At 41.0% G+C, this 248,916-nt stretch overlaps 3 protein-coding genes across 3 annotated transcripts; all 3 read left to right on the top strand.

The window, feature by feature from the left end:
- The first annotated feature begins 16,324 nt into the window (after window positions 1–16,324).
- On the top strand, window positions 16,325–19,870 carry cox4i1 (cytochrome c oxidase subunit 4I1). The gene is made up of 5 exons (XM_081373249.1): window positions 16,325–16,732; window positions 17,545–17,621; window positions 19,003–19,167; window positions 19,256–19,387; window positions 19,561–19,870. Exons 2-5 carry the CDS (start codon window positions 17,546–17,548, stop codon window positions 19,695–19,697), a joined length of 510 nt encoding a protein of 169 aa, XP_081229375.1. The 5' UTR covers window positions 16,325–16,732; window position 17,545; the 3' UTR covers window positions 19,698–19,870.
- A 988-nt stretch (window positions 19,871–20,858) lies between these two features.
- Window positions 20,859–140,911, top strand: dusp22a (dual specificity phosphatase 22a). The gene is made up of 7 exons (XM_081373248.1): window positions 20,859–21,091; window positions 30,488–30,521; window positions 40,097–40,179; window positions 41,645–41,694; window positions 59,511–59,585; window positions 59,967–60,138; window positions 140,487–140,911. The coding sequence occupies exons 1-7, from the start codon at window positions 21,071–21,073 to the stop codon at window positions 140,667–140,669; spliced, it is 618 nt and encodes a 205-aa protein (XP_081229374.1). The 5' UTR covers window positions 20,859–21,070; the 3' UTR covers window positions 140,670–140,911.
- A 1,772-nt stretch (window positions 140,912–142,683) lies between these two features.
- irf8 (interferon regulatory factor 8) lies at window positions 142,684–149,201 on the top strand. Its single transcript, XM_081371913.1, has 8 exons — window positions 142,684–142,968; window positions 143,874–144,057; window positions 144,270–144,346; window positions 144,489–144,597; window positions 144,815–144,856; window positions 145,387–145,773; window positions 146,325–146,440; window positions 147,317–149,201. Exons 1-8 carry the CDS (start codon window positions 142,801–142,803, stop codon window positions 147,506–147,508), a joined length of 1,275 nt encoding a protein of 424 aa, XP_081228039.1. The 5' UTR covers window positions 142,684–142,800; the 3' UTR covers window positions 147,509–149,201.
- Window positions 149,202–248,916: the final 99,715 nt, after the last annotated feature.

Below are 248,916 nucleotides of genomic sequence, written 5' to 3'. Positions count from 1 at the left end.
AATTTTTTGGACAACATGTTGCACCTGTATGCACAGGCGCCGCAATAGGGCAGGCAAGCCAGGCATTTTAAGGGGGCCCCCGAGGGCTGATCATTTAAACAATCAGAAATGTTAATATAAAGACGCATCAACATTCTCTGCATCCCCCTTAGTGGGGCCCCTCTCTCGTTACGCTCGTTATGCTTTTACCTTTTTCAAACTGGTGCAGCGCTTACTCGCGGTAGGTAGAAAATGCATGATTTGATTTGTTAAACATAAAAAGTCATAAAATTATCCGTCTGGCATGGCAGCTCGCTCTAACTTTAGCATAGATAAATGCATATCCAAAGTGTTTGAGCGGAGTGTGCAGTGTGCAGCGCGCACTGCATGGCAGGCGTCGGCGCGAACACTTAGGCTACATTTTCTTATCAACAGTGGAAACAACTTGAAATACTCAATCTTTTCTGGTCATATACAGAAAAGAATAATGCATCAGTCGCAAGTAGCTACTTTTATTTTTTGTAAACTCACAATAACAAGAAAACGTTGTGCTTTTGTAAAATAAAAGAAAACAAACAGGGCGCGCTCTCATGGTCTCCGTGGCGTGAACTGGAGCGCGTCTCAAAAAATGAACTGAAACACAGTGTATAGCGTCACAGACATGATGAATATTTATATATAAAGCTTGAAATGTCCACTTTTAAACGAAAAAATTCGAATCGAAAGCAAATACCGGCTGATTAGGCTGATATGATATGAAAGGTGCATTTCTCTCTAAAGGCGCATCCACTTTACAGCGAAGATATAGATATGTTTGCAGCCGACAATGATTTAGAAATATATATATTTTTATTATTAAACAATAAAAATGCCTAGTGATTTTTAATTTATTTTTTCAGACATATTATCATTAGCCTGCTTTTGCCGGTGCTTTGCTGCAAGATTTATGCATGCGCTTGAGCGCGGAATAGGCTATATGCCTCCATGCACATTGCACGCAGAAATTAATATTAACGTGAGATTAGTCGACTAATTGCTTAAATGAATGACTACTAGTCGACTAGAAAAATTCTAGTCTTGAAACTTGGTTGTGGTTTTAAACTTTTTGTTTTGGAGTAACCGTCTTCTATACGCGTGACTATTACGCAATGCTTTTCACTTGCCTCTAGATGTCCCTCTCAACAGCGCAGCAATACATTAAAATTATTTATTTTATTTATTTACTAGTTAGCCTAATACTTTGCAACTGCAAAAAAAAATAATCACATTATTCCTCAATATTTAACACAATTTTACTGAAAATAAAATTACAATTAAAAATATAGCTGCGAGCAGCGATTGCGGGCCCAAGCCGGTGGCACCGCCACCCTAGTGCCTTTAGTTACACTAAAGGCACCGGGGTGGCGGTGTCACCGGCTTGGGCCCTCCATCGCTGCTCGCAGCTATATTTATATATATATATATATATATATATATATATATATAAATAAATATATATATATATATATATATAAATATATATATATACCCAGCAAACACAAAAACGTTGCAAAAACGTTTTTTTCACGTCGTGAAAAAGTTGTCACAACGTTTTTATCCTACGTATTTAATACGACAGATGTCGGGTTTTTTAAACGTTATAAACACGTATTTTCACAACGTGACTGAAACATTTTTTTTACGTTATAAACACGTATTTTCACAACGTGGCTGAAACATTTTTTAAACGTTATAAACACGTATTTTCACAACGTGGCCTAAACATTTTTTAAACGTTATAAACACGTATTTTCACACCATTAAATGTTTTGTAAAAAAACGTTGTTTTTTTAACGTTGCTTCGACGATATGCGTCATGTTCAACATTTTCAAAATGTCAATATCACGTCTTATGTGGTACTTTTTTCCTATTGGTTTTTACCACGTTCACCCGAAAAATTCACTGAAAGAACGTGTTAATCACTAAACCTGAGATGTTTCCATCCTTGGATGTAGCCTGTAAGTGTTTGCTGCCACGTCCGTCTTCAAAGAATCCAGTGTGAAGAGTAATCGATCGAACCAGTGGGCTATAAACACAATTCTTTCTGGGACCCGTTAAAAACATTGAAAAATCACTGGACACAAAACATAAAAGTTAATCAAACTCTTTAGAATTTATTGATTAATAACACAATATGATTGATATATGATTAATGATTTTAATTAATGAGTGCATTTCTATAATGTATTACTAATTCTAGAATAATGATACAATCTATTATATATATATATATATATATATATATATATATATATATATATATATATATATATATATATATAAAATTTATGATTATTATCAGTTGTACGGCTTCATATTTTTGTGGAAACTATGATACAGTTTTCAGTAAGAGCAACATTTATTCAAAATTTTTTTTAAAACAATTTAAAAGTTTTTACTGCAACTTTTGATCAAATTAATCTATCTTTTCTGTATAAACATTTTTTTCAAAACAATAAATCTTTAAAATATTGAAAATGTTTATAAAACAGAACAATGGCCAATTATAACCACATTAGAAAACATTAAAGGGATAGTTCACACAAAAATGTAAATTCTGTCATTAATTACCTCATGTCGCTCCAAACCCATAAGACTTTTGTGGAGAACACAAATGAAGATATTTTTAACAGATACCTTATGTGCGCATACAATTACATCTTTATTCACAAATTATGTATCTCCAACGCATGTTGCACCATGAGATCGCTGGCTCTCTCGCCAACACAACACTGATGAATCGTGGTGCTCCGTGAACACGTGTCAGAGCTGTATATTTTGTGAATAAAGATGCAATGGGTTTTTTTGCACACACAGCATTTACTTCACTTCATAAAGTTGAGGTTAAACCACTGGAGTCATATTGATTATTGTTATAATGTCTTTACTACCTTTCTGAAGCTTGAAAGTTGTAGTTGCATAAACTGTGAAATGGAGGGACAGAAAGCTCTCAGATTTCATTAAAAAGATCTACATTTGTGTTTCAAAGATGAACGAAAGTCTTACAGGTTTGCAACGACATGAAGGTGAGTGATGAAAATGTTTGGTTAAATTTGACGCATTAGGTGAATCAGTTCCTCAGGGGCACGAGTAGATCTTCCTGATCTCTGATCTTCTGCTCCTTATACCATCCCAATCCTGGATTATTGAGCCATGACAGAAGTTTCCACTTGGAATGCTTTAGCCTGGCTGTTTTTTCTCCAGCATCTAAAGTGAGAAAGAAAACAATAACCAAAATGTAAATGTAAAAAAACAATGGTTGTCCAAAATGTGAAGTATACACTTGAGTTTTCCCTCTACATACTTGTGGAAGATTTAAGTCATAAATAAATTGTAAATGTTTGCTTGATTAGACATTAACTGTCTAGAGATGTTATGTTTATGCTGAAATATAATATTAGTTTGTGTTTTAAAATCACCTATCACATGTCATTTTGTAGCGAACTGTCTCATGTGATAAAGTTTTGTGCTTCAGAATTTCCGATAACATAGTGAGTTTTTAGGGAGCGAATGTTTCAGTGCACTGTAAGGATTTTGTGATAAAGACGGCCACTGACTACTGAGATAGAGACCTGAGTGATATGCACCCAGAGTTATGCACCTTGATTAGCTTGTTCAGGTGTGCTGGACTAGGTTGGAGTAAAGCTCTGCATGTAAGTGGACCTTGAGAGACAATGTTGAGATCTCAATATGTTCTGAACTTACAACACTGGGACACCTGAACACTGGAACACTGAGACCAAAGTCCTGCAGAGTTTCTGGTGATCCTGGATCAGCTGCTCAGGCCTGCTTAATTTGGTTTGGAGATAAACTCTGTGATCAGAACTAGATGGCAAACAATACTGTAAAGGGGAGAAGACAAACAATATTATTTTGTTGTAAATAATTTGTTCTCTGTTCATCTGCTTACCTGTACAAAGTATGCATCATGAATAAGTGGTAGGCTATATATTTAATTTGATATTTTAATAACACTGTTTTACTACATTAATACTAACTACAAACCTGATAAAAATGACTGGGCAGTGGAGGAAAGCCTTATTTTGCCCTCCAGGTGGGCGTAATGGTGTGACGTCACATGATAACTATGAATTAACCATACAGTGCATACTTTTATATAAATAAATTAGCTTATTTCCATTCATCCATTGACCAATTGTCAGCAAAACCTTTACAAAAATATCTCATCTACACATAAGTGATTAAAAGCCCAAACTTACAGCTCAAGTCTAGTCAACCTAACGTTATCTCTAACGTTAGCTAGCTAAAGTTAGTTAGATGCTAACGGACTTTTTCGAAGACACTAAACCATTTCTATTAAGTAAATATTCAACGAAAGCGAGTGATTTACATGAAAGAAAGTCTCAGAAACATTTGTATGTACTATTTGTGTAATTTTATGGACTAAACTTACCTTAAAGTTGTTAAAACAACAGTGATAGACGGAGTTTCGCTGATTGTCAGTTGAGCTGCTGCCTCGTTTCCATGGTAACGCCCTCCGCTCCAGTTCAAATGCGGCTTGAACGTTCAGCGCGCGCGCCCATTAAAATACGTAAAAGTCACAGCATTTACATTTAGATTGATGTAATGAATTATTTGATAATCAGCTAAAATATCATGAAACTTGATATATTATTAAGTGGATAGTAGGCCTGTGGCCATCGCAAAATGTAAATTGAATGAAAATATGAAAGCATTAAGAAAGTAAAACAATGTTTCAAATCATATATAATAGGCTACATTATAACATGTCTACCTTAATGGTAAATGAGGTAAACAAAAATAGCAAAAACTACATGATGTAATTATGAACATATTTTCATAAAGTATGTCAATCATCATTACAGCCTCAGGCTGCATGAATGCAAGGACATTAACATTTTTCCAAAAGTGCATATGACATGTTCAGTGACGATTAGCATAAAAAATGTTATCAGAAAATTTATAGGCTATTAAATGAGAAGAGACGACTGAGAGTAAGCATTCACATATCACCTCTCCTCTAAGTCCTTTTGATACTTGATATTTAGGCTGCCTACAGCGGTCTCGTCTGTTAGGCTACTCGGTCAATGGGACCCCCCATAAGCATCAAGGGACCCCCCTTAAGGCCCAAAAAAATTACATCGGGGGTCCCCTGGTTTTTCATTAAAACTAAAATAATAGAAACATAATTTATTAGGTAATATATTTATTTTTAATCAAAGTATTGCGCTGCCGCTCCCATTAGAAAGTAATTCAAAGATTTGCGTCTGAAAAGACGCTCAAATTTATAAACAGATACATTTTATTGATCGTGCCATTTATACGTTATACATTAATATATATATTTTTTTTTTGTTTTGTTTTTTTGCGTGTAAATGATACGCACTGCAAACCCCTTGAGTAGGATTAGGGGTGTGTAGTACGTGTATTACACGCCATAAAGTGCGTATCATATGCACGCAAAAACTATTTTTTGCGAATAAATGGTAGCCTACGAGAAATAAATTTCGTGCTATAGATAAGCACTTTCACGAGAGTCTGGCAGAGTGAATCCTCATTTTCACCTCACCACACTGTAAAAAAATCTTTTGTTGACTTAACTCATTATTTTTTGTTATCTTTTTGCATGGATTTTTTTGAGTTTTACTAACTTATTTATAAAAGTGTACCTGACAAATTTGGATAAGTTTACCTGACAAGTTATAAAGTACAATGAACTGATTTAATTTAGTTAAGTAAACTTTGAATTTAAGTTCAGTCAACTAAAGCTAAGTTTTCTAAACTACATCCAATAAGTTCAGCAAATTAAAGATTAGTTTTCTAAACTACACCCAATAAGTTCAGTCAACTAAAGTTAAGTTTTCTAAACTACACCCAATAAGTTCAGCAAACTAAAGATTAGTTTTCTAAACTACACCCAATAAGTTCAGCCAACTAAAGTGGTGTTTTAAAAACTGCAGCAGTACCAAATAATGAATTACTACTAGAACATTAATTTGTAAAATACATTTGATTTAAAAAAAATATGTAAAATTGACGATCACTGATACAATTTACAATAAGTTAATTAGTTAAGTCACCTTTATTTGTATAGCACTTTTTACAATACAGATTGTATCAAAGCAGCACAGTGATAACATGAAAATAATACAACAAAGTTTGTTTCTAGGAGAAAATTGCGTCATCTTTCACCTTAAGTAAGGCAAATCAATAATATTGTTGAATATTAAATGTCCCTAACTAAGCAAGCCAAAAGCCAAGGCAACAGTGGCAAGGAACCAAAACTCCATCAGGTGACAGAATGGAGAAAAAAACCCTTGGGAGAACCCAGGCTCAGTCACTCAGTTCACCTCTGGGCAAAGAACGAACAGTGTATGATTATGATTCAGGCAGCATTACAGGTCAGAAGTCAGATTGGATCAGAACATTCAGAATATTATCCAGTTTCATCTGACTGGAAGTCGGAGTCACGCCGGTATGGAGACGAGTTTGTTGAGGATCAGTGCTGATGGCTGTAGTGTCGATGAGGCCTTCACAGGGCTGATGAGGCTGGCACTTCAGGGATGCGTTGTGGACGTGTCCAGGCGCAGGTCCACCACCTGATCTGGATACGGCCCGGATCCGGCTGACTTCAGTAAACCTTGGAATAAACAAAAAGACTAAAGGCCATTGCACACTGAGTCCGAAATTTTCGTATGCGTTTTTTCGTGTTCGTCAGCCTTAAAATTCGTCACGCACAGAAACCTTGCACACTGAGTCCGATGCGTATTTATTAAACCTTTGCGGAAAAAAACGCAAAAAATACAAAAAGATTCGTCAAGCAGTGAGGATGAATTTGTTGCACTCTTCTTAAAAAGAAAAAAAGAAAGAGGAAATATTGGGTGCATCCAATCCTGAGATTGCGCCGAGAGGAAGGAGAGTTTCACCTCCTTATCAAGGAGTTGCGAAATTATCCCGAGCGATTCAATTTACCTCAGAATGTCAGTGGAACAGTTTGATGCTTTGCTAGCGATACTGGAGCCACAGATTAAAAAGAAGACGACCAATTTCCGTGAACCAGTCGATCCTGAACAGAGACTGGCAATCTATGGACGGACACACACACGCGCGCGCGGCCGGCAGAAGCACTGGGCAGACAGAACAGCTGTATACAGGTTATATTTTATTCAGTGTCTTTGTAATCCGCATTTTGTTTTTCATACAGTACTTGTGTTGCGTGAAGTGTATCAACTTGTCAGACGTCATTCTGGATTTTGTCGTTCGCGTACGGTGGCTCTGAATTTTCAAAAAAACTCTCAAAACACTGTCTGTGGATGCGAAAAACGCAGAAAATCGAACCCAATCCGAATTTTTTTTTACGGACGAAAGTTTCGTAGGTCAGTGTGCAAGCATGATTGACATAACGTGAGGTCGAATTTTTTTTTTAACGTGCGAAAATTTCGGATGCGAATTTCGGACTCAGTGTGCAATGGCCTTTACATTAGCGTAGATGCCATTCTTCTTATGATGTAACAAGTACATCAGGTGTTATATACAATTCAATTTTTTTTTGCAATGAACTGCAATGAAATTGCAGAAAACAACCTTGTGAAAAGGTGTTTTACACCTGTCTCAATGCATGTCTTGTGGATTAATCTGTTACATTAAACAAGATCAACCCACAGCATTCAATATAGAAACATCCTTTGTTCCAAAAGATACCGTTTAAACATTGTTTAACACATTAAAGACCTATGAATTGGCTTAAATGCCATTTTAATATCAACTAAGTTACCAATTATTTATGCTCTCAAGCTTCAACAAATTCATCAATTAAACTAAACACTCTAAAATGCCACTCCCACAACATACCAACACATGAAACATCCTGTTCACAACATTCCTTTCAAAAAGAAACTATGAAAAGCATTAAAGGTGTTGTTCCAACCCTGTAAGACTTTCGTTCATCTTCGGAACACAAATTAAGATATTTTTGATGAAATCTGAGAACTGGCTCACTCCTTCATAGACTGCTGGGTAATCGATATCTGCCAGCCCAGAATAAATTGTAAAAACATTGTTACAATAGTCCAAGTGACTACAGTGGCTCAACCTTAAGTTTATCAAGCAACGAGAATACTTCGTAAAAAAAAGAAAAGAAAAAATACTTCTTTCAACTATTCTTTTTCTTCTGTGTGGGCCTCAAAATGAGTTCGCGAGAGCGCCACAACCATTTCCAATATCAATAAAAACAGTAACATTTATAAGTACAGATATAATAAGTTACTTATTTTACACACATCAATTCAAATTGATAGTTAATTTTAATGATTGCCAAAGATTGCAGTGAAAACTCACCTGTATCTGGTGCTCTGCAACTTATGTAGTGACTGAGGTAATAAATCCGGTTGGTGAACAAGCTTTTAGTCAACTTGACGGAACCTGTGAGTCAACACGAGGAAATACAATGAGCGAATCTTCTATGTGCAAAACACTCTGATTTGAAATACACTCAATAATCTTAAATTTGTGACAATATCATGACTAATTCACCCTATTATCAAGATTTCTTAAAACATGAACAAAGCGTGATGACATGGCGCAAGATCCAAACTACGAATAGAAATAATGAAAACATTCAAACCACAGACGTATTAATTGTACATCACCCATTTCGATTCAATATGACATTTACTTTTGTAATTCAAAGATTGTGGTCAAAACTTACGTATATCTGGCGCTCTGCAACTGAGTTGAATTGAAGTGACTGAGGTAAAAAAGAAAGAAAAAAAGACTCATATTAGCTTGTGCAAAAATGACATTATATGACCCCTTTAAATTTGTGACAACATTGTGAATAATTCACCCTATTATCAAGATTTCTTAAAACATGAACAAAAGCGCATTGAAATGGCGCGAGGCAAAATCCAAACACTGAATAGTAATAATGAAAACCGTGACATTTCAAACCACAGACGTATTACTTGCTATTTATATCACCCATAACGATTCAATTTGACAGTAACTTTTTTTTTAATTCAAAGATTGTGGTGAAGACTTACCTATATCTGGTAGAGCTCTGCAACTGAGATGAAACTGAGGTAAAAGAAAAAATCCTGTTTGGTCCGGTTGGTGAACAAGCAGCTTTTAATCAACTTGACTGAAGCTTGAACACAAGGAAGTAAAAAAATCAGTGAATCGTCTATGTGCTCAAATCCATCCATGATGGATTGAATCTGACCATGAATAAAAACTGCTAGACAATTTTTTAGTGTAATTTAATTAATCTGTGCTCATAATTGTAAATAACAGGTTAGAGTGATATAATAATAAAAATGTAACAATACAAAGCAATTTTGTTAGTTGGACAGCAACAAGAATGGAAATAAAGCAAGTCAAAGTGCTTTCTTGCCGTTTCATTAACTAAATAAAATACAAGATAACTTGGGAAACTAAATGGTATTCAAACAAAAACTATTTTTGTGTGTGTTACCTGATGAATGACTCTGTTCTTTGAAGAGCAGCAGTATTTGAGAAGAATGGCAGCATTTACCAACTGGCCTGAAAACAATCATATATATAACTTGCACAGTACATTACATCATAATAAAACTAAGTACATGGTAGATTTCTACACTTACTAGAACATTAAAACAAACAAATGGAGTGATACACTGCACTTTAACAAATATGATATATTTTTAAGTACATAGCTAAAACCTTTTCGGCCTTGTCTGCCTCACATCAATCAAAAGTCAGCTTCCTTCAGTGCTGTTTCTGAAGCCTCTGAGGACAGTTGAGAAGAAAGTCTCTACTAATTTGTCAAAGGAGAATACGTTAACAACTCAAGCACACTAGCCAATTAATTAACAGTTAATTAATTAATAAACGTGAATATTTAACTAATGACTAACTTAGAAATGTGTGTAGTTACAGTTGCAGATGCTAAGTTAAGTAACATCAGTTAGCAGTTAACGTACCTAACTAAGTTAGACTAACTAGCTAGACTTATTTTACAACATAAACACACTCAATTTAAATCAACACCAAATCTTATGTTTTGGTAAATACTCTATTTAAAAAGGTTTCATGAATTTGCACTTACCCTCGTCTGATATAGGCTAAACGTCTGAAAACACTGGACGATGTCAGCGTACGCAGTAACGAAGGCAGTGGGCTATAAAATACGGTTCAGATAAAATATGGCATTGAAAAACTTTGCCGTTGTTTTATGGTAAACATGTTATTTACAATGATTTTATGAATTCAAACTTACCTTCGTCTGATGTAAATCTCACAGAAAATACCGGACGTTATCAGCGCGCAAGATTTGAATGGAGCAGGAGCGGGAATTAACGGCTCGAAAACAATGTCGGTCTAGAAAATACAGTAAAAATAAAAACATTAGAACATTGAACAAATGTTGACGTTATGTTCTGGCAAACATGTTATTTAAAATAGTTTTATGAATTCACACTTACCATACGTTTTCTCAGAAAATACCGGACGCTCTCTGCGGCTGCGCGCGAAAGAACTGCAGCGAGTCAGCGGGGGAGGGGGAGGAGAGGCTCGAGAGTCGGTTCAAAAAAAGATTCCATTTACAGCCTGCGTCAGTCTTGTGTTTATATACTGTCTATGGTCTTGTGTGATTCAGTTCCAAATGCGAAGCCTGAAATGTCCGTAGGCTACGTGATGGACGGGCCGGCTCCGTTTTAACCCCGAAATTACTGTTTTTATGCAGTGTCAGTGCCTCTGGCCTGCTGCCTGCATCAGCAAATTCACGATTAACAAAAAAACTACTGCCTTGTGCATCGACCAATCAGCGTGTTGTCAAGGCAGAATTTCAGGCACAATCATATTAAACAGACACATAGGGAATCATTTAAATTACTTGACATTTTGAGTGCATAACACTTAAAATCTTAATCTGAAAGATTTTTGCTGCCAGATGAGTACATTAAAATCAAATGTTTAATTTTTGATGCAAAAACTTGTAAGTAATGTTAAGTTATGACAACTTGATTTCTTTATTAACGACAACATTGGGGTTTACAGTGTAATGTTTTTAATGTACACACTAATAAAATTGAAGTTTAGGTTTTTATGCAGTCTACCAGACAGCAAGATATATAGATAAATTAAGTTTAGTTTACTAAGTTTAGTTTACAAATTTACTTCTAATAAAGCACTAAAGTATAATTGAAGTAAAACCAGCAGAAAATTTAGTGCAGTTGTTTCAACTTACATTTATAAGTTAAAATAACAATTATACTTGTTAATTCAACAGAAAATCTAGTGCAGTTGTTTAAACATACATTTTTGAGTTAAAATAACAATTTAAGTCGTTCATTCAACTTTCAGTCTAGTTGAGGACAAGAAAACTTACAATTTTTTGTTGTCTGGACAATCTTATCTCTACTCACAAAAATAAGTTGAAATAACTAAATTGCAAAAATATTTTTTACAGTGCATGACGTAAGATAATATTCTTTCTTTTATGATTGTTTGGTAATTTACAGATCTGAATAGAATTTCAGCATTAACGCTTGTTCGGGACACGTGTGTACAGTGTACGTGTTTTTTTAAGAGACAAGTGAAAGAGAATTGTGCTTGCCCAACCGACAAAAGCTCTTACCCCAAAGAGCTTTGACACAATTCGAACACTGCAAACAGAACGTAGCCTACCATTGGAGATTTGGCATGTTTGTAGCCTATACTGTCGTGACGTTTCTTTTAAAACCTATTTCAACGTGCAAACTACGTTTTTTTAACACCTAAATAAAACGTCTCGCCAAAGTTGCATTTTGGTCTGGTTTTGTTTTCGTAGTAGACGAACGTGATATTTACGTTTTTTTGACTACCTAAAGAAAACATACCTGGTTGGTATTTTCACAACGTTTCTAAAACGTTTTATTTTGGTTACATTATTTATTTATTTTTTTTAGGTGTGGTTTCTTAAACGTTTTTAAAACTGCAACATTACCTAATTGCAACCAAAAAAACAACATTGTGAAACGTTGTAAAAACGTTTTGTGTTTGCTGGGAGAATGCACCATTGGAGATTTGGCATGGTTGTATTAATACTGTCGTGACGTTTCTTTTAAAACTTATTTCAACGTGCAGACTACGTTATTTTAACACCTAAATAAAACGTCTCGCCAAAGTTGCATTTTGGTCTGGTTTTTTTTTCGTAGTAGACAAACGTGATATTTACGTTTTTTTGACTACCTAAAGAAAACATACCTGGTTGGTATTTTCACAACGTTTCTAAAACGTTTTATTTTGGTTACATAATTTTTTTTTTTTTAGGTGTGGTTTCTTAAACGTTTTTAAAACGTTGCACTGCAACATTACCTAATTGCAACCTAAAAACAACGTTGTGAAACGTTGTAAAAACGTTTTGTGTTTGCTGGGTATATATATATATATATATATATATATATATATATATATATATATATATATATATATATATATATATATATATATCTGACAAGTAATATTCTTTGTCTTGTCACTTAAAATAAATAAATGAGCCGCCGACACACACACACACACACATACACATACACGGAACGGAGAGCGCGCCGCTGCTGGGCCGTTAACGACCAGTTAACGACAGAGCGCGCCGACACACACACACACACACACGCGCGCGCGCGCGCACGGAGCACAGAGCACGACGCACATACCGAGCGGAAAAGACCCGCTCATGAAAGCTGCCCGAGAATGAAACCTGATCGCCGAACACGGAGGGGCAGGACGGCATATTTCGGCCTTTTTAATAGCAGACGCAACAGCAAATCATTAAAACGAGGCAAAAAAAAAAAAGTGCTGCGTCAATTGCGTTATTTTTTTTAACGCGTTAAACATTTCAAATTAATCGCAAAGATTAACGCGTTAATTCCCCCAGCCCTAATATATATATATATATATATATATATATATATATATATATATATATATATATATATATATATATATATATATATATATTAGGGCTGGGGGAATTAACGCGTTAATCTTTGCGATTAATTTGAAATGTTTAACGCGTTAAATTCTTTTTTCCCCTATTATATATATATATATATATATATATATATATATATATATATATATATATATATATAATTACCTTTTTTTGGATGCTAAACTATTGTTTATTATATGCTTTGTACTTCACTCACGTTCCAATATCGAAGGGAAAAATTATCCTCTTCACATGCGCAAAAATGTGCTTGGAAAATTCACAGTGGAGCGGTGCTTACTGTGATTGTACGAATTGTACTACTGACTATTTAGAGCAGTGTAATCTTTATATGTTAGGTTGACCATTTTATTATTATATTTTATTAAGACTATAATGAACAGGCTGCAATGTCAAGATTGCAATGCTGGAGTGTGTGTGTGTGTGTGTGTGTGTGTGTGTGTGTGTGTGTGTGTGTGTGTGTGTGTGTTCATGTTTTTCTATCCCGGTGGGGACTTTAACCTGAATGCACACAGACTCATGGGGACTCGTATCATAGTGGGGACCTAAATAGAGGTCCCCATGGGTAAACAAGCTTCATACAGAATGAGTTTTTTTGGAAATGTAAAAATGCAGAAAGTTTTCAGTGATGGGTAGGTTTAGGGGTAGGGTTAGTGTAAGGAGATAAAATATACAGTTTGTACAGGATAAAAATCATTTAATCTATGGAGAGTCCCCACAAAGATAGTAAACCGTGTGTGTGGGTGGGTGTGTGTGTGTGGCGTGGGCGCGATTGAACAGTGGACACATAAAAACATACTCCGTCATTATACAGGACGACATTCAAACTGCAAAGTGTTAACTTATATTTGTGTACAGTCGCAATAAAACACAACATTGTGCTTTTGTAAAATAATTTCAAGCAATCAACCCCCGAAAGGCGCTAATTTTAAAATTAAACTAAAATGCTCATGGCTGCACGGGCATTCATAACGGTGCGCATCCACGGCGAGGAACGAGCAGAACAGAGTGAACGTTTTTCAGTTAATTCCTACTTCCATAGGAATTAATTTGAAACGCTCGCTCAACCACTATCAATGTCAGTGTGGACAAACATATTTTACTTTCGTTTTTAAGTTGGCGATTCAAAAGCCCCCAGCGGTGTCACACGTCGATTAACCGGTGGTAAAATATTCTCACCGTCACATACCTAGTATATTTTTATGTAGATACAATAGGCCTACCTGATTTTGAACACAAGAGGGCAGTATAGCCCTATGTATGTATGACTTGACTTTTATGGGACTAAATAGTACAATTGCTATTTTTAAACTTATAAATATTTATTAAATTGAAAAAAAAAAGAATAAAATGGGTTTAGTTGTGATATTTTTATACTTTTATATAGAAATAAATAGTGTTTAATTACATTTTTAGAAGATGAGGCTTTAAGTGTTACTTTACTTTAGTCCCTCACTATAGCAAAACCGTTTGAGATGTTTAATATCCGTTCACAATTTAGCATCTTTAATGTATCTTTATCATTTTGAAAAAGTTTGGTGTGAATAAAATAAACCAGTTAGGAAGAGTAGCTAAAAACTCAGAGTCTGAAATATCCAAAAAATCCACATTCAAACCGAAATATCTGACTTCCTTTTGCTCTGAGCTAATAACTGTAAATTAGAAAGTTGTCCGGCTTGGTGAGACCAATATATATACTGATTTTTGTAACTGTTGGTAAAACTAACCCACCCACTTTTGTCAAACGCATGTTGAAAGTGACACACTTCCTGCTGCCAGTTGGTGGCGCTATAACTTTGACTCACAATAGTTACATCCATCTGATCTCTTACCACGAACATACTGCTAAAGTTTCATCAAGATCAGTTAATGTATGCAGAAGTTATAACACTCCTCTCTTTTCTCGCCATAAATTTGTTTCCTCGCCACGGCCAAACCGTTCGAGATATCAAAAATCCGTCCGCAATTTAGCATTCTCAATGTCTTGACTTCATGCTGACTGAGTTTGGAGGTGATTGAATGAATTCTCTAGGAGGAGTACATCACATTCCACAGCAAGCGTTTTCCAAACAACCCATAATAGCCGACTTCCTGTTGGGCTGGCGTGAAACTTGATAGAGGGAAAGTTGTTCAGCCCGATTAAATCTATATGTGTACCGAGTTTCATATTAATTCATGCAAGCGTGTTTGATATATGGACCAAGTTTTCAGACCCTGTTCAAGGGGGCGCTGTTGAGCCCCCCTGCCACGCCCGTTTCTGAAACTTTTCACATGTCTACTTGCAAATAAGTGTTATGTGTTTGTCGAGTTTCATCCAATTTCAAGCATGCTAAGAGTCTCAAACGCATCCGAAAAGAATATTAAAATTTGATGCGTTGCCACGGCAACAGTATCTAAGATATCAATAATCCTTTCACAGGTCTACATCTGCCGTGTGTTTACATTATACACATAAAGTTTGAAGCAAATCGGGTAAAAGTAAGAGGGTGACTTCAAAGCATTTTGAAAGTGACACACTTCCTGCTGCCAGTTGGTGGCGCTATAACTTTGACTCACAATAGTCACATCCATGTGATCGGCCTCTTACAACGAACACACTGCTGAAGTTTCATCAAGATCAGTCAATGTATGCAGAAGTTATAACACACTTCCTGTGTCCCATTATTCGCCATAAATTCAAACCAAACGAATTTTTTCCGTAAAAGTCTAGTGGGGCTACATGCCCACCAAATTTCATGGTCCCCGGTGTTTCGGTGTCCCTGGTATCGTTGACGAAAAATTCAGTAGATGACGAGAAAAAAAAAAAAAAAAAAACTTTGACAATCCCTATATGACCGCTTTCGCTAGCTATGCTAGCGCCGGTCATAATTATTATAGGATAATGATCACTGCCCATAGCTCTTTCTTTCCTTACTTCCCACCTGCATTTCTACAGGTTGGGGGGTTTGGGGTTGTATGACCCTTAACATGGTGCTGTCCATCACTCACACTAACAAATCAATGAATTGTCATCAAAAATGTCACAGAATTGTGCAGTCTATGGCTGTAAAAACCACCAATGTATAAAATCCCAGACGAATTGGTATAACCTTTCAGAGGCGAGAAAGTGCTTTGTGTTTGTATAACTCAATATGCAGTATAGATGAATTAGCCTATCACATTAATGATAAACTAAATGCTGTTGTCTTCTAACGTCTATTGCAGATATAGATATATGTGAATAACTAGGTAGCAGACGCACAGTCAATTTGCTCTCGAGTAGTCACAGATCTGATTTGACCGTTCCTATATGACGGACGGCCTACGTACAGCAGCTTATAGAGACATAAATAGCCCAATGAGACGCAACCTTATTCACAGCAGCGCCATTTTTTACGGGAATGAAAGCGAGGCTGTGAGGGACAGACATACATCTCTTCAGCAGTTTAATTTTTGATGTGTTTTTGGATTGTTCTGCTGAAACACTGCAAAAATACCTGTCATGGCGCTGCTCTGAAATGAATAAGGTCGGTTTCAGAGAATGGAACTGTAATAATCTTAATGTAAGCAATTATTTTTATTTTTATTTATACGTGTTTTATATACATTTTTCGTATGCACAACAATATATAAAACACAATATGATGTTAAATATTTGATTTGAACATTTGAACAATCCGTCATCCATAATGATCTGCCCATCTATTTCCTGTTCGCGTCACTCACTCTCGGACTCTGACTCACTTCCTATCCTACCCTGAGCGAGAGACAAACGGAGGCGCTAGGTCTGTGAGACATAATTCTTTTTATGTTTGCGGATTTATCTTGATAGCCGTGGTTTCTTCAATGTCGGAATCAGTAAAGCTTTGTTTATTTTGCTTTGTGTGTTGAGCGAGCGATTGAGAATTTTTGAAATTGTGGTAGTGACATTGAGGTTGCTGCGGATGGTGACTGGTGCTATATTTTAGCATTAGCAGTAGACCGGTACATGTGTCCTAATCTATCCAGCACGGTATTAAAACAGATTAAAATAGACTTTAGGTTACACACTCACGGTGTTCATTGCTTTATTATGTGTATTATAGTGTTAAATGTAATGCTTATTTTGTTTAAAAACTTCTAATAAAGATATGACCTTGTAATGTTAGTTAGCCGGTGTCATGACAAATCGGGCCATGTAACTTAGCCTAGTATGTGCTCCCTTACCCTTTTTAAGGTATATCAATAAATTGTGTGGCGGTACCATGGTGAAGCGAGAAAAAAAAAAAAAATCAAACTACTTGTATAGCATATTCATATACCGTTGCATTTATATGTTAGTACTAGATGCTTAATACAAAATATTGACCTGTCAGTTTTTTTTAATTAGTGAACGACTTATCACATCATTATTAATGTTTCACAGGAGACCACAAACACATGCATCAACAGTGTACACATAATATGAGTTTAAATACAGATCATACTGGTAACTGGTAATTTTTGTTAAATTTGGTTCCTTTTAAAGAAGTTATTTAATGTTTATTTTTTAGTTGTGATTTTCTAGAAAGAAGAATAGTAGTTTATCATTAACTTTTGTGTCGTTGCTCTCACACAGAATGTTGGCAACCAGAGCACTTCGTCTTGTTGGTAAACGGGCCTTATCCACTTCCATCTGCCTTCGTGGTGGGCATGGTAAGTTGCATGCAAACCGTTCCACTTGCCTCAGTTGGTATATATATATATATATATATATATATATATATATATATATATATATATATATATATATATATATGTATATGTATATATGTATGTGTGTGTGTGTGTATATATATATATATGGTGTAATGGTACATAGAAGTCACATTTCGGTACGTACCTCGGTTTTGGGGTCACTGTTCGATACAAGTTCGGTACAACAGAAAAAAGCAACAAATCCCAAATGCTAGGGTTCTTTTCATTTGTTTTGAACATACAGTTGTGCAAATTACAGTTTGTTCCACCTAGTGGCATTTAGTCCCCTCTGAGGTAGTTGGTACAGTACAGCCTCCAACAGAATTGCACTCTTGCATAGGTTTTTATTTTTTTTGTAGGGCTGATAAAAACAAAAGGTATTTGGTCACAATTAGCTAGAAAACTGAAAAGCATATCTTGTGTTATAAAAGTACAAAATAAATTGAATAATAAAAAAAAAAAAAAACTCGTGCAGGAATTAGTTCAACTTTACGCTCGAGTTCATTAACATGCAGTTACAATGGCGGATATACAAGGTTCAATATAAAATTTTTCAAGAAATCACGGAGAGATGAGCTAAAACAAAATGTGCCATCTACATTCTGAGCCTAGGAGACAGTAACTAAGTGGCACCTGAAGCTTCCCATTTCCAGGACATGCGTATTTAATCACTGGACTTCCATGACACAAATCGTCTCAATGCCAAATGATTCTGTCTCATTATAACAGTGGAAACAACTTAAAATACTCTGTCATTTATGGTCATACAGAGAAGAGTAAGAAACTCTAAAGGGTCCATTTTTATTTGTGTACACACAATAATAATAATAATAATAATAATAATAATAAAAAAATTGTGCTTTTGTAAAATAGTTTGTCATTGTACTCTTTTGTGTTTTTCTTTTGTGTTTTTCATTAAGAATAATAATGAACCCACTATTCAAGCAAATGCCGCCCCCGAATTGTTGCTAAATCGAGTAAAATGCGTACGGCTGTATGGGCAATCGTGTTCACTGGCGCGAAGTGAGCGGAGGAGAGTGAGTGTTTTAAATTCTTTCCTATGGAAGTTGAGTTGAGAGCGAGTGTTTTCAGTTCATTCCTGTGAGCTTAAAGCTCAACTTCCATAGGAATGAACTTAAAGTTTGGTCTGCTCTGCTCGCTTCGCGCTAGTGGACATGCTTTGTAGGTGATTTTAAAAGCAAGGTGGAAAAAAGGGGGAAACTCTTTTATTGCCGGTAAGGAACAATTTCCTTACCGTCACATCCCTATATTTTACCAACAAAGGTATAACTAAAAGAATGCTTTGTATGAATTGTGATTGTTTTAATTGTCATCTCAGGAGTTGCTAAGGTTGAGGACTACACACTCCCAGCATACTTTGATCGGCGGGAGAACCCCCTTCCTGACATCAAGTTTGTGCAGCAGCTGAGTCCTGAACAGAAGTCTCTGAAGGAAAAAGAGAAGGGATCCTGGGCTGTGCTGTCCAAAGAGGAAAAGATTGCATGTGTGTGATATAATTATTCTTGAAGACTTCTTTGATGGTTTTGAATTTCTACTTTAAAATACTAATTACATATTTTTTTTTATTTCAGTGTATCGTATCAGCTTCAAAGAGAGCTTCGCTGAAATGGAAAAGGGAACAGGAGAGTGGAAATCAGTAGTTGCAGGAATTTTCTTTTTCATTGGCTTCACTGGCCTAGTTGTATTGTGGCAGAGGAAGTATGGTAAGTAAAAAAAAAAAAAAAAAAAAAAAAAAAAAAAAAAACTTAAAAAATTGTATTGACTTTATCATGCCTCATAAAAAGTATTGCTGATCATCTCATCCCGGATCATACTTGTGGACAGTTATTGAAGGTGGAAACATCAAATGATTGTATGTCCTTTGTCTTCCGTTTAGTTTATGGAGATGTCCCACATACCTTTGACCCCGAACACAAGCAGAAGGAGCTCCAGAGGATGTTGGATATGAGGATCAACCCTGTGGAGGGCTTTTCAGCCAAATGGGACTATGAAAACAATGCTTGGAAGAAATAAATAGTTCTGTACATGTTGATCTGTTGGACCAGGCCCACCCCGTCTAACCAATCATCCAATAAACAGATAAGTCTGTATTTATCAATTTGTCCACCTTTTACCTCAAAATGATTTTGGAAGATTGCTTCCTCTTATGGTTCTGTATCATAAATAAAATTCCAATATGTATCAAAGTGATTGTGTTCTCATTTTGTCTGTCCACATACTTGTGCAGTATTTTTATTTTTTAGATTGTTTTAACAAGTCACCATGAAATCAAAATTGACAATTCTTATTTTTAATTAAATATTGCTGTATTTATTATAAATTATCAGTGCACTTTTTTTTTATAATACATCAAAATAACTTAACCCTCCATCTTGCAACAACAACTCTGATGACGTTTACCTGAGCAAGGGGAGGACAACCTGTCACTCACGAGATTGCAGCAGTCACAAATAATCCAATCAATTCTGGATGGACAAATAAATTCCCGTCCTACACTTTTTTTTTTTTTTTTTTTTTAAGAAGCTGTTAATATCACTCGGATATACATCACAATAGGGACAAAAGACTATCACAACTTCTGTTTCATGTGGAATTTACCATGCTTTAACTCAGCAGCAATTGGTAGATTTGAATGTCCTGGATCCTATATTTATTTAGGAATAATTTAATTAAAATACAATGCTATGGGATTAAAATACAGTTGCGTGTACTATTGTATAGATTTCAAATCTATACCTGCAGATGGCTAGTACAGCGGTTTTCAGTCATTGTCCTGGGTACCCACAGTACTTTATTTATTTATTTATTATCTCATTTATCCGAAATGCTCTGTTCATGGAGTTCTCTCTTAATGAGCGGAATATCTATTCTAAATCAAGTGGAACAAATATAGAAGACAAAAAATGTGCCGTGCTGTGGGTCTCCAGGACCAGAATTAATCACTGCATTAACGGTCTAAGGTTTTTTTATTTATTTTTTATTTTTACTTTTACCACTTGTCTGCCACGCTTTTGGTGTAGTCTGAGTGAGACAAGTTCTGTCCTATTGAGATACCATGACATTTTATGCCCAATTGTGGACGAGTTAAGCTCGGTCACGTTGTCACAGTCATGAAAGGGTTATTTACTATGACGTCGAAAGATTTGATGTTTTGATTTCGACAGAATTCCGGAAGAACTATTAAAAAAAAAAGACAATTCCGGAAGCCGTGTCACAGCAACTGTTTTCATTTAAATTCTCATTGAATTTAATTTGGTTTTAATAACGTTACCACTGAAAGTAGCGAAATACTTGTTTTAGTGACGTGTCGTTTCTCTGTAATGCAATGTTAAGTCTGAGGTCTTAATGCATGAAAACCACTATAACAGTTGTATGACCAGTGAATCATGGGCAACGGAATGAATAAGGTAACCAGCGTTAACATGTTTAAAAATCATTGCATGTTACGCGTTACAGTCGTGTCTGTTGGTGTCGAATGTCAGCATCTTTATTTATAAATGTGACATTTAAAGAGACGCATGACACGGAAAGCTGTAACCGATTCTGATATAGAGATTACACCAATCTGTTTTACATTTACCTTGTGATCGCAGTTATCCTTCATCCGCGTACTTTTTATTGCTTAATTTTCAACCTTTCAATGTAAAAAGTGTGGTGGTACACGCACCGAGCAATCTCTAATATTGTTATTATTACATAATAATTTTATTTGGCCAGTGCCGCTTCGTGCTTCTGTGTCGGGTTATTGGTTTGCATGTAAAGCGGAACAACGGGCATATAACGTGTTTACGTGACTCATTTTTGTTGTTAGTCTTTTTATTAGTTAAATATGCAATTCATGCTTTAAGTGGCTATGACAAGCATCTGAAATAATTTTTTACCAACTTTTTTCTATTTTTTTATTATTGGTTTGTTTGTATTAAGTATAAATTAAAGTATAAAAACAGAACACTTAGGCTACATGTTCTGAAAAAAAAAAAAAAATACTTGAAAAGGGAAAAAGACATTATTGGTAGGATTAGGAAACCAGTTACAATTTGATAGTCAAGATAGAGTATGGACAAAGACCATTACACCAACAGGGACTGTAATGTCATTGCATTCTAAATACATAGACATTAACACTAGAAGTGCCAGAATTCCATAACTAGAACTGCTTACACTGTTTTCTCATGTTTACACTGTTCGATCGCGCCCGCGCCCGCCGACACACACACACTTCACTTTCGCTTGAAAGTAGCCGATTTCATTTTGGCTTGTTTATTGTTTATTTATTTGTTATTGTTCTGTTCTGAATATCATTACATTTAAATGATTTGTTGTGGAATATGTTTTGTGTATTTTTTACCACATTTTATTGTTGTGTATATTGGTAAATGTATAATAATACCGCGAAATTCAGTGCGGTCAATATGACCGTCTATGGCCGAAATAGGTAAATATGTTAATTTGTTTTTTTGCATTACGTGTAATGCATATGAAAAGCATGTTAAATGAAAATACAGACACTTTTAGGAAAAGTCAGGTACCAGCAGGATTTGATTTATTTTTTCAACAAAGTTATTGCAGATATAAAATTCAAAACGGTCAAAATGACCGCCATGGCAGTTCTAGTGTTAGGCACAGTATGTAGTTTTTTGCCACTAGAGGTTACCTATTCAAAACAAAGGCATAGCTTGATGACGCAGAGATTGACCGCGGAATCATGGGAGTTGTTGTTTTCACCTCACAGCCGGTGGAAAAGAATCCGACGAGACTCGGGCAGAAACAATATTCATGGATGAGATTGTTAACGTTACTATAGTATGAAGAAGTGCATCCCCGAGTGCTGTGGGAGTGGAACGAGGCCGCTGGAGCGATTGCTAATGAGAGACGAGCACGAGACACAGCTCGAGAGCTGCGGAACTTTTATTATATTACACCGTTTATGCTTCTTCAGGTCAAGCGTGTGTGGGGTAACGCAGCACTGTTTATCATTTACATTTGTACGCTGAAAATTATGTTATAACGTTACTCTGTGCGTTCGCTCGGCGGCTGCTATGAAACACTTGTTGCTCACTGCAGTAAGCTAGATCGATATTAGAATATCATTAATAAATGCTGGATGGTTTGTGTTGCTAAATGGCATGCAATTAATTTTAAAACAAATTGTATGATGGAGAAAATGCTTCATGTTACTAAAAATAAAGCAGCATCTGATTATGTTATGTTAGCCACTTGACAAAATAGTGTTGCCTTTTGATGAACGGTCACTTCGTATTGCGTAGCTAATACGCAGTGGGGAAACCTTTTTTTGAGAAATATTGAAACTAATAATTTAAAACGCAGTGCAGCTGCATAGCGAACACAGCAGAGCGTCTAGCTCGCCTATTGGCTGTGCTGCAGCAACTGCACAACCTATGGCCAAGCGACCCAATCAATGATTTGGCGCCCAACACGTCAGAGCGCACCTAAATGGGCGTGGCCTTAGACTATAAAGTAAGCCCATTCTGGCCAATATAGCAGATTTTCTTTCCTTCAGCGACTCTTCACGTCTCTGACCTCCTCTGAAGCTTCGCCGTCGAAACAAGCCAGAACAGCTAGAGCAAGTATTACATACAGCGGACAGCGCCTTCAACTCACCTCGAAGCCGCTCCTCTTCTGTCACTGCTCTCCTGAGGCCATCCGGCGAGAAAGAACGCTATATCCTTTTATTGCTACTGTTGTGTTCGCCGCTGCAACACTCAGTTCTAAAATAAACAAATTTAGCGAGCGTTGTTTTAAATGCCTTGCCCCTCGTGCACCTCGTGTGGAGCACGCCTACACGAGGAAGATGGACACTCGGAGTGCGCCACGTGCCTGGGACCCGCCCACTCTGAAGCTGCACTCTCTGCCGCGGGCTGCTCTCACTGCGAGAGCCTGCCCATCTCAACGCTGCGGACGCGGGTAGCTCTCTTTCGAGACGACGACACCTGCACTTCCCTTTCCGGCACTACTTCAGCCGCAGAAGAAGAGGCACGGCAGCCAACGGCAACCTAAGCACATGGAATTAAGGGAGCCCACGCCGGCCACGTCCCCACGTGCTTCACTTTTTCCATCTCAGTCTCCTTCGCCGGTCCTGTTCACTCAGGCAGACCAACGCCCCTCTCTTCAAGCGGCAGGTCTTGTCTCCTTCAGCAGATCGGACGAAGAACGCAACGACAGCCTCTCCATTGCTGCTTCTGAGGAAGAGTGGTCGGGCTCGGTTGACCTCGCCCTCTCTCGCTGCTGCTACCAGAAGTAATTCAGACACTGAGATGCTGCGTATCCTCGCTGCGGCCATTTCAGACCTCGGCCTGAGGAGCCACCTAGAAGTCGGCTGGATGGATGGTTTCTGCCAGGGCGACCAGCAGGCCTCCTGTCACAAGCCAGCGCCTTTTTTCCCTGAGGTTCACGTCGAACTCACGAAATCATGGCGCGCGCCGTACACAAGCGTTTCTACCTCCGCCACGCTCTCCTCTGTTGACTGCGCAGCGGAAAAAGGTTATGAGAAGCTGCCTCTGCTCGAAGAAGCAGTCGCCGCCCATCTATGCCCGCCCATGCTGTTGCTGTTGGCTGGAGATCCAGAGCGGTTCACCCTTCAAAGCCTTGCCGAAACAATTCAGCCCTCGCTGGATGTGCCTTCTCTGCTTCTGGTCAGGCTGCATCGGCTCTGCACACCATGGCGGTGTTGCAGGTGTTTCAGGCCAAGCTTCTCCAGGCAATGGATGAGTCTGACCTGAACCCTCAGACATTCCGTGACCTGCACAGCGCCACAGACCTAGCGCACAGCGCTACAAAGGCCACCGCCCAAGCGATCGGCAGATATATGGCTAACATCGTCGTGCTCGAGCACCATCTGTGGCTGAACCTTACGGACATCAATGAGGAGGATAAAACGGCTTTCCTCGATTTGCCTATTTCCAGCACCGGTCTCTTTGTCTCGGCTGTGGGGTTTTCTGAGAGATTCACAGAGGCACAGAAATCTTCACAAGCTATGAAGCACTTCCTGCCTAAGCGCTCCAGATCTGCCTCAAGCCGCCACAAGAGCACGCCGCCTCCTCAGCCAGCGAAACCAGCACCTCGGGTCTCTCAGCCCGCCCTGTGGCTGATACCCATCATCGCTCAAGATCAGCTAAGCCCTACCTGCTGCCTCGCCGCCAAGACCCGTTGTGTTGGACCCCGAGTCGCCGAAGCCCTCCTAGTAGCCACAGGAGGAAAGAGAGGGGGTCCGAGTCTCGCTCTAGCCGGACCGCCCTCGAAAATAGCTCATTTATATTGCGCAGCTCCCTGTTCAGTTCAGGCGGCTGGAGATTTTTACATTGTAGTCAATGGGCCCGTTGCACTGCACGCGCCTATACAAACAAACGCTGTTTTAACAGCGACCCAAATAAAGCATAAAAAGAGTATGTTTCACACACACAACACATGGGTAATCGGTCCCCCTTCACTAGGCGGCCCTCCCTCAGTTGTCACTCTATCTCTGTGTCGGGCCTGTCACAGCCCAGGCGAGAAAATGTGCACAAAACACAACTCAAGGGTATCAGGTCCCCCGGTTCTGGCTAATTTGCTCTGTCCTGTCAGGGCTCTAAAGGTCTACTTGGAGCGTTCTGCGCCGTTTAGGCAGTCAGATCAGCTCTTTGTTTGCTTCAGTGGCGGCACCGAAGGAGCTCCGGTCACGAAGCAGAGGCTTATAGGCACTAGATGGATAGTGGATGCCATCTCTCTAGCATATGAGGCCATGGGTCAGGTTTGCCCCATAGGCGCTAGAGCCCATTCTACGAGAGGTATGGCCTCTTCGTGGGCTTGGTCTAGTGGTGTACCAATTCAAGACATATGTGCAGTGGCCAGCTGGTCCTCGCCATCCACATTTGCGAGATTTTATAATATGGAGGTTCCTTGCCTGCAGGCTCGAGTCCTCTCAGTATGATAATTAGACCCGACGATGTCTGGTCTTATCAGTCTACCTATTACTGTCCATAAGCACAATTGTCCTGGGACTTATGTTTGAAGCGAGCCTGACTCTTATGCTCCAGCCCCTTATTCATGAAACCTGACGCACGTCTGGTTACTATCACTATGTTGGGGTTTGTTGTGGCTTGTTTCTGTGAGCCTCGGGGTCTCCCTAGGCTCCAGTTGTATGCAGCCAGTTGCTAATTGTGCGGCGTTTACATTGCGTCCCCACTGCGTATTAGCTACACAATACAAAGTGACCGTTCTCGAAAGGGAACATACTCGGTTACTAATGTAACCTCGGTTCCCGGTAAAGATCTCAGACGGCCCCAGATTATTGTTGTTCAACATTCATTACTCGTTAAAACATCACACTCTTACTTGATCTGGACAAACTGAGCATTATTAGAAAGATGTAAGACTCCAGCTTCGATATTTGACCACTGTTTATGATAAAACTGGTTTGCAGTGACATTAATTTCTTAACTTATGCCAGGAGTGCAAAATAATTAATCGTTCGTTATTTTGAATAGAAATCATCACTCATAAAGCAGTCATTCACATCTCTGGTTTATTTGTGTTCACATACATGCAATATACAGCATCCACCAGGGCTCTTAGTCCAATGGTGCTCATATTTGGAGAAATAGTGATTTATTATCACGTTTCTAAAATATTTCGTCACACAGAATAACATTTCTATTAATTTTCCACTGAATTATGTGATCTGAAGAGCTCAAACAGCGAACACAGCGAGATCTGTCTCTCCTCTTCCTGATTTGTGTCAGTTATAATCTCAGCGCTCTCTCATTCGCGGTACAGCTGTCAATCATCTCACGTAATTCAATTTGACCATAATCCTGCCCTTCTACATGACGCTGTCCTGTTTAATTCCTCATTCTGAGCCCCAAGTAAGAAAAAGCTAAAGACACATCTCTCCATCTGAAATAAGACGCTAATAAATGCACGATTTCGAGTATATGTGGTTTGTGTGTGATTTTTGTGTGATTTGGGGTATTTTCATATGAATAAAGAATGTTTACAGTATGCATGTTAGGCAAAGTGTAGCATTTAGCTTAATATAAAATGCTAAATATAACATATTTCAACATCTTTTTTTGACTTAAAACCATTTTAAAACGTGACCGGAATATGATACAAATACTCAATGGTGTTTTAAAGTGAGCTTTAAGTAAAATTGTAGTATTAATCTTTTAAATTGTGTGATGTAGCTTGACTCTACATGTTGCTATAATCCACATTCTATTCCATTATATAATTTTTTTTTAAGAATTCACATAAGGTCCCAAGAAAGGTTTTTTTTTTCTAACAAGACAAGATAATAGGTGGATTATTCATGTATAGTGGGATGAAAGAGGTTTAAATGGCCAAGCCATATATGGAGTTGGTCCTCTTTGCAGTTCTAACAGCTTCCACTATTCTGGGCAGGATTTCCACAAGATTTTGGAATGTTTCTGTGGGAATTTTGCCCATTCATCCAGTCAAGCATTTGTGAGGTCAGGCACTAATGTTGGACGAGAAGGCCTGGCTCGCAATCTTCATTCCATTTTAATCCCAAAGGTGTTCGATGGTGTTGAGGTCAGGGCTCTACAGTCAAGTAAACAGGGCAAATTAGCGTGAGGGAGCGCAATTCCAAAAAAGCGCTGAAGAGAGTGGAAAGTTCAGCTTGTGATCTACTGACGACACGCAAATGAAAGAACACAGCTGGATCATTTCCATAATAACCAACACAATCAACCAAGAGCAGCGCAAATTAGCGTCTGGTTTAAGACATGTTTTTTTTGGGCATTAAATAATGGCGCAAATACCAGTTAATCAACTAGCGCAAACCTTAGTAAATCACCTTAAAGGATTTGTTTAAATCCTGAACAGAAACGTTGATTCATCTCTCCACAGAACGTTTCGACTTCTCTAGAGTCCAGTGGAGCCGAGCTTTACATCACTCCATTCGACACTTGGCATTGTTCTTGGTGACAGTCTCATAACACATGCTTTCCTGTTCACGTACAATTGGTTGTGGAATATCTAATAGGGATGAAATTTCAAAAACTGACTTATTGCAAAGGTGGAATCTTATCACAGTACCATGCTTGAATTCACTGAGCTCTTCAGAATGACCCATTCTAGATGCAGATCGCATCTAGGTGCTGGATTTTATAAACCCGTGGCAATGAATCTGATAGAAACACCTCAATTCAATAATTAAGAAGAGTGTTCCAATACTTTTTTCCTTATAGTGGACCCAGCAGCCGTATCACCCTGTAGCTCAAGACTGTTTGCCAACTAAAGCTAAACAGGGTTGAGCTTGGAGGTGTTTAGTGAGGTCAGCAGTGGGTGTTTACCCTCTGGTCTGCAGCAATGGCTGCTAAACAAAACCATAAATCAAATAATCCTAATTTAAATAAAGTGCAAAAACTTTTACAGAAAGTTACATTAAATATTTTACAGGAAAACTCTTATTCTACAGGTACGCTCAAACACCTTCACTGTAAAAAAAAAAAAAAAAATCATAAAAAATGGTCAAATGTCTGCCAAACAAAAAACGTAAAATTAAAGTAAAATATCCTAATTTGAATAAAATGACAAAAAAATTACAGAAATTTGGATTAAACATTTTACAGAAAAATACTGTTATTTTACAGGTATTTCCTGAATTATTATGATCAAAAACCTTCATTGTAAAATGTAATTTTTTTGCAGTCAACCATTAGCTAGCAATAACACAAATGCATGAGTTAATGCAACTATAGAAGTGTCAACTATAGCTGCAGCATAACATCAATGTTTTTTAATCAATGGACCATTCTCGACTGAAGCACAGGCTCTACTCTTGAGCACAATGGTGATCCACAAAATCAAACAATACAGAAACCCTACAGAACTTTAAACACTAACAGATCTCTCAAGATCTCAGCATCTATACTTATTACAATCCATTTTATTTCTTTCAAACAAAAATCTTTTTGAGAATTAACAGAGAATTAACAGAGAGTTTAGATGTTTTCTTTGGCCCTTAAATAATTTAATCAGAGATTTGACTCTGGATGAGATCAGTGAATCAAGCCATCACATGATGACTATATCATCACCAATAAGTAACCAGCATCTAGCTTTTTTTTTGCCATAACAAATGAGAAACACATTAAGGCAGCTAGAGAAAAAATTGAATGTTAAAAAGTCATGGGTCAAGAGCCCAGATAAAGCAAACACTGATCAAACTTTACTATTTTCAATAAAACATTAACACCTAAACCTTGAGAGATCTGTTTGTGTTTAATGTTCTGTTGCTGCCAGTCATTTAAGGTCTTTATTTTATTTTAGGTGGAGGTGTTTGCCGTAATAATTCAGGAAATACCTGTAAAATAACAGGTTTTCTGTAAAATTTGTGTTGAAAATTTCAGTAAAAGGTTTTGCACTTTTTAAAATTAGGATATTTTACTTTAATCTTACAGGTTTGGTTTGGCACCTGTTGCTGCCATTAATTTTTTTTTTTTTTTTGAACAATGGTGCCAACTGACCCATTGCACCATCTGGTGGTGATTTCACGAATTATCTATTCTCTTAATTTTACCCACATTTGTATGTAATTCAAGAAAACAGAAAAAATACTATATAAATAAGATAATTACTGTAATTTTCCATTAATGACATAATACTTAAAATAACAGCAGTTTGTAATTTTACAGAGTTTTGCGTATAATTAAAAAAAATGACTGTAAAAAATAAGAGCTATTTTCTGTAAAACTTTGATTTTTTTTACAGTGTCTGGTGTGTGGTGAGCATACTGGTGCCATTGCATTGTGCATGTATATATGCTAGCATGACAAAACTTAGAGTGTTTACTAGTTGCCATATCAATATAGAGAGAAAAAATGCTCTAAAATTCAGAAATCTTAGAAAGATACCAGAACATTTTTTTTTAACCATAGCAAAAGTAAATTTCCTACTTAAGTAAATTTTTCATCTCTGTTTTTTGTGTTTATTTAAAATTAGACAAATCTAATATGATTTTAATCTTATATATTTAACAGTTCAGATAGTTTCTTAATGCTTTGCTAACTAGCAGAAGACACTTACCAGGTTTAAATCCCAGTTATACAGATGGGGAACGTTCTAAAACTGTGTTAAAACGTGCCCCGCTATTAGAACTATTTTGTTCCATTCAGTTACCGATGCAATTGGCATAATTAACTTTTATGAATTTCTATTGATTAACCATGAGAAACAGGTGAATAAAGACTGAGAGGAAGAACCTGAATGTTCAGAAATTATTACTTAAAGAAATTTACAGCATTGTGTTCAATGTTGTGTTGTGTTGTGTTGTGTTGTGTTCAGCTCTGTTTTTCTGAATGTCTGAATGTGTTTCTTCATTTATTTGCCTTATATTGTTATTGACCTATGCAACTGTATAACTTGCAGTGTTCATTGTCATACTCCAAAAATATTTTATTTAGAATTTCTAAAAATAAAGGTTCTATTATTTTATATGAAAAAATCTGAAAGAAGTATACTGTGTTAATGAAACAAGACAACATATTTGTAGGCTGTGCCCCGCTCTCCCCTTCACTCACATGTAATCAAAGGAAAATATGTCATAAAAATATATTACTTTTTTCCTGACATTTTAAAATGTTTTAAACTGAAACCATTTTAATTGAAAATTATATATTTTTCAAAACCATAAGAATATATAATAGATGTTTTTAAAGAGTTTTCCTTTTCTTTAGTGTGGCATCTATTTTATGTCATTGACCGTAAATCCAAAGGTTCAGTATTTCTTCTTATTATATGTGATGTAAATTCAAAATAAATATTGTTTATTTTGTGCATAGGTTGTTGATGGTCTCTATCTAGGAAATATAAGAGGTAAGCAGAATTTTTAACTATTTTTTAATTGTGTTGTCATGAAGCCAAAAAATATATTTTATCATAATCTATATAGTATGTCTATGTACACTTGTAAACATTCCATACCAACTCTAATACCCATTAATTAACTGAGTTAATTAACTTCTCTAAGTTAAATTTTAATGTTGCTGTCTGCCATGGCGTCAAGGATCAGCCAAATTTCCATGTGCATCATCAAAAGCGATTGTTAAGATAAGCTTGTTGTACCCTGTATTTATGATCAATATATTAAATTGTTTAAAGGTGCACTATGTAACCTTTTATTTAACAAAATTAAAATAATCAATATACCATCAATCCTTCTTCCAAAACACGTTTCACGCAAAATTGCGTACTACGCCACTCGCCCGTGTGTGTCTCGTCATATCTGTAAATAGAGAAAAATTGCTCTGACTACTTTGATGCATCCAAAGTGGCATAGCATAGGTTAGTTGACGCAACAAGCTAGAAAGATTGACATGGAGTAGCTAAATCTTGAACCTCTGGGGAATCACCTGTTTAAAAAAAAAAAAAAAAAAGAACAGAGGAATCAAGTCAAGTCACCTTCATTTATATAGCGCTTTTAACAATATGGATTGTTTCAAAGCAGCTTTACAGTGATAATAGGAAATTACTGTAACAGATTGTTTAGGCTTTACAACAGCTCTAGGATAAAGTTATTGTCCAGCTAAAGTTAGTTTTGATTGATTGATTCACTTCCGTTACGAAGATCATTAGTTGTTAATTTAGGGGCCGCTAACAAAGCCCCATTCTAACAGGAAAACCCTAACGCGCTCCGGCCACCCATCCGCACAACAACACTTCCTGGTGTCTCGAGAACGCACACTCCCTGAAATAGGTTCGAAGGTGCAAACGATTATCCATTATCTCTGCGCAAACCTCAAAAACGCGAAAACACAGATGTCGCACACATGTGTATTACGTGTTCAGTCCAAAGGTATGCTTGTTTGAATATATATGTGTGCAGGCGTGTAGTCCTTCTTTACAAATCAACCCTCAATAAACTACTTGTCTGGCCTTAAAAATTGATAATACAGAATTTTTTTGTCGTGTCTGTGTAGCCAAGCGAACCTTAATTATCCCGACAACATTTTATCTGTACTGAGGTAAAGGGAAGGGAAGGAGCCTTCACAGGGGAGGGACTGGTTGACACTTCAGCTCTGTGTTGTCATCATGTCCAGGCGTAGGTCCTTCATCAGATCTGGATACAGCCTGGATCCGGCGGACTGCGGTAAACCTCGGATAAACAGAGAGACTAATATTAGCGTAGACGCCATCCTTCTTATGATGTAACAAGAACATCAGGATTTATGGGGAATGTTCCCGGTTCCGGCTGACCTAATCTATGCAGCCTAACATTGAATTATAGAAGTCGTACTCGGTTACTAACGTAACCTCGGTTCTCTCTAGAAGAGGGAACGAGTACTGCGTTTTGTAAAAACGCTACGGGAAAAGTCTCTTTTCACGAAATACTGAAGCAAAAAATTATCCTTTAATTTTCATATATGTAAAGCGCGTTGCAGCAGTAGACAGCTATGGCGAGACGGCTTGCTCGCTCATTGGCTGCTCTGCGGCAACTGCATAAGCCTATCGAGCGAGGCCTAAAGTGACGTCAGGCCAATGAGGGCGCTTCGCGCCCTCCTAGCCATTTCCCGCCGAGACGGGCGTGGCTAACCTCTATAAAAGGAGCTCGAAAAGGCTGATTCACTTGATTTTGATCGCCGAAGCGAACCAGAGTGAACCGTACGCACGGCAGAGAACGCAGTACTCGTTCCCTCTTCTAGAGAGAACCGAGGTTACGTTAGTAACCGAGTACGTTCTCTTACGAGAGTCCTCTCGTACTGCGTTTTGTAAAAACGCTACGGGAACCCCATGTAAAACGCCGTGCGTGCTGGGATAAAAACACCGATCACCGGAAGCTAATCCAGGCGTAGAGTGCACAATCACCAGATAGACTCACACAGAGTCAGGGAATAAGGGAGAGGAAACCTTAATTCCCTATACGGTAGCGTCCGCAGGCTTAAAATGACCTCACAGAGAGAGTCTAGAGACGAGAGGGGATTCCCTCCGCCCTTATATAGCCATGTCCGCAGACGCGAATATGACATCACATAGACAGGGTAGGGAGCCTGAACTAATGTGGGAAATGTGGGTCTTACACAGTTCTGCCCAAGACAGTCGGTGGCGCGTTGCGCCTGCGATATCAGAGATCTAGTTAGACAGCTGAATCGACTACACCGATAAAAGCTTAGCCTGTAAGGCGGGAACCTCTAGGTTATAAAACCTGATAAATGTAGACGGTGAGGCCCAGCCTGCCGCCGTACATATATCCTGTAGGGAAATCCCGCTAGACCAAGCCCACGAGGAGGCAACGCCTCTCGTGGAGTGCGCTCTAACTCCCAACGGGCACTGGATGCCCTTGACAGTATAAGCCAGCGCTATGGCGTCAACTATCCATCTGGATAGACTCTGTTTCGAAACAGCCGTTCCCTTGGAACGTCCACTGAACGAGACAAAGAGCTGCTCTGTCTGTCTGAAGACAGCAGAGCGGGACATATAAGCTCTTAAAGCCCTAACAGGGCAAAGAAAACTCGAGTCCCCTTCCTCACTTGATTCCGGTAGGGCAGACAGGGAAATAACCTGAGCCCGAAACGGCGTGTTGAGGGATTTTGGCACATAGCCATGCTTAGGTTTGAGTATGACTTTAGAGTCATTAGGGCCAAACTCTAAGCACGCTGGGCTCACGGAGAGCGCGTGCAGATCGCCTATGCGCTTCACTGAAGCGAGAGCCATCAAAAACACTGTTTTGAAAGACAAATGTTTGAGGCTAATAGACTGGATAGGCTCGAAAGGGGCACCTTTCATGGCCGCAAAAACCGTAGAAAGGTCCCACATAGGGACTGAAGGAGGTCTGGGCGGATTCAGCCTCCTAGCCCCCCTGAGGAAGCGGATGACTAAATCGTTCCTTCCTAGTGACTGACCCAGCGTTGACTCAGAGAACGCTGAAATAGCCGCCACATAAACCTTGAGCGTGGAAGGGGATCTGCCCTTATCCAACAGCTCCCTGTAGGAAGGAGAGAACCTCCGTTACCTCACAATTGAGGGGTGATAGGTTTCGAGCTGTACACCAGCCGGAGAAAACCGACCACTTTGAGGCATAAAGCCGCCGAGTCGACGGTGCTCTAGCCTGTGTGATGGTATTCATCACTCCCTCTGCGAGACCAACGGGTATCCGTTGAGCACCCACACATGAAGGGACCATAGCTCCGGGTGTGGGTGCCAAATCGAGCCCCCGGCCTGCGAGAGGAGATCTCTCCTCAATGGCACTGGCCATGGAGCGATGTCTGCTAACTGCATCAGGACTGGGAACCATGCTTGGTTCTTCCAGAACGGTGCTACAAGCAGCACTGGGCATTTTGTTTCCCTGACCCGCTCTAACACCTGTGGCAGGAGGGAGACGGGGGGAAAAGCGTATAGCGGGCAGCGCGGCCACCTCTGAGACAGCGCGCTGTCGCTCTTGGAAAAGAACATGGGGCAATGAGCGTTTTCGTGGGACGCGAATAGGTCCACCTCCGCTCTGCCGAATCTCTCCCACAACAGCCGGACTGTTTGTGGGTGTAGAGACCATTCGCCCGGGGGAATGTTGTTCCTGGACAGTCTGTCTGGGCCCACATTTTGAAGCCCAGGCACGTGCACCGCTCTCAGCGAGCGTAAGTTGTGCTGAGCCCATATTAGGAGGCGTTTCGCCAAGCGGTACAGGGATGTGGATCTCAGACCGCCCTGGCAATTTATGTAGGACACCACGGCCATGTTGTCCGAACGGACTATGACGTGTTGGTCCTTGATATGGGGACGAAAACGTGTCAGCGCGTTGTGTACTGCCAGCATTTCTAGGCAGTTGATATGTTGGAGCTTTTCCCGTTCCGACCACAGGCCGAAGAACGGTCTGCCCTCGAGCAGCGCTCCCCATCCCGAGGTGGATGCGTCTGTCGACACCATCCTCACCCCCGAGGAAGTCCCCAGGCTTACACCTGATCGGTACCAGTCGTCCGCCAGCCACGGTATCAGGGCTGTTACACAGATCTGATTGACCTTGAGGCGTAACCGACCGGACACCCACGCTCTGCGCGGTACTCACGCTTTCAACCAGAACTGCAGCGGGCGCATGCGGAGCAAGCCCAGCTGGAGAACTGGTGATGCTGAGGCCATGAGACCCAGCATCCTTTGAAACTTCCTGAGCGGGGTGGACGCGCCGCAGCGGAAAGATCTCGCCGCGCGCTGAATGTGCAGCACGCGCTGTGGTGACAGCCGCGCTGTCATAGACTGTGAGTCCAGAACGATACCCAGAAACGAAATGGTTCGACTGGGGTTCAGTGAACTCTTTGTCCAATTGACCGTGATACCAAGATTCTCGAGGTGATCAAGTAAAATGGTTCTGTGCTCCACGAGCTGTGATCGTGATTGAGCTAGGATCAGCCAGTCGTCTAAATAGTTCAGCACTCGCATGCCTCTGAGTCTGAGAGGAGCGAGCGCTGCGTCCATGCATTTCGTAAATGTACGAGGTGCCAGGGACAAGCCGAAGGGCAGGACTGTATACTGGTATGTCTGACCCTCGAAGGCGAATCTCAAGTATCGCCTGTGATGTGACGCTATCTGTATTTGAAAATACGCGTCCTTCAGATCTATCGACATGAACCAGTCTTCTCTGCGAACATGCGCAAGAATTTTCCTGGTCGTGAGCATTTTGAAACTGCGTTTCACTAATACTCTGTTCAGCCGTCTTAGATCCAGTATGGGTCTGATACCGCCGTCCTTTTTGGGGACTAGAAAGTATCTGCTGTATAGCCCCCCTTCGCTTTGAGCTCGGGGAATGCGCTCTATCGCCCCTTTGCTTATCAGTTTTGATATTTCGGCGCAAAGTAGGTGTGCTACTTCCAACGACACCGTAGTTTCGACGCGCGCTGTGAAGCGGGGAGGGCATCGACAAAACTGTAACGAGAAGCCTCTCTTTATAATGCCTAGCACCCAGTCCGAAACCCCTGGAAGCGCTGCCCATGCTTCTGCATGGTTGGCTAGGGGCTGGATACGGAGCGCGCTCTGTTCGCCGTGCGACAGAGGCGCTTCGGGGGTTAAAAACATAGGCGTTATGCCTGTGGCATTTGAGGCGGGGCGCGTGCTTAATACAGCGGGCGGAACGCTCGTCCTAGGACTTCTTCGGGGCTTCCGGTTTCACCACAATCCTCGACCGCGGCCCGCGCGTAGTGGGGCGCCAGGCGCTAGACCGAGAGCGGGGCCTCGAGCTGCGCTGTTGTGGCTGCTGCGAAGAGGCGGCCGAAGGTGGGGGCTGAGAGCTCCGCGGAGTCCGTTTATCATGACTCGCTGCAGAACCGGAGCGCTTCGGTAGGAAGTGCTTGAAGGCTTGAGACGCTTTCTGGGCTTCGGTAAATCTCTCCACGAACTCGGAGAGAGAAGAGAAGAACCAAAAAGGCCAGTGGAAGACAGCGGGGCATCGAGAAACGCGGTGCGCTCGGAATCAGCCATCTCCGTGAGCGTCAGCCATAAGTGCCTCTCAGCGACAGTGGCGGAAGCCATACACCGTCCCATGGCTTGTGCGGCAGCCTTAGTAGCTCGGAGCGTGAGATCAGAAGCACTCCTTAAGTCCGCGATGCAGATAGCGTCAGGTCCCATCTCGTCCAACTTACGGAGGAGATCACCCTGGAAAATCTGCAGCGTAGCCATGGTGTGTAGCGATGACGCGGCCTGCCCAGCGGCGGAGAAAATTCACACGAGCAGCGTCGACGTCATGCAGCAGGCTTTCGAGGGCAACACCGGTTTAGTCCGCCGTCCAGCAGAGGGCGGGCAAAGGTGGGTCGCTATCGCCTGTTCCACCGGCGGAAGAGAGAGGTAGCCTCGGTCTTTGGCATTATCCAGTGAGGAAAATGCAGGCGACACAGATGAGCGCGTTCGCGCAGAGTAGGGCGCGTTCCAGGCCTTCGCAACTTCTTCGTGTAACTCAGGAAGAAAAGGAGCGGGCTTTGATTCCGGAGAAGTGCGCTCACCAGGGAGGAAGCTACCATCCAGCCGGGTTCGAGAGGGGGGCTCCGGTGCAGACCACTCGAGGCCGAGGCTCGCCGCGACCAGCGCGAGTACTTGCATGAGCTCCGTCTCGATGTTGGCTCTCGTCGTTGGCTTGCGGGCAGGAGGCGCGAGATCCTCGGAGCTCGCCCAATCCTCGCTGCCTGAAGCCAGCAGAGAGCAGGAATCCTTTTCCCCCGACGCGGCCTCTGAAACAACTTCCTCTGATGAAGCGGCGGCAGACTGAGAGAGGCCGGTGAAGCTGGCGGGCGAACCGGCGAGCTTGGTCGGGCTGGAGCGGGTTCCGGGACCCGCTGCGAGCGGCGCTTCTTACGGCGCGGCATCGCGGCGGTGAATGCAGGCTTCGAGAAGGATGCCAGGCGAGTCCTCAGAGTCACCATCGGCAAAAGCTCGCAGTGAGGGCAGCCGCCGTCAGCGAGCGCGAGCGCTGCATGGTCCTCACCCAGGCAGGAGACACAGATGACGTGACTGTCTCCCTCGGTGAGTGGGGCTCGGCACGAGCCGCAGGAAGGCATCTTTACAAAGACGCAGCTCTTTTAGGGGTGAGTGTTGCAGCGAACACACACACACACACACAGAAAACAGAGCAATATGCGATAAAGGATATGGGCGTCGGAAAGCGCAGCAGGTACGGCTGTAGAAGGCGGCGTTGGCCAGCGGCTTCGAGGGCTCGTCCCGCTGAAGTGCTTGCTTCAAACGACGCTTGCTTCCGTGATCCAGCGATGCGTGAGCGTAAAATCAAGTGAATCAGCCTTTTCGAGCTCCTTTTATAGAGGTTAGCCACGCCCGTCTCGGCGGGAAATGGCTAGGAGGGCGCGAAGCGCCCTCATTGGCCTGACGTCACTTTAGGCCTCGCTCGATAGGCTTATGCAGTTGCCGCAGAGCAGCCAATGAGCGAGCAAGCCGTCTCGCCATAGCTGTCTACTGCTGCAACGCGCTTTACATATATGAAAATTAAAGGATAATTTTTTGCTTCAGTATTTCGTGAAAAGAGACTTTTCCCGTAGCGTTTTTACAAAACGCAGTACGAGAGGACTCTCGTAAGAGAACTATAATGTGTTATGTGTATGCTAGGCCAAAGAGATGTGTTTTTAGTCTATATTTGAGCTGACAGAGTGTGTCTGCTTCCCGGACAATGTTAGGAAGATTGTTCCAAAGTTTTGGTGCTAAATAGTAAAAGGATCTACCGCCAGCAGTCGATTTTGATATTCTGGGTATTATCAACTGGCTGGAATTTTGAGATCGCAATAGACAATATATATAGACTATAATGCCTTAAGAGCTTTTGTAAGTAATCAGCAATATTTAAAAATGTATACGTTGTTTAATAGGGAGCCAATGCAGTGTTGACAGAACCGGGCTAATATGGTCATACTTCCTGGTTCTGGTAAGAACTCTAGCTGCTGCATTTTGGACCAGCTGTAGTTTGTTTATTAAGTGTGCAGGGCAACCACCCATAATAGCATAACAATAATCTAGCTTTGATGTCATGAATGCATGAACTAATTGTTCTGCATTTTTCATTGAGAGCATATGACGTAATTTAGATATATTTTAAGATGAAAAAAATCGGTTTTACAGATACTAGACACGTGACTTTCAAATGAAAGATTGATATCAAAGAGCACACCCAGGTTCCTAACAGACGACGAGGAATTGACAGAGCAGCCATCAAGTGTTAGACAGTATTTTAGGTTATTACATGAGGAAGTTTTTTGACCAATAATTAGAATCTCTGTTTTTTTTTTTCAGAATTATGTTGTAGGAAATTGCTAGCCATCCAGTTTTTTATATCAGCTGTGCATTCTGTTAATTTTGTGAATTGGTAAGTTTCGTCAGGGTGCAGAAATATAGAGCTGAGTATCATCAGCATAACAGTGAAAACTAATGCCATGCTTCCTAATGATATCTCCTAAGGGTAGCATGTACAGAGTGAACAGCAGCGGCCCTAGTACTGAGCCTTGTGGTACACCATACTGAACTTTTGATCGATAAGACATCTCTTAATTTACTGCTACAAACTGATAACGGTCAGATAAGTATGATTTAAACCATGCTAGTGCAATTCCATTAATGCCAGGTCAATGGTCGATAGTGTCAAATGCAACACTAAGATCGAGTAACTCTAATAGAGAGATACAACCATGATTGGATGATAAGAGTAAATCATTTGTGGCTCTAATGCAGTGGTTTTCAATAGGGGAGGTGCCAAAGAGCCACAGGGGAGGTGCGACACGCAAAGAAAAAATAACTGTATGCAGCTCTACTGATATCGGTAATTGTGTGTGCGAGTTTTATCTTTAAAATGCGTCATTTCCTTGTCCCAAGTCAACAGAAGTCAGCATTAAGGGAGGATACGGAGCCTGGGAAGTCACCTGTGTGAGTAAAAAAAAAACAATCTGTGGCAACGGTTTTGCAATCTGTTCGCTCAGTTTATAAACCATAACACATCTTATTACATCATATTTGATCATATTCCAGTTATAGCAGTTTTGCAGGCAAAATAATAAATTAATATTATTAGTCAAGTCGCCTTCATTTATATAGCGCTTTTAACGATATAGATTGTTTCAAAGCAGCTTTACAGTGATAATAGGAAATTAAAGTAACAGAGATCGTTTTGGCTTTACAGCAGCCCTAGAATAAAGTTATTCTCCAACTAAAGTTAGTTTTGATTGATTCACTTCCATTGTAAAGATCATTAGTTATTAACTAAGGGGCCGCTTATATGGCACTCTTCTAACAGAAAACCCTTAATGCGCTACCTGCTACCTGCTCATCTGCACAACAACAGTGCCTGGTGGCTTGAGAACGCAAACCTTGAAATAGATTCCAAGGTGCAAGCGGTGAAAAAGCGGTATCATCGCCGCGTAAACTTCAAAAACGTGAATACGTGAAAACGCAGACAGCGTGCACATGCGTACTATGTGTCTAGTCTATAGGTAGCCTATACGCGTTTGAATATATATGTGCGCAGGCGTGTAGTCTTTCTATACAAATTGACCTCACTGAATTACTTGTCTGGCCTTAAAAATTCATAATACAGAATTTTTTTGTTGCTTCCGCGCATCCATGTGAACTGGAGTCATTTTGACAACGTTTTATCTGTACAGAGGTAACTTTTTGCGCTTGAACCAGTAAGCAAACACCAAGCAACCACTCAAAACACCATATAATTTAGTTAAGATCGTATACATTTTATCAGTTCATGCATTCCCTGAGAATTAAACCCCTGACCTTGATGTTGCTACCGCCATGCTCAACTGTTTGAGCTACAGGAGTATTATTGTTGATATTTGCTTGCTCCCACCCACTGACTGAATGTCTGACAATGTTCAGCGGCATTCAGACCTGGTAAGCACTACAATGTTTAGAAGCAATTAAGTTGAAAACCGCACAGTTGGGTGCATGCTAAACACAATTTTGTCATTTAACAGACTCGGAGAACAGAGACAGTCTGTCCCGCAATGGCATCACCCATATCCTCTCCGTGTGCAACAATGCCAAGCCTGCGTTAGAGGTAAGAACAGCGTTCCACAGAGACTACAGGGAGAGAACTTTTCCATTAATGTTTTGGCACTGTAATGTAAATTTTACTTCTGTGAATTTGTACTTAATGGTACATGGAGCTAAGCTCAGAGCAGTTTGAGGCATGTTTTGTATGCTTTAAACATGTTCACAAAAAATAATGTGAATGTATAATAACTTTAATCTGACAGGATTTAGTGGTTTATTTCTAGGAATGTTAAAGCTAAATGAGGCTGCTTGTTGCATTGTTCAGTATGTGTGTTATGAGCAGCAGGGGGCAGCAATGATAAACTGTACAGCTGTTGTTCATTTAACTTTCCATTATGAGTTCCCCCTGAACATTTTATCATACACACAACATATGGGTTCTTTCTGGAAACATTACATGATATTAACAGTCATTTAAATTTCATCAAATTTAAAGGGATAGTTCACCCAAAAATGAAAATTAGCCCATGCAGCCATCCTAGGTGTATATGACATTCTTCTTTCAGACGAATACAATCGGAGTTATATTAAAAAATGTCCTGGCTCTTCCTATAGCTTTATAATGGGAGTCAATGGGTATATTTTTTTGGAAGTCCATCAAAGCGCATCCATCCATGATAAAATTGCTCTACACAGCTATGGTGGGTTCATAAAGGCCTTTTGAAGTGAAGCGATGCATTTGTGTAAGAAAAATATACATAATTAAAACTTTATCGACTAAAATAACTAGCTACTGGCAGACGGTCATACGCAAGTATGCAAAACGCATAGCTTCACTTCAGAACGCCTTTATTAACCCACCAGAGCTGTGTCGAGCACTTTTATCATGGATGGATGCGCATCCAAAAAAATATACCCATTGACTCACATTATTAAGCTTGAAAGAGACAGGACAATTTTCAATATAAAAAAAATATTACTCTGAATGTATTAGTCTGAAAGAAAAAAAAATGTCATATACACCAATGACTTCAGGGTGAGTAACTCATGGGCTAAATTAAAATTTTCAAACTATCCCTTTAATAAGCTACATAAAATAAATAAATAAATAAATAAATATATATATATATATATATATATATATATATATATATATATATATATATATATATATATATATATATATATATATATATATATATGTCAATGTTTATTATGAGGTTATCTGGAAAAAACACTACTGTAGTGGTGTTGTATATCAAAATCATAATCAGTTTTGATGTCTAATTAAATGTTGTTTCACAGTTTGCTCTTAAAGAGAAGCCAATTCATTGTTGTAATTGTATGCAGGGCCGGTTTATTACATGAAGGTATCTCAGTCTTGTTGCTTTTCTACCTCCGTATGCAAGCAGCAAGTACGTCAGAATCATACCCAACACTGTGAACAGAATGACATAAGCACTGCGACACTTAAGCACAGCTGAGAAAGTGTATTTCATCTATCTAATTGTTTTTGCTCTCTCCATTAGGACATAACCTATCTGTACATTAATGCAGCTGATGCCTCCAGCCAAAATTTGTGAGTCACATTTACTGCAGAACAAACAAGCCTTTCCCACACACACACACACACACACACACACACACACACACACACACACACACACACACACACACACGCGCACACACGCACGCACACACACTGTCAGAAATATGTGTATAAACATTCTAAATTATATTTTGAATTGCTCTCTGTTGAATTTGTCAGAGTAATTTGAAAACTACAGCAGTTCCTCAGTCACATGACTCTCTTATGATGACAGAATATTGCAGAATTATGTCACTCATTTCTTTGTGTGTGTGTGTGTGTGTGTGTGTGTGTGTGTGTGTGTGTGTGTGTGTGTGTGTGTGAGAGAGAGAGAGAGAGTGAGTGAGAGAGAGAGAGAGAGAGAGTGTGTGTGTGTGTGTGCGTGCGTGTGAGAGAGAGAGAGAGAGAGAGTGGGTGTTTGTGTGTGAGTGTGTGAGAGAGATTTCCTGCACCAGAACATGCCTACTGCTCTACTATATAAAAGGCAAAAATCAGTGTGTATGTTCGAATTTACAGTATTCATAAAACTGAGGGCAAAATGTACCTGGATGACCTACTACTTTTGCCAAGATTCTGAAGTGTGCATCCGATGGACACTTTATTATCCCGTGATGCCAAAGGAGAGAAGTTGAAATTGGCTGTGAAGCAAAACAATTGACAAATTGTTGCAGATGCAATGCGTCTGAAATTCGCTCACACTACACACATTCATACTATATAAAACATATTTTTTTTAACGGTCAAGAAGTGAGTTCTTATTCAAATGAAGGCAGCTATTGAGTAAGATTGTTTTAGTCATATACATGACTTAGTCACAAACATTATTTGGTGTTCACATTTTTGGGCTGGACACTCACTCCAATCAGATTTCGGCTACTCTCAGCTTCTGAAATTGCAGTGCTATAAAAATAAAACAACTAAAATAATATAAATAAAATAACTTTTTGGTTATTTGGTTTGTAATTTGAATAAGAGCTTTATGACTCTTAAAATGTGGTCACATTAGCAAAATTTCAATAATATGAAAAAAGTTTTAAAGTGTAATGCATTTAAAATTAAATACATTGGAATTTCTGTAAACCAATCAGAAACAAGCATTCTGCAGAGCCATAGTTTGAACATAATGAATGAATAATAAAACAAACAGAAAGTATGGAGCATATCTACGACAGACCAGAGGTTCGTGCAGTAGCTTTGGAAAAAGTGAAGTTAGGTAATACTACAGTAAGAGTGGCTGTATGAGTCACGGTTTTCACAAAGTTCTCTTTTTTATTCAATGAAAGAGCCCCTTGATTCTCTTGAAAATGTCAGTAGTTTGTAGTTCAGCTGTTTAAATAAAGGGATTCAGGGATTCAATTTTTGGAAGTGGGGGAATCTTAAACACTCCCAACCCCCCCAAAAACATAATTAATTACTACCAGTGCATGTTCAGTGGTCTTATGATATAAATCTTGCTATTGCAGCCTGGGTTACCCATCTGCACATACAACTGCAAACAAGAGAGAAGCATAATGCTTAATTTAACAAACATAAAATGTTTTTTTGAGCGTGTACAGTTGCTTAAGTTAGACAGAATACACACACACACAAACACACACACACACACTCACACACACACACACAATGCGTTTCCTTGTTTTATCGGAACTCTCTACAGACCAGTGACGGCTGCTGGTCTTTCAAAGAGGGGAAGCTCATTTTCGGCCTACATCATAAAAATTGTCCATTTATTTATATGTAAATTCTACGCTCCTTTTCAAGAAAATGCTCTGTGACCCTGTCGTACTAACTAGGCGTCTTTTCCGGTGGCTTGACCAGTGTCCTCTCAATGGCCAGCAGAGTTAAATATAATTGTATAAATGTAATAATATAATAAAGGTATAAATAATAATATAGTAAAGTATAATAATACTACTACTACTAATATATTTTTTTATTATTTTAATAATATTTTTTTAATTATTAGCCTACTAATAATAATATAAAAAATATAATAAGTAATAATATAATAAAGGTATAAATGTATAATTGTGTGAAATGTATTATGAAAATTGGCTAGCAATTTCGACAAGCAAATACCAAGAAATAGGTTGCAGCAGTTTGTCTTTCGACTACACTTGCAAAATCCGCGATGGGACTGAGCTCGAATAGCTTCAGCATCAGCGACTTTTTATTATATGAAATCACTGTCAATCAAAAGGAGATGCAGCCTTTCGACAGACCCTCCAATCATCACGCGGAAGCCCGGAGTCCACGCCAGGCCGCTCCTCATTCCCCCCAGAGACGCTGAGCGTCCGTGGGCGGGACATAATTGCAGCATTTATCCAATGACCGTCTAGTTGCGAAGCACTGAAAAAAACTGTTCAAAGCAGCCCCATTGAAGTCAATGGACGCTGGGCTTCAACAAGGAAATGCACTGTGACGCTACGTGACTGTATGAGAAAGAAACGTTTTCTAACACATTTTTTGTCAATAAAATGTTAAAACAATAGTACGTATTTGACCATTAATTGTTTGACATTAGGCCTTTAGGAGAAGCCGAGCTTCCCTTGCAGTCTTAAAGAAATCCCCACTGCTACAGACATAATGCTTTTTATACAGTACAAACTGTATATTCTATCTCCTAAACCTACCCATCACAGGGGGACCAAATAATGTCCTTTTTTCCCCACAACAGAGGGGAATACCTGAACCACACAGACAGACTTGTTTTTATATCGACTCTCCATAATGCTTTTTTTAAACACAATCCTCACAGCAAACTTTCTGCATTTTTACATTTTCAAAAAAAGGTTTTACTATCTTTGTGGGGACATTTGGTCCTCACAATGTAGGTTAAACAAGTACACACACACACACACACAAACACACACTAATTTTTATACTGTAAAAACTGTATATTCCATTCCCTTAACCTACCCGTTACAGAAAACGTTCAGAATCCGTTCGAGATCCACCCATGGGAAGGGCATCCGTACCTGGGCATCACATTAAAAGGTGTCGTGCGGTTTTCACAGGCAGTGAACCCGTACCATAATAATGTGTCAGTAACAATATAGAGAGAAAACTGCAAAGTTCTCGAAGTAGTGTGTGACTGCATGGCCGGCCGAGGGAAGTGTTGTAGCCATACAGCAGGGCGACTGTACAAAATTAAAGATGAATAGATAAAAATAACATTTCGTACAGCTACATTTGCTACAGCCGCCTACAGGACCAACGCTACTTCCTTAGCAGCAAGGCACGCAGTAATGGCGGCGCTGCTTTACTTCCGTGTTTCGCCGGATTTGTCTATAATGCCTGCAAGCACTGCTATTCTCCAGTTGACATTCGCTTCTCGTGATCTCTGCACTTACACAGTTCTGTTGGATTTACACTGCACATTTGCGTGTCTTCAGGAGGAAGATCAGCCTCCACCAGACGTTACAGTCGTTTATTCAACCTGATTAACGTTAGCTGTGTTCTGCATCCGGAGCCGCCCGCGCTCTTGCTTTTCTCGCCTGCTCCCCTTCCACGGCTGCCCGCCACGGATTTTTCGGAGTTTTTCTCAGGTATGTCGCTGTCTAAATCTGCCGCTTCTCCGGGGAACAGCCTATCACGGGCCTGCCCGGCCATGTGTGGTGCGCTGATCGCCGCTAAGGACCTTCACTCTTTCTGCGTGGTCTGCTTGGGCCTCAAACATGCTCAAGAAGCCTTAGAGAACCCAGAGAATTGCAGTCAGTGCCTTATGCTGCTCAAGAAGCTTTTGCGATGCGGTCTTAAAGTCGCAGCGACCCAGTGCACCGAGCTCGGCCTTTCTGACTCAGATGGGGGACACGGTGAAGAAGACGCGCTACCGGGGGCCTCCCAGGGCGTTACTTCACTTAATTGGGCTCACCAGCCCAATCCTGCGTTCCCCGAAGAGGACATCTTCGTGGGCAACCTCCCGCTCGTCGACGAACCTGCCGGCTCCACAGAGCGCCACCGACCAAGAAAGGGACATTTACGACGGAAAAGTGCTGGGACCCCCTCCCAGTCCGAGGAAACAACTCTTCCCCGTCCTTCCAGCGTGCGCGAAGCACATGAGGCACAACTGGAGCGACCCGCTCGATCTCAAGCACGGTTTCACGGGCCTTGAGGTGAAGGATATAGCAGCTCTTGGCATGGGTGACCCCCTGCTATCGAGCCGTCCATCGCCAGGCACCTTAACCCCGCACAGGGTGGGCTGCTCGCTCCCCCTAAGCCAGTCTTGCCCAACAAGATGGACCGTTTTTTCTGCCTCAGTTCACCAGGCCGCTTACAAGTCCTCGGCCTTGGCTGTCAGGGCCCTGATCGTCTCTTCCCTCCTCTCCGCTTACCAGGCGGATATCTTGGACGAATTAGGGCAACAGCTGGAAAAGGGAACCCCTTCTCTACCATTGTGGTAGGAGATCCTTACGGTTAACGACCTCGTCCTCCGTAACGCTCATCAGGCCGTCCAAGTCTGTGGGCGCTCTATGGCGCTTTCTGTGGTGGGAGAGCACGCGCTCTGGCTTAACCTGTCGGGCCTTCCTGACAGTGAGAAGAGGTGCATCGTGGGTGCTCCAGTAGAGCCCGGCCCGGCTCTCTTTGGCCCCACCGTTGCATTGATTCAGCAACGATGTGATGACAAAAAGGAAGATGAGGCCTTCAAGTTATGCCTTCCTAGGAAGGCAGCCCCATGCCAGGTGCCCCCTGTGCGTTTGCCTAACCCCCCTGTCATGGGACGAAATTTCCATCAGGGCAAGGAAAGGCCCCGCAACAAATCCCCCTCATGGCAGAAAAACCCTCCTCCTGCTAAACACTGGGGGAAATCGGCTCCTGCTGTGGCAGGAAGACCATCGAACCCTACCCCACCGACTCGAAACGCAAGCGGCCTGCCTGATGTTCAGCTTATGTGGGCATTGAGTCCGCTTTTAAGGGCCACGAGCCCCTCGGACTCTCTTCCTGCCCCAGGACCCCTGTCCAAAAGACGGAGGGTCTCCCGTGGATGGGTCAGTTCCCCCCCTCCTGAGGCTGCCCAGCCCATGTGTTCAGTGGACGTTGTGTGTTCTCCCCCCATGTTCAGGGGGTCTGTTGTGAGGAAAAGTGCAAAAGCAGTGTCACCACTCCGCAGTGTCACCATTCCGCACCTACTCTGTTCCCCTCACCCAAATAATAAAGGCTTTGGCCCTACTGTTCCCCCAACACAAAACACACACAAAAGACAAAAACACATTAAAACAAATTAATCAAATGAATTCATTAGGGAGAGAAGATCTCTTTGAACCCCTGCATGTCGCCCCTAGTTTGTCCACAAGGCAGTGCCATTGCATCACAAATGAGCCAGCTGGGCCTAAACAGCGCCACTCCGACTCGGGTGGAAACACTCGCGAGTCACGAATTGGCTTGGCAAACTGTTTCGGCTCCCGAGTGGGTGATGTGTACAATAATGCAGGGCTACAGACTGCAGTTTGCAATAAAACCCCCGCATTTCAACGCGTTCTCTCTTCACACATGGAAGAGAGCACCGCGCAAATCCTGAAAGAGGAAATATCTTCCCTTCTAAACAAGGGAGAGATTCAGGTGGTGCCCCCCAATCTGATGAATCAGGGATTTTATTCTCGTTATTTCCTGGTCCCAAAGAAGGACGGTTCTCTCCGCCCAATCTTGGACCTCCGTGTGTTGAACAAACATTTCAGGAAATACAATTTCAGAATTCTAACTGATGGCTCGCTCTCCCGCACCATAAAACGGAATGACTGGTTCACATTGGTCGATCTGAAAGATGCTTTCTTCCACATAAGCATTTATCCACCTCACAGGAAGTTTCTTCGCTTCGCCTACCAAGGCACATTACAGATTCACAGTTCTGTCGTTCAGGCTCTCGTTAAGCCCTCGGACCTTCTGTCTGTGTGCGGAGGCGGGCTTAGCACCCATGCGAATGTCAGGTCTGATGATTTTGACATACATAGACAAATGGCTCATTATAGCCGAATCAAAGGAGAAAGTGTTGCAGGACACCTGCCGTGTGGAATACCTCCACTCGATGTTTCAGAGAACCGGGGTTACGATAGTAACCCACTGTTTTCCTAATGGGGACCAAAAAAAGAAAAAAGTCAGATATTGCATTATGGGGATATTTGGACTTTCAACTGAGAGACAGAATTTATTTGTGTTTTGAAGATGAGCAAAAGTCTTATGGGTTCGGATCAAAATGAAAGTGATTGATGCAGCATCTTTAATCAATAAAATAGTTTCACTTCTGAAAAGCAAATTTATTTAAAAACAACAACAACAACCCTATCACCCGCCACAAAATGTACAGTAGTTACTCCAATAAAAATTTGCTGTTTACAGTGAAACTAACCCTATTGAAAAAATAGTATACTTGAGCACAATTTGTTTGTATGTACTTTAGTATAACTACATGTATTTGTTGCACACTATAAATTGGTATGCTTAGTTAAAAAGTCTGTTAAATTGGAACAACTAATTTTGTACCTAATGCAAAGCAGTGCTGAAGTTCAACTAAAGTTGTATTTAATATACTTGTTTGTGCTAAAGTGGAACTATTCCAAGTATACTTAAGTACGCTTTAAATATACTATTGTATTTAAGTTTTGAAATGCAGAATTCACTCAGCATACACTGTATTTGCATACAGCATACACTGCATAATGTATTTTGGTGACATTACAGTTGCAATTCAAATACACTGTAGGAGTGTTGAACATACATTATACTGATAATAAACTTTTAGTGATTTTAAAATACATTGCAATGACATTTCAAGTAAACTTGAAGTGTGCTAATGAATCATTGCCGTGTGCTTCAAATAGGCTACAATAAAGTCATCTTTATATATGGCACAGCCTTTTACTGACACCCCCCAGTATACCAGTAACTAGCTTATGCGAAGAACATCAATGAGACTAGGGGAACAGATATGTGTACATTGAATGTAGGAACCATTACGGACTGGATTCGAACCCGGGTCGCTGCCACACAAGCACATTCGCTTTACTATAGTTACACCACCACACAGACATACACGACACAAAACTGGGTGTTCTTTCTATATTGTTACAAGTACTACTATAAGTAAACCGAATTTTCCATAAATGGCCGCACAAATTAAATGGATTTAAAGACTGTGAATAGCCGAGAAAAGTCTCAATATAGGCGAAGTAAGCGGTGCGTGAAAATAAACGTGAAACTGTATCACATGAAAGTGTGTTAAACTTGAAGCTGTTGAAGAAATAAAGCCAGCAGACACAACATTAAATATCATCTGCAGAATGTTTTGCTCCCCTTTTACCTGACATGATCTCTCATTAATGCTGCAGGAAGCAATTGCATAAACCGGCATAACATTATAGATGTATTCTTGTGCATGTGCACGCACTAAAACACAGACAGTTCCTTTCCGTTTGTTGGTGGAAGAACGTGAACGTGCCGAACTGCTTGTGTTTCAGTGCGTGCGGATGTAAGTAAAACCATCAGTAACATTTCTCTGCCGATTGTCTCTGCGCACTTCAACTCTCAATGTACTGCCCCAGATAGCAATTACATGTGGGCCACATGTGGGTATTATCTGGCACATATGGCCTAGATGTGGCATGGCTGAACAGATATGGGCCAAATCGTAGCCATATTTGTTTTGCCATAACTTTAAAATCTGCGGGAAATGCTCTCTTGGTTCACAACTGATTTTGAGGTATATGGCCCAGATAACAACGAACACATGAGGACCATATGTGGTTGAGCTATGGCACACAGTGAGAAACACCGACTTGTGGTAAACATTTGGCTTATACGTGGAAAAACACAGGAATCCTGAAATCAAGTGCGGCAAACATCCGCCGTTACACACCTCAGGTTGCTCTGCATCTTCCCTCCTATTGGTGGAGTGAGACTACGGCGCGAGTTTAACTGCGACGCTGGCCAGCTGACGCCTTTTACTCTGCTTTCCTCACGACTGTGTACATTCAGGTAAGTGATGTTTTGGCATTTTAAAGTCATATAAATGAAATATGCAGCATTATGTGTCAATATTGCATGTTATTATGCGTTTAGTTATTCGTTCCATCGAGGAAGGGGTTGAACTAGCTAATATTTTCCTCAGTTTACTGCTATATAACTTTAAAGTTTAATGTAACTTAACCGTTAACTTAGGCTATAGCAGTTCGCTGGTTTGCCGTTTTAAATTAAGATGTTTTTGTTTATAAATCAACAGCTCACTGTCGTACACAATAAAATAGTATAGTTTGTCATTGTGTAGTAGCCTATTTGTGAATTAAGGCGACGCGGTCCAATGTCGGTGTTACTGTTTGTCAGAAAACCTAACGTTAAATCCTAATTTGTGTTCACAATCATTCAACTAATCATAATAATATAAAAATGTCAAGAATAAACACATTAATACGTCTGCATTATTGTATCTTTATTTAACTCTGAAATGATATTCAACAAAGACTTTTTCTCATGACCTTTCCCTCTTTAAAATTAAAGTTGTAATGTTAACGTTAGGCTATTAGTGTCAAGTCACAATACCAAAATTATGACTTTCGATACAATACCTGAACATTAACATAAACTAATAATGAACTGCACTTCTACTGCATATATTAATATGTGTTAATGTTAATTTCAACATTTACTAACACATTCAATATAAAAAATTTTACTTGTTAACTTTAGTATGCACTGTGAACTAACATGAACAAACAATGAATTGCTGTATTTCTGTTAACTATCAATTAATTGAGCAGCCATTCACTGCCATTATAAAGCTTGGAAGAGGCAGGACATTTTTATAATTACTCTAATTTCTCACGTACGATATAGTTTATATACCATGCTATGGTATACTGTCATACCACCCAGCCCTAATGTGTGGTATGGGTGGAGCAATGACAATAATTTCCATATTAAAATCCTAGAAAATATGGTTTCAGATGGAGTATATAATAGTTTATAGTTCATTTTTGAATATAAAAGCACTTTCATTTTAGGGTGGTCTATTTAAATGCATATTTCAACCACTTACACAATGTTTTTTTTCCTATCAGATTACCTATCTGGGTCTGGTTGGTGGCTTTGACCTGAATAACACCATCTGGAGAGTGCTGAAAGGCACTTTTACAACTGCTGTGGCACGTTATGAATCGGAGAGAAGTCAATGGGAAGATTGGTGTCCAACGCCTGGTCGTAAAGGAAGTTGTCATTGGTGAGACCTTTTTTAGAAGTCACTTTTATTTGTATTGCACTTTGCACAATTCACAACTTTTCAAAACCGCTTTACAGAACATTGTATTTTTATTTCTGTTATCTCAGTATCGAACCAAACACCTTTTTTTGTCATTACCTGATCACATCCGTGGCTCACTTAAGTGACTGCATTTTTTTATTTAGAAGTTTTATGTTTTGTTTTTAAAGAAAGTTATTTTTTATATTTTGCGAATCATATTGTTTCAATCATACATTTTAAAGCTGTAATCACAATATAAGATTATCATTCTTTCAAAGTGTCATACCAGCGCATGCCTACAACTATCTGTATTTAGTTCATTATCACTGTGTATTTAAAAGGTTAGTTTACCCAAAAATGAAAATTCTGTCAGTAATTACTCACCCATGTTGTTCCAACCCCCGTAAGACCTTCGTTCATCTTCGGAACACAAATTAAGATATTTATGATGAAATCTGAGAGCTGTCTCACTCCTCCATAGGCTTCTCTGTTATTGAAACTTGCCAGCCCAGAAAGTTAGTAAAGACATTGTTAAAATAGTCCAAGAATACAGTGGCTGAACCTTAAGTTTATCAAGTGTCGAAAATACTTTTTGTGCGCAAAACAAGCTAAAATAAAGACTTTATTCAACGTAGTGTAACAGCACAGCGCTTCTGTGTTGTACGTCAGAACGTAGGCTCACGACTGGCCAGCATCCCACACATGACCAGCGTTGGCCAATAGTGAGTCTACGCTCTGACGTACAACCCAGAAGATGGAAAAACTTGAGGGTAATTACAGATAGAATTTTCATTTTTGGGCGAACTAACCCTTTATGTTCCTCCTTGCATTCAGTACTTGGCCCATTATTGTTTGTGTGTTTCTGCTTCCAAATTGTCTCGCATCATTGCAGATTATCTTGAGTTTATTTTTTGTTAGTAAAAACACTTATTCTTGTAGACTCTGTCTTTGGACTAAAACATGACATTAATGCTATCTGTGTTGGTGTGTTTTTACATTAGAGTGTGCATGTCTTTTTTTAAAAAAAAGAAGCAGAATACATGCAGTGTTGTAAATTTTAACCGGTTGTTGGTGCAAAAGTATTCTAAAAATCAAAATAATTTGTCATAAGGAATTACAGTATAATTCTGGCCCACATATTGAAAAATACAATTTGCAATTCCTTTTGAAAATTTACTGGAAAAAAACTTTCATACACTGGTAATTCAGAGGTGTTTAATTTGTTAATAATTGCAAATAAAATATTAAAGGATATTTACATTAATGATTTTTTTCACTCTCCTGCAGCTCTAGCTTCCAGGTTGTATTGCTGCTAACATTATTTAAATTCTTCTTTATTGCAGGTGCAGTCAGGCAGAATCCCCTTACTGGAAAAGATCAACACATTGCCGACCCTCATTGGAGACTTCTCTGCACATCAACACACTTCTCAACTCTTTACCTTTCAAGTTTGCTTTAACTTTCTCAATTTCTCTTTAAAGTTCTCTTTACCAACTGTGATTTATTTGTATTACTCTCATTGGACTAATTAAACATAACATTAATACAAGCTTTGATCGAGTGTTTTGAACTTTGGAGTAAAAAATTAGCGTTGAATGCTATTTATATTATTAATTTGTATTCTTGAATGTTTTCAACTGAATTTTACTTAAAATAAGTACAACTGAGTAGCTGTAATTGTTTTCTTAAATGTTTTCAACTGAATACTACTGTAATTATTAAATTGAACTCTGTTGCTGTAATTATATTTATTTTGATAAATGTTTTCAACTGAATACTACTGTTATTATTCAACTCTTGCTGTAATTATATTTATTTTTATGAATTGTTTTCAACTGAATACTGCTGTAATTAAGTACAACACTTTAGCTGTAATTATTTAAATGCTTGTCAAAATAAATAGTTTTGAGTCCATTTGTTGTTGAGTGTTTAATTTACCTGTGAGTTAAGGCTTTAAATACTGTCAGCTGCATGTGGGCCACATAAGGGCCGTTAGATTTTAACAGAACTCAACCATACTAAAGTTGCATACCAGGCCCACATATGGGCCACATGAATTTGTTGTATTTGGCTCATGCTTGGTGGAGTTATGGCAGTCCTTTGGTTCAGTTCTGGCAAAGGAGATGTGGGCCATATCTGGGCCGGCAAACACAAACTAATCTGGGCCACAGCTCAGCTGTTTATCTGGCCCACATCTGTGCCAAAGGTAATTTGCTGACTGGGGCACAACTGCTCCTTATGTAAAACTCAGTTAAATGATTTGGCGGTGTGAAAGCATTATGCTGCGGATTTAAATGTGACTCATTAATTGAAATAATTTGAATGCATTTTACGTTGTTTCTTTTCATGCAGTTAACGTTTCTGAATTTATTTGAAATTTGAACTTTTTGTGTAATTTTTGAGGACTGGTCAGGATAATTTTAATAATTAGTTTAATAATTCATAATATTTTGACAGCCCAAAGAGCTGCAGTCCACATTTAAAAGTGCAACAGGCCAAAAGTACCATTAATGGGATAAGTGTATTACAGTAGGTGCATTGGAGTGTATTAAGAATGCACTAAAGTAATAAAACTTCTGATCAGGTACGTGAATTTCTTTGACTATATGTTGTTTTCTTTATTTGTCATAATTACATATATTTACTTCTGTAACTACTTTTTAGATGTATGTAAAGCTACTTTGTAACCATGCAAAATTGTGATAAGTGCTATATTATTTCTATTTAAATTGAATTAAGCAATAGCCTACCTGATATTCAAAGTGTGGTTAAATTATTGGAAAGGTAAAGGTCATAATTATAAAACTTACTTCATGATTATTTTTTTGCAACTCAAAATACATTTCCTGTAAACTTTTATCTTGCATATACTATGTTTATATAACAGGTCAACAGAGGATTCAACAAAAAGAAGGACTGAAGTAGAACTTAAATATTTAACAAATTAAATAATTTTATTTGCAAATTGCTCGTTTCATTTGCGCTGTAGGTAAAAGTTGTGTTTGGAAATTCTGCCATTACAGCACCTGTTAGCACAAACAAACAAGATGTTTCTGTTTATAACTTTGGTTTGCACAAAAAGAAAGTCTCATCTAAAAAAAATTACATAGCATAATCTTAAATTAATTTCATCATTCTCAGATTTGAAATACATGGTGAAACTTATGTCTCACCATGTACAATATAGATTGTTTCAAAGCAGCCTACAGTGATAATAGGAAATTAAAGTAACAGATTGTTTTGGCTTTACATCAGCTCTAGAATAAAGTTATTGTCCAGCTAAATTTAGTTTTGATTAATTCACTTCCATTGTAAAGATCATTAGTTATTAACTAAGGGGCCACTTACATGACACCGTTCTAACAGAAAACCCTTAATGCGCTCTGGCCTGCAAAGGTTTGCGCTCTGAACGCAAACCTTGAAATAGGTTCCAAAGTGCAAGCGTTGAAAAATATTGAAAAACGTTATCATCTCCACGTAAACTTCAAAAACGCAAATCTGTGAAAACGCTGACGGCATGCACATGCGTATTACGTGTACTTCTGCGTATCAATGTGAACTGGAATAATTTTGAAAACGTTTTATCTGTACAGAGGTAAAGGGAAGGGAAGTGGGCCTCACAGAGGAGAGACTATGTGACACTTCCGGACTGGGTAACACTTTATAATAACGTTCAGTTTTAAGTCATTAATAAGTGGTTAGTTAATGATGAACTAATCATTTAAAAAACATTCAGAAATGATTAGCAAGTGATATACTAACATGTTATGTATGTTTTGTAAATTGTGTTACAAGTCATTTACAAGTGATTAGTAAATGATTAACTAATCATTTATGAAACATGACTATGCATTCATAAATGATTAGTGATATGTTCATTATTTTATGTATGTTTTGTAGATTCAGTTATAAGTCATTTACAATTGATTAGTTAATGATTAACTAATCATTTACAAAACATAACTATGCGTTTCATAAATGTTTAATAAATGATGTTAATTTTTTTTTGTATGTTTTGCTCACATCGGGTGCACAGTGGTTAAAGACTCCATGTGTTTCAGAGAAGACAGCTGTCTATACCCTCACCAGTCAACACTTACACTGCAGTACACACTACAGTGTTCAACACCCGTTATAGATGTGTAAACGCATGAATAAATCATTTACAACACTTTCTGCATCCCCTAATCTAAAGTGTAAACTATTCATCACTTGTAAATGTCTTACACTTAATTTCTAGATTACCACTTCAAGAATCAAAAAGGCATAAGATCTATGAATATTATCTACGAATGTATATGTAACACATTTACAAGTGATGAATAGTTTACACTTTAGATTAGGGGATGCAGAAAGTGTTATAAATCATTTACAACACTTTCTGCATCCCCTAATCTAAAGTGTAAACTATTCATCACTTGTAAATATGTTACACTTACCTGTTACAAATGATCTGTACGTGTATTCAAGGCATTTAGCATTTACAACACTTTATGCACCCTCTAATTGCTACATGCATACAAAAAAAACCCAAAACATTATTTATTAAACATTTATGAAACGCATATTCATGTTTTGTAAATGATTAGTTAATCATTTACTAATCAATTGTAAATGACTTAAAACTGAATCTACAAAACATACATACAATAATTAACATATCACTTATTAATCATTTATGAACGCATAGTCATGTTTCGTAAATAATTAGTTAATCATTTACTAATCACTTGTAAATGACTTGTAACAGAATTTACAAAACATACATAAAATGTTAGTATATCACTTGCTAATCATTTATGAATGTTCTGTAAATGATTATTTCATCATTAACTAACCACTTATAAATGAATAACAAATGAACCTTATTATAAAGTGTTACCGAGATGGGTTTTTAGTCTAGATTTAAACTGACAGAGTGTGTCTGCTTCCCGGACAATGTTAGAAAGACTGTTCCAACGTTTAGGTGCTAAATAGGAAAAGGATCTACTGCCAGCAGTCGATTTTGATATTCTAGGTATTATCAACTGGCTGGAATTTTGAGATCGCAATAGACGTGAAGGACTATAATGCATTAAGAGTTCACTTAAGTACTGGGGACCTAAATCATTTAGTGCTTTGTAAGTAATCAGCAATATTTTAAAATGTATACAATGTTTAATAGGGAGGGATACTTCCTGGTTCTGGTAAGAACTCTAGCTGCTGCTTTTTGGACCAGCTGTAGTTTGTTTATTATGTGTGCAAGGCAACCACCCATAAGAGCATTACAATAATCTAGCCTTGATGTCATGAACGCATTAACTAACATTTCCGCATTTGTCATTGAAAGCATATGTCGTAATTTAGATATATTTTTAAGATGGAAGAATGTGGTTTTACAGATACTAGAAACCATGCTAATGCAATTCCACTAATGCCAACATAATTTTCGAGTCTATTTAAAAGAATGTTGTGGTCAATGGTATCAAATGCAGCACTAAGATCTAGTAACACAAATAGAGAGATACAACCACGATTGGATGATAAGAGCAAACCATTTGTGACTCTAATGAGAGCTGTCTCAGTACTATGGTACGGTCTAAATCCTGAATGGAAATCCTTGCAGATACCATTTCTTTCTAAAAAGGAACATAGTTGTTGAAGATACTGCCTTTTCTAGTATCTTTGACAGAAAAGGTAGATTCAAGATCAGCCTGTAATTGACTAATTCTGTAGGATCAAGTTGTGTTTTTTTAACAAGCGGTTTAATAATAGCCAGCTTAAAAGTTTTTGGTACGTATCCTAATGACAGAGAAGAATTAATGATATTAAGAAGAGCATCTATGACCTATCTATGAAGCATATCTTTCAATAGCTTAGTCGGTATAGGGTCTAACATACATGTTGTCGATTTAGATGATTTAACGAGTTTAGAAAATTCTTTCTCTCCTATAGTAATGAATGAATCAAAATTTTCCTCAGGGAGACTACAATGCACTGATCTGATACTGTAGTTGACGGTTGTAAAATTATAACTTTCTCCCTAATATTATCAATCTTTTAAGTAAAGAAGTTCATCGAGAACTCTGGATTTCCAGGGTACCAATTTAGTATATCAAAAGTACAATTGCAGGGTATTTAGATTAAGTACATAAATATGTAATTATATTTGTAGTATACTTAGCATAAAAAAAAATATTTCAAATGCATTTTAGTATATTTATTTTTTACTAGGGTATTGTATGTAGCGTAGAATATGATTTGTTTTAAAAAGTCTATGGACAATTCTACCAATAACATCCAGAACCATCCATGTTCAGCATCCAGAACAAATAAATATACCATTTCCGTTTATTTTATACCGGATCAAAAACTGTTTTTGAGATTTCAGAAAGCATTCATGTGTTATTAAGACTCTTTCCCCGCCATTTGCGAAATTTTCCAGCATTTATGAGACAACGCTTACTCCTTTGCTGTAGAGAAAGATGATACATGTTACACTTGGAAAGTAAACGTGAAGACATTGAATTAAACATAAACACAGTTTTTGTGTCTTAATCAGCTTTTCCTCATATACTGGCATGTATAATATTTACAATTTAATTTATAAAATAAATTTGTAAAGCATGTGGAATTTTTCTACAATATTCACTCATGACAGTAAAATAGGGCATTCTAAGTCAATCTACTGCAGTATTTCCTCTCTCAATCATGAAAATGTGGTTAACACCCAGTCATGCTTGAACAAAAACAAATACCGTCATATACCGTGAAACCGGTATAATTTAGAAAAATACCGTGATATACATTTTTGGTCATACTGCCCAGCACTACAGCAGATGAAGATCATGCAATTCCTGCAGTTCGCGGATGTGCAAATGTTGAATTTTCAGCCGAATTTTAACCACTGAATTTGTGGGAGCGAATTTGTAAAGCGAAATAAAACTGACCGAAAATTGGCTGTCGAATATTATAGGTTGTATTTTTAAAAACAGACTGAATATTTTAGTGAAGTGAAGTCTGAAAGGCGAATGTGGGTAATTGATTTTTTTTTTATAATGAAAATGTATCTGAAATGTTTTGAATTTAAATATTCACAGCTTAAATACAACCATGTTGAATTTCAGACCCTAAAAATGCAAGCCCTTTAGAGCAATTCAACATGCTTTAGTTTCAAATACATTTGTCATTATTTTTTCTTCCATACATAAGCATCATAAAACACCTGAATGACATTCTGACATCTTAATGTTTTACAGTAGCAAATGCTCTAAACATGACATTTTCCAAATGAAAACACATTTGACAAATGTCTGGTGTATGTGTGCTCATGAGATACTGGCCCCTGATGCAATCCTTAGGGAAGGAAACTGCACTGGCCACTAGGACTATTAAAAGCCCCTCTGTCACAATCCCACAGCTTTAAAATAAGGATAACGGTCAATCTGCCTGTTTCATCACACACAAGTCCTTTTTCCAATGGGGTGGCCTCACACACTGGCAAAACTGAGCTTGGGTAGATTTTTAGTGAAAAGTTAAAGTTAGAATCACAAAAAGTTAGAATAAAGTTAGAATCACAAAAAAAGTTAGAATCAGATGTTAGAATCACATAGTATGAATAGCCTATATCTGGTAGTCACACTGTTTTAATGACTTCATGTGGTATAGAAATCTTCAAGAGTAATAGTGCTTCAAAGTCTCTTTCTCATTTTCTGCTATTGGTTAAAATCAATCTGCAGTTTGTCTGATATTAAGATCATGGCAATAACATGGAAAACATTAAAACCATCGAGGAACTTCTCTTTGCAATTGTTGTGTATGGGTCATCATGTTCTAAAACACAAGGTATATAAATCATAGTGGTTAATGCCATTTATTATGTGCATTATCAGTAGATCAGTTTGTTTAATAAATATGACATAAATACCACACATATGACAATTTATACAATGAAAAAGGTGCTTCATGTTTTTAAGTCAAAATTATTTAATGTTACTGAATCACCAACAAAACATGTTTACAGTGTAGGACAACATTCTAAACACAATATTGATTTGAATTGCATATGTTGCCCTACACACACACACACACACACACACACACACACACACACACACACACACACACACACACACACACACACACACACACACAAATATGGTTTTGCAGTCCTTCATTGCTTAGCTTTATTGGGAAATCAGCTTTTATTTGGAGAGCAGTTTGCCAGTTTTTGCAATCTCATGTTTCCCAATCATACCTGAATTTGCGGGTTTTCATGGTGCTGGAAAACCGTAGTCACTCACCCAAACAGTTATGTGCTAAATCTGTTAAACTGTGTATATTAGTTTTACCCACTCTACTGTAAATTCAGTTTTAAATTATAATTCATAATTTTCTTCCCTAGAACTATCTTGAGAAATGCCAAAACAATCAAAAAATCAACCTTTCAAATTTAGAAACAACTGGACATGTAGTTAGGTATCCTATGTCAGTCTACTTTTTAATATACAATATATATATATAAAAAAAAGAATAATAATATATATCTGTGATAACTTTAGTGTTGTGATGCAACTAATGTCACTTTCTTGTGTCTTGTCAGGTCTCAACATTTCAAAGAGTCCATACGCTTTATCCATGAGTGTCGACTTAATGGAGGGTCATGTCTAGTTCATTGGTAGGTTTTATATTTGTGTGGTATTATGGGTATTTTGATATGTGGTATGGTGTGAGCTGCATTTATAAAGGTTACAGGAGCTTTAGGGCAACCATGGTTTAACTGTAACATCTTGTTTGGCTTGCATCATTCAGCTTTGTTCCTTTACCAGTATTACAGTCTAGACAGGTCATTGCTGTCTTATGCTTATGTATATATATATATATATATATATATATATATATATATATATATATATATATATATATATATATATATATATATATGTTATACTACAGTCTGTGTGAATAAACATGATCCCAATGCCAAACAATGTGTCATTCATTATAATTAATGCTCTTCCATGTTCAAACAACCTCACAAACCCTTTTCCTGCTACAGTCTTGCTGGGGTGTCTCGCAGTACCACCGTGGTGGTGGCTTACCTCATGACTGTCACCAGCTACGGCTGGGAAGAGTGTCTTACTGCAGTGAAGGCTGTGCGCTCCTTTGTGGGCCCAAACTATGGCTTCCAGCAGCAGCTGCAGGAGTTCCAGATGAAACAGGTGTCAGAGGTACATTCAGCATTTCATAGACAGATTCTGTCTGGACATAGCTTCCAATCAGAGTTTGATATTTTGAACTGACAAACATATGAGTAAAGATATAAATATAATCTGTATTTTTTCCATGTCAGTCTACACCAGTGTTTCTTAAGCGGTCACAAGACCATTTTGAGTGGGTTGAGGTGTGTGTAGTCAAAGAAACAACAACACACAACTTAATTCTAATTGTTTTTTTCTGATGCAAGATTTTATTTTGAAACACGTGCATGAAAGCTGTTGTTTCTTCTGTCAGACGCAATTAATGTAAAAAGTGCCTGAGAATTTTTTTTAATTTTTGTTACTTAAAGGGGTGATTGAATATGATTTCACTTTTCTAACTTTAGTTAGTGTGTAATGTTGCTGTTTGAGCATAAACAACATCTGCAAAGCTACAACGCTCAAAGTTCAAAGCAAAGGGAGATATTTTCTTTTAAAGGGGTCATATAATGCCATTTTTGTACAAGCTAATATGATTCTTTAGGGTCTAAATTAAAAGTTTGTAATATACTTTAATTAGAAATTCTCATTAGTATTTTAAGAAAACACTCATTTTACCTGGTCAAAAACAGCTCTGTTTTCAGCACGCCGTTTAAGTGCATGTGTCTTTAAATGATAATGAGCTTTGCTCACCCCGCCCCTCTGTTCTGTGCGTACACCGTTTTTAATAATAACACAATAACCATAGCGCGTTGTTCATTATAAAGTGGGATTATGAATTATATTGAGAACGTCGTACATAGAAAACATGCCGTAATGTACCCTGAGTGTAAACAGCCGCATTCTTCGTGAAGCTTGCAGCAAGCGATTTGCAATGATTAATATAAATATAATATAATTAATAAAACGTTACACTCACTTCTTCTTCTGGAGGTGCAGCAGGAACACGAATAGTTGGTACCGATCCTTTTTTCTGGAGCAGCTTCTTTGCAAAACCAGCTTTATACTGACCTCGTTTGTAAAGCAGTCTGGTGTGTGAAATGATTCGCGCAAACATGAAAGCATTGACGTTGATCGTGGGGAATATTCCCTTCGAAAACAAAACTCAGCCAATGCGTCTTCAGCGGTTCGGATTTAGGAACATCAGTATGACTGCTGTGTTCCTTATTACACCCAAGAACAGAACACCACAATCACTTAGACGCCATTCTGCTCATAGACAGTGCTCCAGCGTATCAACAATGACCGCGCCGGTCCGCACGGACTGTGATTGACAGCTCGCTCACGAGCAAGGGTGGGTCTGTGTTGAAGCGCTGCTGTCAATCAACAATCGTGGGAGGGGTGTCTATTTTGTGACGTCACAAAATCGAACGGCTTGGTTTGAGATGGGGGGAAAACATAATAAGATTTAAAAAAAAAAACACTGGATGGATTTTTATCATTTTATGATGGTTATGTACAGGCACTGCCAACAAACATTTCAGTACAATCAACTTGTAAAAGTGCATGTACCATTATATGACCCCTTTAAAGAAATTGTTTTTTAAGGACTACAACAAATGGCTGGTAAGGACTACACGACATTCCTCCCAGGTTAGTGACATCAATAGAAGATAACTACACATAAGCTACATAAATTCACCAACTAACCATTCAGAAATGTGTTGTCACTTCTTCTTGAGTCTCTCCATCATTGTCTGACTCCGGTTTGAACATAAAAGGCTAAAGGTTTTTGAACTTTTCAGTGCATGTCTGTGTGAGGTAAAAGGACACAACCTCTTGAAGCTCCGTCCTCTGTGCTGGGAGCAGCAGCTCATTTGCATTTAAAGGAACAGACACAAAAAACAGTGCATTTTTGCTCACCCTCAAAAAGTGACAACTTTAACATGCTGTATAAAAATATCTGTGGGGTATTTTGAGCTAAAATTTCACATACACACTCAGGGGACATCAACGACTTATTTTACATCTTGTGAAAAGGGCATTATACCACCCCTTTAAAAGTAAGTTTATTATTTTATTTATTATTATACCTTTATTTAACCAGGAGGTCCCATTGAGATTCAGAATCTCTTTTCCAAGAGAGACCTGGCCAAGGTAGCAGCCAAATCACAACAAATGCATACATTACAAATTACATTTTCACGATAAAAGAAGTACAAAATGTTAAAAATAAAAATATAAAACACAATGAGACTCTTAAGAAAAACAAGAACATGTCTCCATCACAACACTCTTTACAGTAGTTTTAAATTCATTTACGGATTTCTATCTTTAGCTCTTTTTGTAGATTATTCCACTCCCAAGGTGCTAAATAAGAAAAAGCAGTTTTTCCCAATTCGGTTGTAACTCGTGGCACATTAAAAAGCAACCACTTTGAGGAGCGTAGCTAATAGGTACCAGAGCAAACAGAGAGGAGGTTACAGAGGTACAGTGGAAATTTGCCAAGTATAGCTTTATAAATAAAGATATACCAGTGCTGTTGTCTATGAATTTTAAGTGATGTCCAATCAACTAAATCATAAAGAATGCAGTGATGGGTAAGGGACTTTGTATTTGTTATGAATCGTAGTGATGCATGGTAAACTGAATCAACATGACGCAGGATGGAAAATGCAGCATGCATGTACAATATATCTCCATAATCAATTACAGGCAGAAAAGTAGCTTCCACAAGTTTCTTCTTAGCACTAAAAGTAAAGCAAGATTTGTTTCTGTAATAGAAGCCGAACTTGACTTTAAGTTTCTTAACTAAAGCAGTAATATGTTCATTGAAGGAAAGCTTATCATCTATCCATATCCCCAAGTACTTGTATGAAGACACTCTCTCAATTGATTTCCCATCTAATGACAAAAGGCCACAATTAAATTGTCGAGTAGCTGTGCTCGAGCTTTTGAGAAGACCATAAACTTTGTTTTCTGTGTATTTAAATAATGTGTATTGCAATGCCTGAAATGCAGTCTGAAGTTCCTGCACTGCTACTGAAATGGTGGAAGCCTGGGTGTAAACCACTGTATCATCAGCGTATAAATGTAATTTGGCTTGAACATCTCTATCCAAATCATTTATAAAAATTGAAAACAAGAATGGGTCCTAAAATTGATCCTTGAGGGACACCTTTAGTTATCTCAAGAAAATCAGATTTATAACCTTCAGCATAAACACATTGAGTACGATCTACAAAATAATTCTGGAACCATGCAACAGCCTTCTCACTTAAACCAACTGAACGTAGTTTGGTCAATAACAATCCATGATCCACCGAATCAAATGCCTTAGAAAGATCAACAAATAATGCAGCAGTTGTAAGTCAAATACTGTTTTAACTGTATATTCACAAATGATTCCAAGATCTTTGACAAAACAGAAAGTTTTGATATTGGACGGTAATTATTCAATTCTGATGGGTCTCCACCTTTATGTAAAGGGAGAACATAGGCTGCTTTCCAACTTTTAGGAATAGAGTTAGAAAGAAGACTCAAATTAAAAATATGCGCTATGGGCTCAGCAATAATATCAGCTGCCACTTTTAACAGAAAGGGATCCAGATTATCTGTACCTGCTGACTTTTTGTGATCAATGTCTCTGAGTTGATTTTTTTTATAAGTTACATATAAAAAAAAAAGTCTCTCAACTAAATGAACCAAAACGAACTCTCCTGTCCTGTCAGATGTTATACTGTGGTCGCAACGTGCACTTTTCAGTTGCATGCACAAATGTGGAGGCGTGCTCACTGTATATCGCTTCACTATAGAGCAAATGAATTTACAAGCATGCAACATTGTAATTAATAAGTCATGAAATTAAAAGTACCAATTAATTACATAACTGTTAAGATGTGTATTGGCTGGGAAGGATTTGCATGCAGATATGATTCTATTCTATTCATCAGGATCAGTGTACATATGTTTTATTAACAGGATGTTTTAGTATTGTGCATTTATTATGATAAGCGTAGTTTCCATAATCTTAACCCAAAATACCTCTTAAAGGGATGGTTTGGAGTAATTTCAACCTAGGGTCCTTTGCACCATGACCTCAAGCCAAACACCCTCCCAGAAGCTTTTTTTCCCTTGGTAGAACATTATTAAAGTTAGAGCTTATTTAGAGATATCAGTCGAATGGCTTCAAGTGGCTTCTAATGGATCCAAGGTTGTATCTCGTGCAGGTCCTCCATCTGGTCTGGATACGGCCCGGATACGGGTGACTACATCATGCGTTGTGGTCGTGTCCAGGCGCAGGTCCTCCATCTGGTCTGGATACGACATGGATCCAGCTGATTAAAGTAAACCTCGGAATAAGCAGAAAGACTAACATTAGTGTAGATGCCATTCTTCTTATGATGTAACAAGTACATCAGGTTTTATTGGAAGTGTTCCCAGTAGAGATGCGCGGATGGGCTATTATTTCATCCGCACCCGCATCACAAAACTCACCATCCGTCCGCCATCCATCCGCACCAACGTTTTTGACCAATTTTCAAAACCGCACCCGCCCGCCATCCGCTGATTGGTGTATACATATATTTTTTATTTGATTGGTTCAACCGCCCGCCACCCACCCGAATTTAATTTAAATATAATTTTTCGTCACGTCATCTGCCCAATCCGCGGTTTATCCGCGGAGTCCGCGGCTGTGACCGCCAACCGCGCATCTCTAGTTCCCAGTTCCGGCTGACCTAATTTATGCAGCCTAATAATCATTTAACTGATTTGAATAATAGGAATGTATAATTTTCTATGTGTATGCCATGCCAGGTTAAAGAGTGTGTCTGCTTCCCGGACAATGTTAGGAAGACTGTTCCAGAGTTTAGGTGCTAAATAGGAAAAGGATCTACTGGCAGCAGTCGATTTTGATATTCCAGGTATTATCAAATGGCCAGACTTTTGAGATTGCAATAGACATGAAGGATTATAATGCGTTAAGAGCTCACTCAAGTATTGGGGAGCTAAACTATTTAGTGCTTTGTAAGTAATCAGCAATACTTTAAAATGTATACAAAGTTTAATAGGGAGCCAATGCAGTGTTGACAGAACCAGGCTAATATGGTCATACTTCCTGGTTCTGGTAAGAACTCTAGCTGCTGCTTTGTGGACCAGCTGTAGTTTATTTATTATGCGTGCAGGGCAACCACCCATAAGAGCATTACAATAATCTAGCCTTGAGGTCATGAACGCATGAACTAACTGTTCCGCATTTTTCATTGAAAGCATATGTCGTAATTTAGATATATTTATAAGATGGAAGAATGAGGTTTTACAGATGCTAGAAAAGTTACTTTCAAATGAAAAATTGGTATCAAAGAGCACACCCATGTTCCTAACCGATGACGAAGACTTGAGCAGCCATCAATTGTTAGACAGTATTCTAGGTTATTACGTGCTGAGGTTTTTGGTCCAATCATTAGAAACTCTTTTTTTTTTTTTCAGAATTAAGTAATAGGAAATTACTAGTCATCGAAATTTTTATATCAGCTATGCATTCCATTAATTTCTTGAATTGGCAAGTTTTGTCAGGGCGCGAAGAGATATAGAGCTGAGTATCATCGGCATAACAATGAAAACTAATCCCATGCTTCCTAATGATATCTCCCAAGGGTAGCATGTACCGAGTGAACAGCAACGGTCCTAGTACTGAGCCTTGTGGTACTCTACAGTATACTGTTCACTATAACTTGTGATCGATAAGATATTTCTTCATTCACTGCTACAAACTGATAACGGTCAGATAAGTATGATTTAAACCATGCTAATGCAATTCCACTAATGCCAACATAATTTTTGAGTCTATTTACAAGAATGTTGTGGTCAATGGTATCAAATGCAGCACTAAGATCAAGTAACACTAATAGAGAGATACAACCACGATCGGATGATAAGAGCAAATCATTTGTAACTCTAACGAGAGCTGTATCAGGACTATGGTACGGTCTAAATCCTGACTGAAAATCCTCGCAGATACCATTTCTTTGTAAAAAGGAACATAGTTGTGAGGATACTGCTTTTTCTAGTATCTTTGGCAAAAAGGGTAGATTTGAGATTGGCCTGTAATTGACTAATTCTATAGGATCAAGTTGCGTTTTTTTAAATAAAAGGTTTAATAAAAGCCTGCTGAAAAGCTTTCGGTACATATCCTAGTGGCAAAGATGAATTAATGAAATTAAGAAGAGGATCTATGACCTCTGGAAGCATTACTTTCAGTAGCTTAGTCGGTATAGGGTCTAAAATACATGTTGTTGATTTAGATGATTTAACGAGTTTAGACAATTCTTCCTCTCCTATTGCAACAAATGAATGGAATTTTTCCTCAGGGACACCACAATGCACTGCCTGATGTGATACCGTTGTAGATGGTTGCATTATAGTTATAATTTTCTCTCTAATATTATCAATCTTGTAAGTAAAGAAGTTCATAAAGTCATTACTGCTATGCTCTTTGGAAAAAGTAGAAGCTTTATTTCTTGTTAATTTAGCCACTGTCAAATAAATACCTAGGGTTGTGTTTGTTTTCTTCTAAGAGCTGACAAATAAGCAGATCTAGCAGTTTTAAAGGCTTTTCTGTATGCAATCGTGCTCTCTCTCCACGAAATTCAAAAAACGTCTAGTTTTTTTTTTCTTCGAGTTGCGCTCCATTTTTCTGGCTGCTCTCTTAAGGGCTCGAGTGTGCTCGTTGTACCACGGTGTTGGACTATATTCTTTAATCTTCCTTAAGCACAAAGGAGCAACTGTGTCTAAAGTGCTGGCTATTCAAAAGTTTCTGCCGCAATACCGAGTACTTCTAAGCCATCTGGGGTGCTGAGGAGATGAAACTGATCAGGAATATTATTAATAAAGCAATCTTTAGTGGCAGAAGTGATTCTAACATATTTGTAACACAGAGTCGGCTTTGCAACCTTGGCTAAATGGAGTATACACAAGACTAGATAATGATCTGAGATGTCATAACTCTGTTGCAGAATTTGAACGGCATTAAGATTGATCCCATGGGACAATATTAGATCTAAAGTATGATTAGGACAATGAGTGGGTCCTGGCACGTGTTGTCTAACTCCAATAGAGTTCAGAATGTCTCTAATGCCAATCCCAATGCGTCTTTTTCGTTATCTATATGTATATTAAAATCACCAACAATTAGTACTTTATCTGCAGCTAGTACTAACTCCGATAAAAAATCTGCAAATTCTTTGATAAAGTCTATATGGTGCCCTGGTGGCCTGTATACAGTAGCTAGCACAAATGTCAAGCGCGATTTATAATTTTCACTAGATAGTGTTATATTAAGCACCAACACTTCAAAAGAATTATATTTGAAACTAGACTTCTCGGTAATTCTGAAGATATTACTATAGATTACAGCATCACCACCCCCTTTTCCTTTCAGACATGGCTCGTTTTTATAACAGTAATGTTGGGGGGTGGAATGTTACTCATTTAAAGTAATGTAATTGTCTGGTTTTAGCCAGGTTTCTGTCAGATACAACATGTCTAGTTTATAATCTGTAATCATATTATTAACAATAAGTGCTTTTGAAGTAAGGGATCGAATTTTCAGCAACCCGAGCTTTATCATTTGTTCATCTGTATTATATCTATTTTTTATTTGTTGAACATCGATTACATTTTTACCCTAATTCGGGGAACAGACACAGTCTCTATATGATGATATCTAGGTGAAAGAGTCTCTATGTGATGGGATTTATCTGACCTCAGTGACGTGAGACAGCTAGCAGACGGACAGTTTGGCCAGTCTGTCTGCTTCCTGACCTGAGCCCGAATTTGTCATGTTTGAGCTCTAAGACTATGTGCCATATTACTAGAGAGAAGAGCAGCACTATCCCAGGAGGGATAAATTCAGCTGGATTCAGGATTCACAGTGGGTGTTTCACTGAGTGGGGAGAATCTATTTGTTATTGTAATAGGAATGGCTACAGTGTCTCACGGTCACCCAGTTGCCCTGCTGCACGGGCTGTACAGCCAGAACTGAACAATGTACAGAGTTCACTAAGCTAGTCGCATCCAAAACAGTATCTAAAGCCCTTGCATTCTTACTATCCTCGATTAAAGTTTGGGTGTCTCTAGTTCTGAAATCTTCTCCGTCAGCCTGACTATCTCCCTGCACGTGTAATCACGTGTAGTCCTCACTGCTGACAGAGAAGGCTATACTATGTGACACGAAGTGCAAGTGACAATAACAGGAGAAGACATTACTCACCGTGTTTGCTGACTGATCCTACTCACCACAGTTGTTTGATGGACTCGTAAGAGGTGCGAGCGCGCACTAGACTGCAAGCACGGATAGCAGGTTAACAGGCTAGCGAGATACTAGCGTGTTGTGCTAACGATAACGATGTAGATAAAAACTAGCGATGTCAGATTAATGTGATTGGCAATATTAGACAATATCTAATATATGTTGATGAGTAAGTTGTATTTTGCAATATAAACAACAAGGAATGAAAGACAGGACAGGATTCAGAATCAGTGACAGGATTGTGTCAAGAGTTGAGAGACAGATCTGGGGAACTCTACAAAAAAATGTTTGTAGGTTCACAGAAGCATGTAGCCTCCATAATCCTAAATGGAAGAAGTCTGGAACAACCAGGAATCTTTCTAAAGCTGGACTCCTGGTGCAATTGATGGAGAAGGGACTTGGTAAGAGTGGTGACCAAGAAGTTGATGGTCACTGTTGTTGAGCTCCCTGATCATAAATGGAGATGGGAGAAACTTACAAAAGGAAAAAAAAAAAAAATTGTACAAATAAACTTACAAAACTTACAAAAAAAAAACAAAACAAAAAAAAACGCCTCCATCACCATCTGATACAATGCTGCCACCGCTAGGGACAAGGGCAGCAGGGGCGTCGGACTGGGGGGATAAAGGGTACCGAGTACCCAGGGCCCGAGGCAGGGGGGGGGGGGGCCCTTAGAAGTCAGTTTTCTATACATACATATACATGCACTAACATTTGCATAGCATTTATGTACAAATAAAAAAGTTCCTGTGCAAAACTAAACTTGTAGTTAGGCACTGGTTTGGTATAAAAAAGTCCATTTCATGCTGTGCAGGGCCCCACCACCCCTCTCGAATCAATGTAAATGGTACGACCCGCAGGTCAGGTGCTTCTGCTACGGACCCGCGGTGAATCAGTTGATGAGACAGGAGCTGGAGTGATCCGTGATAGGAACTAGGAAGACAGGGGAAGAGTCATGTCTTTCCTTAAGAAAGGAAAATAAGTGTCTCAAAAACGAAAAGAAAAGATTAAAGAGAGAAAGGCAAATGAGGGCAAGCAGTTGCTCACTCAGTTTTTTTTAAAGAAAGGTGAGCTCCAAATGCATCATCGAGCATTGACATTGTTTTAACATAAATATCTACTCCAGGTTGAATTGCATACATTTATGTTCGTACTCTGTTTGAATAATATACCAATACTTTATAGTATCACACCCTACATACAGGGATGCAAACAGCACGCTTTTCGGCGCCTCGCGCTTTTTTCACGTCAGTTTGGGTGACAAAGTCATCTGAAGCCATTCCATAGCTTAATGTGAGGGACAGACGTCTATTTACATAATTAAAGTTTACGGAAACTCGTTTTCCCTCCTCTGCGGCTGTCAATCATTCTCCATTCAGTCGCAGCTAACGTTATTCAAACAGCGCGCGCGCCTCTACCGGTTACAGCAGGATGCACGGAAAAACTCTCTCCAATATGATATTAACATTATAATGCTTGATCTGTAGAGAAAGGCTGTGGATTTGCATAAAATGGCTTTATTTTGTTGGAGTTTGTTGCTGTTTTTAAACGACTCGCTACCCGTGTGCCTGTTAGATCACAAACAGCACAAGGACTAACGTTATGAATCGGCATCAAACGCACAATAACTGGAATATAAAACTGTGAAGAAACAAATGATCAATAAACTGTTGGACAGATATACACAAGGATTTGTGCGCTCGACGTCTTCGCTTTGCGCCGTGAACTTTTAAATGCACACTTGCTGTGACTCCATGTCGCTTTGAGCACATCATTCTGCACCCGCGATGCGCGACACGCTCTGTTTTGAAGCGTTTCATATTATCATGGTTTTGCGCACTGAAAGATTATTCAAAGCCTATATTTTTTTATACCTAGCCTGCTCAATACATTTAAAATAAGCATAATTTAATTGTGTATTATTTCTGTTTAGTGTAGCGTAGGCTATATAAATACACTTCTAAATTCTTGACATTAATATATAAATATAAAATTGAGAAATGTATGATTGCCTGATTGAATTTTATAAGAGTACTAATAGCAATTTGTTTTTATTAACGTGTAGATTTGATAAAATTACTGTGCAGATTTTTTCAAGAATTACTTTTTGCTGCTGATTTATACACTCAATAAGTTTAATAAAAATACATAATAATACATTTATGTAATATTTAAAGGTGTTAACCGTAACCTTACACTGCAAAAATCAGAAGTTTACATAAAAACACTGTATATTTCCCTCCATTGTCAAAATCTAACACCCGCAAAAACACAGATCGTTAGCGCCTATTTTTACCGCATTAAATTAGCTCGCGCACGCTCTTACATTTAAGTACAGTATTGTTCTCAGTTTAATGCACATCTTAATGATTGAAAATGACTTATTTTAAAAACGTAATTCAAAGACTGAATGTCTAGTTTGGCGGTTAGTGTACCCTGTGATTCTATAGTCTGCATTTATTTTAAACAGACAAATAATCATCAATTAACTTGTACTTTTGACAATAAAACAAAATATATTAATCAGAGTGTGGCTTATTTTGTTTACATTTTAAATGTTTTTATTATAAAAATGCAATACCCCACCCATTGGTATCATTATGGTATTTGGTACGGGGGCCCAGCAAGATGGTTTGTACCCAGGGCCCAAAATTTGGTGCTACGCCCCTGAAGGGCAGGCTGCAGCGTATCATTCGCTCGGCAGAGAGGGTGATTGGCTGCAATCTTCTATCAGTTAAGGACCTATACGTCTCTAAGACTCTGAGGCGAGTAGGTAAGATTGCAGCTGACCCCTCCCACCCCGGACATAAACTGTTTCAGACTCTCCCTTCTGGCAGGAGGCTGCGGTCCATCAGGACCAAAACCTCTTGCCACAACAGTTTCAGAAACAGTTTCTTCCTGTCTGCAGTTAGCCTCAATAACAAGCCCCGGGTCCCCCATTGACACGTCCCCCCTTGCGAATTATACAAATGTCTTTGCACATATAATTATTATCTTATTTTATATCATGTACAACTTGGCACATTGCACATTGTGGCAGTGAAGAGAATTTTTTATTCTTGTTGTTGTATATTTTTTATATTATTGTCCAGTCCATATTGTATTTGTATTGTCCATTCCATATTTGTATATTTGTATATTTTATTTATGTCAACTGTATGTTTTGTCTTCATGTAGCACCTTTTGACCAAAGCAAATTCCTTGTATGTGTAAAACACTACTTGGCAATAAAGTTACTTCTGACTTCTGAAACATCATTGCAACACTCCACTGATCTGGGCTTTATGGCACAGTGGCCAGACTCTCCTCAGTGAAGACACATTAAAATCCTCTTGGAATTAAAAAAAAAAAAAAAAAAAAAAAAAAAAAACAACAACACCTAAATGAGACTCTCAGACTGTGAGAATCAAGATTTTATAGTCTGATGAACCTCAGTTCCAAGTGTCATGTTTAGAGGAAACCAGGCACCTCTCATCATCTGCACAATACCATCCCAATGGTAAAGCATGGTGGTGGCAGCATCATGCTGTGGTGATGTTTTTCAGCAACATGGACTCATCAGGGTAGAAGGAAAGCTCAACACAGCAAAATATGGAGATATCCTTAAAGAAAACCTGGTCCAGAGAATTCAAAACCTTGGATTGGGCAGATGATTCACCTTCCAACAGTACAGGACCCTAAGCACACAGCTAAGACAATGCAAGAGTGGGTTATTGACAACTCTGTGAATGTCCTTGAGTCCTTATTTATAAAGTGGCTAATAAATCTAACATTTTTCTACATTCACAGGAAATGGTTTAGATGTACTTCTGCATTGAAAAATAAAATGGATAATTTTATAGAGTAAAAAAGGTATTGTTCTGATCCTCTTTAGTCCATTCCATTGTAAATTCATTTGCAGTTTAAAGGTTTTATGTCTTAATATGATGTATTATTTCTAACACCAAATGGAACTGTGTGGCTCAAACAATGGCATGAGTTTGGGGCTGGACTATCTGTTTGTCTGAAACAAATATGTTAGCATTTTTATTTATACTTATAGCTAGAATCAACCATTTGATGATGTAATTGAGTACACAAATGTCCTGGTATCACAAGAGAGCCAGAGCACTTTGTGAAGGCGTGAGGCGACAAGGCTAGGCTGAACGGAAGAACATGATATCGGAAACGAACCTGAGGTACTTCTTTTCTTTGTTTTTGTTGATGAAGGATATGTGAAAGTAAGTGTCTTTCATGTCTATGGTAACACACCTCAGACTTGATTTGATTAGATGCAACACCCCCTCCTTCTTTGGAACTATGAAGTACCGGCTGTAGAAACCAAAGTCTCTGTCAGGAAAAGGAACATGTTCTATGATCTCTTTTGCTAAAAGAGACTGCACTTCCAACTCTGTTGGGCCTGCTTGGAACTGACCAATGTAGACAGTACTCTGTCCAGACTGAATTCTGTACCCTTTCTCTATAATTTGCAGGACCTATGGAGACACATTCGGCAGAAGTAGACACACTACCGATAGTCTGAAAAGGGGTATCAGTCTCTCAATACTGACCACTGGTGTAGGCTGAGTAATATGCCTGGTGCCTTGAAATTGCTTGCTGGCAGGGGATGACTTCTCCAATACCCTCCTCGGAGGTAGAAAGCATCCCAGTTCTGCAACATTCTCAGGTGAGGACTGGGCAAGAAGCTTGCTGGAAACCGCAAGGACTGACTGATCGCCCAAGGGCACTGCGAAGATAAACGATCTTATGTTGTAGATACAGTTCTGTGGGCTACTTCTCCTCAGAGGGGCCTGCCCTCAAAGTCCTGAGCCGTATAGCATCAGGACTTTTTGCCTGAAGCCTTCCTCAAGAGGATGACAGCCCTCAGATCCATCCTCCGCTAGAAAGGCTTAGGCTGTTAGTGCATCCTCAACCCTCAGTCTCTCTTCAGCACAATGGTAAACACAAACATTTCAACAACAGAAAATCTATTAAATGTAAAAAAATAACAGCATTAAAAACTAACGGGTCTTTCCCTTCACTAAAAAATAAATATAATAACATTTAACATCAACATTTGTTGTCCTTTTCCAGTCCTAAAGCATGCTTTGAACTAGAAATCCACTGCCCAATTTTCAAAGTTATCAAGACAATTTCATTAATATGTTACACATTAATTCATTAATTTATACACATATTAATGCCTTATTCTGCATGACCATATTCTAGATCATTTAACCATACCTCAGCCCCACAGTGACAAATTAAACCATACCATACCGGCTAGGCCGGATTAACAGAAAATGTAATGGTTCATCAACGGTTTGGAGAACAACATACTCCTGTAAGTCTCTTCAGCCACCTTTATTCAAAACCTCATATTCGTGTAAAAAAAACTGAAACAGCAGTGAAGGGGTTTGGTTGGTCCCTGAAGATTTTGCTGTTCACTGTAGGTACTGTCTCCATGTCTGTGAAGGGATACAGCACTTCTGTATGACTCCAGGCCAGTGACAAGAGATAATTTTATTAGCTACTGTATAGACACTGGCCATACTAACATTCTCATGTTTTGTACACAACATGATAGGTGTGTAAGATATTTGTATTTGTAGTGATTCGTCAATTTAGCTCAAAGGAATTATTAATTAATTTATAGGGAATTCGAAAGAGTCACTTATTACAACCGAGCAAATGACTCGTTCGCGGTTCATTTGAACTGGCTGTAACTATCAACTCTGCAACGGATATAAATATCCGAACTATAGTGAAACACTATAGTTAGCAAGGTAACTTAGATCGAAGTTCAAGACAATAAATTCGTAAGCACATAAGTAATAATTTTCTTTTCAAATACAAACAATACTTTATTGATTATATACTAACACATAAAGCTAATATCTAACACAAACACACGCACACACATTCATACGAGTTGCAGAAAGAAAGAGAGAGAGGAAAGAGTGAGTTTTTTAAGAGTGAGATGATGAAATCCCAAGTTTCTATATGCACTTATAAGACATGACCTGGAACGAACCATCAATCATTAATTTATCGTTTCTTAGACAGGTTATTAAATCTGTATCAAATACACCAGTTCAGCTTAAGAGTCTGGAGGCAGTACTTGCTTGTCTTTGCTTTTGGGGATTCCCTTTTGTTGCGTGAAAGGGGTTTTCCCGGTCTGTTCGTTGGCTGGTCTCCTCGTGCCTGATGTCTGGGGCGGCCAGTCACGTGGTGTGCTGGCGGAATGAAAGTCTTTGTTTGAAGCTGGCTTTGTAGAAGAAACGTGGCTCGAAATCTTGTCGCAAAACTTAACTTAGAACCGAGACTCACAATGAAAAGAGAGGAAAACTTAGAAAAGAAAAGAAATTGAGACGAGAGTAGATAATGGCTTGAATAAAGCTGTTGAACCCGTTCTTCTGATCTTAATTTGGGTTCTATGTCTCTGCGGTCTACATGGTTGCTAGTCTGATTTAGATCTTCATCTCCCGCTGCATTTTTGGTTCTGCACCACACTTCTTGAGAGTGATAGCAGAGAGTTTCTTGAGTGAGAACACAGAGATAGAGCAGCACAGAGAGAGAGAGCTTTGTTTCGTGTCTAAGATTTTAAACTCAAAAGTTTGTCCCACCTCCTGAAGAGATCGGACCAATTAGACACTGGCTTTATTTGTCTCATCGTAAATCATGCGTTATCTGGGATCTCCTTACTTTCCAAGCTCTAGCAGAGAGTACAGAGGCCACAGTTTAGACATCATTACTATTATAAGAATACTAAACATTTTACACAGATTTCAATCAAGCCATCTTTTGAATCACGAGCATACGATCATACTGATATGAAACACAACACACTTTCATTCAAACATCTAACAGTTATAACCATTAAATGACTTACATGGGATTTAAACTTATTAAAAATGCACATATGTGGTAGAAACAACACAGGATTATGTAGTTGCATGATGTTCATCGAAACTTGTTCTGAGATGATTTTATTTATTTTGATATGTAAAGAGTGTTGGTGTGTAAAGTTTATGGGGTTTAAGAAATTCCAATCTGAGGTCATGTATAGTTCCTGCTGATGTCTGTTTTGTTCATCTCCTTGGTCCTTAAGAAAGACGGGGTCTGTTAGTCGCAGGGGTCATGTGACCTCTTGTTAGGGCCCTGAGCAGTACCATTCTCTGAACGATCATTCTTTTAAAAACCATCAAACGTTGATAACGTTCTTCCTTAAAGTTAACCAATAAAAGTCTTTGGTTGCAGACTCTCCGGAGCCTGGGTGATTTGAGCCTGGAATGTGAGAACTCTGTGTGGGACCTTGGTCTCTGTCTTTCTCTTAACCAGTCAGTGTTTTGGCAACAAAGCTAGCATTGACCAGTTATTTCGTTAGTGCTGGGGGCTCTTTTAATTAGTCAGACCGGTGATGCCTGGACCCCATGACAAGATTGATGAGGATACGAAGTCCTGACCAAATCTTCCCCTTTGTTCGGCAGGAAGTGGAAAGTTAGAATTAATTTTCTGGAAGAAGATTAGTTTGTGTTTGGTTCATTCTCGTAGTTGTTACAGGTGTTTTGTATGATAGCTACTTGGTCTCTATTCCTTGCAGCTTTATATCAGGTCTACTGGCAAGTCAGCATGAAACAAGAACAACTTTACCACTGAATTGTGACATGTTTCAGAGTGAAATGAAAACAAAAATATTGGGTGCATCTTCAGTTGTTGATTGGTTTGTGAAAAGTGGGATCTGTATACTGAAATTGAGGCAGATCTGAATGAGATTGGCTGAACAGCATTACAGCCTTGCATATGTTATAAGAGTAAGTAGAAGTCAGAGGAAGGGCAAGTTATGCCATTTTGATTAAAGATTACAAGGTCAAAAATGTATAAAAGGATATGCATGGATAAATCATGCATATCAGAGCAGTAACAAGCATTAATAAACAAATATGGTAAATTTCATAACAAGTGTAAATATGCATTAAGGCTCTTGCACATTATCTAGAGCCAAGAACTAATGTCTAATTGACATAAAATAGTAATTTTTCCTCAACATCATAACTTAACTATTTGAGTTTACTGGACTTCATTGCTTTGACATTGCATTGCTTTCTGGATATCTGTCTGGAACCAGATGTTTTATGAAATCAACACAAATGAAACACAACAAAATTTAAACTCTTAGCATTTATTTTTTAAACAGATATATTGCATCCAAAAACACAGACACAAAGAATTCTCTTGCAAAGATATAAAAAGACTACTCAAGAAAAACCCTCACATTGTCATGTCTCCGGTCTGATCTGCCTGTTTTCTTTACTTGCGTTGTCTGCGTGGTTGTCTCGGAACACATGGCTTTGTTTTGACAGTTCGCCGTGTGTTCCGCTATCTTTGTGTTGATTTGTTTCTCCACCCTCTCGTTCACCACTGCTCCTTCCCCGCACGTGTTATTAATTACCACCCCCTCATTCTTCATCACTGCTCATCCCCACACCTGTTAGTGATTACCTTCCTTATTCTTTTCCCTGTTTATTCTCCTTGTGTTGTCTGTTTTGTGCCAGATCGTTGTGTTCGCTTTCCGCTACGCTTCGACCCAGCCAGTTGATATTCTGCAAACGTGTCTTGTCCAGTCCTGTTTTGAGGCTCCAGTGCCGTTTATTTTTCCCTGTTTGTTTTTCTTTTGTGCATTCTCTCTCGTTCTCTCCAGGCCTTCTCTTTTACATATGCACATTTACATATGTATACTTTTGTTGTAAATAAATCACCAGTGATGTGGTGCAACAACAGTTGTTTGTTACCTTTTTGTTCAGCACCAAAATAAGATTTAATAGTGGATGTAACACACTCATGGCACTTAAATCAGGGGTGTCTAATCCTGCTCCTGGAGGGCCAATAATATATTGCAGAGTTTAACTCCAACCTGGTTCAACACACCTGCCTGGAAGTTTGTAGTGATCCTGAACACCTTTATTAGCTGGTTTAGGTGTGTTTAATTGGAGTTGAAGCTAAACTCTGCAGGATTGGGCACCCCTGCCTTAAATTCATTGGGGTTTTAACAAAACTTTAAACGATTTAAAAGGATAGGTTACCAAAGATGATAATTGTCATTTACTCATCAACATGCCACATTTCAAACACATGCAAACATATTAATATCTTCATTCCATAAAATGAAAATGAACATTGGCTAGGCTGTTAAGCTCTATAAAGGACAATTCAACACTATAAAACATGTAGTAAAAGTAGTGGATGAGTCGTATTGCCTATATTTAAAAGTTTTTGGAAGATAACTTTGTGTAATGAACTGATCATATCAATTTTGACGTTACTACGTAATAATACAACAACATCAAACCTCATTAGTTCTTGTGTCATGACATTTGATCAGTAGATTTGCAAGAACCAATGAGGTTTGATATTTATGTAGTAGCTAATACTATCAAACATTATCGTAAACAAAGACTGACATTTTACTTAAAATTGCAGTGTCTAAACTGGAATCTGACAATGTATCTGGAAAGGGGGTCAAAAGGACCTTCAGTGTCACAGTAGCCGCGTTTCCATTAAAGATTCACGCAAAACTTGTGCGATTTTTTCTAAATATCGATAGAAAACTATTGCGAAATGACGGCGTTTCCATTAACCGAGGTTATGCAACTAAAACGTCATTTTTTCCTCTCGTGATAAGTCATTCCAAAAATCATGGCAACGGACGTTGGTAAGTTTATATATATATATCACAGCCACGTACCGCACTAGACATTATTATTAAGAGCATTTGTTGTGTATCTTTGGATTATGTTGTGTTGTAAATAAATCCAAACAATTTAAAAGCCATTCTTTTTTAAATCTCCTCATTTACAGTATTGTGCAAGGTTGCTCAGAATGAAAGGGCCTGATAGCTCCTAATAGGGCCGTTAGGGGAGGTTCTTTGTCTTTCTCAGGTGAGAAAAGCTTACATATTAATGAGCTCCTGCATAAAGCTTTCTAACACAAAACACGTCGTAAAATTTTTAAATCAATATATTGTCTTATCTGAATGAGCAGTCAGGGTGATTTTCACATAGTTTTGCAGCAAATATTCTAGGCTACCTCATACAATTTTCAAAAGTCTTGTGAAAAAATAATCAGTATGGGTTTCATTGCCTTATTTCAATGAGAATTTTTTTTTGTATTTTCACAAACTACGCATAAATGTCATTATCTCAAAACTACAAACTTTTACATACATGCTGCGGATATATTATTGTAGCAGAGTTTGTGCTGAATACAGTGTAATTAGACTTTAGCCATGAAAATGTCACAAGTAACAGAAATAACCAGAAATGTCAGAGCATGTCAGAACACCTCCAGGGCCCAGAAAACAGCTCAGACCTCAGAGGGTTAATGGAAGGAAACGTAGGCGTGTTATCCAAGCATTAATGGCAAGGAAAGACCCTTATACTGTGTCTGTGAGCGGCACATATGGGGCCATATCTTGCACTCAGCGCAATTGACTTTGTACACCGACGCATGTATCATTCCTATTTTGCACCCGCGCAAAGCGCGCTTTTCCCTCCACAGAAGCACGTCGCTAAACTAGGGAATGAACTTGCGCTCCCTGGGCGGTTCAGCGCAAAAAAGGAGGCGTGTTCCGGCGCAAACATTCCTTCATGCTATTTTGCAGGTTTAGAAAACAATTGCGCCACTAACCAGGAAAAAATAGTTTAAAGTCAGTGGCGCGTTGCGCATGTTATTCATATGCTATTTTAAGGGCGCATGCTTGGCCATAATCAGTGTAGCGTGTGTACAACGCGCATACACTTTGATTCTCTCATCTACACAGAAGCAGCAGTTTTCATTTTTGCAAATCATACATTATTACAATAGATAGATAGATAGATAGATTTATTTATTATAACATTTATTATAAAAGCATACATCTAGCTTACACATTTACCTAAAATATCATACGCCTTTTTAACCGAAGTTAATTTGGGTGGGTTTGGAGCCTAAATATTTATTTTTCGAATTGCCTGAAAAACCACCTCATGCGAGCGTAAAAACTTTTTTGCGATAAATGGGAGTTTTTGCGAAATTGACGTGTTTCCATTGAGCGTATTTTCAATTCGCAATTTCAATTTGCGCAATTTGAAGGGTAATGGAAACGCGGCTAGTGTCTGTGGGCAGATCAGCTACACATGTAAGGTTACAGAAATCATGGAAGTCTTCATCTTCATATTTAAGGTCAAAAGGGTCTTTCAGCTGCAGCTTGCTTTTAAGTTCAAGCTTGAGGCCATCAACAGAATCTGGAACAGGATCAAGTCTAACTTTTTGAATGTTCTGTGGGGAGATGACCGCGCGAAACAGCATTTTGTTATAGGAATAGAAAATTCCAGGGTTTCTCTTCAATTGGGGAAAGAGTAAAAAGATGTTTTTACATTGATCAATGATTACATCCTTTAACCCTCTGGGGTCTGAGGTGTTTTCTGGGCCCTGGAGGTGTTCTGAGATGCTCTGACATTTGTGCTTATTTCTGTTACTTGTGACATTTTCATGGCTAAAGTCTGATTACACTGTATTCAGCACAAACTCTGTTACAAAAAGATGTAAGCAGCATGTATATAAAAGTTTGTAGTTTTGAGATAATGACGTTTATGCGTGGTTTGTGAAAAAACATTGTCACTGAAATAAGGTCATGAAACCCATACTGATTATTTCTTCACAAGACTTTTGAAAATTGTATCACGTAGCCTAGAATATTTGTTTCAAAACTATGTGAAAATCATCCTGCATACTCATTCAGATAAAACAACTCTGTAAAACTTTTCTCTGTAAATGTACAGTAAAATACTGGCAGCTGGGTTGCCAGCCACATACTGTATTTTTACAGCACTAGTACAGTAAACAGCATAACAGTACTCCACTGTAATTACCAAATACAGTATATACCACATACTTTTACAATATTAAACTGTTGTCTACAGCAATAAATTGTATTTTTACAGGGAATACTGCTTTTATTATTACATAATTAAAATATTATACTTTAAAGTTTCATAAGAGTAGTCACACCAGGAAAAAGAAAACAACATTTTTTTTTAAACATAAAATGCAATTTTAACACTTAACAACAAACAGGTAACACTTACACTGTAAAACATTTCTAACCCTCCCAAATCAAATCAAATTTTAAGTGACCGATAACATTTACATTTTTCAATTGGCCCAAGTGAAATTCTTGTTGCAATAGTCTGTTAACATTGGCTCAATGAGAAATAATACGTCAGACTAATTGAATTTTTATTTATTTATTTATTTATTTATTTATTTATTTATTTATTTATTTATTTAATATGGACATAGCAATAACATTGGACGAACCAGATGCATTATTTAAAGTGTTATAGCACATGTGCTAATTTTCAACACCTGTCCATAGGGGCTTTTACAACAAATAAAAACACATAGTTAAACAAAACAAGGCACATTTTACACATGGGAACAACTTTGGCCCGTTTTAAGCCACTGTTTGAGCTCTCTGGTAAAGATGTTAATATTGTTCTGTAGTTTGAATTCAGTGGGGAGAGAGTTCCATAGTGTAGTCCCTCTGAAGGAGAAGCTAGACTGTCCAAAAGATTTTCTAAACTTAAGGAGCACACAATCCCCACTAACTGAGGCTCTGGTGGAAGGTCTAAGAGAGCCCTGACGCCTCTCCAAGAGACCAGAGAACAGTGGTGACACACAGTTGTTCAAATATTTAAAAGTCAATTTCAAAATACAAAAATTTAAAAAATCTCAAAAAGTAAAAAGCTTGTGCTTTTGTATGATATCACAATGATGCCATCTCATTGGTTTCTTGTCAAATATCTTAATTGCCTGTTTATATAGAGAAGTAACTGGTTTCAGAGTGGACGCTGATGTTTGTGACCATACCAATTTAGATGTTATCGGTCACTTGAAATTTTTGACTTGGGGATGTAATTTTTTTTTACAGTGTAGCACTTAATTAAAGGGATACTTCACCCAAAAATGTAAATTAGCCCATTATTTACTCACCCTCAAGTCATCCTAGGTCTATATGACATTCTTCTTTCAGACGAATACAATCAGAGTAATATTAAAAAATGTCCTGGCTCTTCCAAGCTTTATAATGGCAGTGAATTGCTGTTTCTGTTTTGAAGAAGTCCATAAAAGTGCAAACGAAATCCCATTCAAAGTCTGCAAGTTTTCGCAGAAGTGAGGAAACCTGTAGGCTTACAGTGGTGTTCTTTTTTTGCACAACTTGGCCCGTTTTCTTTGAAGTTACTTGTCCTTTCTTTGTTTTTGATCCACGTTCAGGATTGATGTTAAGAAAGCGTCTAAAAGGCAGAAAAGAAAGAAAGAAAAAAGAAATATTATGGACTGAGTTTATATATTTTGACAGAGAGAGACAGCACAAAAGATGTCCAAAGTAGTCGATTGCCGAGTTCACGCTCGTGATCATAGGTAACTAAACCTATGCGCGTGAACGGCAATCGACTACTTTGGGCTTCAACCGAAAACAGGATGTAAACACAGGTATTTGCACTGGCTTAAATAACATCATTTTTATACATATCTTTCACATCTACTGCAGTCAGATTCACTCGTGTTCACTCAGAAGGAATCACTCACATGACCTGTGCACTTGTAATGACACATGAAGGATGTTAAGAGACTAAAAGCAGGTTTAAAACTTGCCCCATTGAAGTCAACAGGGTGCAAATTTTAAAAATAGAATAACTCGGTGTAGGCAACACCGATTTTTGTCGTTGTTCTCCGTATTGACAGCACTCCAAATGTAGAAAAAAATGAGCTCAATGTTAAAATTGACCGGAGTTCTCCTTTAAGAAAAACATTTTTTTTTTTCATACATAAATGTTTATTAATTAATTAATTAATTCATTCATAACGTGCATGAACAAAAAAAAAGAAAAGAAAAAGAAACAGGAAGAAGAAAATTTTATGGTACCTGTCACTTATTTGTGCACATCAGAAAAAAATAAAAAACAGCAGCTTTATAAATGGATCAACCCCAATCCTCACCCCAAACACCAAACATTTTCAATAATACCTATCTTTACACTTAATTATCATAATTTTAAGCGTGTAAGTCGTCATTTTTCTTGTAACATTCCTGTATTTTTTTCCTTATACAAATTTTTAAATTTGCAAATACTTTTGCAACACTTCAGTTCATAGTCCAAGGTGTTCCACAGTTTAACTCCGTAAATAGACAAACACATCTGTTTTTGTGTAGTACGTGAGAAAATAGTTTTAAAATGATATTGCCTTCTATGGCCATCTTCCTCTGATACAAGAGTAAATACATTTTGTAAAACCATAGGCAAAACTCTCTGCTTAGCTTTCCACATAAAAATCTAAATCTTCAAATCAACAAATCAGAATTTTTAATTTACAAATAAACTATTAGTGTGTTCTCTGTAGCCTGTCTTGTTGATAATCCTTAATGCTTTTTTCTGTAACAAAAACAGAGATTTTGTGTTACTAGGGTATGTATTACCCCAGACTTCTGTGCAGTATACAAAATATGGGAGTATTAGGGAATTGTACAACATATGCAACGAAGAATAGTCTAAAACATCTTTGACTTTATACAAGACCCCAATACTTTTACAGACTTTACTCTTAATATAAACTGTGATCTTTCCAATTAAAATTTTTTCATCTAAAATAACACCTAAAAATTTGATCTCATTAACTCTATCAATTTCAGTTCCTTCAATTGCTATTCTTACATTTTCATTCTTTTTACGATTACCAAAAATCATATATTTTGTTTTCTCCCAATTTAAACATAATTTGTTTTCGTCAAACCATTTCTTAACTTTCCCCATTTCTGAACTTATATTTTCTGTAATTTCTGACAGATAATTTCCAGAATAAAAAATGTTAGTATCATCAGCAAACATCAAAAACTGTAATACTTTAGACACTTCGCAGAGGTCATTAATGAACAAAATAAAAAGTAATGGGCCTAAAACGGACCCTTGTGGAACTCCACATATTATATATTTTAACTCAGATCTTTGACCATTAATTTGAACAAACTGCTGTCGATTGTTGAGATTTTTGAGCCATTGATGAGCTAGACCCCTAATGCCATAGTTGTATGCTTTTGACAATAGCAGACTGTGATTTATGGCGTCAAATGCTTTGCTTAAGTTGATGAAGACACTGTGTGTTGCTTATTCTCAGTTGCAGATGTTATTTTTTCTATGAGTTCAATTAATGCCAAAGCTGTTGATCTTTTTGCTCTAAAGCCATATTGTTTTTCAGTAATTAATTTATGTTTTTCTAAAAAAATATTTAGTTTTTGAGCAAACCACTTTTCAAGGATTTTAGAAAACTGAGAGAGCAATGACACTGGTCTGTAGTTGTTAAAATGATGTACATCTCCATTTTTGAAAAGTGGAACGACTTTAGTGACCTTCATCTTTTCAGGAAAGACACCCGAATGTATAGACAAATTAAAAATAAAAGTCAGTGGATTAATAATACAGTCAGTGGTCCTTTTTACAATAGTCATGTCAAGTCCGTCACTATCAGTAGATGTTTTATTTTCACATTTGCTAACAATAGATGCAATTTCATATTCCTGAACCTCACCCAGGAACATGGACTGCATTATTCTACTTTCCATTCTACAGGTAGCATTTTAACTTTGGTTAGATATATCGATTGATTTGGCAATATTTTCCCCAATATTAATAAAAAATGAGTTAAATTCATTGGCCACATCTATGCTATTGTTCATAACAGTTTCATTGTACACAAAATATTCAGGTAACTTAATATGTTGTGAGTTTGGTTTTATTATATTATTTCATATTTTCCATGTTATTTTCATATTTCCTTTATTATCTTTCAATTGTTTATTGTAATAATCTCTTTTAGTTTCTCTTAAAATTGTCGTCAATTTATTTTTGTATGCTTTGTATTTGGCCTCACAATTAGGTGTCCTATTTTTTACAAAGTCTTTATACAATCTATTTTTCTTTTTACATGCTTTAATTAATCCTAATGTCAACCAAGGTACATGTTTAAAAAGGTTTCATATGCTGCATTCAGATCAGTCACAAAGACACCTGACCAGTTCTGTTGTGAAAGCTCACTCCTAAAGTCATTTATTGTTTTCTCCGTTCTCACTCTGAAATATGAAGGTTGATGTGAACTCTTGTATATCCCAGGTTGCATATCATATATGGTAAAAACAGGCAAATGATCGCTTAAGTCATTTATCAATAATCCACTTTGAACAATTTTTTGAACATCATTTGTGTCAATATTATCGATGTGGCACACGAGCTAGTGATTCTGCTATGTAATTAGAGAAAAAACAGATCTTGTATACAATGCATCTAAGAAATCTGAAGTAAACTTACATTTAGATTGACTGAGAAAATCAATATTGAAATCACCACTTATTAAAAAATTTTTTGTGATTATTCTGTGTATCAAGTAATTGTTCAAATTTGTCCTGGAAGACATCTATTTTGGATCCTTGAGCTCTGTAAATGCAAGCAGCAATCACATTCCTGTTTTTCCCCATATCGATTTCAATAGCTACACATTCAAAGATTCCCTCGATTGCAAAAGACATTTTTTCAACAAGTTTTCATTTCAAATGACTATCAACATACAACGCCACACCTCCTCCTCTTTTTTCTGATCTACTTACATGGTATAGCTTGTATCCTTCCATTTCAAAGTCTACACCCTTTTCATTGCTAATCCATGTTTCAGAAAGTGCTATTATTTTGAATCGACTTGTAAATGTAGTGATATAATCCTTCATTTTGTTGAAATTTGCATAAAGACTTCTGATGTTGAAATGAACAAGCGACAGACTGTCCCTTGAATTAACATTTAAATTAAATTCATAATCAGTATAATATTTAGAGGTGTCACATCTTTAATTTAACCCATGGCTATCAGGGTCCAGGTCCTTATCAAAATCATGCATGCTTTGCTCTCTAGTATCAAATCTTGTCAGTGTTGTACTTATCTAGTTTTGAATAATAACAACTAAAAATCTCCATATATTCAAAGATGTATTCAAAAGACAGGTAGAAAACAAAATATTGGTGATTGAACATTAAACATTCCCTTCCCACTCAAGGCCTCATTGTTTTCACCCAGCTGCTTGTTTACTTCAGTCATAATGTGTTGTTTGACTGCAAACGACTGTCTTGTTTCTCGCATTGACAAGATATAAGTTTAAGCTGAAATTGTCCTTCTTTACATAACAGTCTTGTCACACGTACCAAGGTTTATTTGAGCGTTTTGGGAGAGTGTTGCGCCGAGTCTCAGCAGGCAGCCGCCATCTTCCCGGGTCTCAATTAAAGTGCAGTGGGGTGAGTAAATATTTTGCAGTGAGGTGAGTAAATTATGGCTTTTAATTTAATGTTTACATACCAAGAAATATAAGGCGTGGACTCTCTGGCAAATGTAGATTGCTGGACATCAGAGTTGCAAATTCCTGAAACAATTTTTAAGAAGCACAATCATGATCAACAGAACCAAAACATTACAGATTGAGATTTGTTTAATAATCTCTACTTACTTATCTGCTTGAAGGATAACACCGTCTAACTTCTCTTTGAAGCATGGTTGTAGTTGTAGGACCATGGCATGGCAATCAGGAATACTACATTTGAAAACAACATAAGGAACATGGATTTTCACGTGCTAGCAAAATTCTGACAACGATTCAAAAGCACGATCACAGAACTGACAGCATTTGATAGCATTTTTTTACCACATAGACTATAACTGTAACACTACTTAAAATCACTCATTAGTACTGGACCGTCATCAGATTACAAAGCCTGAAACGGAAAAAATATATATATATCAAAAGCAGGTCATGCAAATAACATGGTAAATGTTGCCTATTATGTGAAATATCGAAGTTACTTGGTAAACAGGTGGAACAGAGTGAATCAATCAAACCAAATACGTGGAAACAATGTAGAAATGCGAACGAAACAAATATATATATATTGACTTACAGTATCACTCAGTTGAACAATTTTCCATCTTCTCAAACAAATCCCACTTATTGTCACAGGCGCAGGTTAGATTATTTAGATGACAAATTCTTCCATCCGTCTTCATGTAACGTTAACGTCGTGCATTTTCTGCTGCGTCACAGGAAACTAATGTTTGAAACACACGAACCGAAGCTCACAAAAGCTTAAAAATTGCTCATAGATTCGCAGAGACTGTTTATCTTGATAACAGGAATGATTAGCCTATTCTGTTCAGTTGAATCCCGCTGACAAATCAAGTTTGCCTACATCTACTGTCTGCTCGCGTCACATTTGAACTGAATTGAGTGCGAAAGAAATCAATCCCACAATGCAATGCCTTTACAGTATGATACTGTATTACGAATTTATCGGGATGAAAACAGAAATGTGCTGTATATTTACAGCTGTTCTGTAAAAGATACAGCCTAATACTGTATTATCGAAATACAGTACAATTCTGTTAGAAATTCGCTGTAAATTTACAGTAAAGGGTTACAGTGAATATATTGATTTAAAATTTGTAAGACATGTTTTGTGTAAGAAAGCTACATGCGAGGAGGTGTGAATCATCATGAATATTGATGTGTTTCACACCTGAGAATGACAAAGACCCTCCCATAATGGCCCTATCAGGTGGGGCTGTGAGAGAACTATAAACAAAGAATGAGTAGAGATTTAAAAAAGAATGGCTTTTTGATTGTTTGGATTTATTTACAACACAACATAATCCAAAGATACACAACAAAGGACAAAAAAGCACATTATTGAACACACTGATTCAAAGACTTGAACAGTCACATACATTCCTGAAACATAGTAAATACCTGTCATTTCCAAGGTGATTTGATTTTTAATTTTACCATGGTCATGTACAGAGACTTCAAATGTTGAAGTCAGCAGGACTCTTCAGTGGCATTTGTATAAAAAAAAAAAAATAAAAAAAAAAAAAACCTTGTGCACATGCTGATATCAAGAGAAACTATAAGGCTGCACGATTTTGGGAATACATTTTAGATTTTTCTGGTTAAAACTGCGATTTAAAAATTCATATAGCCTATAGTTTCCATTCATTATGACATTATGAAATGAAATTGGAGTAAAAAGATGAAGCCTAATGTTTGGCGTGTTTTGCTTTTAAAACGTACAGCGCGAGTGACTCAAACTTACAGCGTGTGAGAACATATTTCAACATGTTTCTGTTTGCGTGGTTTGAGTTTGAGTGGTTTCACTGTTTCAGCAAGCACCTGTGTTCTGAGATTTTGGACTCCAAGTAGCACAATGTCTCATCAGCTTGTCAAATTGTCCAGTAGCTAGGAGCTCAATAATATCTTTATGATCTAATAAGACTTGCCAAGTTTTGTCTCATTATGGTACTCTGGGACCCATCATCAATGGCAGTAGCCTTAACAGAGTCCAGTTTTCATGGCAGTGTCCACCAATTGAATGTTTTGACACAAATATCTTTGAAATTTGTTGTGGTTTGTCAGTTTTATCAGTAAACTTGAAAGGAAAAGATTTGATGACAGCATTAAGGTCATCTAATGTGAGGTACCTTTTTGAAATAAGGGACTTAACTCTGTTGGTACTATACCTTCAATCAGGTCATGCATAAAATCTGGAGGAAACCCTTGAACTGTCTGGAAATAATTAAGTTTCTCAAGAATACAGTCTCTCTTTACTCCATTCAGGGAAACCAGTGAATTCCTCTTCAATTCCTCAAGGGTCTGTTTGTGAGTTTAAGTCGTCCTGAGTGGAAACACCCCCTCTCTGACTTCATGCAAGTCAAAATCCTTGTGACTAGCTAGTCAAAATCTGCAGAATTTATTAACATTAAAACTTTCTTGGAAGCCAGCTAGCGAGTGGGCCCCCAAGTTGTCCGCTGACACATACAACACGGAACCCTTGACACGTGTTCCCAATTTTTTAACATATAATCCTTCCTCTTCAAGGACTTGAATGTCCCTAATCAGTAGTCGAAAAATGGCATCATAGCCATAATTCTTTACATCACTGCTATTACACAGACAAGCCAGATAAATTGATTGTACCGAAGACCTATACTATGCTGGCAAGTTTGATATTAACCAATACACTGCACAGACCTTATGCTTTTTTTTTAATGTTCCCAGTGGGTTACATACCTCATAGTCATCTATATATATATCCCAAGTGCAATGCTTAAACTCTCTGAGGAGAGCAAAGGATTCCCTTTGCAGTACAGTCCATCTCTGTACGTTTTAATCTGACCGGACCTGTCAGCAGTTTCCGGCAGGATCACGGTTCAACAACTCTGTCAAAACTTTCAAAATTGGAATATAAACAAACTTTCTTTGGGAGGACTATTCTAAAACAATATTCAACTGGCTCAATTACTTTGAAGTTGTCCTTGTAATAAGTGGTTCTTTTGTATTCGGTTGCAAAAGGGATACTCTTTGAAAGGGAAGTTAGGAGATTTGTTTTTTCGGCTATCTCAGCTAAGGCAGCAGTCACTTCATTAGTTAATACACAATTGTTCTTAACCAATACATTTTCAATTATTCTTGGAGTGAACTCTTGCAAAATTGAATAACTGCAAAGCTCATTTACAATTTCCTGTGTGGTGGCCTTTGATATATGTAGAGTTGTTTGCATGCTAAGTAACAGTGATGCTACTTTGTTTTTAATCAAATCATATAGGTCTTCAACATCTATGTCACTATCTACTGTTGAGCAATCTGGGCGGAATAAATGAGTTTCAGAGTCTGCACTTTCAGGGTTTGAATCACCAGGAATGCAAGTTTGATACAAGTCTGTTAGAAAATCTTTAAAAGTGCTGTGGCGATGATTCCTACTTTTATGAGCATGGAAAGTGCTGTACTCACTGGTCTGAAAACTACAGTCTTGAAAGGGGCACCTCACTGGCTCTTTCTTTTTAATGTGTGTGGTAAGATGTGCAAACTACTGTGAAACACTGCAAGCCTCTGAAAAATTACACAGTTCACATTTGATGTTGCTTTAAGCAATTTTGAGGAGGCTTAAACACAATGACTATGGTCGCAAGTTAAATTCTTCTTTAGAGACAGTTCACTTCTAAATGTGCATACACAATCTTTATAGATGCATGGTCGTGGACAATAGCCGTGTTTTCATTACCCTTCAAATTGCGCAAATTGAAATTGCGAATTGAAAATATGGCCAATGGAAACATGTCAATTTCGCAAAAACTCCCATTTATCACAAAAAAAGTTTTTACGCTTGCATGGGGTGGTTTTTCAGGCAATTCGAAAAAGAAATATTTTGCAAAACTGCAATAGAAACAGTTTTTGCACATTTACAGGTCACCTAACGTAGATGATGCGGTATGTTTGGACAGAATACAAGACAGAGTTCTTTATTAAATTCATAAAAGACAGAAGAATTACAGGAATACTGGATTCTAAACCTAAGAATATGTATAATATGCATTTCTAAGAAATGCCCTCAAGTATACGCTCTCAAGTATAAGGCTATGGTTTTTCCTTGCCATTAATGATTGGATAACATACATACATCTCCTTTGATTAATAATAATGGCCAGTGCGGTGGCTGAGATACATAAACCTACCAATGTCCATTGCTATGATTTTTGGAATGACTTAACGCGAGAGGAAAAAATTAAGTTTTAGCCGCATAACAACGGGTAATGGAAACGTAGTCATTTCGCAATAGTTTTTTGTTGACATTTAGAGAAAAAAAAACGCGAAATCGTTTTGCACAAATCTTTAATGGAAACGCGCCTAGTGACTTGCCTGATGGCAGTGTTTCAGCTTGTAGTGTGTGATTAGGGCACGCTGGTTGGGCGAGGAAAATCTACAAATCTTGCAAAACCACCTCATCAATATGGAGTTGTCCTTCCTCTCTGTTTGCACTGTACTGATCCTGCAAATAAAAAAAAAAAAAAAAAATCCAAATCCAGCTGAGTAAACATACACGTTACATACAGAAATATTCACTGAACATCTTACTTCCCAAATTCAATGAGGAAAAAAATACCAACACTTTTTACTTCTATGGCTGGGTGATGCATTGGATATTATACTGATGATGTTGCTGGCAATATAAAATTGTGCAATGCTGTAAATATAGCTTTTATTATGTGAAAATGTTTTCTACAAATAACGTACACTACCGTTCAAAAGTTTGGGGTCAGTAAGATTTTTTTTATGTTTTTAAAAGAAGTATCTTCTGCTCACCAAGGCTGCATTTATTTGCTAAAAAACAATAAAAAAATAACTCCAGTCTTCAGTGTCACATGATCCTTCAGAAATTATTCTAATATGATGATTTGATGCTCAAGAAACATTAATTATTATTATCAATGTTGAAAACAGTTGTGTACAATTTTTTTCAAAATTCTTTGATGAATAGAAAGTTCAAAAGAACAGCATTTATTTAAAATAGAATATTTTCTAACATTATAATTGTCTTTACTGTAACTTTTGATCAGTTTAACTCATTCTTGATGAATAAAAGTATTGATTTATTTTATTTCTTTCCCCCAAAAATAAAATAAAAATTCTTACTGACCCCAAACTTTGGAACGGTAGTGTTTAATGTTACAAAAGCTTTACATTTCAGATAAATGCTGTTCTTTTGAACTTTCTATTCATCATAGCATCATGAAATAAAAATGTAAATAACTGTATTCAACATTGATAATAATCATTAATGTTTCTTGAGCATCAAATCATCATATTAGAATGATTTCTGAAGGATCATGTGACACTGAAGACGGGAGTAATGATGCTGAAAATTCAGCTTTGATCACAGGAATAAATTACACTTTATTGTATATTCACATAGAAAACAGCTGTTTTAAATTGGAATAATATTTTACAATATTACTGTTTTTGTTTGTATTTTTAATCAAATAAATGCAGCTTTGGTGAGCAGAAAATACTTCTTTTAAAAACATTAAAAATCATACTGACCCCAAACTTTTGAACGGTAGTGTAATTCTGAATTTCATGATTCTTCAGGGCTTCACAGTCAACACAAATGACATGAAAGTTTAATCATGTGATTATTAAACTACAAAAAGTTGTGACATTACATTAGTACAAGATCAGCGCCCAAGTTCGCTATACAGAATTTGCTGTTTGCACGTGCTGAAAAACATTCAAAGAATAACAACTGAGCGTTTAAGAAACATAAGTCAATCAAGCATTTTTATAATATAACAACAAATTAGAACTAAATGTTGTTGCAACCATGTATAAATAAAAATGCTTTTTTGTCATATTAAACACAAATATGGACTGGTGGCATTGCTTCAGATATTAGTCTACTGTTCATTCAGTGTTTCTATGATAAAAACTAACGATAATGAAATCCGATTTAGAGCACGCTAAAAAAAGTCACTTATATGTTCACTGTTTTATCTATTTATCAATATTAACTTACAATAGTCAAAGACGACTTCTCTTTCTGCTGCTCACGTCTCGACAGCAGCTTGGTGTCTAACGTTACTGTCAAAGCTAGCAAAAATTTGCCTGGCATTGCGTGTGGCTCCTGATTACTAATCAAGTTGTCTTAGTTTGCAAAATGTGATTGCCTGAAATCAAAACGCGGATGATGAGCGCTAACGAAAAAGAAAGCAGAAATCAGGGTATACTTACTCTTTTCATTATTTGCAGTCCATAAAGTAAAGTCCATCTGTAATCGTTACACGGGCTCCTTCATCTTTTCTTGCATCAGCAACTTCTCATGCAGAAAATGGCGAATGGCACGTCTGCCTCAAATTCGTTAAAATAGTACGTCATCATGACATAGAAATTTAAAGTTGTCAATTTACCTTCAAGTTGAGATTGTTATAACACATCCTATTGTGTAGTGAGACACTGCAAGTTGACAGGACATCATTTTACTTGTCTACCTGACTAAAACTCAAAATAATTTTTTACAGTGTTGTAAGTTACTATGAATAACAAGGACAGTATAGATTAGGTAGGGTGTGCATGTCATATTTCTTGCTGGGGAACATTATGTTAAAAGCAAAACACTGCTACCGTCGTAGATATCAACGTTTTAAGTTTTATCTTCAGTTCTAGTTTTCCAGGACTAGACGCATCACTTCCAGTTAGCTGAAAAATACTGCATTGATCTAATACTAAAAGTTAGCTTTTTGCTAAAAGTTCTGCCAGCAGATAACTGCATTGTTAATCTTTTCTGATTTGTGTTCTTTTTGTCACACAAATGCCAAAACCATTCGTGGTTTTGGAGGTAGGTCTGTCTGCATTGGTTTTCTGAGTATTTTTACAGTTGTTCTGTGAAGGTGTGAATGGGGTTTTCCTGTTGCAGTTGGCTTCAGTGTGTGTTGATGAGCTGATGTGTGATCTTAAAGTGACTGTAAAATTGACTTGAACAATTAGTTCAACTTCACATTGGAGGATGAAGGGGTAAATGAGTGTGTAACAAATTAGCTCAAAGAGGAAATAATAATAATTAATCATAACTTGTTATGGAAAAGATTCATTTAACTATGAAAATAACCATGAGCTTATTATTTTCAAAGCCTTGTAGAAGGATTCACAGCTTATTATTAAACCTATGTCATCGTCAACTGTACGATACTTGTATTGCCGTTGCAGTTGAAGCAGTTTCGTAAAGTTCCTGATTTGATGGTTCCGATGGCATTGCAATCAATTTTTTTTTCTGCGTTGAATGAAGAAGATATGATGAACTTGCACGGTTAGTTTGACTGTTGCAAGTTGCACATGGCTTGATGTCTTGGGCCTGCCGGCCCGTGACCGTGTTGGCGGACCGGGTTTCCGGTCCTACACATGCACAGCAACCAGCAGAAGCAGGAAGGAAGAGAGGAGGAACTTGTGTGGAGACCTTTAACCTCTGAGGATGGCCTCCTCCTAGGGGTCAGTAAGGCAATCGTACTTAAGCTTACGGAGGGTAAATTTTACGGCTCTTTGTGTTCTAGCAGGGCATTTTGCAAATGTAACTGGATTGGGTGCTGGTAAAAAAATTATTAAAGATTCTTGTAATACTAATATGTTGCATAGGTATCAACATATAATATACACAATACAACGGTCATCAAAATACAAATTCGTAAATACCCAGAATGATTTATACGCGATCTTAATTAATCAAATAATAACACATTCATTACAGGTTTGATACATAGGCAAAAGCACTATAAAAGAATGTGTGACCACATAGGGAAATGGGATGCATGATTGTACGTCTCGAGTGATTATTCGACTAAGTAGTAATAGGGTACATTATCTAATAATTCTATCATGAGGCATGCATAGAAAACAAGTAATAAAAACTCAGTGAGTGTTTTAGCGCAATTTTCTGACGTCATGGGATCACAACACTAAGAGATAGTAAATCTTTTTATGTTTTTTTTTTTTTTTTTTTTTTTTGCGTGCGTTCCCGAGATTAGACCTTCCTTAACATAATGCCGAAAACCCGAAGTCTCTAGGTGGTCTGGTTGAGGAGGAGATAGAAGTGCAAGATTGGTGCGCACAGACAGAACAGAAATCATGAGTTAACAATTGCAATTTTGTCCGTTGGAAAATTGCGCTAAAAATACAATACAAGAGACAACATACCAGACAGTAATAATCATTAGTGATGTGATTGTTAGAGTGAAAAAAAAGCAGGAATTTTCTTTTAAGACCCAGCGTGAAGCACTTTTTGTTTTTTTAATCACCTGAATCAGCCATTTACTGCATGAACTACCAGGAACTGTGAAGAGTGACACATGGAAAAAATTTTAACAGCTAGAATTTTTTTTTAGTAATACAAATCAGGACATCTTAACATCTTGTGAGGGCAATAAGTGCTATTCTGTAGTTCTGTAAATAAAACAACTGTGATTGATCCAATACAGTAAAACCAATACAGATCAATCAGTAAATAAATTCAGTAAATAAAATTCCACTCAAACTACAAATCATTACAGAGAAAAGTTATGGTCCATAAACTCGAACCTGAAATCATAAAACGCCTGAAACAGTGTAAGTTCTCTTAGAACATCAACATCTCTCTATGTAAAGATTTAAACAGTCCAACAGAATACCTCATTTCTTTTTAGCCTTACTAACCAGGCTCTTCATCACCTGTAAGCGCTTGAATTCACGTCTGCTGTGAAGGGTTGCAGCAACAATGGCATCTTTTTCCTTTTTCTTACCCTCAGGTGGGTTGCCCGTGTGAAAATGGTGCAGCCTGTCCGTCTCCGCTTGTTGTTTAAGCCTGAGCTGCGTTCTGTATCTCTGGCTTGACAGTTTCACATTTCTGCTGAACGTAAAATTTACAGGATCATGTTTGCTCTTCCGAGAGTAGAGCTGAGTGGCAGACTGCTCCACTGCCTTCAGGTGGTACTTAATTGCCTGATAGGACTCATACGTCTCCACAATGATGTTGGCAGCTTTAGCATGCAAGATGTTGCCTATCTCACTAAATGCTGACTCTACCTGTGGACCATGAAATGGACAGAAAACAAAGAGTGCAAGCCTGGCCAGGGCTGACCCATGTTACTTGCATATCAAAGATGAGAAACAGGAGGTTGAGGTTATTGTTAATTGTTCACTGAAAACATGAAGACAACCCAGACACACTTGTGTATTTCAAGTTGAAAGCCAGCTGTTTCCTCAACATTAAGCTTCACAGCTGGAAGCATGCATGGCAACCTCTTGAGATAGGGCAGAATGAGATGACTTCCCCTTGCAGCTGGGTCTAGGCATGACAGGGTCTTCAGCGTCTGACTGTCAAGAGGCAGTTTTTCTTGTAGACTCATGGCGCAGTTGGTGTGGGCCTCAATGATCTTACTCTTGAGCTCTTTAACCACTAGGTGCTTCCTCCCTAGTTGATCCACAATATACATGATCTCTGAGCCAACAAAGGGTACTGCAAGATGGGATTCTGGAGACCTTACATTGACCACCTTCATCTTCAATCCAGAGAGATTCCGCCCCTTACTGTCAACCAGAAGGTCTGGCTTGATGAAGCAGGCAAGAAACTCCCTAAACAGTGTTTCCTGTTCATCATGGAGCTTGTGAACTTTGGGATCCTTGGACTAAAACAGGACGACATACTGTAATAACCTAGAATACTGTCTAACACTTGATGGTTGCTCTGTCAAGTCCTCGTTGTCGGTTAGGAACCTGGGTGTGCTCTTTGACACCAATCTTTCATTTGAAAGTCACGTGTCTAGTATCTGTAAAACCCATTTTTTTCATCTTAAAAATATATCTAAATTACGTCATATGCTCTCAATGAAAAATGCAGAACAAATAGTTCATGCGTTCATGACATCAAGGCTAGATTATTGTAATGCTATTATGGGTGGTTGCCCTGCACGCTTCATAAACAAACTACAGCTGGTCCAAAAATGCAGCAGCTAGAGTTCTTACCAGAACCAGGAAGTATGACCATATTAGCCCGGTTCTGTCAACACTGCATTGGCTCTCTATTAAACATCATATAAAATGTAAAATATCGCTGATTACTTACAAAGCACTAAATGGTTTAGCTCCCCAGTACTTGAGCGAGCTCTTAACGCATGATAGTCCTTCACATCTATTGCGATCTCAAAATTCCGGCCAGTTGATAATATCAAAATCGACTGCTGGCGGTAGATCCTTTTCCTTTTTGGCACCAAAACTCTGTAACAAACTTCCTAACATTGTCCAGGAAGCAGACACACTCTGTCAGTTCAAATATAGACTAAAAACACATCTCCTTGGCCTAGCATACACATAACACATTATAGACTTCTATAATACAATGTTAGGCTGCATAGATTAGGTCAGCCGGAACCGGGAACACTCCCCATAAATCCTGATGTACTTGTTACATCATAAGAAGGATAGCGTCTACGCTAATATTAGTCTCTCTGTTTATCCGAGGTTTACCGCAGTCCGCCGGCTCCAGGCTGTATCCAGATCTGATAAAGGACCTACGCCTGGACACGATGACAACACAGTCCTGAAGTGTCAACTAGTCCCTCCCGTGTGAAGGCTTCTTCCCTTCACCTCAGTACAGATAAAATGTTGTTGGAATAATTCCAGTTCACGTGGCTGCGCAGACACGACAAAAAAATTCTGTATTATACATTTTTAAGGCCAGACAAGTAGTTTATGAAGGGTTGATTTGTAAAGAAGGACTACACGCCTGCGCACATATATATTCAAACACGCTTACCCTTGGACTGAACACGTAATGCGCATGTGCGCAACGTATACATTTTCGCGGGTTTGCGTTTTTGAGGTTTGCGCAGAGATAACGGATAATTGTTTGCACCTTCGAACCTATTTCAGGGAGTGCATTCTCAAGACACCAGGCACTGTTTTGTGCAGATGGGTGGCCGGAGTGCGTTAAGGATTTTGCTGTTAGAACGGTGTTGTGTTAGCGGCCCCTACATTAATATCTAATGATCTTCACAACGGAAGTGAATCAATCAATCAAAACTAACTTTAGCTGGACAATAACTTTATCCTAGAGCTGTTGTAAAGCCTAAATAATCTGTTACGGTAATTTCCTTTTATCTCTTATTGAAACAATCCACATTGTTAGAAGCGCCATATAAATGAAGGTGACTCTACTAGACTACTGCTTTAGGATGGGATCCCCTCCCCTCCTATACTAGGATTCAATGGGGTTTTCTCTCAACTTGCAAATTCTTACTTTCTTCCTCCTCCCTTCATCTGTAAAGTTCTTGGACTCGGACCCCAGCTCCTGCCACAGCTCCATCACCCAGTTCCTGCCTGCATCCTGCACTCCCTGCTTTTGTAGAGCAGCATCAACAACGTCCTTGTATGTATCTTAGTCTTCTTTATTCAAGAAGGCATAGTGAAACACAACAAAAGCATGAAATTCGCTAAATTAACATCTACATCTACTAACTTCTACTTTTCAATGCTGTTAAAAACCAAGTAGGCTACTGTTTGCTTTTAAAACATTAAAACATGGGATTTCTGTCTATTTAAAAAGTATTTATGTTTAATAGGTTCTGATCTGATCTAAAAACACTTACTTGATCTTGTGCAACATGGTCACATAGAGGAGGTACTGATCTGCTTAGCTCTCTTGGTGGGGCTGTCATGATGGTATTAGTAGCTGGTGTTATCTCAATGCACATGTTCTGTTTTTGGATCTTCCATGCTTTCATGTGTTTTGGATGCTCCACATGTTTTTGTAGTGCTCTCTTTCCACTTGTGCCATAGTTAATTGTATTGTTGCAGATAACCTTTTCTGGTGTATACATTTTACAGAAGCAATCAAGAGATATGACGTTCACTTCTACATGGACAGTCTCTTGCAACCAGCTCCATTTGAATCTATTCTTCACTTCCTTTAGTCGATTACTTCTTTTCTGGGACTGTTAAATGTTCTCAAAACAGTTACAGAAGACAAGTAAACAGTCAGCTTTGATATAAGAACAAAGAAACTAATTACAAACAAAACCAACAAAAAATACAACAGAACAAAAATACAAATTAAATATACAGTGCTTTAGGTTTTTCAGGAAGATGTACTAACAGTGGTATTCAGATAAGTAATAGCCTACAACAGATATTGAATAAAGTAATCAAATGTAAAATAACACTGCAGTATACATTAAATATAGACTAATACTTATTTAAAACTACAAAAGTTATTCATTCAAGAGCAGTGGGTGATTTTTATCTTTGTCTTTTCTTGTTTGATTAACATTAATGGCTGCAGCAGTCATTTTGGCTGCTGTCACTTTAAGAGCTAACGCACGGACCCAATATATACAGTTGCACACACGTTTCAAACATGTTCTTAAATGTTTACATTTACTTAAGATACTGTATAACCAACTGTGTTTATGAGGATATTTATCAAAACGGCGTTTCGGTACATGTGTGTGTAGGATATTTGACTGTTTAGGCATGTATCTGAAGCCTACAGTATACTTTGCTTATGTGCATTCTGCCCAGTCTCGGAGCGTGCGCACAGGAGGCCGCCTAGGGAACAGCGTCTCTTTCGCAGCTTAATATGCTTTTAATAACACTGTTTAATATTAAGCACGTCCCGCAGTTTAGCAACAGTAGACTGAATTTTACATCACTCATTCGGCTGATTTGGATGTGAAGTTTGGCTTAGGGTGGAATGGAAGTGCACTGCTGTGAAGGAAAGGGAGGTGCGCGGGACAGAATGCGGCAGCGGCACAATAATCGTTTTACCTTGATTATCTTGTTTTCATAATCGATGGAAACCAAAATTTAAATAAAAATACGATTAATCGCACAGCCCTACCGTCTAGCTAGCTCAGACAGTTCAGGTGATTGACTGTACCAGCTATCTTAAATTCATTGTAAGTTACTAACGTCAGGTCTGAACTAGCTAGCTATTATTAACACAGAGTACACAAACACAGAAAAGAGAAACCATAATATTACTCACCAGACACTTGTCTTGTCACAGTCTTGATGAGCGTCTTGCCACCAGTGTCCGCTTGGCTTTTCACCGTGGCATGTAGGAAATGTAAAAGGCGCAATTTCACACTTTGCTGGGAGTTTGATTTACAGGCTATCTAGCCAATCATAATGCAGAATCCGCCGTTTTGTTTGACAAAGCAGTCAGAAGAGTTAGTAGATTAATGTCAGTGGACTTGAACTTGAAAAATGGTGTGTACTGATGTCTTTCTGCGGTTAAAACAATCCTTCTGATGTTCATTCAAGTCAATCTATAAATTAATGAGAGGATTGGTTCACGAGCCGCTTGAATTGAGGCGCTACAGCGATCTGTCACAACACATTAAAGAGCCACAAAATGGTATTTATTCTTAAAATTTCTTACATTACAAAATTTAAAACTTTGTTTCATATGGAAAGTAACCTGCTTTTTCCTGTCTTTCAGTGCGTTGTCAGAGTCCTCTTTGCTCGGCGATGTATTTTTCACTGCGTGAGAACATGATGTGTGGTGTAAGAGTGTTACACCTTTTCAGTGTTTGGCTTTTCGGACATATCATCAAGGGGGCTGGTCTTTACGAACGGTCATCATGACCCCCCACCACCACCACCAATTTTTTTTTATTACTGATCTGCATGATTCATATAGGTCATGATTTTGGGCCGAAAAAAAAAAAAAAAACCCGGCAAGGTTTATCCATGAAATAATGTGGAGATGAAGCCGGTTCTCATGGACATAAGGTGTGTGTTTATAAGGAATGCAGTGAGAGTACCCCTCCTTGTATTCTTATGGGGTCATAAAACCATTTGGTGGTTTGTCACAGACCACTCTTTGCTTGACACAGTTTGCTTATTGGTTGTGGAGTTTTAAAGATTATTTGTTAATACTTGTGTCTGATTTGTCTCAGTCGTTACAAGTGAATAAGGGGAACTCGGGTTTGAGGGGGACTTGCTGATATTGCATTAGTTCAGCACAGCTTATCACGTGAATGTCATTAGTGCAAGAAGCTTGCAACATGAGCATCTGAACTCAGAAAATATTATTAATGTCTCTGTAATGGTAGTTTATTTGTCAGGCTCTGATTTTAGAGAACAAGAGCTTATTAAAGGGGATTTTCTATTACTGGGCATTTTTCTTATGGTGTGACAAAATTTTAGCTGAAGGTTGACCAACAAAATTGCTTGAGTAGAATACAACATTCTACTAAAACATATCAGCAGTCTTTGTCTTACTGGCAGCTTACAAATGAGGACTTTACTTTAAATAAGTTTATTCAAGTGTTCTATTTAAACTAAAAATAAGAGAGGTGGAAGGAAAAATTATGTGTAAAAACTCTTGAGTTCTTTGCGAGAAAACACAAATTTCCTCGAGGGTACACAAAAGTTTTGCGAGGGAATGCAAAGGTTTTGCGAGCAAACTCAAAGTTTCTTAGGGGAACACAAAAGCATTATTTACATTATTTATATTTTTTCCTCCCATTGTTTTGGCCGTTCATTTACATGACAAAAACATCATTTTGGGGGCCTGAAAATGCAAATTTTTGAAAGCGGTGATGTTCTGCAGATGTTTATTACATGTTCAGTCTATAGGCGCTTAGTAGAGATGCGCTGATCAGTTCCAACGTCATCCGAATCCACAGCCAAAAACACATCCACCAGCCACCCACCCACACCAATAATTAAGTGTGCTTGCTGAAAGCAGCACACTTATTGTTCTTCTTAAGTTTTCTTATTCTTATTATTAAGTGTGCTTGCTGAAAGCAGCATACTTATTGTTCTTCTTAAGTTTTCTTCTTCTTCTTCTTCTTCTTCCTCTTTCGACTTATTCTTATTAAGTGTGCTTGCTGAAAGCAGCACACTTATTGTTCTTCTTAAGTTTTCTTATTATTATTAAGTGTGCTTGCTGAAAGCAGCACACTTATTGTTCTTCTTAAGTTTTCTTCTTCTTATTATTAAGTGTGCTTGCTGAAAGCAGCACACTTATTGTTCTTCTTAAGTTTTCTTATTATTATTATTAAGTGTGCTTGCTGAAAGCGCACACTTATTGTTCTTCTTAAGTTTTCTTATTATTATTATTATTATTATTATTCCTGGGAGAAAAATTTTGGCCAGCTCCTGCGCCTAGACCCTTTGAGACAGAGACACCGTTCCAACTTTAAAACGTTCGGTCAGTACCGGTGTAAGTTGCTCGCGAAGATGACATCACGAGTCCATGTCGTTCGTCCGCCATAGTGGATTGAACAGAAAACGAAACTAAAGTTTCACAGGTCACAAATTTGGTCCGAACTTCACGAAACTGGACGTACATGATCCTTGGAGCAAGCCTCACCAAAGTTACTAGAAGGATTTTTGATTTTCGGAAGCGTTTGCCCGTCACAGCCAAACGAAATCGGCGGCGTAGTCGCCAAAACAGGAAGTAGTTCATATCTCAGGAACGTTGTCACGTATCGAAACCAAACTTTGTACATTAACTCGAGACTCCAATGTGAGGATGTACAAGATAAAAAAAAAAAAAAAAAAAATTTTTTTTACATTATTTGGCAACCCCCCCCCCCCCAGCTATTTGGCCAGCTCCTGCGCCTAGGCCCTTTGAGACAGAGACACCATTCCAACTTTAAAACGTCCGGTCAGCACCGGCGTAAGTTGCTCGCGAAGATGACATCACAAGTCCATGTCGTTTGTCCGCCATATTGGATTGAACAGAAAGCGAAACTAAAGTTTCACAGGTCACAAATTTGGTCCGAACTTCACGAAACTAGACGTACATGATCATTGGAGCAAGCCTCACCAAAGTTACTAGAAGGATTTTTGATTTTTGGAAGCGTTTGCCCGTCACAGCCAAACGAAATCAGCGGCGTAGTCGCCAAACAGGAAGTCGTCCATATCTCAGGAACTCTGTCACGTATCGAAACCAAACTTTATAAATGAACTCGGGACTCCAATGTGAGGATGTACAAGATCTGATTTTTTTTATGTTTTTTTCATTTCAGGCTAATAGACAAACCCATTTACCTATGTCTATGCAAGAGTTTCACCTTTTGATGTTAGGTAATGCATTTAGACAGTAGGTGGCACTGTTGTATTACATTTCACAGAGCAGCCAAGTCAGTGTATAGACTGCATTCGTTTTTACCAGGTTTGTCTTAATAAATGCAGGCATGAATTTCGTTTTTTGCATTGGTCTATTTTAATCATCTTCATTTATTAATATATACAGATTTGTATGCATGAATTGTGCATTTCCAATCCTCAAAGCAGTTAATAATAATAAAAAAAAAACTTTATACAAAATACATCATGCTCTTCTTCGATAACCGAACAAACAATTAATTGTCTGTGGCTGTGTTTGTGCGCGCGGGAAATATGCTGTGCATAACAATAGAAAACAAGGAGAAACAATGCTCAAACAATCAACAACGTCGCTCTAGAGGTGCGTTGTGGACTGCGAAGTGGACTTCACAGGGTATTCCGCCATCTTAAGTTAGAGTCTAATCCGAAGGGAGCGAACATGTTCAGTTCGAAGGGCACTGCGCATGGCATAGGGAATAAGGGAACATCGATACATCACTTCACAGGAAGTGGAGAGCGATGATCACACACCCAACTGTCATTTCGCGCATCAGGTCATCACCAGTCAGAACGGTCATAATAACTAACGATGGAGGAGTTTACGTATGTGTGTAAGTAATACATTTCGCCATTGTTATACAAATGACAGTATTTTTAACGGTTATTGTTGTGAATATTACATATACTATTTTTGATGATTATAATTTACCTCAGTGAATGCAGCCAGCTTAGCTAGTTTGTGAAGTAAAGTGATTTTATTTTAGGTAGTTGTAAAATAGTGCAATATAATTGTAAATATATAATATAATAATAAAAATTAAAATATGAATGTAGTCCTATATATATTTGTTATATCATAATCTGCGCGACTCCGTCGTTGACTTTCTTTGATGACATTTGCTGGGCGTTTCTAATGAGCGGTTATTGTCAGTGAAGTCCACTTCAACTGATATACCGTGCTCAGGGAGTAGGGGAGCAGTGAACACTGCATATGGACCCTGTCGAATGGAACGCACATTAGATGTGTAAAAACAAGTGGAAAGCGCGAGCGCGCCGCTGTCTCCTTTCGCTTGTTCTCCTGTGGCGTCTGTCGTTGCTATGCAACCATGAACTGCGCTCTCCATGATGACAAGAGCTGTGTCTGAAATCGCTCCCTATCCACTATATAGTGCACTATTTAGGGTGTCGGCCATTTTGTAGTGGTGTCCGAATTTTGAGTGAACGACATCATTCCCTACATTCTTCACTACTTTTATCCACAATCCTCTCTGAATTCGAGTGTACATACGATGTACACTTGCTGAGACACTATTTCCCACAATCCATCACGATAAGGCGATTGAGCGCGAATGAAAAATAAACAAAAATGTCACCATGGCAACGGTGCACCCGAGTTAGAAAACAATCATTTATAAGACCAGATGCCTGGTTATTTATTTATACATACCGTTATGTCTATATTTGAAAAATCAAATGTGTTGTGTAGTGTTTTGTTCTCTTTTATTTTCACATATAAATTAAAAAAGTAAATAAATATGACAAGCAAGTGTTTTTATTATCTTTTTTTATCAAATAACGCAATAAACGTGAAAAATACATACATACAATGGTTACATACAATTCACACAGCCAAAAAAAGGAAATATTAAAGATGGGTAGGTAATGTTTATGACAAATTGTCCGAGCTCTCTGGCGCGTGATAATTATGTCAGCGTCCAAATTCTTTGCTGATGTAGTGCACTCAACTGCCATTCACTATGTAGGGATTAGTGAACGAGTGAGCGGTTTTTAGACACAGCTAAGGAAGTATCAGCAAAAGATTACTAGATTTCTAGCCCTTGCATTAGCTTTACTACTAGATATATTTATGGAGATGAAAAATAATAAGGCGCCCTGTACAGCTATGATCAGCTTTTCGGCCGAGCATTCAATGTTGTTACGCTGCAAGCTGATGGTTCGTTGCTGCCGCGCTCTATCACTCGCACACCATAAAGAGCAAATTGTTTTTTAATGTTTCAATTTCGTGATTAAAATGACATAATTAGGAAGCGGATAATTTCTTCATAAACAGCTCATTATGACTCAATGTTAGAATGCTGCACCTACACTCGATAGTGTGAATAAGATCAGCGCAACGCAGACCACTGCATTGACAGGGTAAAACACATGATCTGTCTACGGCCAGGGCTCAGAGGAAGATAGAAAATGCCGGTCCAGCGCTGATTGAGGAATTAAATTCGAAAATAAAAGACAGTTTGACATCTTTTTTCTCGCATTTTTTCTCGCATCTCGCATCTATCCACTACCTGCTAACGTTAGTGCACTGCACCCGAGCAAGCACACTTTGCAGTTCCTCCGGAAATGCATTTTTCTAGTTATTATTAAGTGTGCTTGCTGAAAGCGCACACTTATTGTTCTTCTTAAGTTTTCTTATTATTATTATTATTATTATTATTAAGTGTGCTTGCTGAAAGCGCACACTTATTGTTCTTCTTAAGTTTTCTTATTATTATTATTATTATTATTATTCCCGGGAGAAAAATTTTGGCCAGCTCCTGCGCCTAGGCCCTTTGAGACAGAGACACCGTTCCAACTTTAAAACGTTCGGTCAGTACCGGTGTAAGTTGCTCGCGAAGATGACATCACGAGTCCATGTTGTTCGTCCGCCATAGTGGATTGAACAGAAAGCGAAACTAAAGTTTCACAGGTCACAAATTTGGTCCGAACTTCACGAAACTAGACGTACATGATCCTTGGAGCAAGCCTTACAAAAGTTACTAGAAGGATTTTTTATTTTTGGAAGCGTTTGCCCGTCACAGCCAAACGAAATCGGCCGCGTAGTCGCCAAAACAGGAAGTAGTTCATATTTCAGGAACGCTGTCACGTATCGAAACCAAACTTTGTACATTAACTCGAGACTCCAAGGTGAGGATGTACAAGATCTGAATTGTTTAATTTATTTTTTTATTTCAGGCTAATTGACAAACCCATTTACCTATGTCTAGGTTTCAACTCAGACTTTTAATGTTAATGTATTTAGACAGTAGGTGGCACTGTTGTATTACATTTCACAGAGCTGCCAAGTCAGTGAATAGACTGCATTAGTTTTTACTAGGTTTGCCTTAATAAATGCAGGGCATGAATTTCGTTTTTTAAACTGGGAGGTAATTCCACCGCTTATATGGGTCACATGGGGGGGATCTAAAGATTATTAGCCTATGCATCATACATTCGGTCTTCTTCGCTAACCGAACAATTGTCTGTGGCTGTGTTTGTGCGCGCGGGAAATATGCTGCGCATAACAACAGAAAACAAGGTGAAACGTGCAGTCACATGCTCAAACAATCAACAACGTCTCTCTAGATATGTAAAAACAAGTGGAAAGCGCGAGCGCGCCGCTCTCTCCTTTCCACATTCGCTTGCTGTCCCGTGGCGTCTGTCGTTGCTATGCAACCGTGAACTCCGATCGCCATGATGACAAGGAAGTATCAGCAAAAGATTAATAGATTTCTAGCCCTTGCATTAGCTTTACTCATGGCCGTAGCCAGCTATGAGGTCACCGAGGTCTGGACCTCGGTAATTTTTTTGTATTCAAAAATAAAATTTCAAGCTCTCTGAATGATTAATTAGCCGTTTAAACCACGTCACATGTGTGTTTGCAATTCATGTTGCTGCGAGAAGGTAGAACAGTGAACGGGGCTTGAGAGCGTGCGTGAGGTGCTTAAAACAAAGTAGTTTTTGACGCGTTCGACTCAAGTTTGAATTCGCCTTTTGCCGAACTCGCTCTTCTCCCTTTTCCCAATACACATGAGATGTAAAATGTATAGCTAACATAAAGGTCTCTAGCGTTATATTTTGCCAACGAACAAAAATCGAAACCATGATATGGTTTTGTGCTTTATAAAACAGCACAAGACTTTAAGTATCCTATATAGTCATTATGTTTGTGCTGCGTGATTTAAAGAAAAGTGCGCACTTTGCTCACGCGATCAAAGAGTTTATTTCTTGCTAGTGGAGAAGACATTAGGACAAAAGTATTGTAATTTTCCTGTAGTGTAATGTAAAATATACTTTTGAAATATTCATTTTCATTTAATACAGTTCGTTTATAGGCTATTTTATGTCATAGGAATAATTATATAAATCATTATTATATTATTATACTAATTGTTTGGCGTCCTAAAACACCAGTGATAATTTAATGTAGACTGAGACTCTATATCATAACTAAAAAATATGTTTTAGCCCTCTTTAATGTCCAGGTACAAGTCAATGCTTTTTCTTTGTGCACAGTTCATGGGTTGAAGCCATTTTTTTTTACAGTCTATGGTTGAAGCCCGTTAAAGCTCTTAATTTTGAGCTCTCAAAGTGCACCAGACTGATGCATTTAACTTTAAAATGTACAAAATTTTCTTGCGGGGGAGCATGTCCTCGAACCCCCCTAGAGGTACAGAGGTTTACCCAACATAGTTTTAAAAATCCTATGGTAAAGAACGATAATTTATTAACTTTACTCCAGCATAGTACAACAAAGTTCCTTTTAATGTCCTAAAATGTACTTGGACAAACTATACATTTGGCCTGCCTTAGGGGGGGCCTACAAGACATTGTGCCCAGGGGCCTCTGAATTCTTAATCCGGCCCTGCACCTCACCCCGGACCTCACTAATTTTCAAACCCTGGTCACGTCCTTGGCTTTACTACTAGATATATTTATGGAGATGAAAAATAATAAGGCGCCCTGTACAGCTATGATCAGCCAGGGTTTCCGCGGGGCATTAAAAAGCATTAAAAGTCATTAAATGGATTTTGCTTGTTCATGTAAATGTAAATGCGCAATCCCCACATTCCCGCACCGAAATTCAAGCCCTGAAATGGCAGCGGGATGTGTAACTCTAGCATATGGCGCATATGTTATATAAAGTTAGGCAAGGCCAAACAGCGTTATCCATGTTTTGCGATTGCATCGCTAGAGTAAGCTAATAGTGAAACTGATAGCGTTCTTCATTTAATTACAATATGAGGACTGACGGTAGGCTATAAAAATCAGCGTTTCTGTGTAGGTGATGACAACCATCTTGACAGCAGCAATCAAAGCATCGCTAATTACGGTTGACCTTAATTTGAGATAGTAAATTTGTTCCTAATCAAAGGGAACACTCAACCACAGAACAGCTGGGTAAGTTTTGTATTGGCTTATTGGATAAAGTAAATGAAGACTGTCATCACCTACACAGAAACGCTGTTTTTTATAGCCTACCGTCAGTCCTCATATTGTAATTAAATGAAGAACGCTATCAGTTTCACTATTAGCTTAGCGATGCAATTGCAACAACATGGATAACGCTGTTTGGCCGTTATATGCACAATCTTGAAAAAAGTACTATTGTTGAAATTCTCACATCAAGCAAACTTCAACGCACCCTTATCCACTACCTGCTAACGTTAGTGAACCGCACCAGAGCAAGCACACTTTGCAGTTCCTCCGTAAAATGCACTTTTCTAGTTATTATTATTCCCGGGAGAAAAATTTTGGCCAGCTCCTGCGCCTAGGCCCTTTGAGACAGAGACACCGTTCCAACTTTAAAACGTTCGGTCAGTACCGGTGTAAGTTGCTCGCGAAGATGACATCACAAGTCCATGTCGTTCGTCCGCCATAGTGGATTGAACAGAAAGCGAAACTAAAGTTTCACAGGTCACAAATTTGGTCCGGACTTCACGAAACTGGACGTACATGATCCTTGGACCAAGCCTCACAAAAGTTACTAGAAGGATTTTTGATTTTCGGAAGCATTTGCCAGTCACAGACAAACGAAATCGGCGGCGTAGTCGCCAAAACAGGAAGTAGTTCATATTTCAGGAACGCTGTCACGTATCGAAACCAAACTTTGTACATTAACTCGAGACTCCAAGGTGAGGATGTACAAGATCTGAATTTTTTTTTTTTTTTTTCAGGCTAATTGACAAACCCATTTACCTATGTCTAGGTTTCAACTCAGACTTTTAATGTTAATGCATTTAGACAGTAGGTGGCACTGTTGTATTACATTTCACAGAGCTGCCAAGTCAGTGAATAGACTGCATTAGTTTTTACTAGGTTTGCCTTAATAAATGCAGGGCATGAATTTCGTTTTTTAAACTGGGAGGGAATTCCACCGCTTATATGGGTCACATGGGGGGGATCTAAAGATTATTAGCCTATGCATCATACATTCGGTCTTCTTCGCTAACCGAACAATTGTCTGTGGCTGTGTTTGTGCGCGCGGGAAATATGCTACGCATAACAACAGAAAACAAGGTGAAACGTGCAGTCACATGCTCAAACAATCAACAACGTCTCTCTAGATATGTAAAAACAAGTGGAAAGCGCGAGCGCGCCGCTCTCTCCTTTCCACATTCGCTTGCTGTCCCGTGGCGTCTGTCGTTGCTATGCAACCGTGAACTCCGATCGCCATGATGACAAGGAAGTATCAGCAAAAGATTAATAGATTTCTAGCCCTTGCATTAGCTTTACTCATGGCCGTAGCCAGCTATGAGGTCACCGAGGTCTGGACCTCGGTAATTTTTTTGTATTCAAAAATAAAATTTCAAGCTCTCTGAATGATTAATTAGCGGTTTAAACCACGTCACATGTGTGTTTGCAATTCATGTTGCTGCGAGAAGGTAGAACAGTGAACGGGGCTTGAGAGCGTGCGTGAGGTGCTTAAAACAAAGTAGTTTTTGACGCGTTCGACTCAAGTTCGAATTCGCCTTTTGCCGAACTCGCTCTTCTCCCTTTTCCCAATACACATGAGATGTAAAATGTATAGCTAACATAAAGGTCTCTAGCGTTATATTTTGCCAACGAACTAAAATCGAAACCGTGATATGGTTTTGTGCTTTATAAAACAGCACAAGACTTTAAGTATCCTATATAGTCATTATGTTTGTGCTGCGTGATTTAAAGAAAAGTGCGCACTTTGCTCACGCGATCAAAGAGTTTATTTCTTGCTAGTGGAGAAGACATTAGGACAAAAGTATTGTAATTTTCCTGTAGTGTAATGTAAAATATACTTTTGAAATATTCATTTTCATTTAATACAGTACGTTTATAGGCTATTTTATGTCATAGGAATAATTATATAAATCATTATTATATTATTATACTAATTGTTTGGCGTCCTAAAACACCAGTGATAATTTAATGTAGACTGAGACTCTATATCATAACTAAAAAATATGTTTTAGCCCTCTTTAATGTCCAGGTACAAGTCAATGCTTTTTCTTTGTGCACAGTTCATGGGTTGAAGCCATTTTTTTTTACAGTCTATGGTTGAAGCCCGTTAAAGCTCTTAATTTTGAGCTCTCAAAGTGCACCAGACTGATGCATTTAACTTTAAAATGTACAAAATTTTCTTGCGGGGGAGCATGTCCTCGAACCCCCCTAGAGGGACAGAGGTTTACCCAACATAGTTTTAAAAATCCTATGGTAAAGAACAATAATTTATTAACTTTACTCCAGCATAGTACAACAAAGTTCCTTTTAATGTCCTAAAATGTACTTGGACAAACTATACATTTGGCCTGCCTTAGGGGGGGCCTACAAGACATTGTGCCCAGGGGCCTCTGAATTCTTAATCCGGCCCTGCACCTCACCCCGGACCTCACTAATTTTCAAACCCTGGTCACGGCCTTGGCTTTACTACTAGATATATTTATGGAGATGAAAAATAATAAGGCGCCCTGTACAGCTATGATCAGCCAGGGTTTCCGCGGGGCATTAAAAAGCATTAAAAGTCATTAAATGGATTTTGCTTGTTCATGTAAATGTAAATGCGCAATCCCCACATTCCCGCACCGAAATTCAAGCCCTGAAATGGCAGCGGGATGTGTAACTCTAGCATATGGCGCATATGTTATATAAAGTTAGGCAAGGCCAAACAGCGTTATCCATGTTTTGCGATTGCATCGCTAGAGTAAGCTAATAGTGAAACTGATAGCGTTCTTCATTTAATTACAATATGAGGACTGACGGTAGGCTATAAAAATCAGCGTTTCTGTGTAGGTGATGACAACCATCTTGACAGCAGCAATCAAAGCATCGCTAATTACGGTTGACCTTAATTTGAGATAGTAAATTTGTTCCTAATCAAAGGGAACACTCAACCACAGAACAGCTGGGTAAGTTTTGTATTGGCTTATTGGATAAAGTAAATGAAGACTGTCATCACCTACACAGAAACGCTGTTTTTTATAGCCTACCGTCAGTCCTCATATTGTAATTAAATGAAGAACGCTATCAGTTTCACTATTAGCTTAGCGATGCAATTGCAACAACATGGATAACGCTGTTTGGCCTTTATATGCACAATCTTGAAAAAAGTACTATTGTTGAAATTCTCACATCAAGCAAACTTCAACGCACCCTTATCCACTACCTGCTAACGTTAGTGAACCGCACCAGAGCAAGCACACTTTGCAGTTCCTCCGGAAATGCACTTTTCTAGTTATTATTATTCCCGGGAGAAAAATTTTGGCCAGCTCCTGCGCCTAGACCATTTGAGACAGAGACACCGTTCCAACTTTAAAACGTTCGGTCAGTACCGGTGTAAGTTGCTCGCGAAGATGACATCACGAGTCAATGTCGTTCGTCCGCCATAGTGGATTGAACAGAAAACGAAACTAAAGTTTCACAGGTCACAAATTTGGTCCGAACTTCACGAAACTGGACGTACATGATCCTTGGAGCAAGCCTCACCAAAGTTACTAGAAGGATTTTTGATTTTCGGAAGCGTTTGCCCGTCACAGCCAAACGAAATCGGCGGCGTAGTCGCCAAAACAGGAAGTAGTTCATATCTCAGGAACGCTGTCACGTATCGAAACCAAACTTTGTAAATTAACTCGAGACTCCAATGTGAGGATGTACAAGATAAAAAATAAAAATAAATTACATTATTTGGCAACCCCCCCCCCCAGCTATTTGGCCAGCTCCTGCGCCTAGGCCCTTTGAGACAGAGACACCATTCCAACTTTAAAACGTCCGGTCAGCACCGGTGTAAGTTGCTCGCGAAGATGACATCACAAGTCCATGTCGTTTGTCCGCCATATTGGATTGAACAGAAAGCGAAACTAAAGTTTCACAGGTCACAAATTTGGTCCGAACTTCACGAAACTAGACGTACATGATCATTGGAGCAAGCCTCATCAAAGTTACTATAAGGATTTTTGATTTTTGGAAGCGTTTGCCCGTCACAGCCAAACGAAATCAGCGGCGTAGTCGCCAAACAGGAAGTCGTCCATATCTCAGGAACTCTGTCACATATCGAAACCAAACTTTATACATGAACTCGGGACTCCAATGTGAGGATGTACAAGATCTGAATTTTTTTTTTTTATTTCAGGCTAATAGACAAACCCATTTACCTATGTCTATGCAAGAGTTTCACCTTTTTAATGTTAGGTAATGCATTTAGACAGTAGGTGGCACTGTTGTATTACATTTCACAGAGCAGCCAAGTCAGTGTATAGACTGCATTCGTTTTTACCAGGTTTGTCTTAATAAATGCAGGCATGAATTTCGTTTTTTGCATTGGTCTATTTTAATCATCTTCATTTATTAATATATACAGATTTGTATGCATGAATTGTGCATTTCCAATCCTCAAAGCAGTTAATAATAATAAAAAAAACTTTATACAAAATACATCATGCTCTTCTTCGATAACCGAACAAACAATTAATTGTCTGTGGCTGTGTTTGTGCGCGCGGGAAATATGCTGTGCATAACAATAGAAAACAAGGAGAAACAATGCTCAAACAATCAACAACGTCGCTCTAGAGGTGCGTTGTGGACTGCGAAGTGGACTTCACAGGGTATTCCGCCATCTTAAATTAGAGTCTAACCCGAAGGGAGCGAACATGTTCAGTTCGAAGGGCACTGCGCACGGCATAGGGAATAAGGGAACATCGATACATCACTTCACAGGAAGTGGAGAGCGATGATCACACACCCAACTGTCATTTCGCGCATCAGGTCATCACCAGTCAGAACGGTGATATCTAACGATGGAGGAGTTTACGTATGTGTGTAAGTAATACATTTCGCCATTGTTATACAAATGACAGTATTTTTAACGGTTATTGTTGTGAATATTACATATACTATTTTTGATGATTATAATTTACCTCAGTGAATGCAGCCAGCTTAGCTAGTTTGTGAAGTAAAGTGATTTTATTTTAGGTAGTTGTAAAATAGTGCAATATAATTGTAAATATATAATATAATAATAAAAATTAAAATATGAATGTAGTCCTATATATATTTGTTATATCATAATCTGCGCGACTCCGTCGTTGACTTTCTTTGATGACATTTGCTGGGTGTTTCTAATGAGCGGTTATTGTCAGTGAAGTCCACTTCAACTGATATACCGTGCTCAGGGAGTAGGGGAGCAGTGAACATTGCATATGGACCCTGTCGAATGGAACGCACATTAGATGTGTAAAAACAAGTGGAAAGCGCGAGCGCGCCGCTGTCTCCTTTCGCTTGTTCTCCTGTGGCGTCTGTCGTTGCTATGCAACCGTGAACTGCGCTCTCCATGATGACAAGATCTGTGTCTGAAATCGCTCCCTATCCACTATATAGTGCACTATTTAGGGTGTCGGCCATTTTGTAGTGGTGTCCGAATTCTGAGTGAACGACGTCATTCCCTACATTCTTCACTACTTTTATCCACAATCCTCTCTGAATTCGAGTGTACATACGATGTACACTTGCTGAGACACTATTTCCCACAATCCATCACGATAAGGCGATTGAGCGCGAATAAAAAATAAACAAAAATGCCACCATGGCAACGGTGTACCCGAGTTAGAAAACAATCATTTATAAGACCAGACGCCTGGTTATTTATTTACATACCGTTATGTCTATATTTGAAAAATCAAATGTGTTGTGTAGTGTGTTGTTCTCTTTTATTTGCACATATAAATTAAAAAAGTAAATAAATATGACAAGCAAGTGTTTTTATTATCTTTTTTTTTCATCAAATAACGCAATAAACGTGAAAAATACATACATACAATGGTTACATACAATTCACACAGCCAAAAAAAGGAAATATTAAAGATGGGTAGGTAATGTTTATGACAAATTTGTCTGAGCTCTCTGGCGCGTGATAATTATGTCAGCGTCCAAATTCTTTGCTGATGTAGTGTTCTCAACTGCCATTCACTATGTAGGGATTAGTGAACGAGTGAGCGGTTTCAGACACAGCTAAGGAAGTATCAGCAAAAGATTACTAGATTTCTAGCCCTTGCATTAGCTTTACTACTAGATATATTTATGGAGATGAAAAATAATAAGGCGCCCTGTACAGCTATGATCAGCTTTTCGGCCGAGCATTCAATGTTGTTACGCTGCAAGCTGATGGTTCGTTGCTGCCGCGCTCTATCACTCGCACACCATAAAGAGCAAATTGTTTTTTAATGTTTCAATTTCGTGATTAAAATGACATAATTAGGAAGCGGATAATTTCTTCATAAACAGCTCATTATGACTCAATGTTAGAATGCTGCACCTACACTCGATAGTGTGAATAAGATCAGCGCAACGCAGACCACTGCATTGACAGGGTAAAACACATGATCTGTCTACGGCCAGGGCTCAGCGGAAGATAGAAAATGCCGGTCCAGCGCTGATTGAGGAATTAAATTCGAAAATAAAAGACAGTTTGACATCTTTTTTCTCACATTCTCGCATTTTTTCTCGCATCTATCCACTACCTGCTAACGTTAGTGCACTGCACCCGATCAAGCACACTTTGCAGTTCCTCCGGAAATGCATTTTTCTAGTTATTATTATTATTCCCGGGAGAAAAATTTTGTCCAGCTCCTGCGCCTAGGCCCTTTGAGACAGAGACACCGTTCCAACTTTAAAACGTTCGGTCAGTACCGGTGTAAGTTGCTCGCGAAGATGACATCACAAGTCCATGTCGTTCGTCCGCCATAGTGGATTGAACAGAAAGCGAAACTAAAGTTTCACAGGTCACAAATTTGGTCCGGACTTCACGAAACTGGACGTACATGATCCTTGGACCAAGCCTCACAAAAGTTACTAGAAGGATTTTTGATTTTCGGAAGCATTTGCCAGTCACAGACAAACGAAATCGGCGGCGTAGTCGCCAAAACAGGAAGTAGTTCATATTTCAGGAACGCTGTCACGTATCGAAACCAAACTTTGTACATTAACTCGAGACTCCAAGGTGAGGATGTACAAGATCTGAATTTTTTTTTTTTTTTTTTCAGGCTAATTGACAAACCCATTTACCTATGTCTAGGTTTCAACTCAGACTTTTAATGTTAATGCATTTAGACAGTAGGTGGCACTGTTGTATTACATTTCACAGAGCTGCCAAGTCAGTGAATAGACTGCATTAGTTTTTACTAGGTTTGCCTTAATAAATGCAGGGCATGAATTTCGTTTTTTAAACTGGGAGGGAATTCCACCGCTTATATGGGTCACATGGGGGGGATCTAAAGATTATTAGCCTATGCATCATACATTCGGTCTTCTTCGCTAACCGAACAATTGTCTGTGGCTGTGTTTGTGCGCGCGGGAAATATGCTACGCATAACAACAGAAAACAAGGTGAAACGTGCAGTCACATGCTCAAACAATCAACAACGTCTCTCTAGATATGTAAAAACAAGTGGAAAGCGCGAGCGCGCCGCTCTCTCCTTTCCACATTCGCTTGCTGTCCTGTGGCGTCTGTCGTTGCTATGCAACCGTGAACTCCGATCGCCATGATGACAAGGAAGTATCAGCAAAAGATTAATAGATTTCTAGCCCTTGCATTAGCTTTACTCATGGCCGTAGCCAGCTATGAGGTCACCGAGGTCTGGACCTCGGTAATTTTTTTGTATTCAAAAATAAAATTTCAAGCTCTCTGAATGATTAATTAGCGGTTTAAACCACGTCACATGTGTGTTTGCAATTCATGTTGCTGCGAGAAGGTAGAACAGTGAACGGGGCTTGAGAGCGTGCGTGAGGTGCTTAAAACAAAGTAGTTTTTGACGCGTTCGACTCAAGTTCGAATTCGCCTTTTGCCGAACTCGCTCTTCTCCCTTTTCCCAATACACATGAGATGTAAAATGTATAGCTAACATAAAGGTCTCTAGCGTTATATTTTGCCAACGAACTAAAATCGAAACCGTGATATGGTTTTGTGCTTTATAAAACAGCACAAGACTTTAAGTATCCTATATAGTCATTATGTTTGTGCTGCGTGATTTAAAGAAAAGTGCGCACTTTGCTCACGCGATCAAAGAGTTTATTTCTTGCTAGTGGAGAAGACATTAGGACAAAAGTATTGTAATTTTCCTGTAGTGTAATGTAAAATATACTTTTGAAATATTCATTTTCATTTAATACAGTACGTTTATAGGCTATTTTATGTCATAGGAATAATTATATAAATCATTATTATATTATTATACTAATTGTTTGGCGTCCTAAAACACCAGTGATAATTTAATGTAGACTGAGACTCTATATCATAACTAAAAAATATGTTTTAGCCCTCTTTAATGTCCAGGTACAAGTCAATGCTTTTTCTTTGTGCACAGTTCATGGGTTGAAGCCATTTTTTTTTACAGTCTATGGTTGAAGCCCGTTAAAGCTCTTAATTTTGAGCTCTCAAAGTGCACCAGACTGATGCATTTAACTTTAAAATGTACAAAATTTTCTTGCGGGGGAGCATGTCCTCGAACCCCCCTAGAGGGACAGAGGTTTACCCAACATAGTTTTAAAAATCCTATGGTAAAGAACGATAATTTATTAACTTTACTCCAGCATAGTACAACAAAGTTCATTTTAATGTCCTAAAATGTACTTGGACAAACTATACATTTGGCCTGCCTTAGGGGGGGCCTACAAGACATTGTGCCCAGGGGCCTCTGAATTCTTAATCCGGCCCTGCACCTCACCCCGGACCTCACTAATTTTCAAACCCTGGTCACGGCCTTGGCTTTACTACTAGATATATTTATGGAGATGAAAAATAATAAGGCGCCCTGTACAGCTATGATCAGCCAGGGTTTCCGCGGGGCATTAAAAAGCATTAAAAGTCATTAAATGGATTTTGCTTGTTCATGTAAATGTAAATGCGCAATCCCCACATTCCCGCACCGAAATTCAAGCCCTGAAATGGCAGCGGGATGTGTAACTCTAGCATATGGCGCATATGTTATATAAAGTTAGGCAAGGCCAAACAGCGTTATCCATGTTTTGCGATTGCATCGCTAGAGTAAGCTAATAGTGAAACTGATAGCGTTCTTCATTTAATTACAATATGAGGACTGACGGTAGGCTATAAAAATCAGCGTTTCTGTGTAGGTGATGACAACCATCTTGACAGCAGCAATCAAAGCATCGCTAATTACGGTTGACCTTAATTTGAGATAGTAAATTTGTTCCTAATCAAAGGGAACACTCAACCACAGAACAGCTGGGTAAGTTTTGTATTGGCTTATTGGATAAAGTAAATGAAGACTGTCATCACCTACACAGAAACGCTGTTTTTTATAGCCTACCGTCAGTCCTCATATTGTAATTAAATGAAGAACGCTATCAGTTTCACTATTAGCTTAGCGATGCAATCGCAACAACATGGATAACGCTGTTTGGCCTTTATATGCACAATCTTGAAAAAAGTACTATTGTTGAAATTCTCACATCAAGCAAACTTCAACGCACCCTTATCCACTACCTGCTAACGTTAGTGAACCGCACCAGAGCAAGCACACTTTGCAGTTCCTCCGGAAATGCACTTTTCTAGTTATTATTATTATTATTCCCGGGAGAAAAATTTTGGCCAGCTCCTGCGCCTAGGCCCTTTGAGACAGAGACACCGTTCCAACTTTAAAACGTTCGGTCAGTACCGGTGTAAGTTGCTCGCGAAGATGACATCACGAGTCCATGTCGTTTTTCCGCCATAGTGGATTGAACAGAAAGCGAAACTAAAGTTTCACAGGTCATAAATTTGGTCCGAACTTCACGAAACTAGACGTACATGATCCTTGGACCAAGCCTCACAAAAGTTACTAGAAGGATTTTTGATTTTCTGAAGCGTTTGCCCGTCACAGCCAAACGAAATCAGCGGCGTAGTCGCTAAAACAGGAAGTAGTTCATATTTCAGGAACGCTGTCACGTATCGAAACCAAACTTTGTACATTAACTCGAGACTCCAATGTGAGGATGTACAAGATAAAAAAATAAATAAAAAAAATTACAAAATTTTACATTATTTGGCAACCCCCCCCCCCCCAGCTATTTGGCCAGCTCCTGCGCCTAGGCCCTTTGAGACAGAGACACCGTTCCAACTTTAAAACGTACGGTCAGTACCGGTGTAAGTTGCTCGCGAAGATGACATCACGAGTCCATGTCGTTTGTCCACCATAGTGGATTGAACAGAAAGCGAAACTAAAGTTTCACAGGTCACAAATTTGGTCTGAACTTCACGAAACTAGACGTACATGATCATGACCAAGCCTCACAAAAGTTACTAGAAGGATTTTTGATTTTCGGAAGCGTTTGCCCGTCACAGCCAAACGAAATCAGCGGCGTAGTCGCCAAACAGGAAGTCGTCCATATCTCAGGAACTCTGTCACGTATCGAAACCAAACTTTAAACATGAACTCGGGACTCCAATGTGAGGAAGCACAAGATCTGATATTTGTATTTTTTTTTTTCAGGCTAATTGACAAACCCATTTACCTATGTCTATGCAAAAGTTTCACCTCACACTTTTAATGTTAATGCATTTACACAGTAGGTGGCACTGTTGTATTACATTTCACAGAGCTGCCAAGTCAGTGTATAGACTGCATTCGTTTTTACTAGGTTTGTCTTAATAAATGCAGGGCCTGAATTTCGTTTTTTGCAACGGTCTAATTTAATCATCTTCATTTATTAATATATACAGATTTGTAAGCATGAATTGTGCATTTCCAGTTCTCAAAACAGTTAATAACTAAAAAAAAAAAAAATCATTGTTGAAATTCTCAGATCAAGCAAACTTCAACGCACCCTTATCCACTACCTGCTAACGTTAGTGAACCGCACCCGAGCAAGCACACTTTGCAGTTCCCCCGGAAATGCATTTTTCTAGTTATTATTATTCCTGGGAGATAAATTTTGGCCAGCTCCTGCGCCTAGGCCCTTTGAGACAGAGACACCGTTCCAACTTTAAAACGTCCGGTCAGTACCGGTGTAAGTTGCTCGCAAAGATGACATCACAAGTCCATGTCGTTCGTCCACCATATTGGATTGAACAGAAAGCGAAACTAAATTTTCACAGGTCACAAATTTGGTCAGAACTTCACGAAACTGGACGTACATGATCCTTGGACCAAGCCTCACAAAAGTTACTAGAAGGATTTTTGATTTTCGGAAGCATTTGCCCGTCACAGCCAAACGAAATCGGCGGCGTAGTCGCCAAAACAGGAAGTAGTTCATATTTCAGGAACGCTGTCACGTATCGAAACCAAACTTTGTACATTAACTCGAGACTCCAATGTGAGGATGTACAAGATAAAAAAAAAAAAAAAGACATTCCAAAATTTTACCTCATTTGGCAAACCCCCCGGGAAATATGTTGTCTAAAATTCACAGACAACATATGTTCACATTCATGGCACAATTCAAACGGGACCAGAAAATAATTATTTTCTCACATTCACTTGCATTGACGATTTTTCAACCTAGAGGTCCACTTGGGGTTTTGCGGATGGGCTGGACTTACCAGCTCTATACCCCGTCGTTGACTTTCTTTGATGACGTTCGCAGGGCGTTTCAAATGAGCGGTTATTGTCAGTGAAGTCCACTTCAACTGATATACCGTGCTCAGCAAGTAGGGGTACTCTATCACTCGCACACCATAAAGAGCAAATAGTTTTTTAATGTTTTTCAATTTCGTGATTAAAATGACATAATTTGGAAGCGGATAATTTCTTCACAAACAGCTCATTATGACTCAATGTTAGAATGCTGCACCTACACTCGATAGTGTGAATAAGATCAGCGCAACGCAGACCACTGCATTGACAGCGTGAAACATATGATCTGTCTACGGCCAGGGCTCAGCGGAAGACAGAAAATGCCGGTCCAGCGCTGATTGAGGAATTAAATTCGAAAATAAAAGACAGTTTGACATCTTTTTTCTCGCATCTGTGAATTTATTTTTTAATCATTTGTTCTGAGATGAAGCGAATATATTTGTGCGGGAATTTCTCGCACTATAAAAGCTAACCTTGCGGGAATGGTTTAACCCTCTGGGGTCTGGGCTGTTTTTGGGGTCCTTGAGATGTTCTGACATGCCCTGACATTTGTGCTTTTTTCAGTTGCTTATAAACATATTAATGGCAAAAAAAAATTACACACTATTTAGCACAAACAGGGCTACCATAATATGTGAGCAACAAGTTGTACATGTCTGCATTTTTGAGAGAATAATGTTTATGCATGGTTATTGAAAAAACTAAAAACTAAAGTTTCTGAAATAAGGCCATAAAACACATTCTAAATATGTGCCAATAAGACTTTTGTCTAATGGATGTCATCACCTAGTGTTTTTTCTTCAAAATGATGTGAAAATCACCCTGCCTTATCATTCACATAACACAATACATTGATTTGAATTTTGCAAAGCACTTTCTGTTTGGAAAGGCAATATGCGGAGTGGGCGTCAACGATCATGCATATTTAGTGGTTCATACCTGAGGAGACAATGGGGCCTGCATACTTAATTAGCCATTCATTCAGGTGAGTCACTGAGCCACAAGAATACAAGAGCAACAGTTGGAAGCATCTCAATTCTTTTTTATTTTTCCACATATTGTGCTTGCAATTTGGCCTATAATATCCAAGGAAAACATGTCTAGTAATTGTGCAGTTAATTCTCATACTGTATTTTCAGTTTTGGAATATTTATCCTCTCCCCAAATTTGTCACTAATAAAACACAATAAAAATTATTTAAAGAAAAGGCTTATATTTACCTTTTAATAGTTTGTTTACATCTACCTTGTAAATATATTTTTTTATTAAAAAGGTTACAATTACAACAACAATTCAAGTGTAATCTTTCTTTGTAAAAACTAAAGTATACATTTTATCATACATATTTAAAAGTTAAGGATTTGATTGATTATTTGATAACTTTATTTTTGCCAAAACATACTAAATTTAACATGAGCAAATATTGGCAAACAAAAGCTTATTTGAGGTGGCAGATATTTTACAGTAAAAATGTGTAATCTATCCAAAATTAATCAACAAAATGTTGTCTTTCATATGTCTGTAACATAGGTCTTTCATTTTTATTATAAGAAATATAAATGTTAATTTGCAGTTTAATACGTTGCTTATACAAATACATTTTATTTCAACATATTTCAGTCGATTTTTACTCAGTATAGCAATACAGTTTGCTAAAACCGAAACATTCATTCACAAACAGAAACGCCTGACTGTAACGTTGTTTTTATGAAATATTAGGGCATATAAATGTTAATTTTCAGTTTAATACGTTGCTTATACAAATAACCTACATTTTATTTCAACATATTTCTGTCGATTTTTACTCAACTCAGTATAGCAATACAGTTTGCTACAACATCATCATTCATTCACACAGAGACGCAATTTAAATTTAAACTGTCTTTTTGCGAGCTGTGATAAACAGCGCGCATCTCTGCGGCTGCCGTTCATTCATTCACAGAAACGCGATTAACTTGAGAAGGAAAAAAAACTTACTACATATTCGGATCATCTCTCCTGTAATACCCGCACTCTGAGGTAGATTTTCCATTATTATTATTTCTCACAGCGCTGCCAGATGGTGTAAACACGTAGGAAAACTTGTGTTTTCTCGAGCTGATATGGGGGCGTTCACAGGTTTGCTTGGATTGCCTCAGTAATTTGCGTTTGAATAGCACGCGCTCTCCGTGGGCGTGTCACATTACATTTGAATGAGCTCTAATTAGCTCGACTGGAATCGCTCTCTTTTAATACAGATTTCACAAGATGAGAATATTTGTTTTTTATATATATTACCTCATTTAAAAGAAGATAATTCAAGCTTCATGCCTGTGTGTCTGTATGCCTGTTTGACTGAGTATTCGCTGAGTTACAGTTCATTTTCGGACGCGTTTCAGAATGGTCTTCACTGACAGAGAGAAGGCAGAACTCGCATCACGTTTATTTTTCTTTATTTGGCAAAAAGCACAACACTTTGTTTTTATTGTGAGTATACACAAAAATAATACACATTTAACAGAATCGATTGATGTATGAAACTTGCTTGTAATATCAAAGTCCACAGAGCAAAATTAATTTCTTTTGAACTGAACTGAAAAAAAGCGAGCTGGTATCGCCGGCGATACCGTCGACCCCAGGGGGTTAAATTATGCACAATCCCCACATTCCCGCATCGAAATTCAAGCCCTGAAATGGCAGTGGGATGTGTAACTTTAGCATATGGCGCATATGTCATATAAAGTTAGGCAAGGCCAAACAGCGTTATCCATGTTGTTGGGATTGCATCGCTAGAGTAAGCTAATAGTGAAACTGATAGCGTTTTTCATTTAATTACAATATGAGGCTATAAAAATCAGCGTTTCTGTGTAGGTGATGACAACCATCTTGACAGCAGCAATCAAAGCATCGCTAATTACGGTAGACCTTAATTTGAGATAGTAAATTTGTTCCTAATAAAAGGGAACACTCAACCACAGAGTTTTGTATTGGCTTATTGGATACAGTAAATGAAGACTGTCAACTTCTTTTCAATAGACTACTATTTCATCACCAAAACACTCCCACTCTCTGCTGTATATTCATAACCAATTATTTCAAAACCAACAACCAAGCCACATAAACAATGCCATTGGCACTAGTCTACATTGCAGACATGTCTCTTAATGCACATAACTTTTCACCTTTTTGCACAATCTTGAAAAAAGTACTATTGTTGAAATTCTCAGATCAAGCAAGTAATTTTCATAATGACCAACGCAATGTACCAGGTAGTGTCTGGTAAAAGACGTCCTTTTTTTGGGCAGTAAATAATGATGCAAACACCAGTACATTGACGAGCGCAAACCTTAGTAAATCACTTTGCGTGATTCATTTAAATCCTCTCCTCCCATAAATTTTGCACCTGAAAGGGAAACTCATACAAATACATGCAATAAGATAAGACGCCTTTTCAGCGCTAATTTTTCACTGTGTGTCTTTAGTAAATCCTGACAGTAGCTTTTTAACTCCAAAAGAGGGTTTGCGCTGGCGCAAGCTGTTCGTAAATCTGACCCTTAATGTAAATGCAAACACAGGAAAAGCGAGAGTAATACAAATGCTCAGAATTTGCAGGCTAGGTTAACAAAGAGTAAAGACTGATTGAACGCAAAGAGCTTGAATAGTCCAGGACTAATAGGAAACAGGAAATTAGTCTGGGCAGAGGAATATGGAAAATGCAGGTTGAGGGTACGTTTGTAGACAACGTTGTACTAAAAGTAGAAACGTTTGTCCTTTGTGTTTTTTGCGTACAGCAGACAATGTTGTCAAAATGATCCCTGTTCACACGGATCTGCGAAAATGATTAAAAACGCTGTTATGCATGCCAGGCCAATAGTTGGCAAGGTCACTTTGTAAAGAAAAACTATGTTCCTGTAGACTCAAAAATTAGACTTTCACAAATTTGCATTTTTTTAGTTTACACAGAGACAATAACAGTGTAATTTTCAAAAACTGGCACTCTGAAACCTGTTTTCAAAAGTTTGTGTTTTCAGGCCCCCAAAACACTGTTGTTATGGTAAATGAATGGCCAAAATGCTTTCATGGCCAAACTTTTCATGCAAAAGTTTTCAGTTTTTAGTTAGAGAGAAGGAACTAAAACTCAGGAGATGGTGCCCTTTGGTGGCTGTCCGTGTAGGGAGCAGATGCAGTGGGTGTAATATAGATATTCTGGCCATTATTATTTTTCTTTTTTCTGTTCCACTAACAGTAAACATGCAGCAGTGAAGGTACACTTTTAACAGACACTTCCATGTGGAGTGGGGTGATTCAGATTTAAATATCAGTTTTTATGCAGACTGACTATACAGTCATTCTCATAGTGAAACCGCTTTGTATAGGTAACTAGAAGAGAAGGGGAAAGTGTGTCTCTGTCCCTTTATATAGCAAATAAATAGTCTGATAAACTTACTTTACTTAATATGTGTTTAAGATATTGTACATACTATATACTTGCCAATACTATTTTTACAACTTAATTTCTAAATATAAACCAATAAGAACCTTACAACAGGTCTGCTTTTCTGGTCTGTGTAAATGGGTTGGGTAAGGAGGATATGGGACGAAACTAATACAAGGGGGAAAAGGAGAAGAGAGGAAATAATAATAATAATAATAATTATATATATATATATATATACATATATATATATATTAGGGCTGTCAAACGATTAATCGCGATTAATCGCATCCAAAAATAAAAGTTTGTTTTTACATAATATATGTGTGTGTACGGTGTATAATTATTTTCTATATATAAATACACACACATGCATGTATATATTTAAGAAATATTTGCATGTATATACTGTGTATATATATTTATATTATATATAATTTATATTATATATAAATATTTTATATATAAATAACACTTTCTTCTTAAATATATATGCATGTGTATGTATTTATATATAGAAAATAATTATACTCCATACACACACATATATTATGTAAACACAAACTTTTATTTTGGATGCGATTAATCGTTTGACAGCCCTAATATATATATAATCTTCTGATTTCTGATACTACAGTGGATATAAAAAGTCTACACACCTTTTAAAACAGCTTTTTTTTTTAAAAAGAGAGAAATTATATCAGTTCTTGCATGTTTAATGTCAAATTACAACCTATCCAATGCCACTGAAAACCAAAGTACATAAAACTTGGAATAACTAACTGCATAAGTGTGCACACTTTGTAGAGGAGCCTGTAGAATTCACTCTTCCTCTTCTTCTCGGGCGGCCCGTTTTCACTTTTGCATGGCGGTTTCCTGTTTGCCTGAGTGAATTATGTTGTAGCTCCATATAGCTTTGTTGTTAAACTCTATCTTCCCTGCCGTTTATATTGCTTAATATAATTTAATCATCGCAATATATCTGATATTATCTGATTTTGTCTGTCACATTGATCTGACATCGCTAGCTTTAATCTAAATCACTATTGCTCGCACAACGCGCTAGCATTTCGCTCATCGCGCCTTTTACAAGTCCATCAAACAACTGTGGTGAGTTGGATAAGTCAACTAAAATAAACATTAAAGAGGTGTGTGAACTCGCAAGTACGATGTCAGACACTGTAATATGCTCTGGCCACTCATTGTTGCAATCATACTTTAGATCTAATTTTATCACACTGAATCATTGCTGATGCAGTTAAAATTCTGTAGCAGAGTGATGACATCTCAGATCATTATCTAGTCTCATGTATACTTCATTTAGCCAAGGCTGTAAAGCCGACTCCCTGTTACAAATATGGTAGAACCATCACTTCTGCCACTAAAGATTGCTTTATAAATAATCCTCCAGTCAGTTTCATCTCCTCAGTATCCCAGATAGCTTAGAAGAATTTGATATTGCGACAGAAACCGCCGACTCTATCTTTTCCAGCACTTTAGACACAGTTGCTCCTTTGCGCTTAAAGAAAATAGTCCAATGCTGTGGGATGAGCACACACAGGCCCTCAAAAGAGCAGCCAGAAAAATGGAGCGTAGCTGGAAGAAAACAAAATTAGACGTATATCACATTTTGTGGAAAGAGAGCACGATTGCGTATAGAAATACCTTAAAACCGTTTAGATCTGCTAATTTTTTTGTCTCTCTTAGAAGAAAACAAACACAAACCTAGGTATTTATTTGATACAGTGGCTAAAATAACAAGAAATAAACTTCAACTTCTGAAGTTTCCAAACAGCCTAGTAGTAATGACTTTATGAACTTCTTTACTTGCTAGATTGATAATATTAAGGAGAAAATTATAACTATGCAACCGTCTACTACAGTATCGCATCAGACAGTGCATTGTAGTGTCCCTGAGGAAAAATTATATTAATTCATTGCTATAGGAGAGGAAGAATTGTCTAAACTCTTTGAATCATTTAAATCAATAACATGTATGTTAGATCCTATACCGACAAAGCTACTGAAAGAGATGCTTCCGGAGCTCATAGATCCTCTTCTTAGTATCATTAATTCATCTTTGTCATTAGGATATGTACCAAAAACTTTTAAGCTGGCTATTATTAAACCTCTTATTAAAAAAATGCAACTTGATCCTAGAGAATTTGTCAATTACAGGCTGATCTCAAACCTACCCTGTCAAAAATACTATAAAAGGCAGTATCCTCACAACTATGTTCCATTTTAGAAAGAAATAGTATCTGCAAGTAGCCTGACAAGCCAGACCCATATCAAGATGTTGGGTCTGGGAACACATCATTGGCAGGGCTCAATCTGAGGGGCGGGATAAATGGTTGTCTTTCAAATTCCCTCTGCACACAAAAGGATAGCGCTACAACCAACCACCAGCGGAGCTAGTTGATAGATTAAACTTTTGCCGTATCCCGGTCAGAACCCTAAACTCTAACACAAAGAACCATTTCAGCATATAAAGGGTTCTTCAGGACGATACTGTACTAAATAGAACTGTTACTACGTGTAAAGAACCATATTTTTTTAGAGTATAGAATATCAGAATTAACTGCAGGCGGTAGTTCCTTTTCCTATTTAGCACCTAAACTTTGGAACAGTCTTCCTAGCATTGTTCAAGAATCAGACACACTCTGTCAGTTTAAATCTAGACTATAAACACATCTCTACACATAGAACATTATACATTTCTATTATTCAAATCAGTTAAATGATTGTTAGGCTGCATAAACTAGGTCAGAAGACGGAACACTTCCTATAACACCTGATGTACTCTTTACATCATAAGAAGAATGGCATCTACACTACTGTTAGTCTTTCTATTTATTCCGTGGTTTACTGTAGTCAGCCAGATCCGGGACGTATTCAGATCCGATGGTGGACCTGCGCCTAGACACGACCACAACGCATGATGCAGTCATCCGGATCCAGGCCGAATCCAGATCAGATGGAAGACCTGCGCCTAGACACGACCATGCATCCCTGAAGTATCAGCATAGATTGGGTCAACTAGACTCTCCTCTGTGAAGGCCTCATCGACATGACAGCCATAGGCACTGATCCTCAACAAACTCATCTCCATAACTCGGAATTTTTTGCCCGAACCCGGAGTACTCCCCCTGTTGTTGTAAGAGTATTTAGGACTAGAAGTGAGGAGATGGGGTGGTGGAGGGATGCTGTTAAACTGTCAACGAACGGAGGTAAGTTTGCTGTATATATACACCTCTTTGACTCGTTGATTGGGTTGATTAACAGAGTGTGCTCCACTCATGTCTAATTAGGTTTGATTATCTGAATGTGCTCCACATGTGTTTAATTAAGTGTAATTATCTGAACGTGCTCCTCCTGAACTTTGTTAATAAAACATCATAAATGAACTAAATTAATAACTTTTTTACAACCAAAATAAACCATCACTGAATTTATTTAAACTGGACTATGACACTATTTTCTTCTAAATCTGCTATACAGCAGAAACAAAAGTTGCATTATTTTCCTGTTATCTCTGTAAAGCTGCTTTGAAACAATCTGTATTGTAAAAAGCGCTATATAAATAAAGGTGACTTGACACCCCTGAACTAATACTTAGTCGAAGCACCCTTTGATTTCATTACAGCACTCAGTTTGTTCGGATAGGAGTCTATCAGCTTGGCACATCATGACTTTTCATCAATATTTTCCAACTCTTCTTTTCAAAAACGTTCCATATCTGGCCAAAAAGTTAATTCTTGGTCTCATCACACCATAACACATTTTTCCACCAAGGTTTGGGAAGACTGGATATATATTTTTGCAAAGTTTAGCCAGGCTTGGATGTTGTTGTTTTTATTGTTGTTTTTTTTTAGTTAGAAAAGGTGTGCCAGCCTGCCCCATAATCCATACAGATATATCGGAGATAGTGGTCACATTTAGAGAGCAACCAGAAAGAGCTGCAACTATTTTAGTGTTGCTCTAGGCCTCTTAACAGCCAACCCTGACCAGTTTTCCCTTGTCTTCTCATCAATTTTGGATAATATCACTTATACAATTGTCTCCACTTGTTGATGACTGTCTTCAATGTGTTTCATGATATATTTAATGCCTTGCAATTTTTTTTGTAGCTCTCATCTGAACGCAATTTTTGTTTTCGCAAATGTTCGCAAAACATTGTTTTCAACAATGAGATCCTGTTGATGCCTCGTAAGCTCTTTGTGGTCCATGGCTCTTTTAGTAGCATGCCACCAAGATGCCAGAAAATATTACAAGAACAGTTGAGATCATTAGTCACATGTTTTCCTTTGTTCAGTTTTCCCACCACTCCTTTGTTACCATGGTCACCGTCATGATGAGTTAATTATGACCGCCGCTAGCATAGCTAGCGAAAGCGGTCATATAGGGATTATCAATTATTTTTTTTTATTTTATTTTTTTCGTCATCTACTGAATTTTTCGTCAACGATACCAGGGACACCGAAACACCGGGGAACATGACATTTGGTGGGCATGTAGCCCCACTAGACTTTTACGGAAAAATTTCGTTTGGTCCCCGGGGGCCACTCCCCCCCCCGCGCTGGGCCCCCCCAAACCCAAAAAATGCAGTTTTTCCTAAATAACTACCTGAACCGTGGCACCGAGGATGAAGACATTTTTATGGTATGTTGGTCTTAAGGGCCCACATCAACCTAGCCCATAATCGATTGTCAAAGTTTTTTTTTTTTTTTTTTTGTCATGTACTGAATTTTTCGTCAACGATACCAGGGACACCGAAACACCGGGGAACATGAAATTTGGTGGGCATGTAGCCCCACTAGACTTTTACGGAAAAATTTCGTTTGGTCCCCGGGGGCCACTCCCCCCCCCCGCGCTGGGCCCCCCCAAACCCAAAAAATGCAGTTTTTCCTAAATAACTACCTGAACCGTGGCACCGAGGATGAAGAAATTTTTATGGTATGTTGGTCTTAATGGCCCACATCAACCTAGCCCATAATCACTCATTTGTGATTTGCGCCCCTCCCATAAAAAATGAAAATGCAATATTATTCTGCTTTAATCGCCCCTATCTTCAGTTGAGATGTTCAGAACTGCACCATATTTCATGTGTATGATTAACTTGACATCCTCTGGGGGTATGCTAAGTTTCGTAGAATTTCATCCATGGGGGGGTATAAAATAAATTCATTTATGTGCACATTTAGTGACTGTACACTCATCGTCCTGTAGATGGTGGTGTTGAGCGAAGGGTTGCTGGTTTAGGATGATACTGTCACTAAGGTTGCCAACTGTCCCGAATTAGGCGGGACGTCCCGTATTTTGGGCCTAATTTATTTGTCCCGTGCGTGACCTCCCGTGTCCCGTTTTTTGACAAGCTGATAAACCACTGACTGATACAACAGCAACAGCAGCAGTGCTGACCACGACACTTGAGAATGATCACCGACACCTGTCATCATCCAATCACAGCTTTTTTTAATCTCTGTTTTGAGACAAATCATTGTTTGATTTGCGAACATCCTCTGCCGTCTGGTCGCTTCCGCTTCAAGCCGGACTCGTCTCGCGCTAACGGTAATTTCCTTTCACTGTCCACGTTTTGATTTCGGCTAATCAATTTTGGCGAATGCAAACAACGTGATTATTGTTCATGAGTCTAACATCCAGCCACGCAAGAAAACATGTAATCTACCTGAGGGAATAATATGCTCAAAAAACATTTCTGATTATTATTAATGTTTTAAAGCTTTTAGAAAGTACATAGAAAGCTTTTGTAACATTATCTTAACTGTCACTTTTGATTAATGTAATGCATCCTTGCTGAATAAAAGTAGGCAATTACTTTCTTTATTTTTTTTTCCCAAAAAATAATCTTACTAACCCCAAACTTTTGAACTGTAAGCCTAGTGTATAATGTTAAAAAAGCTTTCTATTTTAGATAAATGCTGTTATTTTGAACTATGGTTTGTTTGTAATGTGACTTTTTTCATGTATGACATTAAAATTATTTTTAGAATTAAATACATAAATAGGTTAAGCAATACAAATGTGTTTATGTCTGATAACCTTTTAAACACAAACTTAACTGCAGACACTGAAATGACGTACACTGTGTGATACAGTACAAATATTTTGAGTGTCCCTCATTTTCCTATAAATAACCACGATTGTCCCGCATTTTCCTTTTCTGAAGTTGGCAACCCTAACTGTCACACATACACATGCAGGAATACAAACAAACGCAAGCATGCACACACACTGACATCCACACGCACAGACACAAACCCATACACACACATACAAATCCACACGCACAGACACACACACACACACACACACACACACACACACACACACACACACAGACACACACATACACAAACACACACACATACACACACACACACAGACAGACATGCACATACTACTACTTTTTTTAGGTATATACATAAACACGCAATACAGCCAAATTGCTCCACGTCATTTATTTTTGTGGAAAGCCAGTGCAGGCCTGAGCGGCGGTCATATTTTGTACCGCCATGCGATACATCTAGTTTGGTTCCCTTTTATGGCGGTAAATCAATGCCTAAAAGAACCGAGCGCACAACTGATGCTGGCGTGCGCAGAAAATGACTTCCGCGAGAGGATAACAGATCTACACGCGAGGAAATGGGAACTGCAAGCTCAGTCAAACCCTGCACGTGCGCATGACATCTCCTCTGCACGCAATACAAGCCCTCACGCGCATGATCATTCCCCGCGCTCTCGCGCTTGATCTTCTCTCGCATAGACAGTAAAAGAAATCGACACAGAGACCCCATAGACTTCAACGGAGAAAAGTGAAGTCAATTAGAAGCTCTCACTTCCTGATGGCTGAGCATACTGCGCAGACTCAAGCTGAGCTTGACGACGTAGATGTGACGTGAGCAACCTGCCTGACAGTTGTAAGTCTTCTAGTAGCTGTGCCAAGATAAATCTGAATCATTCCCTTCCGAATCTTGCAGAGACGGAGAGCGTGAGTAGGAGCTGTAAATGAGCTAGGAGCAGGAGCAACTTTTGGTAAGTATTCTGATAAATTATTTTGTCATTTTACCTCCACGTCCCCCCAATTGCCTGTGAGCTTCTCCTCCTGTCTATACGGTAATGTCTCTACTGTGCGACAGGGAGTCGCGTGGTTATGATGCAATTGTTAGCCTATTTTTACAAAAACGGCTTCTACGGGGCAATAATGTAAGATACAAGGTAATGGAGCCTTTTATACATTGTCGTGTTTCTTTAGAAATAAATAATGGACAAATGGAGTCTTTAAACGCCTCAGATGTGAAGTTATTCGCTGTCAAAGTGACGCCAAAATGAATGGGAGTCAATGTAATGCTAACAGCAGGTGATGGCTGGCTAGCCAATGGCTGCCCCCATGCACTTACGCTTTCCAGGTGCTGGCTTACCCCCTTGTTCTCACGCCTACTGCTTTTGCTCGCTCAAACACTTTTATTTTTGGCAGTCGAGGGGTGGGACTTACTGTTTTAATAACCTCAAATGTCATTGGTTACTTCCCCTTTTCCGGAAGTCGGTTGTGATTGGACGCCTGTCCAATGGCCTGCAATTCACTTGACTTGAGACATGAGACATCACTTAATTTGTTTTATTTATTGTGGTTTATTAATGTGTAATGTGATTTAATGCATTGTTAATGTAGAATAGATTATTACCAGATACTTTATTAACAGGAAGTCTTACCAGTGATTGCATTGTGTTGTTAAGATATATTTACAGACTTTTATGTTACATTTCCATGGTTATTAGCATTGTAAGTCTAAAATCTAAATTTTTACGTAATATAAGTGTTTCATTATATTTTCTATTAAATGTAAAAGGGGTTCTGGCTTCTCAAGTTAAGATACAGAACACAGCATGAATTATAGCTTACAAATGCCTTTTCAGAATTTGCTACAGAATACAGAGGAACAAAATTAAACCCAGCAAATTATTAAACCCAGCTTAAACCCAGCAAATTAGATATTAAAATATTTTATAGTGATCTTAATCATCTAACTTTTTGTAAGCTAATAACCTAATAAGAGAAAGCATGAGGCAAGTACTGTACACAGCATAACCTCTTTTACATTTAATAGAAAATATAATGAACCACTCAAAATTTACATAATGGTAATTAGGCATGTGCCGGTATCACATTTTCATGCTGCGATTAATTGAGTGAGCTTTTATCACGGTATGCGGTATTATCACGATATTTTAATTGCACATGAGAAACAGATGGATTGGGGGGTGGTGTAAAAAATAAATAAAACTTGCATCACAAGGTGTAATTGTGATTGTCAAAACATTTGGTAACTAAACTGAATTTTATTAAGTTTAGTGACAACATGTTACAATGATTACATGGTACAATAACTGGTAGGCTACTGTTTCTATTGCTTTACACAAATTTAACGATTTCAATTCAATACTTGGGATTTGATTTAAATCTTGATTCACTATTGACTAATTTTGGATAAATATTAGGAAGGCTACAGTAGATAGGCCACATGTTTTTTTTTTTCTCATGAAAAAAAAATCTCACAAAATGCTATGTAACCATATAGAGCCCTATCAGCTGGTATTATTAAAGGTTACAAATAACTAATTAAATCAAATATAATGTGGTTTTCATTATAACAATTATGTAATGACACAAGTAAAAATATAATAAATATGTAAAAAAGTGCAGTGCACATATTCAGCAAAATACTCCTCTTTATCTATTTGTTTTAGTCATCTAACATGCTGCTGGTCATTAAATGGTTTAAATGTAACGTTCTGTGACACAATTGTTCTCCTGTTTCATATCAAAAGTAACCTGCTCTGTCTTGTTTGACGGTCTTCGTGTCCTCTTTGCTCCGCGATTTTTCTCTGCGTGAGAAAACGGATGTGTGGCGTGAGCGTGTGAAGAGTCTCGCGCTGAATGCGTCGAGTTGGCAGCTCTGCTTTTAGAAGCGGGATGGATCCGGATAGTTCGGCGGCGGCCATAGACTGTTTGCGGCGGCGTTCCTCCTTCCACCATGCTGCTTCTCCATGTGAGGACTGTTTACATTAGACTAGAAGTGCGCACCGGCCGTATGCTTATACAAGTGGCGATTGTTTACATCAGAGTGCGCACGTGTTTCGCGCAGCATATACGCAGTGTTTGTTTAAGCGGTTGATGGAAAATAAGCTATAATGCGCGTTCTAAAAATCTAAATTCGGATTATTATTTTTCGCGGTATTTTGAAGTGCCCGCGATAACAATATCGTGCATATTCATTACCGCGATTTATCGCATTACCGAATACCGGCACATGCCTAATGGTAATACACAGGATGATAACAAAAAGCTAACACAACTCTTGCTGTAAACAAGTAATTTATCTTTAATCCAAAGCCCTTGTTATATTTACAACTATTTAATGGACACTTTTTATATTTCTGAGGTTCTCAGAACCAAAATAATTTTGGTTGGGTAAACGTAAATAGTGGTGAATGGGAGTATAGTGGTAATGTAGTGGTGAACTACAGCAAATATGACTTTGCTTTCCCATTTCTCTCTAATTTCTTTTAGATATTTTAATGCCAATAACACAAATCATAGTGTTATAAATATAAATTGTAAAAATGTATAAGAATTTTGGTAAATTTGCAATGCTACTAACCATGGAAATGCGTCATTAGAGTCTGTAAATATCTCTTAACAACACAATGCAATCACTAGTAAGACTTCCTGTTAATAAAGTATCTGGTAAGAATGTATTCTATATTAACAAGTCTCGCCCCTCGACTGCCAAAAATAAAGGTGTTCGAGCAAGCAAAAGCAGCAGGCGAGAGAAGATCAAACGCGAGAGCGTAGAGAATGATCATGCGTGTGCGCAAGGGCTTGTATTGCGTGCAGAGGAGATGTTATGCGCATAAGCAGATTTTGAATGAGCTCGCGAGTTCCAGTTTCATCGCGTGTAGATCTGTTATCCTCTAGCGGAAATCATTTACCACTCGCGCCAGCATCAGTTGTGCGCTCGGTTCTCGGTTCTTTTAGGCATTGATTTGCCGCCATACCCTTTCAGTCAGTCACTACGAGTTATGTCAGAGACTGATGAATGGGGGTTTTGCTAGAGAGCCCTATCACCTTTGAGTTATTAGAAAACGAGCCAATGGTATGAAAATACCATGGGTCTGTGGAATTTGAATCATGAAAAACGGTGCGTTTCAGCGGATTCACGATCCTGCTGCTAGTCTGTGCAGTGGCTTGCACGCGGCTAGTGTTTCTCCCCAATCTATCTATCTACTTTGGCTGGTGGCCAGGGTGATCTGAGGGTTTCGGTGTGGAATAACCCGACGAGTCTTCCTCAGGCCACACCCCCCTCCTCATCGCAAGCCGTGGAGCTTCCGGATGAGTCTGGTTCTTCTCGGGGACCCAGTGTTTCATTCGGGGCTCCGGTTGATGACGCCATGTCGCTTACAGCATCACAGGGTGGGCTTGATTCCTCTGGAGATGATGATTCGTCTGCATTGCCTCCCTCGGGAGTGCCAGCGTTGTCCGAGTGGGATCCGGAGCTGACGGCCATGCTTGCCCGGGCAGCTGAGAGCATCGGGTTGGAATGGCGCCCGCTGCATCAGGAGGTCACCAGGTCGTGGAAGTCCTCGTTGACTTCCCGCGGCCCGGCGGCATCCTCTGCCTTCTCTGCCCTCGACGGCGCGGCGGCCAACGGGTACACTGGGGTCCCCCCAGTGGAGAATGCTGTGGCGATGCCACTGTGTCCCCAGAGTGCCTCCACCTGGCGTGGCAACCCTAAGAACCCCTTCAAGGCCTGTAGATTTTCTGCCACTCTCGAGGCAAAAGCCTACAGATCTGCGGGGCAGGCCGCCTTCGCCTTGCATGCCATGGACATCCTTCAAGTCCAAGTCGCAGGAAGGCACCACAATCTGTCTCCGCTAATGAGACGGGCAGCTTGGAGTTAGGCATTAGTTCTTTTCAGGAGATGGTTGCAGGACCACTCCTTCCCCCAGAGGGCCGGGGGAAAATCTTTTGTTCTCTTGAAAGAACTGACTCCCCTTCCTCCGAGCCCCAAGAGGTCGCGGATTGCAGTGTGAACTCTCACTCTCGTCCCCCTCTGTCGCCAGACCCCTGTCAGAGCAGGCCGCCGTGGAATGCTCGTCCTCCCCTGGCCTTCTCTGTCAGGGTGTTGAACATGACTGCGCCCCCACTTCGGACGCTCCACCTCCCACATCTGGGCTGGTCATTCCACTTCACTGCCCCAACGTGGGTACGCCTGTAGGTCACATGACCCCGCTGGTTCAGTTTTTGGGCCCCTACTTCATTGTACCCAAGAAGAGCAGTGGGTTACAACCAATCCTGGACATGCGCTTCTTGAACCAAACCCTTCATAGGCTTCCAATCAAGATGTTGACTCAGGCAACACGGGGTTCGCATCCTGAACTGGCTGATTCTAGCACACTCTCGATAGCAGGTTTGCAAAAACAGGGACTGCTCCAGCACCTTGCCCATCTGGGCCTTCATGTCAACCGGGAAAAGAGCAAACTCTCCCCCGTGCAAAGGACCTCTTTTCTCCGTATGGAAATCGACTCGGTCGTCATGTATGAGCAGCTTACGAGCGAGCGCGCGCAGTCACTGCTGAATTGCCTGAGTCAATTTGAGGGCAAAAGTGGTTCTTCTGAAGTTATTTCAGAGGCTCCTGGGACACATGGCATCCGCAGCGGCAGTCGCCGCTCGGACTGCTTCATATGAGACTGCTTCAGCACTGGCTTCGTGATCGAGTCCCGAGATGGGCATGGCAACAGCGCACGTTCTGGGTGCTAGTCAGTCGGGCCTGCCGTCAAACCTTCACCCCGTGGTCGAACCTTTCTTTTCTACGGGCCAGAGTTCCCTTGTGTCAACAGATGCCTCCACCACGGGTTGGGGTGCCATGTGTAATGGGCATGCTGCCGTGGGCTCTTGGACAGGACCCCAGCTCCTATGGGGGTCCATGTCAATTGCCTCGAGTTACTGGCCGTACGTCTAGCTCTGCACCGTTTGCGGACGTTGCTGGAGGGCAAGCACACACTGGTCTGTTCAGACAACATGGCGACAGTAGCGTACATCAACCATCAGGGTGGTCTGCGTTCCTGCTGAATGCTCCTGCTCCATCTCATGGAGACTCCATCCCCAGATGGTTCAGCTGATTTGGGAACAGTTCGGCGATGCACAGGTAGATCTGTTTGCCTCCCCAGAGACTTCCAACTGCTGTTGGTTTTACTCCCTAACCGAGGGGACCCTCGGCTCGGATGCACTAGCGCACAGCTGCAGGAGGAGCAGGTTCTTTTGGTTGCGCCTCATTGGCCCACCCGGACTTGGTTCTCCGAACTGGTGCTCCTCGCGACAGCCCTTCCCTGGCCAATTCCTCTGGGGAAGGACCTCCTTTCTCAGAGACCGGGCACCCTTTGGCACCCGCGTCCCGATCTCTGGAACCTGCACGTGTGGGTCCTGGACGGGACGTGGAAGGTTTTAGTAGCCTACCACCTCAAGTGGTGGCTACCATAACTTCAGCTAGAGCCTTGTCCACGAGACACATCTATGCTCTGAAGTGGAACCTCTTCGTCACCTGGTGTTCTTCTCGCCGAGAAGATCCCAGAAAATGCCTGATCAGGTCTGTGCTCTCCTTCCTCCAAGAAGGGTTGGAACAAAGGCGTTCTCCTTCCACCCTGAAGGTTTATGTGGCTGCGATCTCTGTGCACCACGACCTTGTGGAGTCCAAGACGGTAGGAGAGCATGACCAGGTCATCAGGTTCCTTAGGGGGGCCAGGAGGGGTCCTCCCCGCCCCCCTCATATGCCCTCTTGGGACCTCGCAGTGGGTCTATCTGCACTGCAGAGAGCTCCATTTGAGCCATTGCACTCAGTTGAGCTTAAGTACCTCTCTATGAAGATGGCGCTCCTGGTTGCTTTGGCCTCCATCAAGAGGGTAGTGGACCTGCAGGCATTTTCGGTTGACGAAGCGTGCCTGGAATTCGGACCAGCTAACTCTCACGTCATCTTGAGATCCCGGCCTGGATATGTGCCCAAGGTTCCCACCACTCCTTTCAGGGATCAGGTGGTGAACCTGCAAGCGCTGCCCTCGGAAGAGGCAGACCCAGCCTTGGCACTGCTCTGTCCAGTAGACAGTGCTCTGTCTGTCTTTGTGCTTACGTAGACAGAACGCTGTGTTTCAGGACCTCAGACCAGCTCTTTGTGTTTCGGTGGGAAGCTGAAGGGAAAGGCTCTCTCCAAGCAGAGGCTATCTCACTGGATGGTGGACGCCATTGTCTTGGCTTACCAGGCGCAGGGCCTCCCATGCCCCCTAGGGGTGAAGGCACACTCCACCAGTAGTATGGCTTCCTCCTGCACTCTAGCGCATGGCGCCTCGCTAAAATACATCTGCAGAGCTGCAGGCTAGTCGACACCTGACACTTTAGCGAGATTCTACAGTCTCTGTGTAGAGACAGTGTCCTCACGTGTTCTTGCTCCCAGTAGCCAGTAAGTAGGACCTGCTCTGTGTCATCTCTTGCTGCACCATTCCACTCCACTGATTGGATACGTGCGTTATTTTACTGAGATGATTTCTCCATAGACCCTGAGTTCCTCCTGCACTGTTGATGCCATCACCAGAGTGCATGCCCGGTTGGCCAGCCCTCTTGATCGGTTAGGTCCCTCCATGTGCATGGTTCTCTGGTCGGGCAACCCCCACATGTGTATATTCCACGGTAAGTCTCCTCCGAGCACGTGTTTTCCCTCGGTGTTATGTCCAAAGTTATTCTATGCCCTGTTTTGCAGGTATCCTGGAAGCTCCTCCCATCATTTCCCTAATTACGTGGGTCAGCTGGCCAGCCTTTAAAAGCCCCTGTCTAGCTCCACCCACTCTCTCTCTCACACTGCAGCCTGGAGCAGTAGCATGGATAGCAGCAGCCACCATTATTATTTGTCTGTTTAACTTTGTTTGCAATAAACCTTGTTTTGGTCGTAATAGACGTTTGAGACTCCTCTAGGTTGCCTCCCTTGAGCCAGGGTCGTAACACTCGGCAAGACCCCTCTTGCCATCTCGAGGTTGAAACTTTCCACCCTGCAGGCTGGATACCTCTGAGTTCTCAATATGCATCCCGTACTCGGGTCATGTGTGTATTCTAATTCCTTCTCTGCTGTGTCACATATTCCATCTGGGATATGCTACCCAGTGCACCTTGGTATTCTTGCGTTAGCCTGGCCCTTCACTCGTGCTAGCCTCACGATAAGGAGCTGTGGCTTGCGCAGGACACTGGAAGACAGCCGCATTAGCGAGATTAGATTGGGACCCACATTCGTCAGTCTCTGACGTAACTCGTATTGACTGACTGAAAGGGAATGTCTTGGTTACGTAAATAACCCTCGTTCCCTGAAGGAGGGAATGGAGACGTTACGTCCGCATGCTACTGCTGCTGTACCGCTGAAATGGCCAGGGCGCACAGTCTCGGCTCCTAAGCAGATAACATAATGCAAGATTGCACTCGCAGCTCCTTTTATACCCACACAGTGGGGCGGAGTTTGCGATGCAAATTCCGCAGACCCATTGTATTTTCATACCATTGGCTCGTTTTCTAATAACTCGAAGGTGATAGGGCTCTCTAGCGAAACCCCCATTCGTCAGTCTCTGACGTAACGTCTCCGTTCCCTCCTTCATGGAACGAGGGTTACATTCGTAACCGAGATGTTCAGATGTGTTCTATTAATCATCCTCATTTGTGTTTGCTATATAAGTTGGTTCCTCACATTCGTTCTCTGTCTGATCACTGTTGTGTTTGTTATAACCTGTCTGCCTGCTTAAGTAATTATTAAACTTTGAGTGTTTTGATCTTGTTCCGTCTGTCTTCGTCTTCCTGCCTGAACACAAGTGTGACAATGGGTTGTTGTAAAAATCGCACATAGACGAATGAGTCTCAACAAAACAGTGTTTTAATCCAAACAGAATTACTCAGGAGAAAACCACATTAGCACAAACGAGACAGACAGAGAATACAGGGGAACTCAGGGTTTAAGTGCATGAATCAAAAAAGGGAGCTTATTAGGAAATAAGTGAACAGAATACTGAACTAATGAGTTACCATGGAGACTAACAAAAACTAATACAGACATGACAGGAACTTACTAAACAGAACATACACATTAAGACAAGTGCATTATTTCACATGAGCTTAATGAATAGTTAATTCTGAAGACAGCCACACCCTAGTTATAAAAGGGTTTATTTTAAAGTTTTATTTAAAAAAAAAAAAAAAAAAAAAAGCCCTTTTTATCAGGGGTGTATAGAATTTCTATATCCACTGTACACACACAGGTTGCGTTTCCATGTTTTATGGGGACTTTCCATAGGTGGCAATCACTTTTATACTGTACAGACTGAATATTATATCCCCTAAACCTACCCATCACAGAAAACTTTGTGCATTTTTACATGTTCAAAAAACATCACTTAGTGTGATTTATAAGCTGTTTTCCTCATGGGGACCAAAAATATCCCCACAAGGACAAGGATTTCGGATATTGCTGTCTTTGTGTGGACATTTTGTAGGGACAAACCTGGGTTTACCTGAACACACACACACACACACACACACACACACACACACACACATACACTTTGGGTTTCCATGTTTTATGAGGACATTCCATAGACATAATGATTTATATACTGTACAAATTATATATTCTATCCCCTTAAAGGAAAAGCTCACTTAAAAATGAAAATTCTGTCATCATTTACTCACCCTCAAGTTGTTTCAAACCTGTATGAATTTCTTTCTTCTGCTGAACACAAAAGGAGATATTCTGAAGAATGTCAGTAACCAAACAGTTGACGTTGGTTGACTTCCATAGTATTTGCTTTTTTCCTTGGGGTCAACCTAATAACAGAAAACTTTCTGAATTTTTACATTTTCAAAAAACATCATTTAGTATGATTTATAAGCTGTTTTCCTCATGGGGACCAATGTCCCTACAACATATACCAGAACCACACACACACACACACCTACTAATTATCACTAATAATATATATATATATATATATATATATATATATATATATATATATATATATATATATATATATATATATATATATATATATATATATATATATATATTTATTTATTTATTTATTTTTTTGGTATCCTGGCATGCTTTTTAAGCAGTACTGAAGAAGTTGCTTTGCCCATCTACACTGGACACTAGTTGGCTGAATTTTACTTTAGTTTTTTAGCAAATTCATTCAATTTATATTTGTCTAAACCAATGTCAAGCAGTTTTTAGCATAAGCCTTTAGATCAGATGATTTTTAAGATGAGAAAAATAGTCAAGTGTGTGTTTTAACAGTGTACATTTGTAACAAATATATTTTTGCAGTCAGTTGTTTAAGTTATTTAGGATATTAGTGATTAAAAAATGGCTCTAAGTATGAGGATGTATTAGTGTACAACATGTGAAAACATGTTGTGCGGCATGCCTAAACTAGTTAGGACAGTCTGCCTGGAAACTAACCGGATGTCTGTCCTCCCACTCTATTCCAGCACAGACCCTGAGCAGGGCTATGTGCCAGGGAATTCCCAACTCCCTTCTCAAGACACGACATAGCTGCACTGCACTAGACTGTTAAATACATGAATGCATGCTGAGATGGTGTGTTTCTAATGGATGATACAGATTTCTGTGGAAAATAACCTACTGATGATAGGGGGTGATGTGAGGATAAGGTTATTTAAACAGAGCTTTTATTAAAACATTGTGATGCCATTCCCAGATGAAAACCTTGCATGGGATTCCTAGGAAAAAATCTGTCATACCATTCAGCCACTGCCATACCAACACTTATTGATGGAGTGATTCTGGTTTGATCAATTAATTTTTGTTCAACATTTAATCAGGGCATTGTGACCAAAAGTGAAACTGATTTCTAACCAATTAATTTCTTGTGTGTTTAAGATTTTCCAGAAAAGCCTGTTTCCAGTAGGCGTTTGCATGGGGCCGTCCTTTTAATGAGCAAATGAAAGATTGTCACTTAACTTTTGAGTTTTTGTTTATGTAAAGACATAAACATTGTACTGAGGTTGCCCCAGTACAACAGAGAACGGCTCCTGACAACACAAATCTACTTTCAGTTAGACATCAGGAAAACATTTGACATATTAAAATGGCATACAGAACAATGTTATAATTTCCCTTTTTTGTCTCTACCCCAAACCATGCACAGCAACTGAAAATAAGCTGTCGTCTCTGAGTAATACCACAACCTTCAGTCTGTTCTGGTTTTGATGACAGAGCAGGTTAACACAATTGCTTTCTCTCTCTCTCCCTCTTTCAGTACCGGGCATGGTTGCGGGCCAGCTATACACCCAGCCCCTTTGAAGACCAGGAACAAGTCAAAGCTTTACTGAGTCTATATGCAGAACAGGGGCAACAAAATGATCCAGAGTGGATGAGCCAGAGCTCTCGCATTTACCCTCTATCCTGCAACCAATACAGTGCATCAGGCAGCAACAGATGAAAGCAGACATGCCACCAGTCTCTGCTTTACCACATGCTTTAACCCTAGCTGGACAGTAATGGCATGTGAGGCAGTTCCACATGTGCAGTTCATTTCAAAAGAGAGATTGCAGAGCACTCGCCTTTATTTTCTAGCCATGCTAATGTGAGCACTCTGAAATGTTCAGATTCATCTTGAGATCATAAAGCACTATGATTCAAAGGGAATTTCTTTTTCTTTTTTCATTAAATCCCTTAATAAGTTGCTTGAGTCTGTTAGCTTGAGTCACCATAATTGTTGCATTATATATATATATATATATATATATATATATATATATAAAAAAAGAAACATGAAAAGAAGGATGCATTTAGATTTTTCAGCTTTGAAATTATGGTATAAATAATATTTAAGTGATAAACTACACTAAAACATTAAAGTAGCCTTAATAAATGTAGTATTTGGATATATATGAAGAGTTCAGATGCAAAAGCCTCTAAATGCCATCTGAAATTTTCTTCTAGAATGATCATTTTTCTCAAGCCTGTATATTTGAATTCAGTAATTTCACTTAAATTGAAATGAAAATTACCTATTCATTTCAATTTAAGTGAAATTACTGAATTTAAATATACAGGCTTGAGAAAAATGATCATTCTAGAAGAAAATTTCAGATGGCATTTAGAGGCTTTTGCATCTGAACTCTTCATATATAGTATATATATATATATATATATATATATATATATATATATATATATACTGTTTGCAAGATATATTATTGCAAACATTCAACAATGTTATTAAACAAGAGCTTATATTTAGCCCATTATTATTATGTTATATTATTATGTTAACGTGAGAACCTTATATAAAGTGATAAATTGGGTTTAGTTAAAAATAACAACAAAGTAACTTCTTTATGAAAAACACATAAATTATGTATTTTCCTTTGTGTATACTTTACTATACATTAAGCAACATGGTATAAATCACAATGATTTGAATGCACTTTATACTTGCCTGCTAAGACCCCCCCTCCCCCCCAAAAGGGAAAAAAGTTTATTTCTTTATATAGATTACATTACAAATTTAGCAATATTATTGCCTAGCCCTACTTCACACTGTGTTGAACCAGTAAGAATTACTTTTTTTTATTAATCCTGTCATGTTCAGCTTCCTCTCAAACTGTCTTAAAGAGAAAACTCCTTCACGTCGACCACTACCTGTGCTCATATCCTCAAACACACCACCAGCATACGACCTCACCTTTCCAAGATCCGCTTTTTATGGTTTCCACATGATCTTTAAACTTCCTGACTGCAGGTTAGACGTGGCTTTGACATGAGATGTCAACCATTTCAGAACATGCCACCACAATCAGGCTTTATTTAACTGTTCATTATTAAATATGTGGATGCTCTGATGATGAACCACAGCCATTTGAGTCATGTGAAACATTTGTTTGCTTTCCAATTAAGATATACTTTTTTAGATAACTACGATAGGACAAACAAATGTTAATTCACATAACATGTTTGTAGCATGAAATAGACAACTGTTGCTGTATGCTGTATGCTGTATAATGATTCATAATCTGAATAGTTTAAGGTTTATGTACAGTATGTGTACATAAACCTTAAACTCATCAAGAATGCCATAACCAATGGTGGTTTGAACAAACCAAATTCCTGATATCCCTTAAATCAAACCTGCATCAAAGATTTATAGGCTTTATACTGGCATATTAACAAGTGTTTTATTTTTAGGATATTTATCTTCAGATCCAACCTGTGGGATATTTAGGAAACTTCAGTTTCTGGGTTTAGGTATCAAGAGGTTGAGCCTGTAAAGACTCATTCCCCTCTTACCCCTCAGGTCACTTCACACCTCCAGAACTAGACTGAGATTTCTCGTAAATGCGTCCGCTTCACAGAATGTAATTTACATATTCATATATCGCTCACCATAACGCGTAGTGATTGGACGCCTGGGCGTTGCGCAGACCAATCCGCTGTCACGACATTCTTTTTTCACTTGAGCGGGTGTCCTTTTCATTATAAATAAAGCTGCGTGGATAGTTGTGAATGTGAAATGTATATTCCTCAGCAGCCCGCTGTAACGGCATAAGAGTTAAGTAAGAGTGTAAAGGATGAATCCGGGTGGTCGCAGACTGAAACAGTGGCTTATAGAACAGATAAACAGTAACATATATAATGGGCTGCTATGGGAGGATGAGAACCACACCATGTTTCGAATCCCTTGGAAACATGCAGGAAAACAAGACTACAATCAAGAGGTGGATGCGTCCATTTTCAAAGTAAGCGTTAATTTAATAATAATAATAATAATAATAATAATAATGGTGTATGTTTGTTTGATAAAAGTACACCATTATTTTGTAATATGTAGATCATAAGATTCTATGTATTTAGATGATGTCATAGGGTACACAAAAGGTTCCACAAGCGTTACATCTGAATGTGCATCTTATGTTTAAATGAGCTAATAATGTTAAAACCGACGGAAGAATAGGTCCTACTATTTTTTTTTTTTTTTTTTTTACAGTAGCCTAAATATTGGTTGGTGGGGGTCTAAATTATATTTTTTATAGTTATTATATTAATTAAATAATTTGCCTGTTTGTATATCATTCTAAAAAATATTCATTCTCTCATCAAGAATCATCAAATATCACCCTGGACCACAAAATCAGTCTTATGTGTAATTTTTTTTTTTTAAATTGAGATTTATACATCATCTGGATACATAATCTTTCCATTGATGTATGGTTTGTTAGGATAGGACAATATTTGGCCGAGATACAACTATTTGAAAATCTGGAATCTGAGGGTACAGAAAAATCGAAATATTGAGAAAATCGCCTTTAAAGTTGTTCATTTCTATTGGTGATAGTGCTGTATCCATTCACAAAAATAAATGTTTTATATATTTAAGGTGGGAAATTTACAAAATATCTTCATGGAACATGATCTTTACTTAATATCCTAATGATTTTTGGCATAAAAGAAAAGTCTATAATTTTGACCCATACAATGTTTTGTTGGCTATTGCCACAAATATACCCATGCAACATAAGACTGTTTTTGTGATCCAGGGTCACTAATGTGCACCATATTCAGCTTCTCAGTTACCTTACAAGTCTATTTCTTTAGAGTAATTCTGATGTTGTGGTGATGTCTGACTAAGCATGTGTTTTCACAGGCGTGGGCGATATTTAAAGGGAAGTTTAAGGAGGGGGATAAAGCTGAACCAGCGACATGGAAGACCAGATTGCGCTGTGCACTCAACAAGAGCCCAGATTTTGAGGAAGTTACTGACCGATCCCAGCTTGACATCTCTGAGCCTTACAAAGTGTACCGGATTGTGCCAGAGGAGGAACAGAAGTGTATGTGTGTGTGTGTGTGTGTGTGTGTGTGTGTGTGTGTGTGCTTTGTTTTTCTTTTCCAAGAAACATTAGAAATAGCACAGAGGCAAATTCTTACAGGCATACATTAAAAGAAGTTCAGTGACTCTACGGAGTGAGCCTTTACTATTTATCTAAATATCCCATTGTCTTTACAATTGAAGTGAATTAATGGCATATATTTTATTTTGTAGTGGGTAAAGGCACAATCACTGACATTGACCCCAATGTCATGGGCTGCTCACCAGACCTGGATGGACCTACTAAAGAGGTATTGTCATTTCTCCACCTGTTAACTGCTCTGTTTTCCTTTAGAATGATGATGGACGAAGGAATAGAGGGGATTAAAGATTTATTGTGGACTGTGGTGAAATTTTTCTGATGACAAAATTATACAAAATGTTTGTGTGCAGTCTTCAAATGAGGAATACATTGGCATCCTGAAGCGTAGTCATTCTCCCCTGGATGAAGGCAGTAACATGATTTCAGTGCAGGAATGGTGGCAGCAAGGATCTCACAATGGTAACACTAATTATGACTTGTTTCTTACATTTTAATATTTTTTAAGAAAGAAGATAAAAGTAAATTTAACATAAGTACTTTCTTGAGAACTGATTTCAAAAATAATAAATAGAAATTCTAAAAATAACACTGCTGCACATTTAAATGCTACACACGGTGTAAGATTGACTAATTTCTCGTTTGTGTTCATATTGATGTGTTTTATGTACATTCACAGCTGCTGTTGTTCATCAGGATCCTGCAGGGACATTCAGTGCTGGTATGTAATTTCTGTTGTGTATGTGTTGTGTTTTCTGTTGTATGTAAAGTGAAAAAGTGAAAGCGACGTGAAGACCAAGTATGGTAACTCATACTCAAAATTTTCCCCTGCATTTAACCTATCCAAGTTAGTGCACACACATTAGGAGTAGTGAGTAGTGAAAAAACACACACACCCGGAGCAATGGGCAGCCATTTTGCTGTGGCGCCCGGGGAACGATTGGGAGCTAGGTGCTTTGCAAACCCGCAACTAACTCTCTAACCATTAGGCCATGACTGTCCCCAAAAAAGACAATTTTTCCTTTTTTAATTGTCATCATCTTTTATAGCCTCCATACCCAGAGTGACCATGGTAGAATTAATTTAGCATTTGATTAATTAATTCATAATTTTAGGGTTCCTACTTCTATGGAAAACCTGGAAATATCATGGTGTATATACAGTATATATATATATATATATATATATATATACAAATATATATATATATTTGAGTGGGATGATTGACCGCAAATTTCTCCATGCCTCCAGCGTTCTCTCAGATGATGATTGGTTTCTACTATGGAGGTCGGCTGGTAGGCAGCATGGTTACCACTCATCCAGAGGGATGCCGTATCTCCCCCTGTCAGCCCCCTTTGGCTAATGGCTTCTTGTATGGACCGGACAGCCTCCAGAACATCCGCTTCCCATCTGTTGACCTCATTGAGAACGAACGCCAGCGTCATGTCACCCGTAAGCTCTTCAGTCACTTGGAGCGTGGCGTACTGCTGCGTGCAAACCGAGAGGGCATCTTTATCAAGCGTCTGTGTCAGAGCAGAGTATTCTGGAGTGGCCAGGATACTCAGTACAACCCCAACCCTGGCAAACTAGAGCGAGATGCTGTGGTGAAGATCTTTGACACTGCCAGGTTCCTGCAAGGTAAACAAAGATCCTTCTAGACATGTTATAACTCTATTTCAAGTCTATTTCAGTACTAGACTGTTGAAATACATTCACAATTGCATGACAGTATATGTAGTATATATAAGGTACTGAAAGATCATTAATAAAGTTATCGTCAAAGTAAAGAACTCTTAAATAAATAAATAATTTTTAATGAATGAGTTTAGTTTATCAATTCATGGTAACACTTTATTTTACAGTGTCCTTGTTACATATGTTACATGTACTTACCATAGTAATAACAGTAAATTATGCATAATTACATGCAACTAACCCTCAACCAAATCATAATCCTACCCTAACCCTATAGTAAGTACATGTAGTTGCTTAATATTACTCAGTACTTAAATATATAATTACACTGTAACAATGACAACTTAAAGTGTAACCCAATTTATTTATTGTCCTTATTATTGAAATACAATTGACCTGATTTATTAATTATGTACTAATCAACAACTGATAAGATTTAGATCACACATAAAAATAAGAAATATTTACATTTGTTTTGTTTTATTTTCTTGCAGCACTGCAGTTATATCAAGAGGGTCATTGTCACCCTCCAGAGCCCACCATCATGCTTTGCTTTGGGGAAGAGTTTAATGATTTCAGCACTGTCAAGAGCAAATTAATCATTGTGCAGGTAATTAATATAAAATATATTATATTTACAAACATGAATGATCTAATTTAGTGTATTCTCCAATTCATGATATTAAAACGAGCTTTCTTTCTATTATGTTAAAATAATTTGTATAAATAAAATAAATAAATAAAACTAACACTTTAGAGTGAAGTTCAATTTGTTAATGTAGGTATCCTGAACTAACAATGGATAATTATTTTACAGCATTTATTAATCTAAGTAAATGTACATTTTTAGTATGAAATAGCTATTTATATTAATGTATTATTAAAAAATAGTAGATTTATAAATTAACATGGTTACAATAAGGTTTCATTAGTTAACATTAGTTAACTAATTTGGCTAATATGGATTAAGAATGAACAGTACTTCTACAGCATTTATTAATCTTAGTTAATATTAATTTCAACATTTACTAATACATTATTAAAATCAAATGTTGTATTTAATGCACTGTGAACTAACATGAACAAGCAATAAATAGCTGTATTGTTATTAACTAACATTAACAAAGATTAATAAATACTGTAACTAATGTATTGCTCATTGTTAGTTCATGTTAGTTAATACATCAACTAATGTTAACAAACGAGACCTTATTGTAAAGTGTTATCATTATCATTAACCTAGATTAATTAAAGCTTTAAAAAGTTGTTGATCATTTTTAGTGTATGATACCTAGTGCATTAACTTATTGAACTTATTGTAAAGTGTTAAACTGAACCTTAAAGACTAATTTCTTAATATGAATTACATTTGTTAGGTTACTTGTATACAATTATCTTCTTTTCAAAATTTTCTGTTCATTTTCTTAATTACCTGAATTGAAAACATTATGAAACACAGGAATAACCTAATTCTTTATCCAAACAGATCACAGCATTGAACTGTCAGCAACTGGTGGATACAGTGACCGCCCGGCGATCCCAGTATAGCAGTGGGAATTTGGAGATCTCAGATGACATGGCCAGTGATCAGATGGCTCGCATATATCAGGATCTGTGCAGCTACCCGGTTCCCCAACAAGCTTCCTGTTTCAGGGACAACCTGCCGATTCCAGTCTGAGGCAGAACTCTGAGCCAGTCTTGTCTCAAATAATGAGTCAGTTCATGTACACAACCCAAAATTATGCTTTTACATTGTCATTACATAAAGAAAACGATTGACCTTTAGGTGTGCTATCTGTGCATAGCATCCTGTTCTCTCAAGGCTGAAAACAGCATCTGACAGAAGGTTTGCAATGTTCTCAGGGATTACATACTCATTTGTTAGAGGAAAGTGAATTTCTTTTTTTTTAACTCTGTATATATTACTTTTTTTTATATTGATTTTGCCCTAAACATTTAAATTTCTCTGTTAATTTCTTTTTACTATGCACTGTAAAGTTGATAGGTTTTACTATCTTTCATTTTTATATTGATTTTTTCTATTATTTTTTAGAAATGAGTTGAATGCACAATAAATGTTAAATGAGAAATCTATGTATAATTAAAGAAATTATTTTGATAAGCTAGTTGTCTAACTGATCTATAAAGTGTGTGTACTGTCACATGTTTAGGTGTCCTTAACTAATATGTACTTGCATCAAAAATAAGTACAATGTACTTGTGTTCATGTTCATGCTTTTGCTGCTATTAAGGTGGATACGGGTAAAGTTAAGGACAGGTTTGGGGGTATGGGTAGGTTTAAGGGTAAGTTAAGGTTTAGATAGATGTAATTACAGAAATGTATTACAGCTGTAATTACATGCAGGTATTTTTTTAAATATAAGTACAATGTAAATAAAGTGCATTGTATTAAATGAGTAATTTAAATGTTAGGAAATAGTAGATAAAGACACATCATTTAAATTGGGACAATTTTTTTAATGCCACAAGTACAATGGGTGTTGCATAGTCATATTATTAAGAACATCAGCTGCCAGGAAAAAAGTTGCATACATTTCATTGCATTTAAAATATTTTCAGTGCTTTTTTGTTTTTAGTTTGTTCCAAAAGGTCTATGTACAATTTAAAGTAAATTATGATATTTGGCTTGCATGTGTACATGAAGGTGTTGTTGTTGACATGTTGTTGACACTTTAAAGCATGAAATGGACAGTCAACAGTGGTAGTTGCTAGTGCACCACCAGGGCCTGTGCACCATCTTGTGGTGCCATCCAGAGAGGTCTATAATACCTAAAGAAAGCTACTGTTAGCATTCCCATTCATCTCAATGGCACTTGCTCAGCTTTAACAGGACCCCCGGAAGTATAAGATCCCTCCAAAAAATTACTGAAACATTTACAATTTTAATGTTGCTTGGCAAACATACAAACTCTGTATGTCTTCCGATGGAGAAGGATGCTTTTGCAGATAGTATAATTAGGACATCTAACTACCATCAGGGACTAATGAGGCCATGCTAACCAGGATGACCCTTTGATTCCATCTGCCAATCAGTGTTAATTAATTATTTCTGGAACTAAGGCCCAAATGCACACTTTATGTGCACTTGCAGTCTTACAAACTTGGCCACAAGGGCATAATGTCTCAAAAGTGTGGACTTGAAGACCAGGATTGTTTTTTTTTGTTGGTTGATTGCTCCTGTCTGCCTCGCTTGATTGCTCCTGTCTGCCTCGCTGCCTGCTGTGAGTGTGTTTGCTTCGGTGCTGTAAGCTCCGTCTTAGCCTCGTATTTCCTTGTTTTGAACCATCATTTACTACAATTTCTAGTTGTTTATACTACTACTAAATACAGCTTACCCAACATCTCAGATTAACCTGACATCGCTAGCTTTCGTTACTACTAGCACAACACGCTAGTAATTCGCTAGCCTGTTAACGCGCCACCCGTGCGCTCAGCTATTTTTATTTATTTATTTTTCTCTCGCACGCTCGCGTCTTTGAGTTCATAAAAGCTCAGGTGAGTAAGAATCAGTCAACAAACACAGTGAGTAATGTCTTGTCCTGTTATTGTCACCTGCAATTCATGTCACATGTTTAGCATAGCCTTCTCTGTTGGCAATATAGGGTTTATATGTGATAAATGCAAGGAGACAGTTAGGCTGACAGAGAAGATTTCAGAACTAGAAACACGCATCCAAACTTTCTGAGCTTCAGATACTATTTTGGATGCGCCTAGCATAGTGAACTCTTTACATGATGCGGTTCCAGCTGAATTAGTGCCTGCGCAGCCGGGCAAATGGGTGACAGTGAGGGATCGCTAGTCGCAGATCAAAAAAACACTCTTCCGTTCCGATTACCATAACAAATCGATTTGCCACGCTCAGTGAAACACCCACTGAGAATGATTGTGCCCTAGTTATTGGCGATTCTATTACACGGAACGTGAAGATAGAGACACCAACCACCATAGTCACATGTTTGCCGGGAGCCAGAGCGCCTGACATCAAAGCAAATTTAAAAGTGCTGGCTAATGCTAATCGTAAATGATGTTCGACTCCGCCAGTCGGAGATCACCAAAATTAATATTAAAGAGGTGTGTGAACTCGCAAGTACGATGTCAAGCACTGTAATTTGCTCTGGCCCCCTTCCTGTTCGCAGGAGTGATGAGATAGTTAGTAGATTGTGTTCGCTTAATGGTTGGCTGTCTAAGTGGTGTCCGCAACATAATATAGAATTTATAGACAATTGGAAAAGTTTTTGGGGCAAACCTGACCTGTTGAAAAGAGATGGTATTCATCCCTCCTGGGATGGTGCTGCTCTTCTCTCTAGTAATATGGCACATAGTCTTAGAGCTCAAACATGACAATCTGGGGCTCAGGTCAGGAAGCAGACAGACTGGCTAAACCGACTGTCTGCTAGCGGCCTCGCGTCACCAAGGTCAGTTAAATCCCATCACATAGAGCCTCTTTCACCTAGCTATCATCATATAGAGACTGTGTCTGTTCCCCGAATTTGGAAATCCAAAAAACGTTTAAACCCATCTAAGGTTAAAAATTTAATTGATGTTGAACAAATAAAAAACAGCTATAATACAGATGAGCAAATGCTAAAGCTTGGGTTGCTGAATATTCGATTGCTTACTTCAAAAGCACTCATTGTTAATGATATGATTTCAGATAATAACCTAGATGTGCTGTGTTTGACAGAAACCTGGCTAAAACCAAACGATTACATTACTTTAAATGAGTCCACCCCGCAAGATTACTGTTATAAACATGAGCCTCGTCTGAAACGCAAAGGGGGAGGAGTTGCTGTAATCTATAGTAATATTTTCAAAACCACTAAGAAATCAAGTTTTAAATATAATTCTTTTGAAGTGTTAGTACTTAATGTAAAAATATATAGTATAAATGATAAATCACGTTTGAGATTTGTGCTGGCTACTGTATACAGGCCACCAGGGCACCATAAAGATTTTATCAAAGAATTTGCGGACTTTCTATCAGAATTAATATTGACTGCAGATAAAGTACTAATTGTTGGTGATTTTAATATACACGTCGATAATGAAAAAGATGCATTGGGATTGGCATTTAAAGACATTGTAAACTCAATTGGAGTTAGACAACACGTGTCAGGACCTACTCATCGTCGTAATCATACTCTAGATCTAATATTATCACACGGAATAGATGTTGATGCCGTTGAAATTCTGCAGCAGAGCGATGACACCTCAGATCATTATCTAGTCTCGTGTAAACTTCATTTAGCCAAGGCTGCAAAGTCGACTCCGTGTTTCAAATATGTTAGACCTATCACTTCTGCCATTAAAGATTGCTTTATTAATAATCTTCCTAATCAGTTTCACCATCACATCATCCCAGATAGCTTAGAAGAACTCGATATTGCAACAGAAACTTTTAACTCTCTCTTTTCCAGCACTTTAGACACAGTTGCTCCGTTGCGCTTAAAGAAGATTAAAGAAAATAGTCCAACGCCGTGGTACAACAAGCACACTCAGGCCCTTAAGAGAGCAGCCAGAAAAATGGAGCGCAACTGGAAGAAAACAAAACTAGAGGTATTTCGCATTTCATGGAAAGAGAGCTCGATTGCTTACAGAGAGGCCTTAAAAGCTGCTAGATCTGCTTATTTTTCAAACCTATTAGAAGAAAATAAACATAATATTAGGTATTTATTTGAAACGGTGGCTAAACTAACGAAAAAGAAAGCTTCAAGCACCGAAGTTTCCAAGCAACACAGCAGTAATGACTTTATGAACTTCTTCACTTATAAGATTGATAATATCAAGGAGAAAATTATAACTATGCAACCGTCTACTACAGTATCGCATCAGGCAGTGCATTGTAGTCTCCCGGAGGAAAAATTTGATTCGTTCGTTGCTATAGAAGAGGAAGAATTTACTAGACTCGTTAAATCATCTAAATCTACAACATGTATGTTAGACCCTATACCGACTAAGCTACTGAAAGAAATACTTCCAGAGGTCATAGATCCTCTTCTTAATATCATTAATTCATCTTTGTCTCTAGGATACGTACCAAAAACCTTTAAGCTGGCTATGATTAAACCGCTTGTTAAAAAAACGCAACTTGATCCTACAGAATTAGTCAATTACAGGCCGATCTCGAATCTACCTTTTCTGTCAAAGATATTAGAAAAAGCAGTATCTTCACAACTGTGTTCCTTTCTTGAAAGAAATGATATCTGCGAGGATTTCCAGTCAGGATTTAGACCGTACCATAGTACTGAGACTGCTCTCGTTAGAGTCACAAATGATTTGCTCTTATCATCCGATCATGGTTGTGTCTCTCTATTAGTGTTACTCGATCTTAGTGCTGCATTTGACACTATCGACCACAAAATTCATTTAAATAGACTCGAAAATTATGTTGGCATTAGTGGAATTGCACTAGCATGGTTTAAATCATACTTATCTGACCGTTATCAGTTTGTAGCAGTAAATGAAGAGATGTCTCATTGATCACAAGTTCAGTATGGCGTACCACAAGGCTCAGTACTAGGACCGCTGCTGTTCACTCTGTACATGCTACCATTAGGAGATATCATTAGGAAACATGGCATTAGCTTTCACTGTTATGCCGACGATACTCAGCTCTATATTTCTTCAAAACCTAACGAAACTTACCAATTCACAAAATTAACGGAATGCATAGCGGATATAAAAAATTGGATGACTCCAATTTCTAATTGGAGTTTCTAATTATTGGACAAAAAACTTCCTCACGTAATAACCTAGAATACTGTCTAACACTTGATGGCTGCTCTGTTAAGTCTTCGTCGTTGGTTAGGAACCTGGGTGTGCTCTTTGATACCAATCTTTCATTTGAAAGTCACGTGTCCAGTATCTGTAAAACTGCATTATTCCATCTTAAAAATCTAAATTACGTCATATGCTCTCATTGACAAATGCGGAACAATTAGTTCATGCGTTCATGACCCCAAGGCTAGATTATTGTAATGCTCTACTGGGTGGTTGCCCTGCACGCTTAATAAACAAACTACAGCTAGTTCAAAACGCAGCAGCTCGAGTTCTTACCAGAACCAGGAAGTATGACCATATTAGCCCGGTTCTGTCAAAACTGCACTGGCTCCCTATTAAACATCGCATCAATTTTAAAATATTGCTGATCACTTACAAAGCACTAAATGGTTTAGCTCCGCAGTACTTGAGCGAGCTCTTAACGCATTATAGTCCTTCACGTCTATTGCGATCTCAAAATTCCGGCCAGTTGATAATACCTAGAATATCAAAATCGACTGCTGGCGGTAGATCTTTCTCCTATTTAGCACCAAAACTTTGGAACAGACTTCCTACCATTGTCCGGGAAGCAGACACACTCTGTCAGTTCAAAGCTAGACTAAAAACACATCTCTTTGACCTAGCTTTCACATAATACATTATAGACTTCTATAATTCAATGTTAGGCTGCATAGATTAGGTCAGCTGGAACCGGGAACACTTCCCATAAATCCTGATGTACTCGTTACATCATAAGAAGAATGGCATCTACGCTAATTTTAGTGTCTTTGTTTATCCCAAGGTTTTCCCGCAGCCTGCCGGATCCAGGCCGTATCCAGATCTGATGAAGGACCTGCGCCTGGACCCGATGACAACGCAGTGCTGAAGTGCCAACTAGTCTCTCCCTATGGAGGATCCCTTTACCACTCTACAGATAAAAGCGTTGTCGGGAAACTCAATTCGCGTATCTACCCCGAATTGATAAAATAAAATAAAATTCTGTATCAAAAATTATAAGGAAACACCAGTACTTTGTTTAGGCTTGGTTTGTAGGGAATTACAAACCTGCGTACATATATTCAAACGCACATAACTATAGAACCAATTCTTAATGCGCATGTGAACCCATCAGCGTTTCTCACAGGTTTGCGTTTAAAGTCTATGTAGAGAGAATGGTGTCGTCTTAGCGGCCCCTAATTTAATAACAAATGATTGTTGCGACGGAAGCGAATCAATCATAACTAACCTTAGCTGGAAAATAACTTTACTAAAGAACCGCTATAAAGCCAAAACAATCTCTGTTACCATAAATTATACGTTTATCTCTGTAAAGCTGCTTTGAAACAATCTACATTGTTAAAAGCGCTATATAAATGAAGATGACTTGACTTGACTTGACCAGGAGGGCTTAGGGTGACATTTAGGACAGGGCCTAAGTGTCCATTAGCAAACACTGGCAGAATGTGATTATATACGATATACTGGCAATGTCTTATCCGTTGAACCAGCGTCCAGGTGCAGTTTAATGGTGGTGAAGTTGCAATAAAGTTCTTCTGGGTTGAATGAAGAAATAAGCTTGCGATGTTATTCTGACTCGGTTATGCACAGGGAAGTTACGACAGGGCTGGTTCTAACTTGAGGCTCCTCCGGCTGCATGGCTGTGCACTGGGGTAAAGGTCCCGCAGTCTGACTGGATGTTTTCACACGAACAGCAACCAGAAGAAGAAGGAAGTCCTTTTCTATGGACCTTATGTGTCTTTCCTATGGCCTGTACTGTTGCATGTGGCCACCTTTCCCCAACTCAGAATCCTGCATGCGGGAGGGTACCTGAATAATATTTACGGGGTCATTTGCGGTGCGGGTCGGGAAACAATAGGCATAGGCGGACTGCGGGTTCAAGTGCCAAGACTATTTCAACTCATTTTAGTACCCACTGACAGGCTGCTGCTTTCAAACTGTCCCATGCTTATTTGTCCCATGCTTATCCCATGCTAGGAAGCTTGCAAGGCAATGCTCGAGTTTAAAGGCGGTAGAACATCCCCGCTGTCTAAGCTTCAAGGACACAAGCCTCAACATGTCGCGTCTCTGTAGTGAGACGAGGCTCACTATGTCTGATGCTAAGAACAGATATTCAAGGAGGCACACCATGCGCCTATCAACTTTGTTTTGAAGCAGGGCTCCGAGCGGTGATCTGGGGAGTGGAGGCCTCAGCAGAGCAACTCTCTATAGCGAGAGGAGGCCAAAAATGCTAAATTCAAGAGATTTCAGGGAGGCTTCACAGAGAGCTACTTGAACATGCTAACCGGGCAGAGCCCCAGGGAACGTAGATCTCAGTAAGATGGCATCCAATACTTGCTTCAAAAAATAGCAGTCAAGGAGGCTCCGGAGAGCAGGAGGCCTCAGTAGTATGACTCTATAGAGAGTCAACACTATCCCAAAGAAAGCAGTCAGGGAGGCTCACAAGAACCTATCTACCTGATTATGCTTATCTGAGTGGAGCTCCAATGAGCAGATCAACTCCAGAATCAGAGGCCTCAAACATAACGACTCTCTAGTGCGAGAGGAGGTCCGTAAACTCAATCATAAAGACAACTCTCAAAGAGGCTCGTTACGAGTCTAATTACTTGAAGATGCTATCAGAGCAGAGGTCTGGGGACCAGAGGCTCAAGAGGCATAGTATCCAGAGAGTTACTTAACGAGAGGAGGCCTAACCATGCTCCGAAGAAAGAGGCAGCAACCAAGGAGGCTCAAGGGGAGCTTCAAACTTAAGGCGAGCATACACTGTGCGATGTCTGAGCGATTTCAGCAAGGAACCTTCTCACACTGAACGAGTAGATCGCATGCGATGTAAAGCCAAAGCTCAGGATTTATGTGCTCACACTGTACGGTCCGAACGTCGAGCTGCGACTTAAATGCTCACACTATACGTGTGAAATATGCGCGAATAAGTGCGATAAATCCTCATGCCGGGTTGCGCCTATGGACGATATCATGTAGCCTATCCAGAGATATTGTCAAAACAAGCATCAGCTATCAAGAAGATTTAGCATTTCCAATTTATATATTAAATTATTAGTAGGCTAGTATTATTGTATTATTATTATTATTAGGGAAGGCTACTTTTATTATTAAACTGATAGGCTATTATAATTAAATAGCAACGCAACAATTTCATAGCGCATCACCGCATAACCAACGCGCTGTGAGGATAATAAAATATTAGCCTACATATAAGCTTTACTTATCCTCATTAAAAATTGTCTAAAACATTTAGGTCGATTACAATGAATTATATACATATAATTGATTAATAACAGTCTATAATATGTCCGAACACTGCAATAATTCATCAATGAAAATTAAAAACAGCTTTATTTAAAAAAAAGGCAAAGATAGAGGCAAAGTGTACATCGCAGGTGGCTTGGAAGAAGTGGGTAATGGTTAATCAATTTTGCAACACGAACTGGAGGTAAGCAGCAGTAATAGCTTTGAACTACAGAACTTTTTTTTTTTTTTTTTTGCTGCAGATGAAACTGTTTTCGTGCATGCGCAGTGAGGGAAAAAACACTGAGTTTAGGGCAATCAGTTCGTAGCTCTGCTTCAACTGTGCGATAGTCACGAGGAGCGACCAAAATTCGGGCCGGGTGACAATCATGTTGTACTGAGACCCCGGCCTGGCTATGTGCCCAAGGTTCCTACCACTCCCTTCATAGACCAGGTGGTCAACCTGCAAGCATTGCCCCTGAAGGAGGCAGACCCAGCCCTGGCTTTGCTCTGTCCTGTCTGCGCTCTGCGTTTGTACGTGGGCAGAAATTGATCTGTCTGAAGTGACACTATTATACAAGAACTGAACTGAGCTGGACGATGACATCGCGGTTTATTCCAGAGCGGCTATATATATATATATATATATATATATATATATATATATATATATATATATATATATATATAAATGAACTAATTTAATAACTTTTTTTTAAAACAAAAATTAAACATCACTGAACTTACTTGAGCTGGACTGTGACATTATTTTCTTATACAATCTATATTGTAAAAAGCTCTATACAAATAAATGTGACTTGACTTGACATTCCAAAAAATGTAGTGTGAGTAGAGTAAAAAGTACTTGTCCAAAAAAGTAGCTTATTTAAAAGTAGTCATGAGGAATGAGTAGTGAGTACTGAGCTGTGCATTAAACCCCCATTATAATAAACACTGTGCACTACAATTAATAAATAAATAAAAAACATTGTACATACTGTAATTCATATTATCTTTTGTTCTTTGTCAGAAATATTGAAGAATATCTATCATCCATATTTTTAAAATGCATCAAAACAGTACACTCATCACCATTTAAATCATATTAATTGAAAAGAAAAGTAAAAAAAAAACACACCAATGGGTCATAAGGTGCACTGCATACTGAATCTGGTCCTCCAATTTCAGTACAGGTGTTTTTCCACAGTTTTAGACTGTCCCCAACACACCTTCACAGCGCGCATTGTGTGCTCATACTAGAGACACAGCAGTGCACAGATCGCGACGCCCGCTCTAAATGAAGTAAATGGGAGTGGGAATTCAGCGCATTTACGCGTATACTATGAATGTAGCACTTGAGGGAGTTTACACTGTATGCAATACAGGTCTGCTCTGATTGGTAGTGGCCACAGATGGCCAGATGGCCTGTACCAGACGTAGGAAAAGTGAGAACCAATGTCTCTTTGGCCATTTCGGGGCAATCAGTTAGATCCTGCAATGTCCCAGATCCACCCGTTTGAGCACATGAGAAATCAATGGTAGGGGAGGAAAAGCGTATAATAACCCCCCCGTCCACTCGTGAGACAGTGCATCCAGTCCCAAAGGCCCACCTTGGCCGTTCATCGTCATTCCCCAGGGAGAGGTCCAGTTTTGGCAATCAGAGATTGACTGCCCTGAGAGAGGCAAGTCTCGGGTAGACCCAAAACAGAAGTCTCCTGGTTTCCTGGAGGCAGCGCAATGACCTGGTGCCTCCTTGATGATTGATGTGATAAACTGCTGACATATTGTCTGTCCTTACAAGGGCATGCTTGTCCTGTAGGAACAGAATCAAGTGTCTCAAAGACAGATAGATTGCTCTCAGCTCAAGCACATTGATGTGTTCCATGGTCCAGGGAAACACCCATGAGCCTCTGACTGTTCTGCCTAGCCAGACAGCCCCCCAACCTGTCAGAGAAGCATTGGTTGTCACCACCATTCTCCTTGCTGGTACATTCCCCAGAGGAACCCCTTGATCCAACCTGCTTCTTATCCATGGATGCAGAGCCTGAACACACTTCTGTATGACCTTCAACTTCACTCGCCTGCGTAATTTGGGGCGGAGTTGAAATTTGTTGACCCACCATTGCAATGGTCATACTTTGAGCAGTCCCAGAGGCACTACCTTTATTGCTGCCGATATCATCCCCATTCATTTTTGGAACTGTGCCAACTCCATTCGCTTGCCTAAGCGAAAATATTGAGCCAGGGTAAATAACTTTGTTACCTTCTGTGGGGATAGAGATGCTGTCATTATTAGGGTGTTCAAAACTAACCCGACAAATACTGTTTTTTGCCGTGGTTCGAGATTGATCTTTTTGTGATTCATACGGAACCCGAGTTCTTGTATATGGTTGATAACGGCCTCTCTGGCTTGGTGCACAGATCAACCAGTCGTCCAGGTATGGAAGGATCTTTATACCCACAGCATGAAGAGGGTAAAGGGCGGCTGACACCACTCTGGTAAATACACGGGGAGAGAGGGAAAGGCCAGAGGGCAGGACCTTGAATTGATATGCTTGGCCTTGAAAAGCAAAGCGAAGCAACTTCCTGTGATCTGGATGAATAGGCACATGAAAGTATGCATCTTTGAGGTCTAGTGTTGTAAACCACTTGTTTGGCATTCAAACATCTTAGGTCTAAGAAGGGCCGGAGACCACCATCTATTTTGGGCATGAGGAAATAGTTTGAATAAAACCCAGTGTGCTGTTCGTTGGGTTGTAGCTGAGTAATTGCCTTCTTTCTCAGAAGGGTTGCTATTTCTTTGGATAAAATTTTTGCCTGGACTGAGTCCTTGACCACAGTTAAGTGGATACCTGAAAACGAAGGATACCTGGTCATTGCCGGAACTGGATTCTGTATCCGTTTTTTATCGAAGTGAGTACCCAACGATCTGAGATTTTCTTCTCCCAGCTGTCCAGGCATAGCTGGGAACAGAATCCAAATGCCTTCATTTGTCAGGTAGTTTGAGGCAAAACTTGTGGGATAAGGGAATGGGGTTTCACTTTATGATGTTTTATTAACAAGGTTCGGGAGGAGCACGTTCAGATAATTAACACAAGTGGAAAGCACTCAGCAATCAATGGTGAGAGGTATAAATACTCAGCAGTCTCACCTCATTCCATTGACAGTTTTTTGCAGCATCCCTCCACCACCCCTTCTCCACACTTCTAGTACTAAACACTTACATACGGGGGGAGTACTCTGGGTTCGGGCTGAACTCCGACCTCGGAGCCCTCCCTCCGGACAGCACGCCATATACGCATTAAACTTACCCATTCAATTATATGTAAGTGTGAACTCGTGAATATGTGTTTTTGTTGTGCTGTCATGAAAGCTATGTGGTTTTAACCAAATTTGAGTTTCCAGAAATTATGATTTCTGAAGTATTTTGTATGCATGTCTTGATGTGTCATATTTTGCAGTGTTAACAATGCACTTAAGATTGCACCCCTGTGTTAAGCTTTTTTAGAGCAATTCAGGAGAAAAAAAATACAAAGTAAGAAAGTTAATACACGTCTTTGCTGAAATGTATTGTGTGGTTGTTGTTAACACGCCATGGTTCATTTGCTCTGCCCTTAGGATTTCAAGTGGTCTGGGACAGGTGAGGGTGTGAGTGGGAAACCCACTGCTGAAACTTGGCCCTGGTTTGTCCTCATGGATGAGGTGTTGGGACAGAGGCATTGCACCAACCCCCCTGTCGTCATTGCCTCAATCCCTGAGGACACACCAGGGCCGAATTCAGCAGTGGGTGCCCACGGTGAAGAGGAGCCAGGGGCAGCAGCATCAGCACCCGCACCACCAGAAAAACCAGCACCAGCACCACCAGGACGAAGGCGGCGAGACAAAGGGCAACTAGAGAGGGAGGCAGAGGCGAGGAGAGCACAGGAGAGTAGGGAGAGGATGGACAGGCTGTTTTCTCTTCTTGAGAGAATGATTGAAAAATATATATTTGTTCTACATATTCTTGTTTAACTTTTTTCACTTTTATTTTTTAAAAGGAAAGAAAAAATATGTACATTGTTTTTATGCAACTTTAAATGTGTAAATAAAAGAGAATGAATTGTTCTGGTCATTGTTTATTTTTGTAATGACAGTAATAATTTCTACATGAAACAAATTCTTCTATACTTTTTTTTTTTTTTAAAAATTATGAAAATCATTTGTTCCAAGGGCTACATTAAAGTACTTTTTCCAACTATGAACAACATACGTTAAACATATCAAAATCAACATAAACATTTACATTTACAATACATAAAATAAGAAAAAAATGATGTAGACTTTTATTGAGCTGAGCAGGGAGACCCTGGTGGAGCCGCTGGACCGGGATGGGCTGCCCCTGGTAAGGCCTCTCTGCTGGTGGGACATCATCTGGGATGGTGTCCAGAGTGTTTGAGTGCATATTTACACTGTCCACTGTCTACCAACAGGTTTGCAGGGCTGATTCAATCGCAGCTCCCATGTCACTGAGGTTTTTTTTTTTTTTTTTTTCAAAAAGAGTATATTTCTGAGAAAAGTACTTTTAATAACTACTAATACTGCATTGGGGAAAAACTACTAAAACCTTAGTTAAGCAAAATTATCTTGCATACTCTAATGTACTTAAAGTATCAAGAGTAAAACTAGAGGTATGTATTCGGCAGGGGAAAAAACTCCTTGTTGGGAATTTTATGATAGTTTTGTATTTATATTATGCTACTACTGCATTTTACTTCTGTATATTTTTAAGGTTGTTACATTATATACTTTTGTGTAGTTTAATGTAAAATAATATGTGAGGGGAAAAAAGTACTTCAGTAGGTTACTTCACATTTGAACATGAATACGTAAAGAAATATGCAGTTCCGAAAATTAAAGAAACAAAATGTAGGTCTATTGTCACAATATTAACAAATTGTTTCTAACTACAGCTGCGTCCCATATCAAAGGGCGCATCTGAAGCGCTCGGACCAGTCTAGCCTACGGAGGATTGTTCTTGTCTCCTGGCAAATGTGACAGCTGCCGATGACGAGCGCGAGAAATACTGGACTTTTTAATATTCAGTTGGGTTTAATATTCAAACCGGGCTAAACCGAAAATACATGGCCTGGCAGCGCTGGGGCTGAAACATCCTCAACATGTCCTACAGTAAAATATAAAACATAAAAATGACAATAGCCAATTCTGGCTCCATAGCTGTTTACTAAATTAGGCTATATCAAATGAATTATCAGGATGGCAGCTGTCCTCTCGCACCGTTGCTTGGTGCCTGGAGCGGTGATCAGAAACACCTGGTTGCGCAATTAGGAAATCCTACGAAGGCTACATTGTGCGTCCTTCGAAAGACGCATAGGCTGCATCCTTTAAGTCTTCAGTCCTTCGAAGGATGCAGCCTTCACATTGGGACACAGCTCTCGTGAGCTTACTTTGGATTTACCTCAGAAGAAGAAGAACATGATTTGAAGACAAGAAAGATGTAAGGTAAGAAATGTATTCTGAATTATATTAGTTAATGTTATTGTTGCATAAACTTCACATTGCAGTTGAACTGTTGCTAGATATATGGTGAATATTATAATATTTAGACCTGTGTTTACTGTTAAATACTGTGTTTGTGGATATCTGCTAAAACGTAGATATGTATAGTATGGTAACCATAATGTTTCATATTTTGGAGCGCGCTGTGCGTTTGAATGTTTCATATTCAAAACGTGCTGTGCGTTTGAAAAGCAAAACACACCAAACATTAGGCTTCATGTTTTTACTCCAATCTCATTTCATAACATCATAACGATTGGAAACATTTGAAGTTACATATGATAATCAATATATTTTTCTCTAGCGTAGTTGTTACTGAAGTGTTCCTTTTTAAAGATTTAGGGCTATAGGCTGCCTGCTATAGGTTATTGTTAATATTATTTTATGCAGCACTGTGCGTAGCCTATGCCTACAAGGCACAACAAACCTGGTGTTCATTATATATTGTTGGAAACATTTGCGTGTGTGTGTGTGTGTGTATTCTGTGAATTTTAAAAAGCAATTTTAACCAGAAAAATCTAAAATGTATTCCCAAAATCGTGCAGCCCTATAGTTTCTCTTGATATCAGCATGTTCACAGTTTTTTTTTTTTTTTTTTTACAGGGACCAGATGCCCCACTGATGAGTCCTGTAGACTTCAACATGCACATGAGTCTCTGTACATGAACATGGTAAAGTGAAAAATCAAACACCTTGGAAATGAAAGGTATGTACAATGTTCTTCAAAGTTTAAGGCAAAAACAAAAGTGCTGCATGGGGTATAAAATCTCGGTGCTCTTTGGTTGTGGGATAGTATATCTCTGAAGACAAGAATTCCAAGGCACTCGAATGTCAGTGAAAAAAGTTAAAAAGCCTTTATTTCATTCTTGGCTTACTTTAAAAATTGGTGAGAAGTACACCTACACGTTGCGGCTACATGCCTTCATCAGGGTGTGTATAACAAACAACGTCTCAGTTCTTTTAACAACAGCTAATTAATCAAATTAGAGACACCTGGTCACTCTGTGTAAAGCAACTAGAAGAGAGAGAGAGAGAGAGAGAGAGAGAGAGAGAGAGAGAGAGAGAATTTTATTTTTTTATTTTTCTCTCTCTCTCTCTCTCTCTCTCTCTCTCTCTCTCTCTCTCTCTCTCTCTCTCTCTCTCTCTCTCTCTCTCTCTCTCTCTCTCTCTCTCTCTCTCTCTCTCTCTCTCTCTCTCTCTCTCTCTCTCTTCTAGTTGCTTTACACAGAGTGACCAGGCTAGGTTGCTCAGAATGATAGGGCCTGACAGCTCCTAATAGGGCCGTTAGGGGAGGGTCTTTGTCTTTCTCAGGTGTGAAAGACATTAATATTCAGGATTTACGCCTACTCGCATAAAGCTTCCTTACACAAAACACGTCTTACAAATTTTAAATCAATATATTGTCTTATCTGAATGAGCAGTCAGGATGATTTTCACATAGTTTTGAAGCAAATATTTTAGGCTACGTGATACAATTAAAAAAAATGTGTGAAGAAATAATCAGTATAGGTTTCATGACCTTATTTCAGTGACAATTTTTTTTAGTTTTTTCCACAAACCACGCATAAATGTCATTATCTCAAAACTACAAACTTTTACATGCTGCTGACATATTATTGTAGCAGAGTTTGTGCTAAATACAGTGTAATCAGACTTTAGCCATGAAAATGTCACAAGTAACAGAAATAAGCACAAATGTCAGAGCATGTCAGAACACCTCCAGGGCCAGAAAACACCTCCCATGCCCGTTTCTGCAGCATATTGTATATTAGCAAAACGTCTGCAACCAGCATTGAACTAGGGTGCAGCTTTGGGGTTATTCCAAGCTTTGCTTAGCATTTGTGAATAGTCCTGAGTAACAGGGATCAAAACAGATGGTTGGGACTGGGAGACCCCAGCCCACACTCCTTGCACCACTGATGCCGTTGACGCCTCAGTCTGTGTTTCCAGACCTAAAATTCTTGCAGCACTAAGAATTCTCGTAAGAATGTCAGGTTGTGTACTGTCTCTATCATTAGCAGAATACCTGGACTCATCTCTTTGATCTTCCTCACTCGCATCCTAATCATTACTGCCAAAAAGAGAGTCATAAGCATGGAGAGAAATAGTGTCAGGAATGTTATCCCCCCTGATTTGGAGTTATATCGTCTTCAGAGACAACAGATGGAACTGCATGCTGTTGTGTGCTTAACCCCATATTCTGGGGCCTAAAATGATCCATCTTGCCAGCCAAATCCCGTAAAGTTGCTAGAATTTGCATCTGGGTATCAGCTTGAGGGTCTGAAGCCCTTGACCTTCTTCCATCAGAACTGCTAGGTCCATCATGGACTTCAACTCTCCATTTAAGGGAGCGTGCATCAGCCATTGATCCTGGTGCTCCTCTATCATGAGTTGCTCGTTCAAATGGCTAGCTCTTTGCACCCTATCTTGTAGGGAGAACTCAGCTGCGGCCAGACATGGTTTTTCAATGTCCTCCAGCAAATGGGCCATATCCGGACATGATGGACACTCCCGGTGTCCATCCCGAGGATGCATGGTAGCATGACAATAACGGCACAGAGGTTGACTCATGATTGTAAGACAGCTGCATACAGTTGTAGCTTGGATAACACACAAAAATATTAATACTTTACTCCTGTGCACATGAGTTTGTATACAAAAGTGTGTATACACAATCAAAAACATATAGTAATAAACCAAAAAAAAAAAAAAAAATATATATATATATATATATATATATATATATATATATATATATATATATACTTAATTTCACTGAGCCGCTGCGAACAGTGGAGTCAGTGTGATAATTAATTTTTTATTGTGCAAACACCTATCTATGCGCAAACGCACAGATCAAAACAGGTGACAGAGTCCCCTCAGCTGCGAACAGCAGATCAGCGGGTAAATAAATAAACCTCCTTTCAACTGACATGAAAAATAGAGCAAAAAATTACTCACCACATCTGTACGCTTCTTAAGCGTCGGAATACAATCCCTACAAAACAAATATTAACATGAATCAAATTCGTTAATTTGTAATGTAAATAATACCAACCACTAAAATATAGAAGAAAAAGGAAAAAAAATTACCGCAATCCTCAGGGGCACCAGGCGCCTGCACTATAGTGACGGATTGAATGGGTAAAATCAGCAAGTAATATTCAAGTAATTCAAGTAATATTCCAAATATCAGCATATACACGTGGATTTTCTCCAAACCGGTCTCAGAAGAGGCGAGAAAGGCAAAGAGGAAGTGTTCGGTTCATCTGGATGTTTTATAGGGAACCAACCACTTGGGTTCAGTCATCTGACATTGTTTACAATAGATCTCGAGGAGAGCTAGCAGAATGGCATCATTAAAGGTAAGACCGTGGTGACGGTCTGAGCGAGATCGAAATAGATCATTCTATGCAGAATTTGATTTGACGACAGTCACGAGACCGATTACTCAATCCAATCATGTTAATGTATAAAAATAAATTTTTAAAACTAGCATGTAACGAGTAATGACCACAAACGGAAGGAAAATAGCAGAGTAAAAGTACCGATACTTAAAATGTACTCAAGTAAAAGTAAAATTACACAATTTCAAACTACTCATAAAAGTACAATTTCTAAAAAAAAAAAACTTAATTACAGTAACGTGACTATTTGTAATTCGTTACTTCACACCCCTGATTGTTAGACAGTATTCTAGGTTTTTGGTCCAGTCATTAGAAACTCATTTTTTTTTCAGAATTAAGTAATAGGAAATTACTAGTCATCCAAATGTATATATCAGCTATGCATTCCGTTTATTTCTTGAATTGGCAAGATATAGAGCTGAGTATCATCGGCATAACAGTGAAAACTAATGCCATGCTTCCTAATGATATCTCCCAAGGGTAGCATGTACAGGGTGAACAGCAACGGTCCTAGTACTGAGCCTTGTGGTACTCCATACTGAACTTGTGATCGATAAGACATCTCTTCATTTACTGCTACAAACTGATAATGGTCATATAAGTATGACTTAAACCATGTTAATGCAGTTCCACTAATGCCAACATAATTTTCGAATCTATTTAAAAGAATGTTGTGGTCGATAGTGTCAAATGCAGCACTAAGATCGAGTAACACTAATAGAGATATACAACCACGATCGGATGATAAGAGCAAATCATTTGTGACTTTAATGAGAGCTGTCTCAGTACTATGGTACGGTCTAAATCCTGATTGAAAATCCTCGCAGATATCATTTCTTTCCAAAAAGGAACATAGTTGTGAAGATACTGCCTTTTCTAGTATCTTTGGCAGAAAAAGTAGATTCGAGATCGGCCGGTAATTGACTAATTCTGTGGGATCAAGTTGTGTTTTTTAACAAGCGGTTTAATCATAGCCAGCTTAAAAGTTTTTTTGTACGTATCCTAATGACAAAGATGAATTAATGATATTAAGAAGAGGATCTGACATCTGGAAGCATCTTTTTCAGTAGCTTAGTCAGTATAGGATCTAACATACATACATGTCGATTTAGATGATTTAACGAGTTTAGAAAATTCTTCCTCTCCTATAGTAAGGAATGAAAAGAATTTTTCCTTAGGGAGACTACAATGCACTCCCTGATGCGATAATGTATTAGACGGTTGCATAGTTATAATTGTTTTCCTGATATTATCAATCTTATAAGTGAAGAAGTTAATAAAATCATTACTGTGAGCTGTGCTGTGCATGTGTGCTGTGTTGACACATGTTGTCTGACACAGAATGTCTCTAAATGCCAATCCCAATGTGTCTTTTTCGTTATCTACATGTATATTAAAATCACCGACAATTAGAGCTTTATCTGCTGCCAGTACTAACTCTGATAAAAAATCAGCAAATTCTTTTATAAAGTCTGTATGGTGCCCTGTATACATTAGCTAGCACAAATGTCAAGCACAATTTATAATTTACACTAGATAGTGTTACATTAAGCACCAACACTTCAAAATAATTATATTTGAAAGTAGACTTCTCAGTAATTCTGAAGATATTACTATAGATTACAGCAACACCACCCCCTTTTCCTTTCAGACGAGACTCGTTTTTATGAATAATATAATCGCCAGGTTTCTGTCAAACACAACATGTCTAGGTTATAATCTGTAATCATATCATTAACAATAAGTGCTTTTGAAGTAAGGGATCAAATATTCAGCAACTCAAGCTTTATCAACTATCAATCTGTATTATATCTATTTTTTATTTGTTAAGCATCAATTAATTTTTTACCCTTAAATGGGTTTGGGAGTTTTTAGTATTTCCTAATTCGTGGAACAGACACAGGTCCCTATTTTAACAATCTGAAATGCAAGTATCAAACGCGAAACACAAGTAATTTTGTGGGCGTTTCTCGGGAATGTGAGATGATGCTCTGATTGGTTTATTTCACGTTACGACCAAACCACACTTGCGCTCGACGCAAATCTAAAATGGGTTGGTCTGAAGTAGCTACATTATGAGTAACGTAGCTACTTCAGACCAACCTCCCGAAACTTCCCGACCATGTCTCATTTCTCTCTTTCTCCCCGATGTCGGCCAGGTTTACTCAGAGGTGCCTCTCTGTAGCCACCATGGCCACCATGGATTGACCGATTGCGGTGGCTGTCTGTTTTGTGGCACAGAGAGCCAAATCGGTGGAATGGCGCAGCTCCTCCACCACCTCAGGGTGGTGCCCCTGGTCCAGGTCCTTCAGCAGATCAGCCTGGTAGGCCTGCTGCATGGCCATCGTGCGCAAGGCCGCTACCAGCCTGACCTGCTGCCGCATCGATGCATAACCATATTCCTGCATCCCCTCCACATCAGCATTTTGCCTGCGAACAATTGATGCACGCATAATATGGCTTTCCCCAAGATCTCCGCACCTCAGTGTGACGTCAGGCCTAACATTAACCCAACTGATGGAAATTAATAATAACTGAACTGAACTTGTAACAGTTTTGTTGCAAAGCACAATATTGTGGTGAAATTAGATCTTGTGTTTGTTGAGTTAAAACCAAATTATTGTTGTATAAGCATAGCAAGTATCATAGCAAAAATGCTAACAAACGAGTTAAAGAGTAAAAGAGTTATACCCAGCAATTAACATTAGCCCTTTATTCATGACATGGATACCGTAATCATACAGAGAGAACATAGTTGCATACCTTCATCTTTTGCTCATTTCTTCCTCTTCTTCTTCTTTTTTTCTTTTTCTAAATTGGGCACCTGATGGCTTTGACCTTTTCCTGTCCATCTCTGTGTTTATTTGGCACTCGACGATCAACAGATTGCCCTGTTATATTTATAATACTATGAATGAAATGTGCGTTATTTGGAAGAAAGTCGAGGTGTGACTGACTTTAGCCCACTAATTGGATGGATACAGTGGATCCCCCATTGTTCCCCCCCATGTCCATTCCATTTGGGAGAGACCCAGAGGTGAACTGTCCCCCGGGCTCCCCTTTCACCATCTCACAAAGCTTATGTGCACGGCACCTTCTCAGCATGCAGGGGTGCCAATTTGCCAATTCCCCACACAGTGAAATGATAGATAATAGAAAACCCCTTCGCAGCGCAGAGGATTATTTTTTTATTTTTTTAACTGCTCGTGCCGCCCCCCATGTGTCAGGAAAAAATGCCGCCCCGGGCGGCTGCCCGGTTCGCCCCTTGCCAAAAAACGCTACTGTTTAGAGACATCCTCAACCTCAACAGCCTCGTCCTGCTCATCTTGGCTCTAGGCGATGAGCGTAGGAGAGATCAGATGACGTCAGAGTTAACAGGATATACAGCAGCTCACTTTTGCTGGCCACTGATGAAAGAGATCTATTCATTAACTTCTCAAAAGCTTCCTGATGGTAAAGCGCTCGCAATGCATGCAAACAGCCCCCTCTAGGACTGACCGTGCATGCTCCTCGCCCATGCACATAACGCACATGTCGTATGTGTCATCAGGTGTCAAGAAACGCTGACATGGATGAACACACTTCTTAAAACTCATGGTGCTAGTGCTGGCCATAGTTTTTGCCTTGTTTAGACACTTGTTTCAAACAAAAGTCTCCTGAAGACAATAAAAGGATGACGTATTTCACAGGTGCCCTTTTATACTCACGGTCATACCGGTGATGACGTCATAGGCTGCTGCCCACCAATGTCAAGTTCATTGTCAAGTTTAGATTCATGCTTAAGACACCGGTCATGCCGGAGGCATTCCCCATAGTGCCCTCTAGGGGATGCAGTGCAAGCTCCCTTTCGAAAGGGAAACAGACTCCTAGGAACCAGTTCGCGCTTGCTTGGACCTTTGTGTGTTATGGTTTTGCGGGATCCATTGGATTATAATTAAATATAATGAATAATTGCATGTCTGATTGGTCCAGCCACTACAGTTGTAATCTGTTTGCTTTATCTACTGGCTAATTTTAACTAAAGCGAGATATGTTGTCGTTTGTCATTAGAATATATGACAGTACACTACAAACATATCTGCCTATGATACACAAGTGTTGCAAAGAAAATACTTAAAATTTTACTTCAATGGCGGAAACTGGAAACATTTTAATCATCCATTGAAAAGAATGTCTCATGTTAACGTGGGCGTGGTTTGTGAGCGTGACAGGAGAGCATATGGACACAGCATATTATGTATCACAACACATAGTAAACTTTCTTTAAAGTCCATCACATAAGCAGGAACAGAAAGAACGAAATAAAAAAGAGGTCTTATACTCATATCAATGTTTATAAATAATGATTTTTTTTTTTAATCTATACTCTGTGGAATATCGAATGCAACGAATCTGTCGCCGTCTAACATCTGCTGGAAAGTCAGGTAAAATGATTTGCATGTATGCGCATGTCCCCAGTTAACACGATCCCCAGTTAATCCATTACACCAGTCGCACATCAGATGAGAAACACCACGTGCTGCTGCTAATGAAAAGGAAGTGTCATACATACACAGAAAATAGCTTACTTCCACATTGAATAATAAAGCCTTTCTTTCCAAGAAAACTATTTTAAACCAGAATATAGGGACTTATACATTGACACAAATTAGGTTAAATATTTCAAGAGGATTACAGTGATGTTTAGAGTTAGGGGTTGGTTAGGAGACTATATAAATTTCATTTAAGTAATTAAAACAGCAAATAATTCCTGAAATTAGTAATACTAATACAGAATTGAATAGAAAGTGCTATAAAATAATATAAACTGATATAGATATACATTTTAAAAATACTAGGGTCTTAGAAATGTGGTCCTAGGTAGGACTGCAGTCTTGAAACTGCAAGCTCATGCTACTCATCCTTTTTAAGAGAAAAACATTGATTGGGGGATCTAAACTCTTGCCAACTGGCAACCCTAAGCATTAAGGTTCATAAAGGCTTCTTAAAAAGATATAGGCCTGGTTTCATGGACAGGGCTTAGATTAAGCCAGGATTAGACCTAGTTCAATTAGGACATTTAAGTAGCTTTTACAAATATGCCTTAGAAAAATGCATTACTTGTGTGCAACTTGAGACAAAACAATGGCACTTACATATTTTTTTAGATATGTTAGTAAAAGTTGCTTTCAGTTAAAATAGCTCAAACATACATTTTAGTCTGGGACTAGGCTTAAGCCTTTAAAAAAAAAAAATCTTATTTTTTTTAAATAAGTTTAGTCTCACCTTTTTTCGTCAACAATATTGCATGTTGAAATAGTCGCAATTACTGTTAAATAATATCAATGTCATCTCATCATCGTTTCATTTAGTTAGCCATGGAAAAAAAAGATTTTGTCCAAGTTTTCATTATCGAAATTTGAACTATTGATCTGAAGTTGTGCATATCAAGTAAAAGAGGGGATTCAAAACATTGAATCCTGAGGTACAGTAGTAGTTTGTTAATATGATGTTACCACCATTTCATGTGATGCCCTGTTCAGAAAGGATGGAATGAAGGTTCTGGGCTGCGTTTCTCAAAAGTAAGCTAAGTTGATCGTAGAGATCATTGGTGCCAATGGTTCTACAATCTTCTTAGGACATTGTTTTTGGCTAATATTATCCATAACCCTTTGCACAACAAAATGAATCTGTGGAGATTTTATTTTTAAATTTCCAATTAATTTAAGAAAACCATGGCTGTTTTCAAATGTAATATTAAAAAACGTAATGTAATAAGTAATAATGATTTTAATGTGTAGCCTGAGTAAGTAATGTCTTTGTAAAATTCAGTTGAAAAGTCACAGCAATGCCTCCTTTGATTCCAAACATTATCATCTTCAATACAGTCTGTCTCGTATTGAATGGTCTGTCACATCTTCATCATACTGTGAGTCAAGTCACCTTTCTTTATATGGTGCGTTATACAATACAGATTGTTTCAAAGCAGCTTCACAGTAATATAGAGGAAAATAACAGAATCAATGCAAATTTCATCAAATATGAGACAAATTTAAATTCAATTTCTGCTTTAAAACAGCTCTAAAAAGATATAATTGCGTCATTAACTCAGTTCAGTGTTGGTTCATAGTGTGTCAGTTGAAAAGAGATTGATTCAGCTAGTAGCTCCACAGGAGACAAAATAGTGTTGTTATTCAGTTCAAGTCAGTTCATTGTTGATTTAGTTGCAATTATGAAACAAATTTGATTCAGCTATAAGCAGCTAAGCAGCTCTACAGAGGACAATAGTGTAATCATCAAGCTCAAATCAGAATGCACATTTTCCTTTACATGTAAATTTTATTCTAAAGTGATGAAAAAAAGAAAGAAGTTAATGTCCCTGCTATGTAGTCCCGGCTGATCATGTGTTTAATGCAGAATGAGGAAGTAAATGATAATGACAGCCTTTTCATGCCTGGACATCTTGCCTGAGATGTACATGGTGAGTAAGATGACTGAGAGTGAAAGCAGAGAAGCAGGGAGACCCTTGGATAGAGGATCCATTCTCTGCTAATGACACATGATAAAGATCCCCCATTGTTCTCTACTGCAATGACACACTATTTCAAAAATCTGGAATGAGATCCGATGAAGCTGATCTGCTTCCACTTTTTTTACTCAAATTGAAAATGTCATCAATCACAAGGAACTCTTAATTTCAACTTCATAATAACTGCAGTACATTTTAGAGAAATGCAGTTTAAATTTATCAGAATTGACAGGCTCCTTTTTGCACAAATTCTGATTCTGATGCTGCTTTTGCATGTAAACTCAAGATGGTGTATTATCTGCAGTGATATAATTCAGTATCCGTGCATGAGCGACCACACACACTTATACTTTCTCATTTCCACTTCCTCATGCTGATTTTACTCTGGGGAATAGCTGATGGTTATTTGTGTGATTGAAACAAATTCACTGGAACAAAAGTAAGATGATCGAAGGGGATTTTTACCCATACATCCACCTATTTTTTTCCCCCTAAAATACCTAATAGACCTATATACATATGGAAGACTGGGTTTGGTTGTGTAGTTCAATAGTTTATATACAGAGTCAAAGATAATACTGTACATATTGAGCCAATTTGTCCACCTCATAAATAACCTATAAACAACCAAACAATCAACTATGCAATGATCTATAAAACAACTTACTTATTCATGTGACATGGGGAAAAACAGAAGTGCAAAAATGTATTTTTATTCATCTGATTATCATCTGAAGTATTTTTAGAGGCATTTATTTACATTTTGGTTAAAGAGGTTTTTAGGTGCTTGTTTTTTGGTTGAACTATAAAAAAACTATTTTGTTGGTTTTTGTTTGTTTGTTAGTTTTTTGGTGTTAATAGCTAGTGACGGGAACTACTTATGTAAAAGTCTAAAATGATGATAATCCCAAGTTCTACCAGAAAGACTCAGAAGGCAAGATGATATCACAATGACATGTATTAATTAATAGACCAGAAAATGAAAAAAAAAAAAAAAAATATTGGACAGTAAAGTTCTTTGGCGCAGGCCCCGTCCGTAGTTCACATTCGGAGGGTAGTGGACTCTGCATATCCTGCCTGAAGATGAAGGCAGGGGCGCAGCCGAACCCCGAGGAGGTATGGACAGGGACCATTCTGGTGGTGGTGGGGAGGATGGAGGTGAATGTTTGCATCATCATCTGCAAAGTCAAATACGTGTAAGCAACAGTCTTTTATACTCCAAGAATTAGATAGTGATTGAATAGAAAGTAATGAGTGACATAACATTTGAGTCTTCCTGGCAGAGCTTTACACTAGAGCTTTCATTTCTTGGCAGAATTTTTTTGTGGAGATGATATGTAATGGTTATGACCATAAGGTAAGGTATTTGAGTATATAAATTTGTAATGAGCAATGCTGTTACTCGTTACATTTTGTGTTGTACCTAACTTTTTTCTGCAGCAATTTTATGCTGCAAAAGAAGTGATCTACAGTACATGGCTTTGAAGGTACTATCTCTCTCTCGTTGGGTTTTCAATTTTTTGGGGACATTTCATAGACATTATGATTCTTATACTGTACAAATTTTATATTCTATCCCCTAATCCTAAACCTACCCATAACAGAAAAACTTCATGCATTTTTACATTTTAGTGTGATTTACAAGCTGTTTTCCTCATGTTGACCAAAAAAGGTCTCCACCCACCCACAAAATGTAAAATGTCCCATGGTTTAAATTACAACTCACCCCAGTAGATATTGCAATAACAACACTCTTTGTAAAAACATTTTGCAAAAACACTGCCAAAATCTGTTGCAACACTGCCCGGTGTCCCCTATCAATTGCTGCTAAAAGCTTGTAAAGTGTATATACATACTGCAGTTTGCATTAATCAATGTCATAAATCTTATGTCTGAACATTTTTTAACTGAACTTTATCAGAGACAGCTTGTTATCAGCGCTCTACCTGAGACATCTGTGCATTATCAAATATGTTTTATGCACGTGTCAGGGGAAGGCAAGAGCTGAGGATTGTGGGATTGTGATTTCTGCTAACAGTTGCAGTGTCTGTCGTCTGTTCTGACTGAGATTGCGACACAGCTCTGTGGTGACAACCACTTTCCACAAAAAAAAAAAAAAAAATGACCAAAGTACAAATGTTTAGAAGAAAGAGAAACATTAACATCTTCAGTGCACCTGCAGATGTTCTGCTCTTTCTTCAAGAGCTGTATTTGTTTCTTAATGGCCTCATACATGTTTAGCCTCAGACTCAGTGCAGCTAATAAAACATATTGAAAGAGGAATCACTCATTAGTTAATTGTAAGGATATCTGTTGCTAGTTGCTGCGTTATGCATTGTTTTGCATCAGTTGGTTGCGCTGACACGTGTGTTTCAAACTGAACGATTGTGAGTGTGGCTGCTGTGTCAGCTTTTATTTGCCGACATTGAGCTGAAGAATGTAAATCCCCAACGAATGTTGCATCAGAACTGCCACATAAGTCTGGAAGAAATCTGTCTGTCTGCCAGCTATTTATTCTTTTCTTTGAAATGGAAGATTGTCCAAGAAAAGAGCTTCTGCAGCATGCTTACTGTTTGCTTCTCAGTGTTGTACAGAATAATAATAATAAAAAAGTCTAATTTTCACTATATTTTTTAAAGGTATTTATTTTCACTTATTTAATATGTATATAATAAGTTTCTGTTTCTGACTGTCATTTAGAATAGAGCACATATTAAAACAATCTGAATTAGCTTGACAAGAACAATGGCCCTAACTTTCTATATTATATTTTTAGAATCATGAGCCTTTTAGATGTAATAGAAATAAGAGGTCACATTATTTGAAAAGCCCTCACACATGTTCTGAAGTTCACAGTCACAGTGACTCAAAGACTCTCTAAAACCTATGGTTTAAACTTTAAAAAATGTTATGACTTTAAAGGAATTTATTTTGACAACTGATGTGAATATTTGGTTCCACTTTATTTTGATTGTCCCTTTAACACATTCTGTTAACTATAAGTAATGTTGCACCTACATGTGTTAGTAGAGTACTAGTAGACTGATGGGGTTAAGGTTATTGACATGCAGTTGCAAAGATACTTATAGTCAATAGAATGTCTGTTGGAGGACCATCACAATAAAAAGTTAGCAGATATTAAGCAGACAGTGTACTGGCACACTAAGGCGAGTTAGTTGACATGTAGTAGCAAAGTTACTTATAGTCAACAGAATGTTCAAAAGGGACCATCAAAATAAAGTGTTACCGAATATTTTCTTAAATTCCTCTATAACTCTTTTAGAAAGCAGCCTGTGTGTTCCCCAGAGAGAGACACTTGGTGTGACATTATGCAATGTTGAGTGTGTGCTGGGCACATCTGAGTCACTGGGGAGTTTTGTGTGTGTGTGTGTGTGTGTTAGGGGCTGGTAAACCATACATTACACAGGTGGCAATATCCAAAATCCTTGTCCTTGTGGGGAAATTTTTGGGTCCCCATGGAAAACAGCTTATAAATCATACATAAAAGTGATGTAAACTTTCTGCATGTTTTCTGATGATGAGCAGGTTTAGTGGTAGGGTTACTGTAAGGGGATATAGTATACAGTTTGCACAGAATAAAAATCATTATGTCTATGGAAAGTCCCCATAAAACATGAAAATACATTGTGTGTGTGTGTGTGTGTGTGTGTGTGTGTGTGTGTGTGTGTGTGTGTGTGTGAGTGTGTGTGTGTGTGTCTGATAGAGATGAAACAGTGTGAGGGGAACTGGGAGTGTGGTGGAGAGTAATTGGACTGTTTGTGTGTTTTTAGAAGCTCTGATGGAGGTACTGCAGGTGTGTGAATGGAGGGCTCACCACAGTCACATGACCACAGCTGTTCTCACTGACCAGCAGCCAAACATGTTTCCTCAAATCAGTTTCAGTTCACTTGAAACACATCTGATTCCTCAACCCACCTCCATGCTGACCAGAGACACCAACTATCAATTTACTATATATTCTTTACCTCAATACCTGATTCTGTGTCTATATGGGTGCTTCTACAGTGTGGATCCCCTTTCACAGTGGGTGAGGAGGGGGAAAAGTCTGACTACCTGATCTACTGTTTTATACAATAGAAATTGTCTCAGGAAAGTAACAAAATTAATGATGCAAACTTCATCCAATATAAGACATTCAAATGCTGCTGTAAAGCAGCTGTAACAAGATAAAAGTGTCATTATTCAACTCAACTCAATTCAGTTCAGTCAAGTCACTTTTATTTTTATAACGCTTTATACAATCGTATTTTCTTCAAAATAGCTTCACAATAATAAACAGAAAAGTAACAGAATTAATGATGTAAACCATCAAATATAAGAAAAGTTCAAAATCTGTTGTAAAATAGCTGTGTAAAGACAATAGTGTCATTATTCAGCTTGAGTCAGTTCAATGCTGATTCAATTCAGTTCAATTACAGTGTCAATGTTGCAAACTTCATCAGTTTTGAAAAAAAAGACAAAAAAAACAACAACAACAAATGATTAAGCTATAAAGCCGAGGAAATTCAAAATCATTACTTCTTTGCTGTTGAAAAATTTCTGAACCTGTTAATTCTATATTTCTCGCTAATTTAGCCACTGTATCAAATAAATACCTTGGCTTATGTTTGTTTTTTTCTAAAAGAGGTAAAAAGTAAGCAGATCTAGTGTTTTTTAAGGCCTTTCTGTAGGAGGAAATACTATCCTTCCATGCAAAGTGAAATACCTCTAGTTTTGATTTCTTCCAGCTGCGCTCCATTTTCTGAGCTGCTCTCTTAAGGGCGTCAGACCATGGCGTCAGACTGTTCTCCTTAATCTTCTTAAAGCACAAAGAAGCAACTGTGTCTTAAGTACTAGAAAAGAGATAGTCCATAATTTCTGTTGCAACTTCAAGTTTTTGTGAGATATCGGGTATGCAGAGGAGAAGATACAAATCAGGAAGATTATTTACAAAGCAATCTTTAATGTAGAAGTGATCAGTTCAGAGCACATTTAGGTTATTAGGTTTTTATATATAATTTACAAAAAGTGGTTTTGTAGACGCAGATCTAATTTTCAGCAAGCCAAGCTTTTGTCACAAGTTTGTCCTGTCTTGTTTTGCACTTGGGTGTTTGTTTTGTTGAGCCACGTGCTCGTGTTCATTGTTAGCCCCGCCCTTCTTGTTATCTTGTTATTGGTTTAATTCTTTCCACCTGTTGTCATCGTTACCCTCTTTTGTTTGCTTCCCTATTTAGTCTCCTTGTATCTGTTGTACTGTGCTGTTACGTTGTCTATGTTCTTGTGTTTGTTTCCCAGTGTTTTGGTTTGTTTATATTATTCTAGTGTTTTCCCCCGCGTGGGAGTTTTGTTTATCATTGTATTTTGCTTCTATTTTATTAAAATCCCATTTTGGTTTTCTGCAATTGAGTCCTCAGTTTTGTTTTTGAACCCAGTCGTGACAGAACGTAACAGCCATTTTGAGGACTCAGCAGAATGAGCATTCGTGTGGTTCCCCCCGCTACAGCTCAGGAGAGACTAGAACTGTCACAAGTTTGTCCTGTCTTGTTTTGCACTTGGGTGTTTGTTGTGTTGGGCCTTGTGCTCGTGTTCATTGTTAGCCCCGCCCTTCTTATCTTGTTATTGGTTTAATTAATTCCACCTGTTGTCATCGTTACCTTCTTTTGTTTGCCTCCCTATTTAGTCCCCTTGTGTCTGTTGTACTGGGCTGTTACGTTGTCTAATGTTCTTGTGTTTTGTTCCCAGTGTTTTGATCTGATTAAGTTTTGTTCTAGTGTTTTCCCCCACGTGGGAGTTTTGTTTGTACCTTTTTGCTTGTTTTGTTAATTAAAGTCTTATCTTGTTTTGCTGCATTTGAGTCCTCGTTTATGTTTCTTGACCGTATCGTGACAGAACGTAACAGCCATTTGAGGACTCAGCAGCATGGATTCTCGCGGGCTTTCTTCTACCACATGGGACAGAGAGGAGTTTAGAGGAACCAGGCTGGCTAAATTCAGGGGAACTCGTGGAGGACGTAGGGGAGGAGATACGAGAGGTGAGCACCGACAGTATTCTCCAGTTTGGTCATTCTTTGACCACGGACCGGCGAGGTTCAGCCCCGAGCGTCCTTCATCGCCTGTTCCCGTGGTTCCAACGCCGATGGTTCCAGTGATCTCAGTGCCGGTGGTCCAGAGTTCGGGGGCTTCAAGACGCAGGAGGAGAGGAAGGACTTCCTCTGCAACTGTTCACGGCCAGCCAGAGACTGTTTACACCGCGTTTGCCCAGTCAGAGACGGTTCACGTCACGTCTGCCCAGTCAGAGACGGTTCACGTCACGTCTGCCCAGTCAGAAACTGTTCACGTCATGCCTGCTGAGCCGGTGTCCCTGGACAAGATGGCCGTACAGCCGGTGCCTGTGTCTGAGCCGGTGGTGTCTGTTTCTGAGCCGGTGGTGTCTGTTTCTGAGCCGGTGGTGTCTGTTCCAGAGTCGGTGGTGTCTGTTCCAGTCCCTGAGCCGGTGGTGTCTGTTCCTGAGCCGGTGGTGTATGTTTCTGGGCCGGTGGTGTCTGTTCCTGAGGCGGTGGCATCTGTTCCTGAGCCCTCAGTGACCGCGACACTGGCCATTATGGCCACAGCCATGTGGTGTGTGTGGGCTACGCACACACTTGAGCCGGAGCCAGTGTCTGTTCCTGAGCCGGAGCCAGTGTCTGTTCCTGAGCCGGAGCCAGGGTCTGTTCCTGAGCCGGAGCCAGTGTCTGTTCCTGAGCCGGAGCCAGTGTCTGTTCCTGAGCCGGAGCCAGTGTCTGTTCCTGAGCCGGAGCCAGTGTCTGTTCCTGAGCCGGAGCCAGTGTCTGTTCCTGAGCCGGAGCCAGTGTCTGTTCCTGAGCCGGAGCCAGTGTCTGTTCCTGAGCCGGAGCCAGTGTCTGTTCCTGAGCCGGAGCCAGTGTCTGTTCCTGAGCCGGAGCCAGTGTCTGTTCCTGAGCCGGAGCCAGTGTCTGTTCCTGAGCCGGAGCCAGTGTCTGTTCCTGAGCCGGAGCCAGTGTCTGTTCCTGAGCCGGAGCCAGTGTCTGTTCCTGAGCCGGAGCCAGTGTCTGTTCCTGAGCCGGAGCCAGTGTCTGTTCCTGAGCCGGAGCCAGTGTCTGTTCCTGAGCCGGAGCCAGTGTCTGTTCCTGAGCCGGAGCCAGTGTCTGTTCCTGAGCCGGAGCCAGTGTCTGTTCCTGAGCCGGAGCCAGTGTCTGTTCCTGAGCCGGAGCCAGTGTCTGTTCCTGAGCCGGAGCCAGTGTCTGTTCCTGAGCCGGAGCCAGTGTCTGTTCCTGAGCCGGAGCCAGTGTCTGTTCCTGAGCCGGAGCCAGTGTCTGTTCCTGAGCCGGAGCCAGTGTCTGTTCCTGAGCCGGAGCCAGTGTCTGTTCCTGAGCCGGAGCCAGTGTCTGTTCCTGAGCCGGAGCCAGTGTCTGTTCCTGAGCCGGAGCCAGTGTCTGTTCCTGAGCCGGAGCCAGTGTCTGTTCCTGAGCCGGAGCCAGTGTCTGTTCCTGAGCCGGAGCCAGTGTCTGTTCCTGAGCCGGAGCCAGTGTCTGTTCCTGAGCCGGAGCCAGTGTCTGTTCCTGAGCCGGAGCCAGTGTCTGTTCCTGAGCCGGAGCCAGTGTCTGTTCCTGAGCCGGAGCCAGTGTCTGTTCCTGAGCCGGAGCCAGTGTCTGTTCCTGAGCCGGAGCCAGTGTCTGTTCCTGAGCCGGAGCCAGTGTCTGTTCCTGAGCCGGAGCCAGTGTCTGTTCCTGAGCCGGAGCCAGTGTCTGTTCCTGAGCCGGAGCCAGTGTCTGTTCCTGAGCCGGAGCCAGTGTCTGTTCCTGAGCCGGAGCCAGTGTCTGTTCCTGAGCCGGAGCCAGTGTCTGTTCCTGAGCCGGAGCCAGTGTCTGTTCCTGAGCCGGAGCCAGTGTCTGTTCCTGAGCCGGAGCCAGTGTCTGTTCCTGAGCCGGAGCCAGTGTCTGTTCCTGAGCCGGAGCCAGTGTCTGTTCCTGAGCCGGAGCCAGTGTCTGTTCCTGAGCCGGAGCCAGTGTCTGTTCCTGAGCCGGAGCCAGTGTCTGTTCCTGAGCCGGAGCCAGTGTCTGTTCCTGAGCCGGAGCCAGTGTCTGTTCCTGAGCCGGAGCCAGTGTCTGTTCCTGAGCCGGAGCCAGTGTCTGTTCCTGAGCCGGAGCCAGTGTCTGTTCCTGAGCCGGAGCCAGTGTCTGTTCCTGAGCCGGAGCCAGTGTCTGTTCCTGAGCCGGAGCCAGTGTCTGTTCCTGAGCCGGAGCCAGTGTCTGTTCCTGAGCCGGAGCCAGTGTCTGTTCCTGAGCCGGAGCCAGTGTCTGTTCCTGAGCCGGAGCCAGTGTCTGTTCCTGAGCCGGAGCCAGTGTCTGTTCCTGAGCCGGAGCCAGTGTCTGTTCCTGAGCCGGAGCCAGTGTCTGTTCCTGAGCCGGAGCCAGTGTCTGTTCCTGAGCCGGAGCCAGTGTCTGTTCCTGAGCCGGAGCCAGTGTCTGTTCCTGAGCCGGAGCCAGTGTCTGTTCCTGAGCCGGAGCCAGTGTCTGTTCCTGAGCCGGAGCCAGTGTCTGTTCCTGAGCCGGAGCCAGTGTCTGTTCCTGAGCCGGAGCCAGTGTCTGTTCCTGAGCCGGAGCCAGTGTCTGTTCCTGAGCCGGAGCCAGTGTCTGTTCCTGAGCCGGAGCCAGTGTCTGTTCCTGAGCCGGAGCCAGTGTCTGTTCCTGAGCCGGAGCCAGTGTCTGTTCCTGAGCCGGAGCCAGTGTCTGTTCCTGAGCCGGAGCCAGTGTCTGTTCCTGAGCCGGAGCCAGTGTCTGTTCCTGAGCCGGAGCCAGTGTCTGTTCCTGAGCCGGAGCCAGTGTCTGTTCCTGAGCCGGAGCCAGTGTCTGTTCCTGAGCCGGAGCCAGTGTCTGTTCCTGAGCCGGAGCCAGTGTCTGTTCCTGAGCCGGAGCCAGTGTCTGTTCCTGAGCCGGAGCCAGTGTCTGTTCCTGAGCCGGAGCCAGTGTCTGTTCCTGAGCCGGAGCCAGTGTCTGTTCCTGAGCCGGAGCCAGTGTCTGTTCCTGAGCCGGAGCCAGTGTCTGTTCCTGAGCCGGAGCCAGTGTCTGTTCCTGAGCCGGAGCCAGTGTCTGTTCCTGAGCCGGAGCCAGTGTCTGTTCCTGAGCCGGAGCCAGTGTCTGTTCCTGAGCCGGAGCCAGTGTCTGTTCCTGAGCCGGAGCCAGTGTCTGTTCCTGAGCCGGAGCCAGTGTCTGTTCCTGAGCCGGAGCCAGTGTCTGTTCCTGAGCCGGAGCCAGTGTCTGTTCCTGAGCCGGAGCCAGTGTCTGTTCCTGAGCCGGAGCCAGTGTCTGTTCCTGAGCCGGAGCCAGTGTCTGTTCCTGAGCCAGTGTCTGTTCCTGAGCCAGTGTCTGTTCCTGAGCCAGTGTCTGTTCCTGAGCCTGTGTCTGTTCCTGAGCCTGTGTCTGTTCCTGAGCCGGAGCCAGTGTCTGTTCCTGAGCCGGAGCCAGTGTCTGTGTCTGTTCCAGTTCCTGAGCCGGAGCCTGTTTCTGTGTCTGTTCCAGTTCCTGAGCCGGAGCCTGTTTCTGTGTCTGTTCCAGTTCCTGAGCCGGAGCCTGTTTCTGTGTCTGTTTCTGAGCCGGTGGTGTCTGTTCCTGAGCCGGAGCCGGAGACGTCTGTTCCTGAGCCCTCAGTGACCGCGACACTGGCCATTATGACCACAGCCATGTGGTGTGTGTGGGCTACGCACACACTTGAACCGGTGGTGTCTGTTCCTGGGCCGATGGTGTCTGTTCCCGAGCCGGTGGTGCCAGTTCCAGTGCCCGAGCCGGTGGTGCCAGTTCCAGTGCCCGAGCCGGTGGTGCCAGTTCCAGTGCCCGAGCCGGTGGTGCCAGTTCCAGTGCCTGAGCCGGTGGTGCCAGTTCCAGTGCCAGTCCCGGTGGTGCCAGTTCCAGTGCCTGAGCCGTTGGTGCCAGTTCCAGTGCCTGAGCCGCTGGTGTTTGTTCCAGTTCCTGCGCCGTGGCCGCCCGAGGGGTCTTCACCGCCGTGGCCGCCCGAGGGATCTTCACCGCCGTGGCCGCCCGAGGGGTCGTCTCCGCCGTGGCCGCCCGAGGGGTCGTCTTCGCCCTGGCCGCCCGAGGGAAAGTCTCCGCCCTGGCCGCCCGAGGGAAAGTCTCCGCCCTGGCCGCCCGAGGGAAAGTCTCCGCCCTGGCCGCCCGAGGGAAAGTCTCCGCCCTGGCCGCCCGAGGGAAAGTCTCCGCCCTGGCCGCCCGAGGGAAAGTCTCCGCCCTGGCCGCCCGAGGGAAAGTCTCCGCCCTGGCCGCCCGAGAGAATGTCTCCGCCCTGGCCGCCCGATGGACAATCTGCTCCACCCTGGCCGCCCGATGGACAGTTTGTCCCTCCCGTCCCGCCCTGGTGTGTCCCTCCCGTCCCGCCCTGGTGTGTCCCTCCCGTCCCGCCCTGGTCTGTCCCTCCCGTCCCGCCCTGGTCTGTCCCTCCAGTCCCGCCCTGGTCTGTCCCTCCAGTCCCGCCCTGGTCTGTCCCTCCAGTCCCGCCCTGGTCTGTCCCTCCAGTCCCGCCCTGGTCTGTCCCTCCAGTCCCGCCCTGGTCTGTCCCTCCAGTCCCGCCCTGGTCTGTCCCTCCAGTCCCGCCCTGGTCTGTCCCTCCTGTCCCGCCCTGGTCTGTCCCTCCTGTCCTAGTGGAGCGTCTGGTAGCCGCTCCTTAAGGAGGGGGTTATGTCACAAGTTTGTCCTGTCTTGTTTTGCACTTGGGTGTTTGTTGTGTTGGGCCTTGTGCTCGTGTTCATTGTTAGCCCCGCCCTTCTTATCTTGTTATTGGTTTAATTAATTCCACCTGTTGTCATCGTTACCTTCTTTTGTTTGCCTCCCTATTTAGTCCCCTTGTGTCTGTTGTACTGGGCTGTTACGTTGTCTAATGTTCTTGTGTTTTGTTCCCAGTGTTTTGATCTGATTAAGTTTTGTTCTAGTGTTTTCCCCCACGTGGGAGTTTTGTTTGTACCTTTTTGCTTGTTTTGTTAATTAAAGTCTTATCTTGTTTTGCTGCATTTGAGTCCTCGTTTATGTTTCTTGACCGTATCGTGACAGAACTCCAGCAGGCGTTGGCATCGCAACGCCAGCAGGGCTGGGAGATAGGATGCTTCGCCCAGTTCTTCTGGACAATGGCTAGGGGATTGAATTACCATGATGAAGCTCTTAAAGAGGCATTCAACCACTGTTTGGATGATCCCCTTCCTCAGTGGGAGATGGATGGTTTAAGGATCCTGGACTTTTGGAAATTCACCAATTACCTGCGGCATCGCAAGGATTGGAGGATCCTGCCACCATTAGAGACTGACGGTATTGACCAACTTACCTATCCTTCTTTGCCGAGTCAAGTTTTTCCAAATTTAACTAAAAAACGAAGGTTGAGAAGGAGGAGAGCAGCTAAGACTGCTGCATCAGTCTTTGTCTCCATCGAGCCAGTTTTTGTCACTCCAGAGCCTGCAGAGACTGTTCACGTAACGTCTGTCCAGCCAGAGACGGTTCACATCACGTCTGCGGAGCCCGTGTCTGTTCCTGAGCCGGAGCCAGTGTCTGTTCCTGAGCCGGAGCCAGTGTCTGTTCCTGAGCCGGAGCCAGTGTCTGTTCCTGAGCCGGAGCCAGTGTCTGTTCCTGAGCCGGAGCCAGTGTCTGTTCCTGAGCCGGAGCCAGTGTCTGTTCCTGAGCCGGAGCCAGTGTCTGTTCCTGAGCCGGAGCCAGTGTCTGTTCCTGAGCCGGAGCCAGTGTCTGTTCCTGAGCCGGAGCCAGTGTCTGTTCCTGAGCCGGAGCCAGTGTCTGTTCCTGAGCCGGTGGTGCCAGTTCCAGTGCCTGAGCCGGTGGTGCCAGTTCCAGTGCCTGAGCCGGTGGTGCCAGTTCCAGTGCCTGAGCCGGTGGTGCCAGTTCCAGTGCCTGAGCCGGTGGTGCCAGTTCCAGTGCCTGAGCCGGTGGTGCCAGTTCCAGTGCCTGAGCCGGTGGTGCCAGTTCCAGTGCCTGAGCCGGTGGTGCCAGTTCCAGTGCCTGAGCCGGTGGTGCCAGTTCCAGTGCCTGAGCCGGTGGTGCCAGTTCCAGTGCCTGAGCCGGTGGTGCCAGTTCCAGTGCCTGAGCCGGTGGTGCCAGTTCCAGTGCCTGAGCCGGTGGTGCCAGTTCCAGTGCCTGAGCCGGTGGTGCCAGTTCCAGTGCCTGAGCCGGTGGTGCCAGTTCCAGTGCCAGCTCCAGTTCCAGTGCCTGAGCCGGTGGTGACAGTTCCAGTGCCTGAGCCGGTGGTGCCAGTTCCAGTGCCAGTTCCGGTGGTGCCAGTTCCAGTGCCAGTTCCAGTGGTGCCAGTTCCAGTGCCTGAGCCGGTGGTGCCAGTTCCAGTGCCTGAGCCGGTGGTGCCAGTTCCAGTGCCTGAGCCGGTGGTGCCAGTTCCAGTGCCTGAGCCGGTGGTGCCAGTTCCAGTGCCTGAGCCGGTGGTGCCAGTTCCAGTGCCTGAGCCGGTGGAGTCTGTTCCAGTGCCTGAGCCGGTGGAGTCTGTTCCAGTGCCTGAGCCGGTGGAGTCTGTTCCAGTGCCTGAGCCGGTGGAGTCTGTTCCAGTGCCTGAGCCGGTGGAGTCTGTTCCAGTGCCTGAGCCGGTGGTGACAGTTCCAGTGCCTGAGCCGGTGGTGCCAGTTCCAGTGCCAGTTCCGGTGGTGCCAGTTCCAGTGCCAGTTCCAGTGGTGCCAGTTCCAGTGCCTGAGCCGGTGGTGCCAGTTCCAGTGCCTGAGCCGGTGGTGCCAGTTCCAGTGCCTGAGCCGGTGGTGCCAGTTCCAGTGCCTGAGCCGGTGGTGCCAGTTCCAGTGCCTGAGCCGGTGGTGCCAGTTCCAGTGCCTGAGCCGGTGGAGTCTGTTCCAGTGCCTGAGCCGGTGGAGTCTGTTCCAGTGCCTGAGCCGGTGGAGTCTGTTCCAGTGCCTGAGCCGGTGGAGTCTGTTCCAGTGCCTGAGCCGGTGGAGTCTGTTCCAGTTCCTGAGCCGGTGGAGTCTGTTCCAGTTCCTGAGCCGGTGGAGTCTGTTCCAGTTCCTGAGCCGGTGGAGTCTGTTCCAGTTCCTGAGCCGGTGGAGTCTGTTCCTGAGCCGGTGGAGTCTGTTCCTGTTCCTGAGCCGGTGGAGTCTGTTCCTGTTCCTGAGCCGGTGGAGTCTGTTCCAGTTCCTGAGCCGGTGGAGTCTGTTCCAGTTCCTGAGCCGGTGGAGTCTGTTCCAGTTCCTGAGCCGGTGGAGTCTGTTCCAGTTCCTGAGCCGGTGGAGTCTGTTCCAGTTCCTGAGCCGGTGGAGTCTGTTCCAGTTCCTGAGCCGGTGGAGTCTGTTCCAGTTCCTGAGCCGGTGGAGTCTGTTCCAGTTCCTGAGCCGGTGGAGTCTGTTCCAGTTCCTGAGCCGGTGGAGTCTGTTCCAGTTCCTGAGCCGGTGGAGTCTGTTCCAGTTCCTGAGCCGGTGGAGTCTGTTCCAGTTCCTGAGCCGGTGGAGTCTGTTCCAGTTCCTGAGCCGGTGGAGTCTGTTCCAGTTCCTGAGCCGGTGGAGTCTGTTCCAGTTCCTGAGCCGGTGGAGTCTGTTCCAGTTCCTGAGCCGGTGGAGTCTGTTCCAGTTCCTGAGCCGGTGGAGTCTGTTCCAGTTCCTGAGCCGGTGGAGTCTGTTCCAGTTCCTGAGCCGGTGGAGTCTGTTCCAGTTCCTGAGCCGGTGGAGTCTGTTCCAGTTCCTGAGCCGGTGGAGTCTGTTCCAGTTCCTGAGCCGGTGTCGTCTCTGCCGTGGCCGCCCGAGGGGTCGTCTCTGCCGTGGCCGCCCGAGGGGTCGTCTCTGCCGTGGCCGCCCGATGGACAATCTGCTCCACCCTGGCCGCCCGATGGACAGTTTGTTTCTCCCGTCCCGCCCTGGTCTGTCCCTCCCGTCCCGCCCTGGTCTGTCCCTCCCGTCCCGCCCTGGTCTGTCCCTCCCGTCCCGCCCCGCCCTGGTCTGTCCCTCCCGTCCCGCCCCGCCCTGGTCTGTCCCTCCCGTCCCGCCCTGGTCTGTCCCTCCCGTCCCGCCCTGGTCTGTCCCTCCCGTCCCGCCCTGGTCTGTTCCTCCAGTCCCGCCCTGGTCTGTTCCTCCAGTCCCGCCCTGGTCTGTTCCTCCAGTCCCGCCCTGGTCTGTCCCTCCAGTCCCGCCCTGGTCTGTCCCTCCAGTTCCGCCCTGGTCTGTCCCTCCTTTCCTAGTGGAGCGTCTGGTAGCCGCTCCTTAAGGAGGGGGTTATGTCACAAGTTTGTCCTGTCTTGTTTTGCACTTGGGTGTTTGTTTTGTTGAGCCACGTGCTCGTGTTCATTGTTAGCCCCGCCCTTCTTGTTATCTTGTTATTGGTTTAATTCTTTCCACCTGTTGTCATCGTTACCCTCTTTTGTTTGCTTCCCTATTTAGTCTCCTTGTATCTGTTGTACTGTGCTGTTACGTTGTCTATGTTCTTGTGTTTGTTTCCCAGTGTTTTGGTTTGTTTATATTATTCTAGTGTTTTCCCCCGCGTGGGAGTTTTGTTTATCATTGTATTTTGCTTCTATTTTATTAAAATCCCATTTTGGTTTTCTGCAATTGAGTCCTCAGTTTTGTTTTTGAACCCAGTCGTGACAGATTTATCATTTGTTTATCTGTATTATATATTGTATTATTGTATATTGTATTATTACTGTATTATATATATATATATATATATATATATATATATATATATTTGTATTTACTAGTTCAGGGAACAGTGGTTCGTATCAGTGGTTCTCAATGTTTTGTTTTTTTTTGGGGTTTTTTTGGGGCTAGCCAACACGTAAGATCATACGATGATAACAGTGACATCACACCATTATCTTCCTGTGATACTCATAGTGTGAGTAATATATGAGCTCATTGTGAATTCAAATGTTGAGGAGTGACATCACACCATTCTCATACTGTGATACAGTGGGATTTATATGTGAGCTCATTGTGAATTCAAAATGTTGAGGAGTGATATCACACCATTCTCATACTGTGATACAGTGGGATTTATATGTGAGCTCATTGTGAATTCAAAATTTTGGGGGAGACATTATACTTTCTGTTTCTCAACACTTGAAAAACATGGATACTGCAGGATTTGTTAGCAAACCGTTTGTGCTGTGCAGTTGTGCTCTGGACTCAGCGTGGAATTGTTACACTGGAGAAATGGTGGGTAGTCTCTTTAATTGCTACTCACATAGGCGCATATGCAGTGGCGGATTAAGACTCTTTGTTGCCCCTGGGCACTGACACCTAAATCTAGACAATTGAAAAATGAAATCAAACATGCCAAGGTTTTAGACTGGTCTTGCAATAACATGTTTACACTCTGCCTCTTTCTGCAACTTTTTTGCAAAGTACAACGTGAAAGTGCAAGGCTAATGCTCTGTAGTGGATTCACACATACATGCAAAACACGCAAACGTGAAAAATGGTGCGTTTCCACAAGCCTAGAGTGGAGCAGAGCGAGTGCTTTCAGTTCATATAGAAGTTTAGCTTCATGCTCACGTGTGAGCTTAAAGCTCAACTTCCACTGGAATTAATTGAGAACATTCGCTCTGCTCCGTGCCAGTGGACACAGTAGCGTAATATGGGCATTGAAATTAAACACACGTGCTCACGCAGTAGTGTGAATATGGCGGTAGATCTCGTGTCCACAAAAAACAAAAATAAAACATATAAAATAATGAAAATAATAAACTTTCAACAAAACATTCAGGGAATTTAGAACGTTCTGATGAAAGGCTATATGTTTGGAAACCAAACATATAGGCCTAGGCTAGAAATACGTTTGAGACGAATCGCTTGTTTTAAAAGAGAAAAAAATATTTACGTGGTGCATTGCAGGGTGGGGCCAATGTGGGCCCAATATGGGATTTAAATATGGGCCCTATATGGGTTTGTCGATGGGTTCCACAATGCTCCCACCTTGATTAGCCCATATGAATCTCATAGCGAATATGAATGGGGCTTATGTGGGGCCCAGCTGGGCAACACACAGTCCCATACTGCCCCCACTTTATGAAGCCCACGTGTGATATACCAGGGCCCAGTATGGGGCTTATGTGGGGCCCAGCTGGGCAACATACATAAGACCCATACTGCCCCCACTTTAAAAAACCCAGTGTGATATACCAGGGCCCAGTATTGTTTTTTCATTGGGTACTGGACTGGCCCTTTTGGACCTTTTGAGTTTTTTTGATGCATCTGGCCTGGAAAGTTCAAAAAACCCTTTATGAGTAACACTAAATCGAGGACCGTGACGTTGTCCGGTATGGCGCAGCCGGTATGGCGCAGCCGGAGCCCTGGAGCCAGGCCCGGGGTTGGGGCTTGTATGCGAGCGCCTCCCCTCACCGGGTCCGGCCGGGCTCAGCCCGAAGGAGCGACGTGGGGCTACCTTCCTGTGGGCTCACCACCTACAGGAGGGACCGTAAGGGGCTGGTGCTGAGAGGATCGGGCGGCAGTCGAAGGCGGAGGCCTCGACAACCCGATCCCTGGACACGGAAACTAGCTCTAGGGACGTGGAACGTCACATCGCTGGCGGAGAAGGAGCCTGAGATTGTGCGTGAGGTTGAGAGGTTCCGACTAGAGATAGTCGGGATCACCTCTACGCACGGCTTGGGCTCTGGAACCACACTCCTTGAGAGAGGATGGACTCTTCACCACTCTGGAGTTGCCCATGGTGAGAGGCGGCGGGCTGGTGTGGGTTTGCTTATAGCCCCCCAGCTCAGCCACCATGTGTTGGAGTTTACCCCGGTGAACTAGAGGGTCGTTTCCCTGCGCCTACGGGTCGGGGATAGGTCTCTCACTGTCGTGTGTGCCTACGGGCCAAACGGCAGTGCAGAGTACCCGGCCTTCTAGGAGTCTCTGGGAGGGGTGCTGGAAAGTGCTCCGACTGGGGACTCCGTCGTTCTACTGGGGGACTTCAATGCCCACGTGGGCAACGACAGTGACACCTGGAGGGGCGTGATTGGAAGGAACGGCCCCCCTGATCTGAACCCGAGCGGTGTTCAGTTATTGGACTTCTGTGCTAGTTACAGTTTGTCCATAACGAACACCATGTTCAAGCATAAGGGTGTCCATCAGTGCACGTGGCACCAGGACACCCTAGGCCGTAGGCTGATGATCGACTTTGTGGTCGTTTCATCTGACCTGCGGCCGTATGTCTTGGACACTCGGGTAAAGAGAGGGGCGGAGCTGTCAACTGATCACCACCTGGTGGTGAGTTGGATCCGATGGCGGGGGAGGAAGCTAGACAGACTCGGCAGACACAAGCGTACTGTAAGGGTCTGCTGGGAACGTTTGGCCGAGTCTCCTGTCAGAGAGATCTTCAACTCCCACCTCCGGCGGAGCTTCGACCAGATCCCGAGGGAGGCTGGAGATATTGAGTCTGAGTGGACCATGTTTTCCACCTCCATTGTTGAAGCGGCCGCTCGGAGCTGTGGCCGTAAGGTCTCCGGTGCCTGTTTAGGCGGCAATCCCCGAACCCGGTGGTGGACACCGGAAGTAAGGGATGCCATCAAGCTGAATAAGGAGTCCTATCGGGCCTAGTTGGCTTGTGGGACTCCTGAGGCAGCTGACGGGTACCGGCAGGCCAAGCGAACTGAAGCCCGGGTGGTTGTGGAGGCAAAAACTCGGGCCTGGGAGAAGTTCGGTGAGGCCATGGAGAAGGACTATCGGCTGGCCTTGAAGAGATTCTGGCAAACCGTCTGGTGCCTCAGGAGAGGGAAGCAGTGCCCTACCAACACTGTCTACAGTAGAGGTGGGGAGCTGTTGACCTCAACTGGGGATGTCGTTGGACGGTGGAAGGAATACTTCGAGGATCTTCTCAATCCCACCGTCACGTCTTCCATTGAGGAAGCAGAGGCTGAGGGATCAGAGGCGGACTCGCCCATCACCCGGGCTGAAGTCACAGAGGTAGTCAAGAAACTCCTCAGTGGCAAGCCACCGGGGGTGGATGAGATCCGCCCTGAGTACCTCAAGTCTCTGGATTTTGTGGGGCTGTCTTGGTTGACACGCCACTGCAGCATCGCGTGGCAGTCGGGGACAGTGCCTCTGGGATGGCAGACCGGGGTGGTGGTCCCTCTTTTTAAGAAGGGGAACCGGAGGGTGTGTTCCAACTACAGGGGGATCACACTTCTCAGCCTCCCTGGGAAAGTCTATGCCAGGGTACTGGAGAGGAGAATACGGCCGATAGTAGAACCTCGGATTCAGGAGGAACAGTGTGGTTTTCGTCCAGGCCGTGGAACACTGGACCAGCTCTATACCCTCTACAGGGTGCTGGAGGGTTCATGGGAGTTTGCCCAACCAGTCCACATGTCCTTTGTGGATTTGGAGAAGGCATTCGACTGTGTCCCTCGCGGCGGCCTGTGGAGGGTGCTCCGGGAGTATGGGGTCCGGGGTCCTTTGCTAAGGGCTGTCCGGTCCCTGTATGACCGAAGCAGGAGCTTGGTTCGCATTGCCGGCAGTAAATCAGACTTGTTCCCGGTGCATGTTGGACTCCGGCAGAGCTGCCCTTTGTCGCCGGTTCTGTTCATAATTTTTATGGACAGAATTTCTAGGTGCAGCCAGGGGCCGGAGGGTGTCAGGTTTGGTGACAACACGATTTCGTCTCTGCTCTTTGCGGATGATGTTGTCGTGTTGGCCTCATCAAGTCAGGACCTTCAGCATGCACTGGGATGGTTTGCAGCCGAGTGTGAAGCGGCTGGGATGAGAATCAGCACCTCCAAATCCGAGGCCATGGTCCTCAGTCGGAAAAGGGTGGCTTGCCCACTTCAGGTTGGTGGAGAGTTCCTGCCTCAAGTGGAGGAGTATCTTGGGGTTTTGTTCACGAGTGAGGGAAGGATGGAACGGGAGATTGACAGACGGATCGATGCAGCTTCTGCAGTAATGCGGTCGATGTACCGGTCTGTCGTGGTGAAGAAAGAGCTGAGCCGCAAGGCGAAGCTCTCGATTTACCGGTCAATTTACGTTCCTACTCTCACCTATGGTCATGAGCTTAGGGTCATGACCGAAAGGACAAGATCCCGGATACAGGCGGCCGAAATGAGCTTTCTCCGCAGGGTGGCTGGGTGCTACCTTAGAGATTGGGTGAGAAGCTCGGTCACTCGGGAGGAGCTCAGAGTAGAGCCACTGCTCCTCCACATCGAGAGGGGTCAGTTGAGGTGGCTCGGGCATCTGTTCTGGATGCCTCCTGGGCGCCTTCCCGGGAAGGTGTTCCAGGTGTGTCCCACTGGGAGGAGACCCCGAGGAAGACCTAGGACACGCTGGAGAGACTATGTCTCCCGGCTGGCCTGGGAACGCCTCGGTGTCCCCCCGGAAGAGCTGGAGGAAGTGTCTAGGGAGAGGGAAGTCTGGGCATCTCTGCTTAGACTGCTGCCCCCACGACCCGGCCCCGGATAAAGCTGAAGAAGATGGATGGATGACCTGGAAAGTGTAATTATGTATTAATTATACTTTTTATGTTTGATTGTAATTTACTTTATGTATTTATTTGATTAATATATTTGTTTAAAATGAATAAAATAAACCGATAAAAGTTATTATTTCAGTTTGGGAAATGTCAGTTTTCAGCGTGAATATTCCACTGTTCATTCATCTATAACATCACAAAACATGAAAGAGGTGCAATTTGAAAAATCTAATAAAAAAACTGTAAAGGTTCAGTATGTCCAAATATTTTATTATCATTTTCTAACACTTTCACGTAAAAACTTCACATGTTTGATAAAATGATCACATGTAAAACAAATAATGAAAGAAGTAAAAAAAAAAAAAAAAAAACTTTAATAGTTGGTGATCAGAAACATCAGTGCTCTTTTAAAAAAAACACCCTGACACAATGTAAAAACTGCAAAAAAACAAAACAAAAAAAAAACACCAAAGGTAATGAAGGTACTCAGTATTTTAAACTTAACAGTTAGTATTTTAAAGGGTTAGTTCGCTCAAAAAATTTGAATCTGTCATGAATTACTCACCCTCATGTCGTTAAACGCACGCAAGACTTTCGTTCATCTTCGGTAATCCATGTGACTCCAGTGGTTTAACCTCAGTTTTATGAAGTGATGCAAGTGTTTTGTTTGCAAAAAAATATATAAAATTTCCACTTTATGAATTACTTGAATGAAGTCTTTCCTACATTTCTGGGCCTTGAATGTGTAAATTGTGTTGAATGTCTTTGGAGGGACAGAAGGCTCTTAGTTTGCATTAAAATATCTTAATTTGTGTTCTGAAGATGAACGTGTGTGCAATGACATGAGGGTGAGTAATTTTTAGGTGAACTAACCATTTAAAATACTTGGGCTCATAAAACAACACAAAAATTGCTTACTGTCCTGGACATGGTCTTTTCACCTGCTGTCCTCTAATAGCTCTGTTTCCACCCCTGTCTCTAGCACCAGTAAACCATTTGATGAGAGCCTTTTCTGCCTGTTTCTGGTTGACATCTTTGGTCAATGAATTCTTCTTCAATCCACCAGCATAAAAGTAAAAGTTTACAAACACAATCATCTGAAATGGCCAGCTGCGTATTTGGGGTGGGCAATATGGCAAAACAGAATGAATGAATGAATGAATGAATGAATGAATGAACTTATTTCGAACGTAAAAATAATACAATAAAAGCTAATATACAAAAACATAGACAAAACAATATTAATTTGTACACGTCCGAAAAGGAGTAGGAAGAACCATAAATGTATTTAATCCTACCCCTTCTCCACTACTCGTTAATAATAATCAGATTGGCTTCATAATTAAAAATCCTATCTTAACACATTATTTACAATTTACTACACAAGGGATAATCCACAACTAGCTGTGCATTAAATGATTTTAATGCACAACGTGGAGGCCAATAACCACCCGGCACGAAGCAAAGTGCATTAAAATAATTTTATGCACAGCTAGCTGTGGATTGTCCCACTTATACCATGGTCATTTGCCAGCACTTAAAAGCAGTTATTGATGTTTGCAGTGCAATCTTTGGAAAATTATGGTTATTTTGTCAGTTTCGGCTAATTAGATCTAGAATTCTGCCCGCTTTGAATCAGCTTAAAATACTCAGTAATTTTTGGTTATACAGATAAGAGTAATGCAAACTGTAAAGGGTCTACTTTTATTTCTGTAAACTCACAATAACAACAAAACGTTGTGCTTTTGTAAAATAATGAAAACAATCAGGATGCGCTTTCTGGCGTCTCGGTCAACTTAAGCATGGCACAAAAATGGACCGAAATTCAGTGTATACTTGCCTCACAGAGATGAGAAATATCTATAGAAAGCTTGAAATGTATACTTTTAAATGAACCAATTCAAGTGGAAAAAAAAATAATTCTCAGATTATGTAATCCCTATGAACTGCGGAAAAGACGAGTCAGCATCATCGACTTAATTTCTGCAGACGAAAACACAGAAATATTATCAATAAATGATTACCAAGTTTTTTCATGACACATTCATAATCATTAATTCATAATCATTATGTTTGCCGGTGCACTGTGGCGAGCTTTATGTGTGCATTTGAGCACTGATTAGGCTATGTATTATATGTATAGCCAATTAAAGGCAATTAAACATAATTGTAACAGTTTATTTTGTATATTGTAATTGTAAATTCTTCTAATTGTTCATACTAGCTTATACCTTTTTTCTTTTTTAAAGTATACCCTTATTTTTAGCAATGGAGTGGTCGCAAAAAGCATTTCACTGCATGTCATTATATGTATGGTTTTGGGGTGTAACGGTTCAGATTACTCATGGTTCGGGTTTTTATGATGATTTTAGGGTCACGGCTTTGGTACGGTTCGGTATGTGCTATGTTCAGTAAAAAATATGATAACTAGAAAAAAAAGAAAATTCGAAAAAAAAATCAAACTACAATATAGCAAAAATACAAATAAAATAGTGCTTTTTAGGTTTTTAGCGCAATTTTCCACCGGACAAAATTGCGCTTGTTAACTCATGATGTCTGTTCTGTGCGTCTGTGCGCACCAATCTTGCACTTCTATCTACTCCTCAACCAGACCACCTAGAGACTTCGGGTTTTCGGCATTATGTTAAGGAAGGTCTAATCTCGGGAACGCACAAAAAAAAATCCAGGAAAAGTTAACTCATGATGTCTGTTCTGTGCTTCTGTGCGCACCAATCTTGCACTTCTATCTCAACCAGACCACCTAGAGACTTCGGGTTTTCGGCATTATGTTAAGGAAGGTCTAATCTCGGGAACGCACAAAAAAATCCAGGAAAAGATTTACTATCTCTTAGTGTTGTGATCCCATGAGGTGAGAAAAGTGCGCTAAAACACTCACCGAGTTTTTATTACTTGTTTCTGGTGACTAACTGTAGTTTTCAGGTACAGAAACTTAATAAAGTAATCAAATATATATAAAAAAAACATTGCATATACTCTACTCTGTATAAATTAAATAAAGATTTAACATTTTTGAAGTTACAAAAGCTATTCAGTCAAGAGCAGTGAGTGATTTCGTAATTTCTTATGTTGTTTAATTAACATTAAAAACACATACAGCAGGAATAAAGCTGCTGTCACTTTAAGACAAAAGCTAAAACAGTAAAATTCCTAATATTAATTCCAAATTATGATCATGATTAAAATATGATTAATCATGCAGCACTAGAATGCATATTGTTAAAAGTATTACACAAATTAAGTTCACTTGACTTATGCATAGGACTGCAACAATAAAACACTATATGACCTCAAAAAGGCGTTGCAATTTTAAATGTCCGCTTATTTTTGGCAGAGATTATATGACATATGATATTATGATATGATATTATGTGGAAACAATCGTAATAAAAACATTCGAAGCAGGACTACTTTGTCAAGCGTAATGTGTCGTCAGTCAGTGATTAGGTCATATTGAGCTCGTAGGTCCCATATGAGACCCACTTAATTTCTGACATTTCTTAATTTCCCTCATTCCCAGCTTTGCAAATTGGAAATAAAATACATGTTTGATAAATTCATAGGCATGTGAACATTGTAATATTAATAATTCAAACAAAATGTCACAAAAGTGTCACATTTTTGTGAAATGTCACAAAATAAAACAATGCATTTTTATTTAAAAAGTTGTTATACTGATCAGGTCTGCTTTTCCTGGAATCTTCTTAACGCTACGTCGTTCTTAAAGGGGACCTATTATGCAAAATTCACTTTTGCATGGTGTTTGGACATAAATGTGTGTTGGCAGTGTGTACACAACCACCCTATAGTGATAAAAATCCACTCACTTTTTTTTTTTAATCCCCATAAATCATAAGCAGAATCTCCCAACAACCTGTTTCAGCCATGGGGCTGGTGTGATCACAACAGCCACAGGCCCCGCCCACGAGTGTTGACAGACACTGCCGTTTTAACATAGAACTGCCCTGATCGAGTTCACAGCGAGCAGTGTTGCCAACTTAGTGACTTTGTTGCTATTTTTAGTGACTTTTCAGACCCATTTTGTCAAAAAAGCGACTAGCAACAAATGTAGCGACTTTTTGGACAAACCTCAGTAACCTTCAAATGTTGCCAATACTGTCCTGCAAGCGTGAGGTCTTGCTTTCTCCCCGCCGTCACTCTCTCAAGCTGCGTCTACCTTGTTCAGTGAATGGCAGAGAGGAGCAGCAGCACGTTCATCTGTTGAGCGCACGGCTGCTGACAGACGTGAATGAGTAGTGTTTTTCCACTAATAGCGAGTTGTAACATCCGCCATTTCTGCACTGACGAGAATGTCTCCTAAGCGTTTAAGATGTTGTGTGGCTGGATGTATTAATTCACATAGCTCTCTCTCTATTTACTCCCGAAATCTGAGCCAGCCGCTGACGACGAGGTGGATTAATTTTGTATTCAAAGAAAATGCTCCCTCAACTCTACCGAATTTTGTTTACGTACTTACGCACTTCTTATACTGTGTTCCCTTATCGAGTCGGTCCCTCGACATTACGTATGGGGAAATCCATTTTCCTCGAAATGCTGAAGCCTGATTTGAATAACTCTTTTGCTTGCAAATAGCCAATGTCGCCCGCGCCCTCACCTGATTGGCTGACAGCCTCCAATATAGGTGACATCGGGCGCCAAAAACCTCAGAATCTTTCTTCTTCACCTGTAGCCTGGTTTCACCGTGGATTCACACAAACAGAGTGGACAAAGGGGATTATCCCCTCTCGCGTTCCGGCGGATTTTTTGCTTAAAACGAAGAAAAAAATGTCTCTTTGCTGCATGTGTGGTGGTCATATCGACTTCACGGACGCACACGAGCAGTGCGTGCTGTGTCTGGGTCGAGCCCACGCGGAGGCGGCACTCGAAGGATCAGGTTGTCGAGCCTGTGAGGAACTCCCTATCAAGATCCTTTGTTCAAGGCTGGCCGTTACCCGTAACGGCGGCCTTCCGACTCCTGCCTCTCCCCTATGGGATGATTATAGTCTCATTATGATTAATAAATACACACACAATTATCCATGTACTAGATACATTTTGTGAATGTATTTTACTAACCACAAACAAATGCCATTTAATTTGAATCTGTGGAATTCGGGATTGAATGAGTGTGCAGCAATTTGTACAAATACAGCCACGTTTGCGAATAAACATGTTCTGTTATCCATTAATAAATCAAAAATCGCTCATTCAAAAATGAATCCGTGCATTTGTGGATCAGAAGACACGCGTGCATTAATTGACATCTTGTTCGAATCGATCGTGTTCGGTTCATTTGGATTTTGAGACTTCCTTTTCGCAGTTTACAGCATTCCACCCACTTACACACACACACACAACTAATGAACATGCAGTGATATTCATTAACGTGAACACGATTCGTAAATGCGTGTCACTATACAATGAAACAAATGCTTTTCAACCGGTGTATGTAGAATTAAGAGTTACATACATGGGCATCAATTTGTACAAATAAAGTCATGTTTGTGAGTATAAATGTTCTACTTTGTATTAACGTGTGACCATTTCCGCGTGCAAAAAGGAATCTGTGCATTTCTGGACCAGGCGACACGCCTGCATTTATTGATTCCTTGTTCGAGTCGATCCTGTTCGGTTCATTTGGATTTTGAGACTTGCATTCCGCAGTTTTCAGCACTGACGATCCACACGCAACCGAAAGGCAAGGCAAGCAGCTACCACTAGATGGCAGTCGCAGAATTACCGAGCTGGTAGTCTTCAAATTTATTTAGTTAAAAAATAATGATAATAATGACGTTTATATTAAAATAAGTTTTAATTTGTATCAAGCTAATTGTGTACTGAATTATCGTTTGTCTTTTTCGATTGCTTTATTTACACGTTAAGTAGTCACGTGGCTTACGCAATCACCAACCCCCCACCCCCGATCGGGGTCGAATCTAGTTTTTGACAGAGCCATTTTTTAAATCGATTATAGATTGTAGGACACACTACATCATGGCGGGACAACCTGTGCCAGCGACTTCAACTTCTGTAAGTAATATTTTAATAACGTTCAGTGTTTTTTCTTTTCTTTTTTTCATTGATGGTAGCAGTAGCTACTAACATAGTAGAGAACTGCAGCCTAATTTAAATTTATGAAGAATTTTATAAGGCAAATTTTTCGGCACATTCGATGAAAGAAAATAGGCCTGTGTGTAGTAAGAGCAGGAGAAGAAAAGTGATTTGACAATAACTAACATAACAATTTTGGACCTTAACATGTTTTTAAACTTGACTCAGGTTAATTGTTTACCGAAGTGCATCGTGGCATATTTTTGTGTTAACTTGTTAATTATATTTTTTAGAACACTGTAGAGAGTATGGCTCAGGCCCTTGTCACAGCCATCTCCAGGGAGTTGTCCGCGGGCCACACTCAAAACAATGTTTCTGCACCTGTCAGGCCTCCTCACCGTGCTTCTAGCAACACCTTTACTCCCTCTATTACTCCCTCTATTACTCCCTCTATTATTCCCTCTATTACTTCTTCTATTTCTCTCTCTACCAGCACTGATGCATCTGCCAGAGTCAACCAGGCTTTAAAGAGGTAGAATTATTATATTAACACATTATTTAATGGTTTGTTTTGTACATTTTTGACAAAAAAGTTTTATATCATATTTTAATTATAATGTAATACTCATTCTCTGAACTGAATGCAACTTCATACTTTTGAATGCTGTTATTAACTTGCATTTTCTTAGACAGTTTCCAAATATGTTTAGTGCAAAAACCGACGCAAAGAGAGGCAAAGGTCGCATTCCAAAGACAGTGCCTATCAAGTGCACAGACCTCACAGTCTGTGTTCTACCATCGCCAACAACCCTAACCCCGAAGCCTACAGTAGAGCTGGAACTGGCACAGGCAGGGTTGGGGAAAAGGGTAGTGACAATTGCAGAGGACTGCAAACATATGGATGTAAGTGATTATATGTCTGATTATTTGGTATATTTGAATGCTTTTAGTATTCAAAAAGCTATATGCAATGTTGACATTTGTTCTATTACCTGGTGTAAATTTGAAATCTTATGTTTGACTTTTCATGAATTATCTATTTATAGATAGTAACAATTATGGAGGAAGAGTTCCCCAAACTTCAACCACTACAGGGACGGTGGATGTTTTATAAAGCAACTGGTAAATATGGGGATTTCGAGCTGGTTTGAAAAGCTCAGTTAACTAATGATCATCTATCAATTTGGATCCATTCATTACATACAAATTCTGTTGCAGGAGGAAGTGGCCAGAGAAGAATGACTCTCATCTCCATGGACACAGAGGGTTACTCTGGTCGGCAAATTCGGTCTGTCTCGAACTGTGGAAAAAATGTCCTTTTTTTGGTGCCCCTTCAGGAGGAGATGGACACTCAGCCTCTTCCCTACAATTCAGCAGAATTTGCAAAGATGCCAAAGGTGCCCTGTGTCACCTGCAACACCACCATGCCACTGCAAATGTTGGCTTTGCATGCCGAGGAGTGCAAACTAAATTCCAATGTGAGTTTTTTACACATCTGCACCAATTATGAGTTTTGTATAGCCATATTGTCACAGCAGCAAAATACGTTTTTTATTTACGTTACACACAATTTAGTTTTTATTTAAATAAATATATTTGATCCACAATGACTGTATGTGTACATATTGTGAAACATGTTCACACCAATGACAATAACTTTAACTAATAACTTTAACTAAATGTACCTAATGTAACAGAGGTTAATATAATTTTAAAATGACAGGAGAAGATTGATCTTGTCATTGTGGAGGATGGTAATGACAACTTAGAGGAGGAGGTCACAAATTTTGCTGCAGGTGCCAGAGATGTTTCCGAAGACAGCCTTGCGGTAATGCTTATTTCTCAAATTTGATTGCATTTAAAACAAGACTTACTTTCCTGCTAACTTTTACTTTTTGTATACATTTTCTTGTCATTACAGATGTGCCCTATATGCCAAAAGGAGTTGCCATTGTCTGTATTACCTTATCATGGCAGTTTATGTGCTGAGAGGTATAAGTTGTGTTTTTAAAATTAACTTTGATATTTGCTCGGCACTAAAATCTTTATCTTATTCACAGACAAGGCTTAAGGTGGTCCCAGACTTAAAGACAACTGTTTTAACTAAAAGCATATCTTAAAGGGATAGTTCACTTTAAAATGAAAATTCTGTCATCATATACTCATCCTCAAGTTGTTTCAAACCTTTATGAATTTCTTTCTTCTGCTGAACACAAAGGAAGATATTTTGAAGAATCTCAGTAAGCAAACAGTTAACTGGAGCCATTGACTTCCATAGTAAGAAAAAACTTGAAGGTGAGTAAATGATGACAGAATTTTAATTTTAAAGTGAACTATCCATTTAAAATATGTCAGTGCCATACTTTAAATATGTCAAGTAATGTTTAAGTAAAAGCTACTTAAATGTCCTAATTGACCTAAGGCCTAATCCTGGCTTAATCTAAGTTCTGTCTGTGAAACCAGGGGCTTATACCATGAAACTGGATTAGGTGGCTAGCCAGCTGTGTTTCAGTTTAGTTTCCACCAACCCTGGGTTTTAGGTACTATGAAAGTAGCTTGGCTTTAATCGGAGTTTGTCGCCATGGTATCTTACGCTGCATGGCTAACCTGCTCCGGGGCAGGCTATGTTCTGGATTCGAGATCTCAGACTGAAGTTTGACCAATCAGCTGTGGGCAAAGTGACACATCTGATGCGATAAAGTCACTCCACCTGTTTCTGCTCCAAACTAAAGGTCACTACACAGCAATTGATTTTTAAAGACAAAATCTTGTGGCTTATAGTAATGCTAATTTAGAATAATACATTTGTATGATTTAAATATTATTTAAGTAATTATTATACCGTTAATCAATCACAGGTACAATTTTTGTTCATCTATTATTATTATGCAGAGTTTAAATGAATACATATATAAAGGTCTTATAAATACGATTCAGAATCAATAGATGAAGCTATAAAATTGACTACATGTTCAGTTCTCTCTATAACTTTATCAACTTTATAAACTAACTTCACAAATTTTACTTGCACTGATATACAGTAGCGAGACTTTTACTTTTAGTCATCCTCTTATAGACAGCTGCTTTCTTCTTGCTGTGTAAATGTGTTTAAATTCTTAAAATTTTAATTATTTTATTTAATATGTGAATCGCGCTGCTTCTCTTGCGAGAAATGAATCGCAGTTTCAGTCTTTCTCAGCATGCGATTGGCTGTTCGGTAGTTTGTTCAACTAGCATCATGGTATAGGCCCCAGGTCAATATGTATACTATGTTAGGCTATACTTGACATTACAAACAATAAAAGAAGGCATGAATTCAGTTGTTACGAAGGCTGCTATGACCCGTAGTTCTAAATGCTTGTGAGATGGATGGAGTAGGATTGTGCATAGCACAACAACATAAACATTAAATTCTTTACAACTGCATCAGTGTTATTTGTAAGTTAAATGTTTTGTATTTTCTTTTGGTCTAAGATCATTCAGTACAAGTGTTTTTGAAGATGACATGGAGCAGCCAGGGCCATCGTCTGGAGGTCATTCATCCCGTATTTCAGGGCCAGCAACAGAAGGTGAATTTTACAATTGTGAATGTCTACAGTTATGGTCATACATTTGTGAAGAAATTAATAATTACATTTTATTGAATGGTATTTTATGATGTACATAAGTGAAAATTGTTGTATGCATTTGAGACACTGTTGTAAATTAAGTGGAAAAATGTTTAAACTGCATAAAATGAAAAGTTCTGAGACTTTTACAGATTTAGGTCATCTCAATGATACTACGCTCATACAATTCGAATCAAATAAAACTTGATCTTACATAAAACTTTAACTTTATTTTGACTAAAACCTGTATACATTTTATGACTCTTGTTCTTTATAGGGGCACATACTCAAAAATAGGATGAATGCATGGCTTGACTACATATGATATGCAATATCTCATGGGCTCCAACTATGATTATCCAACTACTTATCCAACTATAAGTCATTGTCTATTTAGTTTGATAAATTCATTTTAATGGTTCTATTTATTTATTTATTTTTTTATTTTTTTAGAATGGAAAACAGTGGAGAACCCTCAGGAGGCTGTACAGCTCTTCTTTGAGCATTTGCGTGAAGGAGGTAAAAGGCAGCCAACCCTTTTTCTGACACTGGATTCCAGGGATACTGATGAGGAACGGGACAGGTCCCTCATTTCATTTTACAAACAACAACGTGAAAAGAACCAGTGGGCTGCTCCATTTAACTGTCACATTCAAGGTATCAAGTTAACAACAGATGATGTTTCTAAAACATATTAGTCAAATAAACAATTTACATCTCTAACACATATATGATAAAAATATAAGATTTAATTTTATAATAATTGATAGCAATAGCATTGATACATGATGCTGAACCTGTACTGTAGGGAATAAGTCTGCATAAACCAGTAAAACTTAATCTATGATTATTATTTATTAATGGAACACTAATTTTTCTTTGAATATTTGGTGTTTTGTAGGAGACGCTGCAATTGGCATTGGAGTGACTAGACATATCCTGTCAACAGCAATTGCTAAATTAAAGCATGGATTTAAACTGAACTATGGTATGAAATATTGCTAATGCAGTTTTAACATAATTTAGCAAATTTACAGGACTATGCATCAAGTTAAGTGAAGAAGTACATTTATTTAACAGCCATTTTAGGGTCCTCATAGAGAGTTAGGTTTTTTGGCAGGCAGTATTTTTTGTTGTTGTTGATGGCCTTAACTATCTAAGGGCCTGAACAATGTCTAGTAAACAGAAAATCTAATTTACCTTTAATATGAATCAAGATGTATCTAGCATTGCTATATGAATCAGACACAACATTATCTAGCAATCTATGTTTCTCAATCCAGCTTTAAAACTGGTAACACCTTACAATAACGTTTTAGTTAACATTAGTTAAGTTAATTCCAACATTTACTAATACATTATTAAAATCAAAAGTTGTACTAACTAACATTAAAAAGATTAATAAATATTGATCTATAAGAAATGTATAGCTCATGGGTATTTCATTTTAGTTAATACATCAACTAATGTTTACAAATGAAACCTTATTTTAAAGGGTTGCCATAAAAAATCTCAAAATTTAAGTTTTGAAAAAAAAAGTATATATATTTTCAAGCTTGTTATGGAGTGTAATTTTCTAATTGCAATGTATTCTTATCAGGAAATGCAGCAGAGACCACTCTGTTTGAGGGGGAAATAGACCACCTTTTGCCCTCTGCATCAGCTGTACTTGTTGAGAGTGAACTTTTTGTGATGGCTGGAAGAATGATTGGCCACTCGTTAATCAATCAAGGTCCTGCTTTGTCAGGCCTAAGCCTGGCAATAGTTCATTCTTTGACAGGGGGCACAAAGGACACAGCCACCACAAATCTCTGTTTAGAGGACTGCCCAGACATTGAACAAAGGGAGACGATTCGTCTAGTGAGTAAAGAAAATTAACCAGGTCTTTGAACAGTGTTTTGTGGTTTCTGATAAAATGCAGACATCTAAAAAATAGCTGCTAATTCTGTGCACTAAATAATGCTTGTATTTTATAGCTGCTGAAAGATGAATGGACTGAGGATGAGACTTCACAAGTATCCAGCCTTTGTTTGGAGTTTTACTTTGCAGTACCAAACAAGAGGAGCAACAAGATGCTGCTCTTCCAACAGCTTCTCACTCATGCTGTAATATATTCTATGTGTCCTCCTTTGTTGTCCTCAACAAAACTACAGTTAACAAACTTCATCAAAGAATCTTATAGTTTATTATAAATATTTATGTATAATACATAGTTATGATTATTTTTTATATTATATTATTATTTTTATAATACTGAAAATTACCTTAATTTACAGGTCCTTGGCCGAGTCGGAGCTCAGCTAAAACAATTAAAAAAGGGATTGAAGGACACTGGTGTCTGGCCACTTATCAGCTGTAGACCAGATGTGTTACCCCTGCTGTTCCCAAGAGAAAGTGAAGCTGAAATCACACCTGAGGTAAATTGTCAAAATGTGCAGAATTATAAATTCATTTGAAAATAATATTTGTTTTGGACTTTGGTAGCATGACTTGAACACTGAATTCATATTTTTTGGAATTACAGATGATCCTGCAAGCCATCCAGTGGCCCCAACCACATCATACAGAAGACAGCGACGACAGCGATGCTGACGACATACAGCCTGAGAAACTTAATCTCGTTACAGGCTTTTTGAGAACCTTTGTTGAACATGGTAAATTTTTGTCTGATAAATAAAATATAATTTTTTCCTGTTATATGTGACCATTAAACAATTTCTATATCTTTTTTGTCTTAGCATCACCCAGCAACCTGAGGAAACTTCTCAAATTCTGGGTTGGATGGGAAGTAGTGCCACGCACCCTCACGCTGGAAGTTGTTCAGTCCAGTGGACCAAACCAATTACCAAAGGCATACACTTGTCAAGAGCGCATTCGCCTGCCAGATCACTATACCTCCCTCTCAGCTCTCACAGCTGACATGATGGTATGTCTGCAGTCTGTGGACAGTGGTTTTGGCCTTGTGTAGATGTTTATGAATTTCTAAAATTTGTCTTTGTTACTGTTGCTTGTCTATTAAATATGGCAATGTTAAAATAATATAATAACCTTTAATTTGGGCCGTTCCCCCATTTTTTTGTTTTACATTTTGTAGTTTAATGAGATAGACTTAATGTTCAATGTGATAAGGTCAATAAAAATCTTATCCAAAAACTCAATGTTGTTTATTTGAATTGATTAAATTACATCTTATGGTTAAAAAAATATAATGTTTAGAAAAATCACCTTAAAAGCATTTATTTTAAAAACATGCAACACTATCTAATTTTCAGCTAGCAAATTCTCAACATATTGAACTGTATTCAAATAAATGTCCATGCCATTGGACTCAGAGGGTTGTAGAGGATTAATATGTTCTCTCAGCATCTCCACTTGCTCAGGAGTTAGAGGGCTGTCGAACCGTGGAACATTCACCACAGTGTGCTGATCCACAACATACCCACTTTCCTCCCAGTCAATGTAAGGAATGTTCATCTCCTGAAATAAAACAACAGGAAAAGATTCACTGTTTTATTACTAAAGACTAATATTGGTTAATTCAATTACAGTGTTACAATCATCTTGAAAATCAACTTGGTCTGTAATATTTGGATTAAAGGCATAGTTCAACCAAAAATGACAATTGTCATTTACTTACCCTCAAGTTGTTCCAAACCTGTATGAGTTTCTTAGTATAGTATTTTCTTCCTATTATGAAAGTCAAAGGGTGCCATCAACTGTGTGGTAACAAAAATTCTTTAAAATATCTTCTTTTTTGTTCAACAAAAGAAAAACTCGTACAGGTTTGGAACAACTTGAGGGTGATTAAATGACTACATTTAAATTTCTGTTTAACCTATCCCTGTAAAATGATATTTTCTTTGTATAACTGCTTCAGTACCTCTGGGTTGTCAATGGGATTTTCCATCTGACCAACCACCCACAGTTGGTTTGGTGAGAGGTTTTGCTCCGTTCTCAATGGGTGGTTGTCCCAACCCTCACGGAACACATTGAGGTTTGCTTGCAGTCGGGGCAAAAATACATAATGGCAGCAAAACAGGTGAAGAGTGCTGCTCAAATCCAGCATGTCCTGCTCCTCTAGTGTGTGCAAGATTTGGTAGAACACGCTGGTGACTCCCATCCAGAGATCACGCCAGAGTCTCTCTACTCTTAATTTTAAAAAAGACAAATTTCAAAAAATAATTAATTACAAGTATTTTAAGTAGTAAAAGACATTTAAACAATCTTAGATTAATCTATCTTGCCTCTGATTGTGGACACTTTTGCCTGCTATAAAGCAGTTACTGTCTGTCCCACGTACAGAAAACATCAGACGAGCCACGCCAACATTCTCTCCTCCCTGATCAGCTCGCACTCTAAACAAGAATATAACATACATACATACATACATACATACATATTTTTAATATATCATCAAATTAATATTTATAAAATGTAATTAATATGTCAAATGTATTAAATGTACATTGTTTTTAACTTGCTAGTCTATAGGAAGTTTTTTTTTTTTTTTTTTTTTTTTTTACAGTATGCAATAAAAAATTATAAAAAAATTATAGTTTTACTTCAGTGGGTATCCAAATTCCTCAACAGCCTGACTGAAGAAAGCTAGGGTTGTGTCAGATCGGTTGTTGTCTGCAGCTCCCAGGTACATTATCTATACAAAAGACAAGCATTTTAAGCACACATATCCAGTATATACTGTACTTTTAGATAAAAATGTGTGCTCACCTTGCGTGAAAAACCATCGATCCCAGCAAAGATCACTAAATTGTACCTGTAGAAAAATGCAATGCTTTTGAACTGTAAACTCTTGAATAATGTTGGAATTATTAAAACAGTCTATTGTAGAGCATAGTACATTTATTGTTTAGTACATTCTCAAGTTACCTGATGAGTTTATGGTTTGTGTCTATATGTACTAAGTACTTTGGGCATGGCACTGAGTATGTTCTTCTGATTACACATCCCAACTGATTCATTCTTGAGAGAATCCCAAGACTATCCACCCGGTGCATTGATGCTTTTACTCTGCTCCACTGCAGATGATGACCTTGCGCCTTAAGTGTCCCTTTAATCAATCTGTAGCCTGCATGTGGCATTCTTTCTTTGACTTGGGAAACAAGTCCATCAAGTTCTGCATCAGTGCAGGTACTGTACAATCCCCTAACTGATAGATTGTTTTCGGCCATCCGCCTAAAGAGTGTAGCCCGGGAAACACCCAGCAAATTTGAAATAGTTTTAACAGGGAGTCCAATCTCCAAAAGATAGGCAATGTGATCTGTAGGCACTACAATCCTTGGACGCCCACTTGAACTTTGTCTCTCCACCTGAACAACTGATTGTGAAATTTGAGTGCGTCTGTGAATCTGGATTGCATTATGGAGTTCAGTTAATCTTTCTGTCACATCCTGAGACAGATGAACATGCTGTGCCACAGCATCAAGAAATACTACTTCCTGCCTACATACAAAATCCAAATAATCAATGTCAATCTGAGGTTGCTGAAGTGCATGTGTAACCCGTGCAAGTAATCTCTCCAGAATGTGGTCATGTAGTAATTCCTAAAGTGACATGGAATAAAGAGAAATGGAGTAAAGAAACATGGAAAAATTATGAATGATTAAAATAAACATGTTTTACATACGGTACATGTAAAAATTTATAGAACGGAGTAAACATTAACTTCATTAAGATTAAACTACGATGCTGGTGATGACGGAATATGCGTAGGCTACTAACGTTACTTGACTAACGGGAAACCCAGCATTCTAGTCATGTTCTGGTTAGATTTGTCATCCAGTTATGTAGTTAAAATGTGTTACTTACCCAACCAGCTTGTTGGTTTAAAATGGTATTATCCATGTTTTAAAGTTTTTTCGGGAGAATGCGAACAATGTCCATTGTCACCCACCGGTTGTCAAACTAGGGCAGCCCAGCTCGGTAATTCTGCGACTGCCATCTAGTGGTAGCTGCTTGCCTTGCCTTTCGGTTGCGTGTGGATCGTCAGTGCTGAAAACTGCGGAATGCAAGTCTCAAAATCCAAATGAACCGAACAGGATCGACTCGAACAAGGAATCAATAAATGCAGGCGTGTCGCCTGGTCCAGAAATGCACGGATTCCTTTTTGCACGCGGAAATGGTCACACGTTAATACAAAGTAGAACATTTATACTCACAAACATGACTTTATTTGTACAAATTGATGCCCATGTATGTAACTCTTAATTCTACATACACCGGTTGAAAAGCATTTGTTTCATTGTATAGTGACACGCATTTACGAATCGTGTTCACGTTAATGAATATCACTGCATGTTCGTTAGTTGTGTGTGTGTGTGTGTAAGTGGGTGGAATGCTGTAAACTGCGAAAAGGAAGTCTCAAAATCCAAATGAACCGAACACGATCGATTCGAACAAGATGTCAATTAATGCACGCGTGTCTTCTGATCCACAAATGCACGGATTCATTTTTGAATGAGCGATTTTTGATTTATTAATGGATAACAGAACATGTTTATTCGCAAACGTGGCTGTATTTGTACAAATTGCTGCACACTCATTCAATCCCGAATTCCACAGATTCAAATTAAATGGCATTTGTTTGTGGTTAGTAAAATACATTCACAAAATGTATCTAGTACATGGATAATTGTGTGTGTATTTATTAATCATAATGAGACTATAATCATCCCATACTCCCCCGCCCGCCGCCGTCAAGCCGCGGGCCGGGAGACTGCAGAAAGTTCCGTCAATGGACTCTGTCGAGGAGTTGGCGTCGGCCCAACGCCCACGCCGCCCTCACGTGTCAGAACCTCTCACCTACGCTGAGGCCAGTTACCACCCTCCGAAGGAAGCGCGGGAAATGGTCTCTTTCGAGTATTGTGAGGACGACGCCATGTCCACGAGCGCCTCCGACCCGGGAGCATGGTCTGAGGCTCCTTCAGTATCCACCCCGACCTCGCTGGACGCGGAGCTCATGGGTATCCTTACGGAGGTTGTAGCGGACTTGGAGCTGTACTGGGCAGCCCCCAAAGAACAGCCGTCTAGGAAGTGGATGGACAGGTCCTTCCTCGGCGCGGGCCGTCAGGCGGACTCCCCTCAGAGACCCGCGCCCTTTTTCCCTGAGCTCGATGAGGAACTCACCCGGTCATGGCGCTCCCCTCACTCAGCCCGAGCCCATGCACAGGGTACCCAGCTGCTGACAACAGTGGAAGGGGCAGAGAAATTGGTCAGAACTGTGTTCTGTCCCGTCGAGGACACTGTTGCGGCCCACCTGTGTCCTTCTCCCGGACGGAAAACCGCCTCATTGCCTTCCAGACCATGTAGAGCCACTGCCAACATCGCCAAGAAGACATATATCTCAACTGGACATGCAGCATCTGCCCTCCACACGATGGCAATCCTGCAGGTCTTCCAAACTTGACTCTTGGGGTCCCTGGTCGAGGAAGGCCCGGACCCCGAGTCCCTCAGGAAGCTGCGCACGGCCGCGGATCTGGCTCTGGCCACCTCTAAAAAGGTTGCGCAGGGTATCGGCCGTAATATGGGCAGCCTAGTGAATTTGCACCGTCACCTGTAGCTGACGTTGACGGAGATGCACGATGCTGAGAAGAAACAGCTCCTGGATGCACCGGTAAGCCCGTTGGGTCTTTTCGGCGTTGCAGTCGAGGCTTTCTCTGAGAAGTACGCTGATACTTTGAAACAGTCGAAGAAGATGCCACATCTCCTACCTAAACGGTCTCAAGCCTCCCCAACTGCAAGGTCTACATCGTTCTCGGCTCAGCGTCCGGCTGGATACGCTAGTCGCGCATCCCAGAGCGCGAGAGAGTCACGCAAGCCTGAACTGCCGCTTCGCCAGAGGCAATTCAGGAAGCCCCGTTTCGGCACGAAACCGCCCTCTAGCAGCCAAGGGCGGCCGGCGGACAAGAAGGGGCAGCGTTCCTGATGTTCGTGCCAGGAAGAAGAGAGCGCGGGCTGTGCACGACAACGGACCTGCGGCGAAAAGGGCGTGTTCTGCTGTGTTCTGTTTCAATAAACATAAAACATTACATGTCTCAGCAAAAGAGTTATTTTCCTCCCTTGACAATTACCCGCAACATAAGCGAAGCCTCTCCTCAGGGAGACGCTTCGCAGAGCGGAAGCCCGGGGCAACCCGAGGATGTGATTTTGTGTGTCCCCGTGCAAAAAGCCACGGACGAGCCACCGGCCACTTATATAGCTGTCAATGCTTCGCCAGCGGCTGGCGTGCAGCCCCCGCCACAGCATGCGTAAATGCCCCCTCTATCGAGCCACCTGAGCACGTGGTCGACGCTCCCAGCGGCGTCAGATTGGGTAATCAACACTGTAAAACGCAGCTATACGCTTCAGTTCACTTGCAGACCACCCCGCTTCGGTGGCGTGATTATGTCAGAAGTATCAGAACAGAGCGCCCCGCTGCTATGGGCAGAAATCTCCTCTCTCCTGGCCAAACAAGCAGTAGAGATAGTGCCCGGGGAACAGAGAAATCGCAGGGAAATCCTGCTATTTTCTAGTCCCGAAAAAGGATGGAGGTATGCACCCCATCTTAGACCTGAGATTACTGAACAAAGCGCTCGCGAAACGCGCATTCAAGATGATTACGGTGAAGCAAATCCTTGCGCATATTCAGCCTGAGGATTACTTTATCTCAGTAGATCTGAAGGATGCGTACTTTCACATTTAGATAGCCCCGCATCACAGGCGCTTTCTGCGTTTTGCATTCGAAGGTGTCGCATACCAATTTAAAGTGTTGCCGCTCGGGCTGGCTCTGGCCCCACGCGTATTTAAAATGTGCATGAATGCAGCGCTCGCACCCCTGAAGCTCAGTGGGATGCGCATACTGAACTATCTCGATGACTGGCTAGTCATCGCTCAATCGAGAGGCGCTCTCGAGGAACACAGACGCAGACTCCTCGCCCATCTGACATACCTGGGACTGTCTGTGAACATACAGAAGAGCATGCTTCAGCCGAGCCAGTCGATCACATTCCTGGGTATGGTTCTGGACTCGCGCACGATGATCGTGCGCTTATCAGAGCCGAGGGTCCAGTCCATTCACAATACTCTAGCCCTCTTCATTCAAGGCAGAGCTGTCCCCTTAAAAACTGTCTGATGGCAGCTGCAGCCTCCGTCTGCAGACTGGGCTTTCTGCACATGAGACCACTGCAGCACTGGTTGCAAAGCCGAGTGCAGCCGCAGGCGTGGAGAGCGGGGACAGACCGCCTTATCATAACGCGTTCATGTCTCGAGGCTCTGGCACCTTGGTCTGGCACGACCATGTACGAACAGGGTGCTGCTATGGGCAGAGTGGTCAGATGGGTGGTGGTCACTACGGATGCATCACTATCAGGCTGGGGAGCCCTCTGCGATGGCAGACCAGCGTTCGGTAAGTGGGCGGGGGACCAGAAGCGCTGGCATATAAACTGCTTGGAGATGGAAGCGGTTCGTCTAGCTCTGCAGAGCTTCCTCCCGTTCGTGAAGGACCGTCATGTTCTCATCAGAATGGACAACATGGCATCAATCACCAGGGAGGGTTGCGCTCGCGGTCCCTGCAGGGCTTAGCGAGGCAGCTGCTCTTGTGGACGGATCGGGTACTTTTTTCGATCCGAGCAATGCACGTACCGAGCAGTTTGAATCGCGGTGCGGACATGCTGTCCAGGGACGGCATTGTACACGGAGAGTGGAGGCTACACCCGCAAACTATAAATATGATCTGGAATCTCTTTGGCAAAGCGGAGATCGACCTCTTTGCTTCAGAGGAGAACGCCCACTGCCCGCTGTACTTCTCGCTGACAACAGCTCCCCTGGGAGGGGACGCGCTGTCGAACCGCTGGCCCAAGGGGCTGAAGTATGCTTTTCCCCCGGTCAAATTAATGCCGCTAGTGCTGCAAAAGGTCAGGGAAGAGAGATGTGCGTTGATTCTGGTAGCGCCCAAGTGGCCCAACCAGCCATGGTTCCCGGAATTAGTGAATATGTCGCAGCTCCCCCCATGGCGAGTCCCGCCAAGAAGGGACCTTTTATCCCAGGCGAGGGGCACCATATGGCACCCCAGCCCAGAGCTGTGGGACCTACATGTGTGGCAGATCAATGGGGAGTATCACAGCGAATGCTGCAGACGATAGCAGAAGCTAGAGCCCCTTCGACGAGGCGCTTATACGCTCTGAAATGGAAGGTGTTTGCTAACTGGTGTATTGGCAGACGGGAAGACCCGAAGGGTTGTGATATTTCCATTATTCTGACCTTCCTGCAGGAACGTCTGGACGCTGGCAGCTCTCAGTCTACAGCAAACGTCTACGTAGCCGCTATCGCTGCATTTCGTGACACGCTAGATGGCCATTCGGTGGGGAAGCTTTATATACGAGCTGATAACGAGCTTTCTCCGAGGGGCCAGGCGGCTAAATCCTCCCCGCCTTGGCCAGATGCCAGTTTGGGACCTATCGTTAGTGCGCTCTTCGACCCACCCTTCGAGCCAGCCGAATCTAGCGACCTTAAAGTGCTCTCGGTTAAGACGGCACTACTGCTCGCGCTAGCCTGCGGGAAACAAGTGGGAGAGTTGCATGCCCTGTCAGTGAACAGTGAATGTATGCAGTTCAGACCAGATGATTGCATGGTCAGACTCATACCCAGACGCGGCTACACACCGAAGGTACTCTCAACACCGTTCAGAGCTCAGGTGATTACAATTCAAGTCCCACATTACCGTTTTGTCCCACTGAACTAGACACCAATTCAGTGTCACAGAAGCGCGCTTTGTGCCCTATGCGCGCGCTACGCACTTTTGTGAGCAGGACTAGCCAGTTTCGAGATTCAGAGCAGCTTTTCGTCTGCTATGCGGGCGCCAAGAAAGGCAGCGCGCTGTCGAAGCAGAGGCTATCACACTGGATTGTGGAAGCTGTGCAACTAGCTTATGCTTCCCGAAGAACAGATTGTCCGATAGGGGTGCGCGCCCACTCCACTTGGAGTTTGGCGTCATCATGGGCTTGGGCAAAAGACATGTCTATTCAGGACATTTGTCTCGCAGCGGGCTGGCCATCTCAAAACATGTTTGCGAGATTTTATAACCTGGACATTCCCTCGTTTGCACCACATGTTCTGTCAGTGCAGGAGGAGAAAGCTGAGCAGCCATTGGGTGACTAAGTTTCCTGAGGACATGCCCCGGTTGGCGCGTGATACTACCATGGTTTCAACCAGGTCGTATAGACATCGACAAGTTACTGCAGTAATAGCTGCGGTCGATAATATTCACATTAACTGTTATGTGGCCCCTTTTTTATGCCCGTGTTCATAAGCCGGCAATGTTCTCAAAGCACCAACATGTTTGCGGCATTTTTCCCCACATCACACCAGTTCAGTGTTGCTTAACTGGTTTCGAGGAGATACTGATGACGTTGATGCCGAGTTGGCTCTGTGCCAGAATACAATTTGGGTGTTTCAACCAGGTCCGGTACCCTGCCTAGAGCTAGCGCGGTATCAGTCTGAGTGCTTAGTGCTTGTGCTCTACAGGGGCTCGATCGAGCTGGGCCAACTTCCACACAGCGGGGGTTTTATATGTTCCCCATACGTAATGTTGAGGGACCAACTCGATAAGGGAACGTCTCTGGTTACTCACGTAACCGTAGTTCCCTGAGAGGAGGGAACAAGACATTACGTAGACTGCCGTGTGAAAAGCCTTCAGCCTCAATAGCTCTCATTCAGTCGAAAGATTCTGAGGTTTTTGGCACCCAATGTCACTTATATTGGAGGCTGTCAGCCAATCAGGTGAGGGCGGGGGCGCCATTGGCTATTTGCAAGCAAAAGAGTTATTCAAATCAGGCTTCAGCATTTCGAGGAAAATTGATTTCCCCATACATAATGACTCATTCCCTCCTCTCAGGGAACTACAGTTACGTAAGTAACCAGAGACGTTTACTCAGCTCTTACGGTGATTTTCTGGAGTAAAACTGACGCTTCATCTTTTGTGTGATGTACAATAAATGTTATTAAACTCATCAGTATATTTTTGGCCATCATTCGGATGGAGTCCTACAGCAGGCTTGTATTAATAGTGGATACAAGCAATGACAAATAGGTTATAACCGTAATTAAACTAAACTATACCTGTTCCATCTCCAGACAGCATACATTATCTGACTCTGTAGGCATTATTGTCCGGCTCCAGGTCGAAATGAACACCATTACTGTGAGTTTCTGTTTTGATATTATCATCTTTTCGTGTGATGAGATTGTTCTGTAGGCGCTTGTGAGGCTCCGTCCCCTGTGCCATGCAGCAGCAGCTTATTTGCATTTAAAGGGGACAAACTAAAACGGTCCGTTTTCTCAGGCCCAAAAAGTGACGATTTAAACATGCTGTAAAAAATTATCTGTTGGGTATTTTGAGCTTAAACTTCACATACACACTCTGGGGACATCAGAGACTTATTTTACATCTTGTGAAAAGGGGCATAATAGGTCCCCTTTAAGTTATACCTTAAGCTGTACCTTATCGTTAATATGTGTTTCCCGAAACGTTCTTAGTTAAGTATACCTTCTGTAAGTCATACGTTCGGAAGGTTGGTGTGGACCACTCTTAGCTTTGCCTTATCACTGTTAACAGGTGCCCACCAATGCAGAAAAAAAAAAAGTCTTTACATCTCAGTATAAAAATATAATTCTGAAGTTAATACGCACAGTGTGCAATTAGGCTAATTCAAGTGTTTTCATGCACAGAATAAAATTGTAATTACACTGATTGTTGTTAGCTTTTTAATTAAATTAACCAAAGCTACATCAGCTGGCAATCCTATTTAATGGGAATGATTGTGAATGATTGCTTAAACTATGGCAGCGATACAGTGAATAGTTGTGCTAAGTGAAAGATGGCGCTGTCCGCGGAGCCCTTTCAAAGGCCAGTGAAAGCATACTGTCAGTTTAGCCCTATTCGGATGCTAATTGTTTCTCATGGGGTCGTACGGTATTTTAAACATTTACAGGGTTTAGTCAGTGGTTTTATTGCCATCCAAATCCAAAATGTCAGTGTTTTTCTCCCACCACCCGTGTAAAAATACTGTTTTTTGATGAACACCAAGGTCGTGTGGTGATTAACTGCTGTCCGAATCCACATCTCTAAGTTTACAAGAAGAGATAACTTCAAACTTCACTGTTTAAATCCTTTTTAAATCACTGCCGAGCACCGTACGTATGAAGTACACTTTTATTAGGCTACTGAAGTGCTGGAAAGTATTTACAAGAACAATATTTCATCACAGCTCCACCTCAGCGAACAAAAAGGAGAAAGAAGAAGGCACGTAAACATTTGTAATGGGCTGTTATTGTGGCAGCAATATATGATACAATTTGAAAATATGTAGGCTAGGCTATAGTTTGGATTATTTTTTATAATATCCCATTAATCCTAATAAATGCAATTTCCACTATTTCGGAAGTGATTATTTTATAAAGAACACCGCTTTCTCATACAGAGAAGCAATTCTCGAGCCATCGATATCAATAAATTCAGCACCATCGCCACGGACAAAACCTGGTAACGTCGCATGTAAGAAAGTATATCTTAAGCAACTTCCTAAGGTATGGTTCGGGGGACACGCCTAGAAATGGTATACCTTTAGTACTGACGTTACCAGGTGCTGTCCGTGGCGATGGTGCTGAATTGGTTGATATCGATGGCTCGAGAATCAATTATTCTCTCGTGCAGTGGCTGCTTCACTGCATTATGTGAGAAAGTGGTGTTCTTTATACACTGAACAAAATTATAAACACAACACTTTTGTTTTTGCCCCCATTAGACATCATGATTATTGCACAGGTGAGCCTTAGGCTGGCCACAATAAAAGGCCACTCTAAAATGTGCAATTTTATCACACAGCACAATGCCACAGATGTCGCAAGTTTTGAGGGAGCGTGCAATTAACCCTTCGCAGGGAGCTTGATTGACAGGTGATCTGACCAATCATACTTCGCCATCCGCCATTTTGTCCGACAAAGCAGTCAGGAGAGTTAGTAGATTAACATGGGAGGATTTGAACTTGAAAAACGAAGTGTTATGACGCCTTTCCGTGGTTAAAACAACATTCCTTCTTATGTTTGTTCATGTTTATTTGAGGCTATAAATTAACTAGAAGGAAGAGATGATCGGTTCACGAGCAGCTTTAACTTATGCTCTACAGTGATCTGTTACAACACATTAAAGAGCCACAAAAGTGTATTTATTGTTTAAATTTCTTTTAAAAAAATGACCAAATTTGAAAGGTGAGACTTTGTTTAGTATGTTTAATATCAAACGTAACCGAAAAGTAACCTGGTCTGTCCTGTCTGTCAACGTGTTGTCAGTCTCCTCTCTGCTCCGCGATGTATTTTTCACTGCGTGAGAACATGGTGTGGCGTGAGAACGGCGTAGCTTGTTGGACATAGCGACAGTAACTAAGGGGGGCGGGTCTTTGCGAACGGTCAATTGGCATGCTGACTGCAGGAATGTCCACCAGAGCTGTTGCCTGTGAATTTAATGTTAATTTCTCTACCTGTCACGGTAGATGTATTCTCTGTTCCTTCTAGTCTTGTGTTTATGTTGTTGTGTGAGCGCGTGTATTGTGGGTGTGAGTGTATGACATCACTTGATCCGCTCCAGCTGATCATCATCACATCACCAGCTGCAAGCAATATCACGACTCCTTAAATACTTACCGTTGTTCTATCATCCTTGTCAGATCGTTGTTTGATGTCGTTCATGTTGGTGTTCCGGTGTCCAGTTCCTGCCTTGTGTTCCTGTTCCAAGTCTTCGTTGTGGATTCACCCATCGTCTCACCGTCACCTTCACTGCACTCTTCACGGATCCTGACCATCGAAGTCCCTGCGTCACTCTTCACCACCGGCTTGTACTGCTGTACTGTTGGACTGTTATTTTGCACTATCTAATAAACCACTTGCAATTGCTTCCTGTCTCGTATCCAGTCTTTATGACAGAACGATCTGACCGCGGACTGGAAGCAGCGAGCGCGTCTTCAGGATCTTTGGAAGAATTCATTCATCACAGTATCCGAAGAATGGATTCGCAGCAGCAAGAGATCGGCGACAAGGGTCGCGCAGTACAAGCCTTAGTGACGCAGGTGTCCGAGCTCACTCAGCAGATCCAACACATTCAGACTCCTGCTGCGCCGCCCACACCGGCCGTTCCTCCCACACCTCCAGCGAGAGCCTCTCAGTCAGAGCCCCGCCTACCTGTACCAGAGCCATATTCAGGTGAACCAGCTTTTTGTAGAGCATTCTTGACGCGTTGTTCGATGCACTTCGCTCTTCAACCACAGACTTTCAACACTGAACAGGCCAAAGTGGCGTTTGTGCTAACATTATTGACTGGGAGGGCAGCTCTTTGGGGAACGGCGGTGTGGGAGAACCAGAACCCATGCTGCGCCTCGTTCCAGACCCTCGCCGCTGAGATGAAGAAGGTCTTCGACCGAGCGGTCTCGGGGAGAGAGGCCGCTAGAACATTGGCGGATCTTCGGCAAGGAGAGAGATCAGTTTCCGATTATTCAATCGAGTTCCGGACCTTGGCGGCGGAGTGCGGATTGAACGAGGAGGCGCAGTGGGACATGTTCCTGCATGGGCTGGCTGACCACGTCCAGAAGGAGATCTACGCCTTGGATCTACCGACCACACTGACCGGTCTGATTGATCTTGCTCTGCGGGTGGACGCTCGGTTATCTAGGAGCAAGCGCCGAGCCCCGTCCACCCGTACCTTCGGAGGAGTCGACGGTTCCAGATCCAATGGCAGGGACGTGGTCAGCCCCGTCTACGATCCCGAGCCCATGCAGGTGGGTCGAGCTCGGCTTTCCAGGGAGGAGAGGGAGAGGCAGAGGTCCCAGGGCCTTTGCCTGTATTGTGGAGGAGCAGGACATTTTGCATACAACTGCCCAGTAAAAGGTCAAGCCCGATAGTAAACTTGAGGCTACTATCGGGTAGGATCTCCGCCAGGAAGACCTCATCCTCAATTTCATCTACCTCCACGCTCCTCCCGGTAAGACTAAGATGGTCAGTCCACCAGCACGACTGTCGAGCACTTCTGGATTCTGGGGCTGAAGGTAATTTTATGGACCACACTTTCGCACGGCAGTTTCAGATTCCCCTCAAACCCCTCACACACAGTATCGCGGTTCACGCACTCAATGGACAGGAACTCCCTACTATTTCCCTCTCCACTGAGGAGTTAACTCTCATCACTTCTGGCAACCATTCTGAGACTATCTCGTTTTTCATCATGGATTCACCTCTGGCACCCGTCGTCCTCGGACATCCCTGGCTCATCCAACATAACCCCCGAGTGGACTGGCATCATAAAGCTGTACTGGAGTGGAGCAAGGAGTGTCATAAGTCCTGTCTCGTGTCTGCCTGTTCGTCTGTGCCTGTTTCTGTTTTTCAGGAGGAAGCAGGGGATTTGTCTAACGTGCCCGCGGAGTATCTGGACCTGAAGGAAGTGTTCAGTAAGTCTCGTGCTGCTTCTCTTCCTCCGCATCGTCCCTATGAGGTAAGGTAAGGTAAGTCTCCGCCTAAGGGCAAATTATATTCACTCTCTATTCCTGAGAGGGAGGCTATGGAGAAATATATTTCTGATTCTCTAGCAACCAAGTTCATTCGCCCTTCCTCTTCTCCAGCGGGGGCGGGGTTCTTTTTTGTGGGGAAGAAGGACGGTTCTCTGCGACCTTGTATTGATTACCGAGGGTTGAATAACATCACGGTAAAGAATACTTATCCTTTGCCGTTGATGTCTTCAGCTTTCGAGAGGTTGCAGGGAGCGTCTATCTTCACAAAATTGGATTTGCGTAACGCTTATCATTTGGTTCGATTTAGGGAGGGGGATGAGTGGAAAACTGCCTTTAACACCCCTAGGGGGCATTTTGAATACTTGGTCATGCCTTTTGGGCTGTCCAACTCCCCGGCAGTTTTCCAGGCACTGGTCAATGACGTGTTGTGAGATATGATCGATCAGTTCATATATGTCTACCTGGACGACATATTGATTTTTTCTTCTTCTCTCCAGGAACATGTGCAACACGTCCGACGAGTGCTTCAGAGGTTGCTAGAGAATGGTCTTTTTGTCAAGGCGGAGAAATGCGATTTTCATGCACAGTCAGTTCCTTTTCTTGGGTACATCGTGTCGTCTGAAGGTATGCGGATGGACCCTGAGAAAATCAAGGCTGTGGTAGATTGGCCAAGCCCGGATTCTCGCAAGGCCCTGCAGAGGTTCCTGGGGCTCGCCAACTTCTATCGGCGTTTTATTTGCAATTTCAGCCAACTAGTCGCACCTCTGACTGCCTTGACCTCCCCCAGAACGACGTTCAGGTGGTCTAACACTGCCGAGGCGGTGTTTACCAAACTGAAGGGCCGCTTTGTTTCAGCCCCCATTCTTGTCGCCCCTGATTCTTCACGTCAGTTCGTGGTGGAGGTCGATGCGTCAGAGGTGGGAGTAGGTGCAGTGTTGTCCCAACGCTCCCCTATAGACGGCAAGATGCATCCCTGCGCATTTTTTTCTCACCGGTTGTCCCCGGCAGAACGCAATTACGACATTGGTAACAGAGAGTTGTTGGCAGTTAAGTTAGCGTTGGAGGAATGGCGCCACTGGTTAGAAGGGTCGGGGGTACCTTTTATCGTCTGGACTGATCACAAGAATCTAGAGTATATCCGAACTGCTAAAAGACTGAACTTCAGGCAGGCTCGGTGGGCACTTTTTTTCGGTCGTTTTGACTTTTCTATTTCTTATCGTCCGGGTTCCAAGAACATCAAACCGACTCCTTATCTCGCATATTTGATTTTTCCGAACGCCCGACTACTCCCGAGTGCATTTTACCCGAAACTCTAGTCGTTTCCACACTCTCATGGGAGATCGAATCGAGGGTCGAGAAGGCCTTAGAAGGGGTAACGCCTCCGCCCGGTGGTCCACCGAGTCGTTTGTTCGGGCCGGAGGGATTACGGTCCGACGTTATCCAGTGGGGTCATGGCTCCAACGTGGCTTGCCATCCAGGAGTTAATCGCACTAGTTTTTTAGTCAGACAACGATTCTGGTGGCCACGCATGGCTTGCGACATTCACGATTTTGTTTTGGCTTGCTCGGTTTGTGCCACTGGTAAGACTTCCAATCGACCTCCAGATGGGTTACTTCAACCGCTGTCGGTTCCTTCGAGACCCTGGTCCCATATCGCTCTAGATTTCATTACCGCCCTCCCACCCTCTCAGGGGAACACAGTCGTTTTGACTGTGGTGGACCGGTTCTCGGTCCTTACCCAAATTACCCTCAGCTAAGGAGACAGCGGTAGCGGTCGTAGACCACGTCTTTCGTTTACATGGCCTCCCGATTGACGTGGTTTCCGACAGGGGGCCCCAGTTCGTGTCCAAATTTTGACGAGAGTTTTGTAGATTACTGGGGGCGACGGTTAGTCTGTCCTCAGGGTTTCATCCCCAGAGCAATGGTCAAACCGAGAGAGCCAACCAGGATTTGGAGAGAGTGTTGCAATGTTTGGTATCCAAGAATCCTTCCTCATGGAGCCAACAACTTTCTATGGTGGAGTACGCTCACAATACGTTGACAGTGTCGGCCACGGGCCTTTCTCCATTTGAGTGTAGTGTAGGTTACCAGCCACCTATTTTTCCCAGTCTGGAATCCGAGGTTGCGGTTCCCTCCGATCACGCCTTTGTTCAGAGGTGTCACCGTACTTGGAATAGAGCCCGTGAGACTCTACTCCAAGTGGGGGCGCGCACCAAGGCCAAGGCCGATCGCCACAGGTCAAAGCCTCCCCTATACGTCGTGGGTCAAAAAGTGTGGCTTTCAACCAAGAACATTCCTTTGCGCACCGTCTCTAATAAACTTGCACCCAAATTTATCGGCCCGTTTACTGTCACCAAGATCATTAGTCCGGTGGCAGTCCGCCTCAAACTACCTCACGCGTACAGGAGGATCCATCCTGCCTTTCATGTGTCCAAAATTAAGCCAGTGTTTCGTTCTCACATTAATCCGCCTGTCCCGGTTTCTCCCCCACCGCGACTCGTAGATGGGGAGACCACGTATTCGGTTAATCGTATTCTGGACTCTAGGCGGAGGGGACGCGGATTTCAGTACTTGGTGGACTGGGAAGGTTACGGTCCGGAGGAGAGAAGTTGGGTACCTGCTAGAGACATCCTGGATCACTCCCTTATCGATGATTACAATCGACAGGTAGGGGAGCCTGGGAACGCCAGGAGGCGTTCTTAGGAGGAGGGGCACTGTCACGGTAGATGTATTCTCTGTTCCTTCTAGTCTTGTGTTTATGTTGTTGTGTGAGCGCATGTATTGTGGGTGTGAGTGTATGACATCACTTGATCTGCTCCAGCTGATCATCATCACATCACCAGCTGCAAGCAATATCACGACTCCTTAAATACTTACCGTTGTTCTATCATCCTTGTCAGATCGTTGTTTGATGTCGTTCGTGTTGGTGTTCCGGTGTCCAGTTCCTGCCTTGTGTTCCTGTTCCAAGTCTTCGTTGTGGATTCACCCGTCGTCTCACCGTCACCTTCACTGCACTCTTCACGGATCCTGACCATGACCATGACAAGGCCCCCCAAATACCACTAGGTTCTGGCCAAGGCAGGATGTGCAGGATGTGTTATTGAACCCATCGACAATACTACGGCAAATGTAGAAATAAATAAATAAAACATCTAGGTGAACATCAGATTATGTGATGGTGTTTGATACCAGCCAATCAGAAAGATTATAGAGACGCACCGATTACATTTTCTAGGCTGATCCATTTTCTAGGCCGATTCCGATTTTTCATTGAGTTTGACCTGCTGATACAGATTTTAGCTGATTCCAATTTCATTTTGTCTAACCACTTTACAGCACACACAAATATTTATTTTCTATATATTTTTGTTTATAAAACACCATATACCTTTACCCAAACTGAATAACAAAAACAAGTTTAAATGGGTACATTTTCTATAAATATTTTTGAGTTGTTTTCTTTTCTGACATAGCCTACTCCAGTTCTTGTTAAAACACAATAGACATGCAAATGATGTGCATTTTAGGCACTTTTTGTGTGAAATCATATTTATTTTGTCCATCAAAAGTGTGCTTTCACTTTAATTGAGCGTGAGCAGCGTAGAAAAAATAGACTCGGAGCCGAAACCCCCACTTCACTGCTGCTCATGCGACGCTCCTGCTTGACGCTCACGTGCTGCTCCTGCTCGCGGTGTGAATGCATCAGTGATTAACATGCACGGCAAAAAAAAATACACGCTGCCGGTCACCGGTCATGGCCGATCACGTGAAAATCGTCCAATTCCGGTCACCAGGCGATCAATCGGTACCCTGGTAATCCAGAGTTCTCGCGAGAGCACAAGTTGAAATTGCTCAGCGAGTTACTCTGGTGTCGGGTAATGATGCTCATTAAATATGCCCCTCTATCTGAGCTGCACCAATCACATCGGGTTATCTGATATAGGCGGAGGAGATGAAGACAGCGCTGCGACGTCGAAGTCATTGGTAAACATTGCAAGATGGCTATGGATGAACACCATTTGTTTGAAACGGCTTTGGCCGCTACAATGAAAGATTTAGACTTTTTCTCTAAAAGTGGAACAGAAGATGGCGTTCGAATCTTTCTGGCTGCTCTCTTAAGGGCCTGAGTGTGCTCGTTGTACCATGGTGTTGGACTATTTTCTTTAATCTTATTTAAGTGCAACGGAGCAACTGTGTCTAAAGTGCTAGAAAAGAGAGAGGTAAAAGTTTCTGTCGCAATATCGAGTTCTTCTAAGCTATCTGGGATGCTGAGATGATGAAACTGATCAGGAAATTTATTAATAAAGTAATCTTTAGTGGCAGAAGTGATAGGTCTAACATATTTGTAACACGGAGTCAGCTTTGCAGCCTTGGCTAAATGAAGTTTACGCGAGACTAGATAATGATCTGAGATGTCATCGCTCTGTTGCAGAATTTCAACGGCATCAACATTGATTCTGTGTAATAATATTAGGTCTAGAGTATGATTACGACAATGAGTAGGTCCTGACACGTGTTGTCTAACTCCAATAGAGTTAAGAATGTCTTTAAATGCCAATCCCAATGCATCTTTTTCATTATCTACATGTATATTAACCCTCTGAGGTCGACAAACGCGCCGGCGCGTTTTGCTGGATTTTCTCCACATTGTAGCACTATAAACTTAAATTTCTCCGTCATTTATGGTCATACAGAAAAAAGAAATATAAAAAAAAGAATCTGTGGTATTTCTACTTTTGTATGTGTCCACTTCCAATCAAATCAAAACATTGTGCTTTTGTAAAATAAAGAAAATAAACAGTGTGTGCGTTCTGCCTCTCCGTCGCGGTGAACTTTTTTTTCTTGAGCACGTCTATAAACTGAAACAAAACTCAGCGAATACTTGTCACACATTTATGAGCCATACACCTTTATAAACATTTAAGTGTGTACTTTTAAATGATCGGATTCAAAACGAAAACAAATATTCTCTGTTTAAGCAATTTGTATAAAACCAACAAGATTTCCAGCTTCTCAAACGCTTCCTAATTATTTTTAATTCGGCCACGCCCACTCGCGCAAAAGATATTCACATGCAAATCTCCACATGGAACGCGATCGCCCTCATTACCTCAACAACAAAACACTTCACTTCACTTTTCGTCGAGTTTGAAAGACGTGCCTGAGCTTACATTGGATTTACATCAGAAGAAGAAGAACGATATTTGAAGACAAGAAAGATAAGGTAAGTAATTCTTACATATTAGTTTGCTATTGTTGCATAAATTTCACATTGCAGTTGAACTGTTGCTAGATATATGGTGAATATTATAATATTTAGACCCGTGTTTACTGTTACTGTGTTTGTGGATATCTGCTCAAACGTAGATAGGCTATGTATATGGTAGGCCTAACCATAATGTTTTATATTTGATCGCAATCGCGTTTTAATGTATCATATTTTTGATCGCGATCGCGTTTGAATGTATCATATTTTGGAAAAGCAAAACGCTCCGAACGGCTTCATGTTTTTACTATTATCTCATTTCATATCATCATAACGAATGGAAACATTTGAAGTAACATGATAATCAATATATTTTTCTCTAGCTTAGTTGTTACTGAAATCTTTTTGAAAATATATATAGGCTGCTATATTGTTATTATTTTATGCAGCACTGCGCATAGCCTATACCTACAAGGTACAACAAACCTGGTGTTCATTATATATTGTTGGAAACATTTGTGTGAGTGTGTGTGTGTATTCTGTGAATTTTAAAAAGCAATTTTAACAAGAAAAATCTAAAATGTATTCCCAAAATCGTGCAGGCCTTTCTCTTGATATCAGTATGTTCACTTTTTTTTTTTTTTTTTCAGGGCCCAGATGCCACTGAGTCCTGCTGACTTCAACATTCACAGTACATGTCTCTGTACATGAACATGGTAAAGTGAAAATCAAACACCTTAGAAAATGAAAGGTATGTACAATGTTTTTAGGAATGGCACAAAGGTCTCTTTCTTCAATAAGTGCTTTTTTGTTGTGTATCTTTGGATTATGTTGTGTTGTAAATAAATCCAAACAATTTTAAAAGCCATTCTTTTTTAAATCTCCTCATTCTTTGTGCAAGGTTGGTCAGAATGATGGGCCCTGATAAGCTCCTAATAGGGCCATTAGGGAGGTTCTTTGTCTTTCTCAGGTGTGGAAAGCTTTCATATTAATGAGGTGATCCGCCCCTTCGCATATTGCTTTCTAACACAAAACACGTCGTAAAATTTTTAAATCAATATATTGTCTTCTCTGAATGAGCAGTCAGGGTGATTCTCACATAGTTTTAGAGCAAATATTCTAGGCTACGTGATACAATTTTCAAAAGTCTTGTGAAGAAATAATCAGTATGGGTTTCATGACCTTATTTCAGTGAGAATTTATTTTTGTATTTTCACAAACCACGCATAAATGTCATTATCTCAAAACTACAAACTTTTACATACATGCTGCTGATATATTATTGTAGCAGAGTTTGTGCTGAATACAGTGTAATTAGACTTTAGCCATGAAAATGTCACAAGTAACAGAAATAACCACAAATGTCAGAGCATGTCAGAACACCTCCAGGGCCCAGAAAACAGCTCAGACCTCAGAGGGTTAAAATCACCAACAATTAGGACTTTATCTGCAGCCCGTACTAACTCTGATAGAAAATCAGCCAATTCTTTGAGAAAGTCTGTATGGTGCCCTGTATACAGTAACCAGCACAAATCTCAAACGTGATTTATCATTTACACTATATATTGCTATATTAAGCAAAATATTTTACAACAGTAAAAGTATTCTTGTCATTTCATAACATTAAGGTTGAACCACTATAGTCACATGGACTATTTTAACGATGTCTTTACTTCCTTTTTGGGCCTTGAAAGTTGCAATAACATTGCTGCCTACGTGGGGTCAGAAACCTGTTGGCTTTCATCAAAAATATCTTAATTTGTGTTCCGAAGATGAACAAAGGTCTTACAGGTTTGGAACGACATGAGGGTGAGTAATTAATGACAGAAATTTTATTTTTGGGTGAACTAACCCTTTAAGACAAGTGCTAATCAGCACTGATATCCATATTTCTCTAGGAGAATGAATAAAGCTCAATTAAATTACCTATATGTTTCCCTACAATCAGTGTTTCCCCCCAAGGCCGCTAACGAAGTGAGCAAGAGGGTAGGGTTCCGACTTCGCTTTCTCAAAGAACACAGTCTCCCTCCCTCACAAGTCTGGGCCCTCCTCAAGCATCAGGCTGGTCAGCAAGTCTGGGCCGCACCCCAGATTCCACCGCTGCCAGGCCTCACTCTCTTTGTCGCTCCACCAGGCTACACACCACAGCTATCCCCAGCGCTGCGCCACATTCCACTTTACCAGTCTTCCTTGATGCATACTGTCCCTTTAGGGTGAGTATGACTCCACTAGAGGAGCAGGCTCAACCATCGAAGCCTTTTCTTTATGCTGTCTCTAACCCTCTTCCCTGTTCGTGGCCTGTAGCTCCACCATCAGACCCTAGCATGAGGCTGCCTCCACTAGCGGCCAAATGTGTCAAGTAACGAAGTACAAATACTTTGTTACCTTACTTAAGTAGACATTTTGGGTATCTATACTTTACTGGAGTAATTATTTCCCAGCCTACTTTTTACTTGTACTCCTAACATTTTCACACAATTATCTGTACTTTCTACTCCTTACATTTTAAAAATAGCCTCGTTACTCCTATTTCATTTCGGCTTGTTTTCAATCCAGCTTGTCATCGTAAAAAAAATAAAAATAAAATAAAAAACTGTCCAGATAATTTGCGCCATCCGGATAGAGTGAATTTGATTGTGGTTAGTTGAGAAGTATAAACATATACCAGTCCGTGCTCCATATACCATGCTCAGCAGTACACATATATAGTTCTTTAATGTATTTGCATAGTACTAAAATGCGTTCATTTTCAATGGGCATATATGCGGCTGAAACAGGTAGCCTAGTGCATCCCAAATTTTTCAACATTAACGTTTTAATATAACATTATAGTCATTATGGCCTTTAGAATTTTTTTTTTTGAGGAGGTGGGGTAGTGCACTATAGGCCCCTGTGGAGCGGCCTTAAGCTTTTGTCCTTAATGCCATTTTTTTCCTTACATTACTTTTACTTTTATACTTTAAGTAGTTTTGAAACCATTTCTTTTACACTTTTACTTGAGTAAAAAGCTTGAGTTGATACTTCAGCTGTTACAGAAGTCTTTTTAAACCCTAGTATCTATACTTCTACCTGAGTAATGAATGTGAATTCTGTCACGGGTGAGAAATCACACAACAAGGTCGCTCGGTGAAAAGTAGCCCCGGAGGGTGGATTTATTGAAAAATACTTCAACAGTGGGTGAAAACGGTGAGATGAGGTGAACGCTGTCTTCGTGGCTGGTGCTCTTGTGAAGTCCTCGTGCTCGTGAAGGTGGGTGTCCAGGCGTGCTCGGTCAGGCTGTCGGTCACTCGCTGCCTTCTGTTTAGACGAGAAACAAAGGATTAGTATCAGCACGTTCAGCATGAGACGGGTTGTCTGTCGAAGTGAAAGAAGTGGCGGCTTTTACAGCCGCTTAATGACGGGCTGCAGCTGTGACCGATCAGCCCGTGATGAGGACGTGCAGGTGTTGTGCGTTGGTTGCCAGGGCGACGCTGATCTGCCCAGAGAGACTCGTCACATTCCCCCCCCCTAAGCGTCGTTCTGGCCCTGGGAACGAGAGGAGATAGTAGGGGTGAAATAAGGGGTGGGTGGGGAATGACCCCTGACAGACCTGAAAAAGCTGTCCACATCCGTGAGAGCCCATCGGCGTTGGCGTTGGCGGCCCCGGCCCGATGTCGCACTTCGAAGTGGAAGTCCTGGAGCGTGAGGAACCAGCGGGTCACCCTGGCATTGGTATCTTTAGCCCGGGCCATCCACTGTAGAGGGGCATGGTCGGTCAGCAGAGTGAACTTACAGCCGAGGAGGTAATAACGCAGCTCCAGGACTGCCCACTTGACGGCCAGGGCCTCCTTCTCGACGGCGGTGTAGTTCTTCTCTGCCTGGGACAACTTTCTGCTGATGTAGAGAATGGGATGTTCCTCACCTTCCTGGACTTGTGACAGGACGGCTCCCAGTCCGGTGTCGGAAGCATCCGTTTGCAGCAGGAAGGGGCAGCCGAAGTCGGGGGCGCGGAGTACCGGAGACGCTGTAAGTGCCGTCTTGAGTTGGGCGAAGGCTTCCTCTGCGGCTGTCGTCCAACAGATCTTATGGGCTGCCCCTTCCTGGTCAGGTCTGTCAGGGGGGCGGCTAAAGAGGAGAAGTTGGGGATAAAACAGCGATAGCCCCGCCAACCCCGCCAACCCCAAAAAGGCTCGTACCTGGGACTTTGTTTGTGGTTTTGGAGCGGTGCGTATGGCCTCCACTTTTTTCTCTTGGGGGCGGATGAGGCCTCGGCCGACCTGGAATCCCAGGTACTTCGCCTCGGATAGTGCTAGGTGGCATTTGCAGGTGGGCGGTTAGTCCAGCCCGCCGGAGCTCCGAGAGCACCCTCCGCAGACGTTCCAGATGTTCATCCCATGCCTCGGAATGCACCACGACGTCATCCAAATACGCGGCTGCATACGCTTGGTGGGGCCTCAGGATGATGTCCATCATGCGCTGGAAGGTTGCTGGTGCCCCATGAAGGCCAAAGGGAAGGGTCAGGTACTGCCAATGGCCACTAGGGGTAGAAAAAGCAGTCTTTGGTTTAGCAGAAGAGGTAAGTGGTACCTGCCAGTATCCCTTGGTGAGGTCTAGGGTTGTGATGTACCGGGCCCTTCCCAGGCGGTCTAGCAGCTCGTCGACCCGAGGCATGGGATAGCCGTCGAATTCGGAGACTTCGTTTAGCCGGCGGAAGTCATTGCAGAAGCGGAGGGTGCCATCCGGCTTGGGTACCATCACGATGGGGCTGGACCATGGGCTGCGAGATGGTTTGACTACCCTCAACTTCAGCATTTCCTGTATTTCTTCCTCAATAGCCTGCCGACGAGCTTCTGGGACTCGGTAGGGCCGTTGCCTGACGATTACTCCAGGGGGTGTCCTGATGTCGTGGTGGATGACGTTAGTCTGCCCGGGCTAAGAGGAGAACACATCCGAAAACTGTCTGACCAGGTGCTGCAGCTCGGTCTTCTGGGCAGCCGACAGGTGGGGATCCATGTCGACAACCACGGGATCGGTGAGACTGAGGGCGGCGAGCTGGTCTCGGGTCCCTTGCCACTTCTTCAGTAAGTTGATGTGATATAACTGTTCTGCTTGTCTTCTTCCAGGTTGGCGTACGCGGTATGTCACTGGTCCAACCTTCCCCAGAACGGTGTACGGCCCTTGCCACGATGCCAGGAACTTACAAGAGGAGGTAGGGACCAAGACCATGACCCTGTCTCCCGGCTGGAATTCCCGTGGTTGGGCTGCCCGATTATAGTGGCGTTGTTGGGCCTGCTGTGCTTTGCTGAGGAGCTCCCGGACTAATGGCATGACGCGGTCTATCCTTTCCCTCATCTGTTTTACGTGCTCAATGATCGTGCGGTGGGGGGCAGGCTGCTGCTCCCAGGCCTCCCGAGCAACATCCAGCAGGCCCCGAGGCTGGCGGCCGAACAGGAGCTCGAAGGGGATGAAACCAGTTGAGGCTTGAGGAACCTCGCGGATGCCAAAGAGGACGTAAGGAATCATCAGGTCCCAGTCCCGCTTGTCCTCCGCTGCTACTCTTCGGAGCATCTGTTTCAGGGTTTGGTTAAAACGTTCCACAAGTCCGTCGGTCTGCGGGTGATAGACAGTTGTCCTCAACTGTTTCACCCCCAGCAGCCTGCAGAGGTCAGCCATTAGCCGGGACATGAACGGTGTTCCCTGGTCAGACAGGATTTCAGTCGGGATGCCGACCCGGCTGGCCAACAGAAACAGCTCCTGGGCGATGGCTTTCGCTGTGGCTTTCCGCAGGGGGACTGCTTCTGGATACCGGGTGGCGTAATCCACGATGACGAGGATGTGTTCGTGTCCTCGGGCAGACTTAGGCAACGGCCCCACCAGATCCATTCCGATCCGCTCGAAGGGCACCTCAATGATGGGTAAGGGAATCAGCGGGCTGGGGGGAGGAGTCCTGGGAGCCGTGCGCTGGCAGGTCGGGCAGGCTTTGCAGAAACCTTTCACGTCGGCCTCCAGGCCTGGCCAGTGGAAACGATCCCGGACCCTCTGGATGGTGTTAGCCGCTCCTAGGTGGCCTGCCATCGGATGTGAATGGGCTAACTCGAGGATGGTTTCTGTCTTCGTCCGAGGGACGACTAGAAGTTCCTTCTCCTCCCCCCTTCGCTGGGCGACGCAGTACAGCAGACCGCTTCGGACTACAAAATGCGGGAGAGGATGGGGCCGTGGGAGGACGTCTTCGCCATCGATGGCTCTAACTTGACTCCAACAGTGCTTCAGACAATCGTCCTCCCGTTGGTCTTTGGCAAAAGAGCCCCCCTCGCTGGCCTGTTGGAACACATCATAGAAAAGGTTAGTATTTAACGAGGGGGACTCACCCTCTCTCCCGCTGTCCGAAGCTAGCAGCGCCGGCCGGCGGCGGGGTCCCTGTTCAACGGGCCAGGCGCCATGGGCTGTAGCGATGTTCACGCGGCGAGCTGGAACTTGTTGGGTGTCTCCATGCACACACGTGATCGGTAGGTAACTTTTCTGGCCAGGGTGAGGAGGGCACAGATGAGCCTGGACGAGGGTGACCGCGCTGCCCGAATCCAGAAGCGCCCGGACAGGCTTGACATTCAACTTGACGTCCGCCTCTGGAGCCGCAGGTGGAACGCGCTGATGGACGATGCAGCCCGCCAGCCAGGTCCGCGGGGGTGTCGTGGGTTCAGCGGTCGGCATTGGCTCGTCCATCGGAGACAGAACTGTCGGTCTGCCAACTGCGCGCGAGGTGCCGGACGAGATCAGCGGCCTGGGCTCGCGCTGGCACCCGGACTTTGAAATCCCACTCGTGAAACTGTTGCGCTGCACAGATGGGGGAAAGTCCCAGCTGGGCGAGGATCTTGCGTTTCACTTCTCTGTAGTCGTCAGTGATCGCGGGAGGAAGGGAAAAATAAGCTCGTTGAGCTTCACCAGTGAGGAGGGGTGCCAGCGCGGAAGCCCAGTCTTCTATGGGCCATCCTTCACGGTTAGCAGTGGTTTCAAATACTTGTAGGAATGCCTCAACATCGTCGTGAGCCGTCATTTTGGGCAAAAGCCGGGTCGCTCGCATTCGGGGGTCAGGTAGTGGAACCGGCTGGGCAGCCTGGGCATGGAGGGCAGCGATGTCTTCTTCAGCTCTGCCCTGCCGAGTGGCCAGATGTTCCATTATCTGCTGCTGACGGATGCTAACTTCGGTGAGGCGGTGCAGTAGTTCGTCCATCTCCATCAGAAGAGAGAGAGCGCCGATCGGTGCTGGGGTGATGAACAGAAAGAGAGAAAAAAATATATATTACTGCGGTGAACTGCAAACACTTGTGTGTGATTTCTCATGCAGTTGCCCGCATTCTCCACCAGATGTCACGGGTGAGAAATCACACAACAAGGTTGCTCGGTGAAAAGTAGCCCCGGAGGGTGGATTTATTGAAAAATACTTCAACAGTGAGTGAAAACGGTGAGATGAGGTGAACGCTGTCTTCGTGGCTGGTGCTCTTGTGAAGTCCTCGTGCTCGTGAAGGTGGGTGTCCAGGCGTGCTCGGTCGGGCTGTCGGTCACTCGCTGCCTTCTGTTTAGACGAGAAACAAAGGATTAGTATCAGCACGTTCAGCATGAGACGGGTTGTCTGTCGAAGTGAGAGAAGTGGCGGCTTTTACAGCCGCTTAATGACGGGCTGCAGCTGTGACCGATCAGCCCGTGATGAGGACGTGCAGGTGTTGTGCGTTGGTTGCCAGGGCGACGCTGATCTGCCCAGAGAGACTCGTCACAATACTTTTGACACCTCTGCTAGCGGCGCAGGTGCCTTGTTTTCCTCACCAGCTTCCCTCTTTTCTACCCTTCTTGTTCCTCCCCAGGCTCCAGGGGTTGACCCAAGCATGATGCTGCCTCTACAAGGGACTTCGGCCCCGGCCTTTCTTCCTCCTAACACTCTCCCCCAACCTAGATCTCCTTTCACTCTGTCCACCGCAACACTGACCACCACAATCTCCACAACAGAGTGTTCTTGGGCTATCGTAACATCTCCTGTGGGGTCTGTAGATCATTCGCTCACTCCACCACAGCTTGTCCTCTGGTTAACCCTTCAATTCCCCCCTTGCCCAGATTCATCCCAGGAAAAATCACCCAGTTATGTTCCACGGCCAGCAAACATCAACTTCAACTCCTCAGCTATGGATTTTAAAAGGAGAAATACTGATGCACAAGACAGCGTTGCCATTTTATGCATATTTGCAGCTATTGTGGCGGCACTCATGCCTGCACCATATGCCCTGTAAAAAGATCTCAAAATAAAGTTTTTAAAAATAACTTGTTGGCTGTGTGAATATTTCTCTTTTGTCTGCCGAATTGTCTCACCACCCTGACACTAACTTTACACCTGTCTGTTCTTAAACACGTTTTTTTTTTAAACCCGGAGTGGAAAGCCTCCCCTCTCAAAGTATTATTTATGATAATCTTCATTCTGCTCTTGCTGAGCCTGACACAGTGGATAATCTAATTAAAAGTTGAATCAGGCTTCATGATCGGTCCTTTTAACAATCCCCCATTCGAATGTTTCCGTATCAGCCCTATTGGAGTGGCTACCACAAAAGTTTTGGGTGAAAAAACGCTTAATAATGGATCTCTCAGCCCCGCACAATTCCTAGTTCCCAAGCATAAACAGCCTTTTTTTCTCTTGAAGAATCTTCTCTTCATTACCACAACATTGATAAAGCAATAACCTTGATCAAAAACATTGGCCATGGCGCTTGGCTCGCCAAAGTCAATATCGCTTCTGCATTTAAAGTGACGCCCATCTACCTGGATTCATGCCATTTATTCAGCGTACGCTGGCACAAAACATTTTACTTCGCTGTTCGCTTATTGTTTGGCTCCAAAAGCAGCCTCAATATTTTCAACATGTTATCAAAAGCCATCAGAATCCATTTGCTGGATTCTCTCTAACAACTATGCAGTTCCTTGTGTTATTCACCTGCTTGACAATTTCCTAATCATCTCGCCTCCCGACGCCATCCCAGCCGCACATTTTCTCACAGTCCAAACGGCTTTCGCTGAGCTTGGGATTCTAATCGCCCAAGATAAAACCATGGGTCCAGCTATATCCATTGAATTTCTGGGCATTGACTTACTTAATGCTGTTAATTTCCAGACCTCACTGCCCAAGGAAAAATTAGACAGGAAAATTTTGGTTGCATCCATCCCCCTAGACAATCCAAATTGTTACAAATGTGAGCTGCTCTCTTTGCTTGGCCACTTAAACTTCATGATGCGCATAATCCTGCAAGGCTGCCCTTTCATCTCACATCTCCTCTCCCTCACGTCTTCAGTTCATGCGCAAAATGACTAAATATTCATAACTATTTTGTGCTGCAATGATCTCAGTTTATGCATAACCTTCCTTAAACAAGGGAACTGTCAGTCTTTTTTCTATAATAATCTGGTTTCTCTTCCCCACGGATATTCAACTATTTATGCAGCTCCTTCCATCGGATTCGGTGGATTTTACCAAAGCAAAATTTGGTAAATTTGGTAAAACATTTATTTTATTTTATTTTATTTTATTTTATTTTATTTTATTTTATTTTATTTCACCCATTGAAAAACCCCTTTTCTCAACCCCATTCTTCAAGCTGTCTCCCCTACAACCCTCCAATCTTATTCATCTGCATGAAGATGTTTTAAGTCTTTCCACTCCACATACAACCTGCCTTTTCCAGATTTTTCTCTGCTCACTATTACCTCATTCATAATCATATCCCACCTCAGCAGCATCAAGAACATCCAAGCCTGCTCCATCAAGGGTTAAGCAGAATCCAATTTTTTCATAAACTATTTAAATGTACATTCATACATCTTATTATTCAGACATATAGTAATAGTTACTTAGTGTGTTAATAAATGATTTATTAACATGTATTTAAAGTTAATTTCGTTTTGTATTAATTGTATGTTAATTGTAATCAATGTTTCATGAACCAATTACATATTTATAATTACTTTTACTTTTGCCGATAGTTTGTGACAGTTTTTAGGTGCTTTATTGGCAGTGCCAACCACATGTTACATGAATGTTATAGCTTTGGCTATTTATTTATTTTGCTAATAGCATCAGATTCAACCCAGACAGCAACATAGTGTTGGCCCGGATACGGCCCACATCTGGTAGATGTAGAACCAGATGTGGGGCGGATCTGGGCTAACACTATGTTGTTGTCTGGGAAACACTCAGTTGCTGGTCGTCAGAGGCTTTTAAAAGCTATATTCGATCCAAACGCTTCCACATCAAAGAAGCTCAAAATACCCATCATTTGCTAAATTCTTCAGCTCCAGCTTGTTGCACACAAAAACCTACAGGCTCACCATATCTGACTCAACTAACACGATAGATCCAGTAAAATACTTCACTGACGCAGCAGTGTCTCACAGTTGCCCACTCCATTCTTTCACTGCCGCAGCAGTGTTATCTCCTCGGTTCCCGCAGGAGCTCTATTTCTCAGTCCAACTTACTTTCACTGCCGCAGCAGTGTTATCTTCTCCACTTCCACTGGAGCTCTATTTCTCCAGCCAACTAGCTTTCACTGCTGCAGCAGTGTTTTTCCTTTGCTCCCGCAGGAACTCCATCTTCTGGCTAACCTTGCCTTCACTGCTGCTGCAGTGTTATCTCCACGCTCCTGCAGGAACACAGTTTTTCTGGATAATTTTCTCCACTGCCGCAGCAGTATCTCACCACTCCTACTCCAGCACTACCCGGCTGTTGTCTGTTTTTTGCATTCTTTGGAGGACTACTCTGGGTTTGGGCCAAATTCCAAGCTTGGAGCCCTCCCTTCAGACAGCACGTCAAATACACATACTTTTACTCTATCTGACTATTTGTAAGTGTGAACTTGTGACATTATGTTTTATAAACAAAGTTCAGGAGGAACACGTTCAAATTTCCTATCCATTTAGTACGAGAGGAGGCCTATATACAGTATATATATATATATATATATATATATATATATATATATATATATATATATATATATATATATAACTATACATAGCCAACTCACCTATGTTACTTGACAGTTTTCTGCATCCCGCCACCACCCCGTCTCCTCACACATGCCTGGTTACTATTAGGGGTGTGCATTGGCACTGCCCTCACGATTCGATTCGATTACGATTCACCAGGTAACGATTCGATTCAATTCGATTCTACGATGCATTGCGATGCATCAAAATTCTACTGCACACAACAAGGCAAAGTTTTCATCAGTCATGAGGCAATACAAGCAGTCAGATATTGAACAACAGATTTTATTGGCTGCTATGTGTATTATCACTCTCCTGTATCTTTGACATAAATGTCATTAAATAAAATAAAATTGAATGGTACAGGGTATTGGATATGGCATTTTCAAACCTGAAAAAGAAAGCATAAATCACTGCTTTCAGTGCTTTGAATGAGAAATGTTTCTCTTCTCTCTGCTTGAGAACCATTTGAAATTAAATTTCAACTTTATTGTCCAACTCAAGGCCAGAAAATAAACAGTGTAGGGGTGTAACGGTTCACAAAATTCATGGTTCGGTTCAATACGATACACTTGTGTCACGGTTCGGTATGTTTTCAATACAGCAAAAAGAAAGAAATGCCAGAGAAGTTTTTTTATTCTTAAAACTAACATCATAACGTATGACATTTTTTTTTCTTTGAGCAATGATGGAGCTATAATTGACTCTTCTTATGAGCATATAAAACAAAACATCTCCTTGGAAAAAATTAAATGTAATATTTTGTGCTTATAAACAAATGTTTATTTAACATTTGAGGGCGGCAATGTTATTCATAATGTCGAAATAAATCCGACATAACGTTACTTGAAGGCATTATAGCCCACTATTCCTGCCAAACTTCCAAAGTTGCAGTAAGTGTTAGCCTACTACAGTAAATCCATGGTGAATGTTGCTGATCTGTGGACACTATAGTTCATTCATGTCACAATGTTTTTTCCTGGTTTCCACGTCAGCGCTGTGTGATCCGTTAATAACGGAGAAATGTGAATGTTTCTCACTAGATCTCGCAGCGATGTTATTACTTTAGTGGCGAGTTCAAATGCTTTCTTTACTGGATCTCTTAGCGCTGTGTAGTATAAGATCGGCTCGCGCTGCGTTGGTCCAAACTGATAAACAGTCCGTCACGAGTAGCTCAGTTTCGTTCCGCTTACATTGCGTTTGCCATTTGATGTTGTGGTCGCGCCAGCGTCTACATTATGAGCGTGCTCGCGACGCGCTTACATTTGAAATAACCATTCGGTTTGAAAATGCGTGCCTTGTACCGAACGGTTTAATACGAATACGCGTACCGTTACACCCCTAAAACAGTGACATAATCGATTATGGCACTTTGCCGCATCGATGCTGAATCGTGCATGCCCCGCATTGCGATGCATCGCCGAATCGATTATTGTTGACACCACTAGTTACTATCCTGACCAGAGATACGGGGGGAGTACACTGGGTTCAGGCCAAATTACGAGTTAGGAGTCCTACCCTAGGACAGTACGCTAAATACTCATACGTTTACTCAGTTTGACTAATTGTAAGTGTTAACTGGTGAATTAAAACACTGTTATGAAAATGTATGGTGACAAATAAAAATACAACATGAAAATATACCTATCAAAATGTGATAATATGACTATAAAAGAACAATGCCAGATTATAAATAAATTTTGCTCCTAGTAAAAGGTGACTTAACTTACTGTGAATTTGCAAGACAGTTTCTGTTATCTGGCAGTGCTGGGCGGATCACCAGACATGCTATTGGTCGAGTGTACAATTGTCCTTTTATTTCTACATTAGCAGACCTGACAAGTTCATCCGAACTGTGGTGTGTCTTGATGATATGTCCAACAGGCCAGAGGGCCCTAGCCGACTGTGGATCTACAACCATGACAACCATTTTCTCTGTTAAGTCAAGGGGAGAGGACTGACACTTTTGCCAGATCTGGAGACCTGGTAGGTAGTTTCAGATTAACCTGGGCCAGAAGTTATTTGCTATGACTTGCGAATGGCTCCAGCATCTGTGACTCAACAATTCAGACTCAGGGAAGATTACCACTGGCAATGAACCATCTGGCCACCCCATGAGCAAGCTGTTTGGTGTCACTGGGTCAATATCTGCAACATCAGAAGACACATACCCTAAAGACTTCGAGTCAAGAATAGCTACCTATAGAAGGACTGTCAGCAGGACTTCTTCTGGAACTGATTGAGCTTCAGCATGCCTACCCTTTAAATTTAAACAGATTACTTTTTATTTCCAAGTCATTAAAATAAATACCTTCTTCAGCTGTGTCTGGTGGTTTCTCTTCAACTGCATCATCCTGCTGGTCCAAATGACATAAAAATACTAGCACCAGTCAAGTCTTATAAGTTTAAACACAGCAGGGCCTATAATTTCACTAAAACAAGCCAAGTACAATTTAGGACCATCATATTACAATCCTATAATCCTTAATACAATCTAGTTAATTAGCCATCATTTAGCTAATGAAAAGGGAAGTTGTAAACATAAACTGTTTGAGACCTCAACAGTAAGTTTAAGGAAGACCAATTCACTTTCTTCATTTTCTACAAAAGGTAGCCCTTTGAATCGGGGGTCCAATACAGATGCTAGCAAAAAGAAATTAAAATACTATTTGTTACCAATTCAAAATGGTCAACAATGTTGTGCTATTAAAAGTTTTAATATATGCAACAATGAGGACTTAATAATAATTATTAAGTCTTTATAATTATCACTTTTGCCATTGATAATTAGAAAGACATCTTACCTTTAACCCTCTGGAGTCTGAGCTGTTTTCTGGGCCCTGGAGGTGTTCTGACATGCTCTGACATTTGTGCTTTTTTCAGTTATTTATAAACATTAATGGCAAAGGTGTAAATTCACTCTATATAGCACAAACAGGGCTACCAAAATATCTGATCAACATGCATGTATATGTTTGAATTTTTAAGAGAATAATGTTTATGCGTGGTTATTGGAAAAAATAAAAATGAAAGTTGCAGAAATAAGACCACAAAACACATACTAAATATGTGTAAATAAGACTTTTGACCAATAAATTGTGTAGCTTTGAGTTCTGGCTTCAAAATGATGTGAAAATTATTCAGCCTTATCGTTCTCATAAAACAGTACATTGATTTGAACTTTCTAAAACAGTTTTTTTGTCAGAAGAGGTTTATGCATGGGAGGGGTGGCCCATCAATATTAATGGGCCAATGGCCCATCAATATTAATGAGATTCAAAGTGCCTGAACAAAGAAGAGGAGATTCAAAGGTTTTGTTTTTCAATCTGTTTTATTGTAATTCCTCTATGTGGAGGAACTAAATGTTCTAAATTTGCTGTAAGCAAATCAAATGTGAGCAATTGTGAGCAATAAACAAACGTAAAGGCAGATATCTCACAGTACATTCCTGTGCCCCGTTTATATGTGGGCTACAAGTAAATCAAATGAGCAAAATAAAGAATCCTGAAAAAACTATCACAGGTTATAAAAAATATATATTAAGCAGCACAACAGTTTCCAACATTGATTTAAAAAAATAGTCATCATATCAGAATGATTTCTGAAGGCTGATGGTTAGTGGAAGGTGGTCAGCAGAGCACACACATCTGAACACAGTCACACATCTTTATGCCACTCCTGAAAACAGTTCCTGTTTAACTGAAGACATAAGTGAACATTGCATGCCTGGCATTTCCATGGTGTTAATTGTCTTTTACCGCGCACTGCTGTGCAATGCACACAATTGCGGCGACCAGCTGTGGCAGCATCCCTGTCATCTGATGCCAGCTCAGCTCCTGGAACTGGTACATGGTCACTATTGGTCCGTTTTGGTGCTGTTTTCTGTGACACACCACAGAGCTCTGTTATAAGTTGCTCCATAAACTCTTTATGGGACAAGTTACCATGTAGCTCTTTGTGCACAATGAAAGAGTTGGTGGAAGCAATGTCCAAGAAGTGTAGAAAGATCTTTCTGTACCACTTCATGGTTTTGTGCTGTGTTGTGTAGTACTGTATCAGCTGGTCAGACAGGTCCACACCCCCCATGTTCATTGTCACATCTGTAAAAAAAAAACAAAACACATGAGCATGCTGATAACACAATAAAAGAACTTGTATTATCATTATCAATCACTAATGGCCATGGATAAAAAAAGACAACGGTTTTTGTCATTTCACACAAGAATAGGTATAGGCTACTTTTATATTATTATGATGTAAACACAATTAGGCTACATTTCATCTGTAAAATATTACGTATATGTACTTAGTATGATTCTCGATCGCACTGAAAACTGAACGACACCTGCGTGCCCCTCTGCGAGGTGCTGGAGAAGGAGAGCTTGAAGCAGACACGTTCCTAAAAAAATAAAATTAAAATAAAACTGTTAGCATACATTATTCAAAGTAAACTGATGAGCAATTGATGGTTATGGACCATTGATGGGCCATATAGACCGCACGCATTTATTGAAGCACGCAATAAACGGATCGTTCGCGAACGACACATCACTAAAACATTTACACAGTCTGTATTCAAAAACATATGCAGCATGATAAATACTGTCATAGGCCAACCAAAACCAGAACATATATATAAAAATATAATGTATTTAGACAGTATCACATATTTTACCGGAGGCTGAAATACTATAGTTGCACTAAACCACATATAACCTATAAGCAGATATTCGCAAACAATCTACATTATGCATAATGCAGTATTTTAGCATGAATCAGTGTCATAAGCTAATCAAAACTGAGTGAAATATATTTAATATACAAATATGTTTAAAGAGCAATATCACATTTAAAAAAAAGTTTACACTTGAGCATATAAGTTCCACGGATGTTAGGGATATTGTAAGGCAATCGTTCCTGTAAGTTGTCAAAAGCTAGCCAAAACTAGGGAAAATATAGTCTGAAAATTCAGAAATTAAATATATATAAAGTTCTATATTATCAGAAAAGGAATTATATAACAGTAAACAACTTACTCTGAACTTGTATCCTCTGCGGGATCAATTCGCTCTTGAAAATGCTGCCGTTCTTCGTCTGAATTACAATCTTCCTCTGAGGAAAAGGTGAATTCTTCCTCGCTGTCCAGAATCATCTGAAGGGCGTCTTTGCCGGAGAAACGAGCCATCCTCTCTAAACACGATGAATTATCAGTGAATCTGATCTGATGAAACTTTGTGTTTTCAAGGCATTGATCGGGGGGGGGCGGGTGCGAAGCAGAGATTACCTAAACTATTTACATGTGAATAGCCGCCGGGGGCGTGGCGGCCTCAGCTCATTAGGAGATAATGAGGGAGAAGGAAAAAAACGCACCTCTCCTTGCTTTCAAACGGATTACATGAGTTAAAAACATTTGTTTTTTATATTAATTACTTCACTTAAAAGAAGAGAATGCCAGCTTCATAAAGACATATCTCACGTGTCTGTGTGAGAAGTATTCGCTGAGTTACAGATCATTTTCAGACGCGTGTCAGAATGACAGAGAGGAGGCAGAACTCGCATCATGTTTATTTTTCTTTATTTGGCGAAAAGCACAACACTTTGTTTTTATTGTGAGTATACACAAAAATAATACACACTTAACAGGATCGATTGATGTATAACACAAGCATATAAGATAAAAAGTAATATTTTTTTTTTTTTTTTTTCACTGATAGGGAAAAAAACGTCTCGGTTACGTATGTAACCCTCGTTCCCTGAGTAGGGAACGGAGACGTTACGTCGGATGACGACGAATGGGGTGTCGCTTAGAAATCCTATCATCTTCGAGTATTAAAACACGAGCCAATGGCAAAGAAATGCCATGGGTCTGCGGAATTTGCATAGTGTAACTCCGCCCCACCCTGGGGGTATATAAGGAAGTCGCTGGCAACATGCAGATATGTCTTCGCTGAGGAGCCGAGACTGAACTCAGGCGTTCCAGCGGTACAGCGGAAGTGGCAGGGAGACGTAACGTCTCCGTTCCCTACTCAGGGAACGAGGGTTACATACGTAACCGAGACGTTCCCTTTCGTTGTCACTCCGAGTTACGTCGGATGACGACGAATGGGGTTCCCGTATAATCACGCCACCTCTCGACTGTCTTCCAGTGCCCTGCGTAAGTCTGAGCTCCCTGTCGTGAGACTAGCACGGACGAAGGAGTCCTACTTAACACAGGAATACCAAGGTACACTGGGAAGCATATCCAGTGGAAATATGCAATCATGCCCAACCCGAAAAGGGGGGGACTTGGAATACACATATGACCCCGAAGGGCTGCATACGGAGTAACACTGGGGTGTCCAGCAGCAGGTGGAATATTTCAACCCCAGGGTGGCAAGGTGGCTTGCCAAGGGAAAGACACATGCTCAAAGAGGCTTACAGTGGAAATACACATGTGGGGGTCGCCCGAAGGGAACCATGCACATGGAGACACCTAGCCAAGCGCGAAAGCTGCCAGTGGCATAACTCTGGCGTTGACGTCGTCAGTGCTGGAGGAGACTCAGGGCTTATGAGGCTCACCTGAGGAATATCGCACGTATCCCGTCCGTGGAGGGGAATGGCGAGCAAGCGAAGACACCTGAGCAGAATCTAGCACCGGCTAGTTGAAGCGAGTACATGAGAAGAAACTGGCTCTACTCAGAGATTGTAGAATCTCGCGAATGTGTTAGGTGTCGCCCAGCCAGCAGCTCTGCAGATGTCTGTTAGCGAGGCGCCATGCGCTAGAGCCCAAAAGGATGCCTCAACCCGAGTGGAGTGGGCCGTCACACCAAGAGGGCACAGTCGACCTTGCTGCTGGTAAGCCAAAGCAATGGCGTCCACTATCCAGTGAGACAACCTTTGCTTGGAGAGAGCCTTTCCCTTCAGCTTCCCACCATAACAGACAAAGAGCTGGTCTGAGGTCCTGAAACACCGCGTTCTGTCTACGTAAGCACGAAGGGCGCGTACTGGACAGAGCAGTGCCAAGGCTGGGTCTGCCTCCTCCAAGGGCAGCGCTTGCAGGTTCACTACCTGGTCTCGAAAGGGTGTGGTAGGAACCTTGGGCACGTATCCAAGCCGGGGTCTCAGGATCACGTGAGAGTTAGCCGGCCCGAATTCCAGGCACGCTTTGTCAACCGAAAATGCCTGCAGGTCCCCTACCCTCTTGATGGAGGCCAATGCAACCAGGAGCGCTGTCTTCATTGACAGGAACTTAAGCTCCACTGATTGCAGAGGCTCAAAGGGAGCACTCTGCAGGGCAGTTAAAACCACTGAGAGGTCCCAAGAGGGTACGAGGGGAGGACGAGGAGGATTTAATCTCCTGGCTCCCCTCAGGAACCTGACGATCAGGTCGTGCTTTCCGCAAGGACTTACCATCAACTGCGTCGTGATGTGCGGCAATGGCGGCAACATACACTTTCAGGGTGGAGGGAGACAGCCTTCGCTCCAACCCTTCTTGCAGGAAGGAAAGCACGACACTGATGGGGCATTTTGTGGGTTCTTGATGTTTAGAAGAACACCAGGTGACGAAGAGGTTCCACTTCAACGCATAGACATGTCTCGTGGACGATGCTTTAGCGGAAGTGATGGTAGCCACCACCGCTGGTGGTAGGGTACTCAAACCTGCCTCGTCCCGTCCAGGAGCCACACGTGGAGGTTCCAAAGACCGGGACGAGGGTGCCAAAGGGTGCCCCGTCCCTGAGAAAGGAGGTCCTTCCTCAGAGGAATTGGCCAGGGAGGTGCTGTCACAAGGAGTATGAGTTCTGAGAACCAGGTGTGGTTGGGCCAGTATGGGGCAACCAATATGACCTGCTCCTCGTCCAACCCTGATCTTGCGCAGGGTCCGCGCAAGAAGGCTCACTGGGGGAAACGCATACTTGCGTAGGCCCCGCGGCCAGCTGTGCGCCAGTGCATCCGTGCCGAGCGTGCCCTCGGTCAGGGAATAAAACAGGTCGCAATGGGACGAGTCGTGGGAGGCAAACAGGTCTACCTGTGCGTCGCCGAACTGATCCCAAATCAGCTGGACCGTCTGGGGATGGAGTCGCCATTCTCCAGAGAGAGGCCGAACTCGAGACAGCTCGTCGGCCGCCTGGTTCAGGTGTCCCGGGATATAAATGGCTCGAAGCGACCTCAGATGCTTCTGACTCCATATGAGGAGGTGGCGGGCGAGTTGTGACATACGGCGGGAGCGCAGACCACCTTGATGGTTGATGTACGCTACTGTCGCGGTATTGTCTGATCGGACTAATACGTGCTGACCCCTGAGCAGCGCATGGAAGCGGTGCAGGGCGAGACGTACAGCCAGCAACTCGAGGCAATTGACATGCCATAGGCGCTGGGGTCCTGTCCAGGAGCCCGCGGCAGCATGTCCATTGCACATGGCGCCCCAGCCCGTGGTGGAGGCATCTGTTGAGACAACAACATGCCGGGAAACTCGTTCCAGGGGCACTCCGGCCCGTAGAAAGCTGAGGTTCGACCACGGGGTGAAGGTCTGACGGCAGGTCGGAGTCACTGGGACCCGGAGCTTGCCGTGTTGCCATGCCCACCTCGGGACTCGATCGCGAAGCCAAAGCTGAAGCGGTCTCATATGAAGCAATCCGAGCGGCGTTACTGCGGCTGCGGATGCCATATGCCCCAGGAGCCTCTGAAATAGTTTCAGTGGAACCGCACTCATGCCCTCGAATTGGCGAAGACAAGTCAGCAGTGACTGCGCGCGCTCGCTCGTAAGCTGCACGCACATGGCGACCGAGTCGATCTCCATACCGAGAAAAGAGATCCTCTGCACGGGGCAAAGTTTGCTCTTTTCCCAGTTGACCCGAAGGCCCAGACGGGCTAAGTGTTGGAGCACCAGATCCCTGTGTTCGCAAACCTGGTCTCGAGGGCGAGCTAGGATTAGCCAGTTGTCGAGATAGTTCAGGATGCGAACCCCGTGTTCTCGGAGGGGAACAAGGGCTGCCTCGACGACCTTCGTAAAGACGCGAGGAGACAGGGCTAGCCCGAAAGGGAGAACCGCGTACTGGTATGCCTGCCCCTCGAAAGCAAACCGTAGAAACGGTCTGTGTCGAGGTAAAATGGAGACATGGAAGTAGGCGTCCTTCAGGTCGATCGCTGCAAACCAATCCTGTGGCCGCACACACTCGAAAATGCGTTTGGCTGTGAGCATCTTGAACGGCAGCCTGTGAAGGGAGCGGTTCAGGACGCGCAGGTCCAGGATCGGTCGTAACCCACCCGATTTCTTCGGAACAATGAAGTAAGGGCTATAAAAGCCGGACCTCATTTCGGCTGGAGGGACAATCTCGATCGCACCCTTCGCCAGTAGGGTGGCGACCTCCGCTCTCATGACAGGGGCATTGCCACCGACCATAGTGAAGCGGACTCCGCTGTAGCGGGGAGGAGATCGCGCGAACTGAATCGCGTAGCCGAGCCTGATGGTTCTCGCGACCCAGCGGGACAGTCTGGGAAGCTCTAGCCAGGCTTCCAGAAAGTGCACCAGCTGGGTCATACGAACCACAGACGTACCGTCGGGGGTGCAGCGAGGCGGAATGACCGGCCCAGGCGTGGGTGGCATAGCGGCCCGGTGCGGGGGTACGGTCATTAGCCGCGTCCTGCCAGAGGAGGCCAGGGGAGGACCAGCGTCCCACGGGGGCGTGCTCTGGCAGGGGTCTGGCGACAGAGGGGGATGAGAGGAGCGTGGCCCGTGGGCGGCGCGTGCTCTCATCCGCACACTCTGTGTGCTCAGAGATGGGATAGTGAGTTCTTTCTTTAACCATTTTAGGGTGCTGCCCGTCATGGGACAGAAAGCGGGAATGGGAAAACCAAGGATTCAGCCCCGGCCCTCCACCGGGGGAAGGAGCGGCCCTGCTACCGGCTCCTGTACAGAACTCATCGCCATCTCTGAGCAGCCCGTCTCAGGAGCGCCGCTTAGCCTGGCGTTTAGCGGGGCGCGGGGCGGGAGAGGGCTGTGGCACCTTCCTACAGCTTCCTCTACGACGCGACCCGGGAGCAGCGGACTGCTGGGGCCGATCGGGAGGGGCGGGAACCGTAGGAGGGCGCCCTCGGCGGCCGAGGCACCTGTGCCGACGGCTGCGCCGCCGAAGCAGCGGGCCGTCGGGGCAGGACATGTTTTAAAGCCTCAGTCTGCTTCTGGGCAGTCGAGAACTGCTAGGCAAAATCCTCGACTGCACCGCCGAATAGGCCAGCCTGGGATATGGGGGTGTCGAGGAACCGGGTCCGCTCGGCCTCCCGCATATCAGCCAGGTTTAGCCATAGGTGTCGCTCCTGGACCACCGAAGTGGCCATCACCTAACCCAGCGAGCGTGCGGTCACCTTCGTCGCTCGGAGAGCAAGGTCGGTGGCGGCACGCAACTCATCAAAGAGTGCTGGGTCAGACCTCCCCTCGTGCATATCACGCAACATCTGGGCCTGGTAGACCTGCAGAGTCGCCATGGCATGCAGTGAGGAGGCCGCCAGCCCCGCAGCTCTGTAGGCCTTCGCCACCAGGGTGGAAGAAAACCTACAGGCCTTGGAGGGGTGCTTTGGGTCCCCGCGGGAAGAAGCACTCTGAGGACACAGCTGCATCGCAACAGAGCGTTCAACCTGGGGAACCCCAGTGTACCCTTTGGCGGCCGCCTGATCAAGGGGAGGCAAGGCGGAGGCGGTCGCCGAACGATCACGGGAAGACAATGGTGCCTTCCAGGACCTCGTGACCTCCTCATGCACATCCGGGAAAAAAGGCATTGGGGTTGGCCGCCGACGCGGATCAGCAGCCGCACCCAAAAACCAATCGTCCAGCCGCGAACGAACCGGCCCAGGTGGCGGGGACCACTCAAGACCGATCGCCGCGGCTGCCCGGGAAAGCATGGCCGTCATCTCGGGATCAGACTCGGACAATGCTGGGACACCCGAGGGTGGTAGCACAGCCGAATCCTCACTTCCCGAGGACTCCTGCCCACCTTGTGATGCAGCGATCGACATCACGTCATCCTCTGGAGCGCCGAATGAAACTCGCGGCAAGTCCGAGGACTGTACAGCGGTTTCCACGCGGACACTCGCGGGTTGCACGGGAACAGAGGGAAGTGTGGAGCGTGGAATAGTCGGCGCTTTGTTCCACACTGTAACCCTCAGATCACCCTGGCCGCCAGCCGAAGTACCAGCCCTCTCGGGACCAGTAGATCGGGGTGCGGATGAGGGGACTCATCCGCACCCCGACTAGATGATAGGATTTCTAAGCGAAACCCCATTCGTCGTCATCCGACGTAACTCGGAGTGACAACGAAAGGGAACGAGCCTATCGCGCCGGCGCGATAGCCGACCTCAGGGGGTTAAGCAGAATATTGCAGAGGTTCGTATAGAAAAGTCAGAAATGAAATGAAAAGTCTGCTGCATGTCATCACTGATTTAATTTCTTGGGTCATGTCTGTATTGTCCTCGCAAGGTTTGACATGTTTCAGTAGTTTAGCTTGGAGAGGCACAATCACAGACACGGCTGGTTCTTGCAAAGTTCTCCTTCTTTGCCCTCCATAGTGCTGCTTTTATGCGGATGACAGCAAACGGGTGAATTGGAGAGTAGTGACATAATCCACTGCGCCACTGTAGTGAGGGTACACATTCTCTCTCTCTCCTTTCTCCTTTTCTCATCCCTGAAGTGTCAGCAGAGATTGTGTCAATTAGACTCTTCCCTGTGAAGGCCTCATCGACACGACAGCCATCGGCACTAATCCTGAACAAACTCTCCATACCCGCGTGATGATTCCGATCTTCACCAGAAGGAACTGGACAATATTCTGAATGTTCTGATCCAATCTGACTTCTGACCTATAACACTGCCTGAATCATAATCATACACTGTTGGTTCGTTGGCCAGAGGATAACTCTTCTGGGAAATAAACTTTATTGCATTATTTTTCTGTTAAGGCATTATTATCTCTGTAAAGACAAACCAGCATTTATGAAATTAAACTTTCGACTTTGTAGTTACTAAAATACAGTCCATGTGATAATTTCCTTCTGTTGCAACTAGCCCTAAGCTTCCCTATTTTCTAAGACAAATGAATGCCTATATGCCTATAGTGTCATGACACAGAAGGAGACAACAGAGGTAAGTAGCAAAACACTGGTCTTTTTTTTTTGCAGGAGACAGAACCAGTAGCATGAGAGAGTCAATTGTGAGTATCACTGCAGTCTGATAGTTTGAGAGTGACTTATCTTGATGGTAACAAAGTCCTTGTATGTTGCAGATGACAGAAGACAGAAGACGGGAACAGAACAATTATTATAGTAGGTAAGTAGTCAAGTAAGTGTCCGTTTGTAAAGACGAGACCAGACAACTGAGGTGAGGAAGGTGACTGCAGATATATTGTCAGTGTGATGAGTGGGTGCAGGTGCAGTGAATCAGTAATCAGGTGATTGTGATCGGATGGGTGGAGCTGGGTGATCTGGTGTTGACGGAGTGGCTGTTTGACAGTACCCCCTCCTCCACGGGCGGCTACCAATGACTGCATAGTTGTGGAACTGGGTGAGTAGTGATGGATCCAGGTTATCCTCCTAGGCGACCCAGGATCGTTCTTCGGGGCCGTACCCCTCCCAGTCTACCAGATATTCCAGACAGAGTAAGGCTTGAGGAGCGATACGTGAAAGGATGGTGAGATGCGGTAGTGTGAAGTCAAGTCAAGTCAAGTCAACTTTATTTATATAGCGCTTTTCACAATACAGATTGTATCAAAGCAGCTTCACAGTATTAAATAAAATAGTACATCAGTGTTTGTTTCTGGTGTAAAACATCCACGTTTGGTAATGCTGATCAATAGGGCTGTCCCCGACTATGGATTTTCATAGTCGAATCAGAATCGTCATGTCTTGCCTATAGTCGACTAATAGTCGAATCATGTGTATGGGGGCGGGGCTTTAGCGTTTCAAAGCAGCAATGTACAGAAAATCACACAAAGCTATAGAAGAAAATGTATAAAAACATTTTGGATCAATAAAACTAAGAAATAACATAAATAACTTCAGAAAGGCCACACTGCAGACAGGATTTGCATTCCATGCAAATCAAATTAAATCAGCTAAATTACCTGTGCGAGCAGGCCAGCCTACAGCACAACAACGATGCACCGAAAAAATAAACAATTACTTTACTAAATTAAATTAGAACAGAATATACCTTTCTAATAAATAAAAATACAAAACAAAATAAATCAGAATCAAGTCACAAGATGAGTAAATGTGTGCAAAATGCCTAAAGTGCAGAGGAATATATATTCAAAACACAAGCCACAAATAGTTTAGATTAGATAACCCTGACAGATTAATAAATAAAATAAAAATAAAGAAATTATTAAAATAACGATAGTAGCCAGAATTTTCAACTTTGTCTTTTTAACTACAGAAACAACAATAAATGCTAAACTAGAGAGTCTTTTTAGCTAAAAATGTTCACAGCATCCAAAAATCAAATTAGAACCGGCTGAAAAGTTTTGAAATCACTTGTACCCTACCTGATCGAGAGAACAAATCCAGTCTTTCACTCTGTCTGTGTCCGTTGGAGTCTATTCAAATTGTGCGCGCCGAGCGCGCGGATAAAATACATTCTAACATGAAACCCAGTCTATGCGTGAAACGTGTTAACGTTGGCCAGCAGAAGTGCGATCATGGTTTTCCTGATGCTAAATCCAGCCTTGGATAATATCCTTTCTGGTGGTGTACATCCACACTTTAGATTTTCTTATCCCAGACATTGTTAAAGATTTAAATCCTTGCCGCGAAGCGCGAAGACGCTCCTCTGTCGGTCACGGATTGAAAGTGAAACTTAAATCTGTCACGGGCTGTTTGGATTTATTCACGCACGTTAAAAAATATTTATTAAAAGCTTCTTTCTTTGCACATTTTTATATACAGCATTATCATAATAGGCTGAATAGTAACGAATTGACATAAAAGCTTGTTCTATGTGAAATCAGACATTGAGCGCCCTCATACAGCCAAAGTGGCATGATCCTCGTTTCATAACACCTCCGCGAAGATTCGACCGTGAGATCGGTAGTCGAATCAGGCTCCTCCTATCGAAGCATCGAATCTTCGACTATTCGGGGTCACCCCTACTGATCAATAGCACTGTTGAATCGATTAATCAAATTAAGTATCCCCAACTGAGCAAGCCAAAGGCAACAGTCCATGGAGGACTGAAGGAAGATTAAGTATGTTGGTGACCTCATTTATCTGCCTCTGCACCGTGAATGGACCAATGTAGCAGGGACTCAGGCAGGGGAAGACGGATGTCCCTGGTCGAGAGCCAGATCTTCTGTCCCGGGTGATATAGAGGAGTCGCAGATCATTATGCGTCGGCCTGGCTCTTGTGTTTATGCACTATTTGTTGGAGATGTATTAACAACTTTTAACAGCTGGAACTTCCGATGGTTCTCCGGACCAGGGAAACAGAGAACGCTGGTAACTTAGCATGCATCGGAATGGTGTTAACTCTATGGTGGTTTGACGGAGGGAGTTCTAGGCATACTCAGCCTAGGGAAGGAAATAGTTCCAGCTGTTCTGGTGTTGGTGGCAGTAGGACCGCAGGTATCTCCTGATCTCCTGAATCTTACGCTCAGTCTGGCCATTAGTTTGAGGGTGGTACCCAGATTAAAGGCTTAACGAAACTTCTAACAATCTAAAGAAGGATTGCCAGACTCTGTGGACCTCTATTCAATACTATCTCCCCGGGGAATCCAAAGTGATGGAACACGTGTTGGAATAGCAGCTTTGCGGCTTCCATGGCAGTGGGCAACCCTTTCAAGGGTATGGGCTTACAGGCTTTGGAGAACCGATCTACGACCACGAAGACAGGTATGGGATTCCAAGGATGAAAGGTCCGTCGTGAAGTTGATCCCTATGTGGGACCAGGGGCGTTGCGTTATTGGTAGAGGTACTAGTTTTGCTTCAGGGAGTCTTTGTGGGGTGCTGGAAATGGCGCAGACTAAGCTGCTCTTGACATATCGGGAGATACCCTGGGTCATCGTGGGCCACGAGTAGTGACTGCGAAGGAGCGAGAGGGTTCACTGGCTTCCCGGGTGTCCAGAGCCTGGAGAGCTGTGTGTTGAGTCCATGAGGGACAGACGCAAGGCAGATGATACATAGATCTGTCCCTCAGGACTTCCGGGCAGAGCTTCTGGTTTGGAGCGGGTGGCCTCAGCAATCGATGATCAGATTAGGACCACTGAATGGGACTTTACTATCATGGCTGGAGGGAGAAAAGGTTCAGGAGGAGAGGACTCTGGTTTGGGTTGATGTAAGCGGGAGAGGGCATTGGCTTTGCAGTTCTTGTGACCAGGACGATAGGTGACTATGAAATTAAACCGGGCAAGAAGAGGTACGTTGAGGTAACTTGGAATTGATTTTTTGACATGTGCACACTGCACGAATATACAGAGTTTCCTACTGTTTGCGCATAATAACCATTCTCCTACATTGGTTCTTTATTTGGTTTAACCCTCTGGGGTCGGCAAATGCGTCTTGCTTGATTTTTTTTTTCACATAGCAGCAAAACAGACTTAAAATACTCCATAATTTTTGGACACACTGAAGAAATATGAAAAAATAAACTGTTAAAAGTCTACTTTTTTATGTATCCACTTACAATCGAAATAAAACATTGTGCTTTTGTAAAATAAAGATGATCTGAGGGCGCGGGCGGGTATAGATATATACACTAGAGGTCGCC

Source organism: Scardinius erythrophthalmus, assembly GCF_964197995.2.
Source record: "Scardinius erythrophthalmus genome assembly, chromosome: 8".
In the NCBI taxonomy this organism is placed as follows: domain Eukaryota; kingdom Metazoa; phylum Chordata; class Actinopteri; order Cypriniformes; family Leuciscidae; genus Scardinius; species Scardinius erythrophthalmus.
Note: the sequence above shows the minus strand (reverse complement) of the source record. Positions and strands in the feature narration are given on the sequence as shown.

What these genes read in the sequence shown, in the direction of transcription:
- irf8 (XM_081371913.1), top strand. Translation starts at nt 142,801, where the DNA reads ATGAATCCGGGTGGTCGCAGACTGAAACAGTGGCTTATAGAACAGATA. An exon ending in TGGATGCGTCCATTTTCAAA is followed by an intron (nt 142,969 to 143,873) that starts GTAAGCGTTAAT and finishes GTGTTTTCACAG; the next exon opens with GCGTGGGCGATATTTAAAGG. An exon ending in GCCAGAGGAGGAACAGAAGT is followed by an intron (nt 144,058 to 144,269) that starts GTATGTGTGTGT and finishes TTTATTTTGTAG; the next exon opens with TGGGTAAAGGCACAATCACT.
- cox4i1 (XM_081373249.1), top strand. Translation starts at nt 17,546, where the DNA reads ATGTTGGCAACCAGAGCACTTCGTCTTGTTGGTAAACGGGCCTTATCC. An exon ending in CTGCCTTCGTGGTGGGCATG is followed by an intron (nt 17,622 to 19,002) that starts GTAAGTTGCATG and finishes TTGTCATCTCAG; the next exon opens with GAGTTGCTAAGGTTGAGGAC. An exon ending in CAAAGAGGAAAAGATTGCAT is followed by an intron (nt 19,168 to 19,255) that starts GTGTGTGATATA and finishes TTTTTATTTCAG; the next exon opens with TGTATCGTATCAGCTTCAAA.
- dusp22a (XM_081373248.1), top strand. Translation starts at nt 21,071, where the DNA reads ATGGGCAACGGAATGAATAAG. An exon ending in TGGGCAACGGAATGAATAAG is followed by an intron (nt 21,092 to 30,487) that starts GTAACCAGCGTT and finishes TTTTGTGCATAG; the next exon opens with GTTGTTGATGGTCTCTATCT. An exon ending in ATGCCAAGCCTGCGTTAGAG is followed by an intron (nt 40,180 to 41,644) that starts GTAAGAACAGCG and finishes TCTCTCCATTAG; the next exon opens with GACATAACCTATCTGTACAT.